The sequence below is a fragment of the Podarcis filfolensis genome, assembly GCF_964270895.1.
Source record: "Podarcis filfolensis genome assembly, chromosome: 2".
NCBI classification, from domain to species: Eukaryota; Metazoa; Chordata; class Lepidosauria; order Squamata; family Lacertidae; genus Podarcis; species Podarcis filfolensis.
This window is the reverse complement of record NC_139605.1, coordinates 24,246,826-24,483,254: the sequence shown is the minus strand read 5'-3', so window position 1 is coordinate 24,483,254 and position 236,429 is coordinate 24,246,826. Positions and strand designations below refer to the sequence as shown.

The window sequence follows — 236,429 nt, the reverse complement described above, 5'->3', positions numbered from 1 at the left end:
AAGTTCCTGATCTTCAAGACAACGCTGTATGCACCATAGATACTTGATCTCCAGTTGACACACAGACATAGAGATCTGTAGTTCCTTCTCTCCAGTGTAAACAACATGGGGTATGTGGGGGGTCTTTAATAATAATAATAATAATAATAATAATAATAATAATAATAATTTTAATAATAATAATTTTTATTTATATCCCGCCCTCCCCAGCTGAAGCCAGGCTCAGGGCAGCTAACAATAATAAAATAATACAACATTCTAAAATCATTTCATTAAAATTAATTCAACTCAAATTGATGGCAACCATTAGGCTAAAGTTCTGTGAAGATTGCCAAAGGAGGGAGTCAGGCTGTGCCCTGACCAAAGGCCTGGTGGAACAGCTCTGTCTTGCAGGCCCTGCGGAAAGATGTCAAGTCCTGCAGGGCCCTTGTCTCTTGTGACAGAGCGTTCCACCAGATTGGAGCCACAGCTGAAAAAGCCCTGGCTCTATGTCTCTCATGTTTGTGTTGGTGTGCATGAAAGCAAAGATGGGCAGGGAGGAATACATCTGAATATTCCCGATGCCTCACACATCTTGCCTAGATAGTGACAGCTACTTCTTTGATCTAAGGAATGACAAAAAATGTGCCCACTCCTTTCCCATGATAGGTATCTATCTTAGTCCCACCACGAACCACTGGGGTTTTTAAGTCTTGTGGTGGATCTACACACAGGAAAAAACACTATAAACAAGTCAGAAATTAAATCATTATAATAAGGTTTCCCGGGGACAGTCCCCAGATTTACAAATCAGTCCCCTGACAAAATCCTATCATTCCGACTCATTTCAATGAAGTGTCCCCGGATTCATTGAAAAAAAAAATCTGGTAACCTTACATTATAACAAAAGAAAAAAACACTATGGAAAATCGCTCAGAAAATTCTTTTGCTCTCTGGTGCCATCTGGTGTTGCATGTATATAATGCATTCAAAACATTGTTTCTTGACTAATGTAGCTGAGTCTCAGGTGTTAGGGAGATACCAGGAATGGTAGGAGGCTATGCTTCTCAGTATCAAAATGCCCTGCCCTGCCATGACTGGCTTTGCAACCAACTGTAATGAGCTTTGAATTTTCTGGATGTTTAGAGCTGGTTCACAGGGGGTCGTAGGAATCAGTCCAAACTGGCATTTCAGCTTGGTGGGGGTCCCCCCCCCTAGATTGTTGCAGAACTCCTTTATTCCATTTCTGTGCAATTTCCTTTCTTTTTTTGACAGAACCCAGTAACATTAATTAAGCACAGAGTCTCCTGGATTTTGAACATGAATATACATGATTGTCTCTAACAGCTTTCCTAGTGCAATTGTTCAAATGATGAATGGAGCGGGTTGGAGAATAATTAGTGTTCTCATGAAAATGCTCTTTGATGCAGAGAGGCTTAAATAACCTTAAATTGCGGCTGCTAACCAGTTAGTGCCAGAAGAACATTAGAAGACCTCTCTGGATTAGACAAATGACCCACCTAGTACAACATTCCGAAGGCCAGGAGTGCAATGGTGCTCTGCCACTCATTATCTCCATTCAGAATTCAGAAGAAAACAACTTCTGGACCTTAGCAGCCATTATGACAAGAAGCCATCAATAGTCTGATCCTCCAGGAATTTGTCTAAGCTCTTTTTTAAAAATGCCCATGTCGGTGGCTGTCATCGCATCAGGTAATGGCAATTCATGTTGTCAGAGTGAATGGAAGTACGGTCGTGCCTTGGCTTTTGAACAAAATGCGTTCCGGAAGTCTGTTCGTCTTTCGAAGTGTTCGGAAACCAAGGCATGGTTTCTGATTGGCTGCAGGAGCGTCCTGCAGTCAATCGGAAGCTGCAGAAGCCGTGCCAGACGTTCGGCTTCCGAGGCAAAGTTCGCAAACCAGAACACCTACTTCCAGGTTTGTGATGTTCCGAATTGTTCGTGAACTAAGCTGTTCAAAAACCAAGGTATGACTGTACAGCCTCCCCAATTTTCCATATTGTTATGTACTGAGTTGAATAGTATCCAAAATGCAGCAGTCTGATTGGTCCGAGAACAACAGGATTCAGAATGCAGCAGTCTGATTGGTCCTAGAACAATGCAGCAGTATGATTTGTCCACAGGAGCCACCCAATCCAGCTCCAGGTGGAAGTGAATCCACGGGACTTCTGGGGTGGCGCCATCGGTAATGGCGGACTCCCTCTGAATTGGAGTGACCAGCTCCGCATGAAACGGGTCTTTTCCGCTACGGCGAAGCGGGGACCCTTCTGGAAATCACAGGCGGATGAAGTCTGTGACCATGGGACTCGGCGGGCACCCTTAGCACCCCCCCAACCCGCAAAGGAACCCACTAACGGGCTCCGAAGCGACGAGGGGGAAGTGGCACGGTGCTGTGAGTCAATTGCTTTTTCTGCGGAGTGAAGCCGTATAGCCGTTACCGGAGAGCGCTGCCTTTTTCCTGGGACAATTTGGCATCTAAAATAACCACCCGTGAGTACTGAAACACTGAATAATTGGACTTGAATTAAGAACTGGCGAAATAGAAAGGAATTTGGACTTAAAATTTACCCTAATTTGGTACTGAAACGGGAAGGTCTAAACAGGAAGTCAGCCTTCCGTTTCCTTGTAGCCAGAACAAAGCAAAGACAACGTAAACTAGAGCTTTGAAAATCACTTTTAAAGGATTGGCTTTCATCATTTAAAATCGCTGAACCCCCCTTCGGCAGCAGGAGAAGAAGGGGGATCTTTTTTGGGCTGTTTAAACCTGCAGAAGTGAGTTTAAAGCAAAGTAATTTTCCACCGTCCTGATCCTGGAGCGGGGTGTCAGAATTGACGTTTGAAGCTCATTGACCAGAAACAAATGTTTCTGACAGATAGTTAAGAGAAGAGAAACATAGTGATTCCATTGTTTCCTTTCGCATTTTAAAAGAACAAATATGGACAAAATATCATAAAAAAGAAACTTTGTTGCTATTGTTATCAAAAGAAAGAACAACTAGAAGCTTTCCCCCTAGAGGGGGACTGTGAAATTGTAACTAATTCCTGGGAGCTTGCAGCTGTCTCAGATTACAACCGTGGGAAAGGATTTGTGACCTTGCAGGACAATGTCTTCAGAAGCACTGTTGGGTGCTTTCTGTAAAATAAATGCCCTATTGGATCAGTTAAGCCAGAAGACGGATTTAATGACTAATGCGGCCAGAACCCTTGAACAGGTAGTGGGAAATTATATGGAGCCCACCCAGGAACTAAAACAGGAGTGTGCCATGACAGAACAATTGAAAGAAGAGGATGTTGCTGAATCTTGGGCGCCAGAGACGGAGGGAGCAGCGGCCCAGCAGGAACATAATTTTTTGGAGTTGACAAATGAACTTGGAAAAAACCAGACTTGGAAAGATAAAGTTTGGTTAGGTTTGGAAGTGGGGGGCTGGATAGACCCCCCTTTACAGGGAGATTTGGACTTTTCGAGTCTGGCAATGGGCCGTCTGATGTCTGGAGCTGTGGGGGCTCTCAACTTTGGAGGGAATCTGGATCACATTTTTAAATACCATATGGAGTCCAGTCTGGTCTATGGAAAAGGGGCTGATTTGTTGAAAAGGGTCCAAAACATTACCAAGCTGGAGTTCCCGAGAATGAAAGGAAAATATGAAGAAGAGCTGCGGAAGGGACATGGAAGAGACTTGAGGGCCTCGGATATAAGGTTACCAGGTTAATGTGCTAGATTAATAGGTTAAAAAGGTCTGACAAAGCCCGGGACCAGGAGGAAGGGACGCTGGATGAAGAATGGATTGTTTTTCTCTTTTTATTATATATAATTAAGATTGTTCTATAAAATTAATGAATGTTAGAAAAATGTTGAAATGAAATTACTTGGCTCTTGTAAAAATGTCTAAAGAATTAGGTAAGAATGTTATGGTTAGGAGAAGTTGGTAAAAATAAGATTTAAGCTTTAAACTTTAAGGTTTCTATATGATAAGATGAAAATAGATTAAGGTAATGTAATGACAGAATATTATGAATTAAGGAAAGGATTTGCTGCGAGTATTATTAATCAGGATACAAGAAAAGGGAGGAGGAGGAGGTCAAAGAAAGAAGTATTGAAAGTGGGGAATCTGAGAATGATGGTTTTATTTTTTATTTTTATTTTTCTGTCTTGTTTTTTCTTTGTGTGTGTGTAATTTTTTTAAATTTTTTTTTTAAAAACCTTTTTTCCAATAAATATCATTAAAAAAAAAAAAGGAAGTGAATCCACAACCTGATTGGCCTACAGGAGAATCCCGGAATTAGCCAATCACGTGTATTAGCCAAGCAGATATTTGGGGGGAACTACCATGAGCTGAATAAAGAGCATGAAATCCACTCTTGGCTCCAAGTATATTTCACATATTCACAAAGGATGCTGGGAGACGCACCCACCAGACTTGAAACCAGACTTCCGGTGGAGCGCGACTCTCCCGCAAGCGGGGATTTTACCGCGAGGTGAATCCCAAGCTATTTTGGATAAAAAGGGGTGCTACAGGGCGCAGTAGCCCCCATTTTAAACCTCTGGGAGGTCATCCAGAGGAGCAGGTGCCCGGCGAAGCCAGGAGCAACCCGCCCGGCTGTCAGGTAACCCTTAAAAAGGGCGAAGAGAACGGCGGAGCGGGGAGCGGGCTAAGGGCAGCCATTTTCTATATTCAAATAGCGAAACCCCGAGCTTGCAAGAGGAGCACTTCATTCTCAAAATAGAAGAAATTCGGACTAATTTGGACTATAATTTGGATGTTAATTAACTAAGGAAGGATCCGGAGCAGAAAGCAAAAGCGCGGTGTTCAGCTGTCATCTGCAATCAATACAGACGCAGCGTAGTGTGCAGAGCAGCAAAAAGAAAGTGAGTTGCCGCTGGCGGATACTGTTTCCTTCTCTCTCGGAACTCTTCTAAAAAGTAACATCTTTAGAAGCTACAAACTTTAAGGTACTCTCAAAGCTAAAAGGGAGAGCAGAAAGTAATGATTACAGTTATTTTGAGGTCTTTGTTGCAGCGGAGGGGAGAAACAATGGCGAACAGCTACTTTCACTTTTAAGAGAACAAAGAACAAAGAGCAGCGGAACGGAAAGGGAACTTCCGACTCCATTGTAAAGCTTCTGTTTGAACATCAGCATAGCGGAAAAAAGAATTTAAACGGTTTGTAACCTCTCATTCTTTTTTTTTTTTTGACTATTTGGGTTTTTTTTATTGCTTTCTTGTTGGTCCCTATTATAAGCCCATTATTATTGGGAACTGAGAAGGACTTTCTTTTTACCCTCTCCTCTGTGTTTCCTTTGGAACTTGGAGCTTCGAAACTGGCAACCATTATACAACCCTAGTGGAAGGAATGGAACATTACAACTTGTTTTTCAAGATTTTTGATTTGGAGCATAATAGCTGAATGCGGCCTGTGTTCTTTTAAAAATTATAAAGTGACCTGTGCTTACTTTTTTTTTTGTTTTTTCCCATTGGGAATCTGCTATTTTGTGTATGAACTTCACCTTTGGACTCTGGTGTTTAGGTACATAATGGGAAAGAGTGGATAATTGGATAGAAACTTGGGAAAAAGATTTTCTCTTCTGCTTTTCTGTGGACCATTTTTGTTTGTTTTTTTTTTTTTGTTTTTTTTTTCCTCTTCTCTATCTTTCTCTGGAATTTGGATATATTTTTTATATTGGTATTTTTTGTGGACTATTTTGTGTCTGCCATCCTCTTTCCTCATACAACAGTTTTGGGTGGCGAAAGAAGGATTTAATCAATTTACAAGATATTTCTCCCTATAAGAATAATTTGGATTTACCGGTGGGAAGTCTATGTCCTTTAGTGGCTCAAATTAATTCAAAATTGAACAGATATTTGGAAAATTATTCCATTTGGAGATAGCCTAATTGGTGGCAAGAAGACACGTATTATATTTGTTGCGGTGGGCCCCCCAAGGCGAATACTTGATGGAATAGCCTAATTGGTGGCGAGAAGATTTAATTTGGAGCATCTGGAGTTTTTTTTTCTTTCTCTTTCTTTGTATATTCTGTATTAATCTGATAAATTACAAAAATTGAAAATGGCACATCAGGCAAAGAAAAGGGCAGATGGGGGAACACCAGGAGAAAGGAAAGGGTCTAAACAAGAGTCAGAATTCAGAACTGAAATTTTGAAGATGTTTGCAGAAATTAAACAAAGTGAAAAGAACTTAGAATCCAAATTGGAATCAGTTGATAATAAGATAGGGAAAATGGATAAAAAAATTGACGAGACAGTCAATGAACTTAAAGGGCAAATAAAAGAGGTATCAAAGAGGGCACTAGCCACTGAGGAAGGTTTAAAGAGGACAAAATTAGAACTTAAGGAAGTAAAACGGGAAGAAGAAAAGCTTAAGGTGGAAATGATGGAATTAAACAAATCACAAAAAGAAATTAAAGATGCGATTGCGATGAATGAATTGAGACAGAGGGAGGTGAATCTGAGGCTGAGAGCCATCCCGGAGATACAGAATGAGAATATTAAGGAGAGGCTGATATCAGAATTGGCTAAATGGATGGACTTACCAATAGAGGAGGTAGCAAAGACAGTACAGAACACATTTAGAATGAAAGTAAGAACAACCAAGGCAAGGAAATTTACAGGAGACTGTTTAATCACCTTTAAAGATAGGGAGATGAGAAACTTGATATTGCAGAAAAACAGAGAGAAAAGACTATACATAGAAGGAGATTACATAATCATTTTCAAAGATATACCGATAAGATTGTTGAAATGAAGAGAGCCATATAAGCCATTGGTACAGATTTTGAAGAAAAATAACATTGATTTCAAATGGGAATTTCCAGAAGGAATTTTTTTTTTACAAAAGTAAAAAGCACAGATTGCTGAACCCAGAGGAAACAGGAAAATTCCTGAGAAGGTATAAGGACCTAAAAGTAGGAGATGGAGAAGAAGGAGAAGATGAAGGAGCTGGAGCTAAGGATGAATCAGAAATAGATGAAGAAGAAGAAGATCAGGAGAAGAAGGCAGAAGAGGAAGAAGAGGAAAAAGGAGAAGAAACAATTAGATCATAAAAACTAAAATAACATAAAACAACATAAAATTATTTAATTGGAAATCACCATGTCATTAAAATTATGGAATTGGAATATTAATGGGATGAACGAGAAAAAAAAAACGGAATAAAATTGAACAATTTTTAAAGAAGAAAAATTTGGACATTATATGTTTACAAGAAACACACGTCGCAAGAAAACATAGACTTTTATAGGCAACTATACAAGAACAAAGAGAGGAACAATATGAGGAAAATAGAACGATTTTTGAAAGAAAAAAAGGTGCAAAAGATCCCGACGGAAAGAAAAGGACAACTGAACGCCCCAATAAGCAGTGATGAAATAAAGGAGGCAATAAAAGAATTGAAGAGGGGGAGCGCCCCAGGACCAGATGGATTCACATCAAGATATTACAAAGAATTGAGAGATGTGTTGATGATACCGTTGAAAGAAGTCATGAATAATATCTTAAAAGAAAGAGACATCCCGGAAACCTGGAAAGAAGCATTTATTACATTTATCCCCAAACAAGATTCAGACTTAACACAAGTTAAGAATTATAGGCCTATCTCACTATTGGACACAGATTATAAGATATATGCAGGGATTCTAGCGAATAGAATGAAAAAGATTCTACAAGAAAGTATACACGAAGATCAAGCAGGTTTTCTTCCTGGCAGACAGTTGAGAAATAACATAAGAAATATAATAAACATTTTGGAATATCTGACTGCCAGGAATGAAAAACAAGCTATCCTAATGTTTGTGGATGCAGAGAAGGCCTTTGATAATATTGTTTGGGATTTTATGCTCAAGAACTTAGAATGTATGGATGTGGGGGAAGAATTCTTTAATGGGATAAAAGCTATATATACAGAGCAAAAAGCAAAATTGATTGTCAACAATGTTGTTACGGAAGATATACAAATAACAAAAGGAACTAGACAGGGATGTCCACTTTCACCATTGTTATTTATAACGGTCCTGGAGGTCCTGCTGAGGGTGATTAGACAAAATGATTTAATAAAAGGGGTGTAAGTTGGTCAGAATGAATATAAAGTGAAAGCCTTTGCAGATGATCTGGTAATAACAATTGAAGAACCAACAGAAGGTGTAATAGAAGTATTGAAGGAGATGGAACAATTTGGAATTGTAGCAGGGTTTAGATTAAATAAAAAGAAAACCAAAATAATAGCGAAAAATATGGACCAAAGTATGATAGAAATAATGCAACAAAAAACAGAGATAGATGTGGTGAAAAAGGTAAAATATTTGGGAATCTGGCTAACTCCAAAAAATATTGATTTATTTCAAAACAACTATATTCCGGTGTGGAACGAAATAAGGAAAGACCTGGAAGTATGGGGCAGACTGAAACTATCCTTTTGGGGTAGAATTTCCTTCTATAAAGATGAGCGTCCTTCCTAAGATGCTATTCTTGTTTCAGACTATCCCTATAATAAAGGGGGTATCAATCTTTACAGAGTGGCAAAGAGTGATATCAAGGTATATCTGGCAGGGCAAGAAGCCGAGAATTAAATTTAAGTTATTAACAGATGTGAAGGGAAGGAAAGAGGAGGCTTCGCCCTGCCAGATGTGAAACTGTACTATGAAGCAGCCTGTCTCTGTTGGTTGAAAAAGGAATTATTAGACCTTGAAGGTTCTGATAATAGATTTGGATGGCACGCGTACTTATGGTGTGAGAAAAAGAAAATACATAAAGGGTTTGGGAGCCACATATTCCGAGGTCCACTAATAGAAGTATGGGATAGGTATAAAAACCTATTAGAACCAAGAGTTCCACATTGGTTATCTCCGTTAGAGATTATGTCGGTGAAGAAGGTAAACATGAGAAGTAATTGGATTACATATGGAGACTTAATAATTAAAGAAGGAGGTAAATGGAAGATAAAACCATATGAACAAGTTAAGGAATATGTTTATGACTGGTTGCATTATTTTCAAGTTAATGAAATGTTTAAAAAAGATATTAAAGGAAGTGGTTACACGGAAAAAGATTCAAAGTTTCAAACAGATATAATAAATAATGATTGTAAAATTTTGTCAAAAATGTATAAGATATTGTTAGATTGGTATACGAAAGATGAAGAAGTTAAAACGGTAATGATACAATGGGCCAGAGACTTTGGATATAATATACAATTCGATGATTGGGAAAAATTTTGGAAGGAAAATTTAAGATTTACTGCTTGTACCGCGTTAAAAGAAAACGTTATGAAAATGTTTTACAGATGGTATATCACACCGGTAAAATTAGCAAAAATGTATAAAACCTGTAATAAATGTTGGAAATGTAAAGAAAAAGAAGGAACGTTTTATCATATGTGGTGGGAATGTAAGAAAGTGAAGGGCTTCTGGGAGATGATATATAATGAGATGAAAAAAATGTTGAAGTATACATTTGTTAAAAAACCAGAAGCCCTACTTTTAGGCATTACAGGAAAGGAAATAAGAAGGAAGGATTACAAACTTTTTCAATACGCAGTTACAGCAGCAAGAATTCTACTGGCTCAGAAGTGGAAACAAGAGGAAATACCGACGAAAGAGGAGTGGAGGATGAAACTAACAGACTATGCAGAACTGGATAAGTTAACAGGGAAAGTTAGATATCTTTGAGACCAAAAGTTCATCGAGGACTGGGGGAAATGTGGAATATCTGAAAAACACATGTGAAGTACAAACAACGCTAGTGGGGTTTAAAGAAGCACTGTAAAAACTGAGGTATATTGTTAAATGAAAAATGGATGAGTGGAGGGGGGACTAATGGCAATAGAGAACAGAAGAAATGTGTAAGCAAGAGTTAAATATGGATGATTGTCAGAGAAGTTGAAGGAAGTCCACAAGTATGGAATTTGTGAAAATTTGGATTAAAATTGTATAATTATGTTAAAAAATCAATAAAAAATATTATTTTAAAAAAAGAAACCGCCGAACTTCTCATACTCCGGGCAGGATCAAAGCCTTTGTCTTTACACTTTCATTTGTCAACCACCCCGAGGAACCACAGGAGGCAAATGGAGACAGATAAAATATGGTATCGATGAGCTGGATAATGCATGTGCAAGAGAAAGGGAGTCCTCTATTGGATGCCAGAGAGTGACAGGCACAATGCGCCAGATGGTACCCTGTGGCGTGATAAAGCGGGGCCCTCCACGATGCTTACACAGGCATGACAAATGATGTACAAAATAAGGGGTTTTTTTAAAGGCCTGTGCAGCGTTGCGGAGAGATGTGCCGGATTTGACTATGCTAAAGCAAAGTTGGGTTGTTGTCGTTGGTTAAATGCATTTGTCTGTAGCTCTTTCCCAGACCCTCATATTTAATTTGAACTATAGAGCTCTGACAAACTTCTTAGTGGCCTCTCCCCATTTTGGTGCAGACTGCCCAATGCATCATTTCCCAATACGCCTGTCTCTTCCTGGCACGGCCGCTGGAAGCCATCAGGCTTAAATATATATATATAATTTAAAGTCCCCCCGCTGTAGTTCACATTAACCTAATTAACCACCATGATGAGCTTCGGCATTTCACATAATTAGACGGCAGAAGCAATTTTTCACATTTTTAAAAGCAATTCATTCAGTCCGTAGGGTGGAATTCAGTATCACACAGTTCCCATTGTTCTATCTGCACAAGCGTTGCAGCTTGCTGGATGGGATGATCCCTCTTCTTCTCCCCCTGAACACTGCTTTGGGGTTTCTCCTGGCCCTCCCCCTCCCAGCCAATTGGGTGGGGGGGAAGTGGGGGAAAGGATGGGGCAAAGCCGTTTTGTGCAAGCAGAATCTTGTACAGCCTGCCATTCTGTTTCTGTCTACTTCACTCTTTCTTTCCCCCTCTTTTTCTCTATGATTCCTTCTTAAAGTGAATGCATCCTTAGGGTGTGGATTCATTCTAACAAGGCATCCCAATCTTTTTCTAACTGATTTTGGGTTTGGGGACGTAAGACGTAATTTACTACATATACTTCTCGCTACCATGTCCAGTGTCAGATGGAACTGTGATTTTTAGCTTTTCTTTTCTTTTTAAAATGATTTTATTGATACATCAGGACAACAAAACAGAAGAAAAAATATATATACAGCAATAAAAATACATTAGGAATTAGATAATGACCATAAAAGTTACAACCAACGAAACCTATACATTTACACCACATAAATATAAATAACATAAAATTTTGACTTCCTTCATCCTGATACCGGCTTTTAAATTTATTTCTTTTCAACTGTTTCCTTTGTGAATTATTATTATGATTGTCTCACATACATAACCTAAGAATCATAAATCATCTTGCAGAAATTAATTAAAACAAGTCCAGGTTTTCACTTGGGGACACTGTTTTATAAAGTAATCTTTACACTTTCCCCACTCTGTTCTGAACTTTTGTTTAGGTTGGTCTCTGATTACCTCTGTTAGTTTAGCCAATTCAATGTAATGTAATTTTTAACTTTTTCGATTTCCACAAGGGCTTTTCTTATCAGAACTCCGAGTGGCTCCTATATCTTGTCCTACAGTTTTCATTAAAATATCAATAAAAATGTAAATATGAAAGATAGAGAGAATGAGAAACAATCGAAGGTAGTTTAAGTCCGGGGAATTATGGACCTGGGGATGTAGGAGAGCAAATAATAAAATGTTTAGGCTGCAATCTAGTCCATATTTATACACACATAAATCCCATTAACTTCAGTGTACGTATCGCTGTGTTCAAGATTTCCACCTCATGTCTCCATCCCATAAATCCCTTTTGCTGATATGGGAGCTCTGATGTATTTGTTGAGCTCATCTGGCTGCCAGGGCTTCCTCAGTCACTTCAAGCTCTGTGTGTCTCAGGGCTTGCATATTTTTGCTCTCTCCACTGAAGTGAAAGAGAAAACCCAATCAGGTAGGAACTCTGACCTGTCTGTTGGAAACCATGCCCAGATCTGTCTCAGGTGCTTGTACTGCAATCATTTTGCTCATGTTCTTCCCAAATAAATCTCCATGGGAGATAATTCGGAGGTGGAGGAGAATTTCACTGACTTCCTCACCAACTGAAAGAGTTTCAGAAAACCAGGCATTACTCTACACAGAAACACAGCTTTCACCATTGCTGCTAGAATGGAGCAGTTGGAGATGTGTTGAAAGGATCTCAACGAACCTTTGTGTTGCATTGCTTCCTTTATACTACTGTATCTGAACTTTCTTTGCCCCCTAATCAATTTCTATCCCTTCCAATACAGTGGTACCTCAGGTTACATACGCTTCAGGTTACATATGCGTCAGGTTACAGACTCTGCTAACCCAGAAATATTATCTCAGGTTAAGAACTTTGCTTCAGGATGAGAACAGAAATCGTGCTCCGGCGGCGTGGTGGCAGCAGGAGGCCCCATTAGCTAAAGTGGTGCTTCAGGTTAAGAACAGTTTCAGGTTAAGAATGGACCTCCGGAACGAATTAAGTACTTAACCCAAGGTACCACTGTACTGAGTCTCCACTCTCCTGATCTATTTTCAGTTCTTTTTTGTGTGTGTTTAACTGCCCTGGTTAATGCTCCAGTAACTGCCTGCATCACAGGACTTAGCATCTGATTTCAACCCATTTTTCAAGGTATCATGTTTTGATCTAGATATGTTGTCAGTGAACATTCACGAATACCAGGATAAGTTACCACTCTCGCTCCCCCTCTTCTCTATAGTTCTGCTGCGAGTATCAAAAACCAAGTCCATTTAAGAACTCTTCCTACTGTGTGGGCGAATACCATTTTCTTGTCACAGGAAATTTGTCAATTGAACAATAGTTTTGTGATGGGAAGAGATGTGATCTCCTGCAGGGCAAAGGTCAATTGAGTTTCTGTCCAGTTTGTACCATATCAAGCCCACTAATCTTACACTTGGCCAAAATGCCACTGCTTGGAGACAGAAGGAGAAAGGATGGAGAAATCCTCCTTTGCCAAAGAAGCAAAACTATATCTCACACTATTTTAAAAGAAACCTTCTTCACCACTATACTAAAGACTTCTGCCTAGATGCTAGCTCTTTTTTAAGCATTTGATGGATCAAAATAATTTATTTGTTTTTGTTCTTTTAAATCTATCCCATCAGTAGAGAGTTCATAATAAGAATGAAATCAATTAATTTAAAACATAGACTGCAATTTTAAAAGAGCAATAAAACGAAGCCAATAATCAATCAGCAGAAAATTCAGAAATAGAGCTCAATAGAGTACAGTTGAACTGAGCTAGGCTGCATTCTCATGGCAGTTTATTCTGTTTCCCCAATGTTTCCCTGCTAATTTTTGCATTATATCTGGGCTTTCGCATGACATAAAAGTGACTTCCGAAAATCTGGTGCAATATGGCAGAAGGTTTGGGCTTATTTATGTGTTAATTTGTTCCGGGGAAAAAATCTTTTTGCAACTCTATTAACCCAGAAAATCACAGGACTTAAGTGGTGGATTTTTCCACGGTGTGGCAGCATACATTTCTTTCCAGCTATTTTCATGGGAGAATCATGAGGGAACAGAAGCATGCATCCGCAGAAAGGGCAGGGGGTTAGCAGCGCCATTCAATGACATTTGTTGTTGTGTCACACCATGGTCACTGGTACAAATGAGTTTCAGTGTGACACCCCAGGATGTCACCAAAAAGCCACAGTTCCATAACGCAACAGGTACTGCAGTGTGCAAGCAACATTAGAAAGCAGGACAGAATTGCTAGCATTGTACTCAATAATATTAATACAGTGGTACCTTGGGTTACAGACGCTTCAGGTTACAGACTCAACTAACCTAGAAATAGTACCTTGGGTTAAGAACTTGGCTTCAGGATGAGAACAGAAATCATGCTCCAGTGGCGCGGCGGCAGCGGGAGGCCCCATTAGCTAAAGTGGTGCTTCAGGTTAAGAACAGTTTCAGGTTAAGAACGGACCTCCAGAACAAATTAAGTTCTTAACCCGAGGTACCACTGTACTATGAACTACAGATTTATTAAACATAAATCAAGACAAAGAAACATGTCGTCTCTCCTTGCCGTCTCCTCGGAGAGAGAGCCAAAGCAAAAGAAAAACAATACAGCGGAAGTTCAGCTTGTGCCAGCAAACTGTGCTGGAATGTAAACAGCCATGTGACAAGTAACAATCCCACGCCTGCCACTAAAGGTGGAATGGAAAATCCCAACAAGCCGACCCTGCAAGGGCGGGGGTGTGTGCCTCTTTTCTTCTTCCTCCTCCTCCGTGGCAGTGGTGTCTTCCTCCTCCTCATGCTCCATTTCCCCCTCACCGTCACCCGCCTCCCTTTTCCCACAGGGCCGCCTGCCTCAGAGCCTCGCAGCAGTGCAGAGCACGAGGAAGCAGCAACTGAGCAAAGCCAGGTGCCTGGGGGGGGGAGCAATGTGTACTGGGTGGGCAGGCCCCTCGATAGCCCTAGACCAATCCAAGGCTGCCAGGCACACACACACGCAGAGCGGAGCTGGCCAGCCGCCTCGTCATCACCTCGCTGGCCCCAGACACAGAGCCCACAGCAGAAAGAGCCCATGGCACTTGGATGGGACTACAACTCTCCTCCCCAGATACTCAGCCTGGCGCTCTTCAGAGCTCGACACCCGGGTGCCCCACACCCCTTGAACCCCCAGGTAGAGGCGGCCCTGGCCACAAAGTCTGAAAACAAAAGATGAATTTGGCAACTGGGCAATGTATGTACAATGAAGACACCTGCCCCAGGGCTCCGCCCAACTAAGAATTATCTGGGAACTTTTGTTCTCCAGTGCCTTTAGTCAAGCTTTCTAAGTAACCCTTAAAGTTTCAGAAAGGAGTAAGGCAGGGGCAGTGAGGATAGTTTTGAACTAGCAGCCTGCCCAGTGCCAGATTCACGTATAAGCTATAGCTTAGGGCTCCACTTTCTTGCCCCCCCCCAAATGTCACTATTAATATACTTCTTATTAATTGTATTTCAGTTCAACAATTACTTTGATAAAATACATATTTTGTTATGTGCAAATGGCTTTAGATACCTATTAGGGCCATAAATTACCATATAGCATATATTCAACACAAAAAAGAGCGACAATTTGTTGTTGACAGCTGGACATGCAAAGGTCCCCATTACCTTCAGTAGCTTAGGGCCTCATCAAACCGAAATCCGGCCCTGAGCCTGCCAACCGCAAGGGGCATGGCTCAACGGCAGAGCAGCTGCTTTTGCATGCAGAAAGTGTCTGGTTCAATCCACAGCATCTCCAGGTAGTTAAAGAGACCCTGCCTGAAACCCTGGAGAGCTGCTGCCAGTCAATATTGAGTTAGCTGGAACTGCAAGCCAATACTGAGCTTGATGGATCTATGGTCTGACTCAGCAGAAGGCAGCATCACGTGTGCCAAATTGATGCTAATCCACAAGGTTCTTCTAGAAGGTCACTGGTGGCCATTGATTTCATCACTTATGCTGCTGGGTGGCAAATCACTGAAGGTCCTGATCCGTCCCTTTGGCTTCTTTTATTGAGGTTTGCCCACATATATCTTTACACTCCTAACAGCTGGAAATATAGGAAGCTGTCTTAGTAGTCCAGCTACTTCAGTCCCAGCACCACTCTCCAGCAGAGGTCTCTCTCTTTCCTCTTCACCAGCTTCTGTATCCTTTTAATTTTAATTCTGTATCCGCCCTGACCTGGCCACAGTGATCCATGCAACAGTCATCTCCAGGCTTGACTAGTGTAATTCGCTCTACACGGGGCTGCCCTTGAAGCAGTCCCAGAAACTCCAGCGGGTGCAGAATGCTGCAGCGAGGCTCCTCACGGGGTCTCTGCCATGGGAGCATATTCACCCAGTGCTTTTCAAGCTGCACTGGCTCCCGGTGGAGTACAGGGTCAGATTTAAGGTGCTGCTTTTGACCTTTAAAGCCCTTCACGGCCTAGGACCCTCATACCTACAGGACCGCCTCTCCTGGTATGCCCCACGGAGAGCCTCAAGGTCCATAAATAACAACACCCTTGTGGTCCCAGGCCCTAAGGAAGTTAGATTGGCTTCAACCAGAGCCAGGGCCTTTTTAGCACTGGCTCCGGGCTGGTGGAACGCTCTGCCTCGTGAGACCAGGGCCCTGCAGGATCTGATTTCTTTCCGCAGGGCCTGTAAGACAGAGTTGTTCCGCCTGGCCTTTGGCTTGGAGCCAATTTGATTCCCTCCCTCCCTCTCTTTCTTTTTTCTTTTCCTTCTCCTCCTGCGATGAGGCTACATTTTAATATTTTAATGTTCCATTATTTTAATGTTGTTTTTTATTTTTGTTTTTAAGTTGTAATCATTCATCTTGTTTTTATTATTGCTTGTAAGCCGCTCTGAGCCTGGCCTTGGCTGGGGAGGGCGGGGTATAAATAAAAAAATATTATTATTATTATTATTATTATTAATTGGAGATGGCAGAGACTGAACCCTGAACAAAACAGAGAATCATAAAATTGGAGAGCTGGAAGGGACCACAAGGGCCATTTAGTCCAACTCCCTGAAATGCAGGAATCTTTTTTGCCCAATGTGGCACTTGGACCTATAACCCTGAGATTAAGGGTCTTATGCTCTACTGACTGAGGTATGTGCTCTACCACTGAACAAACTCATAGAATCATAGAATCATAGAATCATAGAGTTGGAAGAGACCACAAGGGCCATCGAGTCCAACCCCCTGCCAAGCAGGAAACACCATCAGAGCACTCCTGACATATGGTTGTCAAGCCTCTGCTTAAAGACCTCCAAAGAAGGAGACTCCACCACACTCCTTGGCAGCAAATTCCACTGTCGAACAGCTCTTACTGTCAGGAAGTTCTTCCTAATGTTTAGGTGGAATCTTCTTTCTTGTAGTTTGGATCCATTGCTCTGTGTCCGCTTCTCTGGAGCAGCAGAAAACAACCTTTCTCCCTCCTCTATGTGACATCCTTTTATATATTTGAACATGGCTATCATATCACCCCTTAACCTCCTCTTCTCCAGGCTAAACATGCCCAGCTCCCTTAGCCGTTCCTCATAAGGCATCGTTTCCAGGCCTTTGAACATTTTGGTTGCCCTCCTCTGAACACGTTCCAGTTTGTCAGTGTCCTTCTTGAACTGTGGTGCCCAGAACTGGACACAGTACTCCAGGTGAGGTCTGACCAGAGCAGAATACAGTGGCACTATTACTTCCCTTGATCTAGATGCTATACTCCTATTGATGCAGCCCAGAATTGCATTGGCTTTTTTAGCTGCCGCATCACACAGTTGGCTCATGTCAAGTTTGTTGTCAACCAAGACTCCTAGATCATTCTCACATGTACTGCTCTCAAGCCAGGTGTCACCCATCTTGTATTTGTGCCTCTCATTTTTTTTGCCCAAGTGCAATACTTTACATTTCTCCCTGTTAAAATTCATCTTGTTTGTTTTGGCCCAGTTCTCTAATCTGTCAAGGTCGTTTTGAAGTGTGATCCTGTCCTCTGGGGTGTTAGCCACCCCTCCCAGTTTGGTGTCATCTGCAAATTTGATCAGGATGCCCTTGAGTCCATCATCCAAGTCGTTGATAAAGATGTTGAATAAGACCGGGCCCAAGACAGAACCCTGTGGCACCCCACTAGTCACTCTTCTCCAGGATGAAGAGGAACCATTGATGAGCACCCTTTGGGTTCGGTCAGTCAGCCAGTTACAAATCCACATAGTCAAGACCACATTTTACCAGCTTCTTTACAAGAATATCATGGGGCACCTTGTCAAATGCCTTGCTGAAATCAAGGTAGGCTACATCCACTGCGTTCCCTTCATCTACCAGGCTTGTAATTCTGTCAAAAAACGAGATCAGGTTAGTCTGACATGACTTATTTTTCAGAAATCCATGCTGACTATTGGTGATCACAGCATTCCTTTCTAGGTGCTCACAGACTGTTTGCTTAATGATCTGCTCCAGAATCTTCCCTGGTATTGATGTCAGACTGACTGGGCGGTAATTATTTGGGTCCTCTCTTTTCCCCTTTTTGAAAATAGGGACAACATTTGCCCTCCTCCAGTCTGCCGGGACTTCGCCTGTTCTCCAGGAATTCTCAAAGACGACTGCCAGTGGTTCTGAGATCACATCTGCCAGTTCTTTTAATACTCTTGGATGCAGTTCATCTGGCCCTGGAGACTTGAATACATCTAGACTAGCCAAGTATTCTTGTACTACTGTATCTCCTTAGTTATTCTGGGCTGTGTTTCCTCTGCTGAATCATTTGCTCCAAATTCTTCAGGTCGGGCATTGTTTTCTTTATCGGAGAAGACTGAGGCAAAGAAGGCATTGAGGAGTTCAGCCCTTTCTATGTCCCCTGTTTGCATTTCACCATCTTCTCCTCTGAGTGAACCCACGGTTTCTTTGTTCTTCCTTTTGCTACGAACATACCCATAAAAGCCTTTTTTGTTGCTTTTAACCTCTCTAGCAAGCCTGACTTCATTCTGTGCTTTAGCTTTTCTGACTTTGTGTCTACACGTGCTGGCTATTTGTTTGAATTCCTCTTTGGTGGTTTCCCCCCTTTTCCATTTTTTGTACACATCCTTTTTTAATCTTAACTCAGTTAAAAGTTCTTTAGATAGCCACCCTGGCTTCTTTAGGCACCTTCCATGTTTCCGTCTCATTGGTATTGCCTGAAGTTGTGCTTTTACTATCTCCCTCTTAACAAACTCCCAGCCATCATGAACTCTGCTTCCATTATTATTAATATATTTCAGGGAACAGTTATTCTATTTTTTAAAACAATTATGCCACGAGAAAGCCCAGCCACTAAATGAAATTCCAGAGTCTACACAGCCAGGGCACGGGGTGCCACACACACTTTGCCTCGCAAAAATATTGCTGTCTAATAAAGTTGTTCCCTCTAGTGCTGACATAAAAATAGCAAATGTTCTAAATGGGAAAAGGATCTGTTTACCAGCCTCGGTTAGAGCACTACCATTTTTCACTACATTAGTTCCTTGGTACGTTTCCAGGTATTAATATATACCCATTCCAGCCATGCCACTTCCTTAAAAAAGGGGAGAGGGATAGCTAATTATATGGCATGGATCAATTCATCCAGACAGCTGCTGCCTGATCTTGGATTGACTGCCATTTCTTTTACCGGCAGTTTGTTTTGTGCAAGCTCGGTGACATTCCTTGGTAATTGCTAGAAGAAGTTGTTCTGCAAATATGTACAGTAAGACAAAGTTTTGCCATGGGGATCACTTACCCTGATACTTGTTTGCTATTGATTTAGCCGGTGTGAGAGTGGCAGGCGGCCAGCTTCCTCAACTTCTTTTGAAGACATTTGTTTGTTGGTTTGATTTTTTTATTATTTTTTTAAAATAGAGCCACACACATTTTGAATTGAAGAGGCACATGCCTGAACTTGCAGTTGCTTAAGGCGAAAACCTCCACTGCCCACACACCGAGCTATAGAGACAAGCACACTCAAAGCAAACACAGAACACAGGTGACTAGAATGTAATAGTAGCCTTGCTGGTCTCACCAAATTAATGGAGGTGATGACTTTTACAAGTGAGAGCTGCAACGGAAGTGTGCAGCATGGTATGCTTCTGTTCAGGACTCTAGACAGTTTGTTCCATTCCCTTACCCCTCCCCACTCTCTGTGGCCCCTGAGTATTCCTAGGCTGCATTCAAACACGGTGAATATTGTGTTAGCTTCTTGAATATAATTCAAGTGCTTCTGCCCTCTTTTCCAGTGTTCCTTTCATACAGCAGTCCCTGTTGTGTTATAGAACGGTGGCTTTTTGATCAATATGCCAGCGTGTTGTGCTAAATTTCATTCACCTGAGTGGGCAAGGTGTGACACAACAGCAAGCTTCATTGGACAACCTTCTGGTGTCAGTGAGCTAAATCTGTCCTTAAGCCCCTACATTGTACTCCTTCATTAGCACTGAAGGTCACCAGCGAACGGGTTAATTTACCCCCATTTCTCTTTCTTCCTGCTTAAAGAAAATAAGAGCATGCCAAGGCAAAAGGACCGCCCGCCCACCTCCTCAGCTCAGGCGAGAGAGAAAATGAAAGGGTTGGAACATTTGTAGACACATTGATATCTCCAGGGCCTTTTAGGGGCATTTTCCTTCCAACTAATTACTTAGACATATTTTTTGCCTTTTTAAAATAGGGAAATTATAAACATACTTAGCATGGAAGGCAAGGCTTGCTAGAGTTTATTCGTCTCACTTTAACATGCATGTTGCTCTCTGAAAGCTTGCTGCCTATGCTAAGTTTTCCTAAAACCCACTACCTTGTGTCTCCCACTTTCCCCCCTTAACTGTCTAAAGCTGTTGCCAGGGATTGCATCTCTCCCATTAAAATCTCTGACGCACCAAGCGAAGATGCAGCTGGTGAAAGTCTGGCCCCAGTGCTCTTTCCGTCTCTTTGATGGCCACCTGGTTTTCTCCGTCGTAAGACCTCGTTTCACCCCACAAGCAAGAAAGGAGGCTTAGCAACGGGACAGGCAGAGCAAGGGGGCAGGAAGTACTCCAGCTAGTTCATCTCATAAGGAAAGCACCCACCATTTCTCAGGGGGACCCTGACAAGCCTAACGATCATCCAAATGTAGCCAGGAAATCTTCTTCATTGTTGGGTTGCACTTCCCTCTAAGAGATTAATGTTTCCTTGCTAAATCTATTGTTGTGTGTGTGTGGGGGGGTGTACATTAATATGCAGGCGTCAACAGCGATGGGGAACAGGTTCAATTCAGTCTGCATCTAAAGGTGAAATTGCACTTCCTGAAACAATGCACAAACTGGAACACAGCTGTCCTTTGAAATTCACGCTTCCCTGAGTTTTGCAATGCATTTCTCCTGCCAAGGGATGAGTACAAAAATGCACGTGTTAAAGTTAAAATATTAAAATGGCATACTCAGTAGAGTGGCCAGATTTCAAAGGAGACAGGGCTCTTGAACCTTTTAAGAGGTGTGTAAAAGAGGGAATTTTAGAATTTTCATGCAAGTTACATCTGCCTAAAAATCTTCTTAGGGTCCCTCCCAACTCTAAAATTCTATGGTTCTATGGTTCTATGCAACTATGAATGGTGCCAGAGCCAGTGTGGTGTAGTGGTTAAGAGGGGTAGTCTCGTAATCTGGTGAACCAGGTTCGCGTCCCCACTCCTCCACATGCAGCTTGGGCTAGTCACACTTCTCTGAAGTCTCTCAGCCCCACTCACCTCACAGAGTGTTTGTTGTGGGGGAGGAAGGGCAAGAAGAATATTAGCCGCTTTGAGACTCCTTCGGGTAGTGATAAAGCGGGATATCAAATCCAAACTCCTCCTCCTCCTCCTCCTCCTCTTCTTCTTCTTCTTCTTCTTCTTCTTCTCCTCCTCCTCCTCCTCCTCCTCCTCCTCCTCTGTATCTTTGCATTTTGCATCCACTAGTTTTCCGCCATTTTATTTTACTGCATGTGCATCCTACTCTTCTTCCAAGCTGCTCGGGGCTCTCTTTTTCACCCAGTTGATTCTCACGACAACCTTGCTAAGGTTGGTTAGACTGTGAGCTAATGATTACTTCACACAGCCACCCCTCATGGCTGAGTGAGGAAGTGAATCCAAGCTACATTAGTCAAAAAAGCAGCGCTTTGAACGCGTTATAAACATGCAACACCAGATGGCGCTGGAAAGGGACAAATATTCTTTGTGATTTCCTATAGCGTTTCCCTCCCTTTTGTTATAACAATTTAATTTCTGACCCTTTCCGCCCCTGTGTGTAGATCCACCCCTGGTCTATAATAGTGCAATATTCAAACAGCTATATAAGGCAGCCATGACCATGCCTGCAAACCAGGGCAGAGCCAAAAACTCTGAATTGCATTGAATAGGTTCCTTATACAGTCATACCTTGGCTCCCGAACAAATCGGCTCCCGAATGATTGAAACCCAGAAGTGAAGTTTCGGTTTCCAGACGATTTTCGAAAGCCGAATGTCTGGCATGGCTTCCGATTGGCTGCAGGAACTTCCGGAATGGATTCCGTTCAACTTCCAAGGTACGACTGTATTTTGTTAAAGGTTTACAGAGATCCTATTCTCTTTTTGCATCTGGTCATCATCCTACATGGAGGACCAGATTCCACAGAACAGGAAAGAATATCTGGAGTCTTCCCTTCAGATCTCTGGAGTCTTCACAAAGTACAGACACTGTGTTTACACTAATATAAATTTGCTCTAAAACACTCTGCTTGAAGTTCCAGAACTTTTCATAAGCAGGAGCTGGTAAAGCTAAAGGGTAGCATTCAGAATTCCCTGCTCCCAGACACATCCTCCAACTGTTTCAGTCTCTCAGGACAAACCTAGCGATATCATTCATAAATGTGTTTTCTGAGAATGATGCCCAATGCGTTCAATGGCATTTAGGCCACACTCCTAAACACTTAGTAGGGAATAAACATCTCTGGACACAATGAAGTTTATTTCCAAGGAATGGAATCCATAGGATTGTGTTGTCAGTAACCTTACAGCATGATCTCATTCATTTTCCTTCAGAAGTCCCACTGTGATCAGTTGGGCTTACGTCCAAGTAAATGTGCAGCCTTCCAAAGTTATCATCGCTCAGGGCTGCTTTGTGAGCTGAAAACCTGACATTTGAATAATCAGTGCACAGGTTATCAAAGAAATGTCCCCCCACTACCTTTTGCGCAACACGGACCATCTGAAAAGAGAGATTCTAGCTGTCACAAAATTGTCCAGAGGCAAAGCCAAGATAGACCAATTTCAGGATGCCTGAGAATCTACTTCATGTGAAATAACATTAAGGAAATTCTGTGCTTTTGACAGCTCTGTACCTTTTGCAAGAATAAATAGATAAACCGTTATTTGTCTTGGTTTAGCGTTAATTTTATTCGTTATAATGCATCAGGCTAAGATTCAATATAATCTTTCAACTCAGCTCAATAAGCCAGCATTTAATTGCAGCACCCAAAGTCCTCAATACTAACTCTAGGTATTTTCCTATACATTTCCCACACAATAGCCTAGTCAATGAATATACCTAGGAGATGAAACTATTTGTATTGTAGACCTGGTCCACTCTTAAGGTTGCTTCACATGCTCACCCAGCTGGGGTTCTTGTGGAGGAGATGGTACAAGGGAGTGCGTGATGCAGGGCATAATGTGTATGTAATCTAACAGACATGGGGTTGCAGGTGGAGTTCAATAAGGGCAGGACAGTTATGTGAGTCAACTCATACCTTCTCCATCGCTCCAGAAAGTGCACATTCCCATTCCATCTGTCTTAGTGTGGATGGGAATGCTTGTAAGGTATTCGGGGCCAACACACAAAGCCTTCACACCCCCATTGCTTGCCTCATGCAACACCTTCTTGCACACCAGTATCTCTGGGTTGGGGCCAGTATCTCTTTTTCGCCATATTGCTTTGCCCTTTGACGTGCAATTGAAATGCAAATTGCTCTTACAGCCCAAACCTATGCATATGTACTCAAAAGCTTATTGATTCAAAGGTTTCACGAGACGCTCTCTGATAAGAGTGCGCAGGATTGCAACCTCTGGCAGCCAAGTGTATCCTTACTTGCAAATAAGCCCCACAGTTCAGTGGGCAAACCTGCACAGTTTTGGGTTGTTGGTTGTTGGTTACTCATCTGATCATTGATGGTCACACTAGAGCCTAATGGAAGGCAGGTAACCTTTTTTTGAAAAGACTTTTCTCCCCTTTTATAATACTGGCATCCCCCAATTTGCGTGTGATTAACTTGTGTGTGACCGCGTATATGCGTGGTGCCAGGAAATAATTAAATCATTCCATTTACACCAGGAAATGGCGTGCGTGCGAGAGCTGGAGAGTCCTAGTGGCTTATGAGGAGACTCTCCCTGGAGTCCGAAGAGGACTTCAGTGGGGGCAGAAAAGAGACTGGAGGCACAGTGGGGATTTGTTTAGGCTGCTCAGCCTCCCCGCCTAACAGCTGATGTGTGGGATAGCTGCCCCCCAGAGCTTCAATCCCATTGCGGATATTTTTGGTACAGCGTTTTTTATCTGAATTGGAGAGACAGTGGCAGAGAGGGCATGAAAGTGTGTTTAGAGTGTGCTCCCCACTTACAGAAATTTCACTAATGCACGCAGGACGCCAGAACGAAACCCCCGCATAAGTGGGGAGTCACCCATACGCCTGTGCTCCACAATTCTGCCAAGGATACCAGTGATCTATCTTTCATTCTGGAAACATGCCATAAAAATAAGATGCTCCCCTTAGTTTCTCTCTCCCCCCCCCCATCCCACCACCCAAAAGATCTGTTCAATCCAGCATCCTTTATCACTTTGTTTTTTTCACGTTTCGGATCTCTTCCCGGAGATCAGACATCAGTGTGAGGCTAAGCAACTGAACCATGAAGTCTTCAAAGTCAATTTCGCCGTCCCTGTTCTCCTCAAGAGCAGAAATGATCTCTTGGTATTTTGGCTTGGTTTCCTGACCCTGTGAAAAAACGTGAATCATGTTGTGGCAAAATATGGAAGCTGCTTTCATCACGGCTGCTAATGAGGGAGAGCAGAACAGTTACAAAACATGCTTCCTAGACAGGTTGTAGAATCAGGGTCAATTTAAGGGGAAGTGCCGCACGTCAAGAGACTATTAACAGACACAATCGAATGCGTTCGGTGCAAGAATGCCAAAGGCACAAATAGCTATGCTAAAAAGGAAAAGATAAGAAAGGGTATGTGTGACCAGCTGACATGGACTGATGTCAGAAGAAGTAGCCAGAAGAAAGGCTCTGAAAACACACTGCTTTTTTTTAAGGCCTGGAGAGGAGCTTATACTAAAATCTCATATGCTGCTCTTTGGTCCTCTGAGCCGACAAAATAGAAAACTGTATTAAGAGAAAAGCAATAGAAAACATAATGAAAACAGCAGCAATAATACTAAAAAACCAACAGCAGGTTCCCACATAAGATTAACTGTTCACCAAATGTTTACCCTTCAAAGGAAGAAGAAGACGAAGACGAAGAAGAAGAAGAAAAAGAAGAAGAAGAAGGCCAGAAATGGAAATGGGAATTCCAGATTCTGGGCCCCTGAACCCTCACCAGCCCCTGTTCAGCTAGCAGTGGGATATGGGGTACCATGCAACTCCTCACCCCCAGTAGATCTCAGCAGGTGGTCCTTCACATACTCCAAACCCCAGAAAGTTAAGGCTTTATTAAAGGTGATATTGGTACTTTCAACTGGGCCTGGCAATGTTCTTGGCCTAGGGCTGAAGAGTTTGGTCCCTTCCCCCGATGTTCCCTTTACACCAGCTTGATCACTCCCTTCAACCCACTTACCTGCATGAAATGCACAAACTGAGTCTCGAGCAACTTTTTTGCTTCGGCTTTGCTGAGCTTGCCCTCTGTGTCTGCAACGTTGTCATAAACCAAGGCTGCTGTCGCAACAGCTTTCTCCAGATCCGAGCCTTTCCCTAGAGCTGAGGGGCGAAATGCAATAAGTGGGAGGCCAATGGAAGCAGTTTTTTAAGCAGCAGCAACAAGAAGAAGAACAGTAGAGTCCAGAGTCAGCGAGAGTAAATTATTCTGAGCTTCCTGCAGTTGACAGCAATGACACTGCATACTGTATTTGTATGGCGAGGGTGTTGATGGTTGTGAGCTACTTGCAGAAGAGCCGGCTGCAGGATTCAAAGGAAGGCTTAGAAGACCCTTAGCGGTGGCCCGGTGTGTTGTAATAGAGCCCAGCACTATGGATGCCTGCTTAGAGGTGGAACAACCTTGCAGACTAAGAGAGGGTTGTGATTCAGGCTGATGGTTAGAGTTGCCACTTTGCAAAAATAGTCCTGAGCCTGCCCAACCCTTAAAATCTATAGAGGGGCCTTGTTAGCATCCTGGTGTGGGAAGAGATTCATTCTGTGGTGATGCAGGAATGGGCTTCTCAGCTGTGGCACTCCATTGATGGAATGCCCTCCTCTCTGAGTAATGTATGGCACCAACTCATTGAAAAAGAATATACAGTGGTACCTCAGGTTACATAACGCTTCAGGTTACAGACTCCGCTAACCCAGAAATAGTGCTTCAGGTTAAGAACTTTGCTTCAGGATGAGAACAGAAATCGTGCTCCGGCGGCGCAGCGGCAGCAGGAAGCTACGTTAGCTAAAGTGGTGCTTCAGGTTAAGAACAGTTTCAGGTTAAGAACGGACCTCCGGAACGAATTAAGTACTTAACCCGAGGTACCACTGTATTTCAGCATCAACTAAAGACATATTTGTTTCCTTAGACGTTCTTAAGAGAACCTCAAAAGCATTTGGCTTTGGGATGAGAACGATGTGTGCTTTGTGTTGCAATATATTCAGGTTGCAATTCTAACCCCTATAACCTGGGAGTAAGCCCAACAGAATAAGGTTAGAAGTAAACATTGTTAGAAATGCTATGTGCATCACAGCATTTTATGCTGCCCTGTCCAGGAAAATAGATGAATGTATAAAGGAAACAAGGGGAGTATCTCACTTACCTTTTATAGAAGCCAGCTGCTTGGATATTGGAATACTGGAAATTAAATAGACATTGTTACTGGTATATCTGGGTGGTTAATGTAGCAAGAAATGATTTTTTTTATTATCTGAGAGGATAGTGGGAGGGCTTTTAATATTGGGCTGGTCACTCTCCTTTTCGTTAAAAGTTTATTTTCTTTTCTGAGATATAGGATAAAAATGTAATGCCGCTCAAAACATAATCAGATTCGGTTGCATGCAATAATAGAATTTGTGCCTGTGTATATTGAACCCATCTTAAGATAAGACCTTTAGAACCAGGGGTGCCAACTTGAATATAATAGCGGGGGGCAGGTAAGTCCTGTCCCACATAATCACATGACGTGATGCAACCTACACCATTTGAATGGCAAAGCTCATTAACTTGGGGGGGCAGCCCCCTCAAATATTTTATAAGGGGGTGGCAAAGGGACCTCGGCCCTTAGGAGTTGACTCCGATGTTTTCAACTCATTTTGGACAATTCCGGCTTCTGTTTGTGGACTCCACTCCCTCTACTAGCCTTAGTGAAGCAGCGGCTAGGAGTTGACCTGGGTTTGCTAGCTGCCCAGTGAGGAGCCCGTCTAAGTGGCTCTGGGATTTCAAAAGGAAGTGTGGGATAGAAGTTTGAAAAATAAAGCAATCAATTTTTTAAAGCGCGTATCAAGAAAATGCTCTTGGAGGATGTTCCTATTCTCCCCTAGGATTTAAACATTTTAATAGACAGTATGATTAGTTTTGCCGAAGTGTGAGAAACTCATTACAGCCCAGCCCACAAGCTGTGAAACCTCTGTCTTTTCCTCTCCTGTGGAACCTCATTCACACACAGAGAGAGAGCAAGGAAAATGTATGAGAGCCTGCTAGAGGGAAAGAGGACAGGATGAACACTTACGGCTTGGCCATCTTCTTGGAAGTTGAATTTGTGCCTTTCTTCGAAGAAGAAGCATCTCCCGGCTGATTTAGAGAATATGACTTTTTGTCCGCAGCGCTAGATGCACAGCCACACATCTTTTGCTACAGCCTGAGCACTGTTTACGATCTCTTAGCAACTTCTGAGATTGTAAAAAAAGACAAACACAAGCTGGGAAGGAGGAAGGGGGTGCAGCCTGTGCGCCAGCCAGGCCTATTAATAATGGGAAGGCTCTCTGGTCACTAAGTTGCTGGCAAAATAAATCAGCCTGGGAGGACATTCTAAGCTAAGAGATTAACAAAGGAAGCTCATTGCTGCTTGTGCAACACACCTGGCTCTTGAGCAGGGAAGTCTTTAGCATACACGCTGCTTGGATGCAAAGATCCGCCCAGCACCACCAAATTTAGTTTAGCCCCCCAAATTAACTTTTATTATGCTTATGTCAGACACTACGCCGACGCCTTATCTGTTTACGAAAGAAGGGAGGGAAAAGTAACAAACTTTATTATTTGCTCATTTATTTACAATAGACTTATACTTGTTGAGTCTGACAAGTGCCACCGTTATGAATGACAAGCGCCGGCGCTGGTGCGGCGCGTCTTTGGCAAATGAGCGCACAAAGTCGAAAGTCCTTTAGTGAAACAGTAGGAATACAATTCGGTAATGCCTAGGTATATATGTATTTTGTTTTTCTAGCTTGATCAAAATTATTTATTATTTCATAACAGGTAGATATTTAAGAGCTTAGGCGGCTTCATCAGTGGGCACCTGGCGCCCCATACCCCAGAATTTGGTGCCTGGGTGTCCCACACCCCTTGCACCCCCAGGTAAATACGGCCCTGATCTTGTGCTTCCTGCGAACACTTTGTGAATGTGAGTTCACAACAACATGAGATTGAAATTGGGGTGGGGAAGGACTTCCGGGGTGGCGCCATCGGCAATGGTGGACTCCCTCTGAACTGGAGGGACCAGCTCCGCGCGAAACGGGTCATTTCCGCTATGGCGAAGCGGAGACCCTTTAAAAAATCACAGGCGGATGAAGCCTGTGACCATGGGACTCGGCAGGCACCTTTAGCGCCCCCCCAACCCGCAAAGGAACCCATTAATGGGCTCCGAAGCGAAGAGGGGGAAGTGGCGCGGTGCTGTGAGTCTACTGCTTTTTCCGTGGAGCGAAGCCGCATAGCCGTTGCCGGAGAGCGCTGCCTTTTTCCTGGGACAATTTGGCATCTAAAGAATCACCCGTGAGTACTTAAAACTCGAACAATTGGACTTTAAATAAGGACTGGCCAGTAGAGAGGAATTGGACTTAAAATTTACTTCAATTTGGTACTGAAACGGGAAGGTCTAAACAGGAAGTCAGCCTTCCGTTTCTTTGTAGTCAGAAGAAAGCAAAGACAACGTAAACTAGAGCTTAGAAAATTACTTTTAAAGGATTGGCTTTCATCATCTAAAATCGTGGAACCCCCCTTCGGTAGCAGGAGAAGAAGGGGGATCTCTTTTTGGACTGTTTAAACCTGCAGAAGTGAGTTTAAAGTAAAGTAACTTTCCACCGTCCTGATCCTGGAGCGGAGTGTCAGGACTGACGTTTGAAGCTCATTGACCAGAGACAAATGTTTTTGACAGACAGCTAAAAGAAAAGTAACATAGTGACTCCATTGTTTCCTTTCGCATTTCAAAGGAACAAATATTGACTGAATGTCTTAAAAAAGAAACTTTGTTGCTATTGTTCTTAAAAGAAAGAATAAACAGAAGTTTTCCCCCTAGAGGGAGACTGCGAAATTGTAACCAACTTCAGGAGCTTGCAGCTGTTACAGATTACAATTGTGGGAAAGGACTTGTGACCTTGTAGGACAATGTTTTCAGAAGCTCTGTTGGGTACTTTCTGTAAAATAAATGCCCTATTGGATCAGCTAAGCCAGAAGACAGATTTGATGACTAATGCGGCCAGAAATTTTGAACAGGCAGTAGGAAACTACATGGAGCCTACCCAGGAACTAAAACAGGAGTGTGCTATGACAGCACAGATGAGAGAAGAGGATACTGCTGAATCCTGGGTGCCAGAAATGGAGGGAGTTGCGGCCCTGCAGGATCATGAGCCTTTGGATTTGATAAATGAATTTGGAAAAAACCAGATTTGGAAAGATAAAGTTTGGTTTGGTTTGGAAATGGGGGGTTGGACTGACCCTCCCATGCAGGGATGTTTGGACTTTCTGAGTCTGGTAATGGGCCGTCAGATGTTTGGAGCTGTGGGGGCTCTTAATTTTGGAGGGAATTTAAACAGGTGTTTAAATATTACATGGAGTTTAGTCTGGACTATGGAAATGGGGCTGATCTGCTGAAAAGGGTCAAAAACATTACTAAGCTGGAGTTCCCTCGAGTGAAAGGAAAATATGAAGAAGAGTCGTGGAAGGGACATGGAAGAGACCTGAGGGCCTCGGATATAAGGATACCAGGTTAATGCGCTAGATTAATGGGACAAAAAGGACTGACAAAATCCGGGACCAGGAGGAAGGGACGCTGGATGAAGATTGGATTGTTTTACTTTTTTTTCTTGTATCATTAGGACTGTTTTAAAATAATTGATGAATGTTAGAAAAATGTTGAAATGGAACTACTTGGTTCTAGTAAAAATGTTTAAAGAATTAGGTTAATGATATGGTTATGAGATGTTGGTAAAAATAAGATTTAAGTTTTACGTTTTAAGGTTTGCTATAAGACAAGATGAAAATAGATTAAGATAATGTAAGGACAAAATATTATGAACTATGGAAAGGATTGGCTGTGATAATTATTAACCAGGATACAAGAAAGGGGAGGAGGAGGAGGTCAAAGAAAGAAGGTAATGAAAGTTAAAAATTTGAGAATGATGGATGTATTTTTTCTTTTTATTTTTCTGTTTTGTCTTTTTTTCTGTTTTTTCTTTTTTATAATTTTAAAAAATCTTTAATAAATATTATTTTTTAAAAAAATGAAATTGGGGTGGGGAAATCACTTTGTAAATGGAACACAGTACTTTCTGGTCAATGTAGATACTACATTCAGATTTCACCCAGCAGTTTACAGGCTGCGGTGCTGAACACACACCCGGGCATGAGTCTCATTGAACTGCGTGAGACTAATCCAGAGGATTGCAGCCATAATGTCCTGTCTGAATACAGTGGTACCTCGGGTTACATACGCTTCAGGTTACATACGCTTTAGGTTACAGACTCTGCTAACCCAGAAATAGTACCTCGGGTTAAAAACTTTGCTTCAGGATGAGAACAGAAATCACGCACCGGTGGCGTGGCGGCAGCAGGAGGCTCCATTACCTAAAGTGGTACTTCAGGTTAAGAACAGTTTCAGGTTAAGAACGGACCTCCGGAACAAATTAAGTTCTTAACCTGAGGTACCACTGTATACCTTCAGAAGAGACCCGGAATTTGCTTCTGAGCTAGAAAACCACAGTGATTGCCACCCATCATCTCTAAAAGAAAGTGACAGGTGGTCTCACCTTTTGATATGAATTTTGTATGGAAGGATATAAATTTTAAATCAAGGGATATCAAATTTATATTAAAATTTTATATCAATTCTATATCAAAGGATTTCAATCTGATCGATTTGATATCAAATTTATATTAACCATTTTTCAGGGTATAATGCAGCCCACGTACATAGAATCAGAATTTTGTCAAGTTGGAAGGGACCACAAGGGAAGAGTTAGAGGAGTATTGAATCAGAAAATATTTGGAGAATGGAGAATATTTAAGGATTATATAAGATCATATTGTACCAATCACACCATATTAGCACAACTTGAGTGATACTTGTAAACACAAGAAATACCATTTGTGGCGTAGACGGGAACAATATTAAATAATATAAAACTGTGCGAAAAAAACAATGACAGTATAAACAGTACAATAAGAACGATTGGAAGACTCATTTTGTCAGAAGTTTTTTTTTTATCTAAGTGTTTAATTAAATATTAATTAGGAAGATTAAGGTTTTTTTATATACGTAAATTTGCTTTTTCTTCTTTCTTTTTTCTGTATTTTCTTCTTTTCTTTTTTCTTAATTGTTCTTTCTTTAATTTTCTTTTTGTAGTATGAGATTGTAAATTCTTTGTATAAGTGTGTAATTTAAATTAATAAAGATTATTTTTTTAAAAAGGAAGGGACCACAAGGGTCATCTAGTCCAACTCCCTGCAACGCAACCATCTTTTGCCCAATGTGGGGCTTAAACTCGTGACCCTGAGATTAAGTCTCATGCCCTGCCAACTGAGCTGTTGTTGAAAATGTATGACCATCTCGCTTCCCCAGATCCAGAGGACGTTTTGAGCCCACCCTAACTTATGGCGTGAGTGCTAATCCTCCCTGACAGTTTATGTGGGGCTTAAACATTGGGATTCATCTCAGCCCTCTTGGATGTACGGCATGTTTTATGAGCCCTAATTCTGCCATTGTGAGACATTAAATTATTATTATTATTATTATTATTATTATTATTATTATTATTATTAATTGAATTTATATACCACCCTATACCCAGAGGTCTCAGGGCAGTTCACTTAGATGTAAGTTTGCTTCAGAATACGTCAAATAAATTCGGTATTAAAATACTGAACACTTGTTTTGAGCATCCCTGATGCTACAGAATAGTTTTATATCAAATTTTATATTTAGAAAATCGATATAAAAATTATATCCTTTCATCTGTGGAAACCAACTCTGGTATGCTGAAAAAAATTCATACGTAGTTTGCTTGCATGTGGTTTTGAAATTAAATAATGGTTTTGAAATTTGTTTTTTCTGCTTTTGTAACATTGGCAATGTGTTTTGAGATATGCGACCTTTTTGTGAAAGCAACTGACAAGAAATTAGATAGAGCTGCTATTCAGATTCATTTCCCCCTCTGCCCTCATTATTATTTTGGTGTTCCCCAGCAGTTTTCTTTTGGACAATATGGCCACCACCGCAGCATTGAGCTCTTTGCACTGTTGGTGATGTGAAATTTTCCAGCGTGGTGTAGTGGTTAAGAGCAGTAGACTCATAATCTGGTGAACCAGGTTCGTGTCTCCGCTCCTCCACATGCAGCTGCTGGGTGACCTTGGGCTAGTCACACTTCTCTGAAATCTCTCAGCCCCACTCACCTCACAGAGTGTTTGTTGTGGGGCAGGAAGGGAAAGGAGAATGTTAGCCGCTTTGAGACTCCTTCGGGTAGTGATAAAGCGGGATATCAAATCCAAACTCTTCTTCTTCTTCCTACCAACCCATCCCTATAGGCCACTGCATATCACTGCTTCTCAAATTTCCACCTAGTATTTCCTGTGCCGTGATAAATTCCGACGACAAAACTCTCTGGAGCGACTCTTTACGTAACATGATGATGACACAGAAAGAAGGTTGCAACAGATGGCCGAAAGAATTAAGACTTCTCCCTCATTTAGCTGCAGTGAAATTACTGAGGCCAAAGCAAATATAGATATCTACAACTATCACTCTTTCTGGATTTTAATTATCTTTAATTATCTAGGAAAATATCATCCCATACACCTCACCTCACCTCACCCACACCATATTTCATGTGTCATCTTTCAAGCCATTCTTTCCCCCACCCTTGCCCTTTTTGGAAGTGCTTTAAGATTTCTTACATTCCTGGTGCCTTCTTTAGGGAAGGCTTATGAATAAAAGAGAGCCTGTAATTGCAATGTCACTGCCAAAATGCATGTAATCCATGCTCATTATTCCTTCAGTTAACACACTTAAATTACACAGAAATTTATCTGCTCCCAGCTTGAAAATTAGAAAGAGCTTTCACATGAAGTGTGAGTAATAATCTGGATTGTTTTCCCCACCGGCTGAACCCCACAATACGGCACGCCAAGTTTTCTGTCATGCTGTTGGGGAGATTAGAATCACTGGCCAGGAACCAATAACTGTTTTGGATGTGGGAAGGGTGACTCTGTCAATTTCAACTTGTCTCACTTTCTGATTTCCCTCCTTTTCAGTGGAGTTCTCCACACTTCTACACCAATTGTGAATTTGTGCCTGTACACACGTTTTTATGTAATTCTGCCTAACGTGCAAATTTCTTTTTGCAAAGCACTCTTGCCTAACGTAGCACACTTTTGCTAACATGTGCATTTGCATCGAAACATTACTAGTTTTTGTGCATATTATGCGGCTGGAGGTGCGCATTGCAAAATTCAGAGAGCTGCGAATTCCAAAGGATGGCTGTTTTTTCGGTTCGCATGTTGTTTTGGATATTGTGATTCGGGTAGGTTCGTCTGTCTGCCCCATCTCTAGTTTAGACTGGGTACCAGCTTTGGGCAGTGTTGTGTGTCAATTCACTCTTGAAACTGAGGGGGCTTGCAAAAGTCATTTGTGACATGACATAGGACTAGGGACATAGGACATAGGACTAGTACTAGCCGCCTGAGAAACAGTTTCTATCCAAATGTGATTGTGGTTTTAAACACAGTGTAAGGTAGTCTCTGGAAGGGATGCGGGTGACACTGTGGGTTAAACCACTGAGTCTAGGACTTGCCGATCAGAAGGTCAGCGGTTCAAATCCCCGCGACGGTCCCTGCTCCTGCCAACCTAACAGTTTAAAAGCACGTCAAAGTGCAAGTAGATAAATAGGTACTGCTCCAGCAGGAAGGTAAACGGCGTTTCCGTGCACTGCTCTGGTTCACCAGAAGTGGCTTAATCATGCTGGTCACATGACCCGGAAGCTGTACACCGGCTCCCTCGGCCAATAAAGCGAGATGAGCGCCGCAACCCCAGTGTCAGTCACGACTGGACCTAATGGTCAGGGGTCCCTTTACCTTTACCTTTTAAGGTAGTCTCTATGGCAGTATATTGTATTTAATTATGGGGTATCAGAGTTTTTAGGGGGTTATCCATGCAGGTATAGCTGGGGTAGCAGGTTTGTTGGTATTTGAATGTCTGACATAGATTTTTTCAATTTCATTGTTCTGTATTGGACAATGACAATAAAGATTATCGTATTGTATCATATCATATCGTATTGACATGAAGGAGGGGCTGGCCCTGGAACTCTAGCTGCTTGGACCCTATATGCACACCAGGAATCATAAAATTGTAGAGCTGGAAGGGACCCCAACGGTCATTTATTCCAACCCCTTGAAGTGCAGGAAGCTCAACTAAAACACCAGTGGCAGATAGCCCTGCAACCTCTGCTTAAAAATACCCAAGGAAGGAGAGTCCACCACCTTCCAAGGAAGTTTGTTCCACTGTCAAACAGCTATTAATTTCAGAAAATCCGGAATCTCCTTTCTTGTAACTTAGTCATTGGTTTGGGTCCTACCATCCAGAGCAGGAGAAAACAAGCTTGTTCCCTCTTCCATGTGACAGCCCTTGAGATATTTGAAGATGGCTATCAAATCACCTCTCATTCTCCTCTTTCCCAGAGTATGGGAAAGTCATGTGCTTTAAATGTGTGTTGGATGCGCTTTCAATATATGGTATTTTAAAGTGGTTTGTCAGTGCAGGATGTTACATTGGTGTTTAGCCTGTAGGTGTGAACAGCAAGGCTCAAGAGTGGTTTGGTTGTGGTAAAACTCAGCTTTAGAAACTATTATGCTCTTCAGCTGACAACACACTTTGTGCAGCTCTGACAGTTAAATTGAGCTCTGTGGGTCACTAATGATTAAAATACTAATCACTTGTTTCTGAAGATAAAGCTGGTAAAATGTCATTCTGAGGAGCTACTATAATAGGCCTATGACTGTGCAGGTGAGGGCATATCATTTATCGCTTCAATTCCAGGCATGCTTCAGAAAGAGATCACCATACTGAATGTGAAAAGGCTATTTTTGAATTTCAAGGTACCTCAGGGATTATGGAGCCTCACCTTGCATTTGTAGATAATCACCTGCATGTTCCTGTGCTCTCATCTTAAAATACAACCCCCATCTCTTTGTATCAACTGGAATGGAGAACTGGATTATGAACAGGGAAGCGTGGCTGTGGGGTGATTTAAACTGTCTCCCCAGCTTCTCTGTCTCCCCAGCATAATTAAAAAAAAAAATCTCAAAAGAATTGTGTGAAAGCTGAACACCCATTTGCCAAGAGGGTCCACAGGACAAATTTCCTACCTTTGGCTGTATCATTTTTAAAGCTAACTTATGGCCCTGAGAGCCAGTGTAGTGTAGTGGTTAGGAGCAGTGGACTCGTAATCTGGGGAACTGGGTTCGTGTCCCTGCTCCTCTAGAGAGAGTGTACCCCTAAACAGTTTTTTTAGGAAAAAAGCACTGGTTGTGAATATATATTTTAGGTTACATTGTTTTTTTCAAAAAAAACCTAGGCAGTTGTCAGGTACTGGGCAGAGGAGGAATGGTGGAGACCGCATCGCTAGACTGACCTTTCCAGAGAAGAAGACAGTTCAGAATTACAACAGGGGTTTGAGGGAGATCACAGCTCAGAGGCAGATGAGAGGAAAAACTGGGAAATAATGGGAGAGGAGGAGGAGGAAGAAGCACCACCAGGGGGTGACAGCTGATGGACACAGTGTCTTTAATAAAGCATTCCAGACCCACTCCTATCCCAGAACCTGGCTAACACTGAAAGTGGGAGAACAAAGAGCTCAAAGGCAGAGGGCACGTTTCAGCACCTGTACCGATACACATGGGGGGGTGGGATGGAGACTCACTCAGGACAACGCCATTATCCCAAGAGGCTGCATTCCCAAGCCTCTCTCTGTGAATATTGAATAAAAAACAGACTTTTCCTTGTCTTATCTGTTCCTGGCAACCTGGCGTGGGGGTTGGCTCCTCTGATGCCTGACAGCAGTAGATGGTGCCACCAGACCATAAGCAAACCAGACAACATGCGGCCTATTCAATTGGCTCCCTCAGTACTGTACAACAAACTTCTTCAATAGTTACTAGCTCTGATGGCTATGCTCCACCTGTCCTGTGGGTGGCAGTGGTGCCTCTGAATCCTGCTTGCTGGAAATTGCAAGTGGGGAGTGTGCTGTAGGCCACTCTGAGACCAGGACACTAGGCTAGATGATTCTTTGGCCTGATCCAGCAAGGTGCTTCTTATGTCCTTATGTTCATCCCAGCTGGAAGAGCACCCAGAGTTTATCTGGTAACAAACGAATGAGCATCTATTCTGTCATGCTGAGGTGTCACTGAAGATACCATCTAGTAATGATGGATTTCAATTAAGGTGGTTACCAGCATGATCCTATACTCAGAAGCAATTGATTTTGTTGAGTTCAGAGGGACTTACTCCCAGGTAAGTGGATATAGGATTGTAGTTTAAAGCTCCAGGAGGGAACTAATGATACAGAGACGTAGGGCCAATTCACACATCGGGTGTGTGTGTGTGGTATCTTATCATACAGGAATGCTTGCCAGGGACCCTCTAAATGGCTGCAGGTCCCTGTTTCATATGCACCGAGTGGCAATCTGCGTCCCCTCTTGTCTAATGTGAGAAACGACCTTTGTAGCTTAGATTAAATCATTTAGGGAGCAAGCAAAGATTGGAAAAGAAGAGTTATATGAGTCATAACGGTAGGTGGCAAAGACAAGGCAGATGGAATAAATGTCGCATGCAGCCTCTTTTCATCAATATATCAGAGGCCCTGCTAAGAATAATTCAGAACCATCCTGCAATTCAAGCAATACTTTGTGATGCAGAGTAGGAATTCAACAGGGTGTGTGTGTACGTGCAGTGTTACCTGCTGATAAAATAATGACTGACTTCATTGATATTAATTTACTGATGAATAGCTAACTGCGCTGGAATCCTGAACACAGATTGTAGCTATTCCATTAATAAGGGAAAGGGTTAAATAACAGGGCTATAAGTCCATACATGGTTTCCTGGGAGATATAAGGGACACGGGTGGCGCTGTGGTCTAAACCACTTAGCCTCTTGGGCTTGCCGATTGGAAGGTTGGCGGCTCGAATCCCCATGATGGGGTGAGCTCCCGTTGCTCCGTCCCAGTTCCTGCCAACCTAGAAGTTCGAAAGCACGCCAGTGCAAGTAGATAAATAGGTGCCGCTGTGGCGGGAAGGTAAACGATGTTTCCGTGTGCTCTGACTTCAGTCACGGTGTTCCGTTGCGCCAGAAGCGGTTTAGTCCTGCTGGCCACATGACCCGGAAAGCTGTCTGTGGACAAACGCCGGAAAGCAAGATGAGCGCCGTAACCCCATAGTTGCCTTTGACTGGACTTAACCATCCAGGGGTCCTTTACCTTTTTTTACCTATCCTGGGAGTAAGGTCTACTGAACGCAGCATGACTTGCTGCTGAGTAAGCTTGCCTGGGGCAGCAATGCAATAAACTACTATCAAGCTGTTATAGTTTGTGGTGCCCTATGCATTGTTCCAGAATGCCGTTACTAAAAGTCTGTGATTGCAAGGTAGTACAAACCATAGTACAGAAACAGAACTGTTTGAGGATGCATTTGCTTAGATTTATAACTTGGGCTACATCAAAGACTCAAGGCGCAAAGTTTCCTTTTAGGGCCAACTAAATGTGTCCTAAGACAAAGCATGTCAGGGATACATTGGGACCATAGTCATGATCAGGGGTAGGCAACCTAAGGCCCAGGGACCGGATCTGGCCCAATTGCCTTCTAAATCTGGCCCATGGATGGTCCGGGAATCAGCGTGTTTTTACATGAGTAGAATGTGTCCTTTTATTTAAAATGCATCTCTGGGTTATTTGTGGGACATAGGAATTTGTTCATTCCCCCCCCCCAATATAGTCCGGACCCCCACAACGTCTGAGGGACAGTGGACCGGCCCCCTGCTGAAAAAGTTTGCTGACCCCTGGTCATGATGGCAAGCTTAGTGGACCTTACCCCTTCCCTCCCTGTGATCTCAATGGAGATTGTCTCCTGTGCCCATTGTGCCAAGCAGCGCAGGATGAGGTGGTTCAGTGTTTATAGAGGTGCATTTAGTGTCATATGTGGTTTGGCCTTTGCCTTGTATCTATCAGTTGCAGAGCCCTTTGGCTAGTTATTACTATGCTAGCCAAATGTACTGGCCAGGGCTGAGGAATCTATTGAATGTCCAGATGCTGAACTACAGTTCCCATCATCCTTAACTGTTGGCCCTGCCGATTAGGTGTCATGGACTGGCTGAATGCAGAGGAGTGGTGGGAGCCATCAGCTTGGGGAGGCTCAGAGCCAGGGGATTGGTGGTGGGACGACGATGCGTGGTCAGAGGGAGAAAAGGGAGCAGACTGGGAGGAGGTGTTGGAAGTTGAAAAGGCAACAGGTTTTAGTGAGCAAGAAGAAGCTAGGGCAGAGAGCAGTACAGACTCAGAGGCAGGAGAGGAAGGAGTCAGGAGACAGAGGTGATCAGGCTGCTGAAGAAGCCAGAGAAACTCCCCCTCCTGCTGCGACCGGCTCCCCTCCCCTCTGGTCTTCCCCAACACGAAGAGGAATGAAGAAGGTAGAGCAATGAGACACAAGGCAATTGAGCCTTAGGCTTCTGGGGAAGGACCCAGGGGAGGAGCCTTAAAGAGTGTTGAGAAGGCAGGCGTTTTCAGTTCTTGCAACTGTCTGATTGGGGCAAGATCTACAGAAAAACCGCTCAGCTGGAAAAGGGGCAAAGAGGGCGGTCCCCGAGCGTGCCTGGCCTTAAATAGGCCAGGCCACGCCCCCCGGTCTGCTGATTGGCGGGCCGGGCTGTCGACACGCCGGGGATTCCCTGATCGCGCGGGGGCAAGGGACAGCCCCCGCGAGCGTGATGTGGGAGGGATTTCTGCCCGCAACCCCCTCTCCTCCCAGGTCGGAAATGGCTTTCTTGCAACTGTCTGATTGGGGCAAGATCTACTGGGAAGAGTTGCTGTGATCATTAGGCCGGCACTGTTTGGGTTTCTTTGAATAAAGAGTTAACTTCACTAACAGAGGACAGAGGTACATCAGAACAAAATGTAATGCTTTTCCTAACCAAGAGTCTTCTCCAGTTGCCTAAAAGAAAGTGTTGTTAGAAGGCAACAGATCTCTGGCGTTCTTTATAAGATTAAGATACATGATGCGTCCATGTTGAGAATTCCTCTACATTCTTGTCACCATGCAAGCCGGAGGCAAGAGGTTCATCACCCTTTTTTATTGTGATATCTCCAGTCTCCTCCTGACAGCAAAGCTAGTACAACCTTAACAGCACAGATTGAAAATAGCCTATGATTCATTGCTTCCCCTTCTTTGCTAAATACATAATGATGTGCCTTCTTCAGGGTTGGCATGTGCCCTTATGGCAAAGGAGGCATTTCTGCTAGATTTTGGGCTTTGCAGAAGGTGCTAAGCCATCAGCTGCTCAACTCCCCTTCCATCTGCTTCCTACCATGCCTCTTTACAACTACTCTGTCTTCACCCTTTTGCCAGAGACTGACTGCTATGTGCTTTCTTCTTCTCCTTGTGAACTTTAAGTCCTGGGTTTGTTTTCCGAATGTGCTGTGTAGGTTTCCTGGAGGAAAAATATATCTGTGAAGCTAGGCAGTCTATGAACTCCAGTCTCAAGATAATCCAGAGCAAGAATTTATTGAGTCCTATTGGTAAACAGGAAATCTTTGCAACACTCTTAATGCCACAGCCAGGCATTGCATTGGCTGTGGTTCAAAATAGGGTGTTGGAAAAGATGGATCCTTTTGATCTGATTCTGCAGAGTCCGTCCGCCCCCGCCCCCCCCCGTCTCCGTTTTTATGCCTTAGAATCAGAATTTCATACCTTCCCCCAACATAATAGATAATGAGATGGTGGTGGTGATGATGATGATGATGATGATGATGATAATAATAATAATAATAATAATAATAATAATAATATCCCACCCATCTGGCTGGGTTTCTCCAGCCACCCTAGGCAGCTTACAGCACGTAAATCAGGGATTTTGAAAGAATTATAATTATTGCTAATATGTGATTACATATTTCTCCTTCTAGGCACTAATGATTTCCTCCTGTGCTGGTTGTAGGCTATTTGAGATTGATTTTATGCTGTTCTGTGCTGGTTTTGTGTTGTTGATGTTGATTTTGCTGATTTAGTCAGGGAGGGGGTTACAGAAAAAACACTAGGTAGTATACTTTAATATATGTTTTGATTGTAGCATGATATTGTGTTATGAGCCACCCATATGACTTTGTTTAATGGGATGTTTATAAATGTCAAAAACGAACACCCTGACCGTGAATGCCGAATGTTTCCTACAATACAAATGTCATTTGTCACTCAGCTTTGCAAATAGCCCATTGCCAACAAGACAAATTTGTTCAGGCCCTTGTAACTTGTATTCCTGAAACGTTGCTACCTTTCTCATCTGTAATGATGAACGGCTGCATAAACTCTCCCCAACCAAGTCTCTTCCAGATGTTTCGGTGTGGAATTCAACATAGCGCTCAGGTGAATGTTTTATCAGCACAAGGACTACTCCTTGTACAATTCAATGCTCTCCCCCTCTCCTCCCCTTATGTACCCCAACATTTGTTCTAGGTGTTCCCCAAACCCTCGGAGCAAGTTTGGAAAAGTCACAGTGTGCGTATGGGGAGGAGAGGAGGGACAGTCCATTATGCAAGTGGAAGTTGTTCCGCTCACACAGTTATTTAGCTGAATACTGCCAAGCTACAACAAAACATGTCTCTCCCATATCGACCTCTACAGCCACAGCAGGAGCTGTAACTCTACAATAGTTTGAATCACAGGATGATGTGAGCTGCAGTCCAAAATATCTGAAGGACTATCAAGTTGCAGAAGAATACTCAAGACTATGTTGCACATTCCCATATCAGGTTAAGCTGATCCAACAGAAAACATAATTTCCCCCATTATTTTCAATCCAAACATAATGCATGTACAAGCTGACTTGTCATTTCAGGTTGAAGCCTAAGTTAGACAATAACTTGGAGTGAAAATGGATGGTAAGAAGATGTATGTCCTATTTTATCCTTTTCCTCTCTCTCTCTCTCTCTCTCTCTCTCTCTCTCTCTGTGTGTGTGTGTGTGTGTGTGTTGCAGCACCACCACATGCCTTTAAACAAGCATTGTATGCAATAATCTTTATTTATGCGGGTCAAATAGATATATCACGATATTGAGTCATCCACTGAGCAGTCATACATTGGTTACAACAATCATATAAGTGACTATGCCGTTTTATGCTAAAATATGCTTTGAACATTTACAGCTCATACAATGATATCATAGACGGATACACTTCTATTTAGAAATGCAGATGTTCAGTTTTTACAGTGGTGTGTTCATCTGTAGGCTGCAAACTGAGTTTCGGGGGGGTTGCAGGGCAGCTGAAAGGGATGCTAAGATGACCCTAGTTTTGCTGCGCAGCATCCAATGTGTTTTAGGTTAGCGGTTAGCGACACTTTCTCACCAGGATGAGTCACAATCAGTGAGACTGAGGCAAGGTAGCAACTCAGTACTTAACTCCCTCCTGACCTTACCAATTCCCTGCAGTACATATATGTATATGTGGAGACATGGAAATGCTCAACTCACACAGGAATAAGAGTAGAGCTCAGTCTTTCCCCTTGCAGTGTGAGAGAGGTTGCTGCTCTCAAATTTGGCTCCATTTAGCAGCATGGCTTGGGTTCTTTTGCTGCTTATTATGTGGAGTCCTGTCTATTGCTGGAGGAAAGAGAAAACAAAGCTTTCCATCTAGCAGCAGAAGTCTGGCTCTGTTGCCTTGCCATGGAGCTAAAGGGTTCTGCGGAAAAATGGCTGAGCAGAAACCATTTTTCCCCCTGGAAAATATTACGCACAATTTGAGATCAGCATGATCTCTAAATTATCTTTACCCCGCTAAGGAAATGGCTCAGTGTTCTCAATTGCTGAGATCTTATGTGTTTGACACTCTCTTTCTACTTACGAATAGCACCAAATCCAGTATACATCATCATAACGGCTGGACCAAACAGACGCTGAACAACTTTGAAACAGCTTAGAGAGAAAAACATTCTTCACCATCAATGGCCATAGAGGAAAAGTGTTTCGCAACAGCTCTGAATGTGCACATGCTCTGTTGCGCTATCTGTCAATGTGGCGTTTGCCACCAGATAGTTTCACTTACTGATATCTGCACCTCTGTTATCCTAATTAAATAAATACCTTTGTAAACATGTAAACACAGTTACTTGGTCCTTATATTACACAGTTCACGTTCAAAGAGTCACAAAACATCAAAATATGGATTTAAAGAAGGAATACTGAGCTCGATTAAACAAACAAATTGGTCAGTTTACAGCATAACTCGATAGTGTGACTTGGGAGATTGATGGGTGGGGGTGTGGGTGTGGCTGGAATGTGGTTTGTGGGTTGTTGTTGTTGTTTTGCTTTTGTTGTTTTTAAGGGATGGCATCCAATTTCGTTGCACTTGTGCAATGTTGCACGTGTGTAATGACAATAAAGAATCTATCTATCTATTATTTCTGAATGCCCTTTTAAGGAAAACTGTTTTAGTTATATGCAGCATTCAAGATTTGGGTAAGCCATTGATTCAACTCTGCAAAATATATAAAATAGGCATACGTACATACATACATACATTATCTAAAACATTATATCAAACAAACAAACCAATTAAAAAGTAGTAGTGGTGGTATTGAAAAAATCCCATATACACAGTTCATAACATTCTGTTGGCGTGAAAATGATGCAGCCTCATGCACTAAGACACTCTGCAAATTTGCTAATCAGGACAAATGTCAAATAAATTTCTTATGTAGAAAAAAACCCAAAACCAAATATTGTAAACCAACAGTCATAGACAGGCAATGTTGAAAACTTAGGCGCTACAATGCATGCATTGTGATACGATCAGAAATAATGCGAAAACACACATTTTGCTGTTCACCAAAATGCAGAAGAAAATCTAAAGCTAATTCAGTTGTGTTCTCCATATCATATACTACATACTCGAGGCTACAAAATGCTGCCACCATACACATACAAAACTACCGTAAGGTTATCTATACAGTACATACAACAATTATTTACCCCAATCCACCACCTCTGATGACTATAACCTCAATCATCTACTCACAAGGAGAAGATGCTTCATATATAAACAAAGTAAGAACCATAACCCACCTTCTTCGGATGGTACCCGTAGACCTTTGATTTAGATGAAATTCTGTCACATTTATCTAAAACTTGAGAAATCTGCTGCCTGCCACTGTGTTTCAGCTTTCCACACACAATGCTCAACGTAAGAGTTCTTGGAACTCTGTACGTGCTAAATTTGATTAGCAAAGGAGGTGGGGCTGCTCTGTTGCTGCTGGCCAAATTCATCCACTTGGCCATAGTTGGTCTGCTGCCCGAAGCTGCTTCCCTGTTGGTTATAGCCACCAGTTGGCCCGTAGCTATCTTGATTGTAGCCACCTTGGTTAAAGCCGCCAGACTGCTTCTCCATGGTGTCTTGAGGGTGCCTCGTGCCTGAAGAATGCCAGCCAGTCTCCTTGAAAACAAACCAAATGTTTCCTGCCCAGAGAATAAAGTTCAAGAATCCGAAGACCTAAATGGGAAGTAAATCAACACATGGTTATGAGACTATATGATGAAGCATCCTGTCTTTGTTGGTTGAAGGAATGGATGACATTACAGAATTCATATACTGTAGACTCAGAAGGTCATGACAATATTTTTGGTTGGCACGCTTATTTATGGTATGAAAAGGTGAAAGTTCATAAAGGATTTACAAATCATATAATTAGGAAAAATTTGTATAGAGTATGGGATAAATACAATAATTTATTAGAGGTAAAAACACCACCTTGGCTCTCACCATTGGAAGCTATAGCAGTAAAGAAAAAGAATATGATAGAAGGGTTGACAACTTATAGAAATTTATTAAAACAAAAGGGAGGAGAGTATAAATTAAAAGAATTTAAGGAATTATCAGGGAAATTAACAACATGGATACAATATCATCATTTGAATGAAGTATTTAAGAAAGATAGGATTCAAGGGTTTGAGGAACAAATATCACAACTGGAGAGAGACCTGTTGGAATGTAATGTAAAAGTGCTGTCTAAAAATATTATTGGAATGGGAGACAAAGGATGAGCAAGTAAAATCCTCAATGATACATAGGGCAATAGATATTGGTTATATTATAGACATGGAAGCATGGGAACGATTGTGGAATATGGATATAAAATTTAAAGCATGTTACGGTCTAAGAGAGAATTATATGAAAATGATATATCAATGGTATCTAACACCGAGTAAAATGTATGGCAAAAATGTATAAATCTAAATCAAATAAGTGCTGGAAATGTAAAGAGAAAGAAGGTAATGTTTAATATGTGTGGCGGTCTTGTAGGAAATGATATATAATGAATTGAAAAGGATGTTTGAAATAACATTTGGGGAAAAACCTAGAAGCTTTTCTTTTGGGAATTATAGGGACAGAACTACCTAAACCGTATAGAAACTTATTCACGTATGCTATTACAGCGGCAAGAATGTTACTTGCCCCAAAATGGAAAGAAGTAGAAGTCCCAGCAAAAGAAGAATGGATACAAAAACTTATGGACTATGCAGAAATGGCGAAATTTACCGGAAGAATAAGAAATCAAGATAAAAAACTTTTTTAAAAGAATGGAAATGCTTTACTGAATATTTACAGAGAAATTGTAAACAGATAAGAACACTGGCAGGATTATTGTAATAACCTGCAGTTTTATAAGAGTACATATTTGAAGTACATGGACAAATGAGCAAATTAAGTTAATCTGGATATGCAGAAGATATCAGAAATAAATTTAAGGAACGGCAGAAAGAAGGCGAAGGAAGTCAAATTTTGAAATGTTAAAATGATTGTTAAAAAATAATAATAATTTTTTCAAAAAAATTACATGAATTTTCACATATGGTTTTGCCATCAACCTGTGGCCCTCCTGACAGTGTTGGGCTCCAACTCCCGCCAACCTGGTCGATGGTCAAGGGTGATAGGAGATGCAGTCCAGTGCCACCTGGGGGGGCATGTTCCTCCTCCCAGCTCTAGATTGATCTAAGCCCCCTTCGGATCTCTATGCATGAAGAATCAAGCAACAATGTGCAAGGGCCAAGGGTGTCATCCCATTAAAGCAAATGAAAGATTGATCTAGCTGCTCCTAGTCTTTATAAACTGAGATCATTGGAGTAAACAGGAATCTACCAAAGGCTGCCTACAGCTTTCTTCCAGTAAGAGGACTGCTGGTCCCTGATTCAAAGAAGACTCACGTACTTTGGCAGGAGGCATTACACGTCTGTGGCCCCTGTTAATTATTGTGTGCATTATTAGATACGACGAATCACTACCTAGTTGCCTTTTCTGATCGCAAAGCTGTTAAAACCATTCTAAAAGTAAATCTTTTGCAAGGCAGATGACAACTCCCTTGGTGGAAGTAACAGTAACATTAGTAGTAGCAGTGGCAATCATCTATAAGCATAGGTAAGTAAGAACTCCCTTTTACTCCATATACTGCATAATCTAATTATCAAGTTATTTTGCATGCTTGTTCTCCAGGCTACTTTGATGAATCCATCTTGATTGTTAAGTGTGCCACGGCACCCAGTCTTTTAATCTTCAGGTAAGAAGTTTGTCATTTACTATAGTCTGTTGCTCAGATTATTATCATTGCTCCCTCTCTTTGTTTTTATGCTTCACAGAAGAGCCTGTGAATTAGGTGAAGTCATGATGAGCTGCGTGTTGGACTCCAGTGGTTTGACAGGGAAATAGAAAACCCAAAACTCTTGTCTGATTTCACAGCTAAGGACCATCCCTCTTCTTCCATGGATGCTCTCTCCCCCCAGCCTGTCTTTCAATAACATAAAAGCAAATTCTTACCACTGAAGTGTTCAAACTAGACATAACTGGGCTGCGCACAGGCATGCACTTGTTTGACTGCTGCTTGCAAGCCGACATCAGTAAGAGCACTTCGTCGGGGTCTGTAGCAACTTTCACATCAGAGAGACCTTTAGCCCAACCAGAGGAGCCCACGAGCCACAGGAACGAAAACACCACCGTCACAATGAAGTCCTACGTAAAGAAAAGAGAAAATGGAACAGTGCAGGTTCATGAGATGCCTGAATGGGGCAGAGGGGCATGCGGTACAGTCTTCTGCATTGTTTTGGTTTCAAAGTACTCCTGCATCAGTATCTCCTCACATGTAGGCGATCATTGCTCTCCAGTCGTCCCAACATCATGTGTTGTTGTTGTGTAATCAAAAGGGAGAGGGGCAAGGCAGCAAGAGCTCTGTGGGGTGCTGGTGTGGTGTAAACATGGTGGCGGGAGCATCAGATTATCTCCACCACAGCGCCTGCAGTTCAGCAGTGATGTACAGCGTTGGGAAGGCAGGAGGGCAACACAGTCCCAGCCACGCAGCCTTTCTGTGGCCATCATGGCGAGAAGCCATACCAACACATATGTAAGGAGGAGGTTTGGCGTTTGGCATACATTGGAGAACCAACAGAAAACCAGTGCTCTCTGGGATGTGGAGGAAAACACCAATCCTTCTGTGTGCATTCAAACGGAAGGCAAACGTAAGAATTACAGGCCCGAAAATGACAAAGCCTCAACAGGGCTTTGATGAGCGGTGACCGGAGTTCGGTTTCCCTCACAGCTCGTGTTTTAAAGCTTAGGAGCTAATCACAAGCATTGAAACATTAAAGCACTTTGTGGCAGGGTTTAAATGCTAGCCTGGAGGACTCTCACCAAGGCCTCCAATCAAAGGGAATGATTGCAGGCATACGGCTATGTTAGCAACGGAGTAACGTAAGAAAGTGGGTCATAGATTTGTGGCTCAAATGTAAATTTACCGGGGGGGGGGGAGGGAAAATGGTGGCTGGTGTCCATTGGGGCTGGTAGAGCATAAGGCATTGGGGCCACTGGGGGCACTGCCCCACCAACATGTGTATGCCCTCAGCCAGCTTCCATCTACCTCATGCTTAGTTTCAATTTTGCTTGCTTTTGTACCTCTCAGCAGGAAGGAGAAATTGGCTCTGGCGCCACCTGCTGCTTGTCTCCCTGCCCCATTCCCTGTCAGTCCCAATAAGACAATGCAAGAGAGGGATGCCATTCTGAGCAGCACCCTGCTGTGGTGCATAACATGTAGTTTCACCATCTGGGAAGAACTGAGTTCAGATCCTGGGCCACTTCCTATACTTCACCTACCTCTTAGGGTTATTGTGGAGATAAAAAGGGAGGCAAAGCAGCTACACCATCCAGAGTTCCTTCAAGAAAATGTGGCAGAGATGGAGGGGGGAGTGCAGATCAACGAAAAGGTCCCCTTTATACAGGCTACTGATTATCCAATTTGTCTTTCCCCTGAGACTGTATGGAAACACAACACTGATTTATGCAGTGTGTGATAGCTCATCTAATTATTTTCAGAAATCGCAGGCAATGAAAATGTCACCATTACATTACAACCTTGGTACGGTTTATTACAATGGTTTATTTTCTGCTTGTGGCTAGTTCAGGCTTTATGGACTAGAAAGACATTACCGAAAAGAGCAGAGGAGTCAGTGCATTAAGATTCTGTCACAACCTCTGCTAATCAGGATTATCTGCCCTGAAAATAATGGAGCCCTAATAGTGTCAGGGAACTCAGATAGGGGGCCATCCGTCTTAGATTAGGTGCAGCCCATGACTTGGGAATGTCTTTTACATGTCAAGCAGAACCCATGCAAGGGAATGCTGCCTGCTGAATGCTGAAATATGCTTTCAACGACACCGTCCTGTTAAAATTAAGTGCGCAGGGACTGGTGCCCATACAGCTTGCTCCTATGGAGTTTATACATACGCAATTCCTCTTTTTAAAGCATGGGGTTTGCTATGGGCAATCCTACAAGTCAAGTAGGTGCTTCCTGATATTAATTTTAGAACTTCTCTGTAAGTGTGTCTGTGTGACTATTCCATGATGTCTTTCCATGGGAGCTAATTGGTAGACAATCCTGCTTAAGTCTTCTAAATGGGGCAAATTAAGACTCCCCTCTCTCCACAAATAATGAGGTAACTTTAATCAGGAACTCTGATCATGATTCTTGCTGGCCTAAACAGAGGATATAGAGGGTAGAGGTAAGGGGGAAGCCTATGGAACAAAAGTCAAATTCCCATGTCTATTGTTCTGCTCGCTTTTGCCTAGGACTTTGCCCGTCACTGGCATGTGGCCCCTGAGAGGTTCCACAGAAAGAAATGTGGCCCTTAGGCTTCTCTATCCCTGGTGTAAGCAGAGGCCACCATGAAAAACGCCTTTCCCAGTCACTGGGACTGTGGCTACAGTGGACAGCAACTTAATCACAAACTTTGTCTATGAGGCAAAGTTTAGTATATACAAGATGGCGGTGCGGCCAGCTGTTTACTGTATGACTATGATTTTACATAAGGCTCCTTTGCCCTCAATTTCACTGTTACCTTGCTCTTCATAGTTTGCAACTGGAAGATAGATAGGGATTTTTAACGTCCCTTGCTAAGGAAAGTCTGTCAGTCACAGCTCCCTGGGCATGTTTGTTTAGAAGTCAATGCCCAGCTGAAGAGACAGAAAGCACTCTGCATATGGTCAGTGAAATGGCAAACATTTTTTTTACCTTTCAATTTATGTATGTGGAAGGAGGCACATGCTCCTATCAAACCATGGAGCCCTTCAGGAACACTTGGGATACTTTCATTTAAAAAGAAAAGAATGTGCTGATGACCAAGATTCACAGCGAGGACCCTGTTTACTCAGAAGTAAGGCCACATATTCCCAAGCAAACAGGGTTCTGCTGGGGTAGGTCTCTGTTTCACAAATTTGGCTGTGGCTGTGCAACACACTATAAACATAAAGCAAATTTAGAATGCACGGCTTCCCCCAAGGCATCCTGGGAACTACAGTTGCTAAGGGTGCTGGGAACAGTGGCTCTGTGGGGTGTTAAGTCCAATTCTCAGGCTTATGGGAGGGGGAAATTATCAGCTTTAAATGTATGGTGTGTACATGAGGCGCTGTTTTTCTCCAGCTCTGTCTAGTAACTGGCAGTGCTTGTATGCTTCTGAGGCAAGAAATCCACTACAGTGGTACCTCGGGTTAAGTACTTAGTTCGTTCCAGAGTTCCGTTCTTAACCTGAAACTGTTCTTAACCTGAAGCACCACTTTAGCTAATGGGGCCTCCTGCTGCTGCCGCGCTGCCGGAGCCCGATTTCTGTTCTCATCCTGAAACAAAGTTCTTAACCTGAAGCACTATTTCTGGGTTAGCGGAGTGTGGTACCTGAAGCGTATGTAACCTGAAGCGTATGTAACCCGAGGTACCACTGTACAACAGCATTCTTCATAGGTGGTTGTCATCCAGCCCCTGCTTAGAAACCTCTAATCATGGAGAGTCCACCGTTTCCCAAGATAGTCTGTCCCCTTGTCCGACAGCTCATCCTACCCATTAGGAAGAACTTCCTGACAGTAAGAGCTGTTCGGCAGTGGAATTTGCTGCCAAGGAGTGTGGTGGAGTCTCCTTCTTTGGAGGTCTTTAAGCAGAGGCTTGACAACCATATGTCAGGAGTGCTCTGATGGTGTTTCCTGCTTGGCAGGGGGTTGGACTCGATGGCCCTTGTGGTCTCTTCCAACTCTATGATTCTATGATTCTATGATTCTACCCTCTGGCGCACCAGAAAGCAAATTTGCTCCATCATCTGTGTGTGACAACCCTTCGCCTATTTGCAGCCTTCAGCTGCAAATGCCCCATTGATCTCGGTGGATCTCAGTTCTTCTGGGAAACTGAGACATCTGCAGGTGTAAAGGAGGCAAAAAATCCTCATTAATATCAAATATTTATTGCATGCCAACAGCATCCTGGGAAACAATATATATATTTGTGCTGGATTATTTAAAGAAAATGGAATTTTTCATTAGGGAAAAAAAAAGACCGAATCCTACTCCTATTATTATTGTTGTTATTATTATTATTATTCAAGCTACCACTTGGTTTGAAAGGAATAATCAATATACAACAAAAATAAAGGTTGTTTTAAATTCTCAGCAGAAGAAAAAGGCGTTTAACTTTTCATGAATAATTGATACAATGTAATCATTAGTATTGCTTTCAAAGCTTCACTTTTTTTTTAATTAATGAAATGTTGCAAAAGAGTTTCGTTACTTCGGGGAATTTTTAATGTTGTAAAGCCTCTGCGTTGATACTGTATTCTATATTAAAGCAGTCTCAAAGCACATTTCAGGACTGTTTGTTTTATATTGGGTATAGCTTATCTAATTAATATTCCAGCAGCTCTGCATCTTTTCGCATTGGAATTAACTAAGGCTGTGCTGCCAGACATCCTGCCAGCTCCTTCTTCAGCCATTCGTGGGGTGGATGGAGAAAAGAGGTTCTAATTTTAGCCTTCCGGCAAGCGAGGGGTGGGATCCAGGAGGAACCAGAGTCAGACCAAAAGTAGAGTGCATCTGGAAGATTTGTTCCAGTCCCAGCAAACAGGCAATGGAACTGTACAGACTCCACATTAACAGACAGGAAAGATAAAAAGAATATATAACTGAAATATAAGTTAGTGCTATATAAAATGAAAAGTACAATGTGAGATGCAGATAACGATTTACTGAGCAAAAAAGGGGGGAAAAGAAAATGTGAAATGATTGGCAATTACAGAAACAATAGGTGGGACATGGCAGTAAAATGGGAATATAAAGATTGATGTAATCTTCAAATAACAACAACAATAGTAGTAGTAGTAGCAATAATAATAATCCTTAAAAGGGATCCATATAAACAATACCAAACTGTATTGTTGCATCATTCTAGACCAAGATAGGGAACCACATGCCAGTAGTGGGTTGCACCAGAGCAGTGGCGTAGCGTGGGGGGTGCAGGGGGGGCCGGCCGCACCGGGCGCAACATCTGGGGGTTAGGGTTAGGGGGCGCAAATCCACGGGTTAGGGGGTGCAAATTACTTGCCTTGCCCCGGGTGCTGACAACCCATGCTACGCCACTGCACCAGAGGCAGAATTGGACAAAGCAATACAGAAGAAGAAGAAGAAGAAGAGTTTGGATTTGATATCCCGCCTTTCACTCCCCTTCAGGAATCTCAAAGCGGCTAACATTCTCCTTTCCCTTCCTCCCCCACAACAAACACTCTGTGAGGTGAGTGGGGCTGAGAGACTTCAGAGAAGTGTGACTGGCCCAAGGTCACCCAGCAGCTGCATGCGGAGGAGCGGGGAAGTGAACCCAGTTCCCCAGATTATGAGACTACCGCTCTTACCACTACACCACCATACAGTGGTCCCTCGAGTTACATACGCTTCAGGTTACATACGCTTCAGGTTACAGACTCCGCTAACCCAGGAATAGTACCTCGGGTTAAGTACCTTTGCTTCAGGATGAGAACAGAAATCGTGCTCTGGCGGTGCGGCAGCAGCAGGAGGCCCCATTAGCTAAAGTGGCGCTTCAGGTTAAGAACACTTTCAGGTTAAGAACGGACCTCCGGAACAAATTAAGTACTTAACCCGAGGTACCACTGTAAAAGCAAGCTTGTTTCGACACACATCCCCCTCTACTCTCCATCCAGAGATGGCAAAAGCACTGAGTTCCAGGACCCATTCAGTCAGGCAGAAGAGGGTGCAAAGCAGGGTTAGTGAGTGATGTGGCCCAAAGCACAGCCCCAGACCAGGTCTAATGGACCCCTGGGTTCATCATCTCTGAAGTTCTTCATCTCTGTCTAAGAACTTTCATCTGTGCAAACTAGTTAAACTGTCGCTGAATTTCAAGTCGTAAGGTAATTTGAGCAAAAGGTTAAAGGGGTGGGGGAAGAAAATCACATCTCCCTATCCAAGCAGGGGTCCTGTGTGCTTAGGTGAAAGATTAGGAAGGTTGATCTAGGATCCAGAAGGGTCTGGATGGAAAATTAGTTCTGATAAAAAAATTAGAGGGAAAGGTTTGAAAATGAAAAGGGTGAAGTTTGTGCAAAGCAGTAAATGAAAATAAAATAAGAATATAATACTGTATGCAGCAGGGATTATATGCTGAAGAGCATACATTGTAGTCCTAACTGATAGAGTCCCATCCATCCATCCATTCATCTCCTCTGCAATCTTCATTGCTGTGTTCAGCAATGATGTCAGCTGACCAAATATTTCATTCAACCTTGGTGGTCAAAGAAAAAACAATACCACACCAGAACTCAGACTGACTCAACAGAGGGTATTCAAAGCGAGAGGCTAAACAAATGAATCAATAAATAGGGACAAAGCTGTCTGCGTAAGGAACACTTACAATCAAAGGGCCCCTGTTGTTTTCACGGTATTTGTTCTGGAAGAAAATGTAAACCACCGTTGCGGCCAAAGAGTAGAGGAAGGCAAAGACTGCAATAGTGACGAAGAATTCCGCGGAAGAAGAGAAGTCGCCTATTAGCGAGAGTTTCTCTCGTCGTTTGCCTTCGCAGGTGGGAACATCAAAATTCACCTGGTACAACCTAAAATCCAGAATGAGAGGACAGAGAGTTGGATTAGTTTTTATTTAAAAAAACAAAACAGTGTGGGTGACAGTTATATGATCATCTCTATATAACTGCCCCATTCTAGAATTCAGTGGGTCAGTTCCTGTGTCTTAAGCTAATACTTTTTTTTTTAACAAATGAATGACCAATTGGAAAGTTAGAGATAGCAGCCATTTAGCCACTTCCAGTTCCACACTGCCACAGAACCAAAGGCCACTTCAAAGCTTGCAAGGCAACACAACTTGTGACCTGCTGAGTTACATTGAGCCCACCAGCCACCGATTGCCAGGAGCTAATATATAATGTACTCCATTTTTCCCTGCCTTTGGAACTGCCAAACCTGGAAGGCTATCAAGTATCTTGTAGGCCACGGAACATGACTGCCAGGCTGCACTTGGCTTAGTGGGGCACATGCTGAGTAATCTGAGGTAAAGGTAAAGGGACCCCTGACCATTAGGTCCAGTTGTGACCGACTCCGGTGTTGCGGCGCTCATCTCGCTTTACTGGCCGCAGGAGCTGGCGTACATGTGGTCAGCATGACTAAGCCACTTCTGGTGAACCAGAGCAGTGCACAGAAACGCCGTTTACTTTCCCGCTGGAGCGGTACCTATTTATCTACTTGCACTTTGTCGTGCTTTCGAACTGCTAGGTTGGCAGGAGCTGGGACCGAGCAATCGGAGCTCACCCTGTCGCGGGGATTCGAACCGCCGACCTTCTGATCGGCAAGTCCTAGGCTCTGTGGTTTAACCCACAGCGCCACCAGCGTCCCTTAATCTGAAGTAGGAAAGCACTGTTTGATTCCATCATTTATGTAATTCTGTTACCAACGCTTGTCGCCTATAAAGAAGAGAGGAGCAGAAGCACGAGGAAGCCTTCTACTGCAGCAAAAACTCAGTGATGCTGCTGCCTAGAAATCTGTCCTGGAGAGCATCGTACTTCTGGTGGATTGCCATGAGTTGCTTTTTGTTGCTAGTCCTTATAGAAGTCTTTTGTTTTCGGATTGCATAAAGACTGTATATTTAGCCAGTTTCCCCATCAAAATGGATCCCATAGTTTCCACTAATAGTACGTACCATACTTTTCCATGTATAAGACTAGGCTTTTTAACTTAAAAATTATGTGAAAAACTGTGGGTCGTCTTATAAACAGGGCAATCGCCATATTTTCTTAAATTGGAGTCCCTAAAAATAGGAACTTATACATGGGGGCGTCTTATACAGTGGTACCTCGGGTTACATACGCTTCAGGTTACATACGCTTCAGGTTACAGACTCCGCTAACCCAGAAATAGTACCTCGGGTTAAGAACTTTGCTTCAGGATGAGAAGAGAAATCGTGCTCCGGCGGCGTGGCAGCAGCAGGAGGCCCCATTAGCTAAAGTGGTGCTTCAGGTTAAGAACAGTTTCAGGTTAAGAACGGACCTCCGGAACGAATTAAGTATTTAACCCGAGGTACCACTGTACAGGGAAAAATGTGGTGTTTGGCATTTGTCCTTTATCAGCTGATATATTTTGTTTCAATAATTTATAAAACCAGCTAGATGGGATGTAGTCTGTGCTTTGAGGTCTGAAACATGCTTGACACATTTTTTTAAAAAAAATATTAAAAGTTTGCTTCTCCACATTGTGCTAGCGTATTGTCAGGCTTCGGGAAAGTGGCTTCCTCTCTCCCTTTGGCCGTGGATAAGCAGATCAAAGCAAAAATAGTCTCTTACCATTTAAAGAGATTTTAATGATCACAGCGAAAGAACAAAGAGTCCATTCTCGGAGCAAAAGTGCTCCCAATTAAGGTTGACACCCCCCCCCCCCGAGTCACCCGAGTCACTTCCTCGCCTTGCAAACTGATCTGGCAACCACTATGCCTTCTGTGCAGATACCTTATCTAATCTCAGTGACCTTGGACTGATCGGCTGAATGTTTACCACCAAACTGGAGTCTATTAACTCTCTCTCTCTCCTGAATCTTCTTCTCCTAGCTGTTCACCACCCAGTTCTTCCCAACTTTTGTCTTTTGAACTATGTCCCTCTGCGAACCACTGTTCCAAATCTATACTGTCCCACTGCTCCTGGGAAGATTCAGGATCCTGATCAGGAGCAGGGGGAGGGGGAGCTCCCACCATTCCTCATCTGTGCAGCCCTCCTCAGCACGGTCCCTGACACGTACAGCCACACAACAACAGCTGCTTCTCTCTTTGCACACATCTACCCACACAGGCCATGTGGACAAAACCATTTGGGCAGAAGAAAGAACTTAGAAGTGTGATAAGGATGCCAGAGCTTTCTGACTGGTCTTTAAGGTTTTCCATCTCAGTTATGCAAATACTATTCATCAGGGTTTATTGTCTTCTCATGGAGGAGGAATTCTCTCTTTGCATCTGCCTTTGCGATTTTGCAAAGCATGGAGACAAAGGCTCCCCCCCCCCCCCGCCTCCTAAAGCTAACCAAGGTTACTGGGAGTGTTTGAAACAGAAGATGGACTAGGGCACAGAGAAACAAACACAGTAGATGGCAAGCAGCAATGCATAAACAAGTTGCTTCTTATGTATGGTAAATATAGAGGACACTCAAAACAGAAGAACCTAAATCCCATGGACTTCAGTAGGATCTGGATCTCTTTATCAATTTGATTCCCCCCCTTTCTTTTTTGCTTTCTCCTCCTGTGATGCTGCATTTTAATGTTTTAATTGTTTTAATGTTGTATTTTAATTTTTTTTTAAAGTTGTATTTCAATCAACTTGTTTTTATTATTGGTTGTTAGCCGCCCTGAGCCTGGTCTTGGCTGGGGAGGGCAGGGTATAAATAAAATTTATTATTATTATTATTATTATTATTATTATTATTATTATTATTAATCCACACAGCACCCCTTGAATCAAGACCTGAGTAATCTTTAAATAGACTGCAGTGACACAAACACTCTTACAACCTTGGCTCTCTATCTTCCAATCATAGCCCAATCATACCCACCCACAACAAATCATACCCACCCACAACAAAAGTCTCTAGGAGGTCTCTGGGGCACAAGCCTGGGTAGTGTGTATCGAGGTCCTGGGCTTCTTGCTGATGTCGTTCAAAGGAAAGGAAAAGAATACATTTGACACCAGCTTGGTTGCAGGAGTTGCTGGAAGGAGACATACAAGATGCCACCCAACTGCCTTAAGAACCCCACCCTCGATTTGTGTAAGGTTTACTCCTTAGCCTTGACTTCACCCAAAGATGTCCTACAAGGCAGCGGGCATGAATTGTTCCTTGAGGTTCTTTTCTAATGAATGCAAAATATGGAAGAGATTTGTGTTGTTTGTGGACTGTGTACTGAGTCCCCATAGATTCCAGAATAAAATGATGTGTGTATGCAGCTTGGGTAAATATGCACATGATTGCATGGCACTTTCCTGTAACTTTCATCATTCATTGCTCCCTGACAACCTCCTAGCTTTAAATTGCAGCTTTAATATGCAGCTTGCGCCTCCCTTGGGCTGCCCCGTTCTTCCCCAACAGAAAACTCCTCGACACACAGAATGGCAGGAGTAATTGGAGGTATTCATAGCAGTGATGAACTATTCTTTGCTGTTCCTCACTCTCTCATTACTCCCCTCAGTGTATGGCAGAAGCAGGTATATTCTGTTCTCCTGAGAAAGCTCCTCCAACAGACAGTCAAGCTGCATTAGCAGACAGACTCATCCTGATTGGTATGCATCAAAATCATCTACGCTTTCAAAAATTAGAAAACCCTCTCCTCATTAAGAGGAGCTAGCATGAATTGGCTAAAATTAGTCTGAATGTATTCTCAAGGTTGCATTTGGTACAGGCACAAATGCACTATTGTTTCTGCTTTAGCATATTGGGAATGATTAGACCTGCATTCATTACACAGGTGGGGGAAACAGGCAAGCCTCACCTGGAGAATTGCATTTTGGATGGGTTGACTCAGTCCCTTGGTAAAAAAAGGGGGGGAAGGGGGAATCTTTGGGTTGGAAATGCTGGTTCTCATTAGTAAAGTGCTCTGCAAATAGGAGGTAAACCTGGGTTTAATGTTAGCTGGGTAGCCATTGGCTCTCCAGCAAAAATTCTGTCCCACAGAATTCTGGCTTGGTTGAACTGAGCTGGGCAAATGCTACATCTCAGCAGCAAGTTCTTCTGCAGATTGTAGAGAAATGTGGGCTGGATCCAATTAGGCTGGCAAAGACTAGTTCTCAGCCGCAAACTCCTCCTTACTTATTATGGATATATCCATGGGAAGAAATCTGAAATCTCTACCATGTATTCTCACAGTTATAAAGAAAAATAATGACTTGCTAGGTTGTAGCAGGATGTAGAAATGGCTTCAACCTCTGGAGTTAAAGAAAGAAGCCAGGAAGTTCTTTTGGACAATGAGAAACAATGATTTATCCTACCTCTAGTTGGTTTGCCAGTTATAGCCACCCTGGGACAGGGGAAAGCCTGACTGTAGTTACCCATGCTCTAGTAACCTCCTATTTCGACCATTGTCATTTGTTTTACATGAAGCTGCCCTTGAATACGGTTTGGAGGCTGCAGTTGGTGCAAAAATGCAGTGGCCAGAGTTTCAACACACCAGACTATACGGGGTCATTAATTTTCAAAGATCTGCACTGGCTGTCTATTTGTCATGAAGCCCAAATGAAGCTTTTAGTTTTGACTTCTAAAGACCTGAATGGCTTAGAATTTATCTAAAGAAGGGCCCATCCCATACTGTCAACAGGATCACAACCTTAAGAGCTTGCCAGCTGAGATAGCTGCTGTCTCCACAACAAAATAAGTCTATCCGTTAGGAGAATGTCTATCCATTAGGAGAATGGATACACACAAAAATTGGTAAGATTCTGCAATTTCTAAGTTTTGTGTGGAATTCAGCATTGCATTATTATGATTGTTCCATCAGTGGAGCAGTGGTGGTAAAGAAGGTTTACAAATGAGTGCAATTGGGTTGTGGTCGGTACAGAATTAGGATGATCTGAAAGTTGAGTGTGCTGACCATCAGCACCAACTAGATAAGCAAGGACCACTGAAAAAAGATAGCACATTTCCCCCCCTTAAGCATTTGATCCAGGTATTAATTTTCCTTTTCCTCTCCATCTCTCTTCCACAACAGCAATCAATGGATTCGAGCATTCTAAACTCTCTACAAATTAAGTTTATGAACTGGAATCCACACTCTTCTCAAAGTACAAAGGCTTTCAGGATTTTAAAAGAGTGGAAACTGAAACCATACAGGTAGCTTGGGGAATTTGGGGAAGTGGAATGAGGTTAATTGATAAGTTCCGGTATAATGCATAGTATCATGCATTAATGGAGAACAATTTTTGCAGCAGGCCTTGAAAAGCTGATCTGTAACATATCAGCTGTAACCTCCTACCTGCACATTTCTTTCCATTTTTTTTTGAGCTGGGGGAAAACATCAGTCAGAAATGTCGATTGAATAATCATTTACATACCCTATCCATCACTGCACTGAGCACAGAACTAAATTAAAGTCTTCCAAACCATGGATAAATGTATTTTGGGTAACACAAATGGAGCCAATATTCTAAAGGATCGATTTCTTACATCCTGCAGAAATTAGTGAAGGGTGAAATCTGCCCATCTCCATTTGTAATGGGCTGGGGTCTTTCTAGGCCTTTGTAGAAGGTCATGATTTTTCTGAGAGTACTTCAGAGATTGGGGAGATACAGCCCTTCTCTAACAAAGTGCCATCCTAACCATGTGATAGTTGTGCTCTGTTATTAAGGCAGTTGTAATAAGCCAGCCTGGGCTCTGGTAGGAGGGACAGGGGAGGTATAACCATTAAAAAAATGAATGAATGAATGAATGAATGAATGAATGCACTGAGTCACACATTCATTTAATCTTTCAATCTCACTGCAAGCAGAGTTGTAATAAATACGTGGCAGAGTTGTAATAAATATGGAGGCCCTTATGGTCTTCAAATAAAAATATCTTGGAGATCCCGGGCCACAGGGAGGTTAGGCTGGCCTCAACCAGAGTCAGGCCTTTTTCGGCCATGGCCCTGATCTGGTGGAACGCTCTGCCACAAGAGACTAGGGCCCTGCGGGACTTGATATCTTTCCGCAGGGCCTGCAAGACAGAGCTGTTCCACCAGGCCTTTGCCCAAGGCACAGTCTGATCCCCTCCTTCTGTAATCCTCATAGAACTCTAGCCCAATGGTTGCCATTAATTTGAATTGATTTTAGAATGAATTGATTTTAGAATGTATTTCAATTAATTGATTGTCATTTTATGTAAACTGTGTTATTTTTACTGTTGTTAGCCGCTCTGAGCCCAGCTTCAGCTGGGGAGGGCGGGATATAAATAAAATTTTATTATTATTATTATTATTAAAAAGGTATTTTAGACATTACTCCCCCCCCCCCCATAATAACTAGGGTTGAGCAAAGCTGAGACTTGATGATGAAATGGGAGGTTATAGGGTTCATGGTACACTCCTGCAGACCTATGTATAATTCACCTCTTCTGTGACTGCTCACAAATTTGTCTGCTGCAGGGGAAGAGAGTCTGTGACACAGGCAAATCAGAGTCACATTTTCCCACTAGACAATCCGGTCCAGCTCTGCCACTGGGCAGAGTGTGCCAGTTGCCCTAGGCATTAGATGCTGGTAGTAATGCGTGGCGCCCAAGTGTTCAGAGGACAGGGCTGTGTCTGTATAGTTCATATCTTGACTTGTGGACCCTAATTTAACCTGCTGCCCCTCAAGCACAACGGAAGATGCTGCCTTATTGTCAGTGTGGAGGAAAGATTGGGCTGCTGTCTGGTCAGAGTGATGGGGATGCTCATCGGGTCCTTCACATTAGGCTGCAAAATGGCTAGCCTTTCAGGCAATTGGTTTCCCAGGCAATCTTCTGGCACAAGGCTACAGCACACAAGATATGAAAAGAGGAAAACCTCTCTATGTTAAGTAGCCAATGCATCTGTGCAGTTTTGCCAGCCCTGGCAGCACAATGAACAAGCTTATCTTATTTTTCTACTCCCTTTGAAACACCAATGAAAATCAGGTCAAGGTCATGGGTCCTATACATGAGGCAGCAAAGTTTGTGTTAGGACTTGTCCCATCCCTGCCCCCCAAACCTGTAATAACTTCTTGACCACCGGGATCACTATTAAATGAAGACACTTGTAGTTTCACCTTCCTAAGAAAGATGCTGGAGCCTTGGGTCTACTTTCTATCATTAGGTCGCATTAAATATAAAAAAGGGGAACTGAGCTGCTGAAAATGTCACGACGAGAGTTTTGTGTGCCCTGAAGGATACCTCTCCCAAATTCTGCACGGCGGGGTGCAACATTACACTCTTTGCTTGTTTCCTTTCCAACTGGAGTGAGAGCAATTTAGAAAGAGAAACACAACGAAAACAGGTCCGCTTAGGCTAATCCATTCACAAAAGCCCCAAATTACATAGAAAACTGCACTGCTGGGACCACAACGCGACACTGAATTGTGGAAGTTGATCATGAAAGCACTGACCTATTCCTCACTGCCCATCCTGGCGGGGCGGTTTGTATAATTAATCGGCAGAGCTTCAGATCTCTGGCTGTCCTGATGCATTATTGAACACAGATGCATAAAGTGCTGGGTAGACTGAACCCAGCAGATATTATTTTATTTTTTTACTATATGAGGTTGAGGGGGGGGGGAAGGAATTTGATTTTCTGATTGATTTTAGCTGATTTCATCTTTTGTGTCCCTTGGACAACTTCGTTGTGCATCGCTTACAAAAAATCATGTTGCTTAGCAGAATATACATGGTTGAAATAAAGAAATAAAACAGTAGAATTGAATGGATGCTTCATCAGCCCAGCAAGCAAGAACCAGTGTAGGCCAGTGGCCAGTTCTGGGCATGGCCCTGAGTTCAGATCTCAGCTTAATTCTCAGTGTAAATTCTGATTGTTAGCCTTTCCTTATGTGTGCATCCCTCTAGAATAGGAAAGGGGAACTTGTGGCCCTCCAGTCATTGTGGGACTCTAGTTCCCACCAGCCCCGGCCAGAATGTCCAATGGTCAGGAATGATGGGAGTTGTGGTCCAGCAACATCAGGAGGCCCTGAGGTTCGCTATCCCAGCTCTGCAAGAATAATTTATAAAACATGCCAATGGGAAGAGAATCCTCTCTTAAAATTACCATTGGCGAAGTACATTTAAAAGCTCCACTTTATCAACTGCAAAATTTAGTTAAGTGTGATGCTAAATAGCTCTTTTCTAGATCAATTCCTTCTTAGGTAAGGGCTTTTGGTTCGTTCATGTTTAGGTACCATTTGTTTATTTACCGTATTTTTCGCTCTATAAGACGCACTTTTTCCCTCCTAAAAAGTAAGGGGAAATGTGTGTGCGTCTTATGGAGCGAATGCAGGCTGTGCAGCTATCGCTGAAGCCAGAACAGCAAGAGGGATTGCTGTGCAGCAATCCCTCTTGCTGTTCTGGCTTCAGGGGTAGCCGTGCAAAGCCTCTTCAAGAACATTTGATTCAGATTTTTTTTTTCTTGTTTTCCTCCTCTAAAAACTAGGTGCGTCTTATGGTTGGGTGCGTCTTATAGGGCGAAAAATACGGTATCTGTCACAGTTTCCTGTATGATCAGCTGCACCATCTTGTTCCAACGCTTTCCAAGCCACGGCAGATATCCTTTCTTTTGCACCAAGTTCAAGGACGAAGAAAGAGAAAAACTGACACAAACACACAACTGCTTCTAGAACTGAGTCATACCGATAGATCCAAATTTTTAAATTTTAGCTTCTTCTTGTTTCCAGCACAGCGTTTGACAGTCATGACAGGTATAAGCTTCGTGGGCTCTCTGCGTGGCATCTTTTGTTTCGGGCTCACCCCCTCAACTCTTCCACTGTCAACCAGTAATCATAAATCAGGGAGGAACTGGTGAAGAAATGCTGCACAAAAACAGATTTATTCACTGCACTCCCAGGTGCAGTGAAGGAAAAACCTGTGATGTTCTTTCCATGAAGAAGCTTACCTGTCTCTTGAACAAAGGCGCTGAGTGGCTGAAGGTCCTAACTTAACAGATACGGAGGTGATTTACTCAGGCCTTTTGATGCCAGCACTGTCAAGCAAAAGCACTCTCTGTTACATTTGAATCATAATCATATATCTATTTTCAAAGTCAGCTCTGAGTAATCTCTTAGCAGGATTGCAGACGGACAACTAAGATATCAAATTAATATAAAGGATTGCAGGGGGGAAATAGCGATTTTACTCACCACCACCACTCCAAATCAAGTAAACAAAAACAAAACGAGGCAAACAAAAGGTGCACAACTTTTGAAACCACCATTGCTGTTGGCTATAAGAACGTAGAGTTTCAGGACATTGAAACAAGATCTTGCTAGCCACGAGGTCAGTGCTGGAATGCATGGTTATGAAATGCTTACGGACATTCCAGCTTTGCAGAAATAATAATAATAATAATAATAATAATAATAATAATAATAATAATGATGATGTGAGACCTATGGGACTATGTGGCCCTAAGGAACTGTGGACCTGTGTCCATTAATGTGTGTATGTGTAAGAAAGAATGAACAAGCATTTTGAACAAAATGCTTGTTTAAGCTGGAGGTAGGCTGTATGAATTGTGCATTGCTTTGTAATTATTTGTTGGGTCTCTAGACCATAATAAAGAATGATTTGATTTGATTTGAATAAGTGGACTTGGACACAGTGTAAGGGAAAAGATATCAGAGATATGGATATCTGCATATATAAGTGGGCCTAATGTGGGTTTATATCCAATGGCAGAATGTCAAAAGTTTGAGTATTTGTCATGACATGAACAGAAAGAAATATACACAAGTTCCTCCTGATGAGGAAACTGTCTTCTTGCTCAACTACGGAACATTGATTGTTACACTCAGAGCAAGCAGAAACCTTGCTCTGTGTGATTCTGCTGTTGCACCATTAGCTCTTGGGTATCCAAACCAAGCTTTACAACAGGCACCCCCAAATTTGGCCCTCCAGCTGTTTTGGGACTACAGTTCCCATCATGACTGACCACTGGTCCTGTTAGCTAGGGATGATGGGAGTTGTAGTCGCAACACATCTGGAGGGCCGAGTTTGGGGATGCCTGCTTTACAATAAATGGGAGTGGATGAATGGCCTCATGTCATGTAACTGTATACTCACTTCCTTTTTTATTCCTTCTACCATCCCATGAATTGTGGTTCTTGACCAACAAAACTTTCCTCAAGCCCTTTCATAGCATGAAGGAATGCTTGATCAAACTCCAAAAAAATAGGGTAAGAATACTGCTCAAGGATGTATTCTACATAAAACCCCAACTTTATTATTTCTCTCTGTATTAATGAATAATATCCTACCAAGTGAGACTCATATCTTCCTTTATTAACACAGCATCTCTATACACACTAGTCAATAACAGAGTAGATCATATCTTTGCTTATTTGGGACAACTTATATGAATCTCCACTTGACAGTGTATTAATAATGCCTTCTATTTATATATTAAATTAATAAATTAAGCATGGATTTTTATTTTTATTTTGCAGAAAGACCACCACAACAAAGGCTTTCCAGTAATGTGTGGCAGACTATATTTTAATAAACAATATGGTTTTAAAGTAAGCCCACTGATGGATGTTATTTCTGAAACATTATATTGCATGAAGGTAATGGTGTCAACGTGGGATGCGGGTGGCGCTGTGGGTTAAACCACAGAGCCTAGGACTTGCCAATCAGAAGGTCGGCGGTTTGAATACCCGCAACGGGGTGAGCTCCCGTTGTTCGGTCCCTGCTCCTGCCAACCTAGCAGTTTGAAAGCACGTCAAAAGTGCAAGTAGAGAAATAGGTACCACTCCGGCAGGAAGGTAAACGGCGTTTCCGTGCGCTGCTCTGGTTCGCCAGAAGTGACTTAGTCATGCTGGCCACATGACCCGGAAGCTGTACGCAGGCTCCCTCGGCCAATAAAGCGAGATGAGCGCTGCAACCCCAGAGCCGGTCATGACTGGACCAAATGGTCAGGGGTCCCTTAATGGTGTCAACAGCTAGATGTTCATTATCTTAATAAGCCAAGATATCCACACGCCTTGTGTCAGTCAAATTCATTTGCTAAAAAGCATTGGTCATCACAAAAATTCAGACATAGTCAAGCTGAAAGATACATTTTAACATAGGTGGTCTCCAGGGCACTGTGATCTGTTGGGAACCTAGAGCAAACATAAAAACCTTTTATGCAATATATTTATCCTAGTCAAGCAATAAGAAACAGTTTTTCGCCTCACTGTTAAAAACAAACAAACCTGTCTCAAGACTCTCTTTCAAAAATCTTTCCCCAGGGGAACTATCCAGGGAGCAATATAATAGGCCTCCTTCCTCTTTCTGGACACAATTGAATAAACAACCATTTATAGGTATTCCTGCATCTCTCCCCTTGAATAATGCTGTGGGCATAATTTGAAATCTCAAAGCAGTGAATCATTGCACAAACAGAGGATGGGGGAGGGGGGGAGAGAGACCACAATCAGATTTAACAGAATAATAAAACTGTGAGAATTGCAACAGTTTGAGGTTAACTTTAACTTTTTAAATTCAGTATTTTGCAGCTATGGGCACCAGGAATCCATACTTAATCACAACAGTTAGCCCAATTTTGAACAGATCTATTACAAGTTTCCTTCAAACAGGGCAACCTTATATCTGGCATGTATTGCAATTTCAACGGAAGCAAGGCAGCATGAAGGATGGACAATACTGAAGAAAACACAACCTCGCATCTCATCATGGCAACAGGAGTGCCAGACTGTAGGTTTAAGAGAAACCTAGAAAAAAAAAGAGTAGTGGGGCAGTCTTTCACTCGCATGCCCCAGTCTCATGCTACCTTTCCCCACCTTCTCATTGTGCTCTTTTTGAAGACTTCCTGGGTTGATTAACCATAGTTCTAAGAACATCTGAACTGGAGAACTATGGCGATGAGAATAAGCCTTGGCTCTTACATGATTTGAAATTGGCTTCAGTAATATTCTGGCTTGTTCCAGTACTGGTAACATCACCAGATTTTGGGTGGTGTGGCTGGTTCCCCTTCACAGGGTGCCGAGTTGAAGGGAAACAAAATTAAGAAGATCCATAATTGAGAAGATCCATTTGGGGGTTCCAAATTTTAGCCTCACACAGGGCGCCATATTGTGAAAGATGTCTGCCCCTGCTGATAACCACAGTTTCCTGATTCAAACTTCACAGGAAACTATGGTTAATTAACCGAGGAAAACTTCAATCACAGCTCACCAAAAAAGGAGGAAGGAAGGGGTAAGTATAAAGATGGAGTGCACTAGCAAGTATCATGCATACCTCTGTTCAATAAGCTATGTATTTCTGAACTGAGCCAAATAATGCTGGCTTTCAAGCTTTCTTTCTTATATATTATTATGATAAACTAATAACATATATAAACCAACATCTTAAATAGCAATTTCTATTGTGGAACTCCCTCCCATCCTCTGTGAAGAACACTCATGAAATGTGACAAGTTTGGAAGAGAATCAAATTATAAATTTGCATAACTCGATTTTCCAAAGCTGCTTCATGAATACTAAAAGAAGCAAGAGATGAAAGATTGTACAGAACAGCAAAGTTAGCAAAAAGGGGGGAAATTTAACATTTGTAATAAAGGGCAGTACAAGTCTGTGGAGCACAAGTATGGCATAAATATCTCATAAATTAACAACAATTCACGAGTTTGCCAGCTGCTCAGATCCATTTAGTGAACAGCATTGCTATCAATAAAGGCATAAATGGAACTCAAAAGCAAAACAGCAAATGATGTCTGATGGAAATAGCCATTTTACAGACAGATGGTGTTGCTGTCTTTAAAAACATTTCTTGGAATAGAATTTGTATAGAAAGAAATAGATATCTGTGAATCTACTTTTAGGTTTGGGGACTTTTTATAGATGCAGGACATGACCGTTTAGATGCAAGGGGGATGGGGAAGGCTGATAACCATATTTATTTATTTTTTGCATTGCATCTGCTTGTGAATGTGTTATGTCTTATTAACAGCAGGGTTTTAAAAATATTTCATTGTTAACTTCTGGCATTGGACACTTGCCCTCATTTCCATTGGTGTTTATCATCCCAAAACTGGCTTATGAAACACATCAGACACATCACTAGGCTAAAGAAGGCTTTCTAGGACAGCTTAGCTCAGATGCTATGAAACCGAGACATAGTTGAATCTTTTGGAGAGCTGATGTTTTTGAAAGGCAATTTGTTAGTCAACGCATACATACATTCTGAGAATTATTTATCTATTTAACTTGTTAGTCACTTCCTACAAAATGTCACGAGCCCAACAGGAATGACACAAAACCCAAAACAACATATGTCAAGAAAACCATTTCGTAGTGCAGGGAAAAAGGACAAAAATATTCAGCGGCAAAAACTTTCCATCAAGTAGGCCATCAGCCAACTTGTCATAATTTGTCATATGTCTGGGCGAAGAGATATGTTTAAACTTTGCACATGGAAGACGCACCAAGTGGACCTTGCTGGGGACAGCATTCCACAGCTAGGGAACTTCAACTAAAAGAAGTCAGAGGCACCTGGAGGAGAGCTTCAGATGAAGACTGAAGGGTCCAGGTAGGGTCATAGTGGGAGAGGTGCTTTGAAAGATACTGGGGCCCCGAGCTATAAAGAGCTTTATAGTATAGAGTATTTTTTAGTATAGTGTATTTTATAGTATAGTATAGTATAGTGTATTTTAAAATGGGGTTTCAGAGTTTTTAGGGGTTTTTATAGTATAGTATAGTGTATTTTAAAATGGGGTTTCAGAGTTTTTAGGGGTTTTTGAATGTTTTATGTAGTTTTTCAATTTCATTGTTCTGTATGGGACAATGACAATAAAGATATAGTAACGTATATCGTATAAAAGAAGCATACAGGCAGCCAATGCCCCTGTGCCAGATTCAGTGTTATATGACTGGGTCACCTCACCTGTCTTCAAAAGCAACCCCATGAAAACCACAATGCAGTAATATAATATTGAGGTTACCAGAGTCCAGGTTATGGCAGACAGGCTATCATCATCCAGATAAGGTTGTAGCTGGGTCAACTGGGTCAAGGCTAGTGGAAGGTACTCAAGTGACAGCAGTGGATCTAGGGGGACCCCCACCCCACCCCCAAACTACAGACCTGCTCTTCCACAGCGAATGTGAGCCCATCTAGAGTAGGGTCTACACCAATTGTCCAGTAAGAACAACCACCCAATAGAAACATCTCAGTCTTCTCTGGATTGAGCTTCAGGTTTATTGACTCTCATATAGTCCATTTTTGGGGCCAGTAACCAGTTCAGCACATCCATCAACTAATCTTTCCCCCACTTTTTAATAGTACTATTTTCCTATAAAAATTAAAAGTGTCTTTTTTAAAGAAATGATTAAATTGGGGGGAAATTGAGAGTCTATTTATCACTGTTCTCACACCTTTCTCATTAGGAGTTGTTGCTGTTGTTGCTGTTGTTATTTACCAGAAAGAAACTTTTCATTAACATTGCTGTGCCTTGTGAACAGGACTAATAATTATAAGAAAAACTTGGCCATGGGGAAGAACACTGCCATATAAGTGCATTATAAGTTTGGGGGGTTGGAAGTAGGCTGTATGCAAGATCCTTGTAACCCCTGAATCCAGCAAGTGTCAAAATATAAGCCAGGCTAGCTTCCTGTGTTGAGGCAATCACCTGGGTGATGGGCCATTAAAAAAACAAAGGAAATAGGTCTAAATGGGTGATGCCCCTCCCTCTACTCAGAGACAGAAGGACAAAGCATTGAGTTTAGAGTTAAAAGGGGCAGTGGTGTGACCTAGACGTAAAGCAGCAAGCTGGAGAGAGAGTCAGAGCAAAGTTTGAGAGCAATGTCTGATTTCTGTTTGAATCCAAGGCTGTGGCTATGGGAGAAACAAGACCTTTTTGGGGTGTTGATGGTGTGAACCCCCTCCATCGTAGGTTGCATATATGCGTAAATAAACCAAATGGCATAAAGACACTGCAGTCTCTGTTGTGCCTCATTCCCAAAAGAAAATACAAACCCTGGGAACCCCTGGAATCTTGCATCACTCAGAGATTGGGATGGTGTGCAACAATATCACATACTTCCAGAGACAGGTCACCGGGCATTGCAGAGCCACTATCCTAGATTCTTGTCAGGTGGACCTCAGTCACTTACTGGCAGAGGGAAGTCAGTGAGGTGCAAACGTACCACCTGAAGCTAATCTGAGTGCTTCTGTGGAGTCTTCAATTTAATTCCACTTCCAGCTAACTGTGGGAAAGCAAAGCTTCAGCAGTGCTGAAGGGTTCCAGCTTAGAAGCAACTTGAAATGCACCAGTAAGTGACATCACCTTAAGTCTTTGCATGTCTTGTCATCTGCAAATATCTACAGGAAGCGCTACACTGAACCACAGTAGACAATGGCTGCCCCATTGCATGTGAATGGCAAAGAACTACAACAGATTACCTGAATGGATAGGCAAAGGCTATGTCAATGCTGAGGTCGCTCTCTGTCTTGTTTGCACAGTCCACGCTGAGCCGCAGTCCTCCAGAATAGCCGCCACATGTTGCAAATGCAAAGATTGCAAAAAGCTGTGGGGGGAAATACATACATACATATATATGTGCGTGTGTAATTTTAGCTCATCTACCAATGCAATTTTAGCATGTGAAAATATTTGTGGAATAGCAGTTATGACAGTACAATTATAGGTGTCCTCTGGAAGAGGAAAGAGGTAATTTACTTATTTAATAAATTTCTGTACCGCCCTTCACCCAAAGACCACAGGGCAGTTTACTGTATAAAAACAAAAAAATACATAGCATAATAACAAGCAAAAACAATACCCCCCATAAGCAGAAGTTCACGGGTTTTTGTAGCATATTCTTCATTTTCATACTGATACTATACCAGCGTTAAATCAGAAGCCAGTGACTTGTCCTCCCAGAGAAACAGTAGTTTTGAATCGCAGCAAAGGGTTGCATGCTCTCAAATGAAGAAGAATGAGTTATTGGAAGAAAGCAACCCAGCATGTGCCCACCAGGCAATATTGGACACCAACTACTGTAAGGTCCAACATGTATTAGCAATGGGCAGGAATAATGAAAGCTGGACCTCCAAAACATTGGGAGGGCACCATTGGGAGTTAACAAAAGCAAAAAACAAAACAAAACAAAAAACCCAACACACAGGAAACCATTAAGAGTTTCATCAAACGAAAGCATCACTGACGTTTCCTATCCTTTGCCGGCTTCATCCTTAGTGACTACTTCCTGCCTGCTTCTATGGGTTAACCCTCCTTAATGCTCCCCTCTTAGGACACACTGACTCCACATGCCCATTTTGCATTGATTTTTTCCAACATGATGAGCCATATTTAGGAAGTCCTCTCACAATACTTCAGACGTTATCGATTTTTACATTCCTAATCAGGAGCCGTGCTTAAAGAAAATGCCTCCTGCTCCAAGCGCTAGCAATTCATCGCAAGACTGCCTCAAACAACTCGAAATTGTAATTTTGGATTATTAGATGTTACATGCAGTTATATATCTGCATATATAGATCAATGCAAAGAGACACAATGACATTCCAAAGCAGAAGTGAATTTGACAGCCGGTTCATACAAACCACAGCGTGTAGGGTATCCTAATGGGTAGTTTGTCTACCTTTGGTCCCCACCCTGCACTCAGCTCTTACCCGTGACTCCTAGAAGTTGTCAGCATGCCACAGCAGCCACACCCAGGAGCAGTTTCGACTGGCTGGCTAAGTGAGGGCAAGTGAGGGTAGCCAATGGCTCTCAAACCCTTGGTGAGTTAGGGACTTCCCCTGCATGCGAAGACAGACTCCCGCGGATTGAGCAGACAAGACCAAGAATGGGTCTAACAGTCAAGAAGGCAGTTTCTGCCCATGTTGTAGAGGGAAGTGAGGGGCAGATGGGGCTTGTCAACCTGGGAAGGTAGCTCATCTAGAAGAACAAAAACTCCGTTCCTAAACCTCCACTGCCTTGCTGGATATCTTCGGGAGAAAAAAAGGCTAGGGAGTAAACCCTACGCAAATCCAGAGTAGAGTCCCTAAGATGGTTGGATGGCACCTTGTACACCTCCTTCTGGTAACTCCTGCAGCCAAGCTGGTGCCAAACGCATTGCTAAATATTTTCTGGGCAGGATGAGACACCTGGCTGAGTGTATGCGCTGCTTGGGTATATGTACTGATGCTTATTTTCTACAGAAACTCTGATTTTCCCCCAAGGGCTGGCCCAATACATTTTGGCACCTCTCCACAAAATGGCGCCCTGCCCATCAGGGAACAAGGGCAAGTGAAGACTGACATCAGGAACAAGGGGTGGGGAATAAAGATCTACACTGGTGGGAACAAGGGTGGGAAGAGATGAGCAGCGACTCCTATTTGCCAAGAGGCCACTGTAGAGGTAGCATTGGTGGGGGGCTGCTGAGGAAGTGGCAGATCCAGCCTCCAAAGAGCACAACGTACCATGGCAGCAGCAGCATGTGATGCATTCCTTGGAGGCTTGCTGCCTGAGGCAGTTGCTTCACCTTGCCTCATGGGTGGGCCGGTCCTGTATCTCCCCTCAGTCTTGTGGGACTCCAACTCCCATCAGCCCCAGCCTGTCGAGTGATGAGAGTTGGAGTCCAACATTTGGAGGGCACTATGTTGACTACCCCTGTATTAGGCAAGCATTGAGTTTACAAATGCGAGCAGCGCTAAACCTATTAAATAGGCAGATTTGGAAACCAGACAACATATTGCAGCTTTCTACACTTGAATCAATTCACTGAATCTTCTTGGAGGACACATTCCTTTTGTTACCTTGTGAAGATGGGCCCAACAAGAGCTCAAGGACGAAGTCTATTTATTTGAGCCATTATAAATATTGTATGTCATATGCTGTCTACAAACACAAAGCAAACCTAGCACTAGAAAACTAGCTCATTCCGTACAGCACCCTACAAATCTGTACTAAAATTCCTTTGTTGCAGTTCTTCACATGTAGTGTGTTCCCTTGTCCTTGGGCTGCTTTTAGCACAATTAATAGCACTTATCTGCTTTTACCTCTTAGGACTGCGAGCAGCTGAATTCTAGTTTCATTGTTTTCCTTTTGGAATTTATTCTAGCATGGCATGGCAACTCCAGCTGAAAGGAATGAGGGGTGGCCAGAAAGAAAGACTCACGATTAAGACGCACAAAAACGAACAAAAGCAAACTTCCTTTGCACAACATAGTCGAGATCACACCTTTGAACCAACTCGTAAGAATTAGTGCTTTCTAGTTCTGCAGCCACAGCCACATAAATTCTCCCCTGTCACAGAAAGGGCTCTCAGCTCACTGGCAGAGAATCTGCCTTGCATGTAGAAGTCCTCAGGTTCAGTCCCTGATATCTTCAGATAGGGCTGGGGGAATAGCTGGCCAATATTTGGTTTTCAACATCACAATATATCACCAGCTAAACTTCTTAATATACCAATATATCACAATGTCTGAAACAGAGTTGGAACGACAGTGGTACCTTGGCTTACATATGCTTCAGGTTACATACGCTTCAGGTTACAGACTCCGCTAACCCAGAAATAGTGCTTCAGGTTAAGAACTTTGCTTCAGGTTGATAACAGAAATCGTGCTCCGGCGGCGCAGCGGTAGTGGGAGGCCCCATTAGCTAAAGTGGTGCTTCAGGTTAAGAACAGTTTCAGGTTAAGTACAGACCTCCGGAACGAATTAAGTACTTAACCCGAGGTACTACTGTATGTAGAGGTGAACAGTAGGGCTTGGTGATATCTAGTTTTCAGCTTCATGATATATCACCAGCTAAACATCAAGATCTACTGATATACTGTATCACAGTGTCTGAAATATGGAGGAACATTGGCTGGTTTCACAGTTTTCCCCACATTGTGATTTTTGCATAACTAACACACACACACATCATGATTTGCAATATATTGCCAGGTCAAAAACTATGAAACCAATATCATGATATGAACTTCAAACCGGTTTTGGACGATACGTATATGGATATATTGCCCAGCCCTAGTCCTCTGTCTGAAACTCTTGAGAGCCAAGGGACTGACTCAGCATAAGGCAGCTTGCTATGCTAATATGGAAAGTTGCCTTGTGCCAGGTCAGGCTATGTGTTTTTCTAGCGCAATATTGTCTGCCAGGTGAGCTGCCCTACCAGCTGCTACTGCTGGCAGTGGCTCTCCAAGGTCTGAGAGCCAGAGAGGTCCTCCCCATCACGTGCTGCCTGGGCCCCCTTAGCTGGAGGTGCCCAGGTTGAGTATGGGACCTTTTGGGTCTGAAGCATGTGTTCTGCTGCTGAGCTACAGCCCTTCCCACACTTTAAGATGACCTTTAGACATTATAGCAGTGCCACAGGACTTATTTTTCTGTGGGTTTATCCAACAATTCAGCAGCAACATTTAAAGGTCCACCACCATATTCCAGCCTAGAATGGCCGCAAAAGGCCACAAGGCCGTACCAGCCTGCCATGAGTCAGAGTGAAGCAGCTACCTCATGCAGCAGATTTTCAGCATCACAAAAGAGCAGCCATTTGGGTTATTTAGCTTATTGTTGTTTTCTGTTTTACTTCCAGAAAGAGGAGGTCGTGGAATTTTTCTGTCTCAGGTGTTAAAAGAACTTGGTCGGCCCTGGATACTGAGGGAGGTATCCAGGGATACTGAGGGATACTGAGCCATTTGCTTCACTGCCTCAGGCAGCAAAATTTCTTGGGTCAGCACAGGCCTCAGTTATTGGCTGAAGGGCCACTCACTGACTATAAATGGGCTATGTGAAGGGATAAATGCTCATGAAAAAATATATTTTTGGGCAGTTCTGTTCAAACTGTCTCTCAGCTGCTCACATATTCTGAACAACAATAGTGAGATGCAATAAAATGTTAATGAAACAATTTGTCCAGGCCCAGGTAGGGCCAAACTGACAGGCAGGGAAAAAATACTGGCAGGTAAAATGGGACGAGGCGGCTCTGTGTGCATTTTGTTGTTATATATTTACACTGAAGCTGTAATTGTTGCCACTATGTCATGAACAATAGACCTCTCACAAGTAAATGAGGCTCAATTATTTCCTCTAACAAAACACTCAGAGCTGATCTCCCCTTGGAATTAATTGAGTTGCACAGGGAACAGCATTGTAAATTGGTATTAATCGTGCAGCTACAAATTGTGCGGCAAAGGGAGAAAACAATATATTTGGTGAGCCCGGGAAAAGCATTGTTGGAAGCAACATTCCCTCTCCCCAATGCCCCATTTTAATTCCAGTGGCTTCAATGTACCGCAAATGCAGTAATCAAGTAATTTCGTTGTCCCTGAGAGGGGGCAATGACAATAAAGATATTATTATTATTATTATTATTATTATTATTATTATTATAAATGCGCAGGGTCTCTTAGGCTGCGTACACACCACACATGTAAAGCACATTTCTGCCTTCCCAGCAAGAATCCTGGGAACTATCATTTGTTAAGGGTGCTGGGAACTGTAGCTCTGTGAAAGATAAGCTACAGTTCCCAATATTCTTTGTGCTTTAAAGTTATGGTGTATACACAGCCTGACACCACTTTCCACACAGATGGATTTAGGCTCTTAGGCATAGGCAAACTACACTTCCTATCATTCCTGACCACTGGCCCTGTTAGCTAGGGATGATGGGAATTATAGTCCCAAACATCTGGAGGGCCGGAGTTTGCCTATGCCTGCTTAGTGGTCATAGTTGAAAAGGCGGGTGGCGCTGTGGGTTAAAGCACAGAGCCTAGGGCTTGCTGATCAGAAGGTCGGTGGTTCGAATCCCCGCGACGGGGTGAGCTCCCGTTGCTCAGTCCCAGCTCCTGCCAACCTAGCAGTTCGAAAGCACGTCAAAGTGCAAGTAGATGAATAGGTACCGCTCCAGCGGGAAGGTAAACGGTGTTTCTGTGCGCTGCTCTGGTTCGCCAAAAGTGGCTTAGTCATGCTGGCCACATGACCTGGAAGCTGTATGCCGGCTCCCTCGGCCAATAAAGCAAGATGAGGGCTGCAACCCCAGAGTCGTCCACGACTGGACCTAATGGTCAGGGGTCCCTTTACCTTTACCTAATCTTTGCTGGAAATGTAAGGAGAAAGAAGGCACATTCTACCATATGTGGTGGACATGCAAGATAACTAAAACATTCTGGGATATGATGTACAATGAGTTGGAAAAAAATGTTTAAAATAACATTTGTGAAAAAACCAGAGGTTTTTTATGTTAGGCATTTTAGGTACAGAGATTCCGAGAGACCAGAAAAGACTATTCATGTACGTGATAACAGCAGCGAGGATACTACTGGCCCAGAGATGGAAAGAAGACAAAGTTCCAACCACAGAGGAATGGCTGGTGAAGATGGTGGACTATGGCAAAATGGCAAAAGTGACTGGAAACCAGGAAGAGAAGAATTTTAAGAAGGAATGGGGAAGATTTTTTAATGTACTTAAGAGAACACTGTAAACAACTAAAAACTTTGGCAGGATTTGAGTAATGCTTGTAATGTACAAAAAAATTGAAAAATGGGCAATATTCTTTTAACAGCTTAGAGGAAATAAGATAAGCAGATGGAAAATTGGATTGATAATGGTAACCATGGAAGGGTGGAGCCAAGTCAGAGGATTCAGGGAATCCTAAATGAAGAGGTGATTGATGTGTTTGAATTTAAATTTGTTATGTAAAACCTAATATAAAAAATTATAAAAAAAGAAAAGACCTTTTTGAGTCCAGGGCCAGGGCTGACCTGAGAGGTTTTGCTGCACGAGGCAAATGACTAGGGTGACAAGAATTGTGACATACGCAATTCTTCCACTGAGCAAGGATTCTTTCAAGCACAGTATAATGGGTTGTATCCAGTTCTTTCCCTGAACTGACCCTGCGCTGAGAGGAGACTCTTTCATGCAGCACAGTCTTCCATAAACATAAGGGTGGGGTGTGTGTGTTTCCCCCGCTAATTATCCTTTCTCTTTGCAGTCCTCTTCTTTCTTTATGCCCCCACCAAATCTGCTCCAGAGGCTTGGTGGACCCTTTCAAACAGTGTGCAAGGTGGTGTAGAGGAACTACAGGACAAAGGGATGCATCTCCAAAAAAATAATAATCACCTCCCCTTTTCTACACAGTGGAGGGACAGAACTGGATACAACCGAATAATTACATTAACGATAATGCTGAGCTACACAACTAGGGTGACATTTGAGGATTAGCTAGATAACAAATGTAAAAGAGTTTTGCACTTCCAGTGTGCTGCATTAAAGGACATCTTGTCATTCCGGCAATAGGTCACCTGTCAAGAGATGCGGCTTGTTAAAGCAAAGCCACTCGCCAGTAGCAAGTCCGCAACCAGTACATTCTGGGAGAGTTGAGAGAATTACAATTTCTCACACTGCGGCAGGGAAGAAGATCAGCATCGGGGAGAGGCATTCGCCTCCATTTCATGCTGAGTATTTTTCTTACATGGCTTCTACTTGGGTCTGAGGTTCATCTGTGCTCTCAGATGACCACTGGCAATGCCCACCAGGTGAAGAAATAGAAAGCCACCTTTGTGAAATGGGCAATAGCTCAGCTTATATGAGCAGCGGCTAAAACGGCTTAAGTAGAAGTTGATTAGAAGAACACAGGTGGGCATAGGGGAGCAGAGACACAGCGGTGGGGCATCAGTCTTCTCTTGCCCACGTTCAACATCCTCTCCAAGGAAAGCTGGACAGATCTGTCAAACCCGGTTTCTCATAGTTCCTCATTTTCCCAGTCTCATGTTCAGTTTACAAACTTTCAGTGGTGTTTAGAATCTGGAAAAAATATTGCAGTCATAAATAAATAGCCAGTATAGGATAGTGTGGGATGTATAGGGTGTGGGGGGGGGCGTAGTACTTCTGGTGGGGGACACGCTGTGCTGTTCCTGGGGTAGTTTGTCTACCTTTGGTCCCTGCCCTGCACTTAGCTCTCACCCGTGGCTCCTAGAAACTGTCAACACGCGACTGCAACCACGCTTTGACTGGCCAGCTAAACCAGGTGTCAAGCCCTTGGTGAGTCAGGGACTTCTGCCACATGTGAAGACAGGCTCTGGCAGATCGAGCAAATGAGATTAATGGTGGGTCCAATGGTCAAGAAGGTGGTTTCTGCACGAGCTGTAGAAGGAAGTAAAGGGCAGGATGGGCTTGTCAACCTGGGAACGTAGCCCATCTAGGAGGAGGAAAACTCTGGTCCTAAACCTCTTCTGCCTTGTGGGATGTCTTCCAGAGAACAAAAGACTAAGGAGTGAACCCTACACAAATTCAGAGTCCCTAAGGTGGTTGGATGGCATTTTGTACGCCTCCTTCTGGCAACTCCTGCAGCCAAGCTGGTGCCAAACTCATTGTTCTGCTTTCCTTTGGACCACATCAGCGAGGCCAAGAGGGGGAGTCTTGTCATCTGGGCAGTTCAGGGCGTCCATACACACTGCCCAGGCTTGCGCCCCAGGGAGGTCACTTTGGTACTGCTAACGCAGTGGTTTGACTTCATCCCCAGAGGTGCACTCCATTGTCTCTCAAATGCCAACAATCGGACAATACTGTATATTTATATAGCTATTTTCCTCTCTCACACACCCACACACCCACACCCTGCAAAACAAAAAGTATTAGAACATATCTGCTGCATTTAAGTTCTGCATTTGTTGACTCAAAAGGCACTGGATGAATTGCAAGCCATCAGCGCATGTGGACACAGGATCTGACTAATAAAAGGCCTGGCTCTTCACATGTCCTGCAACCATTTTTAGAAGAGGTTAGGCAGCGCCTCTAACCCGCCCTCATTAGGTCAGGATTTTGCACACTATAAACACTGTGCTTGGGTATCCCCACCCCCACTCCATTTCCCACCACCGCCTGGTATAGTGACCAAAGGATGGAACACAGCCACCACTGCTGCCCATGTAATGTTGGGATCAAACAATGAAAGCACTTAGGAAGATGCATTATATCAACCAATATTATTGATCCATCTAGCTCAAGGGTCACAGTCTATTGAAGAAGCATTCTATTGTAGCCAATAGAATAAGAGATTGTGGTGTCTAGTGTCCACAGCAGTTTCTCTGGTTTACAAAAACATTGGCAACCCCTGGTCCTGTTCAATATTGTCTACTGACTGGCACTGGCCTTCCAGATAGGAATCTTTCCCAAGTACTGTTTGGAAATACAAGAGATTTAATCAAAAAGATTTTGCATGCAAACTGTACTGTATCACTACTGCAGCATTGCAAAACTATCTTTTGGAAACCTGCTATGGTTCATTATTATTATGTTAAAAAGGCTATTTGATCCTTTAAGGGAGGATGCTACTGAGAGTGGGTGTACCTTAGTGCAGTATGGCTTTTTATCAGGGCAGCCAGCAACTGACTGTTAACTTGGGGTCCAAGAAACCTGGAGAAAACGCACTGCAGAAAGGATTCCACATTTGCTATAGATATATAGCATCTTTTTGTTCTATGGCTGTATATTTATATGGCGATTTCATCCCGCTGCCTCCCCTCCCAATATAAGAACATATCTGCTGCATTTAAGTTCTGCCTTTTGTTGACTTAAAAGGCACTGAATGAAGTACAGGGAATCTTGTTTAGCACCAACACTATGCTCCTCAAAAATATTTCAGTTTATAAGCCGAGGAAAGGTTGTGAAATGTTAGACCCCGGCATGGAATCATAATCTACCTGCCTCCAGCTGACATCAAAAGTGCTTCAGGAGAGCAAGTCAATGGAGTACTTATGTAGTGTGATGAAATTATTGGCTTTCAGCCATTCGACTTTCAGCATTTGCCACAGCAGGTCAGCATTCAATCTAATTCACACTGCGTAGTATCTTGATGAAGTTCTGATTATTGTGATTTTTTTACAACAACAACAACACCAAAAGGAAAATGGAGGCAGCTCCATTTAACAAGGTGCTTCAGAGGCACCAAAATAAATGTGCAACAAGTCAGGTACAAAGTATTTCTGAACATTTGTCACTTGTCAATTGTTATGGAACCAATTCTTCTTCTTAAAACCAGGCTTTTGTGTGGGGAACTTTTCATGAGTAATTCTGATATGCCGTCTTCTGAGGGCTGGAAGTGAGAATCCATGCACAGGAGACGATTCAGTTAGGAATTCCAGGGACAGAAACCGAATAATCTGATAAATGAAGAGGTAAACAGTGTTCACACTCATTCCAGTATGCAAGAAAAGGATATAGCTCAGCGGAAGAGAAGACACTGTGCATGCAGATGATTCCCAGCTCAGTCCATGGAATTTCTAGTTAGAAGGATCCAGAAGCTTCTAATGGCTGCTTACCCTGCTCTGGGTGGACAGTAGTTGCAGTCCCTCGTGGGTTGCCCTCCATTCCCCGGACAGTAAGGAGTCATATCCCAGTGGGCGGCTGTTTAAATTCCCTGGCTAGCAGCATTGTAGGGCAAAAGGCGTGGCAAGGGGAATCCAAGTGGCAGGAGCCTGGACGGCAGACCTGAGGGCCGAAATCGTGCCCTGGTCCACTGGCCAGGGTTAAAACCGATAACTTCTGGTGGGTAAGGCATTGGTTGGAATCCTAGTCATCAAGGTTTGGGGTGAATTGGTGCATCACCCAACCTAAAGCAGGCACAAACTAAAGGGGTTTAGGTGGAAGTTTTTATCCAGAAGCCAAGCGTGGGGCAGATGGGCCATAGAGCTTCCAGGGATGGCCTGGGGTCGGCCACCTCGTTCTTGGTAAGGCCACAATCCTTGGCATGACCCTGTTTAAAATTTAAGCCCTCTAGCAGGAGGCTGAAATGGATATACACCCACTGCCTGAGCCAAAGTCCATCTATATTTGCAATTAATAAAGTTGTGACCAATTTCTATCCCAAATCGTTGTCTGTTCCTTTACATCATAACTGTTGCCCTCACACTGGTGCAGGGAGGAGAGAGAGGGATCCCCACAATGTGAGGATTCCTGCCCAAGGCCTTGCAGCCTCTACCAGTCAGAGTAAGAAATATTGGGTGAGATGAGCCAGAAATCAGAGCTGGTATAAGGATGCTTCATATACATACAGAAGCAGACGCAGTGCACCATCTTTCACCTAACCTGTGACTAGGAGGCAGAGTGGGAGGGGCAAGGCTGTAATGCTGCAACCACCCTGGGGCCTTTGGGTGAAGGGTGAATGAGAATGAAGTGAATAAACACACTAGTAGGAGCACTGGATTGGCTCTGCTGGCATGTTTGGAATGCACTATCCTCAATGCTGCCTCCCCACCTTCCCTTCTAACTCCCAGCGGTGATGTGCCTGACTGGATCAGTGGTGGCAGCCTACCATGCTGTCTGGTGCAGGATAGGAGCAAAGTCAGACAGGCCGTTCAGCAAATCAGATACAACGACGACAGACTTTTAGGGCCATTCCCACATTAAACAGCAACTCCATGTGTACCTTCAGCAGGGAGCCATAGCCAATCTTGGCTAAACCCTTATTAGGCATGTGCTCTTAAACACCTATTTGTCACATGTACAGTTTTAGTATTTACATTTTTAAAAATCATTGGAAACAAATAGGACAGCATAAACTTGCACCAAATGTTCTGGGTTTTAAGTGTGTTGTAGGCTCCAGCTGTTTCATTTGACATTGTCTGTGTAATCAAAGGAGCAGCTCTCAACAGTGTACTTTTTTTATAAGTAGTTGAAACAGTTAAAGGGCTTACACTTCTCTCCTTGCCTCTCTATCCATCTCCCAATCTCTATTTCCTCACTTCCTGTTCTTCCTTCAGACTCTTCCTCCTCCTATTGCTGATTTAACTTCCGAGCAACGTACATACTATTACAACAGTTGAACCAAAACTGGTTTCCCCTCTCTTTTTTAACAAGAGTGATCAGCCTAAATAAACTGGGCTTTTTCTACATCTATCTATCATCTATCTATCTACCTATCTATCTATCTATCATCTATCTATCTATCTATCTATCAATCATCTATCTATCTATCTATCTATCTATCTATCTATCTATCATCTATCTATCATCTATCATCTGTCTATCTATCTATCTATCTATCTATCTATCTATCTCTATCTGTCTCTATCCATCCATCCATCCATCCATCCACACACACATATATACATATACACAACCATCTAATATGGTCCAACGTGCTTGTGCACAGATCACGCAAGTAATTCAATCCTGAGGCCAGTGACATTTTTTATGTTTGGCTCATTGGCAATCTGCAACGCCGAGGCCAAAACATATGTTTTCTAGTCAGGACTAGATCCAGGTAATGCATTTTCTCTCTGCCACTCCTGAACTCTGCAACCACCACGAAACACCACTGTGGAAGGTTGCCCAAAAGAATCCAAGATGTCAGGACCGGCCCTACCATTAGCCAGAGTGGGACAGACCCACACAGGTTGTGCAGTCATGGTAACCTGTGGTTTGGCTTATTGTAATGTGTGAACCAGGCCTATATGACTCATGCAGGATCATTCAGTCTGCACCATACATTCTATAGCGGTACAGTCCAAGAACACTTTTACCATCCAATGAGGTGTTTTCCTTTGGGAAACCAAGATTTTCCTGCATTTGCACCAGAAACATTATTGAGGGGCATAGGCCAATATTCAGATTTTGGGGAGGTTGTGGAAATTGCCCTTATTTACATGGGCCACCTGTTGCTCAAAGCTTCTATTTCAAAGTTATCTTCTTAAGAACAGAAGAACCTTTTGGATGAGGTCAGTGGTCCATCTACGCCAGCATCCTGCTCTCACAGAGGTCAACCAAATGCCTGTGGGAAACCCACAAACATGACCCAAACAAAAAACCACTCTCCCCTCCAGTGGGTTTTCTAACACCTGGTATTCAGAAGCATTACTGCCTCTGATTACTGATTACATTACTGCCTTTTCCCAGTAGTGATGTATGGAAGTGAGAGCTGGGCTATAAAGAAGGCTGATCGCCGAAGAATTGATGCTTTTGAATTATGGTCTGGAGGAGACGCTTGAGAGTCCCATGGACTGCAAGAAGATCAAACCTATCCATTCTTAAGGAAATCAACCCTGAGTGCTCACTGGAAGGACAGATCGTGAAGCTGAGGCTCCAATACTTTGGCCACCTCATGAGAAGAGAAGACTCCCTGGAAAAGACGCTGATGTTGGGAAAGATGGAGGGCACAAGGAGAAGGGGATGACAGAGGACGAGATGGTTAGATGGTGTTCTCGAAGCTACCAGCATGAGTTTGACCAAACTGCGGGAGGCAGTGGAGGACAGAAGTGCCTGGCGTGCTCTGGTCCATGGGGTCATGAAGAGTCGGACACCACTAAACGACTAAACAACAACAACAACTGCCTCTGATCATGCGCTCAGAGCATAGCCAGCTTGGCTAGTGGCCAGTTATAGCTTTATTCTCCATGAATTTATCTAATCCCTTTTAAAAGCCGTGTGTGTGTCTTCATTTCTGTTACTTTCCATTAAAGGGTTCCCTGAATGCTGCCTTTAACGGCAGACGCTCCAATTTAGTACTTCAGGTTTTAAGATGAAAACCACTTAATATGATTCTTAAATCGATGGATGATGGCACTTGGCGCTGTGAATATTTTAAACTGAGTAACCATCATGTTCTAATAATTTTACTTGCATAATAGTTTAATTCCAGAGAGACAATTTTCCATCTTTTCCTTTGAAGAAAAGCTTTATCTTAATCATCTCCCATTGATTATTTTAAAATAACCATTCCCCCCTCTCCCTTCAACACACCATTTAGCTTAACCACATAATGGAATACTAGTACTCCTCCTCTCTCATTATATTTTAATAGAAATAGAATAAAACTCAATTGTATTCTAATCTAAACTATTAAGATGCTTGCAGGTTCCTTGGTATGTCCAGAGGGCATTTATCTGCAATGGAAAACTGAGCTATTCCCCCCCCCCCACAAACCCTTCCAATTCAGAAAACAGCTCTATTCCAAGCAAAACTGGATTCTGTCATACCCTTAATGATGCTTTTGGGAGTGTGATGGAGACCTATTCTCCATCCCCCAGGAGGCCTCCGTACCTTCTGCTTCCCCTCTGTCTTCAAACCTCCTCAGCCTTCCTCCAGTTACCAGGCATGGTGAGATGGAGGAAGGCTTCCTGGCATCTGGTACATTGCTATGACTGTGAGTCAGGTGCAAGCCAGGAGTGCTGGGAAATGCAGATCCCAGCAGAAAGGACTTGCTGTTCACTGGATTGGATTTGAAGCTTGCATGCCACTCCTTTGACCCTGCCTGATATTATAAATGCTACTGCTGCAACAATGCTTACCTATTTATTTCAATAATTTGTATGCCGCTTAATCAATATTGTCCCTAAATGGTGTACAGGACACCTAATACAACAAGACTACAAATGAGTTGCAAGTATAAAAATATAAACTTTTTGCTTTAAGTGCACCCAGAAACCTGGCTATTATAGTTTCAGTTTTCAGCGTCCTGGAAGCTTCATTTCCATATGGTGTATTTGTTTTTTGTTTTTATATATATAATTTTTATTAAGTTTTCTATATTTCATTAAAGAAAAAAACAATCCATAACTTTAAGCATTGCTCAAATAAAGCATCAACTTCCTTCCCTCCCTCTGACAGACTTCCACACACCTTTACCAATTTCTTCGCATACCTATATCCACTTTTTTACCTTATATCAATCTTTTAGCAATCACCTTCTTATATGTAAATCACCTCCTTAATTTCCCATTACCAAACATCTCAACTCAAACCTACAAGCGTTTTCAACTGTTTACAATTTTATTTCATATAAAGTATAAATTTGCCCCAGTCTTTTTGAATACACCATATGGTGTATTTGAGGTTTGTGTTTGTTTTTGTTTGCAAAAAAAAGGGGTTCCATTTTATTGCCTTAAAAATGCAATGCAACTTCAGTGATCCACATGGCTCCAATAAACATTCCAAGTATTTAATAAGTCAGAAGTTGAGAATGTGTGCTAACATGGGACATGATGTGAAGGACAGTCAAGGAACCTGGATCATTTTGATAAGAGAGTCTAGGATAAGGGCAAAATGAGCTCAAGTCCATGGAGGAAACTTGATCAGCAAGAATGCTGATCAAAGAATCAAAGTGGGATTAATAGTCTGGAGAGAATGTTAATCCACGATAGAAGACCTCGTTCTGCTTATCCATCGCACACAGCTGTAAGGCAATCAGCCTCCTAGGGCACATAAACACTCTCTATCTTCTGCGCAATCCACATGTGGTTGCCACCTCTCCCAGAGGAGTAAAAGATTGCTGCAATTTCTCATTTGCATTTGTTGGTGTAAATATATGTACATTTGAACTCCCCCCTCAACAGTCTTTGAAGTTGCAATAACCAGACCAGATGCTCTGAAGTAGGTCATCTACAAAGTCATCATAATAAAATGGAAAGAAAAGGGGAAATCTCCCTGTCCATAATGGCAACTCAGAAGAGAAGGAAGCAATCCAGGGAGGCTGGTTTTAAAAGCACTTGATGTGTCCCTAATTCTGGTAACCTCCATACATTGTTGGAAGGGCCATATAAAGGTAAAGGGACCCCTGACCATTAGGTCCAGTCGTGACCGACTCTGGGGTTGCGGCGCTCATCTCGCTTTATTGGCCGAGGGAGCCGGCGTACATGACTAAGCCGCTTCTGGCAGCATGACTGTTTCTGGTGAAACAGAACAGCACACGGAAACGCCGTTTACCTTCCTGCCAGAGTGGTACCTATTTATCTACTTGCACTTTGATGTGCTTTCGAACTGCTAGGTGGGCAGGAGCTGGGACCGAACAACGGGAGCTCACCCCGTTGCGGGGATTTGAACTGCCAACCTTCTGATTGGCAAGTCCTAGGCTCTGTCACCGGTTTCAGGCACTGTGCCTGCCAGATAGAACATTGCCACATGGAAATAATTCTCAGCAGCTTCCAGACAGGAACTGCAATGTTTAAATTCGCCTTCAGTCTTAGGAGACAGGGAATGCTACCATAGTTGGGATGGGGCAGAAGGAAGGCCGGCCAAATATATTTTGGCACCTGAGGCAAACCACAAAACGGTGCTTTCACCCCACCAGGGAAGAAGGAGTGAGATCTATATAAAGATCTACATTGGGAGGAGACCAGCAATGTCTCCTTTTGCCAAGAGACCACTGTAGAGGCGGCATTGGGGTGCTCAGATCTGGTCTCCAAGGAGCTTGTTCCTCAGAGGCCAGATCTGCAGTTTCTGTGGATCCTGCCACCTGAGGTGGTTGCTTCATTTTGCCTCTTGGGTGGGCCAGCCGTGGGGAGAAGTAATAGAATGTGACCTTCTCAGTTGAGATCCATAGCTCAGAAGACAGCAGATGCCTGCAAAACAGCAGCACCTTGCGGCATCAGCTACCACCACATCCCTGAAAAGTGTAGTATGTAAACAATGACTACAGAAGTAGTGTCCAGATCAAGGGAAATAATAGTACCGCTCTATTCTGCCTCAGTCAGGCCACACCTGTGTCCAGTTCTGGGCACCACAATTTAAGAAGGATATTGACAAGCTGGAACATGTGCAAAGGAGGCTGAGCATGATGATCAAGGCTCTGGAAACCAAGCCTTATGAAGAACAGTTGAAGGAGTTGGGTGTGTTTAACCTGGAAAAGAGGAGACTGAGAGAAGATATGATCCTGCATTGCAGGGGGTTGGACTAGATGACCCTTGGTGTCCCTTCCAGCTCTACAGTTCTTTGATTCTATGATAACCAGCTCCAAAGATCTAAAGGACTTTCACATGAAAGATGGAGCAAGATTCTGACTGAACATTAGGAGGAACCTTTTGACATTAAGGGCAGTTTGGCAGCTGAACAAACTGCTTTGGAAGGTGGTGGACTCTCCTTCATGGGAGGTTTTTAAATCGAGGTTGGATGACCATCTGCCAGAGATTCTTTAGTTGTGATTCTATTATTCTATGATTCCTGCATGGCAGGAGGTTGGAAAAGATGTACCTTGCGATCCCTTCCAACCCTACAATTCTATGATGAAACATTAAATGCCATTGTGAATTCCATCAACCACCTTCTGCTCTCAGTAGTTTAGGTATTGATAAATGCTGTTTCCTCTCAATTGCCAGGTCCATCGCCTGAACCTTTAGCCCTCCTGTGTACTTTTTAACCATATTGTGAACCTTTGACCTCGCTATGCCCGAGAGCCCTTCGAAAGCAAAAAGCAATCATTTTACAACCAAAACACAAACACACAATGTTGGAAAGTTCAATTTCTTTGCATTAGACCCTATCGGTAGGCTCCACATGCTTCCTTTCCTCCCTGCTGTTCCTGAGGAGCAAATGTACACAGACCAAAGGAGCACTGTGGAGGGAGAAAGTCTCTTCTATCAGCTGCCAAAAGCAGCAGGTCATTGCTCCCTCCAAAGAACACAGCACTGCCCTTGGCAAATTCCTGGGGTGGCCTTGGCTCCACTTGGCTCTGTGGAAGCATAACACAGCGGTGCCTTGCTGCTTCCACATTATAAATCCACACCTTTGGAAAGTATATCAGGACAAGGCCAACACATGAGGTTTTAGCTACTAGCATCTGACTAAATTATTATTTTATTCCCGTTTGTTTAATTTGTACACCACTCTTCATTCAAAGATTACAGGGCGATTCACAATATAAAAATACAAAAATGAAAGCACAAAATACATGATAAAACACACACAAAAAAACAATAATGCTCCTACTACAAAAAACATTTAAAAGGACATAGAATGTTAATCAGCCAAAGGCCTAGTTATAGAAAAACATTTTCACCTGGTGCATAAAGATATGAAATGAAGGTGCCAAGCAAGGCTCCCTGTGGAGAGCATTCCACAAACAGGGAGCCACCACAGAAAAGGCCCTTCTCATGCTGCCATCTTCCAGGAATCTCATGAAGGGCCTCAGATGATGATTGCAGGGTCTGGGTCGGTTCATATGGGGGAATAAATCAGACTCAGAGTACACCCACTGAAGCTCATGGATCTCACAACTAACTTAAACCCGCTGATTTTAGTGGGTCTACTCTGATTATAACTTTTAAAAAATTGGAAGCAACTCATAATGTTGTTTTTATTTTCACTGCTTACTTCAACATTGTATTGATTTTTGGAATTTTTATGAGTGTCACGCTGGAACCTATGTTTGGACGAAGGTGCATTTTAGAAATTCTCCAAATAAGTTCATAAATAAGGTCACTGCAGTCACTTTATTTCATTTCATTATTTTTTTTGTAGCAGCAGCTTTGTTCTTAGATTAGCAAAGGGATTCCCTCCCCTCCCTATTCCTAGAGACTGCTTTATACATCTATTGACATCTCTCATAGGAAGCTGCCTTACACTGAGTCCAGCCATTGGCCCATCTGACTTGGTATTGTCTGGTTAAACCACAGAGCCTACGACTTGCCAATCAGAAGGTCGGTGGTTCGAATCCCTGCCACAGGGTGAGCTCCCGTTGCTCGGTCCCTGCTCCTGCCAACCTAGCAGTTCGAAAGCACGTCAAAGTGCAAGTAGATAAATAGGAACCACTCTGGCGGGAAGGTAAACACCGTTTCCGTGTGCTGCTCTGGTTCGCCAGAAGCGGCTTAGTCATGCTGGCCACATGACCTGGAAGCTGTATGCCGGCTCCCTCGGCCAATAAAGTGAGATAAGCGCTGCAACCCCAGAGTCGGCCACGACTGGACCTAATGGTCAGGGGTCCCTTTACCTTTACCTTACACCAGGCATAGGCAAACCCGGCCCTCCAGATGTTTTGGGAGTACAATTCCCACCATCCCTGACCACTGTTCCTGTTAGCTAGGGATGATGGGAGTTGTAGTCCCAAAACATCTGGAGGGACGAGTTTGCCGATGCCTGGTCTACACTGATGGGTAGCAGCTCTCTAGGGTTTCTGGCAAGAGGAAGTTGTCAACCCCACCTGGAGACCTCAGGGATTGAACCATGCAAAGCAGATGCTCTTTCACAGATCTCCAGCAGTTATTGTAGAGCATCAATTCCTCAGAGCAGCAATTGTAGATAACAGGAGGACTTTATCAAGAAAATGCAGTGGGAATTCACCTTGGGTGGAGATTTTTTCAAAAACCTACCCAAGGAAATCAGATGGGTCAGAGAGGTGAATAGGAGACAAAAACCCCCAAAACCCCAATCACCACACTGCCATATTTGCAACTGATGACTGTAAACTCTTAGTTATTATTATAGTAAAGGCTTCCATTGCATTATATTATTTATAATTTATATTGCTCATTGGCAACCTTCAATTAAACCTAATCCAAGATGATGTCGAATTAATGAGGTTGCTAACTTCATTATCATCACGCTAGACGTTGCGCCTATTGTGAACATCACAGTCTATTTTAACAACTCCTCATTAATTTTATGCAGGAGCTCTTTGGAGAACTTGACACAAACGTTTTGTTACCCTCAGTTTCTCTTATTCTTCTTCACTGGAGCAGAAGTAAAAAATATGCGCAATTTTTTACCCATCCCATTCGGGTAAGCATGTGTAATGTTAGTATCTTTGCAATGCAGACAGTAATATGTTTCTTTCCTTGGTTAGCTGTGTGTGTGCGTGCTATATTTTTCAACACACTTCAGATTTTGCTTTTTAAAAAGTACAGCACACCATGTGTGATCTTTCCAGATATAGTTAAGGAAAATTCTTTCTGCTGTTATGTCACTTAATGGGGAATGAAATTGTGAGAATTATTTTATGCATCTATCTTTTATAACTTTACAACAGAGGAAAAATTAAGGTCCTGCTTAATGCAAAGCAACGTAAGACAATGTAAGTGTTAACTGGTAAAGAAAGCCTCTTGTAAGCCACTTTGGTACCCCAGGAAAGCAGGACATGCATTTTGGTTTTCCGACCATGCTCAGAACTGAGCACAGAATTGTAGAATTGGAGGGGTGGTTTCTCTGGGATGGTGGTGGCGATCTCCTCAAATATTTTATGGGGGGTTGGCTAGGAGTCGGCTCCAATGTTTGTAGCTGAGGGTAACACTTCATATATCCAAAGAAGTGCATTTTACAAAAGCTTGTCTTTAAACTCTTTGTTTTTTCTGCAAGAGTCAGCTATCCCTGTGGGAAACGCTTAAATTTCATATCTCAGCAAAAGTCTGGGTGAGAAGGAGTATTTTAGCCTGACACCAAAAGCATATATTAGCATTGGCACCAGGAAGACCTCTCTCCCTAGCGAGACCTGCCTGGCCCCAACACTGGTATCACCAGTATTTGGAAAGCGCAGCACTAAAGTCATCAGTACTCAGCAAATAACAAATAAATAATGAAAACATTTTGAGACAAGCCTTGAACCAAATATGAAACCAGAGATCAGAGGACCAATCTAAATCTTCCCCCTCTATCCCACCCTACCTCACCCCCTTTAGGCGTTGTTTTCAGCGCGTGTGTCACCGGGAACACGCATGCTGAACATGCATAAGTGGGGAGATGCCTGTACCATAAAGCTGTGAGCCTGTTCCATGGTTTTCCTGGTGGGCTGGCACTGCCAGATGCTAGCAACCCTATTACAGGAGCATCATAGCACCATCATGACCTTATAAGGGTATGCTAGCGATTGGACCTCGCTGCACTGCCAACCCTGTGTGTGTGAGTGAGTCACACAACTGACATGGAGCCCAAGGCAGACAGCAAGTGTCCGTGTTTCATCCACCTACAGCTTTGCACTAGACACAGCCTTGGGGGACTGATTGCATTGATGAAACATCCACCTTTCCCCCACCAGACCCTGCTGGTACCCCATGCCTTGTGCCAGAAAAAGTACAGCAAACATATGGATATATTTATAAAAACATATCCTATGCTGCAATTTCATTTTTTAAATAAAAAACCAGAGCAGTTTACAACCACTATATATAAAACAAGACCACATAAAAACTAAAATCACAGATCGCTGGCTAGCTACTGCAAAAAAATATTTCTTTTTCTTAAAGGTCTGCATAAAAAAGAGGGTAGGATTCTATGTAGAAACTTGGAGGAGGGCCCTGTAGCTTAGAAACGTGCTTCAGATGCAAAGATCCCATGCTGAATCCCAAGAAGTGCAGTGAAAAAAATGACAATAAGGTAGCAAAGAGGGTGGGGTGGGTTGCGGGTACCTTGGAGAACCAAACAATGTCAACAGTACTGAGTTTGATGGACCAATGGTCCAACTCCATATAAGACAGCCTCATATGACCATAGACCTCCGCGTATTAAATATAGAGATGGTGATGGTAATACCAGTAACCAATTCTGGCATCCAGTGGCGTAGCGTGGGGGGTGCAGGGGGGGCCGGCCGCACCGGGCGCAACATCTGGGGGGGGCGCGCTCGCACTGGCAGCTCTCTGCCCCTACTAAAATCCATGGGTTAGGGGGCACAAATTACTTGCCTTGCCCCGGGTGCTGACAACCCACGCTACACCACTGCTGGCATCTGCTTGCTTTTGGAGTTTTTCCCATAGGAAAAAGGCATGGGTGGAAATGTTGTGTTGGAGAAGTGGAGGGAAATCAGCATGGGATTCCTCTGGGGAGATTTAGGAATACCAGGCTCTTGGAATGTAGTGCCCTCCCCACATATCTTTCCTGCAACATCCATCTTGATTTGCCTTCTCCATAATAAGCTGAAGAACAGTCCTGCGGAGGAAAACGCTGCGCTGGAGCTGGCCCCGAGACAGGGCTGTCTAGTGGTGATGCTCAGCGGTTGGGAGGGGAGGAACATCAGCTCTCAGAATAGCTCGGTGATAACAGGGCTCAGCAATCGATCCTGACATATTGCTATTCAGTGCATAAATGATTCACTCCTCCTCTCTTCTTGCAACAAAAATAAAAAGACTTCACAGGCTTGCAAAGTTCCAAGGTACCATTATGGAACGTAGAGTGAAATAGAATCACAGAATTGTAGAGCAGGAAGGGACTTCACGGGTCATTTAGTCCAGCCCCCTTGCAATTCGGGAACCCTGCCCTCAGCCATCCCTGGGTGGGCTCGAACCACCAAACTTCCAGTTAACAGCAAGATGCACTGGCTCAGTGTGCCACTGGGAGGGATATTGTAAGAATCACAAAAGCTGCTCTTGAGAGAGGGAAATGGCTTTGGTGGAAAGAGCTTCAACTGGTGTTGAGATCCTGGCTGGGGTGTGACGCAGCACGCTGTAAGACCTACCATGTTACTTTGGATTCCTCTTGTAAAAAGAAAGAGCACCCAAGATGTGCAAAAAGTGCAGGGCCAACCTTCTCCACTCTAGTGCCCTCCAGACTATGACTCCCATTCGCCCCATCCAGCATGGGGACAGAATGAAATGGCATGCATTGATAACATGATTGAGATTTATATTCATTTTATTTAACACATTTCTATTCTGCTTTTCATTCTAGGTTCGCAGGGTGGTGTACAATATAAAAACACAAAAATATGTAACATAGTAATAAACAAAAACAATACCCCCATGCCACACACAGTTTAAAAGGCCTTATATTGTTTAATTAGCTGAGGGTCTGAAGAAGAGGAATGTTTTTATCTGGCACCTAAAGATATGTAACGAAGGCACCAGGTGAGCCTCCCTGGCGACAGCATTCCACATTCCTTCAAATGAAGGGTGGTATACTACTGTGGGTTAGGGACGCGGGTGGGGCTGTGGGTTAAACCACTGAGCTTGCTGAATGGAAGGTCGGCGGTTCGAATACCTGCAACAGGGTGAGCACCCGTTGCTTGGTCCCTGCTCCTGCCAACCTAGCAGTTCAAAAGCACATCAAAGTGCAAGTAGATAAATAGGTACCACTCTGGCGGGAAGGTAAATGGCATTTCCGTGCGCTGCTCTGGTTCGCCAGAAGCGGCTTCATCATGCTGGCCACATGACCCGGAAGCTGTACGCCAGCTCCCTCGGCCAGTAAAGTGAGATGAGTGCCGCAACCCCAGAGTCGTCCGCGACTGGACCTAATGGTCAGGGCTCCCTTTACCTTTATACTACTACTAGTAGTAGTGGTAGTAGTAATTAATAATAGGAGAGGCAGTCCCTGGGGTATTGCAGTTCTGAGCTGTTTATGATGCACCAGAGTCATTTTGGATCTTGTGCTCCTACAATGCAGAGGTCAGACAATAGGGATAAAACTCCCCCCCCCCCTTTCATTGCTTGGAAAGATTTAAAGAGTGACAATCTGCTGCCTTTTAGCACTGTATGCTAGGATCCCTTGACCTGGATGTTAGGACAGCACAAGGGGTGTGATCACACTAAGCCTCTTATCAATGGAACACAGCAGGGAAAGTTCATGGTATCAGAAGGGGGGGGGGATGACAGTTCAGTGGCAGCAGCTGTTAAGGAATATTGCCCTCTTCTCGGGAGATAGTTGAAATTCTTGTGTGATGGTGACCACCTTGAGCTGTATGACGAACAGGATATATAAATACCTTAAATCAGTAAGATTGCATTGTGTTATAGCCATAATTGTTGCATCAGCCAGGTGTGAGAATTTCTGTTTGGACAGCTCCGTTCAGACTTTTCTCAGGCCAGCTTCCCAGGATGTAAAGCAAAAGCTCTCTTCTTTAGCAGTGGTAGATGTAAATTGATGCCACTTTTTTAATTAGGAAAAGCTTGCACCCTAATCTCCTCGCCCTTTTGGACTAAATCGCTCCAATATAACAAGTTGCCTGCACCCATCTGTTAACAGCTGCTGAAGCTATCAGATTGCTTTCGAGGCATGCTGATACATAATGAGGCACAAAAGTTGAGACCGGGAATCAAGCCTCCTTAAAAGCACCATGGGTAGCATGAAGATTTTTGACGGCAAGACTGACACTGTTTAACGGGCATACAGCACCTCATTCATGCAACGCACAATCCGTTTATGGAATCTGCTGTTATGGGACATGGTGGTGAGTACTAGCTTAGTGGCTAGCCTATATATCATTGTGTAAAGGCCAGTTTTTTTGGGTGTGCGTGTAAAATTGGAATACTTTTGAGTTACAGGTAGAAGCATCCTTTTTTATGTAGTGTGCATGCTTGAACTATATAACCTACGCAGTGCACACTAAGCTTCAGCATGTCATTGCACATGCTATTGTGAGAGTCACAGGTAGCCAATCTAGATGCAACTAGTCTACAAGCCCCATCATCCTTGACCACTGATCAGGCTGGATCAGGGATTGATGGGAGTTGGTGGCCCAGCAGGATCTGGGGTGGGTGGGGTGATTTGGTTGGCTACTTCTAGTGTGAATGACTGAAGGATGCTTGCCCTGCCACCCGCACACCTGATAGCTGAGCCATAAGTGACTTGGTTGTTGTTGGCAGAGCAATAGGCTTTGTCTTCTAGCCATCTCTGTGTGCAGTTCCTTCATCACACACTAGGACACAAGCACAGGTTCACTTAGCTCTATCTACATGAGCAAACAGAGAAGCTTTTCCATTCCTGATGAAGTCCACTAGCCTCTGCTGCCTGACACGCTCCTGGCTTTATCCCAGCTATGATAATTTTTCAAATCGAAAGTTTTCAACTCTTAATGTAGCCCAAAACATAGTTGTGCTGTGTCAGAGGGCATGGTGAGTAAGGAGCCAGGAAGGTCTTCAGTAGACTACAGATGGTGCCTGTCTAATATTTCCGGGGAAGGAATTCCAAAGGGTAGCTGCCATCGCATTAAAGGCTTGAATCCTACATTGTGCAGACTGGACCTCCTGAGAAGATGAGATCTGCAGGAGGCCCTCACTGGCAGAGCACCATGATTGGCTGGATATCTAAAGAATCTTTCAGATGATCCCAAGCTGCATAGGGCTTTACACACCAAAACCAGGACCTCAAACTTAGTCCAGTAGTTAACTGGCAGTCAATGGCATTCTTTCAACAGCTGGCTAACATGTTGGTGACATCCTGCCCCAGTGAGCAGTTGAGCTGCCGCATTCTGTTCCAGCTGCAGCTTCACCAGCTACAAGAGCCACTCAAGGACTTTAGTCAAACTGCAGGAGCACTGCTGAAACTTTTATATAGAGCTACTCTAAGACGTCAGTGTGTTGACTCATATAGTAGTAAGATATATAGGTGTACCACCCGTGCTGGTTTGGTAACACGGTTGGAATAAACTTTGGGTAACTTAAAAAAAGAAGAAGAAAACCCAGACACAGGTTTGTCACTCACCACCACCGAAAATAATGTGTGATATATCCTAGAGGACCTATGTACAAAAGGGGGTACTCAGTGCTGACTGTCTCAGCTGCAAATGTGCAACTTGTTACGATCCTCGATCCACATCTCTGGATATCATGGATCTGATTGTCTTAGGTTTGTAAGGCATTGAAACTTGCACGTATTGGGAGTAGTGAGGCAAAATATTGTATCTGGTTCTGTTGCAAAACCAAGCAAGTAGTTCCTTTACTGTTCTTTCGTCCCCAATTAAAGTGATCCCATGTGCATGGAATATTGTTTTGGATTCCAGCTATGGAAGCATCTATGTTATCAATAGCAAGATGATGATGATGATGATGATGATGATAGGCTTGCAATTGCTAAAAAGAACACTAACTTGTTTACACTCCTTATAATAATTTTCTGAAATGAATGTGCTTGCTCATGCATTATCTAAAATATTTAGCATTTTTATATAAAGTTTCAGATTCTATTACATGATCACAAAAATGCTAATTGGTAACATTGATCGCCATGCGTTCAAATTACTGGTTTCTCCCTTCTTTCTGTTATGCTTCACTATCCTTTACACTTGGAGACCAGAAAAGGGGCACCCTGCAAAACATATTAGCATTGATTTTGGCTGAAGCAGGTGAGACTCAAAGGACTTTGGGTTATTTTTTGGGGGAGGGGGAATCTACAATGGGACAGCTTCAATTTAATCCCCATTCTAAAGTTGCTCCCCAGGAAATTTGGAACAGAAGGTTTTAAACTTCCCCTGAAAGCCACTGTTTCTGCTATTGTTTTCTTTCTGATTTTCCATTTAAATCAATCTCATCTTCCATACTTTGAACAATGCCATTTGACTGATATCATGATAGCAAATGTGTCAGGGTACAAATTGATGGATTAGTTAATTGCTGAAAGACAACAAGGAAATCTCTGTTCATACATGTATTCTGATTGTTAACAGTACTGAGCAGTAGAACAATTAATGGACTTTTCTTGTACTTTTCAAACACTTGGCATCAAAAGCCACTATTTCCAGGAGGAGCAAAAGTTACAATGCTCATCATTACAATCCCAGAAATTCTATCGTGCAGCTTAACCACTTACACACCGCTTGTTTTCCTTAGCTACAGAGTTACTGTACTGTGTCATAAATGTACACAGTATTACAATGCTGCATATCAAAATAAATGCTATATCCTGTGACTACATAGAATAAAGAATGTTTTCAATGAAAAGGTAGTATACAAAAACAAAACAAAACACAGTGAAATATTTAATGCACAAAAAATCTCTGCTTTACAGAAGGAATCCTGCATAGATTGTTTCAGATTAATAACATCTCCAAAGGTGCTGTTGATACGCATTGTGAGAAATGGTCAGCTGCTGTGATACCATCATTTAACTATTTTGTTTTGCATAATACTATCCAATGGCAGCAAACATCTGCATCAAATTACAGTATGACACCATGCAACCTTTCCTTAATTTTGATATTTTTTTCAATATATTGCATTACTTTGTTCAAAAAAACTGCATTACTTTAAGAAAAGAAAGAAAGAAAAGTAAAATATTCTGAAAACACTTGGGCAGTACAGACCAAAGATTCAATGATAATTTTAAAATAAATTCTGCAATCTTTTTTTGTTTTTGTTTATGCACACATCACTACAGCTTCCTGAAGTGCAGAATAAGTTCACTAAAACAGTTCTCTCCCTCTACCCCAAAAAGCAGTATTCTTAATATATGTCAAGGAAACCCACAGAAACAAAATCACCTAAGATTAGGGTGCAGTTGCTAAGACAGAGAGACACAGATACACACAGATCAGTGTAACAAAGGTAGCTTTGGATTTTAAAATAAGAGTTCCTCTAGAGGAAAAAGAACATTGACTGGTTACAGTTGTTGTTAACTTACCGGAGCAAATATCACCATACACATTTACAAAAGGTTTTATAATCCAACTTCCCTCATCTGAAAGAAGACAAAAATGGGCTCATGCTAAAAATAGAGGCACCCCAAAAGCTCCTCAGTAGCCAGCAGTAGCTCCTGTCCCTGTTTTTATGAAGCAAATAAAAAGCAAGCAAGAAGAAGAAGAAAAAATCAATGCTCAGGGAAAGTGAGATGATATCAGGCAGCAGCTAGAGCCTTATTTGCTAGAGGGAGGTGGGAACGGTGGAGAAATGGTCTCATGTTATTAGAGAATGACTACACACAGTCTAAGAACAGGAATCTAATACTACTTTCTCCCTTGGTGGAAGAAGGGACCCGGCTGTTTTTATAGCAAGTGCTCAGCTCTTGTCTAGGAAGTGCCAAAGAGCTGCACAGATCATTGCTCAGACCTGAGAACGCATTAGCTTTGCTTTGTGGGAAAGGTCATTGTGGGGAACTGGGTCCTGGGCTCATGCTAAATAAGCCTGAACATTATTCATTCACCTCCATGTTCATTTGAGAAGAAATTGTGGGGCGAATACGGGTAAGGGGGCACTTTGAATGCGCAACAGCCAGGACTGGCAAAACAAAAAAACCAGAGACACAAAACGCAAAGGTCCTGCAAACACCACAACCGCCACCTAAACATGACTTATTGCTTATTTATCGCATTTCATCCCACCTTTTTCTCCAGTGAGCTCAAGGAGGGCCACATGTTTCTCCTCCTCCTCATTTAATCCTCACAACAACCCTGTAAGGTAGGTTAGGCTGAGAGGCTGTGACTGGCCCAAGGTCACCCAGTGAGCCTAATAGATTTAGGCAGTGCTTATTTTCCCTAAAAAGGGGTACTCACATTTTGACTCAAGAAAATCATCATTTTATAGTTCAAATCAGGAAAAATATAGTAAATGGACAAAAGTAGAAAGATTCACGGGACACGGGTGGCGCTGTGGGTTAAACCACAGAGCCTAGGATTTGCCGATCAGAAGGTCGGCGGTTCGAATCCCCACCACGGGGTGAGCTCCCGTTGCTCGGTCCCTGCTCCTGCCAACCTAGCAGTTCAAAAGCACGTCAAAGTGCAAGTAGATAAATAGGGACCGCTCCAGCGGGAAGGTAAACGGCGTTTCTGTGCGCTGCTCTGGTTCGCCAGAAGTGGCTTAGTCATACTGGCCACATGACCCGGAAGCTGTACGCTGGCTCCCTTGGCCAATAAAGAGAGATGAGCGCTGCAACCCCAGAGTCGGTCACGACTGGACCTAATGGTCAGGGTTCCCTTTACCTTTTACAAAGATTTACAAAATGTTTAGAGGTATGTGTACCCCCAGAAAAAAAGCTCTGGATTTAGGTCAATCATCCTGTAGTGAAGTATGAACAATACCTGCTTTTTGCTATTAACCCCACAAGCACAAGATGCAAATCACATGGGACTCCATGGGCAACGGATGTGGAAAATCTCTCCCCCTGCTGGCTTTAAATTGCATGTTAGCACATCCATAGTTGCCCCAGTGGCTGACTTTGGCTACTATGTACATGGCATTAAAACACAGGAGCTTTATTGCACATGCAGGTAAAGAGATGAGAGGCAGAAGTCTTCTTGCTACCAGCAGCGCTGCTGGTCCCAAAGGAAGTGCAGGAACTTCGACATAATGGATTGCAAGAGATTTCCCCAAGCTTTATCACATTCTATAGAATGTGCCAAATTAACCTGGGAAGGACAGGTAGCAGAGTGGAAGTAGCAGAACAACAATCAGTTACCGGTACATGTCAAGTAAATCTGAATGTCTTCAGTTGGACTTACTTCCAAGTACGCAAATGTACAAAGGTCTGCTGCCTGAAACTGTTTACTCCTTTAGGTTATCTATGCATTTACCTGGGAGTAACTTCCACTGGAAACCCAGGTATTCAGCTCTGAGACAATAAGCATGCTCTACACATCTCCTTTACAGTATACCAACAATATAGTTTAGCATATAGGGGGTGGGAGCCATCCATCTGTCAAAGGTTGAACTCCCTCAGGGTTAATATGCTAGCACACATCTGCTGGTGGTGCGTGAGAAGGGCCAAAGCTGATGGCGGGTTCGAATCCGCGTGATGGGGTGATCTATTGTTTCTCTGTCCCAGCTCCTGCCAACCTATCAGTTCGAAAGTACACTAGTGCAAGTAGATAAATAAGTACCATTGCGGCAGGGTACTTATGGTGTTTCTGTGCGCTCTGGCACTCATCACAGTGTCCCATTGGGTCAGAAGCGGTTTAGTCATGCTGGCTACATGACCTGGACAAACGCCGGCTTCCTAGGGCTGAAAAGCGAGATGTCAGGAGCTCATCCTGCTCTCGAGTAGGACCCTGGCAGAGACACATGCCCGACTGGCATGTTCCCTCCCTCCTGGTCAATCGTTCGGGAGCTTCAAAAGCTTTCTTCTGCCTGAACACCACAGCAACCAATGCCAACAGACATCGGCACACTTAGGGATCCACAGAGTCTTCACAGCTTGTGTAACAGACCTCAGCAACTCAGCATTTTGGCTAATCTACTTTATTTACATATAAACACACATGGAGCACTGCAACATGGCTCCCTCTCTCTCTAGCATCAGACAACCAAGAGAAAGAACAAAGGACAATAGTCCCACTTCACGGAACACAGTAACACAAACATCCTGTCTCCATCACTTCCCACTCTGTGGAGTCAAAACATACACCGTCATGTGATAAACAACAATCCTATGACTGCAACCATGGAGCAGGAATTCTAACACACCACACCCCATAGTCATCTTTGACTGGACTTAACCATCCAGGGGTCATTTACTTTTTTCTTTTCTCCCTGCCACTCTCCTCTCTCAGTTTCTGCCACCCAGCTCTTCAGATTAATATCCTACCCACAGATCATCCTGAATCAATTCCTCCCTTTCTGCAAATCATTACCCAGCTGGATTGCCTGACATGAATTTATGTGTTCCATTCCACACCCACCAAAATTAGCATCATCATCATTACAATTAGGATAGAAAGAAAGGATACGTTTCAATCTTACGGATGCAAGAAGGACCCGCTGGATCGCGCCAATGGGCTGCCTAGTTCAGCATCCTGTTCTCACAGTGGCCACCAAATACCCTTGGGAAACCTGCAGGAAGGACCTTAGCACAAGAACATTCTCCCCTCCTGCTGTTTCCAGCAACAGGTATTCAGAAGGATACTGTATTTGACTGTGGAGGCAGAGCACAGCCATCATGGCTAGTAGCCATTGATAGCCATTTACTCATACTTTTGGGTGAAGCAGTAGATAATTATTTATGTTGCGAATGCATACCGTGAACATATATATGTGTGTTAGCTATGTTATATGGATTCATGTGTAGCACAAGGATGGGTGAGTGGGTGCGATTGCAGTATGGAGATTGCAATATACAGAGAAACTTAAGTCATATCTGGTCATGCTGCATGTTGTTTGCTTATTGTAGCTACAGCTTCTAAGTGCTATTTCATCACTCCTGCATTCAAAGAGTGTCCCCAATGACACAACGCTACAACCACACACCCAGTTATCAATCAGTGAAGAGACTGTGCATGGAGAGAATGGAGCAGTGTGTTTTTTCCACTGTTGTGCTCCCAAAATATATGCAAGCACTGTGGAAATAAGAGGGTGATGTGAAGCACTATGCTACAAATTTGAACCTCCACTTTTCAGACAACCACAAGAGAGAGAAATGTTGAGATAGGAGGGGTGGTGGAAGAACCGTACTCCAGTTAAACTCCTGTAGTTTATTGGTAACGGTAATTCTTCACACATTGCATTTTTAGATAAACACTTATCTTGTCTTAAATATACACCTGAAAACATAACACATGGATGCAAACATATGTTGCAAATACATATTTCGAAGGTGCATGATCCAGCAAGCTAGAATTGGCTTTGGTTGCAGTATAATGTGTGAAAAAGCCATTAGTTTTGACGCCATACTTGGTACTTATGGGAATTCTTTTCAGAACAGCACAAATATTTTACTTAAATTGGCTGTCCGTGAACCATTTGCAAAGATAATCCTGAAAGCTGAGGTGTGATCCATTGCACAACTATCATCTACAGTGGTGCCTCGGGTTAAGTACTTAATTCATTCTGGAGGTCCGTTCTTAACCTGAAACTGTTCTTAACCTGAAGCACCACTTTAGCTAATGGGGCCTCCTGCTGCTGCTGCGCCGCAGGAGCACGATTTCTGTTCTCAACCTGAAACAAAGGTCTTAAACTGAAGCACTATTTCTGGGTTAGCGGAGTCTGTAACCTGAAGCGTATGTAACCCGAGGTACCACTGTATTTTAAACAAGCTGTGAGTGTTTCAGCATCCGCCATGTATGCTTTAACTGAGATATCTGCATCACAGGGGGATCTCTTACAATTTTACAATTCTATGACAACTCATCTCTTAACTGGTAGCTTTTAGCAGGGATGTGGGACCTTGCGCTGGTGGGCCAAATGTGGCTCTCTATCTGGTCCTCTGGACTCTCCCCAGTCCCCACTCCTTGTCCTCCTTTGTATCTTGAGTGCTTTTTGCCTCGCTTGAAGATGTCCTTGAACCTTTGATTATACTTCTTGCTGGCCTGTATAGATAACTGAGATGGCTGTGAACCAGCCCCGGAGCGAAAACAGTTTTACTTCCTGATAATGCTTTTAAACACACTCATCTCAATCACACTCAAAGAAATGCAATGCCAGATACCCCAAGGCAGAGCAGAAAATTAAATAATTTTATCTTTTAACAAGAAAAAATGAACAAAAACTATCCTGCACCAACATGGGGGCACCCGGCAATGCATTTCTCTGATCCTGGTTTGGGATCTTTGCAAAGAACCAAGAATGGAGGAACTTGTAGCAGGAGAAATGGGTATTACTTTGATTATGGCACTGAAGTCCACCGTGTGGACTCTGCTCTCTGCACCCACCCTGGTTTGTCAGTCTACAACTTGGAGTAATGGGGAGGGTCAGTCAGCCTGGCTGTGGCTTGTTTAACCTGAACACTGAGCTGCCACTTACATTTCAGCAGGATTTGAATTCTCAAACATGCCTTCTTTTACTTTGTGAAAGTGGCTGTCCAGAAGAAATGCATGGCAACATTATCTCCTGAAAGTGATCGGGTTCCCATGATGGCTCACTATTTGCAAAACTGTTTGATTTTACTGAAACAACATCAGATCAGTTCACTGGTTGTTTCTCCCTGTATTCCACTGCTGCCGCTGCCTTGTAATTCATTTCTATGACCACTAAGCCATGCTCAAGAAAACCACAAGGTACATCATTGCAGTGAAACATTTTTTATTATTATTCTTATAACGGAGGACAGATCACTGTGCAGTTCTGTTTTACATCAAAGCTAGAGGAAAACAAGCACAATCTCAAAATAAAATTAATGCACATCATGTGTTTTAAAAATTAATCAGGAGAGGGCTAAACCTGAGGGAGTCATTGGGCTATGTTCTGCAACCCTCCCGAACCTAATGGTGTTGAATCAGCATAACTGAGAGAAGAACTTGGCCTCTCACTTCTGGGCTAGAGTGTTAGTGATGACAACACAGAAGTGAGAGTTAGAATTCTGAAATGGGGGGCAGGAGGGTGCAAATTCTGTGATTCAGATTCTCCAGCTGAAATTCCTTGGTGGCCAAAACGAAGGGGACTTTCTGCTTTTAGCAACACACTTTTTCTTTAAAAAAAAATGTGTGTGTGAAATCCTTGGTTATTTAAGAAGACTTCCATCCTGGTCATGAAACGTCTTAGAATTACCACCCTCTCCCCCGAAGATAAAATCAAACTTTGGGGGGAGCATTTTCACTCCTATCCCCGTGAAATGCTGAAGAAAGCTTGGCGAAATACTCCAGCCCTGCACTAAACCCAACAGCAAGTCACTTCAGCCTGGGCATAAAAAGGTAAAGGGACCCCTGACCATTAGGTCCAGTCGTGACCGACTCTGGGGTTGCGGCGCTCATCTCGCTTTATTGGCCGAGGGAGCCGGCGTACAGCTTCCGGGTCATGTGGCCAGCATGACTAAGTCGCTTCTGGCGGACCAGAGCAGCACACGGAAACACCGTTTACCTTCCCACCGGAGTGGTATCTATTTGTCTACTTGCACTTTGACATGCTTTCGAACTGTTAGGTTGGCAGAAGCAGGGCATAGCTTTACATAATTCATAAACCTCTTCTGTGTTGTATTTTAATATAACATAGGATTGTTCTGATGCCACTCCAATGTATAAAAGCACACTACGTCAGGTCTGAAAAAAGAAAATGGTGATGAACACCTGCTGAAAGCTCTTGCAGTGCCTCACTTTTTTTTTAGAGTCCATGGAATGTGCATTTCCGTTTGGGCACAGGAGTGACTTGCAGGAACATTCTGAAGCTAAGCCAATAATAAGCTGCCATGTCTAACAATGAACTGAATATCCTAAGCACAGTATGGGAATATTTGTATATGGTGAACTGTATTGGACTTCCAAAGAATAAGACTCAAGACACATCTCTCTCTAATCTCCTATTGCTGAGGGAAATTTCAAGGCCAGGCCATTCGTTTTCCTCGTTTTCTTTTGTTTTGTCAGCTCTGCAAAACAAAGAGATACAGATTACACAGGGAAGAAAGAAACTTTCACAAATTCACTCGGAATTTGCCTTAATCACAGCTGCCTGATGAATGAATGTCTTTTACACTGGACGATACACAGGAGGCACTTCAGTCAACATCCCAGACGCATCTCACAATGACATGCAGCAAGAACAAGTAGAATAACAACGTGCAAGACTGACCAACAGGTGTATCCAACACAGTGTGAAAAGGTGAATGAGAAACATGGAGGAAAAATCCCAAACTTACCATCGACAAAATCCCATTGTAATTGAATCGGGAATGATCTGCGTCCTCCTGTCACAGTTATTTAAACCCCACATCTCTCACTGAGTTTCACAGAGTTTAGATCCAAAGATCCCAAAAGATTTCACTCTGGTTCCAAAGGGTCAGGAGACCCTCAGGAGCAGCTTGAGAACACAGGTGGTTATGGCATTGCACTTTGGCCCGGGACTGCAAGGGCTTCTTGCTCACATGGCAAGATTTTTTGGATCGAAGCAAAGATCAAAAGAGAAATTTAAAGTCACTTAGTTGGACCTCTCCTCTGCACAAGAAAGCCTACTTGAATTCAAGAGATTGTGCCACGAGGAATCTGACCACTACTTAAAGAGGCAATAAGGTTATCATTTGCTAAACTGGTTGTAAATATTACTGTATTTTTATTATATTTTTATTTATACATTGCCTTTTCCCCTGACAGGGACATCAAGGATGGTGGGAATAAGCTTTCCAGATGTTTCAGACAGCAACTTCCATCATCCTTGATCACTGTCTGCCCTGGCTGGGGCTGGTGGGGGTCAGGCACCCAGCAAACCGCCCTGTGATCTTTGGATGAAGGGCGGCATATAAATTTAATAAATAATGGTAAATAAAATAATAATAATTGAAGCAGCTTACAGATAAAAGTAAGAATAACTAAAAACATAGAAGAAACAATTAATGAAGAACAATTAAACATTGTTAAAATTTATTATAATCTAATAAAACCATACAAATAATTACAATAAGAAGAGCATGGCACCAGCCCTTTCATTAAAAGCAGCCAGTTCCCTGTTGGAACAAGAAAGTCTGCCAGCAGAAGGACAACAAGGAGGGAGCCAGTCTGGCTTTTCTAGGGAGCGAGTTCCCATAGGAGTGTGAGTACAATTGCATGGCATGGAAGCAAAGGGCTGCAGGTGTCTCCTGTGTGCTGGTTGTGATTTATACCTTTTGGGAGATTTAAAGACCGCTTAATCCCAAACCTTTCTAAGCAGTGCACACAACAGAATGGTACATAGGCACATATTATTTATTATTCTTAATTGCATTTAGTCACTTTTTTTATGAAAAGTAAACTCAAGCCAACCTAAAAATATGACAAAAAGTTAAAGCCACCAAAACAAAACAAAACAAAACAAAACAAAACAAAACAAAACAAACACTAAAAACATTGACAGACAGCCCTGGTCTGTCTGTCACAGAAAGTTCTAGTGTCGAGGATAGTTGCTTCAGCCCACATAACACCTTCAAACCACACCTGAATTATAGGAATGGTCAGTACTCTCAGAAATACCTCACCCCTACCATTTAGAGAAACATTAACAAAACAGCAGCACTGTGTAACACATGTAAGTGTCATCAGGCCTCAAGTCCTTATGTTTGAATACTTGCAATTTAGAGCTTTCCAGAACTACGCAATTTAATTCCCAGGCGCCATCAGAACTATTGTGGTTCATATTCAGACTCTTTTCTAATATTTACAAGGCTAAAGGCATTTTCAGGATGCTATAATAGGCTGATGTCTTAGCCACAGCAACTAAAATAATAAGATGGCAGTGTGCATTTGCTAATAACCCTTGTGGCAAAAAGTATCTGGGGAACGTTACACACACACACACACACACACACACACACACACACACACACACACAAATTAATTAAGCCTAAAATACAACTGGAAGTATTTTCCCCCTTTCCTTTTGGAAATGGCACACTACTTAATGAACACTTGCCTTTTCATTTCTAAATGCAAATGTCACAGAGCGTGCATCAATCCATGGCTTACTGCTGCAGTTTGCAATGCTAATAAGTAAACCAGGGCTGAAACATTATTATGTAAGCTGGTTTCAGAGAGAGATTTTTGGCATGCCAAACGTAAACAAAGACACCCTCCTGGCAGCTATATTAAAAAAATAATAATACAGTTCTCAGTAAGAAAGTTTTTGCAGACTGGATCCTTAAGATTTACAGCAGAATCATTTCTGATTTACAGCAGTATTGTTTGGAGCGGGAAAGAACAAGACTATGAACTCAATGCACAGTGCGGCAGCAAATCTCCAAACCTCTTGTTCTTCTGCTTCATGTAGTTGGGATGCTTTCAGCAGTCACAATCATGTCATAAGTCACTTCCAGTTTTCCTGGCAAATTTTATAAGGATTTCAGCAAAGCCTAGAAAGATAAATATATGCTCTGGCTCTCGCCTTCTAAGGGCAGCAACAGCAGCGGTGTTCTACAAAGGGTGGAAAGTGTCTTGTTCTAGGATTGTATTCAAGGCTGGAAAAGTATTTCATGTTTCTAGAAGCTGGCCTCAAAATTTTACAAGCCAATGCTACATGACTCAATAAATATTTCAAATTTCGAGGCATCCATGTGAGCAGGCAACTGGCATCCCCCCCACCCCCGTGCTCGTTTTATTCACAGAAACAAAACATTGTAAGGAAGCGCAAACCCTGTAAAATCCCAGGCATTTTTCTTACCTAACAAACCTAGACAGCATCTTAAAAAGCAGACATATCACCTTGCCGACAAAGGTCCGTATAGTTAAAGCTATGGTTTTCCCAGTAGTGATGTATGGAAGTGAGAGCTGGACCATAAAGAAGGCCGGAGGATTGATGCTTTTGAATTATGGTGCTGGAGGAGACTCTTGAGAGTCCCATGGACTGCAAAAAGATCAAACCTATCCATTTCCTGAAGGAAATCAGCCCTGAAGTGCTCACTGGAAGGACAGATCCTGAAGCTGAGGCTCCAATACTTTGGCCACCTCATGAGAAGAGAAGACTCCTTGGAAAAGACCCTGATGTTGGGAAAGATTGAGGGCATAAGGAGAAGGGGATGACAGAGGATGAGATGGTTGGACAGTGTTCTCGAAGCTACCAGCATGAGTTTGACTAAGCTGTGGGAGGCAGTGGAAGACAGGAGTGCCTGGCGTGCTCTGGTCCATGGGGTCATGAAGAGTCGGACACGACTAAACAACAATAACAAACTAGATGTTACATGGCAGATGCATGTAACAGTCTCCTGACTTTTAAAGAAATCAGAACACCCCCGAGCCCACTTGCCACCTTAATTTGCCCAGAGGCAACTATACATATACATTATATTCAGATTTGTTTCTCTTTTAAGTATCTAGCCATGCCCCTGGCTAGAAGAAATAAAACAAGAGTGAGGGGAGAATACAACAGCCTTCTGGGGATATATGCAATAGAATTGAATCCTAAAGAATAAGGACGACTCCTCAAAAGGGGAAAAAAGGCCACTGAAGCAAATCAGCCTTAGCAGGACATCTTGGCACCTCTGTTGCCAAAATGGTGCTCCCCTCCCCACCAGGGAAGATATACCTCAGGAACAAGAAGGGAAGAAAGACTGAGATCAAGATCTGCTGCTATACTGCAGCAGTTGTCTCATCTTGCATTATGGGTAGGCCAGCCCTGAACCTTATGCATATAAAGACATTTTTCACGCATAATAAGAAAAGCTGGACAACAGGGGAAAATGACTAGGGAAATCATGAGAAGAATCCTTTTCCATATATATTTTTAAGAGGAGGCCAGACTAAATATCCATACATCTTCTCTTCATAAACCTTGGAGAACCTTTCAGCTTCTGTTGTACCAAGCAGTTTACTCCACAGTTCATGACAGCATTTCTCGCACCATGTTAACATTGCTCTGTTCATCCATGCCCGCTATTCTGCGCTTCGCTCACTTCCAGAAACAACCTCCTTTCCTCTCTCTCTCTCAGATACAAAGCAGTTAAAATGCATCACCAATCATGCAAAAACAGAAAACACTGAAAGGTAGGAAGGAGCAAGATGAGTTTATATTGAATCTTTTTGCTGCTGTTGTTTTTATTTAGGAGTTAAAAAAAATCAGCTGATTACCATCAACTGTACTTTACGTTTCCAGCTACTATTCAGCCAGCAGAAAGCTGTTATTAAACTACTAATTGCCTTCCTTATCCTGCTTCCCACACAAGAATCATTATTTTACTCATAGCTAAACTTACAATATTAGCTTCATAAGAGGATCTGTCAATCAAAAATCCCAAGTTGCCGCCTAATGGAATTTTTTTGAAGAGTTATTTCTCCAAGGCCTGACTATATTCACTTTTCATCTGACCATCTAGCCCATTGTGATCAAATGCAACAGGGTTTTACTGAATGACCACATTTGTATCTGGGTGAAATGAAAACAGCAGTCTGTTACCAATCAACACAGGAGTAGCTGCTCCCAATGGATCAGATATTACAATGTCAGTAGCTGAAGAATAGTTCCTTTGCTTGTGCACCCTCTCACACACAAGACCAGGGCCGGCCCATCTGTGAGGCAAGATGAGGCATCTGACCCAGGCGGCAGAATCCACAGGGGCAGATGATCCCAATGCTGATCTTTATTCAGCAAGATGAGATCACTGCCTCAGGTGGGAGGATCCTGATGTTGACCTTTCTTTCCCCCTTGAGCCACATGTAAATCTTCCCTTGTGGGGAACAGGCAGCCATTTTTGAGATTCGTCCTTGACCCAGCCCAGCCCAAGACAAAATTAACGTTTACAAATAAAAGTCCCTGATCTTTCCCACATTTCCTGCCCTCTTGGTCCCTTTCACCCACCTGGTGGGGCAACAGGACAAACTGGCAGTATGGCTCATGGTCTGATGTATTTTCTCAGCAAAATGACTTTGAGGCCTTGTGTTGCTAGAAAGGAAGTGATCAGCAGATCTCTTTACGTCCTTCCCAGCCAACTCTATTGTTTCTCAAAGCAAGTCCATACCTCATGTATGCCTGCTATCTGCTGCAGGAGGTTGTGGTGACTTAAGGAAGCATGCAGGCATCATCTTAATTCTGCAATTTTGCATGGGAATTTTAGGGACCATTATTTAAAACGAAAAACATGGAATGTGGCAGAGGCATGTTGCCAGTTGCCAAGAATCAATCACACTTCAGAGACAGCAACACTGAGTTGTCACTGTTACAGTCTCTCATCAGATCACTCTGAGTTGCTGGGTAGCTGTTAAAAAAGCAAATATAGCACACACACCCCTCCACAGTGCACTCTGTACTCAATGCTCTTTCACTTAAATCACTGCCCTTCCTGAGTAGCTGAATATCAAACTACTTTCATGCTCTTTTAGCAAAGACAGTAACGCTGAGCCATGGTTGCTCTCTAGCGGGCAGAGACGAAAACTACAAGCAAATCATGAATAAAAAGATGAGAGAAATCAGCTTAGCATCAAGAACAGGGGTCAGCAACCTTTTTCAGCCATGGGCCGGTCCATTGTCCCTCAGACCATGTGGTGGGCTGGACTATATTTTGAAAAGAAAAAAATGAACGAATTCCTATGCCACACAAATAACCCAGAGATGCATTTTAAATAAAAGCACACATTCTACTCATGTAAAAACACCAGGCAGGCCCCACAAATAACCCAGAGATGCATTTTAAATAAAAGGACACATTCTACTCATGTAAAAACATGCTGATTCCTGGACCATCTGCGGGCCGGATTTAGAAGGTGAATGGGCCAGATCTGGCCCTCGGGCCTTAGGTTGCCTACCCCTGATCAAGAAGCTCACTGTGGTGGACACAAATGAACACGCACATCTACTTGCTTCTATTTCAGTTAAAAATAGGGAATTTAGGCCACAAGCTTAACTCCACTTACCTGGGAGTAAGTCCCACCAATTTTATAAAAGGACTTAGTTCTGCGTTCTGGTTAGGACTGCAGCCTTCCTTTTGAAAAATTTAAAGGTAAAGAATGGATAAGGGATCTTTTTCTTTTCTTGAACCAATTTCTTTTTATTCAGACTGAAATTGCTGGCAATTCCCAGTTTATAATGTGTTAGGTTGGAGGGAGAGAGTTTACAAGTGATTCCACAACCAGTTGTTGTTTCCCAGTTGAAACTCATGATATGTTGATGAGATATACACTATTGCAACCACACCCACCAAACCAGTATGATTTCAATCCAGTAACAGATGTTAATGTATAAACTACAGACAGGCCTATATTTTAAAATGTGCCATATTTAAATGTTTCATTTTAAGCAATCATATGTTATTTTCTGTTCTGTGAGAAAGTTCTGCACCATTCAAAAACAAAAACTTTTGCATGTCCCCGTTATAATGACATTTTCTTCACAGGTGAAGAAAAATAGAAGAGCACCAACATAGCAATTCTCTATTAAGTGGGAATTCTTCTTGTATGTGGAAAGCTTTCATAGGATAGATTTGGATCTCTGTCCCAACTATCAGAAGCCCTATCACAGATTACAGTGGTACCTCGGGTCACATATGCTTCAGGTTACAGACTCTGCTAACTCAGAAATAGTACCTCGGGTTAAGAACTTTGCTTCAGGATGAGAACAAAAATCGTGCTCCGGCAGCCTAGCTAAAGTGGTGCTTCAGGTTAAGAACAATTCCAGGTTAAGAATGGACCTCCAGAACAAATTAAGTACTTAACCCGAGGTACCACTGTATAACCTCCAGTCAGGGCCGGATTTAGGTTTAATTTGGCCCTAAGCTACTGAAGGTAATGGAGCCCTTTATATGTCCAGCTGTCCTTTGTCAACAACAAATTGTCACTGTTTTTTGTGTTGAATATATGCTATATGGTAATTTATGGACCTAAAAGGTATCTAACTAGTGATATTTTAGGGAGCAGGCTAGCAGGCGGGGCCCACTACTTACATCACAGGAGCCTACACAACACAAAACACTGTTGCTGTATGTAGGTTTTATTTTATTTGTTTTTTATCTTATATTTTGGAAATGTACATCCAGGTTTTTTTCCCTTTAATTTTTTTTGGGCCCCCCAAGAGAGTGGGGCCCTAAGCTATAGCTTGTTAAGCTTATACGTAAATCTGGCACTGCCTCCAGTTCAGTTCAGTTCTTTATATAATCAAGGTGCTGCCCTTCAGGTATAGGCATATATGGGAGGCTCACCTGGTGCTGTCATTATATATCTAGGTGCCAGGCAAAAACTTTACTCCATAACCAGGCCTCGGCTTTTACCTATATGTGGATGGGAAGTTTTTAATATATTTGGTTTTCCTCTTGATTTTAATGTATTAGGATCTGTGTCTCTGTCTGTTTGGTTAGTTGTAAGTTGCTTTGGGTTGCCCTGGGCAAGATAAAGCGACTAACAAATTAATAAATAATAAGCAAATAATGTATGTGGCAAATGAAGAGGGGAGACAAAAGATTCTAAACTCCTGTTTTCACTGGTTGCTAGAACCAAGGTATTATTATATTACTGCAGTTGGGAGGGATGCAGAAACATGGTTGCTGCTGTTGAATAGTTTACACTCTGCCAGGGATGTGTGCACAGTAGGCTACAATCAAAAAACAAAATTATGTGCCACAAAAAGCCGAATTCTGCAACCTGTGTAAATTATGCAAATGATGCATTTTTTATTTTTGCTTCAGCTGAATTAAGTTCTGTTGCTGTTCATCTCAACCAGGAAGAAGTTAGGCAGCATAATTGTGAGGATGGGGGAAGTGCCAGGTTGGCAGCAGCGGGTACGAGGGCTTATTCATCTGTGCTCATCATAGCTGCTCACACAACCTTATTACCACCATGCTTCCTTGCTTCATTCTGACCCTGCTTAGCAGCGCCTCACATTGCTGCGATGGAACAGGAATTCTGCATCCAGTGTCATGCTCCATTCAGAATACACGTAGTAGTCCTACTTTCTTTCTCGTTTGACATTCTAAAGGTAAATGCCCTTCTTTGAACTTAGCACAGAAACTGCACATCAGGTTGTAGGGAAGACCAGCATCTGCAGCAGGTTTGTCTGGTCCAGCATCCTGTTCTCACCGTGGCCAGCCAGACGCCTATGGGAAGCTGCAAACAGGACCCAAGCGCACAGCACTGGTATTCAGTGGCATACTGCTTCCAACAGTGAACTGACACGAAACATGGCACAAGCTTTTGTAGACTGGAGTCCACTTCAGCAGAAGCTTGCTTGTTACTTGGTCTATTGCTATGTTTCTATGATGGTTGTTCACTGCCTTGAGGGTCCCATTAGGAATGACATCTAAGTGTGAGCTTGGTGAAGTATGTCTGGAAATTGGGGCCTTCGGGGGTGCAGAGTTTAAGTGTTGCCAACACTAGGTGACCCCTGGCACAGAGGTGGGGACCCTTGACAGCACAGCAGATGCTTATCAAACACCTGGGCCAAACTGAATACATTTCGCTGGCGCTAAAGTCCTTTCTGTGTGCCCTTCTCACGGCACATTTATTTTTGCTGCCACTGAACTATTATGCTGGTTCTTTGTTTCACCTCTGGGGCTTTGTTTCACAGTCATTTCCCTAGCAAAAGAGCAGCCTCCTCTTCTCTTCAAACACAATTAACGTGTCATTCACATTGTACTTTGGACCGGAATATAACCACTTGCAATAGCTGCTCCAAAAAAAAAGGGGGGGAGAATCATTCCATAATCACCATAATTATTGCTCGCATCAAGGGAACACTCAACTTCTTTGCTATGGCAACTAGAGCTAGGGAAGCTGTTTAATTCGGGGAAAGCGCAATGCAACCAATTACTTTCGAAAACATTTGACTGCCCACCTGTGTCCACTGGAAGTAGGATCAAGAATGTGAGGGTAGAGAGGATGGCTCACTTAACTGAGCATGCAAACACTAGCTTATATAACGAGCAAAGTCAGAGGCTACTGCATTATGCAAATGCTGGTTTTGCTCCTCAATAATTATGTGTCTGTAATAGTACAAATCACATCTCTATTGCAAAAAATAAACTGCTCTCTGCAGACACTCCTTGCCTCCTCTCCACTGATACATGTAATAAAAGTCTGTGCTAAGTATGTAGTAGGCCAGAGCTCTATTCTGAACTTAAAAATGGGAAGTGTAATACTGGTGGACAACAAAAGAGGTTTAAAGACGATCTCAAGGCAAATCTAAAAAAAAATGTAACATAAGCACTGATAACTGGGAAACACTGGATTGCGAGCACTCCAACTGGAGAACAGCCTTTACCAAAAGTGTCATGGACTTTGAAGATGTTCAAACTCAGGACGAAAGGGAGAAACGTGCTAAAAGGAAGGCACATTTGGCAAACCCTCACCGTGATCAACTTCTGCCCGGAAACCTATGTCCCCACTGCGGAAGGACGTGTGGATCCAGAACTAGCCTCCACAGTCACTTACAGACTCACTGTTAAGACCATGTTCATGGAAGGCAATCTTACTCGGCTGCGAAGTAAGCCAAAGAAGAAGAAGAGGCAGGCCAGAGAATTAGATGGGCTTGGTGCCTGTAAGTGGACAATCCAGGCGGTGCTCTAGTGTCCATCACCAACATGGGATCCATGGTGGGGGATTATTGCTTTGTTTGTTATTATGCTGTGTATTTTTGTGTTTTTATACTTTTAGCTGCCCTGTGAACCTTGGATGAAGGGTGGTACATAAATTTAATAAATAAAAAGGGTGGAGTCTGACACAGACACCTTTTCTGGAGAGCCAACTGGAGCTAATGCCAAGCAGTGGCGTAGGAAGGGGGGGTGTAGTGGGGGCGATCCGCCCCTGCTGTCATCCCTGGGGGGGTGTGTGACAAAAAGGCACACCGTGGGGGGCTTGCCCTGCCACCCCTGTGCACAGCGGCTCAAGGTGCTGCCACATGCGGAGGATTGTGCCGCCCCCCCCCCATAACTCACCCCCCCCGGGTGCACGGCATGGCTGCTGCTTGGGGCACCCATGTAGCTAACTCCGCCACTTATTCCAAGTGCTTTCCAAGGGCTTCTTCTCCATCACAAACATAGATGAAAAGCAGTATTTTGTTAAAGGTGCTGGGAATTGTAGCTTTGCGAATAGAAACCACAGCCCCCAGGAGTCTTTGGGGGAAGTCATGCGCTCTAAATGTGCATTGGATGTATTTTAAATGTATGGTGCAGATCTGCCTTTAATGATGTTTTGAAGCACTTGGATCCGTCTGAGTTGAGCCGGTAGTAACGGCAGAAGAGAAAGAAAGTACCTTTGATGGCTGACGCCCCGAGATGTCCTTGTGAGCTACCAAAAGAAACCAACACACAAAGCCCAGTGTGAGCTTATTCCAGGTCCCATGTCTGTCAAATTGGGTCTGCAACTTGGGACGATACCTAGGCATTCTTATATGTGCTGTCATAACATTTCTGTGTCCCTTATTAAAGATCCCGTTTGCTGGAGGCTCCAAAAACCTGAAGTTCTGAAAGTGCTGCCATTTCATGCATGAGAACATGAAATTACAAAACGGCTATCTCAATGCTGTTCCCCATCTCACAATGAGTTTTCACCTAGTATCAAGTTGGTTCTTTCCACAGAATGTGTGGATTGTTCATATGCCTGCAATATGTAGAAAATGTATTGACAGAGCATGCCTGCTTTTCATGACACCGCTAGGACTGTCTAAAGAACAACAACAAATTCAGAGCAATCCTTCTGGTTTCAAAATACACACTTGAGAAGTACGGATTTCTGCAACAAGGCAACAGAAAGCAACAAGCAAACTTTAAATGAAAAAAGAAAACTAATAAAATGGTAACACTGCTTTACAGAAACATATTTCAGAGTATTGTATGCATAGGCCAAGCCTGCATACACACCACACATTTAAAACAACGCCTAAAGAAATTTGGGGACTATTGTTGACACATCATAGAGCTAAAATCCTCTGCATTCTTAACAAACTAGAGTGCCCAGGATTCTTGCAGTGTGCATGTGTACTTTAAATGTATGGTGTGCACACAAGCAGTGCTGGGAGTGGGGGTTGCAGACCTTCCTCAAGGTTAATCCTGCAGCTTCAGGGTCCGAGAACCAGCTTTTCTTGCAGTTGATCAAGTTGTGCCTGTTGCAACTGTAGTTGGTCCACCACCAGAACCTCCATCTGGTATGTCTATTACATTCTGCAATATGTTTTGCAATATGTATTTTATTGTGCTTAACTTTTTTATGTACTGCTTTGGGGAGCTTTTAGTGGGCAGCCATAAAAATGAATTTCATCTTACCTGATGAATACACATAGTTGGTCTAGAATGCAAGTTATTAACCGGGTCCTACTGTAATGAGTAACCTGTACTTAAATATTGCCACTGGGTCTCACTCAGCTTGTTTCCAGGCAAAACTGTAAGGCTTTAAAACACACACCTTACAATGACCTAAATTATCTGTGACCACTTTTTGGCATCTGAACCTGCCCATCATCTTGGTTCCTGGTCCGCACCTTCAGATATTCAGCAAAAACAGCCTGTGTTGCAGTGAGGTGTTGTGGGCACATACCTGCTCCTCATGTAGCAGTATTGGCCAGTGGAGTGTGTGAAACACCACAACGCCTGTTATGTTGAGCAAATTGCTTAAGAGTGAGGCAAGCTAAGAAGACACAGCAAAACATGTAAATTCGTCCTTAATCTCTCACAATTGGAAGAACTATTTACATGCTCCAAGCTGCAAATAAAAGGTCTGGTTCAAAGAACTGGGTGCTTTTTATGTTTGGCCACTCAATTAGCTGATTAAAGCACGCACTGCTTGGTACATCATTTTACGACATTAAAAAGCAATTAAGCCAGGCAGGTTGGATAATTGTTTTGTTACAATCATAAATAAATCAGCCCTCATGGGAGATCTAGTTACAGTGTTGTACAAAGAGCAGATTACCTTGGAGGGGAAATTACAAGCACTATCTTGCAATGAGTTTCTAAAATGAAATCACTGATGATTCTACTGGTATAAGCCCACCCCGCCCCCTGGATATTCCATATAAACAGTTTTCCTTAATTTATACAACAACCTTATAAGGTTGGCCAAAATAATCATCTACATCAGACTTCCTCAACCTCGGCCCTTCAGATGTTTTTGGCTTACAACTCCCATGTTGTAAGCTAGCAGGACCAGTGGTCAGGGATCATGGGAATTGTAGTCTCAAAACATCTGGAGGGCCGAGGTTGAGGAAGCCTGATCTACATAAAGCAGATGAGGGCTCAGGCCCTCCATGCATAACACTCCTGCTCTTGAGTAGGTGGCACAAGAGAGGTCCCTATGCGCCTGTCACTGAGGAAGCCTCCCTGGGGAGGCCATTCTAGAGGGAGGGGAGTGTCTATGACTTTTATGGCTCTTTCTCAGCAACCTACCCAACCTCTAAAGGTGGAAACACCTAGAGGAGGGGCAGGCATATGTGGAAGAAGAAGGCATTTCTCCACATGCTCCAGTTTTGGATTTAACCTTAGAAATTCTAGTTAAGAAATCAGAATTTGGGACCCATGGAATGAAAGGCAGAAAACAATACAAAAGAGCAGGGCCAGGGGCCAGCCTGTTATCTATGGAGTCTCCATTAGCTAGATCACAAACATTTAAAGCAAACATGTGAAACACCTAGGTGGGTATTTGACAAATATTTCAGATGGACAATTAAGTGCTATAAAAAGAGGTATCTGCACTTATCTTGATAACTCATGCAAGAACCTGACCTCAACGTAAAAGTCAAAATTAGCATTGCATAAACAAATCAGCCACATCAATGTGATTATAGGGTTGTCCAGGTATCCTTCAACTTATCATGACTCCCTCTGGTGAGATTTTGAACCAAAATATTTTGATGGACACTAGCGGTTTCAACAATTTTCAACTCCAGACTGCTGAGCAGAAGATCCACAAAGTTTTACTACATCAGTGACGTTGGTCTCACAAAAATAGTAACACTGATAATTACAATTTATTTATAAAGCTCCTACGCTTCCTACTTCCCAGGGACCTCAAGGCAGGTAATAAGTCAAAATGCCAGAGCAAAATGTTGAACACTGAACAGCCACCAAGTTAAACTCAGTCCTAAAACTCACACACACACAAAACGGCCATATAGAGTAACAATTTGCAAAAAGCCATTCTGAACAACCACATTTTACTAGCTCTGTGGCTAAAACCATGTAGAAATGGAGCCTGGTGAACCATGCTTGGCAAACCATTCCACAGGGCAGGTATCACCATCAGAAGTTCCCCAGTCCTGGATGCAATCAGCAATGCCCCGTGAGGCCAAGGGATGATGATCAGGACATGCAGGAAGGAATCTATGGAAGAAAGCAGCCTTTATGGCACCCAGAGCCCAAGCTAGTGAGGGCTTTAAAGGCTAACATCAGCACCCTGAATTGTGACCATAAATGAACAGGAAGCCAGGGCTGGTTGCGCAAAATCAGTGTGATGGAATTGAGGCATCTGGCACCCACCAGCAACATGGCTGTCCTTTTTTTAAAAAAAAAAACAACACTAATTAGTTTCAAAACATAGAGTGCATTGTTGTATGGCCTGGAGGTCAATAGGACATAAATTGTGCTGGTGAGGTTCACTTTTGTCAGTATGGGTCATAGTTGCTGAGCTGGAAAAGGGTACCTCTCCTTAGTGATGCTACCCATGTATCCAACAGCAGTGCACGGCTGAGGAGTAAAACTGTGTATTTCACTGAGTCAAGCAGTAGTTTAAGAGAGTTGCAACGTTCTGAATTTACATAGAACAGAGAAAGTGTGGGGTATGCCTAAGTGACGCTTGTAAGACAAGCCCTCTTCTCCATGCAGAGTAGCAGAATAAAAGCTGCCATGCCCCTGCCTAGCTGTGCTCCTTGCTTTCTTCAACCATGCATGGAGGAGGCCTCCTCTTTGTGCAGACTGGCAGGAGTGCTGTCCAGAACAGGATGCTGCCAGCAATGTCTATCTGTGGCAAACCCTTCTTGTTTTCCGCTGCTCTGCAAAGAGGGGAAGCCTCCCAGGGTCAGCCCAACCTACACGGAAACAGGTTCCTTCTACCTCACTCTGTCTCCCATTCTCATGTAATTGGGAAGGCTTTGGGGGCAGTTTCTGGTTGCCATGGGAACCACTGGGCCAATTCTTCCAGCCATGGCTGTGTGACTTGCTCCCCTCTGCTCCCAAATTTAAGAAAGGTTTTGTTGTTTGTTTGTTTGTTTGTTTACAGCCCTATACCCGCAGGTCTCAGTACGGTAACAACATAAAATCGCAATATAAAAGCACAAAATACATAATAAAAAGAAAAACAAGAATACCCACCACATTTTAAAAGGGCACTGGATGTCAATCAGCCAGAGGCCTGGTTAAAGAAGAATGTTTTTGCCTGGTGCCTAAAGGTATATAATGAAGGTGCCAGCCGTACCTCGAGAGCATTCCACAAATGGGGAGCCACTGCAGAAAAGATCTGTTCTCGTGTTGCCACCCTCCGGACTTCTCATGGAGGAGGCACACGAAGAAGGGATTCAGAAGATGATCTCAGGGTCCAAGTAGGTTCATATGGAAAGAGGCGGACTGTGAGGTATTAATTCAAGACACCCTCCAACATTTTCATGCAGATCCCCACTTGTGATCCCTAACTTGTCTTTTTCAAAGCCACATTGATATTTTAGTGATCTATTCACCCCCCACGCTGCAAGATCTTTCACGGAGAATCACGGACAGTTCAGATTCCCTTCAGCACAAAGGTTAAGTGAGGATTCTTCTTCTTTTTGTTTGGCCCAGTGAAAATGACATTGCCCTTGTTTACACCGAATCTCATTTTGCCATTTGTTGCCCATTAGCCCAGTTTGCAGAGACTGAGTTATCTAGTATCACCATCCTGAAACATACAATATCATCCACATACCCCCCTGACTCCAGATAATTCACGAATAAATTAAATAGGCTCTGGCCCCAGCTCCTCTACCCGTGATGCACTGTTTGGGCAGAAAGCAATCATATCCTTTTAATGTAAAAGCTCGGCATATTCAGGCAGAAGGCCTTTAATCCCAGTTCCCTTTTTGTCAGCCTTCTGAAAACTCTTATGCTGCATGTCCTCAAAACAAAAAAGGCTTGCTAGTATCCCGAAGGCAGACAATGGAGGTGGATGGGAGAGGGAGATGGCGTGGATAAAGCGAACCAAGTTATTTGGCTGACACTTAAGGACAAGAGGAGTCACAGGCAAACAAAGCAAGCATTTCAGTATCTTTCCAAAGCTAAGCAGAGGAGGAACGGGGCTAAAATCCTATGTACTAATAGCAAATTCGTATAGCCAAGATGGTACCAGCCAGAAGTGTCAGTGAGCTTGGGGAAACCCTGGGGCTTGAAGAACTACAAAAATCCAAAATATTTAAAAGGAGAGTTGAAAACCCCAAAAACATCCCAACCAGGGGAGAAGGAATGGAATCAAATATTTTGGAAGCGAGCACCCTGAACAGGAGTACTCTGCTGTCTCACTTGTATCATGCATACCCATGAAATACTAAAATTCCTTTTGCTTGCATCTTGGTCAAAAAGCAAGAATTCTTGAAGTACTGAACTGATCCTGTTCACACAACCACCGAAATATGGGGGGGGGGGGATATAAAAGATGGGGAAATGCCAAGGCAGAAATATTTGTGACTGGCTTATGTGTTATCTTTGTGAGCGTTCAGATACTTAATAGGTGAGCTTGAAGCTGCAATGTAACAAGCTGCCAATAGAGGATGTGGAGAGAACCACCTTTATTTGTTTTTTTTAGATATTGAGATGCTGCCCTTGAACTGAATTCTCAGGTTAGTTTACATATAAAGGAAATAGCTGCAACACAATTAAACTGCAATAAAAAATTTTTTAAAGCCAATTGAAAGGCAGCAACCATTCTAAAGGTCATTCCTTAGTTGAAGTTATGCCACCAAGAAGGTCCTCTCCCTGATAAGAACAACAACATCCTCACCAGATGCTTAAAGCACAGGTAGACACGTCAAGCAGCTGATGGTCCTTCAAGAATCTTAGCTGCAAGCTCATGGAAGCCTTTGTTAACCAATGGGCGGCCATATTGTGTTCCCATACTTTTTATTACCATAATCTCAATCAGGCATCATAGTCACTTGTAGTGTGAAAGGGGCAGGCAAGCACACAATCATATTTAAGTACCTTCATGGGATGTGGGTGGCGCTGTGGGTTAAACCACAGAGCCTAGGACTTGCCGATCAGAAGGTCGGTGGTTCAAATCCCCACGACGGGGTGAGCTCCTGTTGCTTGGTCCCTGCTCCTGCCAACCTAGCAGTTTGAAAGCATGTCAAAGTGCAAGTAGATAAATAGGTACCACTCTGGTGGGAAGGTAAACAGCACTTCCGTGAGCTGCTCTGGTTCGCCAGAAGCGGCTTAGTCATGCTGGCCACATGACCTGGAAGCTGTACGCCGGCTCCCTCGGCCAATAAAGCGAGATGAGCACCGCAACCCCAGACTCGTCCGCGATTGGACCTAACGGTCAGGGGTCCCTTTACCTTTACTACCTTCATGATCATTATTCAACATAGCCTGCTTAATTTTACCACAGCCCGTTAAAATGTTTGTCACTGTAGGAACAAGTGTGTGTGTGTGTGTGTGTACAGTGGACGCTTGGGTTGTGAACGTGATCCATGCAGGATGCACGTTCGCAACCCGCAGCATTCGCAACCCACAGCAGCGCGTCTGTGCACACGCGGGTTGCGACTTGGCGCTTCTGCACATGTGCGATTTAGCGCTTCTGCGCATGCGTGACCGCTGAAACCCGGAAGTAACCATCCTGGTACTTCCAGGTTTCGGCGGGTCCGTAACCCGAAAAAACGCAACCTGAAGCATCTGTAACCTAAGGTATGGCTGTACACACACACACACACACACACACACACACACACACACAAAATAATGAAATATTATGTTGTTTTGTACCTTAATTATTACCAGAGGTTGGATGGCCATTTGCCTTGGATGCTTTAGTTAAGCTTTCTGCATTGCAGGGGTTGGACTAGATGGCCCTTGGAGTCCCTTCCAATTCTAGGATTCTGGGATTCTATGAATTGCAACTGCAGTCTATACATTGTTTGTACTTCTTGTTGTACTTTCTTTTTACTCTGCTTACTGCTTCTCTCAACTAATTACCTTTTTATTGTTTTGAGCTTTAATCTTCACAAGATAAAATCATCATATAAGCAAATAAATAAAATCCTATAGCTATGTTAGCTTATAACAAGAGCAGCAAAAAACCAAAACAAACAAGCAATGAGATTCTCAGTTATCCAGATAATCTATATAATGGTTTTTCATGTAAAAATTTCATAATTTTGCCACTGCAAGAGGAAAAATGGAGCATTTTTCTTTCTCTTGATGCTTACCACTATTTGGAAGCAGAAGTTTTTTCCCCTCTGATTTCAGCAGTGCCCCTTTTTCTAGATATTTATCATTGATTCCTTGTAAATGGGGCAATGAAAACAAACTGGAAAATAGAATTTCCTTCTGATGAGTCAACACCAGATGCACCATGTCTCTGGAGTTAAGGAACACTTTTTATTTGACCATCCTTTTCCATGGAGGGCAACTGTTCAAAACTAATTAGGATAAAGAACCTCTTCTTATTAGAAGTTCAGTAATATCCGATAAGTACTTTTCATAACAATGACCGCATTTTATCATTTCGAACCAAATGCTTTATTTCAGATTAGCCAACAAGGTCAAATGAGATTGTTTAAAAACATGTCAGCTGACAAACTGGAACACAAACGCAAGTTTAGGAGACATCTGTGCAACTGGAGAAAGCGAATGGTCCTCTGATGCCATGACAATACAAAATGGTATTTTTTCTTGGAGTCATGTTATGGTACCCTTCCTCATTCCATAGATAACAATTTGAAGGAAAAATTGAATAAACCTAAGTGGACTCCCATCTCAACCAGCATTAAACTAAACTGGTTAAACTCTAAGCAGCAGCTGTGAGGGTTTGGCAACTCCTAAATCTGATCAAGGATCCAAAGAACTATGAACAGAGAGAGAAAATGTTGTGTTGGTGCTGTTTGGGGAGCTATTGCGCAAGCACTAGAAGAGGAAGAAGAATTCTTGCAGCGAAGTGTCAAAACGTACCAGAACGTAGCGAACAAGGAAAATACCAACTTTAGGATGCTAACTCTACTGGGCCATAAGAAGGTCCACAGGATTCGTGCAACTTCCTTAAGTTTGTGGTCACTTTCTTCCTACAACACTACTTTGTTGAGCCAAGGAACAATCATTCCATGTTCAGAAAAGGCCTTCTGCTAGCAGAAGGGCACCTTCAAATCCAAGCCACTTAATTTTGATCATGGACTCACTGATTTACAGATAATAATGTCCCCATAATGACTATGTTGGCATCTTATGAAGATGCAAATGTAAAAACAAACCACTACAAAATACTTATTTGACCTAGGGTATTTTCCATTAAAGGTTTTATTGTTTATTTATTTATTAAATTTGGATACTGTATTCATAGATCTCAGGATGGTTCACAGTTTAAGCGAATTTGCAAACGTTCTGGACTATCATTTAATCTTTTCTAATAGAAGCACAGACATTTCCTCTAGGGTTTCCATCACATTTTCCTTATTCTAACCACTTGAGGTGCCTCTCTCTTTGCTACTGTATGGATGTATGAATCTATTCATTAAATAATCATGTCTAGCTATAACTGTATTTTGAAATCCGGTGGCTATTTTTAAGTAATGGCAACTTCAATCTGCACATTGTACTGTCTAATTAAAAATATACCCTTTCTTGTCTCTCTCTCTCTCTTAATTTTATACACTTACTCATTACTTTCTCCAACTTTAATTAACTGAATATATACTATCCAACCTTGAGGTGAACTCAATAACTGGACAGAACTGCGTAAGCATAACTGATGCTATTTAAAGCACTTTGATAATTAGTATGATCTATTGTTACAAAGGAAATGCTACATCCCAAAAGAAAAGGTTAATTTTAATTGCTCATTTTTCATTTTTAAAGATATATTAAGTTACATTTCTTATTTCAGTCTGCAGAAAACGAAGTGAAAGATCAAAGGCAGTAACTCTATATGGAGTCTTCATACAGCTCTGAAAAGTTCTGTCACTGCCTGAAGTTATTTTAAGTTTCCACATTATCATTTTAAATAAAACTAACAATTATTATTGTAAAACATTATTCTTGTCAGTTAACAGCCTTTCAAAGTTTGAATGCATTGCTTATTTCAATTTTGTTTTGATACTTATTTGGACTGCCAATATGAATTAATACAATTAAAACAGGATTTATGGAATAACTCTTATTGTTAAGGTCAGCTTGCAATTATTATTATTATTTGCTGTGGTTTTATCACTACTATTATATTATTTGTTTTGTCTTTTTTCTGTTATTTTTGCAAATAATTAAACCTGGGAAAATTAAGGCATGAAAATATATTGCAAATATGGTTACTTATTTAGATGAGTCAATATAAATTGGTCTTTTGAGACCAATGAAGACATGAACTACAATCTTTTCCAAACAAATGTAACCTGTCAGTAGAGGTGTTTGCTCTTCGCATCTCATTTTTATATGTTCGTATGTTATCAGATATATAAATCTGATCGTGAGGTCTTTTAAGTGATCCAATAAACTGACTGAATTGGCTCAGTGATACAGCTCTAGTTGTATTTTGCCCATAGAATCACAGAATTGTAAAGTTGGAACTTGGAAGGGATCCTCTCGTCCAAGCCCCTGCAATGCAGGAATTCGTTACTTTGCAATGTAATTTTGCAGTGTGCCCATGTTGTGCATCCGTTACAGGAATCTGTGGCTGAGTTACTATCAAATACATGAGTCTCTGCCCTGCAAACGCCACTGTATCGACTGTCAGGTTTATATCAGCTACTGATACCAGAAATCTGCTGCTATTCTGCTGGCTTTTCACTCTGTCCTTTCTTTCTATAGCCCTGCTGTCACTCGGAAGGCTCTCATCTCCCACCCAAATAAGCGCTGCAACTTTCTCATTGTGCAGAGGCCTGCTGATTTCTTGGCCTACAAAAGCCAACAGCAGATTGATCAGGAAAGGCAGGAGAGAGAGAAATAAAGTGGTCCAGCTCAGTAATTGTAGCTGAAGGAACAAAGACCTCATCTCCCTCCCATCTTAAAGACTTCAGCTTGCTCGCCTTAAGGGCATGACTAGATTTTGAGGCCTGTCTGATGATAGGGGAGCTATCCCCTATCAAAAAGAGAAAAAAAACACAGAGGAAGAGCAGAAGACTAATGAGCAGCGGATGAAGAAGGCAATGTGTGATGCCATAAACTTGTCAGCTCACAAGGTGTTTTCACTCTCTTGCCTTATTGCCAGGATAAATGTACATATTTTAAATGCAACAGTTTTATTAACATCAAAGACAGCTTCGGTAATGATTCTTTTTCTTCTGCCTATTATGTAACTGAAATGCAATTATGTGGCTGATACTGAAACATGAGAGTTTGGAGAAAGTCTCACTGATCTGAAGAGACGAGCTGTCAGAAGACATTGGGAAGCTCAGCTGACAGGTGGGCTGCGATGCTATCAGGTATTTAACTTCTTTGATGGCTTGTGGCGCACCACTGTTTTGGATATCGATGCATAGAACTCCCATTTCTATCGCTGCCAGGATACTGCCTTCTTGGAAATCACGAATGAGCTTCGGTTCCCTCAGAAAATCTGTGATGTTTCATGTTTGACTGAGAGTGCCGGTCAGCAGCACCCAGTATGCTTGGGTCACTCTCCTGACTCCAGCATTGTATTTTTATCTGTAAAACACCTTGAGTCCCAGTCTGGGGAAAAGGCAGAATAGAAAAAGAAATATAATATTACACAAAAATACGAGAGACAGAGAGAACTTCAGCTGGGTATGAGAACTACTACTCATTGATCAGTCCCTTTTGGGTTGCTCACTTAACTCCTCTGTGCCCTGATTTCAAATTGGCCAGGCGAATCACAGGCCAGATGGTCTGAAACAGACCATCTAAAATCCCTCTGAAAATGCTCCGCCGATTGGCATCTTGGTTCTGCAAACAATGCAAAATGCTGTAGCACAGCGAACTAAGAGGACCGTCCTTCTGATTGTGGAGCACAATGAACAAAGCTACCAATCTCTCTCTGCTTTGACTTCACCTGGCTGCAGAAGCAATTTATTGCTGCTTCGAGTTGGATTTTCCTTTTTTTCTTTTTTAAGGAGTTGCCTATACTTCTGCTTGTACTTGTACACAGGTCTGAGCAGTTTCCCACTTGCTCCTTGCTTTCTAGGCACAGGTCTGAGTGGTTGCTGTGAGTTTTGATTCAGAGCTGAACTGTGTGTGTGAGCAGAAGTGTGGATGCGCCCTCAATCATGTAAGGCTAAGTATCAGTACATTGGACTAGTTCCTGAAATATGTTCAAGTCTGCTTATCCTGTAACTGGAAAGTACGGGTCCAAGTGGTTTTACATTTACCCTGCTCACTTTCCCCCAGAAAAAAAACCACTCTTTACCACTGAACTGGAACAAACAGCAATATGAAGAAAACCTGATTGCTGTTTGGTGCGATTCAGCAGCAAACCACTGGAAGAACTGAGCAGAACCAGGACTGAGCAAGAAGACACTCAAGGGCAGAGAACAACTGTAGATGCCAGAGACAATTTTTAGACTTCCTTGCTGCCAAGACAAGCACAAGACAAGATCTGAGTCTGACACTGTACAAGGGTGATTTTAGTCAGAAACAGGTGGAGTGTTTAGCCGGCTTTCTTTTCTTTTTCTTCATATGTATTATCATTTTTATTACTATTCATCTCATTTCTATACTGCTTTTTAAGACAAAAAAATCTTAAAGTGGTTTACAACACATTAAAACATCAAATAAAACAATCCAGAATAAAACATCACTGAAGAAAGTCAAATATAAAGTTTACATCCAAAGCAACATAATCGGCAGGAAACCAAAATATTATCTTAAAGATTTTGAAATAAAACGTTACAAAGGAGGTCGACTACAGAATGCACATTTAATGGGACCGTTCAGTCACTGGAGCATGAGACTCTTAACCACAGGGCTGTGGGTTCAAACTCCATGTTGAGCAAAAAGATTCCTGTGTTGCAGGGAGTTGGAGTAGATGACCCTCACAGTCCCTTCCAACTCTACCATGCTGTGAACAAATATTATTCTAATGCAGCTAAGTCAACAACAAAAATTATCTTAAACATTTCAAAAGAAAACAACACTAAGGAAAGTCAAATATAAATTGCACATTTAAAACAGCATAATTAACAAGATATAATATATTTTCAATTTCATTGTTCTGCATGGGACAATGACAATAAAGATATCGTATATCGTAAGATTATCATAGGACATACCGTATTTTTCCATGTATAAGACTAGGTTTCCCCCCCTAAAAAATAATGTCAAAAATTAGGGGGCATCTTATACATGGATATATCTCTCCCCATTTTCTTAAATATGAGTCCCCCAAAATAGGGGGCATCATACATGGCGGTGTCTTATAGACGGAAAAATACGGGTATCTGCTGTCGCTGCCAATCCCCATCTGTGGAATGCTCTCCCCAGGGAAGTTTGCCTGGCGTCTTCATTATACACCTTTAGGCACCAGGCAAAAATGTTCCATTTAAACCAGGCCTTTGGTGACCGGACCGACATCCTATACCCTTTTAAAATGTGGCTCTTTTTTGGGGTGGGTGGATGTTATTGGGTTATTGTTTTTATTTTGATTTTATATATTGTGATCTTTTTTGTGAACCGCCCTGAGACCTCCGGGTATAGGGCTGTATATAAATAACAACAATAATAATCCTTCCGATGGTGGTTCATGGTGGGCGGTGGCTGTAGAAGCTCAGGCTCTTATGCTCCTCACCCCTCACTCACAATACCATATGGTGCCAGGAGTCACCCTGTTTCCTATGTGTGCTAACAACATTCAGTACTGAAAGTCTGCACTGCAAGCCCTATTGACTAGAGTGTAACATGGACCAGTTCAAGCCACCAGCTGAGTTGTGCCTAACAGGCAATCCTGGTGTAAACAGAAGTCCAGTGTTAGAGAAGTGCCACGTTCGGCAGTGCAAGTGTAATGAGGCAGCAGGAACCGACAACTTTCAAGATGATCCAATGGTCCTTGCACAGGTATGTCACTGAGTTAGGATTTACAGCAGTATCCTGTTAGTTACTGTATAGTGGATAGGAACTGCAGACTCCTATGGAGAGGCCAGTCCTATTTCAGGGTATAAGCAAGGAGCTAATAACTCAGCCTTTTTCTTTTTTGTAGAGTGCCTGCCAGGGAATTTGTGCAGTTAGAATATCTGCTTAATGCCCCCCTCGCCATCCCCACCACCAAGCAAAGACAGATACTGCTTCTGTAAATGTGCTGTAAATGCCTGAGACCATGGGGTACCCATCTGTGGAGTTTGGATAGAAAACAGATGATTCTTGATGGTGGCTCATGGCGGGAGTGCTAGTTCCTGAAATATGTTCATACACTTCCATAGGAATGTTTACTGCAAGTTGTTCAATTCCTTTTGGTGCCTCTCAGTAGGGCCTAAGTATAGTTGCCGATCATATGTTGGAGAGTTCTGGTCCATGAAAGCTTATGCCCCAACAAATATGTCAGCCTTTAAGGTGACACAAATCTCTTTTTGCTTCTGCTGCAACAGGTTAACATAGCTACTCCTCCAGCACTTTCTCTTTTAAATTAAACGAGTTATTGGCTGAGTGCATTTAGTTAAGTTTCCTTTTTGACACTTTTTTTTTGGGGGGGAGGGGAGCGAAATCTAGTTGTGTTGAAGCCATTTAAAATGGAGGCATAATCCTCTCTTTGTGAAAATTCATAAATGGGTTGTCTTGGGAAAAATATGTCGCAAAAATAGGCCTTCCTGCCAGCAGTAATTTTAATGTGGTGGAACGGATTTGCTTTATTCTCCTCGAATTCTACATGTAAGCAGATATTACTCACGGGTTAATGCACATGAGAAGTAAAGTCAATTAAAATTCCACTGCTTCCATAGAAAGCAAAATGGATTCAGCATAATTCAACCTTCCAGATCTTTTCAGTTGATGTAAACTACAAAATGCAAATATTTATGCTAACTCAAACAGAACCGTTGATATTATTTTAAATGAACCCAACTGCTAACCAAAGGCATTAGGGAAGAAACAGTGCAAGGCAGGAAGCTTGCAGCAGATAACCCTGTCTGCCCATTTAACTTTGCCGAAGGCTTGAAATGCTGTCAACACTCTGGCTACCCTACTCTGACACACAATGTTGAATATTACTTTCTCACATAGCTGGGTGGGTGGGGTGACGGAGCTGCAGAAGACATAGCAGATCAGGAGAGCAGCATCTGCCAACAAAAGAAAAACCAAACAACAATAGAATCAAATATATTTAAAATTCTATTAAGGTTGCTTTTATTGTTTTGTTTGTGAAAGCACCAAGGCATTAAAAAAAAATCCAGAAGGGTAGCCATGTTAATCTGTAGCAGGAAAAACAACTAAGATGCTTATTAGGCATCTTAAAGACTAACAAATTTGTAATCCATGAAAGCTTATGTCACAATAACTTTAAGGTGCCATGAAGACTCTTTCTTTTGTTAATTATTTTCAATAAAAACGTACACAGTCTGTGAGGGTAACTGAAGTCACCTATTACTATAAAATTTCCTCCTTCGGTTGCTTATTCTGTTCTCCATCTCAAAATCATCCTGGGCATTTTGCTCAGGTGGCAATTGCTCTTGTGCAGCACAAGACTTAATCTCAAGGTCCTGGGTTCAGCTTTGGACGTTGCAAGGGTGCCTCTGCCCAGCTGTGGCTGCTCCTGGGGAGGTCTGACCTGGCTATGGTAACACATGCTTTAGTTACATCTGGACTAGATTATCGGATTACCTTTAAGGACTCTTCGGAAATGTCAGTGGATCCAGCAACAAGGATTGTGGTGAGTGCTTGCCCATGGGTTCATATTGCCCACTTGCTAACAAGTTCTTTCCAGGTCCAATTCAAACATTGACTATTACTTTTAAAGCCCTAAATGGTTTGGGTCCAGCTCATCTGAAGGGGCTTATCCTCTCTTATCATCTAGATCTGGGGTGGGGTGGGGGGAGTCCTGCCTTGTGTTCTGTCCACAGAACAGGACTTTCTCAGCGGCCTCACAAATGTTGTGGAACAGTTTGCCCCATGAGGTTCAGATAAGCTTCCTCACTGAATGCTTTCCGTCAGCTGGTGAATACCTTTTTGTTCCCACAACCACTGGAAAGATGGGGCTTTAGTGGAGGATGTAAAAGTTGCCACCAATCAGTCCACCGACTTTATATTGGGGAACCATTTGTCCCAGAAGAAGAGGAATAAAATCCTCAATGGGGACTACGTGGACATCTTCACCCTCCTCCCCCCGACTAAGCTAACAGGAAAGGGTGAGAAGAGGCGCCCTTACGGTAAGCGGAGGTATAGGACCCCTAGGGCGGAGCGAACTTTTGAGAATTGGCTGGACGGGTTCCAGGTTTTCATGGGAGTCGTTTGTGCGGCTTATCCGCGGCGCTCCATGGATCTGGTTGCCTATCTGGCTCACGTGAGGAGGGCACACGCGCTAGCTGGGCCAAATGCTGCCTTAACTTATGATGAGAATTTCCGTAGAAATGCTTCTCTCCTGCCTTCTACCCGATGGGATCTAACGGATCCTAATTACTGGGGCGAGGACGTCAATCCTTACATTGGAAAGAAAAACCAGGATTCAGCCAAGGCGGGTAAGACAGAGGCGAGACGGCGCCGCCACTGCTGGGAGTACAACAGGGGTGTATGCTCACGTCCCTCCTGTAAGTATCTTCATGAATGCGAGCGGTGCTGGGGCAACCACCCCGCCTCTGCGTGCTTTAAGAACAAACAGCAGCCCTTTCGTGGGGGCCGGGGGTTCTTCCACAACAATAACAGGGGCACCCCCGGACCCTCCCACCAAGGGACCAGTAGCCGCCAGTAATTTGCATCTTGGCCTGGCCTTCTCCCCTATCCATCTTCAGCCCCTCAAAACCTTGCTGGATCAATACCCCGATCGGAAATCCGCTCAGTACCTGTGGGAGGGCTTCTCCACGGGTTTCAGAATCCCTGTGTCCTTTCCCCCTAACACCGGGGACCCACAAAATCAAAAATCAGTTAGAGAAAGGCCAGAGATAGTAAGGAAAAAGATAGAGAAGGAAATCAGCGCAGGTAGGGTAGCAGGTCCCTTTGCCGAGCCGCCAGTAGAAGGACTTCACCTATCCCCATTGGGTATTGTACCTAAAAAGACCCCAGGGGAATTCCGCATGATCCACAACCTCTCTTATCCAAGGGGAGGCTCGGTCAATGACGCGATCCCCCAGGAGCTGTGTACAGTGAAATATGCCTCTTTCGACCAAGCAGTAAAAATGATCCGCAAATTTGGGCGTGGGGCACTCCTCGCCAAGTGTGACATTGAGTCGGCGTTTCGCCTTCTTCCCGTCCATCCAGCGGATTTCCGTTGGCTGGGATTTAGATTCGAGGGGGCGTATTTCATTGACAAAGCAATGCCTATGGGCTGCTCCGTGGCTTGCTCAGCTTTTGAGTCCTTTAGTACCTTTCTGGATTGGGCCCTACGCATCAGGACAGGATCGTCGGGCGTGTCGTATTACCTCGATGATTTTATTTTGGTGGCAGATAGCAGACAACGATGCTCCGCCCTTCTGGAGGCTTTCATGGCCCTGGCAGGTGAGCTGGGGGTGCCACTGGCCGCGGGAAAAACGGAGGGGCCAGCTACGTCATTGGTCTACCTAGGCATCGAGTTAGACACCGTAGCCCAAACATCCAGACTGCCTCGGGAAAAACTGGCAGCCCTTAGGGAATTGATACAGCAGCTGCTGCCCCTAAAGAAGGTGACTCTAAGGCAAATTCAATCCCTGCTAGGTCACTTAAATTTCGCTTGTAGGGTGGTGGCACCGGGCCGACCTTTTTGTGGCCGTCTGGCCAGGCTGTCGGCTGGTCTCCGAGCTCCGCAACATAGGGTCCGCCTTTCTAAGGAAGTCAAGGCAGATTTGGAAGTCTGGCTACAATTCCTTGATAAATACAATGGCATATCCCTGTGGCAGGACTCCCTGTCACTCAATGCTGACTTCCAAGTTCAGTCAGATGCAGCAGGGTCCTTGGGTTTTGGAGTTTATTTCAGGGGGCAGTGGTGTGCGAGAAAATGGCCGGAAGAGTGGCAGGGCCAGCCCATTTCCCGGGATCTTACATTCTTGGAATTTTTCCCTATCCTAGTGGCAGTACATCTCTGGGCGGTGGAGTTTCGCAATCACAGGGTCTGTTTCAACACAGATAACCAGGCAGTGGTAGCGGTTCTTTCCAGGCAGTCCGCGCGCACCCCTAGGGTGGGAAACTTGTTGCGGTCCTTCGTCCTCCTGTGTCTGGAGAACAATATATATTTCTCAGCCAAATTCGTACCTGGTATCAATAACGACATTGCGGATGCTCTGTCTCGCTTTCAGATGGAGCGCTTCCGCTCATTAGCGCCGGATGCGGAACAATCATCGATGCCTTTCCCGGAGCATCTTTGGAGTCTTGGGAGGAAGAAGTGATGAAGGGAGTATTCGGTGCAGTCGCCCCTTCCACAATGAGATCTTACAAAAAAGCATGGGCGGACTTCCTAAAGTTCCGCAATAAATTTCCCAGCGCGAAACAGAAATCTGTTCCCTCAACGAGGGAGGTCCTCCACTATTTAGCTCACCTGAAAGAGATGGGCAGGGCACCTAAGACTCTTAATATTCACTCCGCAGGGATTTCATATTTTTGTAAAACCTTTTTCGCCACCGACCCGTGTGCAAAATTTATAGTGCGTAAGACCTTAGAAGGGTGGCGCCGGCTTCAGCCCCCCACCCCTGACAGGAGGAGGCCCATAACTTTCGACATTTTGACCCAGATACACAAAAAATTACGTGAAATTTGCTGGTCAAAATACGAAGCTCGCCTATTCTCGGCCGCTTATTCCATAGCCTTCTTTGGGGCCCTTCGCATAGGGGAAATGGTTTGTGAGGGAGGGGCTCTCCACGCCCAGAGGGGTATTCTCTTAAGCGATCTGACCCTTTCAGCTAATGAGCTTATAGTCCAAGTTCGGAGCTCTAAGACTGACCAGCAGGGCAGGGGGGCCCTCCTACGGTTACCAGCCGCGCAAGGTAGCGGCCCCTGCCCAGTTAGGGATACAAGGCGTTTCCTCTACCTAAGACCCAGTAGCCCAGGCCCCCTGTTAATTCATGCTGACGGAGCGCCTCTGGCTAGGCACCAGTTTACACGGGTGATGCGCAGGGCTCTGGCTGCATGTGGACAGCCCGCGGCCGAATTTGCGGCTCACTCCTTCCGGATCGGTGCTGCAACCACTGCCGTGCACCTCGGGCTTTCCACGGAGAGGGTAAAGGATCTGGGCCGGTGGAAATCTAATGCATACAGAGCTTACGTAAGAAAGAACCTATGACTACTGGGCGCGTCGCTGACCTCGGTTTCCTTGTCTATTTGCTTTTCAGAATTCCGAAAGGTGCGCATTTGGTTGGTGGACCACAGCATTGTGCACTGGGCCAGGAATCGTGCCATTAGTACCGGGCTGGGGCAAAACTTGAACTTACCTGCTAATGTTGAGCTAACGTGGATAGCGCGAAGAGGGATGCGCTGGAGTGAATTTAAGCCAACCGTGATGGCGAGAGCCGCCTCTGAGGGCCCCCCGGATGCCTTGCTCATCCAGTTGGGGGAAAATGACTTAGCGTACCGCAAAGCTATTGATTTGAGATGGAACATCTTTGACGATTTTGATGGCCTGATGGCGGTTTACCCAAACATTACTATCCTGTGGTCCTCGTTGCTTGAGAGGAGAACATGGAGGGATTGCGTGAGCCCGGTTGGAATCAATAAAGCAAGAAGGGTCTTGCAGCGGGCTGTGGAGCGTAGAGTGGCAGCTCTGGGCGGGGGCATCATCCGCCACCCGAGCGTCCAGTACAGCAACGAGGCCCTCTACAGATGGGATGGCGTGCATCTGTCTGACGATGGAAATGATATTTGGTTGGGGGACATCATAGCAGGGATTAGGAATTGGTTACAGGCTTGAAGGTATTGGCGGCGAGCTTCGCTCGAGTGGCGGTTAGGCATTGGCAGGGGTCAATTGTTATGCAAATGAAGGGGGGAAGGAAGCGCCATCACCTTCCCCAAAAGTAAGGGTAGTCCGGTAGAGGACTCCGAGGGGCGTGGCCTTGTCCGAAACCTAGGGAGGTAAGGGCCACCGGCACGCCCCAGAGCGGTGACACCCGTGGGATCCTAGTTGGCGTACTTCAACAGGACTCCCACGGTTTGTGGACAACCCTTCCCGGTCCCCATGCCGGGTAGACGACAGGAGCCAATGCCTAAGGCCAATACCTTCCAATTCTGTAATCAATAAAGTTGTGGCCTTTTTATGCCCATTAACCTAAAATTCTGTGTCCGGTGTCTTCATTTCACATGGGGGAGGGGACTTGCCACGCAAAGCCATTTCCGACCTGGGAGGAGAGGGGGTTGCGGGCAGAAATCCCTCCCACATCTCACACGCGGGGGCTGGCCCTTGCCCCCGCGTGGTTAGGGAATCCCCGGGCGTGTCAGCGACCCGGCCCGCCAATCAGCGGGCTGGGGAGGCGTAGCCTAGCCTATTTAAGACTAGGCACGGCCGGGGACCGCCCTCTTTGCCCCCTTTCCAGCTGAGCGGTTTTCCCATCCCACCCTCCCTTTAGGTTTAGCTAGCCTTGACCTTGCTATGGACTTCGGTTGGTCGCCGCAAGGGGCCTGGTAGGAATTTTTCCAAGTTGGCGCACTTCAAGCCTTTTGGTTTTTTCGCCTACCTCGTAGCAAACGTCACAACTTATTTTGGTATTGGCGGTTAGGCATTGGCAGGGGTCAATTGTTATGCAAATGAAGGGGGGAAGGAAGCGCCATCACCTTCCCCAAAAGTAAGGGTAGTCCGGTAGAGGACTCCGAGGGGCGTGGCCTTGTCCGAAACCTAGGGAGGTAAGGGCCACCGGCACGCCCCAGAGCGGTGACACCCGTGGGATCCTAGTTGGCGTACTTCAACAGGACTCCCACGGTTTGTGGACAACCCTTCCCGGTCCCCATGCCGGGTAGACGACAGGAGCCAATGCCTAAGGCCAATACCTTCCAATTCTGTAATCAATAAAGTTGTGGCCTTTTTATGCCCATTAACCTAAAATTCTGTGTCCGGTGTCTTCATTTCACATGGGGGAGGGGACTTGCCACGCAACCCTTTAATTTGCCAGGCTGAAGTGCTTTAGGTCTCTGCTTTCTGTTCTTGCTGCATTTTCCCATTGTGGTTTTGAGTACTGTACGATGCCTTGAGTAGCACATTTGTATTAGAAAGGTGGGATATGCAACTTTATAAAAATCCAAAACTAAAAACATGTAAGATTAAAATCCATTATTTAGAATGAACGATATTGTTAAAAATATAAATGTATGTGACTGAGTGTCAAAAACCGGAATCATTAGGTTCTTAAGCTATAGCCCCAGAACCACAGGGAAGGTCTAGTTTCAGAACTTTCTAAAAAATGAATAGAAATAAAACAACTAAAGCGCAGCAATGATAAAGGAGATAAATAAGGTTTGAAAAGCACTTATGCAGGGAGCAGGGTTGGCTTTCTTCCATGTGGTGAATGCAAGAGTGTTTTAAACCACTGCAACTAACAAAATTTTAGGCCCAACCCAGACATTTTGAACAATAAGCTGAAAATTGTAGGGCATGTTCATTTGATGGCTGTGGAAAAAGTCTTGCACCCTCCCTGGCCACCCTCAAATCAAACTTGGAGAAAAGCTGCCATATTGGAAAACGGTAGATTTTTTTCTATTTAGTAAAAAGAATTCATATCTGAAATTAATGAACCCAACTGAACATGCTTATATTCAAATCATCAGACGATCTCAGAGAACTGTTTTGGGCTGGATTTTAAAACTGGACTTATTCGGGAAGGTGCTGACCTCTTAAGTACTGTACAGTCATACCTCATGTTACGTTTGCTTCAGGTTGTGCGTTTTCAGGTTGCGTCCCGCGGCAACCCGGAAGTACCGGAAAGGGTTACTTCCAGGTTTTGCCGCTCGCGCATGTGCAGACACGCAAAATGACATAGCACGCATGCGCAGAAGCGGGGAATCGTGACCCGTGCATATGCAGATGCGGGTTGCATTCTTTTCAGGTTGCGAACGGGCCTCCGGAACAGATCCCGTTCGCAACCAGAGGTACCACTGTACTAGGCAGCAAGGTTTAAGAGCAATTGTTTGCTTGTGTTTTCGTCCTGCCTTTCCCTTTAGGCAGGGGTGGCTCCTCTTTGCCCCCTCCCCAATGTTGCTACACTACAACTTCCATCATTCCTGAGCACTGGCTCTGGTGGCTGGGGCTGATGGGAGAAGGAGTCCAGCAACATCTGAAGGGCCACAGGTTAGTCACTTCTGCTCTAAGGAGCTGAACATGGTGCAATGCTATGTTATCTCTATGACAATCCTGGGCATTCTTAAGATATCTGAATCTAGGTGCAGCGTTTGGGACTGTTTTGTTTAGAGACAAGGTGACATGATCAATTATGGCATAGCAGGGAGAAAATGGACAGAGAAAAGTTTTTCTCCCTCTTATCATAACACTAGAAATTGTGGACATTCAATGAACCTGAATGTTGGCAGATAAAAGAACAGTACTTCTTCACACAGCACATACTTAAACAAAGGAACTAGCCTTCCACAGGAGGTAGCGATGACCACAAACTAGGATGGCCTTAAAAAAGGACTGGACAAATTCATGGAAGATAAGCACATCAATGGCTGCTAGTCATGATAGTTGTGCTCTTCCTCCACAGCTGGAGGCAGTAATACACCTGAATACCAATTGCCGGGAACCACAGGACAGGAGAGTGCTATTGCTCTTGGATCCTCTTACAGGTTTCCCACAGGCATCTGGTTTGCCACTGGTGAGAACAGGATTCTGGACTAGACAGTCTAAACTGGCACCATCACCACTGGGTAGCTCAGTTGGTTGGAGTGTGGTGCTGATAATACCAAGGTCACAGGTTCGAGCCCCATATGGGACAGTGGCATATTCCTGCATTGCAGAGGGTTTGATTAGATGATCCTCAGGGTCCCTTCCAACTAATCCAGCAGGCTCTTGTGTTCTTATGTGTCTCACATAAGATATTTAAAATGTGGGCAGCACATGATGTATAAACACATAAATAAGCACTGTGCTTGTTTCATATTCGGGGGGGGGGGGGATCACATAATTCTCACAAAGCCTTTTGCAAGTGTCAGCTACATTCCCGCGTGCTATTTGCTTTGAATGGCATAGCAGTGAAATGCCTTTAATTTTAATAGAATTCGTTTTTATGAGTTTTCAAGCCTAATCATTTTATAGTGTAAAGAAATTGCTTTTCCAATAGTCTGCAAAGAAGCTTAGAATACGTACAAGCACAACCTTTATAATTAAAAGGTGCCGGTGCACATAGCCTGTTTTGAAAGCAATATGCCCTCTGCTGGTATCTGGTTTAAGTGCTTGTTTATACTGAGCTGATATATTTAAGGCACCAATGTAGCCGTGATGGGGGAAGCAGAAAGGAAGGTCAGATTTGGTGAGGTGGGGAGATGAGGAAATTGCAAACGGTGAGGTTTTGCACCACCCGAGGAAGGTGGGAGCCAGGGAGAGAAACATCAGAAAGGGAGCTGCTTCCACAATAGGGCCAGCCGCTTGGCATTGCAAAGTTCCCTTGTAAAATATTTGCCCTCAAGTCTCACAGTAATTGGGGTCCCTAGACGAGGCTTGTCAAACACGCACAGCCCTTATCCTGAGAGACAGCGAAACAGAGATGAGGGAGAGTTGGAAGAGAGGGGCAGGGACAGCCTTCAGAAAGCCTAGGAGGAAATTCTGTTGGCCCATAAGCCTACCCAGAAGGCCAAATAGAAGCAACCCTAGGAAGGGGACGATACCCATCCCTTCCACTTTATTCTGATTCCCGAGGAAACTTTTTCAGGTACTATCACCATCCTAAGCTGCTGTGCTAAGAACACTTGACATATTTCATTTCATTCGGCAGAAGATGAAAAAACCCAGCTGTTGCTCCAAATCTTTTTTCCCAGAAGAGGTGGCATGGCATCTTGCACAACTGAAGTAGAACACTGGGAGATTTAGTACAGAGAAAATAAAATACGTGTTCACACAGCACAAGCATGGATTTAACTTCCATAATATGTAGTGATGGCCACCAACTTGCACAGCTTTACAAGGGAGTCAGGCAGATATATATTGAGGATGACAATAAACGTCTATTAGGCATGATGGCTGCTTAACCTCCAGCATCAGATGTGGCTTGCCTCTGAATATATTGAGCCAGACCACTGGTGAGGAACCTGTGACCCTCCAAATGTTGCTGTACTACAATTCCTATCATCGCTGATTGCTGACTGGAGCTGATGGGAACTGGAGTCCAACAACAGCTGGAAGGCCACCAGGCAGTGGCGTAGCGTGGGGGGTGCAGGGCGGGCCGGCCGCACCGGGCGCAACATCTGGGGGTTAGGGTTAGGGTGCGCAAATCCACAGGTTAGGGGGCGCAAATCCACGGGTTAGGGGTGCAAATTACTTGCCTTGCCCCGGGTTCTGACAACCCACGCTACGCCACTGCCACCAGGTTCCCCATTCCTGAGTTGGACAGAGAAGCAGGCACCAGTACTTTCGTTTACATCACCCAAACCGTTCTTCTTCCCCAGAATGGAACTGCCACTTAGGTGAGGAATCTCCTGAAAATGCCTGTCGAATGTTTCGTGCTGCAGAGTGGAAGGGGTGGGCAAGATGTAAGAGGTGCAAAGCTGCTGGCATAAAATAAGTAGTGCCAGGACTGCAGAGGGCTTAATTTGTTATAATCAATTAGATTGTAATTTGCAAATTGCCATTATCCTTGCATTGCCACTATTATCTCACTCTATTGCCCTGCGAGACTCTTGCTCCTGACCCCCAGCTGAGTGAAGTGCGCTCCAGATGCTCCAGCTTAAAGCAGCTTGCCCTACATTCCTTTTTAGCGACCCCCCAAATGCTCATGTAAATTCAGTCCTTGCCCTACCATATGGTGAGTCCTTTCAAGGCAGTTAACGTTACCTTTATTTCACATTACGGTGAACTTGCCCTAATGAACAAAATGGCAAGCCGACTGATAACATCAAAACATTTCAGGAAGAAAAAAACTGTGTTTCAAACTCAGGCAGTCATTATGTCTTTAAAATAAATTATTCATAGCCATGTGTACCCTCACGGCTTAAAGTGATTGCAAATGAGGAGGGAGCAAAAAAAGAATGCGAGAGCAGCAGATAAAATGTCCTAATGACCAACATCTGCACAATGCACCTCAAATTGAGATTTAGGGCTTTAGATCCATTTACACCATGACAAAGTATGCAATTACGGCCTGGGCTGATTTCCGGCTTCAGCCTGTGGCACATGAGTCTCAGTAGCAAAAGGTTTCCTTCTTTGGAAGCTTTCCAATGTCCCGATGCACCATTACAGACATCTGCAGCACATTAAAACTCTGCCATTTGTTATCACTAAGCAGCAGGAACAATGCTCTGTGTCTGACTGAACAAATCACATGATTACCTCAAGAGATGCTACAGAATAAATATTAGACAACCAAATCCTTCCTCCCAGCAGAAAGATGCCAAGTGAAGCAGAGAATTGGTCCAGGCAAAGAAGGTCCCCACCCAAAAGCCAATGAACAGGTTACTTAAAGAGCCCCACACACCCTACCCCAACAGCTAATGGCTAGATCAGGCACAGGCAAACTTGGCCCTCCAGATGTTTTGGGACTACAACTCCCATCATCCCTAGCTAACAGGACCAGTGGTCAGGGATGATGGGAGTTGTAGTCCCAAAACATCTGGAGGGCTGAGTTTGCCTATGCCTGCTCTAGATAACTGGGAGGGTCATGGCTCAAAACTAAACACAAAGCCTGCATACATTTTAGGAAATCAGCCTCCACTTGATTGACAGTGTGTGGAGGAAGAGCATTTTTTGCTAGTGCATAACCTTCTCGTTCCACCTGCATATGTTAGGGGAATCCCTGTTATACGCAACCCTTGTGGGCTCAGGGTTCCCACTCAGAGGGACAGCAAATGCACTTTCAGCAAATCTTCATCCAGCACATGGAAAAACATGAGGGAGCAGCCAGGGGACACTGTGCAACATTAGAGCAGGGCTAAAAGCAAAACCCCACAGCTCCTTGAAACATGTTTTGCCCCTTGACATGACTAATGTGTTTCAACTGCTGGCATTCTAAGAGCCCATTCACAAAGGAAGGTATATCGCTTCATTCGGTTACTCAACATTCTTTAACCCATAGTTGACTGCGTGAACTTCCTCCACTGAAACGTATTCTGGTTGGAGCGATTGTCTCAGATCCAATGACCACTGCCTCTTGCACACATGCCATCGTTTAGTGTTGCAGTCACTGTGTCATGAACGTAAACTCACACTAAATTAAGAAATCATGAGGGGGTGGGTAAATGGGGGGAACTGACTGTATGTTTCTTCCTATATTCAAAATTAAGGAAAAATAAATAAATCTCAACTCCAGAGCTTGATTGGGGAATTCATGGTCTATATAGGTTTACATAATCATTCACACGTCACTTTTAGTAGCCAGGTTTCTCTTTCGTCCTCAGTCCTCTACCTCTACTGGTCCCATCTGAAAGATGAGCTGCAGATGAGAATACTGAAAACAAGGCAACATGATGGGCAATTGAGCCACCCCCCTCTTTGATAAATAGTGATAACATCTAAGGTTTTATTACCAAGGTGGGAACCTTTGGACCACTGGTCAAATCTGGCAAGGATCCGGCTTCCCTAGTTACATGCCCCTCCAAACAGGGTAGTTGGGCTTTGAAATAAAAGTCCCACTGGTCTTACATTCTCTCCCTATTCCATACAACAGTCCTTGCTACTCTCAAACTATTAGAATTAATAGATCTTGTAAGAATCAATGGAACTTTTGTGGCTGAGCAGCAACTTGAACTGAAGTCCTTCAAGGAAAAGCCCAAAACGTTGTCCTCTATCGCACACAGGCTTTCAGTGCAGACTGATTAATTGCTTGGATTTCCATTCTTAGACTGGACTTCATTTTAAAACTTTTTATTTGTCTTAAAACTGACATTATCACATAATCCCAGGTGCTGCTGTAGGCAGCACAGAAGCTCTATAGAAATGCTAAACAATTTTTTTCACCTTCCAATTGTTTATGCCAACCGCAATCCACGGAGTTTCCTATGGAAAAAAACTCAACATGAGCTGGATCAGTGGTTCTCAAACTGTGGGTCCCCAGATGTTGTTGGACTACAACTCCCATCATCCCTGAGCACTGGCCTGCTAGCTAGGGGTGATGGGAGATGTAGTTCAACAACATCTGAGGACTCACAGGTTGAGAAAGGCTGGCTGGAATGCTATACTTAATCTTTGTATTTTAATTGCCGGTAAGCATTTTATGAACCTGCCTGATCTACAGTTACAGTGAGCAGTCATGTTGTGATTATTATTCGTGTCCTTTCTAGAAGGGCAGTATCAAGCCCTTTGGAGTTGGGTGGGGAAAGACCTTAGCCGCAGGCAGCGTATTTTCAATTGTTGCCCTGCAACCATGTGATCTGAAAACAACAGAAGATAAAATTTGCAGCACCCAAGTGTCTCAGGAGCTGCATACGGACTCCCCCCGTACAAACCATATGGAACCAAGCTCTTCCTGTGTGACAGCCACTTAATTGCCTCTGTAATTAATCTCACATGTCAGCCGCCATTTTAAGGAAGTCTGTGGGAAAGCAGGCAAATGAGGAGCAAACTACACGTTACGTGCAAGTGTGTGCAATGAAGTCCTGGCAGTTTTGCTTCTTAAAAAAAAAAAAAAGCAGCCTCAGCAGACTGCAGCTTTCAGTGAAAGATGGGAGGGTCTGCTCATGTCTTTCCTCTCCACCCATTGCCTTCACACACAAGATTGCTTTCCCAAACTGCTTCCTTCACTCACAGAGTTCCAGATGTGTGCTTCTAAGTAACTTGGAACCTGCTGTTCCTGAGGTTCAAGTTCAACAGATGCAATGAACCTGTCAGTTGCAAAAGCCTCAGAGAGAAATATATGGAACCTCACTGGGATGGGGCAATTTTGAGTGCAATGGTGGCTTTAATCCAGAATGCAGTTGCTAGACTGGGAGCAGGCACTGGAATCATATAACATCACACCTAAAAGACCTACATTGGCTCCCAGTATGTTTTCTGAGCACAATTCAAGTATTACTGTGTAACTTTAAAGCCCTTAACAGATTCAGCCCTGTATACCTGAAGGAGGACCTCCGCCCCCATTGTTCAGATCAGACACTGAGGTCCAGCTCTGAGGGCCTTCTGGTGGTTCCCTCATTGCAAGAAGTGAAGTTACATGGAACCAGGCAGAGGACCTTCTCAGTAGTTACACTCACCCTGTGGAACACCCGCCTGTCAGATGTCAAAGCGAGAAATAATGATACGACCTGTGGACATCTGAAGGCAGCCCTGTATCGGGATGCTTTTAATGTGTGATGTTCCGTTGTGTTGTTGTTGTGTTTCTATATATTATGTTGAAAACCACGCAGAGTGGCTGGGGGAACCCAATCAGATGCGCAGGGTACAAAAATAAATTGTTGCCGCTGCTGCTGGGAAAGGATTAAGCAGCCCCTCACCTTCCCTACCATTCCTCCTCTCAGAACTGCAGCTGCCTATGTCTGCTTTTCATTAAAAGCTTGTGGATTTCTCAAATATCTGGTAGGTCCAACAGACCTCTTTAGGGTGTTTCTAAAAGGGGAGGGGCTTCACTACATGTATTTGTACATGATGCGTAGTTTGTCCCATCCCATCCCCAACACCAAGGTGGATATACACTCATGGCTGATAACATTAAGGAATTATTTCCATAACATAGATAGTGGACACATTACATTTTGCTTGTTAATAATGTGTCATTAAAATATGACACCAGAGTTGGAAGACACAAGAACTACCCACACTGGAAGAATGGCAGACCAAGGTGATCGACTACATGGGACTGGCGGAGATGACTGGCAGAATCCGTGACCAAGGGAAAGAGACGGTGGAGGAAGACTGGAAGAAATTTAAAGTTTATCTTAAGAATTGCTGTAAAATTAATGAATGTTAAAATGTCTTGGGTAATGCAAAATAGAATTGCAGTGACAAACAATTGGACATGAAAAAAAAAAGAGTTAAAGAAAGTGCTATAAGAAATTGAAATTAGGGGTTGCTGGAATGATTTAAAACAGGGATGCAGAAAGGGGAGGTATGGGGAAGTCGCTGAAAGAAGGTTTTAGGAAAGAAAGGTCAAGAAATTATACATGTTTATATGTTTGTTTGTCTATGTATTGTGTTGTATTGTCTTTTAATATGTGTTGAAAAACCAATAAAAAATTTATAAAAAAAAAAATATGACACCAGAGGGCGCTGCAAAGCAACCAGGAACAGGCCATAGGGAAACTGCTTTGTTACGGACATTTTAAGATGGTCTCATGTGAGATTAGCTCAAATTGTACCACCACATGTAACACCGCATAAGGCACAACAGGTCAGTGTGCCTGGCTGTTAACCAGAAGCTTGGTGGTTTCGAGTCCTGCATTGCATTGCAGTGGGCTGGACTAGACAACCCTATGGATCCTTCCAACTCTATAATGCTATGAATCTATGACACTTTAAAGCCCTAACCCCTTTGATGGTTTAGTATACATGTTGCCACAGACACATACTGCTTCCTTGCAGATGTGACTCCAACAACAGACCTTTCAGGTTTATGAGGCTGGGAAAAAAGTACCAACGTATTCCTCCATATGGGGAAATGGAAGCATCATCAGGAGGTTACATAAAGCAAATAAAATATTCCTTATTCAAATGTTTTCCTTATCTGGATATTTTACATAAACAGAAAATGTTTAGACAGGATTTTCACATTGAATATTTCCAGCTCCCCAAGTGCTAGCCGCATTAGCATAATCTGGAGAGGCTGTGCACATGCAATGACAAAGTAGAATTTATTGTGCTCTTTTGTAGCTAAGATTTACTCTGGGTGTAACGGCCTAGCTAAATTGGCCTGCTGGGATGAATGGAATAGTTTATGTTTGCATAATGAAGACAAACATGCCTGCACCCATTTTCTTTGCCCACTTCCTGCAATAGTCTCAGAAAAGACACCTAATCAGCTACTTGCTTAAGGTCAGGGATATGGTTGTTTCCCAAGTATCTTGCAGAGGCATGGCATTTTGTATCTCATGCACGTTAGCAGCTGGCATGCTAGTGGAATTGGGTTTCTTCTCCAGGTATCTGCCTGTACTTCCCATGGACTGTTTGCTCATTTTCAAAGTCTTTTTAGGTAGATGCACCCTTAGATATTGGAGCAAATGCAGTAATGAACGAACAGGCTTGGGGAGCAATCCTACGCACAAGAACTGGCATAAAAAGCAAGCCTAGCTTAAGTTAAGCCAGAGGAAACATCCAAACTCCATTCTGGAGTAGGGCCGCTGCTGACTAATCCTTGCAGAGGGAAAACAACCATGTGACAAAGCTGAATGGGCTTAGGATCTAGCCTAGAACCCCCCTCCCCACTCTGGTCCCTAGCCTCATCCACAAAATGCCCCCTTTTCTGGCTCACACCAGCTTTGGGTCTGCTATGCTTGGCTCATCTGGCTTGTGGGATGGTAATGAAGGCAGCATATCTCAGTCCTGATGAGGGACAGCAGAGCACAGCTCCACAGGGATCCTCCTGGCCCAGGGGGAGATCTGCTGGATCCTAACCCTGCTCATCCTGGCAGATCTTTCTATAGGGGTGCTATCCTATCACATGCCTTTTCAGAATTAAGTCTCATTAAGTTCAATGGGATATACTCCTAGATAAGTGGATACAGGATTTGCAGCTTTTGAAAAGAGAGAGTTTCACTTTTGCCTTCAGGAGGCAAGTGCACCATAAATAGCCTGGGAATTGCTTCTTTATTCACTTCAGCCATGCAGTCCATCCGCTTGCATGGGAAGAAGCTAAAGCTGATCCCTCTGACTTTACTAAATGCTTCCAGAAAGCAGTGTTAATGGTTTTTAAATGTGCTGTAGCCTACTCTGGCCATTTAATATCCACCGGTCAGAGTGTCTGAGAAGCACTGGGTATTTGTATTAGAGGTGTGTACCAACCCTGTGTACAGCCTGAATTATGAGGTGAATAAAGGTGATTTGGGTGATGTTTTTGTATGTCTGAGCAAATTGCACCATTAGTAAGGCATATTGAGTTATGTAAGTCTTGTGTCGCTTTTTGTGGACTCCAAAATGCTGCATTTTGCCGTTTAAAATAAAACAAATGGGGCATTGCTTTTAAAGAAAAAACAAGTTGACTAGGGAAATACCCTGAGCTTGAATGGGGAGGAGGTGGAGAGGTGGGGGGTATATTTCAGGTTTTCCTGCATTTGGCTGACTGTAACCCATAGCTGTCAACTTTTCCATTTTCTTGCGAGGAATCCTATTCGGAACGTTGACAGCTATGCTGTACGTTGACAGCTATGCTGTAATCCCCCTTTTCAAATCACACCAGTGGCGTGTTTCCTGTTGTTTCTTGAATACTGGCATTGGTAACAGGTGTTGGCGACTAACAGGCTTTTGTACAGCTCTCTGGCAGGGCTATAAAAAACACAACCTAGCAGCAGGGTTTCTCCTAATCTAGAGAAATGGGGATGAAAGAATCTGGCTGTACCTGTTTTAACTATAACCTACCATGGTCCCAGTCACTGGGTAAGTGGGCAGTCTACAAAAATTAAATTAAATTAAATTAAATTAATTCTTAAGGAGGATAGCACACAGTTAAATCATTGTGGCTAAATACAACACAAACACCACCATATGCATACACCTCATTTCCTATGAATGCAGAATGGTTAAGTTTGCAAATTGCTGAACCAGGAGGAAATAGCTAAAAGATAATAGCCTTCTGCTCTATAATATTTAAAAGACCAGAGAAGGGCAATTAAGTGTTAATGATAATGATCAGCGATCAGTACTAATGTTAAATATCCAAGTAATCCCCGGATGAGTGTTTGTGACAATCCACAGATGCAGATAATTAGGACTGGTGCCAGTTTAGATTCATCATGCCACTGATATAGAGGTTTACAAAATCATGCATACTGAGGAGGAACCGGAAAGAGAGTTTTCACCCCCCCCTCACAATACTAGAACCCAAGGTCGTCCAACAAAGCCGAACAGTGCAAGAAGAACTTCTTCACATGGTGCATCGTTAAACTATGGAATTCACTAACACAAGATGTTAAGGTGTGGCAGGTTCTGCCCTGTGGAATTTCATGCCAGTAGAGATTTGTCAGGTACCAGGCCTGCCTCACTCAAGTAATCACTCAAAAATTGTGTTATACAGACAGGGCTTTGAGATGTGAATTTCCTTTTGACCAAGCAGTATTTAACAGATGTTTTACTGGTATTTGTTATTGTTGTCGCAACTTCTGTACAGTATACACTGCCTTGTTGGATTTTTGTAAATATATATATATATATATATATATATATATATACACACACACACACACACACACATATGTAAATAAATGTGATTAGGAACATAGGGAGCCGCTTTATACTGAATCACCTCAGTACTGTCCGCAATGACTGGCAATGGCTTGCCGTGGTTTCAAACTGAGAATAAATAATCCCAGCCCTACCTGAAATGCTGAGGGGTTGGGTGGCTTTAATAGGGAATGAGACAAATTTGTGTATAGACAAGGCTCTAAATGGCTGCTGGCCATGATGACTAAATGCTATGATGGAAGCATGCACCTAAGCACCAATCGCTGGGGGACAACAGCAGTAGAGGGCAATTGTGCTCATGCTCTGTTTGTGGGTTTCCCATGAGTATCTGGCTGGCTTCCGTGAGAAACAGGATGTTGGACTAGATAGGCCTTTGTTCTGATCCTGCAAAGCCGATTCCCCTCGTATGGAGTCAATGTTGCAGGCAGATCATGAGCCCGACCCGTCATGTCAGGCTTAGGTAGCTCCGCGTCACAGGGAGTTCCTAGCTGCATCACTTCAAATTGGCAGTCCAATCAGCCGAGGGGGGCGTGACTTAGCCCATTTAAACAAGCCGTGGCCAGGCTCCCACCCTCTATTACCTCGCTCCCGCTTGCAGAGTTCTCCCTCCCTCCCTAAGGTTAGGTCATTATCCTTTGACCTTGCTATGGACTTCAGTTGGTCACCTGTTGAAGGGGCCTGGTAGGATTTTTTTCCACTTGGCAAATTGGCACCAGACACTTGGTTTTTCACCTACCTCATAGCAAATTGTCACAACTTTGTAAGGTTTGGCGGTTAGGCATTGGAGTATTTGGTGGGAAGTGAGGGAAGGTGGCGGTCATCACCTACCCCTCCTATTTCAAGGGTATTCCATTAAAGGAATCTGGGGGGCATGTCCTCTGTCCAAAGCCCAGATGGGGCCCAGGGCCATAGCACGACCCCTATCGGTGATCATGGGGGAATTCCTCATTGATGTGCATCAACAGGGCTCCCGCTATTGGTGGTTAACCCTTATTAGACTCCCAGCAGATGGGCAGGAGTCAGATATAGTCATTGGTTCCAATACCACTCACATTCTGTAGTCAATAAAGTTGTGGCCTTTTTTCAGCTCGTTAACCCAAATTCTGGTGTCAAGTGTCTTTATTCTACAATGGGGGAGGGTTCAGGACCTTGCCATGCAAAGCTCTTCTTTACGTTCACAGCTGCAAGCCTTTGTGCATTGGGTTAAAAATTGATTAAGATGGACAGTTTTAACATGAAGATAAGAATTAATTGGCAGTGTATGTGTCAGACTTTGTTCAATAAATGATGCCCCCAAACCACAACTGGGAACATAATGATTTCTGTTCGTTACTCATTATGTACCTTGGAGTGTCTGAAACTTAAGACGGAGAATCCTCTGACTGTTGACTCAAACTTTATATATAGACCTCAAAAACTGCAAACTTTTGTTTGTTCAGTTACAGTATGGCTTCAGGGTCTAAGGTTTCGAAAGGGTTGGAGAATTATTGCAGAAGCTGTGATTTTTAACAAAAAAATCGTAAGTGTTAGCAAAAGTGAACATTTTGTTGCATGACATGTTGCTTTTCCACGGCTGTCACTTTCTATTTCAGATGGCTGTGAAAATGTATCTTCCTCTGTGTTTGTGTGTGTGTGTGTGAGAGAGAGAGAGAGAGAACGAGAGCACAAGGCTGTATCTATGTGTGTGTGTGTGCGTGGTAGCCTTCCACATATGTAGGAGGTTATGAATATAATATAAGATCAAAACAGGACAATAAATTATTTGAAAAGGTACTAGCCAAATATTTTCAAATGTATTCATCAAAACTGCAATCTGTTCACACATTTTCTGGAGATGATTAAAAATCAGCAAACTAAAACGTTCCTATTAAATATCCCTATCAAAACAGGACAGTTCATTTTTTTAATGGCGGGGGGGGGGTCAACAAACAGGACCAGGGCTTAAAGCCTGAGCGCCCACCAATGCATCTATTTCCTCAAATAGAGAGCTAGTGTGGTGTAGTGGTTAAGAGCGGTGGACTCGTAATCTGGTGAACTGGATTCGCTTCGCCGCTCCTCCACATGCAGCTGCTGGGTGACCTTGGGCTAGTCACACTTCTCTGAAGTCTCTCAGCCTCACTCACCTCACAGAGTGTTTGTTGTGGGGGAGGAAGGGAAAAGCAGATTGTTAACCGCTTTGAGACTCCTTAGGGTAGTGATAAAGCGGGATATCAAATCCGAACTCCTCCTCCACCTCCTCCTCCTCTTCTTCTTCAAATTGTAAGATCATCACAACAAAGCAATTTGCTTGGGAATATGCATCACTGCTGAAAGCACTACCCCTGTTAAGGGGCTAAACATATATTTTAAAATTCTCAATTTGTTTCTACGAGCACTCTTATTTCCTTGTATTACTCCAGAACAACACAGCTCAGTAATGTCACTTGCTTTTGAAATATGGGGAATAAAATACATTGGATACACAGAATCCTTATTCCGCAATGTCTGTAACTTTAATAATCTCCTACAATCACCATACCTTGTTAAATTCCAAGATAGCCAGTGGAAGGCTTTGCCCTTGGGTTTCTAAACATGGTGCCTGTGTTCAACCACACCCTTTGGCACCCCCCTGTACAATTTTTTAATGGTTTTTTTTGGGGGGGTGAGGGTCTTCTTTTGGGTAGCCAGCTGTTCCTGTTGACAATTTATTTCCCATTTGCAGTTAACATGGCAAACCCTGTTCACTGATACAGCAGCAGCTTAGTAAACATTGCAGTGAAAGAGCCAGGCATTCACTTTCCTCTCCTACAAATCACTTGAAAACTGCTGAGGGCCTTGGAGGGACAGCATGATGATTTTTCTGCCTCTTGTGGGAACTGCAATGCACTGTGCTAGAAGCTGGGTGATTCCTTTGTGTTTCAAGTGACTCCTTCCACCATCACTCCAGGTCCATTCTGCTCACCATTGTTCCCTTGTATTGACTCACTCACTCTTTCTCGCTGCTTCGTCCTTCTTCATCTCACTCTGCTTTTCTGTCTCCTAATCCTCTCCACTCCTTTCAAGTGCCTATCCATCCACCCCCATCACTTTTGGTACATTTTCAGGGCAGAATGATGCTGGTCCTGCTGTCCTTCGCAGACTACAACCCATGACTTAGATTATACTACATATTTAAACTTAAAAAACTTGTGGAAATACACAATTCCATATTGCAGAATACACAGAACCCATGCATAGAGTAATTTTTTGGGGTGGGGGTGGGGGTGGGGAGATAGCTGTGTAGAGCAGGTGTTTGTCAGCAAAGTCAATTCAATTCTTAAGGAAAGCTAAGTGAGAGCTTGAGTCAAGTACAGGCTAGAGAGATGCTTTTAACCACAGTACCTTAACAACAAAATAACTGAATGTGGTTTATAGAACAAGGTGCAGATATCTCTGCAGCAGGGCAAAGAGCTAAGTACAAGGCACCCCTACAGCACAGGATTGCTGGTTGAATAACACAAGGTGTAATTCATGAAAGAATAACATTTATGGACCCTGTTCCAGTCCAAAAGCTCCAGTGCAATAATTGTGCCCATTCCAGGGCAGCCACTGAGAAAGGGTAACATTTTCTGGGCAACAGGCCACACCTCTGGTGTGTGTGTGCATGCGAGCGACCAAAATTTAAAAGTGAGTGTGTCCCCTTGCTAGCCTTATTACTTATTAATTTTATTCATCCACTCCAATCCACATGTTCCTTACTAATAACCCACACCTACTCTTCATTAACTGGCAAAATTAAGCATCACTGTTTCCTGGTGGTAAAGCATTTTCAGAAGGCAAGTAGATAATAACAGGATGTGTTTGCCACATTAGCCAAAAGCAAGATGCAACTTAAGTTTCTAGATTTCCAAATACTGACCTTAAGCTGTCAATCCTCTGTAAAAGCTGCACCCCTTTAAAGAGTTCCCAACTATTTAGTTATGGGGTTTGGGGTGCAAAAGCTATGCATGAATAAAGGGTCCTGGCCAATCATGAACATGGAATGAGCTATTTATAGCAGTTGTCAGCCAACATTCCAATTCCACTATTTTCAGATTTGTTTGTTTGTGTGTAGACTTTTTTCAGCAAAGGAAAAATCAACTTGTGTGCTCAAAAATACAACAAAACAAAAACACCACAAGAATATATGCTCTCATTTGTAAATAGGAAATAGACAATTTCTTCTCATTCTTCCATTCCAGATCACAGAGAAAGCTCACAGCCTATTAAATGACTCCAGCTTCACATAGAATAAGTATCTATTTTTGCCAAATGCTGTAGTGCTGGATTTATTTTAAATGTTCCATGTAATGTATATGCAATAAAAACATCCCATATCATATGAAAGGACTCCTGTATGTTGCATACATTCTTTTATTTTTAAAATAAATCAGGAAATTTTCTAAGAGAGAAAATTCTGCATTCAATATGCAGAATATTTTCTGGATCATCTTGACAAAAAAAATGAGGACAGCTGGTATCACCATAGCAGCATATTGCTGTTATCTACAGTTAGCACGCTTTCATTAGGGAAACAAGCTGATTTTCACAGAAGCAAGGTTAAAAAGGAATCTATTAGCAAAAGTGGGTCAGCCCACAGTACATATAATTTGCTGAACAATCTTTCTGTGAGGCAATATGAAGACTGCCACCAGGTGTCACTAAGTTCTTGATCAAATAAGTAAAGGCCTGATACAGAATCTTCAAACAAACTCTTGTTTTACAAAGCTACAAACCCACATCATAATGGCAACAACTGTCTGACTAATAGAACAAGTACTTAGGAAGTACTGTAATGAGAGAAAAAACCCACTTTATAAATCAGAAAGCCGTAAAGTGCATGCTCCACTTGTCCACTTACTGCGTTCTTCAATTGCCCCAACCCTGCAATGACTACATTCCTTACTGACCTCCTTGCGCCTGATGCTATGTGCAATTCTTCCTCCTCTTCCCAAGTTTAAACACCCCCACACCCCCAACACCATTGCTCTTTATTCAATCATACCATTCTGCCAGTGCAATCTATTCCAAAACTGAAGATCAGGCCATAAAGTTAGTCAAGAGGTTAAAACAACAATTCCCAAACTTTGTGGGAGCAAACTAGTATTTCATGAGAAGAGGGCAGCCGGAAGGTGAGGGGTTTTGAGGAACACGTTTGAAAGTGCTGTATTAGCTGGGAGAAGAGAAGATTAAGGGGGAACATGAAAGTTGCCTTCTACTATCAGAAGAGCCATCATACAGAAAAAGGAAACAGGCTTCTGCCCTGTTGCTCTAGAATGCAGGGCTGTAAAAGCCAATGGGCAGAAATGACAGCAAAACGGATTTCAGCTTAAGATGAGGGGAAACTTCTTAACAAGAGCTATTCAAAGGTGGAACAGTCTGCCCCAGGAGGCGTTGGGCTCTCCTTCGCTGTTAGCAGAAGCTGGGCAGCCACCTGCCAGGGATGCTGTAACATTGCAAACTGTACAGAGTAGCTTGTTAGACTAGATAACTTCCACGGTTCCAGTCCAACAATGTGATTTTTATAAATTCTGAACTGCTAGCTAGCCTAGATAGTGAGATAGAACAAACTGAGAGGCTCTGGAATGGCCAAAGCACAGACCCACAGAGGAGTCTGCGTATGATACGATTCACAGCTCTGGCTTCACCCCTTTCCTATCAGTCTCCATCAGTCTATCAATTCTGCCATGTCTTTGCATTGCATGGGCAATTAACTTCAGAAGAAGACACACATGCACAGAAAAACAGGGGCAGGGACCCTCAGGGAAATGCAGCACTCAAACCCCCTTGGGACAATCTCAATGCTCCCTCTCCCTAGCCCACATTCCTCCTTAGCCCTGCTGAGCATGCTCCTTGAGTATTTTTTTTGCCTGGATGCCTTGAGCTCTGGTAATGAATCTTCCCTGGACAGGCGGAAGATAGAGAAGTAGGTGTGTGTGAAAACTAGCCTACTGTATAAATCCACCACTGGCACGTGGCTCCCATAAGGCTGACCAGAAGCAAATGCGGCCCTGATGTTTCAGCCTGAAATTCAGTAGAATTCTGCATATTCAGAGGGGGGTCACCACTTGGTTCCTGCATGGATCATTGCTCTTCCTAACAAGAGGCATGTTCAGAATAGGAACTCATGTGGAAATTCCAGGGTTGGACTCGCCAAGTCCAGGGGATTCTATTAATGCTCTAAAAGTAAGGGCAAGACATAAGTTTTTGTAGCACATTAAAGACAGGCAAAACACTCTAAATTCCCCTTATGCTGAGTTGCTTGTGTTGGATTAGGAAAAAGTGTCCCCCTCCATCCAGTTCCCCTAGTTCAGGCAGCCAACATGAGAGTGGGCAGGCATCCTACTGGCTGTTTCCCTGCCATTGGGGGCCAGTGGAAAGCCCCAAAATGTACCATTCAAGGGTTGCGGAAAGGCCAAGTCTAGTCCATTCTGCTGTCAAACAGCTGTTACCGTCATAAAGTTCTTCCTAATGTTTAGTCGGAATCTCCTTTCCTATAATTTGAATCCATTGATTCAGGTCCTACCCTCTGAGCAGCAGAAAACATGATGATGGGCGCTGCCATTCAGCAACAGCTGGAAGTTCACAGGCTAACCACCTCTGGTATAAATTGACCATTTCAAAGTACTGTTTTGGATACTGGGTGACATGGATGCTTTATCTGTCTCATTCACACATAAAAATCACCATCACTTGATATTGTGGCCACTGAAGAATGTGTATGTACGTGTGAGCCAGCCTGATGGAAGGACTTCAGACTGATTGGGGAAGGATTTGCAAGTATTTTAAGTGAAGAATGCTGTCCTCCAGCAACTGCCTCATTCAAAATGAGGAGAAATACACTGTACATCATGTCAAAAGGTACTTTTAAGTGGCTATGAATGCAGTTAACAAGTGATGCAGAAGTTGTAAAATTGCCCATTAGTTTTGTGTGTGTGTGTGTGTGTGTGTGTGTGTGTGTGTGTCAGAGAGAGAGAGAGAGAGAGAGAGAGAGAGAGAGAGAGTTTCCCCCAAAGACCCAGAAACTAAAAGTCAAAGAAAATTAGTCCAAATAACCCTAACCCCAAATCCTATTACACTTAAGGATCAGTTTGTTGTGGTTTGTTAGTGCTGGGCTGCCCGAGGCCAATAGCTGTACTAATACATCTAAATCACACAGTGTTTTTGTGTTAAGCTTGCATTTTCTATTTAAGCAGCTTTGCTATGTTAACAATTTTGTACCAGATTAGTGACAAGTTGAGCCAATAGAACCAGAGCCGCTTCATTCTCATTACTCTGCTGCGCTCAACCGCTTTATTCTCTCTGCGTATTTTTCGATATGCGGACTGTAGGCTCCATCTGCACCTTACATTTAAAGCAGATTCAGGGAAGCTGGCAAACAGAACGAGAGCAAAACAATATCCTCCCTACCTGTGATTCCCAACAAACTGGTATACAGAAGCATGATGCCTTCCTCACCAGAGGTGCACAAACCTAACTGATGTTGGCACTGACTGCTTCATTTCTGCTTTCTTACATCATGCCTATACCCTATAATCTTCTGCAATGGAACCTTCATACCTGCCCTCCCCCTTTGAAGTCATCATTAGTTTATTTAAAGCAGGGATAGGTTGCCCTATGATGTTGGGCTACAACTCCCATCATCCATGATCACTAGCCATGCTAGTTGGGGCTGACGGCAAGGGGTGGATTTTGGTAATATGGTGACCTGAGCGAGGACAAAATCTGGTGGGCCCCCCTGCAAATATTTCTTATTTTCACAATAATTCCTTTCGGTACAGCTGCTTTTTTAATGGACCTTCTCGGTAGGTACCCATATGTAGATGGTGGTGATGATGAACCCCCTCAACTTGGCGCCCTGTGCAGGAGAACCACCTGCACCACCTTTGTGCTGCTGAGGGGAGATGAGGTGCAGCACATCTGGAGGGCCCCAGATTCCACATCTCTGCCATAAAGGGACAGAAATGCAGATATAAAAGCAGAGGAACTACTGTTGCGCAGAAGCATGAGGTTGCCTCTGTAAGGCAGCAATCTAACAACCAATGGAAGGAGTCATCTAGTAGATGCCTGAGCCAATCCACTTTGTTAGCTCGGTTGAATGCAGCTCCAAAATACATAGTTTCCATATTATGTATTTGGCTTCTAATACCATCCAGGAGGTTTTTTGTTGATGCATTGAAATAAATGCAAGTTGCGTTATGCTTCCAGAACAGTAAACATCTTATTGTAGTTCAGCCAGTACTCTGGGGCATCTCCCAGAGACCATTCTCCCATCATTAACTACCATTTCATACCAGATTTGGGGAAAGGTCGCTTGCTTATTGTTTCTAGCCATAGTTTCAATATTTTCTTGAGGGAGGAGAGGGTTCATTTCCGAAAACCTTGATCAAGTGACATTGCCCCTCCCATCATCAATTCATAACAAACAAAACACAAAGCGCTGTAACTGGATTTCTTGAATTTGAAATCATGAGTCCAGCCTCTCACTGTTTATGCTACTGGGGACACACAAAGTTTGCTAGGAACTACTTGCGGGCGAAATGTCATGCAATGAACGGTTTGCATGAAATGACATGGAATTGATAGATGTATGCAAGCGGCTGGTAGCAAGCAAAAAGGATTTGTAGAATGAGGCCACAGCCTTTCTAAAAAAACCTGACTGCTTTCACATATATATATAAAACGAATATTTGATTTCCCCCAAACAAATTAAAATGAAAGTTCTTTTAGTACACAAGCATTTTTGCTTTCTCATTTTCATCAATGGAACAACTTTCATCAACAAGTGATGATATTTGGGGCCTGCACTTGTGGTGGGAAACAACATGAACTTTAACAAGGTTCTGATCTTTTCTTTAGGTATCTGGAATAGGACAAAAAACCCACCATATCAAGCAGCTTTCGGCTTCCCCTTTTCATTACTCATCCTCAGTAGATCATTGTGCACTAATAGTCACATTTCACAATTCGATTTTTTGTGTACTATTTCCTCCCTTTCTCTTCACTTACCCAATCTGATTATGAAAACTAGAAAGACAACATATCTGCAGAAGTATATCCAGGACAAAAAAGCTTCAATTATCTCCTGCAAGTGCTGATTTAGTGCTGCGCTGAAAACAATATTTTTAGCATGAGGAGACTGAAATTAGAGTCTGGTGTAAAAATAAAAAAGTTAACCTTTTCAAACAAAGGTCGCACTCACGTAAATAGTTTATTGTGATATGTACTGAGAACAATGCCACTAGAGGACCTAAAAAAAGAAACATGATGTTTTTTCGCTTACAGATCTAAAGACCACAGTCAACTAGATTCCTGGAACAGGGAAAAAAACCTCCCCTCTCCTTCATCCTTCAACACATGCAAGTTACCTACAAGTTATTCAGAGACCTGGCAACACCAACCCTGGAGGTACTGGTAATATAGCCACCATGAGCTGTAGCCTTACATCCATGAATTCATCTAACTCCTTTCTAAAGTTGTCTACGTTGGTTGCCATTACTACATCTTGTTGAAGCAAAGTTCTCTGGTTATCTTTTAGGTTATGTAGTCCAACCAGCTCTTCAGTGCAGTTTGCAGGTACAGCATACCTGACAGGTGGCTGTCCAGCTTCTGCTTAAATGCCTCCAAGTGAAGGAGAGATCACCACTTACTGGGGCAGAATGTTTTACTGCTGAACAACCGAATATTAAAAATAATACAGCATAAATAAATAAAAATCTAAAACACAAAGGCATACAATAAACACAATAGAAAGTGCTCTTTACACCAAACAAGCAGTACCCTGCTTCTGCAAGTACATCACTATGATCATCATTAAAACATTGAACTAACGAAGACCATCAAACCACAATAAACTGGCTGGAAGAAGGCAACAGTTAAGGCAGGTTCATGGAAGAAAAGGTGCTCTGTAATGTACTAGGTATCAACTTCATCTATTCCCTTCAGCTATTCCCATTACCATGTCTATCTTGCCAACAGCCCTGTGCAATACATTAGGTGTGAAAAAGTGACTTGTACAAGATTGCCCAATAAACTTAATGGTCATTAAGTTTACAATAAACAACAAAAGCAATCAAAACAAAAGCCGGGTGGGTCCATTTAGCCCAACATCTTGTTTCTCACAGTGGCCAGATATATATTTCTAGGATGCCCAATTCATAGCAGGAAGGTGCACTCCCTCACTCTCTCCTACCTATGCAAGCAACTAGTATTCAGGGGTATACTGTGTCTGAATGTCGAGGTTTCATTATCGATCGCTGCTTATGGCAATTGATAGACCCAGCCTCTACATGGCTGGAATCAACTCTTGATCACACACTGTGACACAGTACAGACTAGGCTAGGCAAAAGTAATGATCTTTGAACAGGGATGAAACATATGTTTTCTGTAGAAGCAAATGCAGGACTGAAAGTTCTTGAAGCATTCTTGGAAAGAACAGGGCAACAATATTGGAAAAACAGGGGGAAAATAACAAAAGGAAAACAGAAGTGTATGCAGTAATAGCATTTTTTATTCTGATAGGATATGTCAGAGTACAACGTTTCAAGATCATTTTGTGCTATAGGTGTTTGATGCCACGTATTAATTAATTAATTATGCCCTTGGGTTATTGGTTATCAGTTGCATTTTATTTTTATTACTGTGATTTTATTCTTTTGGCATTTTTAATTTGTACACTGCCATGAGATGGAGTGTAGCAGGCTGCATATAAATACCATTATAATATTTTGGGGGGGATGCATACAAGTTAGAGCTTCTACACTATACAGATAGTATGCCTGTGAAACAAGAGATTAAGAAAAATATACTGACACATTATAGCATTTTATGCATGTGTGATCCTTGCCTTGAACGTTTTTTTAAAATGATAATAAATAAATAAATTTCAGAGGGCAAAAATAAAATTACTGACATTTGCAGCAGGCTGTTCTACAACCTTTATCTATTTATATTTCACCTTTCTGCTTCAAAAGGGGCCTTCAAGGCAGCTTACGAAAGAACAACAAAATCCAGACATAAAAAACTGAAGCAGTGCACATCACGACAAACCTACATAAAAATTAAAACAGCCAAAGAGAGTAGCATTTAAAACAGACAGACAGGAGAGCTGACACTTATCAGTTATTAAATGCACGAGGAACATAGAAAAAGGTGTAGACCAACCATTAAAAAAAGCGGGGGACTTACTCTGGGAAGGACATTTCATGAACAAATAGGGCACTGCCAACAACAAAAAAGGCCCCGTTTCTATCTGCACCTAACAATATTCTGAAAGTGAATGTCACTTGGAGCAGGACCTCAAAGGGCCACGCACAGGTGGAAGAAGAAGAGTTTGGATTTGATATCCCACTTTATCACTACCCTAAGGAGTCTCAAAGCGGCTAACATTCTCCTTTCCCTTCCTTCCCCACAACAAACACTCTGTGAGGTGAGTGAGACTGAGAGACTTCAGAGAAGTGTGACTAGTCCAAGGTCACCCAGCAGCTGCATGTGGAGGAGCAGGGACGCGAACCCGGTTCACCAGATTACGAGTCCACCGCTCTTAACCACTACACCACACTGGCTCTCTACACCACGCTGGAAGGATAATCACAACAGAATGGGCAATGGCAAGATTGCCTCTTTTGTTTTAATAGCAACTGCTGGGTCCTCTTCAACCCAGATTTGAACCATGGCAGTGGCAAACAGTCCCCACTCCACACTGCCATGGTCACAGTCTAGATCAACGCCCTGACTGCCATTTGCTTTTTAAAGCACACACACAACTACTAATTTTTATGATTATTGATGTATCTGTTTTGAGCTCAAAGAGTGGGCCATGTAGAAGTAGGCAGCCCTTCAGATATTATTTTTAAAGCACCATTAGTCAGGTTCTATTTTTAATTTGAGTGTGCCTCACATTGGATATGGCTCCCTCTTCCCACCCCCCGAAAAGTGGACTGACAAATATAATTCCTTCCTCCAAGCACCAGAGTCTCATCAAAGAAGTCTTCCTCCAAACACTAACCTACACCTTCCATAATGATGATTTAAGCCTCCAGAGGATGGCCGGCCACTTACATATTCACATATTGTATTATAAAACAATTATCTCACCAATCCGCTCAGTATCAGGATTCTGATGGTGATCAATGTTATAATAGATACAATGAAGAGGACTTCAGCTATTCAGGCCACAGAAACCAAACAGAAAATGAAATGAAGTGACTTATTAGCAAAGCACAAGCAACAGTTCAGCTAAACAAATGTCTTCCTAAAGAATAATGTTTATGCTACCTTTTTGAGTAGATTCAATCAGGGGTCAAATATGCCTGTCTAGGTGCAGATCTCCACTTCGGATAGTGTCACCGCAGAAAATATTGTGTGCCTTACCTCCAAAAGCAGCAGCATTCAAGAGTAGACCCTGTCCTCAATATCTTAAAACAGATGTTGTCAACATGGTGCCCACGAGTGCACATGCAATTGTGGACGCCTTCCCTGCCTCCCAAGGGGGTCTCCTCCTGTTCCTCCACCCCCTTCACTGAAGTTTGGCTTGAAAAACAAATTCTGTTATAACCAATAGAATAGATTTGTAGTGCAAGCTTGATTGTGGGATGTGTGAGGGACCCACAACAGCTTATTCCCATTTGCAAGTGTGCAGTCCAGCTCTGTCCTAGAACCAGACTATGCAGGTAAAGTACAATAGCAGCTGCCATTTCAAAAATCTGCACTTTGAATTCGGATCAGAAATGAGCTGTTTTCTTTTGTTGCTGGTCTAGGGTTAAGTGGATATTGGTGGGGGGGAAGGTAGTATGTATATATTTATTTTTAACCTTCACATAATCTTTAACATTCTGTTAGGACAACACACTTAAGCACCCCATCTGTACAATTCAGCATTTAGTATTGATGGAGGAACAATCTGTTACCGAAGTATCCCCCCCTTGCGACCCCCCCCCCGATGATAACATGCATCATACTTCCAAATGGAAGAGCACAGGTTTGTGACAGGAGTGTTTACTGAAGCTGTCTTCAGTATGTCAAACAAGCAGCCATATTTCTCTTGAAAAGGCATATAAACAAACCTGGCACATATATGTGTTATTTTACATATATACATTAAAAAAAATATCTAAGCCTAGCATGTTCCTTACATCTCTGAGATTTGGTTTTATTTCTGTGATCTCCATGGAGACAAGTTAATCACTTAACCATCTGGTAATCCTTCTCCAAAGTGCATCACAGCTGCTACCTAGCATTTCGTAATCAGGGCTCTCTCTCTCTCTCTCTCATTCATACAGAAAAGGTACACACAGCTGCTAAACCAGCCTTTTCCAGTTAACATTTATAGTTCATATTTCTCACTGTTCTTCTCTATCAAGCTTTTACTGCTGAAGTGTTTTATTTATTAATTTGTATCTTTTCTTATATGCCACCATTTGCGCAAGCCATAGGGAGGTGTACAACAAAGCAAATAGATTTTTTAAAATAAAATAATAATCCATAAAATTAAGCAAAACAACGCAATCCTTTAAAAACATGTAACAATAAATCACTAAATAACTACTGCTAATATAGCAGCAGCAATAAGGTCTCTCCTCCAAGCACCCGTCAGCAAAAGATGTTTATTAGCCACCAAAACCTATAGAAAAATTGAAAGCAGGCAGAAAGACAGGGAGCATGCTACACATGTACATCTGACCTCTCCTGTAACTGGAACTTAGGTACTGTCACAAAGCCTGATGGGCAGCTCAAAGTTGGAGTTAACTCTTTAGTAGCAAAAAATACAATCTCCACAGACTTGGCAGAGTGTCAGGCCTAAGGAGCACAGCAGCTCATTCCCAGTGGTCTTACTCCATGAAAGTCAGTTGCCAAGACTGAAAGTTCCTGCCTCCCCACAACCATCTAAGTCCTCTCCTCTCCAGGGCTTTCCCCGAGCAGAGACTGTGCCTCCACGCAGCCAACCTCTCCTCCGCCCTTTTCATGCCTCTCCTGGTTCTGGGAGACAGAGGGTAGGGGAACTTGATGAGGCAGAAGGGGGAGACACCTGTAACTCTTCACCAGTCAGACATTTCTGACTCCTGGCCTCCCTCCTCCCACCCTTCTGCTTCAGCTTCTTCCTCTGATTCTGGACTTCTCTCTGCCACAGATTCTCCCAGCTCACTAAGTCCTGTTACCTCTAAGTTTCCAACATCTCCTCTTCCCAGTCTTTTCCCTTTGACCCTTCATCATTCTTCCACCACCATTCCTCAGGCTCTGAGCCTTCTTCCCTTGGTGGTTCCTGAGCTGGTTCCTCCCACCATTCCTCTGTGTCCAACCAGTCCATGACAGGTACTTAGCTTGAGAGAACTCATAGTCATCCATTGTGAGTTGCAAATTACAATCCAGCCCAAATCTAGCCAAAACCTATGCAGGCTTACCCTGTTGTGATGCAAGCCAATGTTTTGACTGCAATAAATTAAGTGGCATCTGCAAGTGAGGAAGAGTTACCATCTATGTCCCACTTGCTTCCAAGAACTCCTCAGTCCAACAAACTGCACAGTAAAAAAAACACTATTCAACAGTGTAAAATTTTATCAGCTCTAAATGGAAAGGCTGTCCTTCCACACCAGTGTTTCTTAACCACCACTTCAACCCTTAATTCAACCCTGCAAAATAAAGCAATTCCAGAATAATGGACAGGCTTTTCTCCAGCACTTGTACAGAATGATGATCACTGTCTTGGAACAGCAGCAATGTACCTCTCATATAGTGCAAGGAGATGAGATGAGTCAAGTGTTCAGCACAGTAGATCATAGTACTCAGGCCCGGTCCTACCATTAGATATGATGAGGCAGACTGTCCCAAGCAGGTACCAAAGCTCATCTTTGGCAGAACTTGGGTGCTGGCCAGCAACAAAAAACATTTTAGTCCTTTTCATTCTTATGAAAGGATTTCTTTTTCTCAGTCATAGCCCCTTAAATCCAATTTTGAAAAAAAAAGTAAAATGAAATGGCACCAAATTGCCATCAAGAAGCAGTTACTGATTACTGCCTAGCCATTTGTCATTATTTATAGCAGACACAGATGAGGTATCAGTTTCCTATGCATCTTTGCTGCAGCTGTAGGCTTCCAGCACCAGTAGCATCTTCAGTTCTGAATAATAAGGACAGAATTAGGAACAACTGAGAATAAGCTATCCTTAATTATTTCAAATATACAATGTAGTAAAAAGCATTACCTTTTGGGTATCTGTGTTTGTGAAGCCAGGTGTGAATCAGTAATTGCCATCCTTTTGCAAAGCATCATCACCAAGAGTAAATTATTGCTTACACAATGCAAGAGATACTGGCCTTATGATGTTAGAAAGCCAGGAAACTGTAACATTCACTGGTAAATCTGAAGAAATGCCAACAGTCACAATCTTTTGCATGCATATATGCATCTTTTTGCGTTAAATATAATTGCATGTGTTTTATTAAAAATGTCATTAAAGTATCAAGCAGTTAAAGCACGAGTCATCATGTGATGGATAACATTTTAACTTATTTACTGGTATATAGCATCCAACCTGATTTGGGCAGCTACCACTCTCATAACATTCAAACTTGACATGGTTACAGTGGTACCTCAGGTTACATACGCTTCAGGTTACATACGTTTCAGGTTACAGACTCTGCTAATCCAGAAATAGTGCTTCAGGTTAAGAATTTTGCTTCAGGATGAGAACAGAAATCGTGCTCCGGCGGCGCAGCGGCAGCAGGAAGCCACGGTAGCTAAAGTGGTGCTTCAGGTTAAGAACAGTTTCAGGTTAAGTACGGACCTCTGGAACGAATTAAGTACTTAGCCCGAGGTACCACTGTATTTGTTCCAATATAAAATGAACTCAAAAGTCCCTCAAAGGATTTTTTTTGTATTGCTTTCGACTCACTTATCATTGGGTTTAACTACTTGGACATGTAGGCAAGGCAGAGGTTGAATTGTGTCTAGGGGACTGGTTTCAGGAAGGCAGGTTATTAAGTAAACAAACCACAACAAAAGTGTAGATCATTACTCCACTGTCATCTAGGTTACTGCTCCTAAAATGCTTGTCATTTTTTATTTTATTTTTAGTGTAACGTGGTGGGGAGAGAGTAGCTTACATGCAATGTGACTATCATTATATTCAGTCTTTGAAGCATGAAAATGATTTTTTTAAAACAGAAAAACAGCTTGATTCCTAAAGAACAGCCAATCCCTCTTGCTTTATTGGCCCCTACAACTGTTCATGGAGGGCTGAAAGGGCAAGTGGGAGGATGGGTGTCTCCTCTTCAAAAACATTTAGTAATTATGCACAAGAAATAATTCTGGTGTGTTCAATGAGTCATATGCACGACATACAATGAGTATGCCCGAAAGAGCTCAATCAAAGCCTAATTCACCCCAGCAAAAGGCTAATCGGCTTACACAATAGCATCACCTTACAGAAACAAATATTACTGCAAGCTTCACCAAACACTAGTTGGCAGAAAAATCCCAATTTATATTCACATCAGATCTTTTACTTCAAGGAGACTGACATGGCCACAAAAAACCAAGGTGATGCTTCCTCATCCCACCCCATGGCCTTCATGAACACAGATGATCAAGCTGGATAGCCATAAGGGACACGCAAAAGCAGACTTTGGTCTTTCAAATATCAGTGGCGCCCTGCATGTGGGCCTTTCACTGCATGCTCAATTCACTATGTCATAGTTGCGGTGCTCTGCAGCGCCCCCTGGGCTTGGCATCCAGTGCAGCAGAACCATTTGCACTGCCCTAAATCCGCCTCTGGGACATGAACTGATAATTACCGTATTTCAGAAATACTGCTTTGTCCACTGTGTTATGCAATAGGATGTACCTCTGTTATCTGGAACTTTGTGTTTCATCTAATAGCAGGGCGTGTACATATGCTGAACTGTTCATCAAGAGTTGTTTCATGCCATCCTCCTGAACCAAACCTCTAACCCAGGCATAGGCAAACTCGGCCCTCCAGATGTTTTTGGACTACAACTCCCATAATCCCTAGCTAACAGGGCCAGTGGTCAGGGATGATGAGAATTGTAGTCCCAAAACAACTGGAGGGCCAAGTTTGCCTATGCCTGCTCTACCCCTCCATCTGAAACCTCCTGTAGCAAGGAACACGACAGGGTTGCCCAATCTCTCCATTGCTTTTTATATCGGTCCTGGAGGTTTTGCTCAACGTGATTAGAAAGGACCAATTGGTTAAAGGTATACAACTCGGAGCTAAACAGTATAAACTGAAAGCTTTTGCCGATGATTTAGTTTTGACATTACAGGAGCCAGAATCCAGTACCAAAAGAGTATTGCAATTAATTCAAGAATTTGGTCAAGTTGCGGGATTTAAGCTGAACAAGCTGAAAACGAAGGTGTTAGAGAAAAAATTTAACAGTAATTGAGAAAGAGAGGTTTCAGAAGGAGACAGGATTAACATTGGTTAAGAAAGTGAAATATTTAGGGGTCCATATGACTGCTAAAAATGTGAATTTATTTAAAGATAACTATGAAAAATGTTGGATGGAAGTGAAAAAGGATTTAGAAATATGGTCAAAACTGAAGTTATCACTGCTGGGCCGAATTGCTGCGATAAAGATGAATGTATTGCCTAGGATGCTGTTTTTGTTTCAAACATTGCAAATTTTGGACAAGATGGACTGTTTCAAGAAATGGCAGAGAGATATTTCTAGATTTGTCTGGCAGGGCAAGAAACCTCGAAAAAAATTTAAGATTTTAACTGATGCTAAAGAAAGAGGTGGATTTGCCCTGCCAGACCTTAAACTCTATTATGAATCAGCCGCATTTTGGATTTAGAAGGTTTTAATAATGTTTTTGGATGGCATGCATACTTGTGGTATGACAAGGTTAAAGCACATAAAGCCTTTAAAAACCATATTGTCAGGAAAGCACTGTTTAATGTCTGGATGAGATATAAGGACTTGCTTGAAAGTAAAACGCCAAGGTGGCTGTCGCCAATGGAGGCTAAGGCTCTGAAAAAACTCAATATGGAGGCCAAATGGCCGAAATATTGGGAAATTTTGGGACAAGAGGGAGATAAATTGAAATTGCAGAGCTTTGACAGTTTAAAAAATAAAGTACAAGACTGGCTTCACTATTATCAAATAAGGGAGGTTTACAATCTGGACAAGAAAATTGGTTTTCAGGTGGAAAAATCAAAATTGGAAACAGAATTGATAGATCCTAAAACTAAGAATTTATCAAGAATGTATAACTTGCTGTTGAAATGGAATACACAAGATGAAATGGTTAAATCTCCTATGATTAAATGGGCACAAGACGTTGGACATGACATTATGATGGCTGACTGGGAAAAGTTATGGACCACAGGCTTGAAATTTATGGCATGTAATGCCTTAAGAGAGAATATTATGAAAATGATATATAGGTGGTACATGACACCAGTCAAGCTTGCAAAAATCTATCATTTGCCCGATAATAAATGTTGGAAATGTAAAGAAAATGAAGGTACATTCTTCCACCTTTGGTGGACGTGCCCAAGGATTAAGGCTTTCTGGGAGATGATCTATAATGAAATGAAAAAAGTATTTAAATATACTTTCCTGAAGAAACCAGAGGCCTTTCTCCTGGGCATGGTGGGCCAATTGGTGCGAAGGGAGGATAGAACTTTTTTTATGTATGCCACAACAGCAGCAAGAATACTCATCGCAAAGTATTGGAAGACACAAGATCTACCCACCCGGGAAGAATGGCAGACGAAAGTGATGGAATACATGGAATTGGCTGAGATGACTGGCAGAATCCGGGACCAAGGAGAAGAGTCGGTGGAAGAAGAGTGGAAAAAATTTAAAGTATATCTTCAAAAATATTGTAAAATTAAGGATTGTTAGAAAGATGTTGGAAAAAGAAAATTATATGGCTTTGGTAGAAATGATATAAAGGATTAAGTAAAAATGAATTGACGAAAGAGTGAACGTAAAACTACAATATATTAAATCAAATTATTAAGATAAAAACAAGGTTGGAAGGATTTGCTGAAATAACTATTTGAATTAGAATACAAAAATGGGAGGTGTGAGGAGGTCAAGGAAATAAGTAAAGGAAGAAAGTTATGTAAAGGTTTAATCTGGTTTTTTTTGTTTTTTTGTTTTTTTTTCTCTTTTTAAAAAATGATTGTACTTTTTCTGTCTTTTTTTCTTTTTTTCTTTTTTCTCTTTGTAATCTTCAAAATTCTGAATAAATATTATCTAAAGAAAAGAAAAGAAAAGAAACCTCCTGTAGCAATCATGGTGTTGGCATGCAAACAAACCATCAAACAGAAAGCATACATTTGAACTTTGTATACAAGCTGACAGAATTTTCCCATAGGAGTGGTAGGGGGAAACGTTTAAGCAGATGGGCATTGGAAATAGGAAAACAACTGAATGCTATAAAGGAAGGACTGAGAAACTCTGCAACATGAGTATCCAACTCTGTGAAACGTAAAACACACATTGTAAGGTAAGCATAGAATTGTAGAGTTAGAAGGGACCCAAAGTCCAAACAAACTGCAATGCAGGGACGTTCTGATTTGGATCTTAACTTTCCTTTCTTCTTCAGTTCCCTGAACACTGGCTCTTGGGGATTGGAGGGCCTTTTGGAAACTACAGAGATAGGGTGATAGGCAGAAATACAACCCACCCACCCCCTTTAGTAATTTAAGTCACTCTCGTCAGTCTTCTGTTATAAGCATCCAAAATCAGCCAATGATCCAATAAAAACATACCAAGTCAAAAAAACGAGAATTGCATAACAAAGATATATTTTGTTGAAATTTTGGAGAGCCATTATAAATGTTGAGATATATCTGCAGCTGCTGCAGGATGAAAACACCTCTCAAAATGTGTTTTAAGGCTACGCATTTCTCTAAAATGTTTGCTTTGTTTCTGAATCTGAATAAGATGTGCTCTGCCTACAACAGGAAGCAATGGCTCATTTCGAAGTTGGACAGTCCTGTGATAGACATTATTTACTTGGAGTTTCAAAAGGCTTTTGACAAAGTTCCTCACCAAAGACTTCTGTGTAAGCTTAGCAGTTATGGGATAAAAACAGTAATTTGTTAAAGAACAGGAAGCAGAAAGCAGGAATGAATGGACATTTTTGCAATAGCTGGGCTGTAAGCAGTGGGTGGGTAATGGGACCAATGCCTTTTGACTTCCCAGTGTTAGAATTATTTCTTTTGGGGAGTGACCTCCCAAACACCAGTGCCTCTACAAGCAAACCTTGCAAAAGGCACAGACTTTACATCTCATCAACCAGCAGTGCAACATTTATGTAGGTAAAACAAATTATGCTGTGTACAGTGGTACCTCAGGTTAAGTACTTAATTTGTTCCGGAGGTCCGTACTTAACCTGAAACTGTTCTTAACCTGAAGCACCACTTTAGCTAATGGGGCCTCCTCCTGCTGCTGCGCCGCTCAAGCACAATTTCTGTTCTCATCCTGAAGCAAAGTTCTTAACCTGAAGCACTATTTCTGGGTTAGCAGAGTCTGTAACCTGAAGCGTATGTAACCTGAAGCGTATGTAACCCGAGGTTCCACTGTTCAGGATAAAGTAGTGCCTTGGGCTGCCAGAACTTTGTTTAATTGTGCAGATGGTTTTCAAAAAAGGTTCTGTGTGTGCATGGTAAGTGGTCATTTCTCCCCATGCCTTCGCATAATGGATATCAGGTTTGAAAGAACACATTTGATAGAACAGCACAGAATCAGATTTCAAACGCTTCACTGAAGTTTTTCCCCTTTAATTGTTTCATTATATGGTGAAGAAACAAAAGTGGGTGAATCAATATGCATAATTATAACATCTAAATGCTGGAAAAATTAGTCAACGGACTCTTATTTCTCTCAGGAGGGAGGATTAATCTTCCTTTCCCCTATTTCAAAAGTCTTCCAGCGGGGAAGGGTGTGTGTGTGTGGAATGAAGAGCTTATCACCTAGGAAACATATGGTCTTAATCGCACAGGTCTGGCACACTCTTGGATTTTCAGTCAGCAAGAGGCTCTTATTTAACTGGTCTCTTCAGAAGTACAAAAATAGGTGATTTAACTTATTTTAACTATTTCTTTTTTTGGCAACTGAAGTGGAAAACACACACACACGTCCTTGGATGAAAACAGGCAGTCAGTGCAGCTGATGGCTTAGGGAAGAGATAATGAGATACAAAGCTTATTTTGTACCTTGTGCCTCGGTACATGTTTCACAAGTGTCCTCCCATTGTGAGGGGTTGGGCTTTCTGCAGTTCTGAATAGACTTTCAGCCTTATTTGTTTCTGTTGTTCAATTTAGGAATACTAAGGGCCATGTTTCCTGCCAAACTAGCAGTTCGAAAGCACGTCAAAGTGCAAGTAGATAAATAGGTACTGCTCCGGCGGGAAGGTAAACGACATTTCCGTGTGCTGCTCTGGTTTTGCCAGAAGCGGCTTAGTCATGCTGGCCACATGACCCGGAAAAACTGTCTGTGGACAAACATCAGCTCCCTCGGCCAGTAAAGCAAGATGAGCACCGCAACCGCAGAGTCGTTCACGATTGGACTTAACTGTCAGGGGTCCTTTACCTTTTTAAGGGCCATGTTTAAGGTTTTTCAAGGTGCAACTTTTATGTTGGAGGGTTAAACTTCAGCTTGACCCTCTCCTGTTGAAATCTGTGAGAGTTAAGAAGTAGTGAAGATTGTTGGGATTGTGTGTAAGGAGACCTTAGCAAAGGAGTCAACGAGATGGCTCCCATAGGCAACAATACACCTGACAGCATCAGTATTTTGCCCGGGACAGTTCTTAGTAGCTACCCCCTCAAAAATGCACAGTGTGCAAGAGGCTATCTGCTCTTTCAGCTCAATTCCAATCTGCACTAGTTCAGCCTCTCCTGCACTGAACATACCAACTCCAGCCGTGATAGAAAAATCAGTGCCTTAACTGTACATCAAGGAAGTGTGGACCAATGATGAAGAAGGCATGGCTTGGTGGTTATACTGAATACTGAAAGTAAAACACAGAATAGAATGAGGCTTTGAAATAATTGGGTTATGTAAGGACATAAGAGGAGCCCTGCTGGATCAGACTAAAGACTCATCTAGTCTTGTTTCTCAGTGGATGGTAAGATGCTGATGGAAAGCCTGCAAGCAGGACTATTTGTGATTCCCAGAGACTGGTATTCATGAGCAAGCTGCCTTCAACAGTGGAGGCGGAAGCTAACTATTGCGGCTAATAGCCCTTGATAGCTACTAGCCACTGAACTTGTCTAATCCCCCTTTAGTTGGAATCTCCTATCTTGTAACTTGAAGCCATTGATTCAAGTCCTACCCTCTGGAGAAGAGAAAACAAGCTTGTTCCATCTTCCATGTGACAACCCTTGAAATATTTGAAGGTGACTATCATATCCTCTCTCAGTCTCCTCTTTTCCACCCTAAACATAGCCAGATCCTTTTCCTTGAGAAGGTGTGCTCTCTCTTCATAGGGTACAAGAGGCACTAGAATTCCCTGGGAAAGGAAACTTAAGTTGAGTTTAAAAGGTTGAATGATCTAACAACTCCACCAACTCTCCCACAGAGATTCAGAAAGCAATATAGCGATGAACCCCTGGGGAAAGCTACTGAAATGGGTTACTGCAGCTCATTTTAAAACTTTAAAATAAACTTAACAGGCAAATCTTACTAAGCTGTTAAGGGGGGGGGGGTTTGAAAGAATGCCTTAATACCTAGAGTGAAAGAATAATGAAGAAAGTAGGACTAATGTATCTCCCACAGGAGCAGTGATTCTCAAAAGGGCTCTGTAAACTCTTGATGTAATGAGACTCTTATCAGGTAAAAAAAGGGCAGAGTGAGAAGTATTTCTCTTTTTAAAAATATTCCAGAAAGGAGCAACTGGATAAAGAGTACTGTACTTTGAAAGAGGCCAAGCAATTCAGAATCTAACTGCACCTGACTACAGCAAGCTTTCACCTCTTCCAGTCATGTCTAAAGCAGGGGTGAGGACGAAACACAAAGTGGCTGGTGGTGGCAAAACCAGGGTGGTATAGTGGTTAGAGGGGCCTGGGAGATCAGGGTTCAATTCCCCCCCCCAGCCATGAAGCCCACTGAATGACTGCTGGCCAGGTACTGTCTCTCAGCCTAAAGTTACCGTGGGGATAAAATAGTGAGGGCGAGAAATGCATACAGAACCTTGAGCTCCTTGGAGCAAAAGTGTGATATAAATGTGTTAGCAGAGGGAGTGAAGATAATGACAATAACAACTGCAATGACTGAAATTTCCCCTGAAGGGCTTTAAAGAACCCTTGTTCCTTCTTCACGTAGTTGTGATGACAGGGAGAACCATGAATGCCACCTTCAGCTCCATGTATAAACACAGGTCACAGTAAACTAATAATGAAGTGCCTTTCCCTGCATACTGCCCTTGCTGTTGCAGTGAGTTTTGATGTCCTTTTCCCAGCCTGTAATATTTCAGCTGAGTCAGGATAAGAGAAGGGTATCCTGGGCTGCAGTGAGTTGGGGAGAAATGGTGACAGCTGGGGGAGCGGGAAAGGTTTGTGCTTCATTTGCAGATGCAGGTCTCTCTTTATAGTGAGCTATCAATTTATATACGAAAAATTCATTCATAGTGTGTGGATGGGGGTCTACACACTAGATCTCTGGGTGGTTTGCAGTAGATCACCAAGGATTTCTGTCTCCTGGTTATTTAATAATAGCAAGAACTCTCCCCATCCCCAGTTAGGTTGTGCAATGAAGAAAGTGGGGTTGGGTGGGAACCAGAAACAGTTTTTTGTGTGGAAGGATTGTTTCAGTTCTAGTATTGGGTGGTGGGGCAGAGATTCCTGGACTGAGATGCTATCAAAGGTGCACTATTCCTTAATTCTAAGTATGGGCCTCCAATCAAAATCTCTATTTTGCACTAGGCTCCAGCTGGGGTTCAATTGCAGTGGGGTTGGTTAGGGGAAGGAGATAAGCTCATCCATCCATAGTGTACACCACCAGCAGATTCAGTCTGCATGAATGTGTGTGTGTGTGCAGGTTTAAGCAGATGGGAAATCATTGTAGACAGTGGCGTAGCTAGCCGCTCAGCAGCCAGGTGTGGTGCGTGCATCCTATAGCCAGGGTGCGGTGAGCTGCCCATGGGGGGTGGGTTGAGCCACCCATGGAGGCGGGACGTGCTGCATGGAGCCTTTCTGCTGCCTCCCCCTCAGCTGTAGGGCGGCTGAGGGAGAGGCGGAGGTCAGACTCAAGACCCACGCTGCTGTTTCAGGGAGCACAGAGCCTGCAGGCGCCCGAGCCACCACGTCACTCCCAGGAAAGACACGTGGCTCAGGCACGCTGTAGGCCCTGCAGTAAGGCCTCTTCCCACACATCCTCTGCCATTTGCATCTTCACTAGAAGGGCTGTGGCCCCTGCAGATGTTATCAGACTCCAACTCCCATTGGACATACTGCCTTGGGCTAAAGGGAGTTGGAATCCAGCAGAATTTGGAGGGCCACATATATGGAGAATCATTTGCACATACGGCACCCAACAGAATGTCCCTATTTTCAAGTGGAGTGTTAGAGGGTAAGCTAATGCACCTAGATCAGGGGAGAAGCCCCTACCCCCATACAATTCATTTCCACATCTGTTAGCATCAGCAAAGGAAGGGGTGAAGGATTTTAGGACTCATTGAACCCTCCCCCAGACCACACTCCTCACTGGCCCTGGTTTGCAGACTGGGTGCTTTTGCTGGAAAATCACAACACATTAACTTATGCAACTTTATTACATTAATTTCCTGAATATTGTGCTCTACATTTTGTTATGAATCTGCTGTATGTTTGATGCTTGGACGTGCATTACAGTACTAGGTTTTCATTTCGTTTTCCTGTGCCCCCCTTCCTTTCCTTTAACAACCCCTCCTTGTTTTGTTGCTGCTGTACTGTTATAAGTTTGCACTGCACCACATAGTTTGTACTGAATTTAGAAAAGTGTAAAAATTTCAACTTGAAAAAAAGAAGAAGATTATGGATTCGCTTCATCTGCAGAAATGCATATTAGTGCTGCAGTTAATACTTAGCAAGTAAAGAAGCGGATTTTGGAAGGACAGAAAACACCGAAAGAAGGTTCTTTTGAAATGTAGATGCACAGTGAAGCACTGCTTTAAACCCTTCTCTTAGGTAAACAGGATCTCAAATAATTTTCTTTTGGAAATTTAGAAGGACATTTCTTCTACTTCCCCTCCCCTCCCCTCCCACCTTCTCTGTACTTTAAGTCTACAATCATGTACTTCAAACTCAGTGTTCTACAGGATTGCCTGCTACATCAGGTATTTCTTCTGCAATAAACATCAGACTGACAGGCCAACAGTTCCACTAGTCTGCAGAGCTGGCCATTTGCTATGCGCAGAACTTCAGGTAATACTTATTTTTATTGAAGGGAAAAGTTGAATACAATTAAACATGGGCATGACAGATTTTTCAGACGTTGCAACACAATTCCATAGTTGGTACTACATGCCTAATTCAGCAAGTCTAGAGAAAGGGGGGGTCCCTCTCTACGACACCAAAATGGACGTTTTGTTGCAAAACACTTTGTGACCATTTGTACCTGGACTAAAAGAGAAAACCTGAAAAGATACAGGCTGAAGATGGCGAATGTTTGACATTCCCATGAAATCCTTCGTCTTGTATAAAATCTTTTGAAAGGCAGGGAATGAGCAGCACAAAAAAGGTTAGAAAATACATTGCATGCTATTCTTTATATTAATACATTGTTCTAATTAGGAGAAACCCAGCCAGATGGGTGGGGTATAAGTAATATCATGATCATGATCTTCATCATCATCTCCGCCCTTGCAACAACTCTGAAGAACATACTATTTGTATTTTAGAATCCCTAGAATGGTAGATCTTTAGGCCAGATTTCTCATATCCAAATGCAAATTTCTGTTTCTTATGCTTTGCCTGCTGAACCCTTGGTTACTGGATTCAAATCGTAACAACTAATAAATCATAGCTCATTGGCAGAGCTCTTAACACAGACCTGTAGCAAAATTTCCCATAGACTAAAAGAAGGGAAGGGATTTGGAGGTTCTAATGTACTTAGAGGATGTGCACAGTTAATTCATGGTGCTGGAAAACAACAAAACATGGAACTCCATGGTGCTCATCCATAAAAGCTGTGGAGTTCACCGTATTATTTCAATACCTTAAATATATTTTTGATTTTTTTGTCCTTCCTCAAATAATCACAGTGAGTCCCCACAGTGAGAAGTGGCAGGGAGATGATAGATAGACGATAGATATAGATAGATAGATAGATAGATAGATAGATAGATAGATAGATGATAGATAGATAGATAGATAGATAGATAGATAGATAGATAGATGATAGATAGATGATAGATAGATAGATAGATAGATAGATAGATAGATAGATAGATAGATGATAGATAGATAGATGATAGATAGATAGATAGATGATAGATAGATAGATAGATATAGATAGATAGATGATAGATAGATAGATAGATAGATGATAGATAGATAGATAGATAGATATAGATAGATAGATAGATGATAGATGATAGATATAGATAGATAGATAATATATTTGCCTATCAATTGAGACATATATACTGACACAGTGGCATGCCCTACTTCAAGATATAGAGCATGGGCAAACCAAGGTTTGGCCTTGTTTGTAGCATATATTGTTGTCCCCCCATCACTGACCCTGGGATCTGGGAAGAACAATAAGAGCAAACTTTACATGCATTTGTGAACCCCTTATATTATAACACTTCATGAGATCTACAGGCAACATTCCCCTTCAACAACTCTCTCATGAGACTTTCAAACTGGCAATTTCATAGAATCATAGAAGTGCTGAGTTGGAGGTGACTCTGAGGGTCATCTAGTCTAACCCCCTACAGTGCAGGAATGTCAACTAGATCATACTTGACAGGGTAGCCAATTTGTGTGTGAGCAGGGAGGAGCTTTTGAAAAGTAACCTCTGAAAAAGAAATTGTCATATGCCCCCTCAAGATCCCAGGCCCAATTCAAAGCGCTGGTTTTGACCTGTAAAGCCTTAAAAGTCTAAGGACTGCAATACCTCAATACCCAGACCCTGAGATCATCCTCTGTGGCCCTTCTTCATGTGCCCCCTCCACAAGAGGTCTAGAGGATGGCAACATGAGAATGGGCCTTCTCTGCAGTGGATTCCCGCTCGTGGAATGCTCTCCCTAGGGAGGCTTGTCTGGCGCCTTCGTTACATGCCTTTAAAGGTAAAGATAAAGGGACCCCTGACCATTAGGTCCAGTCATAACCGACTCTGGGGTTACGGCTCATCTTGCTTTATTGGCCGAGGGAGCCGGCGTACAGCTTCTGGGTCATGTGGCCAGCATGACTAAGCCACTTCTGGCAAACCAGAGCAGCGCACAGAAACGCCGTTTAGCTTCCCGCCGGAGTGGTACCTATTTATCTACTTGCACTTTAATGTGCTTTCGAACTGCTAGGTTGGCAGGAGCAGGGACCAAGCAACGGGAGCTCACCCCGTGGCAGGGATTCAAACTGCCGGCCTTCTGATCGGCAAGTCCTAGGCTCTGTGGTTTAACTTCAACAAGCGTTCCTCTTCAACCAGGCCTTCGGCTGATTAACATACAAAGCCCTTTTAAATGTGTTGGGGGAGGGGAAATTATTGGTTGGTTGTTATTCTTGTTTTTATTATTTATTTTGTGGTTTTTATACAGTGGTACCTCGCGTTATAGACGCTTCAGGTTACAGACTCTGCTAACCCAGAAATAGTACCTCCGGTTAAGAACTTTGCTTCAGGATGAGAACAGAAATCGTGCTCCAGCGGCACAGAGACAGCAGGAGGCCCCATTAGCTAAAGTGGTGCTTCAGGTTAAGAACAGTTTCAGGTTAAAAACAGACCTCTGGAACGAATTAAGTTCTTAACCCGAGGTACCACTGTATTGCAATTTTATGTTGTTAACTGCCCTGGGATCTGCATATGAAGGGCGTTATACAAATTTAATAAAAATAATAAAATATATACAGTGCAGCCTTATGCCTGTTTACTCAAAATCAAGTCCCATTTGTTCAACAGGACTTACTCCCAGGTCCATTTGAAATATTTGCAGCTTTAGGTGCATAAGCCAGGTTGGGTCCATGAGAGGCACTTGAGTCAAAACAAGTATAAAAGTGATAACAGGAGAGAAGTACCAAAAAGTTTCAAGCTGACAGAAATATGCAGACACTTTGCCTTTCCTCTCAGTTGCTTTTGAACTGGATGTGTAGAAAACTGCTAGCAATGTCATGATCAGAGAATAGCTTTATGTACATTCCCTTGATGAACTTTGAATCTGCAAATTCTAAAGGAATAGCTGTGCTCCATCCATTGCTACAAAAAAAATATGTAACAAAGAATCTTGTGGCATTTTAAGTTTAACAAATGTATTGTGGCATAACTTTGGCCAAGCAAGGTCACATTCTAATGTTGTTAGTCTTCAGGGTGACACAGGACTCGCGTCATTTTTTAAAATTCGTGGGTGCCCTCCAACTTTTCCCACTACAGCATTCTCTTAGTGTGACATAACTCTGCACCCAGTAATGCCAAACAGATCCAAAAGGAAACCTAAAAGGAGATTTTTATTTACTTCTTTGGCCTAGGAAGCCTTTGTATATCCTGAAGCTTCAGCACATGTCCTACATTTAATATAGTTAAGCATGATCTGCATCAACTTCATCTTAATATTGAAAGGGTTGCAGACAATAGGATAAGCCAGGCACAGCGGGGAGTCTCTGCACAGAAATATCTAAATATTTTCTCATTTCTTCCCTCAAACATTCTGCCTGAGGAAGAAGATCTGGGTCACTGTAAACCTTATATATATTTTCAACAGTAATTTGTTCAGATAAGAGTCTCGTGTGCCTCTCTGTCTTCTTCTTCTATGGGATCAACACAACTATGGACTTTGACCAGGAAAAGTGTTTACTGGTTTTATCTGCATTTTTAAATTTCAAATAAAAACTCTTTTAAAGACATCCAAGTTTGTGTCCATCTAACCACCTTGTGATAGCGAATTCCCTAAGTTAATTATATGCAATGTGAAGAAGTACTGAAATGTGAAAAAGCAAGCATATATTCTCAGGCTTTAAACGATGGCAAAGTCTCTTGGTGAAACAACACAAAGGTAAAAAGATTCAGAGCAGCAGCACCTGATGACTCATCGGCAGCGGTACCCATTCTCCCTTCACTTTTGTTACAGCACACGATATATAAATGCAGTGGGTTAGAAACTCAGGTAAGGGCAGCAAATGTTTGTTTACAGCTCTCACCAAGAGACACAGCTGTAAGCCTTCAAAATAAATTGTAGGTTCCACAATGCAGCCCTCTAATAATGGAAAGAGGCAGAGTCTACAGAACAGGAAGCAAGGTCACCTGTTGAGCAAATGTAGGCATTTACCTACATAATTGCAGAAATTAGGGAAATTGAGGCACAGTCCAGTAATCTGCTGGTCAGAACTGTTTCCCAGTTATAGTTTCGTTTGAGAATTTTTAAAATATTTAAATATTGTATTCTGCGACATTCAAAACTCCCATTGTTCGAGGTGTGTTTTGCAACAAGGAATTTCATTAGCGCGAGCAGTTTCGCCTAAGATTTCAGATTAAAACTACAGAGTGGAAGGAAAGGAGGACCATTTTCTGCCTCTCTGCTTCCATCCACTCTCTGAAGACTGGAGAAGAGACCCTCTTAAGAATATTAGGGGGGCGGGCAAGGGAAGCATGGCTGTTTTTTGCAGTCTTCAGATGAGGACTAGACCATGTGAAAAATGAACATAAGATTTTAGCTGCAGTTCATTCATTTTCAGCTTTTAAGTATCTTCTTATTAAAAAGCACGCCTAAACAAAGCAAAAACAAATTAAGCTGATGACAGAACCCCACACCAGCAGATCAAAAAGTTAGGTTACGCTTGTACTTTCTTATTTTGCATGCTACTATAGCTGCAAAGATGTGTGAAAGTACATTGGGACAACAGACAGAAGAGTGGGTTTTGTTATAGCCTGGATGCAGCATAAAGACTGTGTGCCTTACAGGACCTATTTAAAACAGAATTGCTGGGGCACGGGGGGGGGGGAGGGGTATATGAATAGACCATTAAGTAAAAGCATCATATCCTCTCTTTGCTAATTAAGGTTTTCAAACAGGTACTGCTGTCAAATAAGCACTCAAGGAAAGACAGATTTGAAAGCAGTTTCGTTTTATGACAACACATGTAAGTATTTTACAGCAGTGCATAGCAGCTTATGCACTCTTTGACTTACTCAAACATAAACACATACAAACTGAACAAAAGCAGAATACATTGGGGCTTAGCCACTCCAAGTCAGCATCGGGTGGGCGGGAAATAAGATTGTTCCATTTTATTGAAAAGGTGCATTCAATATACCATACCAAACACTTTAGCTGCTGGTGGTATAGCATTTATACCCCATCCTTCTAAAAAATGGCCCTCAGAGCAGCTTACAAAACTGCTAAGAATATACATGAACTACTCAAACTCAATTCCCAATAGGGTAGGGTAATCCATCCCATCAGGGGTCGCATAGTAAACAGGGTGTCACATTCCCATTCCTGATGCTGTTTCACAAAAAAGAATGTAGATTAACACAATCACATTTGGCTACAAAATATCAAAGTAATATCAAATATCAAAGTAAGGCTGATTTAACAAATATACTAATATTCTACAAAGAACTGGTGGGGGGAATCATCAAAATCATCATCATCATATTTTGACACTGCAAACATCTTTGTAAAAACAGTAAATGCTGCATTTAATCAATTTATTAAAATAGTTATATCCTGCCTTTAGACACATATATATATACAAACAAACACACACACACACACACACACACACACCAAAGTGGAAAACAGTACTCAAGTTAAAAAACAATAGAAGCAGTCCCCAAAGCCCCTCTAGAAATAGCCATGTACTGGCAATACAGTGAAATAAAAACATTAATGAAGCATATGTTGATGAGGGAATACAGCTAAGAAGCTCTTGCCTCTAAGTGCCAACCTGCTAAACTCGCTGGTGGTGAAGAGGCACAAGGACCTCTGATGTTGACCTGCATCTACAAGACTGCATACAGTACATGTGATGTGTCGGTCCTTTAGATATCCAACACATTAAATAATTTAGGATTAAGCTAGCCCCCTAAATTGGTCTGAAAACAAATACAGTATGTACTCAATGAAAACAAAACAGGCTTAGACTTCTGTCTGCCCCACCCAAATGTTGAGCCACTCTCAGAGTGCCACTCTGGACCAGCTAAAGTTTCTGGACATGCTTTTCCCCATTCAGTACATACTCAGCCCTAGATGTGATACATTTAATTGCAGAATACAACAAAAATATAGCCCTGAATCTTCTCCAACCAATTTTGTTTTCGTTGTCTGGAATGTTTGCTCTTTCCAACTTACATTGACCCAAACAGAGCATTTGTGTTCCTAGAATACTTTTTTGCCCTCATTCTCCCATTACTTATGCTGATGTATGTTGAAAATTGAGGCTTATCAGCTTTGATTATCTGAAGACTGCCATGGTAAGGCTCAAAAATAAGTTCCAGCTACAGATTGGGAGATAAATACAGTGCACCAGCATTATCTGTACATTAAAGAGTTTTGCAATTTCTGCCTCAAGATAAAGTGAAATGCCTGTTAAGGAGGGTGAGAGGAACAGAAAGAACAGAACGAAAGCAGCACTGAAAAGGAAGGATGTTTTCTCCAGATGAAAGGAAACCAAGGATTGATCCACTAACTGCCCTCTGTCTGTTTTGTGTTTGTTTAATGTTTTTTACCAATGACAGCAATTCAAAACAGAAGCTGCATGCCAGTCAGGTTTTGTTTGAGCGGGGAAATAAACTATTTAAAAATTAGTAAAACTGATATTTCAAGGCTTAGGAAGAAAGAGTAACTTCTAAAGAAAAAAAACGCATTTCTAGGGCTGCCAGCTGATGCACACTTATTTCCAAGTAAAAATTCACGGGATTGTACTGTAAATAGAAGTTTTTAAAAAAGCAACAAGATTCCACTTTACCAAATGAAATTCACAATTCCTTTTACAAGCAAAAAACCCCAACTCAAACTGAAGGAATAATACGAATAGCTAGTGAAAAAAACATGTTTACCCCAAAACATACATCTCTTCCTAATCCTGGTGCTAGTGTCCTTATTAGTCAGGGCAATTGTGTAAATCAGCATGAATAATCTATGAGATAAGGAGGTGGGAGTCTCACACTTTGCTTCAGAAATGGGGGGGTGTGTCTCATTGTCCTGCTACCAACTTTTGCCACACCTGTGTAGCTTGCTTGTCTACTACACTTACTTTGCACACAAGTGAATTCTGTGTGTCTTTGGCTTATAGCAGCTTTGGGGCAAGTTCATGCACCGTGATAAAAAGCCACACCACAAGCACAGACTTGAACACCACCTGGCTGAGTCACATTTCTTTTTTTAAAATTTTGGTCCCACTGGCCACCAGAGATTCATGTGATGGGAAAATAATGTCATATGGTGTACTCTGTTTACACAGCCAGGACCCATTCAAAACATTTGTCTTCTCATGCATATTTTGTATTTATTTATTTTTTAATCTTAAAACTTTTTTTTAAAGAAGCCCTTGAAGGGGCTTACATAAACAGTGCAATATACAAACAATAGAAACCAAATTCACAAAACAACTCATATCTCTTCCCAAGCAGCCTCAAAAGCCGCAACTGAATGCGCAGAAAAGGAAACAATACTAATATAACAAGGAGAGAAATGTCCTTCAGTTGAACTCCATTCTAAACAGCTACATTTTAACCAAATGCTGAAAATCATAAAGTACAGTATCAGGTTTTGGTGAATCTAGAATCACAGAACCGTAGAGCTGGAAGGGACCACAAGAATCATCTAGTCCAATGCCCTGTAACGCAGGAATCTTTTGCCCAATGTGGGGCTCAGACTCACAGCCCTGAGATTAAGAGTCTCATGTCACCCAGAAAAGCGTTCCATAGGATAGGTGTTGACACCCAAAGAACAACCCTGTTCCTTGTTGCCAAGGAGAACAAGTCAGGGCCTCAAATGATAAATTGAGCAAATGGAAGAAGTCAGTCCTTATGGTTCCCAAGTCATTTAGCGTCAGGGAAGAGCCAGAACGCGCTGCTTCGTCAGTAGCAGGGGAGGGTTCTGAGCAGGAACTGTCAGAAGAGGAAGACAGGGAAATGAGGCATGAAGCAGAACAGGGGGCGGAGAGTAGTCAGGCGGAGCAGGGGGTCAGAGATGGTGAAGAGCCCTATAACCCACCAGAGCCTGGAGAAGGAAGTTCAGACTCAGAAGGGGGGGGGGAGCATTCACATCACCACAGGCAAGGAGGGAAATGAAACATAAAGATCAAAGACATCTCGTGAGATTTCCACACCTACTTTGTTGGTGCCGGAATCGAAAGAAGCCACTCCCTGAATCTGACTCGATAGGTTTGGACGCATGATTTTGAACTGTAGCTGTTCTTTTGTATATATGTAATAAAGACTGCAAATATCATGCTGAGTGTACTGGAGTGTTACTGTGAAGAGGTAACACCACCTTGACATTTAGGCACTTAAAGGTAAAAGCTAGGATCTTGAATTGAGTCTGGAAACAAACTGGTGCACAGAGTAGGTCAAAGAAAATGGAATAATATGTTATGCTCACCTCATTCCAGTCAAGACCCTGGGCAACAGCATTTTACACTAATGGCAGGTACTTTTAAACCTTTTTGAAGGGAAACCCTATCTAGAACGCATTACAGTAGTCTAACCTAGAGGTACCTAGGGCATGAGTGAGTACGGCAAGGTCCTCTTTCATCAGGTAAGACTGTAAGTGATGTACCAGCTGAAGTCATGAAAATATGCTCCTCAAAACCTGCACATTCAGCAGCAACACCATGTCAAGGAGCACCTCCAAACTATAGGCTCCTAAACCTGAATTGGGTGGCCCATCCACCACAAGTACTTCTGTCTTTTCTGAATTGAGTTTTAGCTTGTAATACCCCAGTACTTCACAACAAACAGTAGTCCAGAGTTTCCATTTTCTCCCTAGGATCGTATGTGTAAAAAAAAAAAAATAGAGCTGGATATCATCAGCATATTGATGAAGCCACCCCCTAAATCTTCTGCTGCCTTCTTCCAGTGATACGCTATAGATGTAAAACAGTATAGGAGACAAGATGGAACCACACAGAATCCTGTAGGCCACTAGGTGTCCTTGTGGTCAGGAATACATGGTGGCAGTTCCATACCACAATCCTAATACCCATCTCCATAAGGTTACCCAGAAGAACCATGGCCACTGTTGTCAAATGCCACTGATAAGTTGAAAAGAAGAACCAAGAGGGTCACACTCACCAACAATCTCCCTTTCAAGTCATTCAGTGGGTCAACAAAGGCAGTTTCAGTCCCCAAACCAGTCCAAAGGCCAGATGAGAAAGAATCTCATCAATTCCATCCAATCAATTCCATCCAAGAATCTCTGGAGCTGTGCCACCACCACCCACACACTCCCCTTGCTCCCCCCAACCCAAAATGTGTTGGATCAGGTGATAGCTGTTTAACTCAGAAGAATTCAGTGATTCCCACCACTCTACAGAGCTGCCGTAATGCAACAAAGAGGTGCTGGAACTCAGAGACTCTCTCTCTGGCCAGACTGCTTTCAATTAAGTCCCTCATCACATGGGGGAACTCCGCTGCACAACACTGAACAGATGGGATGGTGATAGAAAACAGTAATTTCTTTGCCACCATCATAGAATAAACAGGAAAATGTTTATTTAAGATGTGCTCGGTTGAGTTTGCTGTGAGTCTTCTTCCACTGTTGCCCTAGTTGCCTTCCTACTTGCAAGATTAGCCCCAGTATTGTAACCTGGTAAAGTACAAAACCTTATTAATTCCATCTGAGAGAAGAGGATGCTTCAAAGTGATTGCACTGACCATCCATAAATTAAGTAATCTATCAAGACTCCCCCTCCCTTTCCATGTAAATGTTACCAATTGTGTCGTTATTCCCATGACAGTCCAGATTGAGTGGTCTCCGAGTTGGGTCAGCCTTATCCAGGGCCCCTGAATAGGCTGCGTGGGGCAGCTGGGTACAACCTTGGATATAAAGGGAGGAAAGAGATAGAACTTCCTGAACCACAAGAACACAGTCTGTGAATAATGCTCCTCTTACTTGTTGCTGCTGTTGTCTTATTACCTGTTGTTCATATGAAAGGGAGGGTTACAACAATTAAAACACAATGCTATAAAAAGCTTAACACAATTTATTGAAATAGTCAAACTCAAACCATCATGACACCACTCTGGTCACCAAAGAATGAATATTCAAACATTATGAATATGTGAGATCACTTCAGGGTTTACACCTTGCTGCTGGCAGCGAGATACACTGTCTGCAGCACAGTAACTCAAGGGTAGCCATCCCAGCTACTTCCAGATATTTGATGGACTCCAACTCCCATCAGCCTCAGTCAGTATAGCTAATGGTCAGGGATGATGGGAGTTGGAGTCCAACAAACATCAGGAGAGCACCATGTGGGCTACCCCTTGTAGTAACGGAATTGTTCTGAGATGCAGGCCTTCTTGAGACACTGCAGGAAACATAGTACTGTAGTTCAACATACTATTGAAAAGATGTCAAAACTGAGAACTTTATTAGACACTCCAGTATCAAGTCTCCTTGCATGAAAAACAGTGAACAAACACTTCAAATCTTTGCATGGTAGCATCAGCCAAGAACACACCACTATTAGTAAGAGTAGTTAAAAACAGATTGATTCCATTGCAATCAGCACTTTATTTATTTTAAGAGGGAGAGAAACTGGTCATATTGCATGCCATTAAACACCCGAAAGGAAACAGCTGTAAATCTGGCAATTAAGGGGGCATAATTGGACTGTTCTGAGCATATGTGTCAATGGATGCAAACTGGTGTAGAATTTGTCACAACAAAAACAAAATGAGCAGAAGGTTGCTGTTTCCTATTTTAAGTTTTAAATGACAACTCATATGGAGCATTAAGTGCAAGAAAAGGAGATGTGAGATTTTAAACCTATTATGCGGCAAGGATGATTGTGTGACCCTAAGTGTTTCCTTTTTTTAGTTCTACTATGTTCAGAGGAATACACACACTGGTCAGTGTGTTTAGGTTTGCTGCAAAAGTGACAAAGAGTCCTATGGAACTTTAAAGATGGACAAATGTATGTATGTATGTATGTATGTATGTATGTACAGTATTTATTTATTTATAAATTTATTATAGCATAAGCTTTCATGGATTACAGTCCAGTTTATCAGATGCATGAAGTGTTATCCTGAGTTGGTTGGTATATATTCAAGTATACAGTATGTATACCTGCAACTCATAGCACTTCCTGCATTTTATGGGGTACACTTTGATCCACAAAAGGCATAAGATATTTGTTAGCCTTTAAGAGGCCAGAATGGAATCAACATCAATGGAAGATATCTAAATTGTCTATGATATGCAGAAGATATAGTTGCAATAGCCAAAGGTCAACAAGAACTATAAAAAAATGTTGGAAGAACTAAATGAAGTATCAAAAAAGGTAGGATTGAAGATGAACCTAAAGGTAAAGGTAAAGGGACCCCTGACCATTAGGTCCAGTTGTGACCGACTCTGGGGTTGTGGTGCTCATCTCGCTTTATTGGCCGAGGGAGCCGGTATACAGCTTCCAGGTCATGTGGCCAGTATGACTAAGCCACTTCTGGCGAACCAGAGCAGCGCACGGAAACGCCGTTTACCTTCCCGCCGGAGCAGTACCTATTTATCTACTTGCACTTTGACGTGCTTTCGAACTGCTAGGTTGGCAGGAGCAGGGACCGAGCAACGGGAGCTCACCCCGTCGCGGGGATTCGAACCACCGACCTTCTGATCGGCAAGCCCTAGGCTCCGTGGTTTAACCCACAGCCAAGACTAAAATAATGTATTACATGTGATGTGTTTTGGAGAGAAGACTTGGACCATGACACAGAGAAACATGAACAGCTTAAGAATAACACAACGTACCATGGAACGTTCAATGTCAGGAATATCATTAAAAGACAGAAAACTGGATATGACAGAGACCAGAAGTTATGGATGGAGTGGTGAAGGCCATGAAGTTGAAGTTGGACATAATGCAGGACATGTGACAAGAGGCAATTTAGGCCAATGGAATAAAGCAGGGTTAGCATGGAGAGCCTACAGTTTCAAAAGACCAAGGGGGAACCACTTATGCAACAGGCGGATGATCAGAAACTAACAGAAAGGCTTATGTGAATGCAAGAAGCAAACAGCAGAAAGCAATGGAGAGAACTTGAAGAGGCATATATCCAAATATGGATGTGAGATGCTGGGGAAAAACAAAACAAGAAGATGCCACAAAACTATTTGGGTCCCCCCCCCTTTTGCTAGGAGAATAATGTGGTTACATCTTTGGAACTAGGGTTGAGGCTGAATCAAGCTGAGTTTTGTCACTGGCTGGTTATCACTAGAAAATTAGTCAATAAAAAGGGCATTTAAGAAAACAGAAAACACTGTGCTTTAGTAGCTTTATCATAAACTGCTCTAGGAAATCAGCAACATATCAGTTTGGAAGAAAAATGAATTATAATGTTTCGATTTCCTACCTAAAAGTCATAATTTTGAATAATTTTTCATAAGATCAAAATCTGTCCAAGGGGACAGACTATTGGGTGAGAGTCAAGCTACATAATCATAGAATCATAGAATCATAGAACTGTAGAGTTGGAAGGGACCCTGAGGATCATCTAGTCCAACCCCCTGCAATGCAGGAATACGCAGCTGGTCCATACAGGGATCGAACCTGCAACCTTGTTGTTATCAGCACCATGGTCTAACCAACTGAGCTATCCAGGCTCAGCCTACACAAGTCTGAACAACTCTGTGATTCTTGATGGATACTTGACACCAATGATGCTATTAATTGTAGAAAGCTCCTCTAAAACTAATGTGGCTGAAAAGACCAAAGAGTCAAAATCCACAGCACCATAAAGCCCTGACTGCTGCCTTCTTGCATTGGTGTCTCTTCCAACTCTACAGTTCTACGATTCCTTAAGCCAAGCTCTTTGTGGGTCAGCAATCCACCCCATAAGCACCCCCATGGAGTCATGCTGTCCAGTCCCTGAAGTGTTTTATACCTCTGGCTCAAAGCTCAAGAGATCTGTAGGTTTGAATTGGCAGAAGAAAGTGTACGTGGTGCAATCCTCGTATTAAGCTGATAGCAGTCTCTGAAAAATACACTGTCCAAGCATTCTTTGTATCTTCCTTTGAATGCTCCATACATTTCTGCTTTGACTTGCCTTAAAAAAGGGAGGCAACACCTTGAGATGGGCGGGAGGGGGGAGGAAGAGAGAAGCACTTTCTCTTCAAAGTCTGAGTAGTCTCTTCCATCCTGCCAAAATGCCTCACCCTTCCCTTAAAAGGCCCAAGTTCAGGTTTCATTGCAAAGTTCAGGAAGCACAGAGGATGGTATGCATAAACAATGGTACATAGATATTGTGGCTTTCGTATAAAACAAAATGATATACTGGTCATATGACAGAAAGCATCAAGCTTCTTCTAACTGACTCTAAGACAATCATAGATAGTCACAACTAGATTCTTTCTACCCTGCCAAGACAATGTGAAATTCCATACACATAATCCAAAAATCTTCAGCAGACATAGGTGACCAAATGTATCATGGTTTGCTATAAAATAAACACAGATCCAACCACATGTGCTGCAGAGACAGACAGGCAGACAGGCAGACACATGATATAGCAACACAATTAAATTATGGGCAGAAAGCAAAAGCTCCATTTCCATGCCTAACTTGTCCTTCAATGTATTTCACTGTGATTGTCTAGCTGGATGGTAAGATGCACAAAACAAGCACATCATCATCATTAGGCTCCAGTTGCAACACTGTTTGGAACCAAAGTATGCAGAATTTTCTGGCCTAGCCAGTTTTCTACACCAACAACTGGTTTTCTGAAGCAAGCCTTCACCACCAGCTAGATTCCCGGCTCCCTGAGTTGTTCCTTTTTTCTTTTTCTTTTTTTTTGCTCTGTTTTGGGTGTTCTTCAGACTTTGGATAGGCCACATGACTTCATCCTTTCAGCTTCTGCCCCATCCTTGAAACAGAGATACTGTAATAACTATTAAAATACAGTATTCACAGGCAAAGATACAAACTGCCAGTATTTAGCCCAGCAACATACATTTCCTTCAAACAGCATTGCTGTGTAGAAAAGGTAGGCTCAAAGCATATAATTCATGCCCAACAGGCATTCCCATCAACTGATGAACTGTTTCTATGGCACATTTCATTTAGCAGTTAAGACTGTTCCTACAGAGCATTTAATTAGCAGCTAAAACTTTTTATTAAAAGCTTTCTTATGCATTCCACAAACATAAAATGAATTTATGCACAAGAAGCAATGGGGTGGGGAGGGGAATAATAATAGATTGGCAGCACTTCCCTCATTGTTTACACACTTCCGTAGGAAAGAGTTAGATATAAAACTATTCAAAGTTTCACACAACAATGTATAAAGCAAACTACTTGGCTAGGGAAAACTTATGGGAAAATATGGCCATACGTGCATATGCAAGCATACTTAACATTGGACTCACACAGAAGAAAAGAATCACAAAAAATGCTTCTTCAAAGGGCTTGTGTATGTCAACGCAAACGTCAGATGTGTGTACTAAACGTCAGACGAATGTACAAGTTCATAATATGTGTGAATCAAAACACACACCCCACACACTCATATATATATATATATTACATAATTTGCTAGCCATTCAACATTAGAGGGGATGTGATTAATCTTCCACGACAGGCTCTGAACTTTCCGTTCAGATGGGTTCTTCCTCTTCCTTCAGACCTACTGGCAATGGATGTCATTTGACCTGCAGATTTCACTCCGAATAAGGATCAGAGAAACAAACACTGACATTATTCCGCTAACCAATTATCTGCCTCAATTTACTGCTCAAGCCCAGAGACTAGTTTGCTAAATGCATAACAACTAGAGGGGGTGGGGTGGGGGAGAAATGTTTGATAGAAAGGAGGGGGAAATATCGTCAGTTCTTTCGTTTTGCACTTAAATGAGCAGAGTGGATGAAGCCAAAGGAAGCCAGGCACAAACAAACAAATTTGAGTTTGGGGAGGTGGATCTAACATGCCATTCATCTGGGCTGGCTCAAAAAGTGGGGAAGGACAAGCCAGGCCTTCTCAAGGGTTATTGTGGGGAGGCCAAATAGGCCCCTTAGAAAGGGGCAATAGATAATGAATAACAGGGATAGAGAGAAGCTTTTGAACCATTTTACCTGCCCTTATTTTTCCCCATCCTCTTTCCTTTCCCCAGCAGGTTGCTAGGAGGAACATGTGCCTCTACTCTATCCTGTGTTTACACTTTGGGAAACTCTCACTGCCATATCTCCCTCCCCAATTTCCTATCCTGGGGAATGAAAGGCAGCAAGACTGTGTTTTTCTCCACCTCCCCGCACTTAACCCCAAATCCAATTCTTCACCCTACTTCTTCCTCCTCAAGGGACTTGCAAACCTAGCCAGGCTTCACCAGAACCTTGAAGGGGGTGGCAGGGAGGGGAGGAGGAGAAGGAAACACACCTGTTTCATCAAGCCAGAAGAAGTGAATGCAAAACAGAGAGGGCTATTATTCCCTAAATAGAAAACAAGCACTTAGCAACCTTTCTAGGTGGACTTGAATGCCAGAACCCTCTTAAAAATAAAATAAAAAATGCACTCCTCTTCCTACCTCAGAAGGGGAAGAAAAACCTGGAGCTGGGTTTTCCTGCTCCCACCCTCGAAAGGAAAAGCAGTTGGTGGAGATCCAGAGGGGTTTGGATTTGCAAGATTCCCCCCTCCCCCAAACACCCTTCCCCTAACCAGCAGAGGCTCAAGAAGTCACCGAAACCACTGTCTTGAGACCAAGGGGAGTCTAGCCATTCCCTTCAACGCCGGGCACAGCTTCCCCCCAGCCGACCCAGGCACCCCTCACTCATAGATATCCAGCCCCACACAAGCCCAAACACCACCCCTTCCGCTCGCTCTCCCTCCCTTCTCCACCTCTTCCAGCTGGCAGTCCGACTTACCCACTCCAGCACCCTCAGGAAAGCCAGGGGCTCCTTCAGCGCCCGGAAGGTTCCCTTGGAGGCGAGCTGGGGGGTGGGGGAGAGAAAAGCCAGTGAGGGCAGAGTTAGGGCAGGAGGGGTGCCAACCCCCGCGGCGAAGCCTCCCGGCGCGCGCGCTTTCCCCTGCCTCCCTCCCTCCCTCAGGCGCCCTTACCTGGTTAACGGGTTCCATCCCTGCCCGGCTTTTGGCGCGCAAACTTCAGCTTCCCCGCAGGCGGCGGCGTCCAGGTGCAAGGAGCGCCCTGGAGAGGCTCTAGGCGGCTTGCCCGCGCCGAGCAAGGCAGCCGAGGAGCCCGGGTTGGAGCGAGCGAGGCGGGCGGGGGGAAAAAACCCAGAAGAGCTGAGCTCCCAGCGAACATCCACGCCCGAGCCGAGCGCGCTGGGCGGAGGGAAGGAGAGGAGAAGGAGGGGGGTGGGCTGCCCAGGCTCGCCGCTCTGCCGCGCTCTAGTCGCCTGAAGAAGCGAGTGCGAGGTGGCCGGGCCGCTGCTTGAGAGAGGAGGGGACGCTTCAGCCGCTCGCTTCGCCTTCTGACGGGCTGAGCGCTTCTCCCCTCACAAACCTCTGGACGGTGCTGGCGCGCTTCCTCAGCATGTCGAAGCGGAGGCAGAAATAAGAACAGGAGGAGGACTTTTTGAAGAGAGGGGACGCGCTGCCACTCCGGCGCGCTTTTTCCCGCGCAGCGTCCCTGCGAATAGCGGCGCGCTCGCCTCAGTCAGCGTCTTCCCGCCGAGGGAAGAGCTGCGCCCTCCCTCTCGCGCGCGATGGGGGACTCGTAGCCCGATCCTACGTCTCCTCAGAAGCCGCCTTATACCGAGTCAGAGCACTGGCCCGTCTAGCTCAGTAAAGCCTACACTGACTGGCAGCAGCTACATGGAGAGGCCTGGGGTTGAACCCGGGACCTTTTGCTTGCAAGGCGGACCCTCTACCACTATCTATGGCCCTTCCCCTCTTACTTGGGAGTAAGCCCCAGTAGGGGTGACAGCACAGTCCGTGTGTGCAAATGCCATAAGCAAAAATAAACCCCTGCCTCCAAGGAGTTTACAGTCTGAAATAAGCAATGGGGAAAGCAATAGAGGGAGCAGTGGATGCAGCTAATGTTTACTACACCATGTATGCGGTTTAGCCCTGTCTCTCTCTGTGTGTGTATTTTTCTCTCAGTTAAGCTAAATTAGATTTCTTTCCAGCATGTATGCGCTAGGTTTGTACACATCCTCAGCAAATGTACAGTGCAATCCTAACCATGCCTACCATGAGAAGCAGGTCTTACTGAATTGAGTGGGGCTTGCACCTGGGTAAATGGGGTTGTCTCCTTAATCTAGGAGTCAGCACCGTTCATTGATCACCAGTGGGATTTGCTTCACTGGAAGCTGACATGCAGAGGACTAGGCTGCATAAGGAAGTGGGTAGAAAGCAAGCCAAAGAGATAACTACAGCCAAGTCATCTGAGGGTTTTATGGCTGCAATGATGTGCTACTCTTTGGACTGGCAGAGATCAGCATGAGGATTAGCACAGTGTGACTTACAGGTGTTGGGCAATGGCATGCTTCTTTGGCAGCACACCAATTAGAGCCTTAAAAGTCCTCTAATTATGTGCTCCTCTTCATGGAAACTAAAACCTCATTAAAGAGTCGCTGTTGTTGTTTTTTCCAGCGTTCCTCACAATATCGAGATAAAACATCCCGGAACATCGCACATCTCTTGAAATGCTGCACTGTTTTGAACACACCAGCTTGGCTGCTGCCTTTCTTGAAGCACCGAGGGACATTCTTGAGTGTATTTATTTAGAACACACCATTGGGAAGTGTGCCACTTGAATCCCGAATGGATTCTTCCTCTGGAGTGCAAGCAGGAGGCTGCTATTCTACCCCTCAAGCAAATCTAAATGAAAGGAGGCATGACATGAAGGGTTCCTGCGAGGCCTCTGCCTCTCTTCTCGATGGGGCACATTTCTGAGGAGCAACAGAGTGGAATTCCTGACATTATTCCTCCACCCCAAGGAAGAAAAACAGAACCCAGAGGAGTGTACGTAAAGCTCTGGGTGTCATAAAAATGCAAATACATGTAATGGAAGAGTTTCGGCATTTTAAACCCTGCCCCCCATGACTCTGCTTAGTCCTTCTGTTTCTACAGCTATCCTCCCACCCCTTCTTTCTTGATCTTTGCTACCTCAATGTTTATGAGACTTTTTAAAAATACAGTGGTACCTCGGGTTGCATACACTTCAGGTTACAGACTCCACTAACCCGGAAATAGTGCTTCAGGTTAAGAATTTTGCTTCAGGATGAGAACAGAAATTGTGCTCCGGCGGCGTGGCAGCAGCAGGAGGCCCCTTTAGCTAAAGTGGTGCTTCAGGTTAAGAACAATTTCAGGTTAAGTACGGACCTCCGGAATGAATTAAGTACTTAACCCTAGGTACCACTGTATGGGAAACACAAATTTGCAATTTGGAAAACTTTATTTCTTAAAAGAGAACCAAACCTTGAAAACAGAAGAAAGGAAGAGAGCGCTAAAGCTCTAAACAAAAGCTTATTCATGTAAGATAGAATACATGATCATTTAAATATTTCCAAGCCCTGTTTTAGATTCTGCCCCATATCTACATTTGTATTTGCACTTTACCCAATTCGAATTCCCTATTACGATCTGATTTCATGCCTGCATTAACTTATGAAATTACCTGTTCTACCTCTCAGAATATTCACACTTAACTTTGCTTAAGCATTTACTTTGTTAGCTTTGGTTTTGAAATCCCTAAATATCTCCAGATGTTGTTGGACTACAGTTCCCTGGCCTTATGACATGGTGGCTAGGCCTGAAAGGAGTTTGAATCCAGCAACTTCTGCAGGGCCACAGGTTAGCCAACCTGCCACAAGTGGGCTGTGGTATTTCAGAAACAGCCCCTCTTAGATTAACCCTGTTCAAGAACTTTGTGTAGTTTCTGAGGCCCTTTCTCATGGTCCACCCCCACTGGCAGAGGTGTGGTTGGTGAGAACAAGACAGAAGATCATTTTGATTGTGGCACCCAGATTATGGAATGACCTCACTCAGCGTGATTCTTTGGCCTCCTCATTGCCTGCTTTTTAGAGGTAAGAGTAGTCTGGTCAGCTGTTTCTATCCTGAAGGATTGAAGTAATTGTTGGGGAATAATCTGTGTAATACTTTTGCCATGATCTAAAACAGAAATACTACTGTATATGACTATTTATTGATTCTCACTTCATTATTTTTTAAAAACAAAGAATGGAAAGCTGATTTTTCCACATTTGCATCTGTTTTAAAAGCTAGCTTGAATATGTAACACACAGGATCAGACCAATAGATTTATGTGTTGAAATAATTGTCTCATTTTCTTCATAGGGCTATAGGACACTCTCTCACGCTGAGTCAAGGCCATTGGTCCATCTAGTTCAGCACGGTCTACTCCGGCAGCAGCTATCAAAGTTTCAGACAGGACACTCTCAGCTTTCCCCAGAAATGCCAGGAATTGAACCTGGAAACTTCTGCATGGAAAGAAAATACTCTACTGCAGAGCTATGGCCTTTCACCATGAGCTAAGCCCACGAGTTAATGGAAATTGCAATATTTAGAAATGTTGCAACTTAGTTATTAAAAAAATTAAAGCCCTCCAAATAAAATAACCAGCAGAATCTCTAAAGATCATCCCAGGAGGGACTGTGTAAGGGGATGTTTCTCTAGCCGCTTAATAAAAACTGCATTTAAAAAGAACCTGTGACACTGATTCCACTTCTTCATTATTACAATGAAGGGGAATAGATCAGGTAAGAGGCAAGCCGAATTTAAGTGCACCAAAGCATGCTCAGATATCTCTTGCTGGAATTAATGGAACTTTCCTGTTGAAACCAAAATATTAAAAACCGCTATATTGCTTCTGAATGCTGTTCACTATGCAAATTAGCTTTGTGAAGGAAATACACACACTAGATTCCCCTGCCCCCTCAACAACTGGACAGAGATCCTAGAGAGAGGTGAAGGAATTTCTTTTTTCTTTTTAATTTGCATTTTATTTATTTGTTAACATTTTTATATTACATCGGTAAACGTTGTCATATTACAGAGGGGAGGAATTTCTGTAGACCACAGCAACTCTCTGACCCTCAAGTCTGTCTTGATACTGCACCAAGTACCCAGGTGGACACAGCTGGGTGAGACCAACTCCATCCTGCTCACCCATCCAGGTCTCGGTGATGCAGACCAAATTGGCCTCCTCATCCACAATCAGTGGCATTCAGCCACAGCAGCCACAGACTCAACACCCAACTGATAAAAGACAACCACAATTCCCCAGGTTGGAGGAGGGGCTAGCACACAGCACAGTCACTAGCCTATGCCATGTGCCCCTTACCCAGGCTGTCCCATACCCTACCCTGAACCATTGTGAATGGGTTCCCACCCCCTGCTCTTCCCAGCTCTTCTCTAAAGGAACTGTTTTGTTTATTGAGATGGGCCTATATAGACTAGAGACACTTGTTGCTGAGGAAAGCCACCTAACACCTTGTAACGGACTCTTGCAGTTCTTATGCTTTATAAACAGACAGGCTGAATGTGGCTTGCTATGCCAGGAGAATTGCCTACAGGTGGTCAGCCGATCCTGGCTCTCCATCCACTGCTTGATTTCTTGCTGTGCATCTTCTTGATTCTGAGCTTTCTGTATTGATGGATGAGACTGCCTAGTTAAGCTCTCTGAAAACAGCATATGTATTCTGTATGTAGTCAAAAAGATGTGACACCTAGAAAGGAGTCATGAAGAATCTACTATATACAGTAAGCTTTACAGAATCTACTCTAGATTTGAAGGGTGCCTGGTTAAAAATGTTGGCGTTTGGGCTTCCAGGCTGAACAACCACGAGGTTTTGTGATAACTGCCAATCATGGGGACAGTGCTGAGACATTACTTTTCGTGGGCCAGTTTCTGTTGTTGAAAATGTGCACATTTTCCTGCCTCACACAGTTCTTTTCAAAGCAGGAAGAAAAGGCTTTCCAGCCACTACCTTTTTTTGCTTCTTGAGAACAAAATGGCAATTTTTTTCTTATCTCAGTGGGAGGGGGCGGATTTCACAGTACCTTTTAAAGTGCTCTAAATTGCAGAGTGCTTTAAAATGTTTTAAGGGTGTGTCACAAAAGAGGGCAAAACATAAATAAAATCCAAAAGTGACCGCCAAGCCAGAACTGGTTGAGTTAGAAGCAGTTTGGCACTATATCTTGAAGACTGTACTGCATCAGCTCCTGAGCGTTTCAGTGGAACCAGCAGTGTGTTGCTGTGACTCTTTTTACTCTCTTCATATACACTGATAAACATGGGAAAAGAGGGAACTCTCACAGCAGCTCCTCGGAGGCCTGTTGTCAGCTAGAATGCTGGGTAAAAAGATGAGTATGGGTAAGTAAACAAGGGTCTCTGGGATGCACAAAAAGGTGTTTATCCAAACTTCCATGCCATATCGCAAAAACCGATTTTGAAAGCACCCTCCATCCCAAAACTGGTTTTCCATGTAGTCTGTAGAAACTGCTGCTCAAGAAGGACAAGGACAAATATCTCCTTGGGCACATGGAATGATTGCCAAAGTTCCTTTATTCACAGCTACTATCATTAGCTTTTATCATTTATATAGTACAGTGGTACCTCGGGTTAAGCACTTAATTCGTTCCAGAGGTCCGTTCTTAACCTGAAACTGTTCTTAACCTGAAACACCACTTTAGCTAATGGGGCCTCCCGCTGCCGCCGCGCCGCTGGAGCACGGTTTCTGTTCTCATCCTGAAGCAAAGTTCTTAACCCAAGGTACTATTTCTGGGTTAGCGTATGTAACCTGAAGCGTATGTAACCCGAGGTACCACTGTAATTGTAATTTCCGTTGCAGTGTTCATAGCACTTTCGCTTTCTTGCCTCGTTGATCTCCGGGTAAATGAATATAGTTTTCATGGTTGTTGTTGTCTTTAAATGTCTGCACTCCTTGCTGCTCAGAGAACCTTGTATGTAAACAGCACATAGTTGCCAGTACCAGAGAGAACCAGCCGTCAACCATGGCATTGCACTGGTCAGTTTGTTTTAGGGGGCAAAACAAGCTCCAGCTGCAGACCTGCAGGGCTTTGGGGAGCAGCTGCATCCTCAGCACAGCTGCACATGACAGCTGAGGGAGAAGGGTGAGGACAATTGCTGGGCCAACCTGGAGCTGGCATGGAGAGTAGGCCTAGATGTAGCATGATGCTGCCACACAATCCTGGTGGAACTGGCTTGAGATGCAACCGGTCTCAGGCCAGCTCGGCCCCGACCACCTCCAGAATGTGCCATTTCAGGTTCTTCTCGTGGTTGGTTCCAGCAGGGGTGCTGCTGCAGCACTTTCTCTCCATCACATGTTCAGTGGGTGGAAGGGAATGCTTTGCAAAAGCAACGTGTCAGCAGTATCCACTGGGAAGCCAGTTTAGGCAGCAGAGCTGGATGGAAGGACATCTCTGTCCAGACTCCTGGAAGGGCAGTTTGGGTGGTTCTCCTCAAATGTTGTGAATAGTGTACACACAATATTTTCATAGAACCACAAGGAGAGAGAGAGGCAGATCATTTAGTCTTGAGTGAAGCAAAGCAGCATTTCTTTAAAAAACAAACAAATGTGCGCCCAATTTCTATTTTTGTAAAAATCAAGGTAGCCTACACAGATTAAAACAAGACTAAAGAATCATGAAAATGCATTAACTGAAAATGCTAACCTTACAAACATCCCAAACCAACAATAAAACTGAAAATGGTTTATAAATCTTAAAATTTACTGAATGTCAAAAAGCTGGGCAAATAAAAAGGCCTTTGCTTGGTGTCTAGGACACCTGCGTCATCAAGCAATATATTCAATATCTGTGTAGGAAAGGTGAGTGCTCAACTTGCCAGGGAAATGGGATCTAGTAAAGTGTGGTAAGCTTGATCATAAAAAAAAACAGTTGACTTCCACCCAATGTCTATGGTGTGACCTCCCTCAGGAAGCTCACCTGACACCAACATTGCAAGCTTTTTGATGACAACCTTCCTATTAATCTGGGCATTTTAGCTCAGGAGTGATGACCTTCATGCCTTGGGGTTGACTGGGGACTCCAAGCCTCTCTCTCTGGACCTTGAGGTTCTCCCCACAATGACCCTTCTCTACGCCCTCCTTCAGTGTTTTTGCTTGGCTGCAATGTGTCTGTGGACTCTGATAATGCCTCTTGCCTCTCTACATGGAGTATGGAGGAGGATGTGCAGAAGTTAGCCTACTTTGCAAAGGGGGAATAACAACAACAACAACAACAACAACAACAACAACAACAACAACAATAATAATAATTTATTACTTATACCCCCGCCCATCTGGCTGGGTTTCCCCAGCCACTCTGGGCGGCTTCCAACAGGAGATTAAAAATACATTAAAACACCAGTCATTAAAAACTTCCCTAAACAGGACTGACTTCAGATGTCTTCTAAACATCAGTTGTTCTTCTCTTTGACATCTGATGGAAGGCCATTCCACAGGCACCACTACCAAGAAGGCCCTCTGCCTGGTTCCCTGTAACTGCACTTCTTACGGTGAGGGAACCACCAAAAGGCCCTCAGCGCTGGACCTCAGTATCCAGGCAGAATGATGGGGGTGGAGAAACTCCTTCAGGGAGTGGAGATGCACATTCTTTTAAATTTGTTGCCTCACCCACTTTTTGCTTCTGACCCCACCCACAACTGACATGCTGCCTCTGGAAGGTTGCCCAGACTGGAATATTGTGCTTGAGTTAAAGAATGTTCCCCACTCCTGTTACAGGTAAATTTTTGGAATTGTATTACCTTTTTTTAATCACTTTTTTACTTTTTTCCTTTTTTTCTTTTTATCACTTCGGAATTGTATTGCCTTAAAAAAAAAAGTTTTTGCTTTGTCATTTATTTATTTTGTATTGCTTACTGGTTGGTTTTCAATTGTACTTGTATACTGTGTGAATTAACTTTAGCCACACTTTCTGAATTTGTGGGTTGAAGGGTGGTTAAGAAATATTCTGGTCCCAACCAAAGAAGAATGGCAACTTAAACTGATGGAATATGTACAGTTTGCAGATGTAACATAAGAGAACAAGAAAATAAGAGAACAAGAAAAAACACATGTTTAAAGAAGATTGGAAAATGTTTATTGAATATATGGGTGAAAACTGTGTACATTTGAAAACGCTGGCAGCATTAAGATAAATTCAACAGGGTAAGTAAGTTTTGATGAATGTAATACTGGAATATTGAATGGTTTGGATTATGTAAAATATGCATGTAAAATATGCAGGGATGTTTGGTATGCAAATTGAACCACAGAAGGAGAAGAAGGGAAGTCATTGATTTAAGATTGTTTAAAAGAATATTTGAAAATGTAAATTAGAAAATTAATAAAAATTATTATAAAAAAGAAAAATGTTTTAAATAGTCAAAATAAAGACTAGTGAAAGGGCATAAAGATAAACAGTTCCATGAAAGAAGCAAAGGTGGGAAGGGAAAAAAAACTCCATTTCAAGTCTGTTTGAATGGTATTCCTAGGAATTGGCTGAATATGGCATGGATGGACAGAGAATTATATTTTCTCTACCCTTCATTGAGATTTCCAGATGGCTGTTGGTGCTCATGCTTCAATATGGCCAAAATCTGCTGTTTTGGTTTCCACATCTGTTCTCATTACAGACAACCCTTAGACAGCTTAGTAGTTAAAATATCAGGCTAGCTGTCTCTTGACGCTCTCAGTCTAAACCTTCCTCTGGAAATAGCTTCTCATGTTCAGCACCAGAGACAGTTCCCTTTCGTAACTCTCCCCCCTCCCACCCTAGTACAAATATACAAACATTCCCATCTGTTAAAGTTCACTGCTGTGCTGAGTTATTCAGTTGAAAACACGGAAAAGAAGACCAAGAAATGAGAGGCTAATTAGGTAATTAGATAGGTTATATTTTACTGAGGTATTCTACTTCAGTGAAATGCTTTGGCCAGCATTATGAAAATGTCAAGAGCAGTTCAACCAGTTACAACCACTGGAAAGTGTTAAGTAGCACAGTATGATATACCAGATTTTTTATATAATTAATGAAAGCAGCTATTTTTATTGATGAAAACTGCAACCCTGGACTCGGCTACATTCGTAAGGATAAAGTGCTTTATATGTGTTATAACAATGTGAAACCAGATGGCGCTGTGGAGTCCTGTCTTTTGCCAACGGGATTTCCCTGTATGAAGTTTATAATACGTTTAACTGAATCGCTTCTTTAATATGCCAAGATCCAGCCCCTATGTTCACTTACCGGATGGTAAATTCCACTGAAGTCCACTGAAGAATTTGATGCGGAATAGACATGAATAGAATTCTGTTGCTGATCATATCCTTTGGAAACGTAGATGTAGCAATCAGCATATGAACAACATAAAGTGAAAAGCACATCTAGAAACACCCCAATTCAAATGTCCACTCAGCCATGAACTCACCGGACCAGTTGCTCTATTTCTAATATGGGATCAATCACTCTTTCTCAGCCTAACCTACCTCACAAGGCTGTTTCATAAAAGCTGGAGAACGACGTGTGCCAACCTGAGCTCCTTGAGAGCATGGATGCGATAAAAATGTATTGATTGCACTGTAACGTACCAATGAATCAATTCATATCAGTGATTGATGGCTTGATTTGATTGATTCAATTTATAGGCCTACACTTCACTAATAATCCCAGGATGGGTTACATATACATAAAAAACAAATTTAACACTGTATCAGAAAAAAATCACTAACATATTAAATGTAAGCAGCATTTGTTTCCTTCAGGATCCTAGTATAAGGAACCTTTAATAAAAAAAAGACCCAATCCTGTGGCTGTGTTTTAAAAATATGCTTAGTTAGGCTGCTTAAATCCAAATGAAGATATATATATGTAGAAGAATTTGTAAGTCAGGATGGCACTTGTTTCCTGAGCCTTTAACAGCCACCTGAAAGACAGAAATTCAGCAGGTGTAACCTTTCTAAGCATGAAGATAAAATGCTGGGAAAAATTTCATTAGTTTAATTTCTGCCTGAGATCCAGCTGTTAAAAAGCACCGAGTCAGGAAAGCTGGCAAGGGAGGGGTGGAAAGAGATTTTCTAAGTTTCAGAACCTTGCAATTTGTTATGACTCATTCCACCAAAATAATCGATGTTTAGTAGCTCTGCATGTTTTATTATCTGCCTCCACAGTCATATTTTGTCTAACAAGGCATCACGGAATTGAACTGATCATAACATTATTTTGAATTTAATAGGATACAAGTAGACTCCGTAGTATTTTATTCCACAGGCTTCAATGCGCAACCTCAATGAGATTGAATCTTCAATCCTATGTATACTAACCTCGGAGGGAGGTCCCACTGAACTCAGCAGGACTGACACCTGAGCCCAACTTTGCATGAGTGAACATGTATTGAATTGTGCTGAACATCTATTGGATTGTTCCGTAAGTGGCCAGTTTGATTTCCGTAAATCATAAAAAAAACACTTAACAGTAGGTTAGGAAAATGGATGTACTCAACATTCAGCAGGAAGCATTTAACATCTAGATTGTGCTTTGATCTTACATGCCAGTGAGCACAGGAATACACAGCCACAGGACCATTGCTTTCATGAAATTAATTGGTCATGAAGCAGTATTTCTTTTTCTTATGCACCAATGGCAGTTTTCCAGCTGCTTTCGCAAGCACTGGAACAAGCAAGTTAACCAGGTATTGCTGTGTCACCAGGCACAGGTAAGTGGCTCTGCCTGCTTTAAGTTTCAGTACAGTATAGCTAACAAAGATTATTTTTTCATTTTATCTTAAGGCTGCCATACCAGCAGAACTGTGGATTCACCAAGTGGAAAATGGCTTCTACAGTAGATGATGGCTGCAAACGGATGAATAGTGAGTTTTCTGCTGCCTTCCCCCCAGGTTTCTCAAAAATAGCGTTTGAATCATAATATTGTTATGAATATGGGGGATATGAAGCCACAATCCAAAAGAAACATGTCAGGGAACAGGGCTAACTTATAAGAGTTTTGTTTTGTTTTTTCATTTGCATGTTCAGTCTGTATGCGTAGGGACTATTTTATTTGGGACGGCACTCACCTATTTGCTATCCCAGAATCCACAGTCATCCAACGAAGCAGAAGGGTGGGAGATTCAGGACAGGCTGAAGGATGTACAGTGGTACCTCGGGTTCAGAATTTAATTTGTTCTGGAGGTGCGTTCTTAACCTGAAACTGTTCTTAACCTGAGGTACCACTTTAGCTAATGGGGCCTCCCGCTGCCGTCGCGCCGCCACCGTGCGATTTCCGTTCTCATCCTGAAACAAAGTTCTTAACCCGAGGTACTATTTCCGGGTTAGCGGAGTCTGTAACCTGAAGCATCTGTAACCTGAAGCATCTGTAAGCCGAGGTACCACTGTACTTCTTCACACAGGGAAGTTGCTGCCACAACATGATGTGATGACCGTCAGTTCAGATGAACTTTAAGAGAGAATCAACAAATCCATGGAAGACAAGAATACAAACAAGGTGCCAACTTGAACAAAACATTGGAGGGGGGGAGGTAAATCCCACCCTGCACAACTGATCACATGACGCAGTGCACACCCATCAACTTTGTGGGGGCCTGGCCACCTCAAATATTTTATAGCCCCTAGGAATTGGTTCCTTTGGCTACAAATAATGTCTGCTTACTCCTTCCAAGAGAAGAGGCACTATACTTCTGTAAACCAGTCACTGAGGAGCAATGATGGGAGGGGCCTATGGGAGTGTTTTCTATCTGTCTGGCCACTGTGTCTGCTTCATTTAAAGATTTTCAGAGACTTTGAGTCTAAAGATTTCATTTTGTACTTGTTATAACTTGTTACTTGTTATAGTTTGAAGGAATTCTATAAAGATTGTCTATTGCGTATGTACATACACGGTCATCGTGTTGCCTAGATATTGCTGATGGCCACTGTGGGGGACAGGATGTTGGACTAAATAGGTCTTTGGTCTGATCCAGGAGGCTCTTCCTAGGTACATAGATGCCATATACTCTATGGTATATTGCAGCAACAGACGCATGACATGAATCCTCTCTGTATTCAGTACTTCACCACAAATCAGGTGATTGCTTGTGTGTCGTTCAGCAGAGTGATTCAAAACTGGTGGCAACACGCATCTAAAAATATGCATAAAGATATGCAAGAAACTAGCATCTGCTCCAGGTTGAGGTTATCCAAGGACTTAATTACAGATGAAGGGATCCATTTTAAGAGTGCGGTTGGGAAATGGGGGTGGCGGCAGTAAAAGATAAAGGATAATGCAGCAGCGTCACGGAGAATGACGGCAGTGAAAAGCCTTGCTACAATTTTGGCATGAAGCACCATTCTTTCTAATGGTCATGCTGTTTAAGAATCCAAAACATATATCATTTTTTTTAAATGCCAGAAGAATTAGCAACAAACCGTGCACCAGGAACAACAAAAATATGTGACATAATGTTGAACACTGGAGAATTTCTTGCTGCAAAAACTGCTTAGAATCCCCCCAGAAGCAACTCCCTTAAGACACGTTTCAGCAATCAAGTGTTTTGACTGTAGCTCTTATCAGTGTTTCCAAAATGGAATTGCATAATTAAATTATTTAAAATTGGCACTGTAATCAGGGGCATGCATTTAATGAATATTCAAGCTCACGGATCATTTGTTTAGGAATGAGAAAGGAGGAGCACTTGCCTAGCTACTCACCCCCTCCTCTTATCATCTAAAGAGCCATCCAGAAGATGGAGCCCCAGTTCTGTCGCTAACAAAAAGTAACAGTCAAAATAATTGAATCTGTGTTTCTCCAAATATCAGGACATGAAAATACTCATAGAAATATAAAGTGAAATCTATATTCCAAGGCAGCTGGAATGACGATTGGAGGCACTAACATTTTCCAGCATGGAAAGTCTGGTTTGGGGCAATGTATCGTTAGCATCTCAGCTCCATGCCACTCAAGGCAAGGTCAGCCATTGCAACGGCTCTGGTTGTTATAATTCTGTGCCATATTCACAGACGAAACACACGGCACTTGTGAAACTGATAATCTTGAAAATCACTGATCCATTCAAATTTTGAAAATAAAATTAGCAGGGCGGGGCTTTGGGGAAGCTTTGTGGAAGTTGTGGTCCTTAATAGGCTACATAGCTCTTTGCACTTTAAGGGAAAACATTTTTAAAAGATCTCTTTCTCCAAATGAAATCTTGTAGCATCAGACCGTAACAGCAGATAGGAATCTTTGCTAACAGCGTTCGCTTTGTTAACTCGATCGCCATTCTTCAGCCATTTTTACAAAACCTGTAGGACATCATTTGGATGACTTCTGCATACATGAAACGAACACGAGAGAACACTTTTTGTTTGTGCGGCAATTTCGGCTGGAATGGGGGGCTTTTAAAAAATTTTGATCTGCAATTCTTCCTTGTCTGAGGTCTCTTCTATGTAGTTCAAGCAATTTGTCATCCGATTAGCCTGATGAAGCATGGCGAAGTTATTTGAACTGTAAATTTTCCGCAGGCAAAATAAAATGCAAAGAGGAAGAGCTTCCTGTGCCTGCCAAAGCAATGATCCTTGGAATACAAATAAGAAAAAACCATGCTGACAGCAAAAGCTATTTTTAAATTCTGTCACTGGCTCGCAGGCATCATGCCTTTAACCGGACTGCATCTGTATTCTCCAGCCCCAATAAAAGTGAAGCTCTTGTCTTAAAGAACAGCTCTTTAATCACAGCGAAGGAAGACGCTTATGTGGATATGAGTGGTGATTGCTGGTTCACACTCAAGTGGAATGTTTACTGTTCAGGCCAATCTTGATGGAGAAGCAGGAACAGGAAGAATTCCCAGCACATTTGCAAGATATTGGAGCATGCTATGGGGGAGAAGTAAGGGGCTACCCCTGCCGGTGACATTAAACGATCTTAATGCCTTGTAGGAAGAACTAGTGGGAAGTCCTCACTTGCTTGAGCAAATCTGTGTAATTTACATCATGACACACTCCAGAAGTCCTCAGGGGTGGAACAAAATCCCCAGAGAATTGAAGTCAGGACTTCTCCATTAGGGTTTATTTCAATAGCTCGGAGTCACATTGAAGATGGGAGCGTTTTGCCTAGTCTTCCATATCTTCAGCATTTGCACAGTCTATCCGCTCAGCTGGTTCCATGGCAACGTGCGGCACACAACAGGGACATGCCTCTTGGTCCTCTTTCCTCTAAATGGCTTCAGCTCCATAGAATTCGTGGCTTTGTCCTCAAGGGAACTTGCCCAGGAATCAAGAAGCCTGAGCTTACGTTTTTCACATAGGCAACAACTTGTCTCTCGCTGGTGTATCCATCTCTTTTATCCCATCAATTTAATCTGGCAGGCTAAGAAACACAGAATCTTATAGCGAACGCTGCAATGAGTACCTCTCAAACCAGGCCTGGAGGTGGCAAGTCTCTGTCAGGAACAGATCTATTAGCAAAGCACAGAACAAACTTTTATAAGAGAAAGAAAGAAAAGATAGATATGAGATTCAACCAATACTTCTGGAAATAAATCACAGTCTCAAAAATACATTTAGGGCTGAAATTGATTCAGAGCACACGTGTGTATCGGTAATATTTAAGCATGGAGAAGACATACACTGTGTAGCGTACTCCATACAGTCCTACAATTAACTTTATCAATTGTCCAAGTTTAACTGGAAATTTGTTGGCATACGTCTCAAGAAACAATGGAGTAAGCCTCTGGGGGTGAAGTAAAACCATTGGAGAATCACAGCACCCACTGGGGTATAGAGACAGGTAACTCCTAACTGCTGCCTCTCATGTTGTTTTTGCTGCATTAGCTGCCTTCGGGGTGCAAGCCTGGGTAGTGCTTATGGAGGTCCTATGCTGTCAAGACTTGGCCTCATTGATGTGGTCCAAGGAAAGCAGAACAATACATTTGGCACCAGCTTGGCTGCAGGACTTGCCAGAAGGAGGCATACAGGACGCCATCCAACTGTCATAGGGACTCCACTCTAGATTTGTGCAGGCTTTACGCCTTAGCCTTTTCTTCTCCCATAGATGTCCTTCAAGGCAGTGGGTATGGATTTTTCATCAGGGTTTACTCCCGAAGCCTTTCTCACGAATAAGTATAGGCAAAACAGAGCTCAGTGAGGAGCCACCTATAGAACAATAAGCAAATGGGTGATCTCTGCTTATTGTACACTGATGAAATCCTAATTCCCCATGCTTCTGAGTTTCTGCAGGGCCATTCCCTCGCTTCAGACATGTTTTGAAAACTATATTGTTTAGACACACCTTTGAAATGAAATGAAATAAATAAATCTCATTCTAACCAATCAGTATTTACTGATGCTTTATTGATTTTTCTAATGGCGTTCTTATGGATCAGCTTTCTTCTGACTTAATTTTTATATGCTGTGTCCTGCAGGTTATGACTATGTCAATAAATACTGTATTTTTTGCTCTATAAGACTCACTTTTTCCCTCCTAAAAAGTAAGGGGAAATGTGTGTGCGTCTTATGGAGTGAATGCAGGCTGTGCAGCTATCCCAGAAGCCAGAACAGCAAGAGGGATTGCTGCTTTCACTGCGCAGCGATCCCTCTTGCTGTTCTGGCTTCTGAGATTCAGAATATTTTTATTCTTGTTTTCCTCCTCCAAAAACTAGGTGTGTCTTGTGGTCTGGTGCGTCTTATAAAGCGGAAAATACGGTAAATGTGCCATCATGTCAAGAGTTCCTTTCTGCACTTATGTTTCCATGAATACACATGTGTGCTATTCTATAACTCAAAAGGTGAGGAAAGATGGAGGAGATGCAAACTGAAAACTATGGCAAACTGCATGCACAGTGAATTTAAGAAGCAAGATACAGTTAACACAGATAAAAGCCCATGGCACTATTTTAATGTTTGTTAGGCTTCACGCCCCCAGATTTTGGGCCGCAAATTTCATCTATGCACTGGTAACTTCCAGATTGGATTACAGCAATGCACACTCTACATGGGACTGCAGCTTAACTGCTCATTGGAGCTTGGCTGCTCACTGTGACAGAATATCATCATCTTCATTATTATACCACTGTTGAAAGAACTGCACTAGCTGCCAATTAGTTGCTGGGCTAAGTTCAAGGTTCCTGTATACAAAGCCCTGTAAAGCTTGAGACCGGTTTACCTAAATGATACTCTCATCCCTTATACAGCAGATCGCTGTTCTGCAGGAGATGGCAACCAACAGATACCATCTGATCAGAAAGTCTGCTCTGCGTTGTTGGAGCTGGCTCTTTAGGGTAGCTGGCCAATACCTACCCCTTGAAACGCCCTCCCATTACATATAAGAGAAGTGCCATTAAAAGGGGGGGTTTCCTGTTGAAGACTCCTCTTTCAACAGGCTTTCTCGGTGGGGATTTTTTTTAAAACCCAGTTGGTATATGAATTAATTGTATTTTTTTTAAAAAAAATATTTGCAATTGTTTTTATATGTGCATTTGTTTTAATTATTTTCTTTTGCATGCAGTGATTTTGTGCAGGTTTTTATTGCACTGTGAAATCATTTCAAGATGCTTCATAGGAAACTATTCATAACTGAAATTGTTGTAGTAGTAGTAGTAGTAGTAGTAAATGAAAAAGGTTATGGGCTTTTCCTTTGCTTAAAAAACCCCAAACTTTAAAGGGGATCTACACAACCATCCTTGGAGGGACCTGTCTGTATTTGGGCAGACGGAATCCACTCCTGTGCCTATAGATTTCATCCACTTTGACCCAAAGTGGAAACGTCATAGTAAATTTAAGATTCCTCAGTATGGTGGTGAATAGGGAACACACAGATTAATCTTCTACGGAGCAACTCATTTTGGATCGAAGAGGAAAGAAAGCATCGAGCAACTCAGAAACAGATGGGAACTTTTAAAAATTACAGTGGTACCTCGGGTTACATATGCTTCAGGTTACATATACTTCAGGTTACAGACTCCGCTAACCCAGAAATAGTACCTCGGGTTAAGAACTTTGTTTCAGGATGAGAACAGAAATCGTGCTCTGGCGGCGCAGCAGCAACAGGAAGCCCCATTAGCTAAAGTGGTGCTTCAGGTTAAGAACAGTTTCAGGTTAAGAACGGACCTCCGGAACGAATTAAGTACTTAACCCAAGGTACCACCGTACACAGAAAAAAGGTGAAGCTTGGGGGCAATGTACTCCATAATATTCACTTTAATATTTGTGCCCTGCTGCCATTTCCTAAAGTTAGCTAGCACAACTATTAAAACAATAAGGGCTGTAGACAAGGGTCGTAGTCCCACTCAGAGCAGACCCACTGAAACTATTCAACGTGTCTATGTTAAGTCTGTTGATTTCAGTGGAAATCTGAGTATAACTGAATTGGCTACAACCCCTGAATGATTATTATTTTACAAGCCCCTGGAATCCCTGGATTCTCTCACCGCTTAGAGCTTGGGATGGCAAACAACAATATGTTGATATTTCAGGCAACGTACAACATATGGGAAAACAAGAACAACACACCAGCCCCCTAAACAGTAATAAAGAAACCCATTACACAAACAGTAAACAAAGCAATAACTAACTTGCAGAGAAACAGAAACTCAACCCGTCCTCCTTAGCCCCCAAATCATTCACATTTCTCCTCCTTAACCACGCCACCCATAATTCTAGCGTCAGGCCAGGTACTGCAAATCAGCGATGGGGAGTGGCAGTCTAGGGTCCCCCTCCAGAGATGCTCCAGCATCTCTCCTCTCCAGCAGCTAAAAGGGTCCCTTGTGACAGCCTTGTTCCATGTGAACTTCAAGGGGAAGGTGATATGACCTGTGCTAGAAATGGAGGTGAGACCTTTTCCTGAGCATGGGCAGACAGCTGTTCACCATGTGGCTGGCAATTCTAAACCCCACCCCACCCCTGTGCCTGGTGGGGCTTTATAGAGGGATGAGACCAGCACTGCCTCTGCAGGAAGGTGAGGAAAGGGCAGGCCGATCACCATGTCAGCTGGAGATGACACAGCAATCAGGCCTGGATGCTACCACGCAACAGCCCTAGGCTCTCCCCAGCTTTGGAAAGCCCAATATTAGCGGTTTTCAGCTGGCTGCCGCCGCCAGTGGCAATTCTATCTGCCTCCACATTTGTTGGGTGAAAGAGAGAGCTCTGCGCCAGCAGAGTGTGCAGATAGTGGTTGGTGGATTGCACTTCCTGATAGAAAAATTCATTTAGGAACGTAGGCCTTATACTAAGTCAGAACATTGGTCCACTCCATTTAATACTGTCTGTACCGACTGGCAGCAGCTCTCTGGGGTTTCAGGCAGTAATCTCTCCCAGTCCTTCCTGGAGATGCCACTAGGAATTGAACCTCGAACCTTCTGCATGCAAGGCTGACACTCTAGCCATTGAGCTATGGTCCTTCCCCTTTCCAAATGCACAGAGGATGCTCATCCCTACATGTTGCTTCGATGGGTTAAAACACACACACACTTTCTGAAATATGAACAGCAAAGCTCTTCTCCTTTTGAAAATGTACCTAGCTCAGTCTGAAGGGAATGTTCTTGCAGAAAGAGGAGGGGGCTGTCTTCCGAACTATTAGCGGTGACTTTTTCCCTTTTATAACAAGGGTTTTACCCTGCAGGAGAAGAGAGGGAAAGAGGCAGAGTCAACGTCACGGATAAAATTCAAGCCCAAACCTAATTTTCATGCTCTACTTATTTGGCTGGATCAGAGGTCCAGACGGAGATCCTTGAGAATGTGGAAAAAAGTAAGTGTGAGTATGTGAAAGCAAAAAAAGGCAGCTTGTCTCAAAGATGTAGTTGGGTCCAGTCCCCCAGCTTTTCGGATTGCGAGACTACACAGATCACCAGTCTTGTTTCTTCAGTGTAGATGCTGCCAGAGAGAGAACCCACACAGGAGTTTTTCAGGGACCTAAATCCATTTCCCTTTCGTCCTTAGGTTGACCCATTGGAAATTGGCCAATAATCCACCAGTCACTACCAGATGAAGTTTACCCCTGCAGAGATGGCCAAAGAACCATTTAAAAAATGGTTGGGAGCTGCCATTTTAACTCCCCACAATTCCTTGGAGTGCCTGGCCTAATGTCATTCCATGGTGTTGTGGCAAATTAAAATGGAGGCTCACAAGCCCAGTTGCCTGGTGTGAAGGGCCTGCTGTAGGCCTCACCGCTGGTGGATCCTGATGGGGAATGGAAGCCACCCTAGGATGCCAAATGCTGATACCACACCTGACATGGGAACTGTGGGTTACCTTCTCCCCTCATCTGGAATATTCATTGAAGAAGCTGGAGTTTTTAGAAATATTCATCACTGTTGTGGTGGTTCGGTTTTGTCCAATTTTCTTCAGATTCCCTCCGCCACTCTACTGTATCCTTTCTCCCCCTCCAAAATCATGTGAAAGAAGCAATCAGCAGGGTGCCAGCTGATCACATTTCAGATGGGCTGCTACATTCGCTTGAATTAGCAAGCGTCTATTTTTAGGCGAAATTTTCCTTACAGGTACATAACAAACAGTACACAAGGGAGCAGCTAATTAACTGATTCCGTCCGTTAGAGAGTTGCCTCAAAAGGTCAAACTATTCTCAGGTCTGTGCCAGCAAAAACAGCTGTCAACGTTTTGATCATCTCTTTGCTAATTATAAGGAGAGTTTTCAATGCCTTGGTCTCTGTTGGGGCAATTAGTACTCATGCCTTTACCATAATGTCTACTCTAAACCTTATGGTAACGCTTTGGAAATTCTAGCTCAATCCCTGAGATCATCGGCAGGTGTGTCTTTGGTCGTTCCTCATGCTGGGCAAGCTCGATTGATAACAATGGAAAACAGAGCCTTTAGTGTCATCAGCCCAGTCCTGTGGAACACCCTGCCACTGGAGAGTCAGCATGCGCCTTCTGTGTCAAGTTTTAAATGCCTGCTGAAAACTTTTCTGTCCTGCCAGGCCTATTCAGGTGATTAAGAGTATGTTCCCTAAAATGGACTATCAATCCTTGTTTTTATAAAACACAGTTTTTTACTTTTATCTTGGGGTTTGTTTTTTAATATTTATTGAATTTTATAACAAATAATGATACAAATTTCATTCATCATGTTATTTACAATTATTCTCCCTCCCCTCCTCTGGACTTCCCTCAAGTCCCCCTCTGCTGAGTTATTTAGTTTTATTTATTGTATCCTGCTTTTCCTACATGCTTTTATCTTGTTTTAAACTTTTTGTGATTTTATGGTTTGGTTTTATGTTTTTATATTGTTGTAAACAGCTGTGCTATATCTTTATGTTTTCTCCTGGCACCTAAAGACATGCAGTGAAGGCGCCAGGTGGGCATTCCACAAATGAAGGCCCACTCTCATGTTGCCACCTCAGGATCTCTCGTGGAGGAGGCACATTAAAAAGGGCCTATACAGTGCTAATCCTACTAAGAGTAGACCCAATGAAGTCAATAGACATTCCTTATGAATTTCAGTGGGTCTATTCAAAGTAGAACTTAGTTGGATACCACCCATAGACAAAGGGTACGGTCCTGTTTGCTTAGATGGGAGTAACACTACAATTCTAAAAAATCATGCTGAATTCAGTGGGGATTAGTCACTGGTGAATGTGGTTAATATTGTAGCATAAGCATCCTTGAATTTAGTAGCGCTTACTTCAGAATTCTATAGGAGTCTGCTGCAAATCTGGTGAACCAGCACTACACCAAACAAGGGCAAATAAGAAATGGAGGAGGGGACCCATTATACACATTGCCTAAAAATCAAGAAATTAAAAGCACATTCTACTCCTATTATTATTATTATTATTATTATTATTATTATTATTATGGTCAGAGACCAGCTTGTAAAACACATAATGGGACTGCACTCCCAAAAGCAAAGCAGACATTTAAAACAATATATATATATATATATATATATATATATATATATATATATATATATATATATATTCAATGGAACACCAAATCTATCTGCACTTATTTTCTTTCTCCTTGCTCATTTCATTTTACTTTATTGACAACAGATTTCTCCTTTCCCAGTTTTTGTTGTTCCTTTTAAATAAAGGCTGTGTGGGTGTACAACATACCTGCTGCAACATTGTTCTGCAGCGCTCAAAGTGATTCCGTTGAAAGGGGTCGTTGATCATCCCACTTCACATCTCTAGTGTAAAATTCAGCAGTCAAAGCCACTGCTCCAGGCTGGCAAGTGCTGTGTGTTTAATTAAATTAGATTAACTACATCATTCGGCAAACATCCCCTTTGTCTCTTCCAGTGCGGTATCTTAATCTCTCATTCCTCATTGCAATCTGCGCTGCAACCACACGGTGGTGCCAAATGGCTTAAGAAAAGGTAGGACTGTTTTGCAAAAAAAAACCCCAAAACACGTTTAATTTAGTACATACTGTGAGTCAGGGCAGCTAACAGTGAGTTTGGGGCCCGGGGGGGGGCATTTGAGACCCTCAGCAAAGGAGAACCAGCTAAATATATTTACATGGGATATAGAATTACCTTGTTGTTATATGTATAATAAATCTCACCGTGTTGAGAATATTAACAGGAACAAACAGGGTGGTATTCAAATGTAACAATGCTGTCCAGGGTTGTAAAGACTGCAGAGAGAATAATTGGGTGCACTCTTCCCACCTTAGATCAAATCTATGCTGCCAGGTGCCATAAGAAAGCTGCAGAGATAGCGCAGGATAGTACGCCCCCCGGAAATGATCTCTTTCAGCTTCTGCCTTCTGGAAGAAGGTATAGGGTTATAAAGGCCAGGACTAGCCGACTGAGAAACAGTTTCTACACAAATGCAATTCTGGTGCTAAATGCAGCATAAGGGGTCTCTATAGCATAATGTATTTCAAAATGGGGTTTCAGAGTTTTTAGGGGTTTTTGAATGTTTTATGTAGTTTTTTCAATTTCATTGTTCTGCATGGGACAATGACAATAAAGATATCGTATATCATAATAAATCATTTGATAAATAATAATAATGGCGCTTGTGGAAATCTCCAGTGAAAATATGGTGTTCTGCTGCTGCAAGTGCTTGGGTTAGATGTGGGTTTGTTTTTGAGACCGCTGTTGCTGAAATATTGTAAGCACAGGAATGCTTCGAAGTGGTCTTTATTAGCCAACCAGTTTGACTGCCACATTCAGGACTGAACCAGAAGAACTCTGCAGGAACCCAGAAGAGACCAATGAGAAACAAGCAAAGCAGGAACATCCCCGGTGGCTTTTGGCACATGTTAGCACCATTATCATTTCCACCAATGGCTCGTGGCACCCTGGGTGCTTGTGTGATGGTGGGAGGGCCATAGCTCAGTGTTAAGAATCTGTTTTCCATGCATAAGATCCCAGACACCACTCCCAGCATCTCAAGTCAGGGCTGGGAGAAAACCCAGTCCAAAATCCAGTGTGGACAATAATGAGCTAGACAGACCAATAGCCGGACTCAGTATAAGACAGCTGCATGCATTCTTGTGTGTTGCAGCCAACACACCTGAACCAGAAGGAATCCTGATGCTGGCAATCATTTATTTCATTGGTTTAAATATCTCAGTTCACTGTCGGTATTTGGGCTGCAAACTACGAGGAGCCAAAAGCACTCAATGATAGCCCTTGGGTATTTTTTGGGGAAAACAGGTGCCAAAGGAGTAAATACATTTGCATGGAATAAAGACATTTGCAGTACTGCTAGTGGAAAATCCTTACCCATACCTACTCTTCCTTAACAAGCAGACACAAACTTAATAACATACCTGCTGATTTTAACAACATTCTACAGGAATTGAAACATCAAGAGGATCTGCTCTCCGTTTGTCTTACACAGTTTTACTCATAAAGACCACCTATAAATATTTGAAGCCATGAACTAAATATACACATCCTAAGTCCACCTGCAGCTTCAATTCCTTTGGAGTCTTTATATTTTGGGAAAGGGGAGGCGGAAGAGCGCGATGAGCAAAGGCTGGCGCCATTTGAAAAGGACGGCTGCTTCATCTCGTGAAGACGGTCTCTGAGGCTCCAGGGTACTCTGTGAAAAGCTAATATTTCATCAAGAAGAGTTCTAATCGACTACCTCCCTGCTTGAAGTAGCCACAAAATTACACAATAGGTTAATGAAAGGGCAGCACATACTGTGACACTTTCGGGAGGGATAACTCAAATCAAATATCTTCATGGGATGGGAAAATAATATTCACCCTTGAAAGCAGGCTTCTGCAAACCACTCCGTATGTGTTTGGGATTACAGCTACAGCACAGCCAATGTGGGGGGAAATTCAGGGATGATGGCGATTGTATTCCAAACATCTGGAGTGCACCAGATAGAGGGAGGCTGCTTTCAAAGGTGATTTGGGCAGGTTTTTTAGAACAGTGTCTTAAAATATTATCTGTTTATATAATACCATCCATGGCATGGCACTTTGCAAACATAGGAAGGTAGGAATCTGCCTTGAAAGAGTCCTCCACAGTGATGAATGTCCCCTGTCCAGTGAGGCCATCTGTTGAGCACCTCAGCTATATCCTTCATGACATCAGGGCTGGTTACAATTGCTCTCTAAGCATTTATTGTGACTTATCCTTGGGGGCGGATATTATCCTTAAAGAATGTACGACGAGTGAACCGTAAGAGCGAATGAACAATAATATGGGGAAATGATTCTGCTACAACTAGCCCAGACTGTTCCCTTGACCTCAATGCTGAGTTCCTTCTGTCCGCTGCAGTAGGATGGGTGAAACAGTTTCATTCTTTCACATCTGCGTGGATCAAAGGTCTGACTTGTTATAAGACAACTTCATATATCCATATGTATTCAGTCAAGACTGATCCTAGAGAGGAAACTCAGTCTGGACCAACATAATGGTCCAGTTCAAATCCATGCGACAGCATGAGCTCCCGTTGCTCTGTCTCAGCTTCTGCCAACCTAGCAGGGAAGTTTGCCTGGTGCCTTCTTTATACACCTTTAGGCACCAGGCAAGAATGTTCCTTTTAAACCAGGCCTTTGGTTGATCTTACTGACATCCAACACCCTTTTAAAATATGGGGTTTTTTGGGGGGGTTGTTGGGTTGTTGTTTTTATTTTGATTATGTATTTTGAGGTTTTATATTTTGATTTTATTATTTGACCTTACCCAAACCGCAGAAATGTTGGGAATCTGAGGTGAGATTCCCCACGTGGCACAAGTTGCCCCCAGTTCCAGTTCACCACACAGAGGCAGCTTAAGGTCCAAAATAGTTTACTGCGGCAAAAGATAAGGCTTCAGTAATACATTTATGGACGTTGATACATACAACTTGTAGGCTTTGCAGATACACACACACACACACACACACACAATACAGTGGTACCTCGGGTTACAGATGCTTCAGGTTACAGATGCTTCAGGTTACAGACTCTGCTAATCCAGAAATAGTACCTCGGGTTAAGAACTTTGCTTCAGGATGAGAACAGAAATCGTGCTCCGGCGGCGCGGCAGCAGCGGGAGGCCCCATTACCTCAGGTTAAGAACAGTTTCAGGATAAGAACGGACCTCCAGAACGAACTAAGTTCTTAACCCGAGGTACCACTGTATTTCTTTTGCTCCAGCAATTTGTGACGTGACACAGACTCTGAAACCCAGCACAAGACCATGACACTAATGAGCTGAAATGCCATATATAGTCATCACTGGACCATTAACATAGCAACTGGCTTGGGTGCCCATGCACCAGTTGGCTTATCTTATCCATGGGGTGATTTATGCCCATGAATGACATTAAACCCTTGCTCCATGTCCAGTTCCTCCAACAAGAACTGTGTGCCAGCCACTGTGTGCTAGCCGCTAGCCACTAGCCACTGCAGAAGCACTCCAACATGCAGTGTGCCTATAGGCAAGGCAAGAGTCTACAAGAGCCTGGCACTGCTGCCTCCAACTGCATTAGAACCGAGAAACTGGGGGCTCAGCTACATTAGTCAAACAACAGTGTTTTGAGTGTGTTATAAACATGCAACACCAGGTGGCGCTGTAGAGCAAAAAACTTTTTAATGCGATTTTACATAGTGCTTTTTTCTTTCGTTATAACGATTTCATTTATGACTTATTTATAGCGGTTTTTTCCTGTGTGTAGATCCACCCTCGGAGTCACTTTGCTTGTTGCTTATGTGTGGCCCGAGTTTACTCTGAGCATGTGTCAAACGTGACATCGTCCAATGAATATTCGGTATACAGTAATCCTGCCATGCACAGGACCCCATCAGGCATGTTCAGCGGCTGTGCTGTACAGTTCTGTGTAAAACACCTGTATAATTCAGCATGATACAGCTTTGCATATGAGGAGTATTTAAAATTGAAAAATAAAATAAAAATCCAAGTAATAGTTCTAAAATGGCCATAATTGGGCAGTTTCAGAGTAGAGTTTCAGAAAGCAGAAACAGGGGTTCCCCATGACTGGTTTTTTTTCAAATTTTTTTAATTGATTTTCACATTTATCACAAAAAGACCTAACAAAAAACCACAAGACACACAACAAAGAAAAACACATTACAATACAATAAAATTAAACACAAAAAGAAATTATTTCTTCTAATACCCAATTCTCATAACATTGATAACTGACTTCCTCAAACTGAATTTCATTATATCACATTTATAACAGTTCTCCAAATTCATATTTCTGATAATATTAACTCCTTTCATTTACTAATCTTTTTTCCTTTATTAATCTTCTAATCCTTAATGTTTACTACCACATATCCTTATTCTACCCCTAGGCCTATTTGTTACTTCCAAGGATTTTCTATTTATCTTATATTGCATTATTTAGCTAAATATTCTTTAAATTTCTTCCAATCCTCTTGTGTCTCCTCTTCTTTCTGGTCACGGATTCTTCCAGTCAGGTCAGCCAGCTCCAAAAAGTCCAACATCTTCATCTGCCATTCTTCTATTGTTGGTATTTCTTGCGATTTCCAATTTTTGGCTAATAAAAGTCTTGCTACTATAGTGGCATACAAAAATAACCTATCATCTTTTTGGGGCAATTCCCATGACTGTTGGTTCGGTATTACTGCAGAAAGCCAGGATGAAAACATTTTTAGAAACAAAGAACTAAATAGTGTAAATCTGTGAAGCTGCAAAATGTCCCCACCACATAACTTATTGCTGATATTTCCTTAGCCAGCAGCCATCATTGGGAAGAGAGTAATAGGTTCATTCATGGGAGCAAGATGGCAGTACAGGATCAGGGTATAGTTTATGAAGATTTGGGACCCTCTGGCTTCTCCCCTTCTCTGCATAAGCATGGTTTAGGAGTGGTTGTCAGCACTGCATGGGTTGTGACGCCACATTCATGTATCTGTAAAAATACATTTTGCTGCACATTTTCCCCTCCCTGTCGTTAATTGTGGCTGCCTTCCTGATGCAGTGGAAGATGGTTTGATTGGATTTGGCAACTTGAGAAACAAATACTGTGAGCGCTTCATTTTGCTACCAGAGCTGAATAAGCCCTTATCAGACCAAGAAAGAACTGCCTATCCATATTAATTTAATTCCAACTGATTTGAATTACTGAGTTTCAGGGAACGAACAAAAGGGCTCCTCTTTGAAAAGCAAGGATTAGCCGTGTCCTCATTTTCTCATTTTTGGAAAGCTTCAGAAACTATCAATCCTTTTTACGCCCTCTGATCTTGCTTCCCTGCTTCTTAAAGCCTACAGTGGCAGGCTGAATGACTTCAAGGGTATAGATGTTTGCTGACAGTGTCTGTCAGGGAATGTGGAGTGATCAAATATTTCTGAAACCATTTGTGATCAACTGGATCAATAAAAGTCCAATGTGGGCAGTTTGCCATACTGACTTCCTTTAAAACACACACACACACACACACACACACACACACACCATGACCTTCAAGAGATTCCAACAGAATGTTCTAATGCATGTTTACATGGAAATAAGTCCTAAAGATATTCAGTAGGACTTACTTTTCATGTTCATGGGTTTGCAACCTGAGAGGCCTGAAGCGGAATGTTTAAACCTTGGGGCAATTGCTTCTCTTTGGCCCCTTAAAAAGTCCCAAATCATCAAAGCAAGCCTGTTTTTATAGGTATTTTGTGTTGTCATACACATATTTAATCTGATCAGAAAGTAGCTTTTAAAAATTATTGTCCTTGTCTCTCACCAAAGCAAATCTGAATGCCATTCTGCCTTGCAGAGATGCAGCAGCCCAGGTCAAGTTGTATAAAGTCACTCGTGCTAGCCCAATCCTGACTGGCTCCCAATCTTGTCTTCCACATAATAGATTTGTCTATGTCATAAGGGATGGAACACTTTGCCAGCACGGATGATTCCCCCCCCCCCATTATTATACAGAAGCCTAGTTGGAGCTATCCTCCAATTAAGAGCTATAAGCCTATTGGGCTTGCCAATCAGAAGGTTGGCGGTTTGAATCCCCACGACGGGGTGAGCTCCCATTGCTCTGTCCCAGCTCCTGCCAACCTAGCAGTTCAAAAGCATGCCAGTGCAAGTAGATAAATAGGTACCGCTGTGGCAGGAAGGTAAATGGCGTTTCCGTGCACTCTGGCTTCCATCATGGTGTTCCATTGTGCCGGAAGCCACATGACCCAGAAAGCTGACTGTGGACAAACACCAGCTCCATCAGCCTGAAAGTGCGATGAGCATCGCAACCCCATAGTCACCTTTGACTGGACTTAACTGTCCAGGGGTCCTTTACCTTTTACCTATCTTGTGGTACATATCAAGGAGGATGTTAACAGTTTCTGCTCGAGTCCAAGATCTCTCATACCACTAAACAATGAAATTTTGCACTACTATACCTATTGCTTTAGATGGACCAAATCTGAATGTTGCATACAGCAAAGCCATATCAACGCCTTCACACGCTGCTAATATAATTTTCTACCTGGAGTTGCATACTGTGGAATAAAACTTGAAACAAGTGGAAGAAATAGGGCATAATTCAACGAGAAGAAACCGTCTACACGTCTATTCAGAAATATGTCCCATTGTCTTCAGTGGGGCTTATTGCATGCTTAACTAGGAATAAGTTTGACAGAACTCAGTGGCACTGACATCAGTGTAGATATGCATAGGATTGCACAGTAACTGGATCTAACACACTGAATTGTATACAGTAGTGAAATGGAAATTTATTCATTTATTTGTGAGATTTATATGCTGTCCTCCAAATGTAATAGGGTCTATTAAATAGATTATTAACATCCAGAAGACAAAGTAACTACTGTGGACATTCTCTTCCACAAATCTGGATTTATTTATTTTTATTTAAAAAATATCTTAGTCATCTTGATGATTTTAATTCTAGATGTTGAGGAACAGAAACGTCAACATATTTCATAGTGATCATTGATCTGTAGTGTAGGATATCTGATCATTTTTATTCTGTGCCAATAAAAAATTGGTTCATTTCTTAACACTAAAATTCAGACCTCCACACTGTAGAGAAACTTGTCATCGGGATCTGCAAATGGCTGTTTACCCGGTTATGGGGTGGGCCGCTCTTGCGGCCCATCATGGCGGGCTCTGATCTCCCGGGAGCAATGATGGGGCTAGGTGGCCAGCAGCTGGGGAACCCCTTGGCTGGCCGCTTTGATTGGCGGGCTTTCCTGTCATCTAAATATTTGAATCCTGAGCCAATCCAGCCAAGGTGAGTGGGCGGGGCCGCACGCACTGTAGTATCTATCATTATATGAAAAGGATGGAAAACCTTTGGCCCTTCAGATGTTGTTGGCTTCCAGCTCTCATCAAAACCAGCCAGCATGGCCAAGTGTTTGGAATGTAGTATAACAACTTCCCCATTCCTGTTACAACCCTTTTCAGAGATATGCTAAGTCACTGTCATGTCATGTGACGTTTAGTTAATTATTGATCGATTCCTTAATATTATACAGAGGCAGTTTCTGACACGTTTACATAGCCTGAAGAGCTCCTTCTGAGTCTAGCTGATGCCCAGAATTGTGGACCATGTTTCCAGATACATGTTACTGCGGCCCTGTCGCATGGCACTGCCTTCCTCCTGTCCACAATGGAGAAGACTGGCACCACTGCTGCCCTCCATTTTGTTTAGCTTACTCAGGGTGTAGAAAACAGGCAGCTTCCCCCCAAAACAGGAAAAAAGTCTCTCAGACAGGATTGGCCTTGAAGAGAAGTCAGACTGCAGAGACTTGGCACCCACAGTCAAGGAGAACGGAATTAGGATCAGGGCTGTTAGAATGTGTTTGCCCAAGCCAGACTCTGGGAAAGGCAGCGTGCCAAACCTTTGCAGGAATGAAGCTTTTGGGTGAGCAAACTGCTAATTCTTGAATTGCTGTCAGCTGCGTAACGGGAACCTTCCACTGAAGTGCTTATGCAAATCCTATCTTTGCTGAAGTAGATATTCTAATTCACACTCATTGTGGTAAGTAGTGGCAAGGCGTCTGGATTCTCTGATGAAAAAATAATAATATATGCAGGCTTAGATCCATCTTTTTATGCTAACGTTTTCATCAAATCTGTTTTATTATTTCCTGCTTGGAAATAACACATTTATGCTGAGTAATTATATAACCACAGCTGATTTCAGAAGTGCTGAAATAATTCTCCCTGTCATCTATGATCTTCATAGGCCCAACTTTTGTGGGGGCAACCCCAGCGCTTCAAGTGTATGCCACCATAGTTGTCCACTTCTCATCTGTGGCATTCACTCTTATTGATCTCTTTCCCTTTCAGCCAGGTGTGGAGAATCTCTGGTCCTCCAGATGTTTGCTGAACGACACGTCCCATCATGCCTAATCATTGGCCACTCATGATAGGGCTGTTGGAAGTTGTAATTCACCATGGCCTAGGACCCTCGTACCTATGGGACCGCCTCTCCTGGTATGCCCCGCGGAGGACCTTAAGGTCCATAAATAGCAACACCCTAGAGGTCACGGGCCCTAAGGAACTTAGATTAGCCTCAACCAGAGCCAGGGCCTTCTCAACACTGGCTCCGGCCTGGTGGGACGCTCTGTCTCATGAGACCAGGGCCCTGCAGGATCTGACTTCTTTCCGCAGGGCCTGTAAGACAGAGTTGTTCCACCTGGCCTTTGGCTTGGAGTCAATTTGATTCCCACCCCCTCTATCTTTTTTCCTTTCTCCTCCTGTGATGAGGCTGCATTTTAATGTTTCAATGTTTCAATGTTGTATTTTAATCTTGTTTTTAAGTGGTATTCATTCAACTTGTTTTTATTATTGCTTGTTAGCCGCCCTGAGCCCAGCCTTGGCTGGGGAGGGCGGGGTATAAATAAAATTTATTGTTATTATTATAAACATCAGGAGGACAAAAAGGCTCCTCACTTCACCTTTAAATACACCATGCCTCTGAATGGCAGTTGCTGGGAACTATAAATGGGGAGAGTGCTACTGAGCCCTTGTTCTCCTTCTTGCCTTCCCACAGGCATCTCTTTGGCCACTGTGAGAACAGGATGCTGGTCTAGGTGGACCATTGGCCTCATCCAGCAAGCTTATCTTTTGCTTGTATGTCCTTATTCAGCTACCACCTTCTTGACTCACGTTAAGGAATTGTTAAAAACTCGTATTTTGTTACCTTAAAAATATATATATGTCCCTGCTCCTGGGTTAATTCCTGCATTTTAAAACTCCTTCCTCCTCCTTTTACTCCCTCCTGCAAGCAGTGCAAAGATTTCCCTCCTCACCCATCCCCTCACAAACTCCCCTTCCCCCCTCTATTGTAAGCTTATGGACAGGGACTTGAGTTTTTCAGGTCTTGTACAGTACCTACATTGGACACTTTCCAGTTATCACCACCACCACCACCACAACAACATGTTGTTGTTTAGTCGTTTAGTCGTGTCTGACTCTTCATGACCCCATGGACCAGAGCACGCCAGGCACTCCTGTCTTCCACTGCCTCCCGCAGTTTGGTCAAACTCATGCTGGTAGCTTCGAGAACACTGTCTCTTCTCATGAGATGGAGCCTCAGCTTCACGATCTGTCCTTCCAGTGAGCACTCAGGGCTGATTTCCTTCAGAATGGAGAGGTTTGATCTTCTTGCAGTCCATGGGACTCTCAAGAGTCTCCTCCAGCACCATAATTCAAAAGCATCAATTCTTTGGCGATCAGCCTTCTTTATGGTCCAGCTCTCACTTCCATACATCACTACTGGGAAAACCATAGCTTTAACTATACGGACCTTTGTTGGCAATGTGATGTGAAAATAATGATTTAATAATAATATTTTAATGATTTATACCCCACCCATCTGACTGGGTTGCCCAGCCAATCTGGGTGGCTTCCAACATACATAAAAACATAATTAAACATTTAAAAACTTCCCTACGCAAGGCTGCCTTCAGATGTCTTCTAAAGGTTGTCTAGTTACTTATCTCCTTGGCTTGTGGGGTTGCATAACTCCGATGAAAACAGGGACACCTTACCACACCCTCCAACATTTCTCTGATGAAATTAGGGACGCCCTAAGGAAAAGAGGGACATTCTGGGATCAAATCAGAAACCTGGACAGCTTCTATAAATCCGGGACTGTCCCTGGAAAAAAGGGACACTTGGAGTGTCTGTCACCATCATCATTATCCCGATCATCGCCATCCTGCTGTTCACCCTAAGGTCCCAGGGCAAGTTTTAGCCTCATTGTGATGATTATGAGATGGGCTATTTTCATTCCATTTCCTTTGCCCGCTAATTGGAAAGTGCTGAGTTCTTACAATATTAGCTTTATTTCTTGTCTTCAGAGATGATGACCACTGTGGCAGGCTGGTATGGATTAGGAGACTTAGACTGCCAAGAAAAATCCCAATCTTAAAAAGCATTCTTTCCTCTAGGGAAAAAATTAGCATTCTCATTTTACATGTGCAGGCTGGACAGATGCCTCTTAGTCACAGGAGAAAATCAATGGGGAACATCAAGGCATTTTCGTAAGCGCCTGTTGCGTGGACAGGCGGAGTCCCCAGATCCCGCGCGGTCCCCCCGTCATGTGGAATAACGACTCAAGACAACGTGCTATGGGATTAAATTGGCCACAACTTTATTAAATTTCAAATGTGGGTAGACCTTGGCTCAGGCATTGGGCGTTCTCCCTCCCCAGTCCCCAGCCGGGGACCTAGGGAGCATCAGGGTTATCCAGTGTGTGTGGGGGGGATGGGCCGGCTCTGGAGAACATATGTTCAAGCAGAGATAGCCGCCCCCGTAACGCCGCCGCCGCAGGGGAGAGCAATGACGACCTTTCGGCGTACGGTCAAAGCCTCCCTTCAGAAAACCCCTTTAACGGGGAACCCTGGTATCGCCGCCGCAAAGAGGAAGATGGACAAAAGGATTCCGCCCAAGGCCTGATACCACCAAAGTTGTGACGTTTTGCTACGGGAAAGGCGAAACCTGCCAATGCAGGGAAATTCCTTTCCGGCCCTTTAACAGCGACCTTAACGTAGCAGCGCCCGCATACCTGTGGAGAAAAGTTAACCTGCAAAACCTGTGAAGAAAAATTAACCTGTAAAATAAGACATTAACTGAGGGTGGGTAGGGTGGGAGAAGCTCTGGAGCCAAGTGAGGATTCCCAGGTAAGATCCTCCCTCTATTGTGTGGGCAGGTAATCCCTCCCCTACCTGACCTGGTCTCCTTGGCAACGCTTCCCCCAGGTGGGATTGGACGACTGACTGAGGTAGGCGGAGACCTCCAGGCATCCCACCTGAGGGAAGGCAAAGCCAAGCCTATGTTGTTGGAGCCGCTCCAGATCCAGGGGCTGCACGCGTCCACGCAAAGGGCGCCCCCAGTTTTAAGCGGGGAGCGGTCAATCAGCTTGTGTTCAACTTCTCAAATGCTTTCGGACTTTACAAGAACACTAGGCTCTCAAACACTAGCTGAATAAATTGTTCATTGCTTGCTAAGCAGTCACACTGGAGAGCTGAAACAACAGGACATAATGGATTTAGCAGTTGTCAAGGACCAAGGTGACGAGTGCAAGGAGATATTGTGCTAGGAAACAAAGCCATATTGCTTTGGGGGGTAAGCTTTTTAGGCCACAATACTTCTTCTATTTTATGTCAACTGCATTGGCTGTGATTTGTTTCTGGGGGTAGTTCAATGTGCTAGTGCTTACCTACAAAAGACTAAAACAGTTAAATAGCTGAAAGATCACATTGCCCTGTATAAACCTGCCCATAGATTGAGATCACCTTCATAAAGGTAAAGGTACCCCTGTCCGTACGGGCCAGTCATGTCCGACTCTAGGGTTATGCGCCCATCTCACTCAAGAGGCTGGGGGCCAGCGCTGTCCGGAGACACTTCCGGGTCACGTGGCCAGCGTGAAGAAGCTGCTCTGGCGAGCCGGCACCAGCGCAGCACATGGAAACGCCGTTTATCTTCCCGCTATAAAGTGGTACCTATTTATCTACTTGCACTTAGGGGTGCTTTTGAACTGCTAGGTGGGCAGGAGCTGGGACCGAAAGACGGGAGCTCACCCCGCCACGGGGATTCGAACCGCCGACCATGCGATCGGCAAGCCCTAGGCGCTGAGGTTTTACCCACAGTGCCACCTGCGTCCCTCCCTACAAAAGACTAAAACAGTTAAATAGCTGAAAGATCACATTGCCCTGTATAAACCTGCCCATAGATTGAGATCACCTTCATGGGCTCCGTTATATATGTCCCACCGATAGTTCAGTTAGTGCAAAGATAAGGCAGGGCCTTCTCTGTGATGGCACCCAAGTTGAGGAATTCCCAAAGAGGTGAAACTGGCCCCTTCCCTAATGGCATTTAGGCAGGTAGCAAAAGCATTCTTCCCCCATGTGGCTTTTAACAGGGAGGTTTTGACTATTTTAAAATTATTTGTTTTAGAAATGTCTTTTCCAAAGAACCTCAAGGCAGCTAATTAATCAACAGCAAAGCAGTATAAAATAAAGCAGCAATTCTGCAAATTAAACTGACTCACACAATCAAAATATTACGATAAAACTAAGAACTAACAGTTCCAAACAGCCATCAAAATAAACATAAAACTTAGCTAGTGAAAAAATAAATTAGTCAGCCTTTTTAAAGAACCTTTCTTAACAACCATTTGAAGCAGTATAATTCTGATATACTTCACTTGCCAAGATATTCTATAAAGTGGTGTCGCAAAGGAAAAAAGCACTACCTTTTCCTTTTAATCAATTTTAAAGTTTTTGGTAATGAATCTTGTTTCCTGATGGGTTTTGTTTGTTTTTGGTTGTACTCTTTTTTTTGTAAAAAGCTTTGTGGGGAGCCCTTGTTAGGGCCAAAAAGTAGTATAAAATGACTTTATAAACAATTCTAACAAGGGCTCAGTGCTGTTGAACCCAAATTGATGTACATCTTAATAAAGGAGGGGTGTGTGAGTCTGTGTGTGTTGGCAGTGTGAAGGGGGAGTTGGCAATTTTTAAAATAAATCTGACAATCCCATCTGAAAATTTTCAAAGCAATGTACAACAGGTATTTTACAAGATGGCAACATATAAGATAATAAGAGCACATTAGAACAATATAAAATATTTCTCGGGCATTTGACAAAACTAATGGTAGAGATGGCTGTGCTCACCTATCTGGGTAGGCATTTCTGAATAAAAACGTGTTCAGTAGGAGTTGAGGGCCTAATAAGGCAACACACCTGTTTGATAGTACTTGGAATGAAGATCTGCAGTACAGGAGCAGCCACGCTAAAGCCTTTGACACAGAGTGAGTTTCCGAGACATGTGGAACCACCGTAATGACCACAACGACCAACTTGGGGTACAGGGAATAAGGCACTCTCAAGTATCCTGGTCTCATGTTGTTTAAAGTTTCATATACTAACAAAACTTTAAACCTGTCCTGGTAGTGTATTCGGCAGTGCAGATCCACCAGCAATAGTGTACAGTGGTACCTCAGGTTCCATACACTTCAGGTTCCATACACTTCAGGTTACAAACTCCGCTAACCCAGAAATATTCCCTCGGGTTAAGAACTTTGCTTCAGGATGAGAACAGAAATTATGCAGCGGTGGTGCAGCGGCAGCAGGAAGCCCCATTAGCTAAAGTGGTGATGCAGGTTAAGAACAGTTTCAGGTTAAGAACAGACCTCCAGAACGAATTAAGTTCTTAACCTGAGGTACCACTGTATTCAGTAATGGTAAACAGTTTACAAGTCATGACACTACCAGGAGGAAGGAGATTAGCAGCGCAAATTGGAGAGGGACCAATTGATTCCAGCATTGGAACACCCCAGTTTTTAAAGGCCACACCCATCAGCTCAGGGTTCTTCTCATCTATTCATCTACCCCAACTACCAGGCTTCCTCAGCCCTTGAAATCTGAGATTTTTTAGCAACAACAGTCTGCTTGTTTGTACTGTGCTAGCTTGGCTGAGTGTTGTCAGCTGATCCCAAGGACCAATACTTCTCAACCAAGCCCTATCAAGCCCCGCCTTAGAATTTACTCATTGGTCTGAGCAAATTATATCTGGGTGAGCATACTGCTTCTGCTTCCAAACCCTTGGGGCCTGATCACATCCATTTTCAGCCATGCACCTACTTTTTGCTGCATGGCACAAAGCAGCAAATGTCTCTCCCCATACAATCTTGGTCAAAGAACCTAGTACTCAAAGCCTGCTCCCTGTCAGTAAAAACACAATAATAATAAAAAACTAAAACTGACCACCATTTTCTGCCCTGTCACAAGCTGCTGTCCTATACAACATCCATGATCAGTTGACAGAGGTCACTGTCTTGCTCTTCCTGATGATGGGTCTAGTCTCATTCTGGATGATCTGAGCTAGAATTCACCCCCTACCTGTTCTCTGTAATTCTTGGGTTTCTTACACTACCAGCCTCCACCACTGGGTTGCATCTGTTTTTCTTCTACAAGACTCCAACTCCCATCACCCCTGACTATTAGTCATGCAGGCTAAGGCTGATGGGAGTTGTTTCCATCCCTTGCTGTAGGGCTTTGCCTTTTCTGCATTTGGACCATGCCTCCCTCTCCAGATCTTGCTGCCATGTCCCAGGATCTGATGGCCTGGAGCCAGTGAGAAAGTCAGTCTAGGTGAGACAACCAGGGCAGAATCAACCTGAGCTCCTCCTTTGTCACAGTGAAGAAAAAGCTGGAATGGAACAATCAGGCAAAGCTGTTACCTGGTTGCACAGGAAGAGTGGGTAGGAAATGTTCTAGATGGATAAAGGACACGGACAAGCAGGATATTTTAATTTCTCTTCCAGTAGGCATATATCGGAATTTGGAATGGATTGAAAGTGCCTTCCGATTGCAGGTTGGATTCCTAAACAAAGACACAAGGTCATTCAGGTCCCGCTCAAGATGTAGGGAATGGCAACAGAAGAAATGCAATCAGTTTTTGAAAAATGTTATGTACTAGCATTTGCATTCCGTGGCTTGGCATACAAAACGAAGGTGGAGGAAACAAGAGAAAATATTGAGAAACCAAACCTTTTCTATCCCTGCTCCCATCTAACACCATGGAATGGGGCAGGAAAGAAACAGCCAAAATAATAATAATAAGAGCAATCGACTGATCAAGCAAAAAAGTGCCACAGCCCTGTAGGTATAAACTAGTACTCTGTAATGGAATTTCAATGGAAATAACCTACTTTAATACTGGAATCCATTGTGTGTCATTGTCTCTTAAGGGTTTTTCTGTGTGACATGGTGTCTACACATCCATACTAGCCAGAGGTTTCATTTTTTTCTTGTGTGAGCTGAAGGTTCTCATTTTTTTATTGGCTTTCGTGGGAAAACGAACCCACGCACATCTTGTAGAATGCTGAATGATTATCGAGCTTGCAGTCATCGACTTTTAAAAAATTCTGGAAATCTGCTGTCAGTTTGGGGCAGATCTTTTTGTAATTGATCTTTTGCTAATTAAGAACTTGCATGTCTTCCTCCCATGATGTGCTGCCTTAGCTTTGGATCAATTTGGTTTTATCTTGAAAGTTGATTCGTCAAACATTTGGGATAATGAACTCAATGTTTCGACAGGATATTTGGCAGCCATGAAGATAATATAACTTTATCTGACGTACTGTAGATAAAACCAGAAGCTTACTGAGAAGTTCACTGCCGTAGCTGTCAGTTCAGCTGTCTCGGCTTGCCCTATGCTAGAATGCTGTATGTGGGTGGACTCTTTGGCTAGAATCCAACACAGACTGAAGCACTGAAATCCATTGGCTTCACACTGCATTCGATGGTTGTGACCCTGCTTTTCTGAGCAGATTAAGGTTGGCCCAAGTTGGTTAGGAGTATAATGAAATGAAAAAGGTATTTAAATATACCTTTCTGAAGAAACCAGAGGCCTTTCTCCTGGGCACAGTCGGCCAATTGGTGCCAAAGAAGGATAGAACTTTCTTTATGTATGCAACAACAGCAGCAAGAATACTTATTGCAAAGTATTGGAAGACGCAAGAGCTACTCACCCTGGAAGAGTGGCAGATGAAGGTGACGGATTATATGCAATTGGCGGAAATGACTGGCAGAATCCGAGACCTGGGAGAAGAGTTGGTAGAAGAAGACTGGAAGAAATTTAAAGACTATCTTCAGAAATACTGTAAAATTAATGAATGTTAAAATGATGTTGGATTGAAAATAAGTGGCATTAGCAACAAAGTTAATAAGAATATGCAAAAATGAATTGATAATGGATGAAAATATAGAGTTATAATATGTTAAGATACAGAGTTAAGATAAACGAAAGAGGGTAAGGATTTGCTGATTTGATTATTTAAATGGGAATACAAAAAGGGGAGGTGTGAGGAGGCCAAGGAAATAAGCTAATGAGTTCAAAGTTACAAAAAACGGATTTGTTTTTAATTCTTTTTTAGCTATTTGTCTTTTGTCTTTTGTATTTTTATTCCTCTTTTTTCTTTTTCATGTATTTTTCTATGTTCTCTTTTTTGTATCTTTTTCTTTTTATATGACCTTTTTCCATTTTGTAAACTTATGTTTTTGTAAAACTTCAATAAATATCTTTTTAAAAAAAAGGAGTCCTAGGCGACTGGTTTTCAACCACCAAGTTAACGTAATGATCCAGACATCGCCAACACGGTGCCCACGGGTGTCAGTGTATCCACCAGTACTTCCTGTGGTGCCCATGAGAGATCTCAGTAAGTAGCAAAAAGAATCCACAATGCACAAGATTGTGCCCTTCCAGCCACTCCTACCTTTAATATGACCTGCCCGTTTCCCAGCCTGAGCATAATCACATTTTATTCGATCCATGCATTCTGAACTGAGAAGGTGTGCGAAGAACTTCTCTGTGAGTGAGTGTGGTTGTCATGCCTTTCCATCTTGTGGTACATATCAAGGAGGATGTAAACAGCTTTTGCTTGACACCAAAATCTCTCATACCACTAAACAATGCAATTTTGCACTGCTATACCTATTGCTATCCATGGACCAAATCGGAATGTCGCATACAGCAAAGCCGTATCAACGCCTTCACACGCTGCTAATATAATTTTCTACCTGGAGTTGCATGCTGTGGAGTAAAACTTGAAACAAATGGAAGAAATAGGGCATAATTCAACGAGAAGAAAATGTCTACACGTCTATTCAGAAATATGTCCCATTGTCTTCAGTGGGGCTTATTGCATGCTTAACTAGGAGTAAGTTTGACAGAACTCCGTGGCACTGACATCAGAGTAGATATGCATAGGATTGCACAGTAACTGGATCTAACACACTGAATTGTATACAGTGAGATGAGCGCCACAACCCCATAGTCGCCTTTGACTGGACTTAACTGTCCAGGGTTCCTTTACTTTTTTTTTTTTTTAACCTAGAGCTGCTGATACCGTGTATGGAGAGCTATGTGGCAATTTGAGAAGCCACAGGTGCTGAGGAATGTGGGTCAAGAGAATAAATTCTGCAGCGTTATGTACAGTGCTGAGAGGCTTACCACAACATATATAGGCTCCATTTTAGATTTTGGTTGTGGGGGGTGCAAGGAAATTTAGTGTGGAAGTAAGATTCAGATAGGACTGAAAACCTTTGTTTTGCTATATCAAGATCAAGTAGCCAAGAAAAGCAGTGTATTTTTTAACCGTATTTCAAGTGATCTTCTTTTAGAGCACACAATAATTATACAGTGTCACCAATGAAGGACAGACAAGACACCCATTTTTGTTTTGAAGGACAAGGGATTTGTGCATTTGCTATTCACACCTGGTACATAGGCCCATTTAATTGTATATTGCCATCATCACTCAGCTGGTAGAATCAGGAAGCTAGACAGCTATGTAGTGGTCCTTGAGGAACAATCACATGAGGTCAGAAAGAAAAAAAGGGGGGAAATGGGGGTTTCATGTTTCATTTTGAAGTATTATTTGCAGCTGCTTTGATTTGGGGTAGAAACGTTTTTAATAGCAAGCTGAACCAATGGAAATGGTAAAAATTGAATGAAAGTGCCACACTGGCCAAGCTGACTATAATGGTGGTTCTTTGGCAACTAGCTAGCCAAGGTCACTTCCAGACGGCCTGCTTGTTGAGCATTCATTTTGATTTGTTTGCAGGGAGGTGAGGCGCTACTGTGTCTATTAGCCCATATTCCCTGGTGTATTTTTCTTTCAGTTTCCTTACAATAAAAAAAAAGATGCTTTGTTGTGCGAGAGCTGTAACTGTGAAATCTGAATTTGACTGTACGTGATTGAATCCCACCTGAACATGGCAACAGCCTGGAAGTGACCCAAGAGCTCCTCCATAGCTCCCACCTTGCACCAGACTCTCCTATATCCAAATAATCGCCGTTTGCCAGGAAAAAGACACAGCTGTTGCAATGACTTTGCAGGATCTGGCAAGCTTCTTTCCCCAGCATTCCATCACCTACTAATAAGAGACGCTGTCATTCTGTTATTACATTTGTGCTACAGACTCTCAACATATGTCTGTCAAAACTAAATTACTTAGTAGATTGTAAAGAGACAACACTCCTCTTTCCCCTCTCCGACTTCTTTGCTGACGCTCACTCAGAAACATACCAGTATTTAGATGCAGCAGAGAAGCTTGAGCTCATAGTGACACACTGTGAACAGTTCCATCCCTCTTTTTTAAAAAAATGATATTTATTAGAAGTTTCAAAAATTACAGAAAAAAGAAAAAAAGAAAACAACAAAACATTTAACAAAACATACATAACAATACATCAAAAAAGAAAAAAACCAACAACACAAAAATCAATACAACAATAAGAATAAAAAACACACACACACATCCAATATTCCATATCTTTATCTTTCATTTACTTGTTTCATCGACCTCCTCACACCTCCCTTTTTGTATTCTAGTTTAGTTATTTGTTTCAGCAAATTCTTTCCATCTTTCTCAATTTTTATTGAGTAATTTGTCTTAACAGTCTAACCTATTAATTAACTCAGCAAATCCTTTCCATCTTTCACTATATTCTGTCATTCAATTTACCATAATTTATTTTAACCTTATCTTACCATAAAATACCTTAAAGCTTAAAACTTAATATTTATTTGTACATAATTCCTTATATCATTTCTACTAAAGCCAAATATTTTCATTCCAACATTTTTCCTAATGCTCATTAATTTTGCACTAATTCCCAAAATAATTTTTTTTAATTTCTTTTTATTGAGTTTCGTTTAAATAACCAAAGAAAAAACCAAATCAACAATTACACAAAGAAAAGAAAACAGAAAATAAATAAATAGATGTCCAGTCATAACATAAGAATAACATCAGATTCCATTACAGTTCTTTATCTTCACACTTAGATCTTCATATCTTCAAATGCTTAAATCAGTCCCCTACACGCCTATTGACCTCCATCCCTCCCGATTTCAGGCTTCTTAGTATAGATAATTTCATTCTCCTGCAGCTAATAATTATTACTGATTTACACATCATAGGATCTATATCAAACCTGCTATAGTTTTTAGGTTTCTATAATTCCCTTCGATATACATCATAAATTTATTCCAAAATAATTTTTTTAAAAAATTTCTTCCAATCTTCCTCCAACGTCTCTTCTTCCTGGTCTCGGGTTATGTCAGTCCTTACTGTCCATTCCATCTAGTCCATCAACCTGGTAATCTTATGTCCAAGGCTCTTAAGTCTTTTCCATGTCCCTTCTGCAGATCTTCTTCTTGTTTGTACCTGCACTTTACCTTGTCTTTTGTTGATCTCTTTCTTAATTTCTTTTCTTTCTCGTTGAGGAGTAGGTCTTGGGGATACTCCAACTCAAAAATAACTCCGTCTCTCCTCAACAGATCAGCCCATTCCCCACAGTCCCATTCCCCACAGTCGGCTGTGCAGTCCAAAAAATATTTAAAAGCATGTTTCAAAGTCCCTCCAAAATTAAGGCCCCCCACATCTCCAGACCCCCCCTGGCCCACTCCAAATTCAGTCTTCAAGGACAGCGGCTTATGCTCCTGCAGGGCCTCGGGTCTCTCCATTTGTGTTACTTGAGGTTCAACAGCAACCTCCTCCATTATCTTCTGCATTTGCACTTGCCCTGTCAAAACAGGTTCCTGCGTTGGCTCCTGAATGGTTTCTGTATAAATATTCACTGTTTGTCCAAAATTTTTGACTGCAACAGTCATCAAATCCATCTTCTCATGCATCTGCTCCAACAAAGCGCTTGTCTTGCAAAAAGCAAGCACCAAAACTTCTTCCAAACATATTTTTATTCAAGGTCAGAGTCTGGTCCCACGATCTTAATCTCCACAGCTGTGAAATCCCCAGATCGACTCCAGCAACAATTTAACAAGCTCCCTCTAGAGGAGACAATTTCTATTTGTATCCATCTTTTGAAAGCAGGTCCAACAAAAGAGAATTACTTTCATTTTTCAAATTCTTTGTTTCTTTTAAATGCAAAAGGCAACATTGGAATCAATTTGTTTCTCTTCTTTAACTATCTGTCAGAAGGCGTTCCATTCACAGTCACTGAACTTCCCCAAAAATCTCTGTCTCTGACACCCGGTTCCCAGGTTTGAGACGGTGGAAATTTTTCTTTCTTTACTATCTCTCCTGCAGGCTTAAACAATCAGAATTCCCCCTCTTTACTCCTGCTTCCAAGAGGGGTTTTGGTGGTTAAAACTGGAGGAATTTTAAACCTTTATATACGACTTTCCTGACTTTAGCTTGCACAATTTTTGCTTCAGTCTATTTACAAAAGCGGAAGGTGGACTTCCTGTTTAGAACCTTCCCGCTTCAGTGTCAAATTAAAATGTTTCTTAATCCTATTTTCCGTTCTACTCATGGGTACTTGTTTAGAGTCCAATTGTCCACAGGAAAAAGTCAGCGCTCTCCGGCAACGGCTGTGCGGCTTCACTCCGTAAAAATAGTGGTCGATGCAAAACACCGCGCCGCTCACCCCACATCGCTTCGGATCCCTGAAAAAGGGGTTTCCTTGCGAGTAGGGGGGCGCTCCTGGTGTGAGCCGAATCCCACGTTCCCAGGCTTCCTCCGCCTGGGATTTTTAAAGGGTCTCCGCCTTCGCCGTGGCGGCAAGACCCGATTTTCACGGAGCGGGTTCCTCTTGATCAGAGGAATTCCGCCATTGCCGATGGCGCTAACCCGGAAGTCCTCGAACAGTTCCATCTCTCAAACACATCAGGAATCACCTTCCTCAACTAAGGTGTGCTGCAGTTGTTCCCTGATGAGAGCTAAAATCCCAAACATCTGGAGGGCACCAGGTTGGGGAAGGTTGCTCTTGAAAAATGAAAAATTGGATAGAAGCAGATGTGGCTTGGGAGCCTGGTTCAGCACAAGTCTCCTAAAATTTGGGTGGAGTCCAAATTCATAGTCACTACAAGGTTGTATAGCTGTCAACCGTCCCTTATTTGACGGGAAAGTCCCTTATCCCAGCGCCGTGTCCCGCTGCTGTCCCTTATTGATGATGTCCCTTAAATTTCCTGGGTTTCAAAGGAAGCAGCTCCTCTCCCTCCCTCCCTGCCAGCCAGGGAGGAGGGAGGCTTCAACTGTGTTGCTTGGCTGCATTGCTCACCCAATAAGGAGTCTAAGAACGACTGGGGGGGGTGGAGCTTGCATGCCTTGTGCCGACCAAATCGGCCGGATTGCCTGGGGACTCGCCTTTGCTCAGCGCTTCCCAGCGGAGAGGTGACGGTGGTTTCCCTTGCTGCATCCCCTTTGCCGGGTTGCTGTGCTGTGGGAACCATCGTTTGAGGCTTCGTTTGGCTGCTGGCTGGGCTTTCTGTCTTTGGCTCGGAGGGGCTCAGAAGTTGAACATACCTGTGCTTGGAAAATCCCTTATTTCGGCTGCTGATCCCTTATTTTCGAGGCTGCTGGTCCCTTATTTTCAAATCTGTAAGTTGACAGCTATGCAAGGTTGCCACCAACTATTTGGGAATCCTACAAGATGACCTTTGTTGTGGCAGTTATCACGGTGGGCCATCCTTCCTCTAGATCAGCCTTCTCCAACCTGGTGCCCTCCTTTAACTCCATCAGCCCCAACCAGCCCAGCCAATGAGCAAGGATACTTCTGAGTTGGATTCCAGCAACATGGGGAGGGTACCAAGTTAGAGGAGGATGTCCGTATGTCTTCCCCTTCTTCGATAAATGTCTGGAAACTTTCCTACTTTCCAGAGATGTTTTTAGAGGGCCCATTCTTTATTGACACACACCCCTCCGTTGCTCTGTCTTGCCTTCCTTTTCCTTTTCCACTTTGCCTTTTGGAAAAGCTATATTTAATGTGTTCATCGGTTTTTCATAATTGAGCAACAAATGTGCTAATTGAATTTTAGTCTGTGAAGTAGCCTGAGCAAGATCTGTTAAAGGATATATACTAAAGATAAGAAGAGCTAAAAATTGTGTCTGATATTTGAGCACGTAGCAATGTTCTTTATTTCTTTAGCATTTTATTGTAGGGGAAGTTTTTAATAACTGATGTTTTAATGTATTTTTAATTTTTTGTTGGAAGCTGCCCAGAGTGGCTGGGGAGACCCAGCCAGATGGGTGGGGTAGAAATAAATTATTATTATTATTATTATTATTATTATTATTATTATTATTAACCTAGTGAAATGAGACATTAGGGTGCTGGCCACACTAACACTCTTGGATCAGTCTTACTGAGTGGGGTGCAGCAGCTTTGCTAGCTTCTGCGGGGTCGCTGTTGCTTACTGGGAGAGACTAGCATGGTGCAAATGCCCTGGTGGAGCCAATCTGGTGCTCCTGCCAAGTGTGTTTGCACCAGGCTGACCTCTGTGCTGCCTTACTCCTCCCAATAAGCTCCAGCGGCCCATCTTCTGGGAAGCTAGCATAGTAGTTCTGCCCCCACCCAGGGTGCTGCTTCTGCTAAATCTTCTACATCTATCAAGAAGTGCAGTGCAAGATCATGGCCACTGATCCCATCACCTCCTGGCAAATAGAAGGGGAAGAAATGGAGGCAGTGAGAAATTTTACTTTCTTGGGCTCCATGATCACTGCAGATGGTGACAGCAGTCACGAAATTAAAAGACGCCTGCTCCTTGGGAGAAAGGCAATGGCAAACCTAGACAGAATCTTAAAAAGCAGAGACCATCACCTTGCCAACAAAAGCTATGGTTTTCCCAGTAGTGATGTATAGAAGTGAGAGCTGGACCATAAAGAAGGCTGATCGCCGAAGAATTGATCCTTTTGAATTATGGTGATGGAGGAGACTCTTGAGAGTCCCATGGACTGCAATAAGATCAAACCTCTCCATTCTGAAGGAAATCAGCCCTGAGTGCTCACTGGAAGGACAGATCATGAAGCTGAGGCTCCAATACTTTGGCCATCTCATGAGAAGAGAAGACTCCCTGGAAAAGACCCTGATGTTGGGAAAGATGGAGGGCACAAGGAGAAGGAGACGACAGAGAAGAAGATGGTTGGATAGTGTTCTCGAAGCTACCAACATGAGTTTGACCAAACTGCAGGAGGCAGTGGAAGATAGGAGTGCCTGGCGCGCTCTGGTCCATGGGGTCACGAAGAGTCGGACACAACTGAACGACTAAACAACAAAAATCTGAAGAAGTGTGCATGCACACGAAAGCTTATACCATACTGTGCACCATAATTCCAAAGATTATACCAAGAACAAACTTAGTTGGTCTCTAAGGTGCTACTGGACAATTTTTTTATTTTTTATTTAGTTGTTTTGTTTTGTTTTCTTCTTCACTCTGAGCAAACATGCATGTGTGCACAGTCATTGCCAGGATGAAATCCAGGGAAGTTTTTAATCTTCGATATTTTATCGCATTTTTAATATTCTGCTGGGAGCTGCCCAGATTGGTTGGGGAAACCCAGCCAAACGGGTGGGGTATACATAATAAATTATTAGTATCAATATTACCCACTTACCATTGTGCTCTATATAAATGATTGGTTTTCCTTCATATTTTAGGATGTGGGTACACTTGTTGCGTTAAGAACCATGGTAGTGGTTATTTTTATGACATTTAGGCAGCACGTCCTCGAGAAAGACTGCTGTCAAAATGTGTCACGCACACTTGCCAAAATGAATGTTCACTTGAAAGCACCAGGCTGAGCCTCAATCTTTTTTTTCAAGCCCTGCGGGGTTTTTGCTGCAGCTTTGTGTGAACTGAGACTGACAGCAGATGTTATGCTAAACCAGGGTTAAAGAACCTGTGACCCTCCAGACATTGTTGGACTCCAACTCCCATGAGGCTCAGCCAGCACGACCAGTTTCCAGAGGGTGATGGGAGATCTAACTAGGAGCATCCAGAAGGCCTCCTCTTCCTCGATATAAATTTTTCAGTCCCAATCATCTTGATGTAGAATAATATAGTTAAGATGACATAGATGCATTCCAGAATTCATGCAGTGGCTCGTAATATAATAATAATAATAATAATAATAATAATAATAATAATAATAATAATATTCATACCCCGCCCACTCTGGGCGGCTCCCTAAAGGTAAAGGGACCCCTGACCATTAGGTCCAGTCGTGACTGACTCTGGGGTTGCGGCACTCATCTTGCTTTATTGGCCGAGAGAGCCGGCGTGCAGCTTCCGGGTCATGTGGCCAGCATGACTAAGCTGCTTCTGGCGAACCAGAGCAGCGCACAGAAACACCGTTTACTTTCCTGCTGGAGCGTTACCTATTTATCTACTTGCACTTTGACGTGCTTTCGAACTGCTAGGTTGGCAGGAGCTGGGACCGAACAACAGGAGCTCACCCCGTCGCAGGGATTCGAACCACTGACCTTCTGATCAGCAAGTCCTGGGCTCTGTGGTTTAACCCACAGCGCCACCCGCGTCCCTGGTGGCTCCCTACTGAATATTAAAAACACAATACAGCATTAAACTTCAACAACTTCCCTAAACAGTGCTGCCTTCAGATGTCTTTTTAAAGTAAGATAGTTGCTTATTGCCTTGACATCTGGTGGGAGGGCGTTCCACAGGGCGGGCACCGCTACTGAGAAGGCCCTCTGCCTGGTTCCCTGTAACTTCACTTGTTGGAGTGAGGGAACCGCCAGAAGGCCCTCGGAGCTGGACCTCAGTGTCCGATATGAATGTTGGGGGTGGAGACGCTCCTTCAGGTATAAAGGACAGAGGCCGTTTAGGGCTTTAAAGGTCAGCACCAACACTTTGAACTGTGCTCGGAAACGTACTTAGATCACCAGGGGAAATTTTACTCCTGGCCCTGCACCCTACAGAATTTCACTGGGCGGTGACCCCCAAACAGGCATTTTCCTCCATCGTCTCTGCATTGGAACGCCTCTCCCTCTGCCGTATGTGAAGCATAATCTGTCAGATGTCTTGTAAAGACATACAGTGGCATAGCACGGGGGGCACAAGGGCGGTTGTCCAGGGTGCAAAATTGTTAAGGGCGCAAAATTTCAACAATTGGTGCTGCCTCAATACAACTGTGTGCTTCTGTTGCTGGGCTCTGTTGAAAATGGCATCTTCATGCAAACCTGGAAGTGACCTCTCCAGACCACAGAATGACTCTTCTTTTCTTATCTTTGTGGCTGCAATCTGCATGGCTGAAATGCATACTCCATCCATTTCCCTTCTTCCTCTGTGCACAGCCCTGGACGCTGGCAACCCACGCTATGCCACTGAAGATGTATCTTTTGACCCAGGGTTTCCCTGGCCCATAAGCCCTGTTATTACTGAATTCCAGCTTCTGTTATACTGGTTTTTCAGGTTTAGCTCTTTTTAGGATACTGTTTTATTTTTGCAATACCACTTAGAGATTTTAAAATATTAAGCAGCTCAGAAATGCTTTTTAAATAAATAAATAAATAAATATTGTATTGATTGGTTGTAATACATGCTGGGAGGCTTTATACCTCAGAGAGGCAAGTGAAAAGGCCATTCAGTGAAATAATACATAATTATTTCTCACCTGCTCCCATTCCCCAGCATCTTCTATGGTGGACTTTGATTTTAAAGAAAGCAAGGCTTTGCTAAAACCATAAATTGTGTGTGTAGTCAAAGTTGAATATATATATTTAAAACCTATGGGGCCATAAGGTATTACATTCAAGGAGCAGGAGGGGGCGCCCTTGGAATAATAAAATATCCAAGAAGCAAATTGCAGCATGGGCTGTAAAAGCAACCCTGATGAGAATTATTTCCACGCTGTGTGAGTAGCAGCCTAAGAAGTAGAGCTGTTGCATAAGGGCATTATAATGTGTGTGTGTGTGTGTGTGTGTGTGTGTGTGTGTGTCTGTGTGTGTGTGTTTCTTGAGGTTGTGTTTTGCACAACTACAAACAGCGAAGCAAAGGCATGGAGGAAAGAGTTTTCTGGATAACCTTCATAGCTAAGCAGTGCAACTTGTTTAAGATGCAGAAGATGACAAGGTAACTGAGGAGAATTCTAGCAGTTAAATAGCACCTAACAATGTTGAAGATACAGGAGTCCTGTCCTCTTTTACATCTGGTCCTAAAGCAGTCACAGGTAATTATCATATACAGTGGTACCTCGGGTTAAGTACTTAATTCATTCCGGAGGTCCGTTCTTAACCTGAAACTGTTCTTAACCTGAGGCACCACTTTAGCTAATGGGGCCTCCTGCTGCCGCCGTGCTGCCGGAGCACGGTTTCTGTTCTCATCCTGAAGCAAAGTTCTTAACCCGAGGTAATATTTCTATGTTAGCGTAGTCTGTAACCTGAAGCATATGTAACCCAAGGTACCACTGTACTTGTAAGCTAAAGTGGCTTTCTTCCCTCTGGACATTGTGGCCACCAAACTACAGTTTGAGAGGAAATGGATAATGCCTTAAATTAAATGTTTTTTGTTATTATTTTCCCATTACTCTGTTTTATTTTCCCCTCTGTTTTTTGCCACAAGGGTGGGGAGATCTGTCCTTTATTTGTTGACCATGCGGACTATTGACCATCACAATCCCAACAACATCTGGAGGTGGCTGCAGGTTCCTTATCCTTGATTTACCACCACAAAAAAAAGAATACTTTGCCTCTTAGCTAAAACAAAAGTGAAAATGAACTATACGGAGGACAAGCCTCTAGAGTAGTGGCTTAACCACATTACAAATGCATTTAATAAATTGATTTTGTAGAGCAAACTAAGCTTACTTAAATCCCCTCCTCAGCCATCAGCTCTGTGAAGTTTTAATAAGGACACACATATACGACACAGTGCATGGTTTTAGTAGTCGTATAAGTTCCCATGAATGATTCAATCCTTGTATTTTCGTTGCATCCCCAAATCCCTTCCCTGTAAGTTTCACATGGAATGAGTTTGCTCAGGCAAAGCTAACTTTCAGTTCATTCTTTGGTTATTTCCCTGCCCTCCACATGGGGGGAAATAGCAGCAGGTCACTAGTTTGGTGATCACACAATCGAAAACCTTAGATGATCATTTTGTGTTGTTTTGAACCTATCTTCAATTGGTTTATGTGCTTTTTTTTTAAAAAAAAACTATTTTAGCTGTTTTTATGGTATGTCTGTAAATTGCCTTGAGGCACGCTCAAAGGCAATTAATTAATTAATTAACAGCCACACAATCCCCAAATCTTAGCATGATAGACACGCCTTAAACAGAAACCTTGCAGAAAAAGTGAGAAGCCTTGTGACGCCTGGGAAACCAACAACTTTAGAGCCTCCCTGCATCAGTTGGGTTGAAGTGAAAGCTGAGGCCAGAAAAAGCTTTTGCCACTTTTGTTGCAACAGAGCTAACACGACTACCCATCTGGACATCAACATCAGGGGCGTAGGAAGGGGGGTGGGGGACGGTTCACCCCAGCTGCCATCATGGAGGGGGACGATGACAAATTATCAAGGAGCAATTACTGCCCTACTAGGGCAGTACATAAATTATTATTATTTTTTAAATGCCTGCTCCAAAGGTCTTATCTTACTACACTAGGGATTATATAGCTATATCTGAAATTTCATGCATATCAGTCAATATCTTGACCCTCCTCCACGAAAATAGCTGCTTACTTGGCCATTTTCCTGTGTCGTGAAGGCTGAAATTTCAATTCAGTGGAACAGGGTGAAGATATTAACTGATATGCGTGAAATCTCAGCTATAGCTATATAATCCCTAGTTTAGTAAGATAAGACCTTTGGAGCAGGCATTTTATTTTAAAAAAAAAAGTTTTTTATGAACTGCCCTACCCTCCGCTGGGCTTCCCTCCCTCACCTCCAGTCCCCGTTGTTGTGTCTTTATCCGTTGTGCGTCCTGGCTGAGGGGGAAAACAGAAAACGGATGGCCATCAGTCAAGGATGGTCTAGTTGAGATTCTGGCATTGCCCCAGGGGGTTGGCTAGTTGACCTTCAGGGATCCCTTCCAACTCTTAAATTCTCTGGTGCAGGCTTGTGCAGAGTTTTAGGTACAAGTTGGATGCAAGGGGTGCATAGGATTGCAGCCCATCTTATGCACCGTCGGCTCAGGAATAAGTCCCACGACGAGACTAGATTGCTGCTGTGCAGTCCTGTTTTTTAAATAAATGTTTTCCTTTTCAGATAATGCAGAGCATGGTGAAAGCACAATAAATAAAACCTCCCCTTCAGTAGTTTCAAGCACTACTACAGGTTCCACATAATAGCTGTACTGCATTGTTTACTGTGACAGCACCTATACTTTGGAACTCCCCGCCTATTGCAACAAAGCACGTGCCTTTGCTAGACTCTTTTTGGGCACCTGCTAAAAGCATTCTTCTTTAGGCAAGCATACCCAGATGTTTAGGAAGTTGAAATAATTTTAATTTTAATATTTTAGCTTTTGTATGTTTTAAGGTAGGATTTTTCTTGTTTTTTTATTTTACTGCAGTGATTTTTGTTGTTTTTTTGTTTTAGTAAACCACTTTGCAGGTTTTTTAAAATAAATTTTAGTAAATAAATAAAAAATAAATATAAAACAAAACAACACAAGCCAAAACACAACCCATCCTGTAGATTTAAGTAACTGTCCATAGTCGCCTACTTGTTATCAGAGGCCCAGAATCCACATTCCTTTGTAAGAAAATATGAAATAACGTAAAACCATTTTTGCAGGCAAAAAATAAAATAAAAATCAATGTGTGTGTGTGGGGGGGGGGGGTGACTAGAAATTTTCTGCTCCTGGTACCACCTGACCTTCCTGCACCTCTGATCAACATTGCAGATGCCTATAAAATGCAGGCGCCCATTTGAGCTGTTGTAGCAATGCCATTCCCAAATGGCCTGCACAAACAACTCTGCTATGGTCCAGGCTCATTCTGCCTCTGTTTTCACACCTGTCTAGAGGGTAGATGACCAGTGGCAAGCAGGAGACCAAGGTAGGAAGGATCTAGATCGCAAGGGACTGGTGTGCATTCTACATTGCTGATCTGGTGGAAATGTAAGGGTTCTTTAAATGGCTCAAATAGACTTCAAGCCACAGCCCCTTGTAGCAAAATTCAACCACTGCAGCTATAATAGCATCACAAAATATGAAGCAAAGTAAAGTGTGGAAATACAAGCTGTTAGAACTTAAAATATGCCATTGTGAGTTCCCTCTTCCCTCAGCCACAACTTAGCTCCCAACCCAAGCTCAGACAAGTGCCTGAGGCTGGTTTGCTGTATTCCTACTTAAGAGTACTTTACCTGCATTAATTTATTGCAGCCGCATGAAAAAAATGCATGTCTGAGACCTAGAAACTGTAAGTAAAGCATTTGAATCTTACTTTGTGGTTTATTTATTGAAAAACGGGTAGCTGAATGGAATAAATAAAGTTTAATGAGGTTTAATATCCTATATTCCTATGCTGCATTAAACTGCTTGACTATTGGAATAAAATTTTGCTAGAGGCTTTCTCCTGCTGGAGAATTGCAAAGCCCCTTGTTTTAAAAGCAGGCACCAGCAGATTTTCCTTTATTGTTAACCCACATACATGGGTCTCTAGAGGATTAAATATCATTAATATATCCTCTTGCCAAGTCCCAGCATCCCACACGTTCCAGCTACTTGTCAGGCCAGAGTGATCTCAGATGCTTTTATGGCTGCTGCAATCCTATGCAGACTTACATAAATGTGCATAGGATTGGGCCACATGCCAGTAATCCTACACACATTTCCTTGGAAGTAATCACCAGCCATCACAGTGAAACTTAATTTAGTGATGAAATGTGCAAGGGGTTACACTACATGTGCTAATTTCTTCATTGTGAACCACAGTGTGTTTTTGTTGCATTCTTTTAACAGTTAAGGTAAGCTTTCGAAAGCTGTAAGCTGTTATAGCCCTTTACAAGAGCTTCCCTGTAAGGATCTTATAAAATACATTTTTTGCAAAATGACACCTGCAGATTAACTGAGATCAAATATTAAAATCCCATTTCATTTATCCACTGTCAGTATTCTTACTTGTCATATTTATTAGTCACTTTTTTAAAAAAAGAAGAATTCAAAGCAAATTATAAAAACAAAACAAAAGTGGAAGACAAAATCCAAATTCTTTACAAAACCATTGTCCTCAGCTTTAAAAGTTTTGTTGGCATCCTTCTTCCTCCGGATATAATAGAGGAAGGTTCCTTTGGGGGGGGGGTGAAGTCAAACTGTTAGAAGGTTGCAATGCCTGCTGTGGGTGTAGAGGGACCGATGTGGGAGAGACATGTTTTGTTGCAGCTGAGGCAGATGAAGGCATCTGGTTGTGCTGCT

At 42.9% G+C, this 236,429-nt stretch overlaps 2 protein-coding genes across 3 annotated transcripts; both read right to left on the bottom strand.

Moving 5' to 3' along the window:
• Positions 1–22,832: 22,832 nt before the first annotated feature.
• SNTN (sentan, cilia apical structure protein) lies at positions 22,833–27,725 on the bottom strand. Its single transcript, XM_083602629.1, has 4 exons — positions 27,372–27,725; positions 26,463–26,497; positions 25,289–25,428; positions 22,833–24,446 (listed from the first exon to the last, which is right to left on the bottom strand). Exons 1-4 carry the CDS (start codon positions 27,485–27,487, stop codon positions 24,288–24,290), a joined length of 450 nt encoding a protein of 149 aa, XP_083458755.1. The 5' UTR covers positions 27,488–27,725; the 3' UTR covers positions 22,833–24,287.
• Positions 27,726–42,789: 15,064 nt separating this feature from the next.
• SYNPR (synaptoporin) lies at positions 42,790–185,032 on the bottom strand. Of its 2 annotated transcripts, XM_083602378.1 has the most exons (6): positions 184,511–185,032; positions 184,318–184,383; positions 68,309–68,433; positions 52,597–52,795; positions 46,196–46,387; positions 42,790–43,876 (listed from the first exon to the last, which is right to left on the bottom strand). In XM_083602378.1, the coding sequence occupies exons 1-6, from the start codon at positions 184,526–184,528 to the stop codon at positions 43,598–43,600; spliced, it is 879 nt and encodes a 292-aa protein (XP_083458504.1). In that variant the 5' UTR covers positions 184,529–185,032; the 3' UTR covers positions 42,790–43,597. The 2 variants fall into 2 exon arrangements, with proteins under 2 accessions (XP_083458504.1, XP_083458505.1); XM_083602379.1 differs by lacking the exons at positions 184,318–184,383; positions 184,511–185,032 and adding an exon at positions 94,871–95,216.
• Between the last annotated feature and the right edge of the window lie 51,397 nt (positions 185,033–236,429).

Bases quoted from the DNA above. Each gene is read 5' to 3' on its own strand.
- SNTN (XM_083602629.1), bottom strand. From the start codon at position 27,487: ATGTGTGGCTGTGCATCTAGCGCTGCGGACAAAAAGTCATATTCTCTA. The intron at 26,498-27,371 runs GTAAGTGTTCAT...TTTAATTTCCAG, and splicing joins TCCAAGAAGATGGCCAAGCC to TATTCCAATATCCAAGCAGC. The intron at 25,429-26,462 runs GTAAGTGAGATA...TTCGCCCCTCAG, and splicing joins GCAGCTGGCTTCTATAAAAG to CTCTAGGGAAAGGCTCGGAT.
- SYNPR (XM_083602378.1), bottom strand. The intron at 52,796-68,308 runs GTAATCTGTTGT...TCTGGATTTTAG, and splicing joins GCCTTTGCCTATCCATTCAG to GTTGTACCAGGTGAATTTTG. The intron at 43,877-46,195 runs GTAAGAATTTGC...CTTCCCATTTAG, and splicing joins CTAGTTTGAACACTTCAGTG to GTCTTCGGATTCTTGAACTT.